Source organism: Moschus berezovskii, chromosome 20, assembly GCF_049115385.1.
Source record: "Moschus berezovskii isolate FMDL1 chromosome 20, NW_MosBer_1.0, whole genome shotgun sequence".
Taxonomy (NCBI): Eukaryota; Metazoa; Chordata; class Mammalia; order Artiodactyla; family Moschidae; genus Moschus; species Moschus berezovskii.
Window position 1 is genome coordinate 5,468,959 of NC_142479.1, and position 288,358 is coordinate 5,757,316.

The following is a 288,358-nucleotide window of genomic DNA, read 5'->3' on the forward strand; positions in this document are numbered from 1 at the left end:
GGACGCAATTTATGGACTCAACTTAAGATGAAGCCCTATTCCCATCCACGCCTCGAGAGTAATCCCAATGTTCTCCTACCAAAATGAAAGGAGACCTGACTTACCAATGACTACATGAGAGAGTTCCCGAGGTCCCTGTCGCAACTCAAGAAGGACCCCAAGCTTCCCGCCGCAACTCTAGAAAAACCACATAATTGTGCACTCAAGGTGAGATGAGGAAAATTTCCCCTGCCGAGGCTCAAGAGAAATCACACATTCACCCTTGAAACTCGAACGGGTACTTCACAGTATTTATGCGATTCAAGACATTCCCTGACATAACTCTCCCCACTTGAGAGGAGAACACAATTTATGGACTCAAATTTAGATGATACCCTATTCCCATTCCACGCATCGAGAGTAATCCCGATGTGCCCCTACCAAAACGAAAGGAGACCTGACTTCCCAGGGAATACATGAACGAATTCCCGAGGTCCCTGTCGCAACTCGAGAAGGACACCAAGCTTCCCGCCGCAACTCGACAAACACCACAAGATTCTGCACTCAAGGTGAGATGAGGAAAATTTCCCCTGCCGAGGCTCAAGAGAAATCACACATTCACCCTTGAAACTCGGACGGGTACTTCACACTCTTTATGCGATTCAATCATTCCCTGACATAACTCTCCCCACTTGAGAGGAGAACACAATTTATGGACTCAACTTTAGATGATACCCTATTCCCATTCCATGCATCGAGAGTAATCCCGTTGTGCCCCTACCAAAATTAAAGGAGACATGACTTCCCAGGGAATACATGAACGAGTTCCCGAGGTCCCTGTCGCAAGTCGAGAAGGACACCAAGCTTCCCAATGCAACTCGACAAAAACCACAAGATTCTGCACTCAAGATGAGATGAGGAAAATTTCCCCTGCCGAGTGTCAAGTGAAATCCCACATTCACCCGTGAAACTCAGACGGGTACTTCACACCCTTTATGCGGTTCCAGACATTCCCTGACATAGCTGTGCCCATTTGAGAGGAGAACATACTTTATGGACTCAGCATTCGATGTGGCCCTATTCCCATTTCACGCCTCGAGAGTAATCCTGATGTTCACCTACGAAAACGAAAGGAGACCTGACTTCCCAGGGATTACAAGAGAGAGGTCCTGACGTCCCTGTGGCAACTCGAGAAGGACCCTAATCTTCCCGCTGCATCTCGAGAAAAACCAGAAGTTTCTGCACTCAAGGTGAAATGAGGAAAATTTCCCCTGCAGAGTCTCAAGAGAAACCCCACATTCCCCCATGAAACGTGAACGGGTACTTGAGACCCTTCATGCTACTCAAGATACAACCTCCCATAGCTGTCCGCATTTGGAGGAGAACACAATTACTGCACTAAACTATAGATGAGGCCCTATTCCCATTCCACTCTTCAAGAGTATTCCCTATGTTCCCCTACCAAAACGACAGGAGATCTGACTTCCCAGGGCCTACACGAGCGAGTTCCTGAGGACCCTGTCGCAACTCGAGAAGGACCCCAAGCTTCCCGCCGCAACACGAGAAAAACCACAAGATTCTTCACTCAAGGTGAGATGATGGAACTTAGCCCTGCAGAGTCCCAAGAGAAATGTCACATTCCCGCTTTATATGCGAAAGGGTACTTGACAAACTTTAAGTGACACAGGACATTCCCTAACATAGCTGTCCCCTCTTGAGAAGAGAACACAATTTATTGAGTCAAATTTAGATGAGACCCTATTCCCATTCCACGCCTTGAGAGTAATCCCGATGTTCCCCTGCCAAATGGAAAGGAGACCTTAATTCCCAGGCACTACACGAACGAGTTCCTGAGGTCCCTATCGCAACTCGAGAAGGACCCCACGCTTCCCGCTGCATCTCGACAAAAACCACAAGATTGTGCACTCAAGGTGAAATGAGGAAAATTTCCCCTGCAGAGTCTGAAGAGAAATCCCACATTCCCGCTTGAAACGCGAATGGGTACTCGACATCCTTTATGCAACTCAAGACATTCCCTGATATAGCTGTCCACACTTGAGAGGAGAACACAATTTATGGACTCAATTTTAGATGATGCCCTATTCCTACTCATAGCCTCGAGAGTAATCCCAATGTTGCCCGACCAAAACGAAAGGAGACCTGATATCCCTGGTACTACACGCGGGAGTTCCTGACGTCCCTTTCGAAACTCAAGAAGGAACCCAAGCTTCCTGCCGCAACTCGAGGAAAACCACAAGATTCTGCACTCAAGGTGAGATGAAGAAAATTTCCCCTGCAGAGTCTCAAGAGAAATTCCACATTCCCGCGTGAAACTCCAACGTGTACCTCACACCCTTTATGCGCCTCAAAACATTCCCTGAGATAGCTCTGAACTCTTGAGAGGAGAACGCAATTTATGGACTCAACTTAAGATGAATCCCTATTCCCATCCACGCGTCAAGAGTAATCCCAATGTTCCCCTACCAAAACGAAAGGAGACCTGACTTCCCAATGACTACATGAGAGAGTTCCCGAGGTCCCTGTCGCAACTCGAGAAGGACCCCAAGCTTCCCGCCGCAACTCTAGAAAAACCACATAATTGTGCACTCAAGGTGTGATGAGGAAAATTTCCCCTGCCGAGGCTCAAGAGAAATCACACATTCACCCTTGAAACTCGAACGGGTACTTCACAGTATTTATGCGATTCAAGACATTCCCTGACATAACTTTCCCCACTTGAGAGGAGAACACATTTTATGGACTCAAATTTAGATGATACCCTATTCCCATTCCACGCATCGAGAGTAATCCCGATGTGCCCCTACCCAAACGAAAGGAGACCTGACTTCCCAAGGAATATATGAACGAATTCCCGAGGTCCCTGTCGCAACTCGAGAAGGACACCAAGCTTCCCGCCGCAACTCGACAAACACCACAAGATTCTTCACTCAAGATGAGATTAGGAATATTTCCCCTGCATAGTCCCAGAGAAATTTCACAATCCCACTTGAAACGCGAACAAGTACTTGACACCCTTTATGCGACTCAAGACATTCCCTGACATAGCAGTCCCCACTTGACAGGAGAACACAATTTATGGAATCAACTTTAGATGAGGGCCTATACCCATTTCATATCTCGAGAGTAATCCCGATATTCCCCAACCACAAGGAAAGGAGATCTGACTTCCCAGGGACTACACGCACGAGTTCCTGAGGTCCCTGTCGCAACTCGAGAAGGACCCCAAACTTCCCGCCGCAACTTGACAAAACCCACAAGATTCTGCACTCAAGGTGACATGAGGAAAATTTCCCCTGCAGAGACTCAAGTGAAATTCCACATTTCTGCTTGAAACGCGAACAGGTACTTGACACCCTTTATGTGACTCAAGACATTCCCTTACCTAGCTGTCCCCACTTAAGAAGAGAACACAATTTATGGACTCAGCTTTAAATGAGATCCTATTCCCACTCCACGCTTCGAGAGTAATCCCGATGTTCCCCTACCAAAACGAAAAGAGACCTGACATCCCAGGGACTACACAAGCGAGTTCCTGAGGTCCCTGTCATCCCTCGAATAGGAACCCAAGCTTTCCGCCGCAACTCGAGAAAAACCACAAGATTCTGTACTCAAGGTGTGATGAGGAAAATTTCCCCTGCAGAATCTTAAGAGAAATCCCTCATTTCCCCTTGAAACATGAAGTGTACTTGAGACCCTTTATGCTACTCAAGACATAAACTGACATATCTGTCCCCACATGAGAGGAGAACACAATTTATGGACTCAAATTTAGATGAGGCAATATGCTCATTCCACGCCTCAAGAGTATTGCCTATGTTTCCCCACCTAAACAAGAGGAGATCTGACTTCCAAGGGACTACACGAGCGATGTCCTGAGGTCCCTGGTGCAACTCGAGAAGGACCCCAAACTTCCTGCCGCAACTCGAGAAAAACCACATGATTCTTCACTTAAGGTGAGATGAGGAAAATTTCCACTGCAGAGTCCCAAGAGAAATCCCACATTCCCGCTTCGAAACCCGAACGGGTGCTTGACACCCTTTATGCGACTCAAGACATTCCCTGACATAGCTGTCTCCACTTGAGAGGAGAACACAATTTATGCATTCACCTTTAGATGAGGCCCTATTCCCATTCCACCTCTGAAGAGTAATTTTGAAGTTCCCCTACCAAACGAAAGGAGACCTGATTTCCCAGGGAAAACACGACCGAGTTCCTGAGGTCCCTGTCGCCCCTTACTTGGACCCCAAGCTTCCTGAAGCAACTTCTGAAGAAACACAAGATTGTGCACGCAAGATGAGATGAGGAAAGTTTCCCCTGCAGAGTCTCAAGAGAAAACCCACATTCCCGCTTGAAAAGCGAACGGGTAGTTGACACATTTTATGCGACTCAAGACATCCCCTGACATAGCTATCCCCATTTGAGAGGAGAAAACTATTTATGGACTAAACTTAAGATGAGGCCCTATTCGCATTCCATGCCTCGAGAGTAATCCGGATGTTCCCCTACAAAAACGAAAGGAGACCTGAATTCCCAGGGACTACACGAGCGAGTAACTGAAGTCCCTGTCACCACTTGAGAAGGACCCCAATCTTCTAGCCGCAACTCGAGAAAAACCACAAGATTCTGCACTCAAGGTGAGATGAGGAAAATTTCCCCTGCAGAGTTTCAAGAGAAATCCCAAATTCCCGCTTGAAACGCGAACAGGTACTTGACACACTTTATGCGACTCAAGACATCCCCTGACATAGCTATCCCCATTTGAGAGGAGAAAACAATTTATGGACTAAACTTAAGATGAGGCCCTATTTGCATTCCACGACTCGAGAGTAATCTCGATGTTCCCCAACAAAAGCGAAAGGAGACCTGAATTCCCAGGGACTACACGAGCGAGTACCTGAAGTACCTGTTGCCACTTGAGAAGGACCCCAATCTTCCCGCCGCAACTCGAGGAACACCACAAAAAAATCCACTCAATGCGAGATGAGGAAATTGTGCGCTGCAGAATCTCAAGAGAAATCCCACATTCCCGCATGAAAGGCAAAAGGATACTTTACAACCTTTATGCGACTGAGAAATTTCCCTCACACAGCTGTCCCCATTGGAGAGAAGAACACATGGTATGGACTCAAACCTAGAAGAGGCTCAATTCCCACTTACTGGCTCGAGAGTAATCCCGAAATTTCCCATCCAATACAAAGGGGACCTGACCTACCTGAAGCAACACCAGAGAGTTTCTGAGGGCCCAGTTGCAACTCGAGAATTAACCCCAGCTTCCCGCCGCAACTCGAGAAACACCACAAAACTATCCCCTCAATGCGAGATGAGGAAATTTTGCGCTGAATAATCTCAAGAGAAATCCCACATTCCCGCTTGAACGGCAAAGGGTACTTGACACCCTTTTTGAGACTTAGAAAGTTCCCTCACACAGCCGTCCCCATTGGAGAGGAGAACAGACTTTATGGACTCAACCCCAGAAGAGGCCTTATTCCTATTTAAAGTTTCGAGAGTAATTCCGAAGGTCCGCATCCACCACAAGAGGGGACCTGACTTCCCTGAAGCAACCCGAGCGAGTTCCACTGGTCCCCGTCGTAACTCAACAAAAGCCACCAGCTTCCCACCGCATCTCGAGAAAAAACCGAAAATTATCCCCTCAATGAGAGATGAGGATAATGGGCGCTGCAGAATTACAAGAGAAATCCCAAATTCCCCTTGAAATACAAAAGGGTACTTGACACCATTTATGTGACTCAGAAAGTTCCCTCAAACAGCCGTCCCCATTGGGGAAGGGAACACAGTTTATGGACTCAAGTCTAAAAGAGGCCGTATTCATATTTTACAGCTCGAGAGTAATACCGAATTTCCCCTTCCAACACCAAAGTGGACCTGACTACCCTGAGGCACCCGAGTGAGTTCCTGAGGTCCCCGTCGAAAATCGAGAAGTATCCGAGCTTCCCGCCGCGACTCGAGAAACACCACAAAATTATCCCCTTAATGTGAGATAAGGTTATACTGCACTCAAGTAACTCAAGGGAAATCCCACATTCCCGCTTGAAAGGCAAAAGGGTACTGACACCCTTTATGTGACTCACAAAGTTCCCTTACACAGCCGTCCCCATTGGAGAGGAGAACACACTTTATGGACTCAACGCGAGAAGAGGCCCTATTCCCATATAACAGCTTGAGATTAATCCGGTACTTCCCCTTTCAACACAAAAGGGGACCTGACTTCCCTGAAGCAATTTGAAGAAGTTCCTGATGTCGCAGTCCCAACTCAAGAAATACCCCAAGCTTCCCGGCGCAAATCCAAAACGCAACAAAATTATCCACTCAATCCGAGATGAGGATATACTGCACTGCAATACCTCAAGAGAATTTCCACATTCCCGCTTGAAAGGCAAAAGTGTACTTGACACCCTTTACCCGACTCAGAAGTTTCCCTCACACAGCAGTCCACATTGGAGAGGAGAACACACTTTATGAACTCAACACGAGAAAAGGCCCTATTCCCATTTAACGGCTCGAGAGTAATCCCGAAGTTCCCCTTTCAACACAAAAGGGGACCTGACTTCCTTGAAGCAACCCGAGCGAGTTCCTGAGGCCCCAGTCACAACTCGAGAAAAACCCCAAGCTTCCCGCCTCAACTCGAGAAACACCACAAAATTATCTCCTCAATGAGAGATGAGGACATTGTGTGCTGCAGAATCTCAAGAGAAATCCCACATTCCCACTTGAAAGGCAAAGTGTACTTGACACCCTTTTTCAGATTTAGAAAGTTCCCTCACACAACCGTCCCCATTGGAGAGGAGAACACACTATATGGACTCAGTTCAGAAAAGAGGCCCTGTTCCCATTTAACGGCTCAAAAGTAATCCCGAGTTTCCCTTTCCAACACAAAAAGGGACCTGACTTCCCTGAAGCAACCCGAGCGAGTTCCTGAGGTCCCCGTCCCAACTAGAGAAGTACCCCAGCTTCCCCCCGCAACTCGAGAAACACCACAAAATTGTCCCCTCAATGCGAGATGAGGAAAATATGCGCTGCAGAATTACAAGAGAAATCCCAAATTCCCCTTGAAAGGCAAAAGGGAACTTAACACCATTTATGTGACTCAGAAATTTCCCTCAAACAGCCGTCCCCATTGGAGAGGGGAATACAGTTTATGGACTCAAATGGAGAAGAGGCCGTGTTCACATTTTACGGCTCAACAGTAATCCCGAATTTCCGCATACTTCACAAAAGGGGAACTGACTTCCCTGAAGCAACCCGAGTGAGTTCCTGAGGTCCCCGTCGCAATTCGGGAAGTAGACCCAGCTTCCCGCTTACACTCGAGAAACACCACAAAATTATCCCCTCAATGCAAGATGAGGAAATTTTGCCCTGCAGAATCTCAAGAGAAATCCCACATTCCCGCTTGAAAGGTAAAACGTTACTTGACACGCTTTATGCGCTTCAGAAAGTTCCCTCAAACAGCCGTTGGCTTTAGGGAGGAGAATACACATTTTGACTCAACTCGAGATCAGGCCCTATTCCGATTTAAAGGTTCGAGAATAATCCCGAAGTTCCCCTTCCTTCACAAAAGAGGAACTTACTGCCTTGAAGCAACCCAAGCGAGTTCCTGAGGTCCTCATCATAACTCGAGAAGTACCCCCAGCTTCAAGCCGAAACTCCAGAAACACCACGAAATTATCCCCTCAATGCGAGATAAGGTAATTTTGCGCTGCAGAATCTCAGGAAAAATCCCATATACACGCTTGAAAGGAAAAAGGGTACTTGACACCCTTTAGGCGACTCAGAAAGTTCCCACAAACAGCCGTCCCCATTGGAGAGGAGAATACACTTTATGGACTCAACTCGAGAAAAGGCCCTATTTCAATTTAAAGGCTCGAGAGAAATCCGGAAGTTCCCCTTTCAAAACAAAAGGGGACCTGACTTCCTTGAAGCAACCCGAGTGAATTCCTGAAGTCCCCGTTGCAACTCGAGAAGTACCCCCACCTTCCCACCGCAACTCGAGAAACACCACAAAATTATCCCCTCAGTGCGAGGTGAGGAAATTTTGCGTTCCAGAATCTCAAGAGAAATCCCACATTCCCTGTGAAAGGCAAAAGGGTACTTGACACACTTCATGCGACTCAGAAAATTCCCTCACAGAGCCGTCGCCATTGGAGAGGAGAGCACACTTTTTTGACTCAACTCTAGAAAAGGTCCTATTCTCATTTAACAGGTCAAGAGGAATCCCGATGTTGCCCTTCCAACACAAAAGAGGACCTGATTTCCCTGAAGCAACCCGGGCGATTTCCTGAGATCACCGTCGCAACTCGAGTAGTACCCTCAGTTTCCTGCCGCAATTCGAGAAACACCGCAAAATTATCCCCCAATGCGAGATGAGGAAATTTTGTGTGGCAGATCTCAAGGGAAATTCCACAATCCCGCCGAAAGACAAAAGGGTTCTTGACACTGTTTATGCGACTCAGAAAGTTCCCTCACACAGCCGTCCCCATTGGAGAGGAGCACACACTTTATGGACTCAACTTGAGAAGAGGCCCTATTCCCATTTAACCGCTCAAGAGTAAACCCGAAGTTCCCCTTCCAACACGAAGGGGGACCTGACTAGCCTGAAAAAACCTGAGCGAGCTCTTGAGTTCCACGTCGCAACTCGAGAAGTACCCACAACTTCCCGTCGAAAGTGGAGAAACACCACAAAAATATCACCTCAATGCGAGATGAGGAAATTTTGTGAGAGAGAATCTATATGATAATCCCACATTACCGCTTGAAAGGTAAACAGTTACTTTAAACCCATTATTCAACTCAGAAAATTCCCCCAAACAGCCATCCACATTTAGGAGGAGAACACACTTTAAGGACTTAACTCGAGAAGAGGCCAATTCCCATTTAATGGCTAGAGAGTAATCCCGAAATTCCTCTTCCAACACAAAAGGGGATCTGACTTCCCTGAAGCAACCCGAGAGAGTTCCTGAGGTCCCCTGCGAAACTCGAGAAGTTCCCACAGTATCCAGCGAAAATTAGAGAAACACCACAAAATTATCGTTTCAATGCGAGATGAGGAAAGTTTGCGCTGCAGAATCTCAAGAGAAAACACACATTCCTGCTTGAAAGGAAAAGGGTAATTGACACCCTTTATGCGACTCAGAAAGTTCCCTCACACAGACGTCGCCATTGGAGAGGAGAATACACCTTATGGACTCAACTCCAGAAGAGGCCCTATTACCTTTTAATGGCTCTAGAGTAATCCCGAAGTTCCCCTTCCAACACAAAAGTGTCCTCACTTCCCTGAATCAATCAAGAGAGTTCGTGAGGTCCCATCGGAACTTGAGAAGTACCCCCAGCTTCCTGCCGAATCTAGAGAAACACCACAAAATTATCCCCTCAATGCGAGATGAGGAAATTTTGCGCTGCAGAATCTCAAGAGAAATCCCGCATTCCCGCTTGAAAGGCAAAAGGGTACTTGACACCCTTTATGCGACTGAGAAAATTCCCTCACACAGCCGTCCCCATTGGAGAGGAGAACACACTTTATGGACTCAACTCGAGAAGATGCCCTATTCCCATTTAAGGGCTCGAGAGTAATCCGGAAGTTCCACTTCCAACAAAACAGGGGACCTGACTTCCCTGAAGCAATCCGAGCCAGTTCCTGAGGTCCCTTTTGCAACTCGAGAAATACCCCCAGCTCCCCTGCGCAACTTGAGAAACACCACAAAATTATCCCCTCAATGCGAAATTAGGTAAATTTGCGCTGCAGAATCTCAATAGAAAACCCACATTCCCGCTTGAAAGGCAAAAGGGTACTTGACACAATTATGCGACACAGAAATTTCCCTCACACAGCTGTCCCCATTGGAGAGGAAAACACACATTTTGGACTAAACTCAAGAGTCCCCATTCTCATTGAACGGCTCTACAGTAATCCAGAAGTTCCCCTTCTGGCACAAAAAGGGAACTGACTTACCTAAGTAACCCGAACGAATTTCTGAGGTCCCAGTCTTAACTCGAGAAGTACTCCCAGCTTCCTGCCGCAACACGAGAAACAACACAAAATTATCCACTCAATGCGAGATGAGGAAATTTTCGCTGCAAAATCTCAAGTGAAATCCCACATTCCCGCTTGAAAGGAAAAAGGGTACATGAAAACCTTTAAGCGACTCCAAAATTTCCCTCACCCAGCAATCCCCATTGGAGAGGAGAACACACTTTATGGACTCAACTCGAGAAGAAGCCCTATTCCAATTTAAAGTTTTGAGAGTAATCCCGAAGTTCCCCTTCCAACACAAAAGGGGACCTGAATTCCCTGAAGCAACCCGAACTAGTTCCTGAGGTCCCCGTCGCACCTCGAGAAGTACCCCCAATTCCCGCTGCAACTCAAGAAACACCACAAAATTATCTGCTCAATGCGAAATGAGGAAATTTTGCGCTGTAGAATCTCAAGAGAAATCCCGCATTCTCGCTTCAAAGGCACTATGGTATTTGACACCCTTGATGCGACTCTAAAGTTCGCTCAAACAGCCGTCCCCATTGGAGAGAGGAACACACCTTATAGACTCAAATCGAGAAGAGGCCCTATTCCCATTTAAGATCTTGACAGTAATCCCGAAGTTCCCAATCCAACATAAAAGGGGAACTGACTTCCCTGAGGCAACCCAGGCGAGTTCCTGAGGTCCCCGTCGCAACTCGAGAAGTACCCCCAGCTTCCCGACATAACTCGAGAAACACCACAAAATTATCCACTCAATGAGAGATGAGGAAATTTTCCGCTGCAGAATCTCAAGAGAAATCACAAATTCCTGGTATAAAGTCAAAAGGGTACTTTACACCCTTTATGCGACTCAGAAATTTCCCTCACACATCCGTCCCCATTGGATAGGAGAACACACCTTTTGGACTCAAAACGAGAAGAGGCCCTATTCGCTTTTAATGGCTCTAGAGAATTCCCGAATTTCCCCTTACATCACAAAAGGGGACGTGACTTCCTTGAAGCAACATGAGAAAGTTTCTGAGGTCCACCTCACAACTCGAAAACACCACAAAATTATCCCCTCAATGCGAGATGAGGAAATTTTGTGCTGCAGAATTTCAAGAGAAATCCCACAACCAGCTTGAAAGGCAAAATGGTACTTGACACCCTTTATGCGACTCAGAAAGTTCCCTAACATCCGCCCCTTTGGAGAGAAGAATTCACTTTATGGACTCAACTCGAGAAGAGGCCCTATTCCCATTTAACGGCTTGAGAGTAATTCGGAAGTTCCCCTTCCAACACAAAATGGGACCTGAATTCCCTGAAGCAACCCGAGAGAGTTCCTGAGGTCCCCGTCGCAACTGGAGAAGTATTCCCAGTATCCGGCCGCAACTCGAGAAACACCACAAAATTACCCCCTCAATGCGAGATGAGGAAATTTTGCGCTGCAGAAGCTCAAGAGAAATCCCACATTCCCTGTGAAAGGCAAAAGGGTACTTGACACCCTTCATGCGAATCAGAAAATTCCCTCACACAGCCGTCGCCATTGGAGAGGAGAACACACTTTTTGGACTCAACTCGAGAAGAGGTCCTATTCCCATTTAATGGCTCGAGAGTAATCGGGAAGTTCCCCTTCCTTCATAATAAGGGAACTTACTTCCCTGAAGCAATCTGGGCGAGTTTCTGAAGTCCCCGTCGCAACTGGAGAATACCCGCAACTTTCCGCCCCAACTCGAGAAACACCACAAAATTATCCCCTCAATGCGAGATGAGGAAATTTTGTGCTGCAGAATCTCAATAGAAATGCCACATTCACGCTTGAAAGGCAAAGTGTATTTGACAAAATTTATGCGACTCAGAATGTTCCTTCAAACAGCCGTCCCCATTGGAGAGGAGAACAAACTTTATGGACTCAACTCAAGAAGAAGCCCTATTCCCATTTAAGGGCTCGAGAGTAATCCCGAAGTTCCCCTTCCAACACAAAAAAGGGTCCTGAATTCCCTGAAGGATCCCGAGGAAGTCCCTGTATTCCCTTTTGCAACTCGTAAAGTACCCCCAGCTTCCGCCGAGACTCGAGAAACACCACAAAATTATCCCCTCAATGCGAGATGAGGAAATTTGTGCTGCAGAATCTCAAGAGAAATCCCACATTCCCGCTTGAAAGGCAAAAGTGTTCTTGACACGCTTTATGCGACTCAGAAAGTTCCCTAACAGCCGTTCCCATTGGATAGGAGAAAACACTTTATGGACTCAACTCGAGTAGAGGCTCTATTACCATTTAACGCCTCGAGAGTAATCTGGAAGTTTCCCTTCCAACACAAAAGGGGAACTGACTTCCCTGAAACAACCCGAGCGAATTCCTGAGGTCCTCATCGCAACTCGAGAAGTACCCACAACTTCCCGCCACAACACAATATAAACCACCAAATTGCCCCTCAATGCGACATGAGGATATTTTGCACTGCAGAATCTCAAGAGAAATCCCACATTCCCGCTTGAAAGGCAAAACAGTACTTGGCACCCTTCATGCCACTCCGAAAGATCCCTAATACAGCAGTCCCCAATGTAGAGGAGAACATACTATAAGGACTCAACCTGAGAAGAGACCCTATTCCCATTTAACGGTTCAAGAGTAATCCTGAAGTTCCCCTTTCTTCACAAAAGGTGAACTGACTTCCTTGAAGAAATCCGAGTGAGTTCCTCAGGTCCCCGGCCCAACCGAGAAATACCCCCAGCTTCCTGCCGCAACTAGAGACACACTACAAAATTTTTCCCTCATTGCGAGATTGGGAAATTTTGCGCTGCAGAATGTCAAGAGAAATCCCACATCCCGCTTGAAAGGCAAAAGGGTACTTAACACCCTTTATGCAACTCAGAAAGTTCCCTCAAACCTCGTACCCCATTGGAGAGGAGAACACAGTTAATGGAATCAACTCGAGAATACGCGCTATTTCCTTTTAACGGTTCGAGAGTAATCCCGAAGTTCCTCTTCCAACACAAAAGAGGACTTGACTTCCCTGAAGCAAACCAAGCGAGTTCCTGAGGACCCCGACGCCACTCGAGAAGTACCCCCAGCTTCCGGCTGCAACTCAAGAAACAACACAGATTTATCCCCTCAATGCGAGATGAGGAAATTTTGTACTGCAGAATCTTAAGAGAAATCCCTCATTCCCGCTTGAAAGTCAAAAGGGTACTTGGCACCCTCTATGCGACACAGAAAGTTCCCTTAAACTGCGGTCCCCATTGGAGAGGAGAACACAATTTATGGACTCAACTCGAGAATACACGCTATTCCCTTTTAACGGTTCGAGAGTAATCCTGAAGTTCCTCTTCCAACACAAAAGAGGACTTGACTTCCCTGAAGCAAACAGAGTGAGTTCCTGAGGACTCTGACACCCCTCGAAAAGTAGCTTCAGCTTCCGGCCGCAACTCGAGAAGCAACACAGATTTATCCCCTCAATGCGAAATGAGGAAATTTTGTGCTGCAGAATCTCAAGAGAAATCCCTCACTCCTGCTTGAAAGGCAGAAGGGTACTTGACACCCTTTATGCGACTCAGAAATTTCCCTCATACAGCTGTCCCGATTGGAGAGGAAAACACACTTTTTGTACTCAAATCTAGAAGAGGCTCTATTCATATTTAATGGCTCGAGAGTAATCCGGAAGTTCCCCTTCCAACACAAAAGGGGAACTGACTTCCCTGAAGCAACCCGAGGGAGTTCCTGAGGTCCCCGTCGCAACTCGAGTTGTACCCCAAGCTTCCCGCCGCAAATCGAGAAACACCACAAAATTATCCCCTCAATTGGAGATGAGGAAATTTTGCGCTGCAGAATCTCAAGAGAAATCCCAGATTCCCGCTTGCAAGGAAAAGGGGTACATGACAACCTTTATGAGACCCCCAAATTTCCCTCACCCAGCAGTCCCCATTGGAGATGAGAACATAGATTATGGACTCAACTCGAGAAGAGGCCCTATTCCCATTTAACGGCTCGAGTGTAATACCGAAGTTCCTCTTCCAACACAAAAGGGGACCTGACTTCCCTGAAGCAACTCGAGCAGTTCCTGAGGTCCCCATGGCAACTCGATAAGTAACCCAAATTCCTGCTGCAAATCGAGAAACACCACTAAATTATCTGTTCAATGTGAGATGAGGAAATTTTACGCTGTAGAATCACAAGAGAAATCCCGCATTCTCACTTCAAAGGCACTATGGTATTTGACAAACTTTATGCGTTTCAGAAAGTTCCCTGACACTGCCATCCCCATTGGAGAGGAGAACACACTTTATGTACTCAACACGAGAAGAGGCCCTATTCTCATTTAACGGCCTGAGAGTACCCCCAAGGTTCACTTTCCAAAACAAAAGGGGACCTGAATTCCCTGAAACAAAATGAAAGAACTACTGTGGTCCCCGTCGCAACAAGAGAAGTACCCCCATCTTCCAGCCTTAACTCGAGAATCACCACAAAATTATCCCCTCAATGCGAGATGAGGAAACTTTGTGCTTCAGAGTCTCAAGAGAAATCCCATATTCCCGCTTGAAAGGCATAAGTGTACTTGACATCCATTATTCGACTCAGAAATTTACCTCACACAGCCGACCCCATTAGACAGGAGAACACACTTTAGGGACTCTCCTCAATAAAAGGCCCTATTACCATTTATCGGCTTGAGAGGAATCCCAAATTTTCCATTCCAGCACTAAAGGGGACCTAACTTCCCTGAAGCAACCCAAGAGAGTTACTGAGGTCCCAGTCGCACTTTGAGTAGTACCCCCATCTTCCCGCCGAAACTCGAGGAACACCACAAAATTATCCCCTCAATGCGAGATGAAGAAATTTTGCGCTGCAGAATCTCAAGAGAAATCCCACATTTCTGCTTGAAAGGAAAAATGGTACTTGACAACCTTTATGTGACTCAAAAATTTCCCTCACCCAGCCGTCCCCATTGGATAGGAGAATACACTTTATGGACTCAAAACGAGAAGAGGCCCTATTCCCATTTAACAGCTCGAGAGTTACCCCGAAGTTCCCCTTTCAAACAAAAGTGGACCTAACTTCCCTGAAGCAACTGGATTGAATTCTTGAGATCCCCGTTGAAACTCAAGAAGTACTCCCTTTTCCGGACGCAACTCGAGAAACACCACTAAATTATCTGCTCAATGGGAGATGAGGACATTTTACGCTGTAGAATCTCAAGAGAAATCCCAAATTCCCGCTTGAAAGGCAAAAGTTTACTTGACATCCTTTAAGCGACACAGAAAGTTCCCCAACATAACCGTTCCCATTGCAGAGGAGAACACATTTTAAGGACTCAAGTCGAGAAGAGGCTCTATTCCCATTTAACGGCTAAAGAGTAATCCGGAAATTCCCCTTCCAACATAATAGGGGACCTGACTTCCCTGAAGCAAAACGAGTGAATTCTTGAGTTCCCCGTCGCATCTCGAGAAGTACCCCCAGCTTCCCGACGCAACTCGAGAAACACCACAAAATTATCCCCTCAATGCGAGATGTGGAAATTTTGCGCTGCAGAACCACAAGTGAAATCCAAGATTCCCTCTATAAAGTCAAAAGGGTACTTTACATCCTTTATGCAGCTCAGAAATTTCCTTCACAGAGCCGTCCCCTTTTGGAAATGAGAACACACTTTTTGGACTCAACACGAGAAGAGGCCCTATTCCCATTTAACGGCCTGAGAGAAATCACGAAGTTCCCCTTCCATCACAAAAGGGGACCTGACTTCCTTGAAGCAACCCGAGAAAGTTCCGGAGGTCGGCCTCGCAACTCAAGAAACACCACAAAATTATCCCCTCAATGCGAGATGTGGAAATTTTGCACTGCAGAATCTCAAGAGAATTTCCACATTCCCGCTTGAAAGGCAAAAGTGTCCTTGACACCGTTTATGCGACTCAGAAAGTTCCCTCACACAGCTGTCCCCATTGGAGAGGAGAACACACTTTATGGACTCAACCTGGGAAGAGGCCTTATTCCCATGTAACGGATCGAGAGTAATCCCGAAGTTCCCCTTTCAACACAAAAGGGGACCTGACTTCCCTGAAGCAACACGAGCGAGTTCCTGAGGTCCAGTTGCAATTCGAGAAGTACCGCCAGCTTCCAGCCACAACACGAGAAACACCACAAAATTATCCCGTCCATGAGAGATGAGGAAATTTTGTGCTGCACATACGAGAGAAATCCCACATTCCCGCCTGAAAGGCAAAAGGGTTCTTGACACATTTTATTCAGTTCAGTTCAGTCGCTCAGTCGTGTCCGAATCTCCGCGACCCCATGAATAATTGTACACCTTACCTCCCTGTCCTACACCATCTCCTGGAGTTCACTGAAACTCATGTCCACAGATTTGGTGATGCCATCCAGCCATCTCATTCTCTGTCGTCCCCTTCTCCTCCCGCCCCCAAACTTTCCTAACATCAGAATCTTTTCCAGTGACTTAACTCATCGCATGAGTTGGCCAAAGTATTGCAGTTTCAGCTTTAGCATCAGTCCTTCCAAAGAACACCCAGGATCGTTCTCCCTTAGAATGGACTAGTTGGATCTTCTTGCAGTACAAGGGACGCTCAAGAGTCTTCTCCAACACCACATTTCAAAAGCATCAATTCTTCGGCGATCAGCTTTCTTCACAGTCCAACTCTCACATCCATACATGACCACGGGAAAAACCATAGCCTTGACTAGATGGACCTTGGTTGGCAAAGTAATGTCTCTGCTTTTTAATATACTATCAAGGTTGGTCATAACTTTCCTTCATAGGAATAAGCGCCTTTTAATTTCATGGCTGCAATCAGCATCTGCAGTGATTTTGGAGCCCAAAAAAATAAAGTCTCACACTGTTTCCACTGTTTTTCCATCTATTTCCTGTGAAGTGATGGGACTAGATGCCATGATCTTTGTTTTCTGAATGTTGAGCTTCAAGCCAACCTTTTCACTCTCCTCTTTCAATTTCATCAAGAGGCTTTTGAGTTCCTCTTCAATTTCTGCCCTAAGGGTGGTGTCATCTGCATATCTGAGGTTATTGATATTTCTCCCAGCAATCTTGATTCCAGCTTGTTCTTCTTCCAGCCCAGCGTTTCTCATGATGTACTCTGCATATAAGTTAAATAAGCAAGGTGACAATATACAGCCTTAACGTACTCCTTTTCCTATTTGGAACCAGTCTGTTGTTGCATGTACAGTTCTGACTGTTGCTTCCCGACCTGCATACAGGTTTCTCAAGAGGCAGGTCAGGTGGTCTGGTATTCCCATCTCTTTTAGAATCTTCCACAGTTTATTGTGATCCACACAGTCAAAGGCTTTGGCATAATCAATGAAGCAGAAATAGATGTTTTTCTGGAACTCTCTTGCTTTCTCCATGATCCAGCGGATGTTGGCAATTTGATCTCTGGTGCCTCTGCCTTTTCTAAAACCTTATTGAACATCTGGGAGTTCACGGTTCACATATTGCTGAAGCCTGGCTTGGAGAATTTTGAGCACGACTTTACTCGCGTGTGAGATGAGTGCAATTGTGCGGTAGTTTGAGCATTCTTTGGCATTGCCTTTCTTTGGGATTGGAATGAAGACTGACCTTTTCCAGGCCTGTGGCCACTGCTGAGTATTCCAAATTTGTTGGCATATTGATTGCAGCACTTGCACAGCATCATCTTTCAAGATATGAAATAGCACAACTGGAATTCCATCACTTCCACTAGCTTTGTTCATAGTGATGTTTTCTAAGGCCCACTTGAGTTCACATTCCAAGATGTCAGGCTCTAGGTCAGTGATCACATTTTCGTGACTATCCTGGTCGTGAAGATCTTTTTTGTACAGTTCTTCTGTGTATTCTTGCCACCTCTTCTTAATATCTTCTGCTTCTGTTAGGTCCCTACCATTTCTGTCCTTTATCGAGCCCATCTTTGCATGAAATGTTCCCTTGGAATCTCTCATGTTCTTGAAGAGATCTCTTGTTTTTCCTTTTCTGTTGTTTTCTTCTATTTTTTGCATTGATCACTGAGCAAGGCTTTCTTATCTCTCCTTGCTATTCGTTGGAACTCTGCATTCAGATGCTTATATCTTTCCCTTTCTCCTTTGCTTTTCGCTTCTCTTCTTTTCACAGCTATTTGTAAGGCCACCTCAGACAGCCATTTTGCTTTTTTTGTATTTCTTTTCCATGGGGATGCTCTTGGTCACTGTCTCCTCTACAGTGTCACGAACCTCTGTCCAGAGTTCATCAGGCACTCTATCTCTCAGATCTAGTCCCTTAAATCTATTTCTCACTTCCACTGTACAATCATAAGGGATTTGATTTAGGTCATATATGAATGGTCTAGGAGTTTTCCCTACTTTCTTCAATTTAAGTCTGAATTTGGCAATTAGGAGTTCATGATCTGAGCCACAGTGAGCTCCTGGTCTTGTTTTTGCTAACTGTCTACAGCTTCTCCTTCTTTGGCTGCAGAGAATATAAGCAATCTGATTTCGGTGTTGACCATCTGGTGATGTCCACGTGTAGAGTCTTCTCTTGTGTTGTTGGAAGAGGGTGTTTGCTATGACCAGTGTGTTCTCTTGACAAAACTCTATTAGACTTGGCCCTGCTTCATTCCATGCTCCAAGGCCAAATTTGCCTGTTACTCCAGGTGTTTCTTGACTTCCTACTTTTGTATTCCATTCCCCTATAATGTAAAGGACATCTTTTTTGTGTGTTACTTCTAATAGGTCTTGCAGGTCTTCATAGAACCGTTCAATTTCGCATTCTTCAGCGTCACTGTTTGGGGCATAGGCCTAGATTACTATAATGTTGAATGGTTTGCCTTGGAAACGAACAGAAATCATTCTGTCATTTTTAAGATTGCATCCAAGTACTGCATTTCGGACTCTTTTGTGGACCATGATGGCTACTCCATTTCTTCTAAGGGATTCCTGCCCACAATAGTAGATATAGTGGTCATCTGAGTTAAAATCACCCATTCCAGTCCATTTTAATTCACTGATTCCTAGAATGTCTATGTTCACTCTTGCCATCTCCTGTTTGACCACTTCCAATTTGCCTTGATTCGTGGAACTAACATTCCAGGTTCCTATGCAATCTTGCTCTTTACAGCAGCGGCCCTTGCTTCTATCACTGGTCACATCCACAATTGGGTACTGATTTTGCTATTCCTCCATCCCTTCATTCCTTCTAGAGTTATTTCTCCACTGATCTCCAGTAGCATACTGGGCAGCTACCGACCTGGGGAATTCCTCATTCAGTATCTTGTCATTTTGCCTTTGATACTCTTCATGGGGTTCTCAAGGCAAGTATACTGAAGTGGATTGCCATTCCCTTCTCCAGTGGACCACATTAGGCTGTGGTCCATGTGATCAGATCGACTAGATTCCTGTGATTATGATTTCAGTGTGTCTGCCCTCTGATGCCCCCTCGCAATACCTACCGTCTTATTTGGGTTTCTCTTAACATGGGTGTGGGATATCTCTTCACAGCTGCTCCAAGAAAGCACAGACGCTGCACCTTACCTTGGATGAGGGTATCTCCTCAAGGCTGCCCCTCCTGACCTTGAACATGAGTAGCTCCTCTCTGCCCTCCCCCACAGAGCCACAGCATATTGGAAGTGGGGTAGCTCCTCTCGGCTGCCTGCCCTGGCCTCAGGCGTGGGGTAGCTTCTCACGGCTGTGCATCTTTGAATGGTTGGTGCACTGGGGCCGGCGACTCTCACGTCTGCGCGGGTAGGGTCAGTGTCTCTCGGGACTCCGTGGAAAGGACCAGCGTCTCTCGCATCTGCACAGGCAGGGCCGGCGTCTCTCACGTCTGCACGGCTGGGGCTGGGATCTCTCCCGTCTCTCCCGTACTTGACACCGTTTATGCGACTCAGAAAGTTCCCTCACACAGCCGTACCCAGTGGAGATGAGAACACACTTTATGCACTCAACTCGAGAAGAGGCCCTATTCCCATTTAATGGTTCTAGAGTATTCCGTAAGTTCCCCTTTCAGCACAAAAGGGGACCTGACTTCCCTGAAGCAACCAGAGCGTGTTCCTGATGTTCCCGTCGCAACTCAACTTGTACCCCAAGATTTCCAACGCAACTCGAGAAACACCACAAAATTATCCCCTCAATGCAAGAAGAGGAAATTTTGCGCTGCAGTATCTCAGCAGAAATCCCACATTCCCAATTGAAATGCAAAAGGGTACTTGAAACCCTTTATGCAACTCAGAATGTTCTCTCAACCTGCCGTCCCCATTGGAGTGGAGAACACACTTTATGGATTCAAATGGAGAAGAGGCCACTTCCCATTTAACGTCTCGAAAGTAATCCCAAGGCTCCCCTTCCAACACAAAGAGGACCTGACTTCCCTGAAGAAACCCGAGCGAGTTCCTGAGGTCCCCGTCGCAACTCGAGAAGTACCCCCAGCTTTCCGCCGCAACTCGAGAAACACCACAAAATTATCCCTACAGTGCGAGATGAGGAAAATTTCCGCTGCAGAATCTCAAGAGATAACCCACATTCACTCTTCAAAGGCAAAAGGGTACTTGACACCCTTTATGCGACTCAGAAAGTTCCCTCAAACAGCCATCCCCATTGGAGACGAGAACACCCTTTATGGACTCAATTCAAGAAGAGGCCCTATTCCCATTTAACAGCTCAAGAGTAATTCGGAAGTTCCCCTTCCAACACAAAAGGGGACCTGAGTTCCTTGAAGAAACCTGAGCGAGTTCCTGAGTTTCCCGTCGCAACTCAAGAAGTACTCTCAGCTTACCGCTGTAACTCGAGACTCACCACAAAATTTTCTCGTCAATTTGAGATGAGGAATTTTGTAATGCAGAATCTCAAGAGGAATCCCACATTCCCTCTGGAAAGGCAAAAGTGTACTTGACACTCTCTATGCGACTCAGAAAGTCCCCTCAAACTGCCGTCCCCATTGGAGAGGAGAACACACTTTATGCACTCAACTCGAGAAGAGGCCCTATTCTTATTTAACGAATCGAGAGTAATCCCGGAGTTCCCATTCCAACACAAAAGGGGACCTGACTTCTCTGAAGCAACCCAAGCGAGTTCCTGAGGTCCCCGTCGTAACTCGAGAAGTACACCGAGCTTCCCGTCGCAACTCGAGAAACACCACAAAATTATCCGCTCAATGTGAGATGAGGAAATTTGTGCTGCAGAATCTCAAGAGAAATCCCACATTCCCATCTGAAAGGCAAAAGGGTACTTGACATATTTATGCGATTCAGAAAGATCCCTAACAGCCGTCCCCATTGGAGAGGAGAAGAAACTTTAAGGACTCAACTTGAGAAGAATCCATATTCCTATTTAACGGCTCGAGAGTGTTCCAAAAGTTCCCCTTCCAGCACAAAAGGGTACGTGACTTAGCTGAAGCAACCCGACCGAGTTCCTGAGGTCCCCGTCGCAACTCGAGAAGTGCCCCCAACTTCCCACCGCAACTCGAGAAACACCACAAAATTATCCACTCAATGAGAGACGAGGAAATATTTGGGCTGCAGAATCTCAAGATAAAATCAACATTCCCACTTGAAAGGCAAAAGGGTACTTGACACATTTATGCGACTCAGAAAGTTCCCTAACAGCTGTCCCCATTGGAAAGCAGAACACATTTTATGGACTCAATTCGAGAGGAGGCCCTTTTCCCATTTAAGGGCTTGAAAGTAATCCGGAAGTTCCCCTTCAAACACAAAGGGGAACTGATGTCCCTGAAGCAACCCGAGCGAGTTCCTGAGGTCCCCGTTGCAACTCGAGAAGTACCCCCAGCTTCCCACCGCAACTCGAGAAACACCACAAAATTATCCCCTCAATGTAAGAAGAGGAAATTTTGCACTGCAGAATCTCAACAGAAATCCCACATTCCCTCTTGAAATGCAAAAGGGTACTTGAAACCCTTTATGCGACTCAGAATGTTCCCTCCACCTGCCATCCCCATTGGAGAGGAGAACACAATTTATGGACTCAAATCAAGAAGAGGCCAATTTCCATTTAATGTCTCGTGTTTAATCCCGAAACTCGTCTTCCAACAAAAAGAGGACCTGACTTCCCTGAAGTAACCCAAGCGAGTTACTGAGGTCCCCATCGCAACTCGAGAAGTACCCCGAGCTTCCAGCTGCAACTCGAGAAACACCACAAAATAATCCCTTCAGTGCGAGATGAGGAAAATTTCCGCTGCAGAATCTCAAGAGTTAACCCACATTCACTCTTCAAAGGCAAAAGGGTACTTGACACCCTTTATGCGACTCAGAAAGTTCCCTCAAACAGCCATCCCCATTGGAGATGAGAGCACACTTTATGGACTCAATTCGAGAAGAGGCCCTATTCCCATTAAACAGCTCAAGAGTAATTCGGAAGTTCCCCTTCCAACACAAAAGGGGACCTGACTTCCCTGAAGAAGCGTGAGCGAGTTCCTGAGTTTCCCGTTGCAACTCAAGAAGTACTCTCAGCTTACCACTGTAACTCAAGAATCACCACAAGATTATCTCGTCAATTCGAGATGAAGAATTTTGTAATGCAGAATCTCAAGAGTAATCCCATATTCCCTCTGGAAAGGCAAAAGTGTACTTGACACTCTCTATGCGACTCAGAAAGTCCCCTCAAACTGCCGTCCCCATTGGAGAGGAGAACACACTTTATGCACTCAACTCGAGAAGAGGCCGATTCCCATTAAACGACTCGAGAGTAATCCCGAAGATCCCCTTTCAACACAAAAGGGATCCTGACTTCCCTGAAGCCACCCGAGTCAGTTCCTGAGGTCTCCATCGCGACTCAAGATATACCCCCAGCTTCCCGTTGCAAACTCGAGAAACAACACAAAATTATATCTTCAATAGGAGATGAGGAAAATTTCCGCTGCAGAATCTCAAGAGAAATCCCACAGTCACTCTTCAAAGGCAAAAGGGTACTTGACACCCTTTATGTGACTCAGAACGTTCCCTCAAACAGCCTTCCCCATTAGAGAGGAGAACACAATTTATGGACTCAATTCGAGAAGAGGCCCTATTCCCATGTAAGGGCTTGAGAGTAATCCCGAAGTTACCCTTCCAACAAAAAAGGGGATATGATTTCCCTGAAGAAGCCCGAGCGAATTCCTGAGGTTCCCGTCGCTAACTTGAGATGTACACCAAGCTTCTGGCCGCAACTCGAGAAACACCACAAAATAATCCCGTCAATGCGAGATTATGAAATTTTGTTCTGCAGAATCTCAAGAGATATTCCACATTCCCTCTTGAAAGGCAAAATGATACTTAACACCCTTTATGCGACTCAGGAAGTTCCCTCAAACTGCAGTCCCCATTGGAGAGGAGAACACACTTTATGGACTCAAGTCGAGATGAGGCCCTATTCCCATTTAACGGCTTTACAGTAATCCGGAAGTTCCATTTTCAACACAAAAGGAGACATGACTTTCCTGAAGAAACCCAAGTGAGTTCCTGAGGTCCCTGTCTCAAATCGAGAAGTACCCCCATCTTCCCGCCGCAACTCGTGAAACACCACAAAATTATCCCCTCAATGCGATATGAGAAAATTTTGTGCTGCAGAAAATCAAGAGAAATCCGACATTCCCTCTTGAAATGCAAAAAGGTACTTGACAACCTTTATGTGATTCAGAGATTTCCCTCACACAGCCGTTCCCATTGGAGAAGAGAACACACTTTATGGACTCAACTCGAGAAGAGGACCTATTCCCATTTAACGGCTCGAGAGTATCCCAGATGTCCCCCTTCTAACAAAAAAGGGGACCTGGCTTCCCTGAAAAAACCCGAGAGAGATGCTGAGGTTCTCGTTGCAATACGAGAAGTACTCCCAGCTTCCCGCCGTAACTCGAGAAACACCACAAAATTATTCCGTCAATGAGAGATGAGGAAATTCTACACTGCAGAATCTCAACAGAAATCCCACATTCCCACTTGACAGGCAAAAGTGTACTTGGCACCCTTGATACGACTCAGAAATTTTCCTAACAGCTGTCACCATTGGAGAGGAGAAGACACTTCATGGACTCAACTCGAGAAGAGGCCAATTCCCATTTATCGGCTCGGGAGCAATCCCGATGTTCCCCTTCCAACACAAAAGGAGACCTGACTTCCTGAAAGCAACCTGAGCGAGTTCCAGAGGTACCAATCGCAACTCGAGAAGTACCTGCAGCTTCCCCCCGCAACTCGAGAAACACCAAAAAATTAACATTTCAATGCGAGATGAGGAATATTTCCGCTGCAGAATCTCAAGAGATATCCCACATTCCCACTTGAAAGGCAAAAGGGTACTTGACACCCTTTATGTGGCTCAGAAAGTTCCCTCACACTGTCGTCACCATTGGAGAGGAGTACACACTTTATGGACTCAACTCGAGAAGAGGGCCTCTTCCCATTTAAGGGCTCGAAAGTAATCCGGAAGTTCCCCTTCAAACACAAAGGGGACCTGACTTCCTTGAAGAAACTTGAGCGAGTTCCCGAGGTCCCAGACGCAACTCGAGAAGTACCCCCAGCTTCCCACCGCAACTCGAGAAACACCAAAAAATTATCCCCTCAATGCGAGATAAGGAAATTTTGCGCTGCAGAATCTAAGAGAAAACCCACATTCACTCTTCAAATGCAAAAGTGTCCTTGACACACTTTATGTGACAGATTAAGTTCCCTAATATCCGTCAGATTGGAGTGGAGAACACACTTTATGGACTCAACCCGAGAAGAGGCCCTATTCAAATTTAAGGGCTGGAGAGTAATCCGGAAGTTCCTCTTCCAACACAAAAGTGGACCTGACTTCCCTGAAGCAACCCAAGCAAGTTCCTTAGGTCCCCGTCGCAACTTGAGTAGTACCCCCAGCTTCCCGCCTCTTCTCGAGAAACACGACAAAATTATCCCCTCAATGAGAGATGAGGAAATTTTGCTCTGCAGAATCACAAGAGAAATCCCACATTCCCGCTTGAAAGGCAAAAGGGTACTTTATGCCACTCAGAAAGTTCCCTCACAGAGCCGTACTCATTGGCGAGGAGAACACACTTTATGGACTCAACCCGAGAAGAGGCCCTATTCCCATTTAACGGTTCGAGAGTAATCAGGAAGTTCCCCTTCCAACACAAAAGGAGACCTGACTTCCCTCAAGCAACGCGAATGAGTTCCTGAGGTACCTTTTGCAACCCTAAAAGTACCCCCAGCTTCCTGGTGCAACTCGAGAAACAGCACAAAATTATCCCCTCAATGCGAGATGAGGAAATTTTTCACTGCAGGTTCTGAAGAGAAATCCCACGTTCCTGCTTGAAAGGCAAAAGGGTACTTGACAGCCTTTATTCGACTCAGAAATTTCCTTAACATCCATCCCCATTGGAGAGGAGAACACACTTTAAAGACTCAACAGGAGAAGTGGCCTTATTCCCATTTAAGGGGTGGAGAGTAATCCCGAATTTCCCCTTCTTTCACAAAAGAGGAACTTATTTCCCTTAAGCAACCCGAGCGAGTTGCTGAGGTCCCCTTCTCAACTCGAGATGTACCCCTAGCTTCCCGCCGAAACTCGAGAAACACCACAAAATTATTCCCTTAATGCGAGATGAGGAAATTTTGCGCTGCAGAATCTCAAGAGAAATCCCACCTTCCCCCTTGAAAGGCAAAAGGGTACCTTACACTCTTTGTGTGACTCGGAAAGTTCCCTAATAGCCGTCCCAATTGGAGAGGAGAAGTCACTTTATGGACTCAACACGAGCAGAGGCCCTATTCCCATTTAATGGCTGAGAGTAATCAGTAAGTTCCCCTTCCAACAAAAAGGAGACCTGACTTCCCTGAAGCAACCAAAGCGAGTTCCTGAGGTCTACGTCGCAAATTGAGATGAACCCCTAGCTTCCCACCACAACTCGAGAAACACCACAAAATTATCCCGTCATGCGAGATGAGGAAATTTTTCGCTGCAGAATCTCAAGAGAAATCCTACAACCGCTTGCAAGGCAAAATGGTACTTGACACACTTTATGCGACTCAGAAAATTCCCTAACGGCTTGAGAGTAATCCGGAAGTTCCCTTTCCAACAAAAAAAGGAACCTGACTTCCCTGAAGCAACCCGAGCGAGTTCCTGAGGTCTCCTTCGCAACTCAAGAAGTACCCCCAGCTTCCCGGCGCAACTCGAGAAACACCACAAATTTATCCCCTCAATGCGAGATGAGGAAATTTTGCACTGCAGAATCTCAAGAGAAATGCCACATTCCCACTTGAAAGGCAAAAGGGTACTTGACACCCTTTATGCTACTCAGAAAGTTCCCTCACACAGCCGTCCCCATTGGTCAGGAGAACACACTCTATGGACTCAATTTGAGAAGAGGCCCTATTCCCCCTTAACGGCTCGAGAGTAAAACGGAATTTCCCCTTCCAACACCAAAGCGGAACTGACTTCCCTGAAGTAACCCGAGCATGTTCCTGAGGTCTCCGTCGCAATTCGAGAAGTACCCCCAGCTTCCCTCAGCAACTCGAGAAACACCAAAAAATTATCCCCTCAATGCGAGATGAGCAAATTTTGCGCCACAGAATCTCAAGAGAAATACCACATTCCCTGTTGAAAGGCAAAAAGTTACTTGACCCTCTTTAGACTACCCAAAATGTTCCCTCACACAGCCGTCCCCATTGGACAGGAGAACACATTTTATGGACTCAGTTGGAGTTGGTGTCCTATTCTCATTTAATAGCTCGAGAGTAAACCATAAGTTCCCCTTCACCAGGAAAGGGGACTTGACTTCCCTGAAGAAACTGATCGAGTTCCAGAGGTCCCCGTCACAACTGGAGAAGTACACCCAGTTTCCCGCTGCAATTCCAGAAACAAAAAAAGTATCCCCTCAATTAGAGATGTGGAAATTTAGTGTTGCAGAATCTGAAGAGAAACCCCACATTCCGCTTGAAGGCAAAAGGGTACTTGAAACACCTTATACCACTCAGAAAGTACCCTAACATCCGTCCCCATTGGAGAGGAGAAGACACTTTATGGACTCAACTCGAGAAGAGGCCCTATTCTCATTAAAGTGCTGGAGAGTAATGCGGAATTTCGACTTCCAGTGCAAAAGGGGACCTGATTTCCCTGAGTAACTCGAGTGAGTTCCTAAGGTCCCTGTCGCAACTCGAGAAATACATCCAGTTTCCCACGAGAATTCGAAAAATACCACAAGATTATCCCCTCAATGCGAGATGAGGAAATTTTGCCCTGCAGAATCTCAAGAGAAATCCCACATTCCCGCTTGAAAGGCAAAAGAGTACTTGACACACTTTATGCCACTCAGAAAGTTCCCTAACATCCGTCCCCAATGGAGAGGAGAACACACTTTATGGACTCAACTCAACAAGAGGCCCTATTTCCATTTAAGGCCTCGAGAGTAATCCTGAAGTTCCCCTTCCTTCACAAAAGAGGAACTTACTTCCCTTAAGCAACCCGAGTGAGTTCCTGAGATCCCCTTCTCAACTCGAGAAGCACCCCTAGTTTCCAGCTGAAACTCGAGAAACACAAAGAAATTATCCCAACAATGTGAGATGAGGAAATGTTACGCTGCAGAATCTCAAGAGAAATCCCACATTCCCTCTTTAAAGGCAAAAGTGTACTTGATACCTTTTATGGGTCTCAGAAATTTTCCACAAACAGCCCTCCCCATTGGAGAGGAGAACACAATTTATGGAGTCAACTCGAGAAGAAGCCAAATTCCCATTTAGCAGTTTGAGAGTAATACGGAAGTTCCCCTTCCAACACAAAAGGGGACCTGAATTCCCTGAAGCTACCCAATCAAATTCCTGAGTTCCCCGTCGCAAGTCAAGAAATACCCCCATCTTCCGGCTGCAACTCGAGAAACACCACAAAATTATCTCCTCAATGCGAGATGAGGAAATTTTGCGCTGCAGAGACTCAAGAGAAATCCCACATTCCCTGTGAAAGGCAAAAGGGAACTTGGCAACCTTCATGCGACTCAGAAATTTCCCTCACACAGCGGTCGCCATTGGAGAGGAGAACACACTTTTTGGACTTAACGCGAGAAGAGGTCCTATTCCCATTTAAAGGCTCGAGAGTAACCCGGAAGTTCCCCTTCCAACAAAAAAGGGGACCTGACTTCCTGAAGCAACCCAAGCGAGTTCCTTAGGTCTACGTCGCATCTTGTGATGTACCCCCAGCTTCCCGCGGAAACTCGATAAACACCAAATAAATATCCCCACAATGCGAGAGGAGGAAATATTTCACTGCAGTATTCAAGAGAAATCCCACATTCCCTGTGAAAGGCAAAAGTGTTCTTGACACCCTTTATCCGACTCAGAAAGTTCCCTAACAGCCGTTCCCATTGGAGAGGAGAAAACACTTTATGGACTCAACTCGAGTAGAGGCCCTATTACCATTTAACGGCTCGAGAGAAATCCGGAAGATCCCCTTCCAACACAAAATGGGACCTGACTTCCCTGAAGCAAACCGAGTGAATTCCTGAGGTCCCCATCACAACTCGAAAAATACCCCTGCCTCCCGGCGCAACTCAAGTAACATCACAAAATTATCCCCTCAATGAGAGATTAGGAAATTTTGCGCTGCAGAAACTCAAGAGAAATCCCACATTCGGGCTTGAATGAAAAAGGGTACTTGACACACTTTATGCGACTCAGAAAGTTCCCTAATAGCCCTCCCAATTGGAGAGGTTAAGACACTTTCTCGACTCAACAGGCACAGAAGCCCTATTCCCATTTAATGGCTGGAGAGTAATCAGTAAGTTCCCATTCCAACAAAAAAGGGGACCTGACTTCCCTGAAGCAAACCAAGCGAGTTCCTGAGGTCTACGTTTCAACTTGAGATGTACCCCCAGCTTCCCGACGCAACTCGAGAAACACCGCAAAATTATCCCCTCAATGCGAGATGAGGAAATTTTGCGCTGAAGATTCTCAAGAGAATTCGCACAACACTCTTGAAAGGCAAAATGGTACTTGACACCGTTTATGCGACTCATAAATTTTCCTAACATCCGTCCCCATTGGAGAGAATAACACGCTTTATGTACTCAACTCAGAACAGGGTCTATTCCCATTTAACGGCTCGAGACTAATACGGAAGATCCCCTTCCAACACAAAAGGGGACCTGAATTCCCTGAAGCTACTCGATCGAGTTCCTGAGGTCCCCAAATCTTTGGAGAAGTTCCCAAATCTTTCGGCCGCAACTGTAGAAAGACCACAAAATTATTCCCTCAATGCTGGTTGAGGAAATTCTGCGCTGCAGAAACTCAAGAGAAATCCCATATTCTCCCATGAAAGGCAAAAGGAAATTTGACACCCTTCATGTGAAGCAGAAATTTATCTCACAAAGCCGTCCTTATTGGAGAGGAGAACACATTTAATGGACTCAACTGGAGAAAAAGACCTATTCCCATTTAATGGCTCGAGATTAACCCGGAAGTTCCCCTTCCAACACAAAAGGGGAACTGACTTTCCTGAAGCAACCCGAGCGAGTACCTTTGGTCCCAGTCGCAACTTGAGAAGTACCCCAAGCCTCCGGCCCCAACTAGAAAAACACCACAAAATTATCCCTTCAATGCGAGATGAGGAAATTTTGCACTGCAGATTCTCAAGAGAAATGCCACATTCCCAATTGAAAGTCAAATGGTTACTTGACACCCTTTATGCGACTCAGAAAGTTCCCTCACACAGCCATCCCCATTGGAGAGGAGAACACACTTTATGGACTCAACTCAAGAAGAGGCCCTATTCTCATTTAAGGTCTCGAGAGCAAAGAGGAAGTTCCCCTTCCGACACCAAAGGGGTCCTGACTCCCTTGAAGCAACCCAAGCGAGTTCCTGAGGTCCTCGTCACAACTCGAGCAGTACCCCCAGCTTCCCGCCTCAACTCGAGAAACACCACAAAATTTTCCCCTCAATGCGAGATGAGGAAAATTTGCACTGCAGAATCTCAAGAGAAATAACACATTTCCTCTTGAAAGGCAAAAGGGTACTTGACACCCTTTATGCGACTCAGAATGTTCCCTCACACAGCGGTTCCCATTGGAAAGGAAAAACAATTCATGGATTCAATTCGAGATGAGCCCCTATTCCCATTTAACGTCTCTAGAGTAAACTGGAAGTTCCCCTTCCAGCACTAAAGGAGACCTGACTCCCCTAAAGCAACCCGAACGAGTTCCTGAGGTGTCCGTCGCAACTCGAGAAGAACCCCCAGCTTCCCGAAACAACTCGAGAAACACCACAAAATTATCCCCTCAATGCGAGATGAGGAAATTTTGCGATGCAGAATCTCAAGAGAAATACCACATTCCCTCTTGAAAGGCGAAAGGTTACTTGACACCCTTTATGCGACTTGAAAACTTCCCTCACACATCCGTCCCCAATGGACAGGAGAACACACTTTATGGACACAATTCTAGCTGAGCCCCTATTTCCATTTAACGACTCGAGAGTAAACCAGAAGTTCCTCTTTCAACAAAAAAGGGACCTGACTTCCCTTTATCAACCCGAACGAGTGCCTGAGGTCCCCGTCGCAACTCAAGAAGTACACCCAGTTTCCCGACGCAATTCGAGAAACACCACAAAATTATCCCCTCAATGCGAGATGAGGAAATTTTGCGCTGCAGAATTTCAAGAAAATACCACATTCCCTCTTCAAAGGTACAAGGCTACTTGACACACTTTATGCGACTCAGAAAGTTCAGGCACAGAGACGTCCCCATTGGACAGGAAAACACACTTTATGGATTCAATTTGGGATGAGCCCCTATTTCCATTTAACGGCTCGAGAGTAAACCGGAAGTTCCCCTTCCAACACAAAAGGAGACCTGACATCCCTGAAGCAACCCGAGCGAGTTTCTGAGGTCCCCGTCGCAACTGGAGAAGTACCCCCAGCTTCCCGCCTCAACTCGAGAAACACCATAAAATTATGCCCTCAATGCAAGATGAGGATATTTTGCGCTGCAGAATCTCAAAAGAATTACCACATTACCTCTTGAAAGGCAAAAGGTTACTTGAAAACCTTTATGTGACACAGAAATTTCACTAACATCAGTCCCATTGGAGAGGAGAACACACTTTATGGAATGAATACGAGATGAGCCCCTATTCCCATTTAACGGCTCGAGAGTAAAACGAAAGTTCCCAATACAAAAATTTGGGACCCGACTTCCCTGAAGTAACCCGAGCGAGGTCCTGAGGTCCCCTTCGCAACTCGAGAAGTACCCCCAACTTCACGCCGTAACTCGAGAAACACCACAAAATTATCCCCTCAATGCGAGATGAAGAAATTTTGCGCTGCAGAATCTCAACAGAAATATCACATTCCCTCGTGAATGGCAAAAGGGTACTTGACACCCTTTATGCGACTCAGAAAGTTCCCAAACACAGCCGTCACCATTGGACAGGAGAACACACTTTATGGACTCAATTCGAGATGAGCCCCTATTCCCATTTAACGGCTCGAGAGTAAACGGGAAGTTCCCCTTCCAACACCAAAGGGGAACTGACTTCCCTGAAGCAACCCGAGCGAGTTCCTGAGGTCCGCGTTGCAACTCGAGAAGTACCACAGGCTTCATGCTGCAACTCGAGAAACACCATAAAATTATCCCCTCAATGCGAGATGAGGAAATTTTGCCATGCAGAATTTCGAGAGAAATACCACATTCCCTCTTGAAAGGCGAAAGTTTACTTGACACCCTTTATGTGACTCAAAAACTTCCCTCACACTTCCGTCCCCATTGGACAGGAAAACACACTTTATGGACACAATTCTAGCTGAGCCCCTATTTCCATTTAACGGATCGAGAGTAAATCGGAAGTTCTTCTTCCAACAAAAAAGGGGACCTGACTTCCCTTTATCAACCCGAGCAAGTGACTGAGGTCCCCGTCGCAACTCAAGAAGTACACCAGCTTCCCGAGGCAACTCGAGGAACACCACAAAATTATCCCCTCAATGCGAGATGAGGAAATTTTGCACTGCAGAATTTCAAGACAAATACCACATTCCCTCTTCAAAGGTAAAAGGGTACTTGACACCCTTTATGCGACTCAGAAAGTTCAAGCACACATCCGTCCCCATTGGACAGGAGAACACACTTTATGTACTCAATTCGAGATGAGCGCCTATTCTCATTTAACGGCTCGAGAGTAAACCGGAAGTTCTGCTTCCAACACAAAAGCGGACCTGAATGCCCTGAAGCAACCCGAGCGAGTTCCTGAGGTCCCTGTCGCAACTCGAGAAGTACCCCCAGCTTCCCGCCTCAACTCGAGAAACACCATAAAATTATGCCCTCAAGGCGAGATGAGGAAATTTTGCGCAGCAGAATGTCAAAAGAATTAGCACATTACCTTTTGAAAGGCAAAAGGGTACTTGAAAACCTTTATGTGACACAGAAATTTCACTAACATCAGTCCCATTGTAGAGGAGAACACACTTTATGGAATGAATTCGAGATGAGCCCCTATTATCATCTAACGGCTAGAGAGTAAACCGGAAGTTCCCCTTCCAACACCAAAGGGGACCTGACTTCCCTGAAGCAACCCGAGCGAGTTTCTGAGGTCCCCGTCGCAACTAGAGGAGTACCCCCAGCTTCCCGCCGCAACTCGAGAAACACCACCATATTATCACCTTAATGCGAGATGAAGAAATTTTGCGCTGCAGAATTTCAAGACAAATACCACATTCCCTCTTCAAAGGTAAAAGTGTATTGACACCCTTTATGAGACTCAGAAAATTCCCTCACACACCCGTCCCCATTGGAGAGGAGAACACACTTTATGGCTCAATTCGAGATTAGCCCCTATTGCCATTTAACGGCACGAGGGTATAGCGGAAGTTCCCAGTCCAACAAAAAAGGGGACCTGACTTCCCTTTATCAACCCAAGCGAGTGACTGAGGTCCCCGACGCAACTCAAGAAGTATACCAGCTTCCTGCCGCAACTCGAGAAACACCACAAAATTATCCCCTCAATGCGAAATGAGGAAATTTTGGGCTGCAGAATCTCAAGAGAAATAACACATTTCCTCTTGAAAGGCAAAAGGGTACTTGACACCCTTTATGCGACTCAGAATGTTCCCTCACACAGCGGTTCCCATTGGAAAGGAAAAACAATTCATGGATTCAATTCGAGATGAGCCCCTATTCCCATTTAACGTCTCTAGAGTAAACTGGAAGTTCCCCTTCCAGCACTAAAGGAGACCTGACTCCCCTAAAACAACCCGAACGAGTTCCTGAGGTGTCCGTCGCAACTCGAGAAGAACCCCCAGCTTCCCGAAACAACTCGAGAAACACCACAAAATTATCCCCTCAATGCGAGATGAGGAAATTTTGCGATGCAGAATCTCAAGAGAAATACCACATTCTCTCTTGAAAGGCGAAAGGTTACTTGACACCCTTTATGCGACTTGAAAACTTCCCTCACACATCCGTCCCCAATGGACAGGAGAACACACTTTATGGACACAATTCTAGCTGAGCCCCTATTTCCATTTAACGACTCGAGAGTAAACCAGAAGTTCCTCTTTCAACAAAAAAGGGACCTGACTTCCCTTTATCAACCCGAACGAGTGCCTGAGGTCCCCGTCGCAACTCAAGAAGTACACCCAGTTTCCCGACGCAATTCGAGAAACACCACAAAATTATCCCCTCAATGCGAGATGAGGAAATTTTGCGCTGCAGAATTTCAAGAAAATACCACATTCCCTCTTCAAAGATACAAGGCTACTTGACACACTTTATGCGACTCAGAAAGTTCAGGCACACAGACGTCCCCATTGGAGAGGACAACACACTTTATGGACTCAATTCGAGATGAGCCCCTATTCCAATTTAACGGCGCGAGAATAAACCGGAAGTTCCCCTTCCACACAAAAGGGGTCCTGACTCCCCTGATGCAACCCGAGCGAGATCCTGAGGTCCACGTCGCAACTAGAGAAGTACCCCCAGCTTCCCGCTGCAACTCTAGAAACACCACAAAATTATTCCCTCAATGCGAGATGAGGAAATTTTGCGCTGCAGAATCTCAAGAGAAATACCACATTCCCACTTGAAAGGCAAGAGGGTACTTAACACCGTTTATGCGACTGAGACATCTCACTAACATCAGTCCCCATTGGAGCAGAGAACAGACTTTATGGACTCAATTCGAGATGAACCCCTATTCACATTTAACGGCTCGAGAGGAAACTGGAAGTTCCCCTCCAACACCAAAGGAGACCTGACTTCCCTGAAGCAACCCGAGCGAGTTCCTGACGTACCCATCACAACTCGAGAAGTACCCCCAGCTTCCCGCCGCAACTCGAGAAACACCACAAAATTATCCCCTCAATGCGAGATGAGGAAATTTTGCGTGCAGAATCTCAAGAGAAATACCACATTCCCTCTTGAAAGGCAAAAGTGTATTGACACCCTTTATGCGACTCAGAAAGTTCCATCACACAGCCGTTCCCATTGAACAGGAGAACACACTTTATGGACTCAATTCGAGATGAGCCCCTATTCCCATTTAACGGCTCGAGAGTAAACCTGAAATTCCCCTTCCAACACAAACGGGGACCTGACTTCCCTGAAGCAACCCGAGCGAGTTCCTGAGGGCACCGTGCAACTCGAGAAGTACCCCCAGCTTTCCGTCTCAACTCGAGAAACACCAAAAAATTATGTCCTCAATGCGAGATGAGGAATTTTTGCGCTGCAGAATCTCAAAAGAATTGCCACATTCCCTCTTGAAGGTAAAAGAGTACTTGACACCGTTTATGCGACTCAGAAGTTTCCCTCACACAGCCGTCCCCATTGAACAGGAGAACACACTTTATGGACTCAATTCGAGATGAGCCCCTATTCCCATTTAACGGCTGGAGAGTAAACCGGAAGTTCCCCTTTCAACACCAAAGGGGAACCGACTTCCCTGAAGCAACCCGAACGAGTTCCTGAGGTCCGCGTCGCAACTCCAGAAGTACCCAAAGCTTCCCGCCGCAACTCGAGAAACACCACAAAGTTATCCCCTCAATGCGAGATGAGAATATTTTGCACTGCAGAATCTCAAGAGAAATACCACATTCCATCTTGAAAGGCAAAATGGTGCTTGACAACCTTCATGCGACTGAGAAATTTCACTAATATCAGTCCCCATTGGAGAGCAGAACTCACTTTATGGACTCAATTCGAGATTAGCCCCTATTGCCATTTAACGTCTCGAGAGTAAACCTGAAGTTCTCAATCCAACACAAAAGGTAACCTGACTTCCCTGAAGCAACCCAAGCGAGTTCCTGAGGTCCCTGTCACAACTCGAAATGTACCCCCTGCTTCCCACCGCAACTCGAGAAACACCACAAAATTATCCCCACAATGTGAGATGAGGAAATTTTGCGCTGCAGAATCTCAAGAGAAATGCCACATTTCCGCTTGAAAGGCAAAAGGTTACTTGACTCGCTTTAGGCGACTCAGAATGGTCCCTAACATTCATCCTCAGTGGAGAGGATAACACACTTTATGGACTCAACTCCAGAAGAGGCCCTATTCCCATTAAAGGGCTCAAGAGTAATCCGGAAGATCTCCTTCCAGCACAAAAGGGGCCTGATTCACTGATGTAACTCGAGTGAGTTCTTGAGGTTCCGTCACACCTGGAGAAGTACCCCCAGGTTCCCACCGCAATTAAAGAAACACCAAAAAATTATCCCCTCAATGCGAGATGAGGAAATTTTGTCCTGCAGAATCCCAAGAGATATCCCACATTCCTGTTTGAAAGACAAAAGGGTACTTGACTCTCCTTAGGCGACTAAGAATGGCCCCTAATACCGTCCTCATTTAAGAGGAGAACACACTTTATGGACTCAAATCGAGAAGAGGCAATATTCCTATTTAATGGCTCCAGAAAAATCCGGAAGTTCCCCTTTCAACACAAAAGGGGACTTGAGTACCCTGAAGAAACCGGAGCGAGTTCCTGAGGTCCCTGTCCCAACTCGAAATGTACCCCCTGCTTCCCACTGCAACTCAAGAAACACCACAAAATTATCCCCTCAATGAGAGATGAGGTAATTTTGCGCTGCAGAATCTCAAGACAAATCGCCCATTCCCGGTTCAAAGGCAAAAGTGTACTTGACAAACTTTATGCCACTCAGAAATTTCCCTAATATCCTTCCCCACTGGAGAGGAGAACACACTTTATGGACTCAAATCGAGAAGAGCCCTTATTCCCATTAAAGGGCTCCAGAGTAATCCGGAAGTTCCCCTTATAGGAGAAAAGGTGACCTGACTTCCCTGAAGTAACTCGAGTGAGTTCCTGAGTTCCCTGTAGCAACTCGAGAAGTACCCCCAGCTTCCCACCGCAAATCGAGAAATACCACAAAATTATCCCCTCAATGAGAGATGAGGAAATTTTACACTGCAGAATCTCAAGAGAAATCCCATTTTCACGCTTGAAAGGCAAAAGTGTATTTGACTTCCTTTATGCCACTCAGAAAGTTCCCTAACATCCATCCCCATAGGAGAGGAGAACACACTTTATGGACTCAACTGGAGAAGAGGCCCTATTCCATTTAAAGGGCTCGAGAGTAATCCGGAAATTCCCCTTCCAGCACAAAAGTTGAACTGACTTCCCTGAAGTAACTCGAGTGAATTCCTGAGGTCCCCTTTGCAACTCAAGAAGTACCCCAAGCTTCCCTCCGCAATAGGAGAAACACCACAAAATTATCCCCTCAATGAGACATGAGGAAATTTTGCGCTGCATAATCTCAAGAGAAATCACAGATACCCGCTTAAAAGGCAAAAGGGTACTTGACTCCCTTTAGGCGACTCAGAATGATCCCTAACATCCATCCTCAGTGGAGAGGAGAACACACTTTATGGACTCAAATCGAAAAGAGGCAATATTCCCATTTAACGGCTCCAGAGTAACAAGGAAATTCCCCTTCCAGCATATAAGGGGACCTGACTTCCCTGAAGTAACTCGAGTGAATTCCTGAGGTCCCCGTCGCAACTCGAGAAGTACCCCCAGCTTCCCGCCGCAATTCGAGAAACACAACAAAATTCTCCCCTCAATGCGAGATGAGGAAATTTTGCGATGCAGAATCTCAAGAGAAATCTCACATTCCCGCTTGAAAGGCAAAAGGGTACTTGACTCCCTTTATTTATTTTTTTTTTTAGGCGACTCTGAATGTTCCCTAACATCCTTCCTCAGTGGAGTGGAAAACACACTTTAGGACTCAAATCGAGAAGAGGCATTATTCCCATTTAACAGCTCCAAAGTAATCCGGAAGTTCCCCTTCCAACACAAAAGGGGACTTGACTTCCCTGAAGCAACCTGAGTGAGATCCTGAGTTCCCCGTCGCAACTCGAGAAGTGCACCCTGCTTCCTGCATCAACTCGAGAAACACCACAAAATTATGCTGTCAATGTGAAATGAGGTAATTTTGCGCTGCAGAATCTCAAGAGAAATCCCATATTCCCGCTTGAAAGGCAAAAGGGTACTTGACACAGTTAATACCACTCAGAAAGTTCCCTAATATCCGTCCCCATTGGAGAGAACAACAGACTTTATGGACTCAACTCGAGAAGGGGCCCTATTCCAATTAAAGGGCTCCAGAGTAAACCGGAAGTTACCCTTTAAGCAAAAAAGGGGACTTAATTTCCCTGAAGTAACTCGAGTGAGTTCCTGAGGTACCCGTCGCACCTCGAGAAGTACCCCCAGCTTCCCGCCACAATTCGAGAAACACCACAAAATTATCCCCTCAATGCGAGATGAGGAAATTTTACACTGCAGAATCTCAAGAGAAATCCCACTTTCTCGCTTGAAAGGCAAAAGGGTATTTGACTTCCTTTATGCCACTCAGAAAGTTCCCTAACATCCATCCCATAGGAGAGGAGAACACACTTTATGGACTCAACTGGAGAAGAGGCCCTATTCTATTTAAAGGGCTCAAGAGTTATCCGGAAATTCCCCTTCCAGCACAAAAAGTGAACTGACTTCCCTGAAGTAACTCGAGTGAATTCCTGAGGTCCCCTCTGCAACTCAAGAAGTACACCTAGCTTCCCTCCGCAATAGGAGAAACACCATAAAATTATCCCCTCATTGAGACATGAGGAAATTTTGCGCTGCATAATCTCAAGAGAAATCCCAGATTCCCGCTTGAAAGCCAAAAGGGTACTTGACTCCCTTTAGGCGACTCAGAATGATCCCTAACATTCAACCTCAGTGAAGAGGAGAACACACTTTATGGACTCAAATCGAGAAGAGGCAATATTCCTATTTAACAGCTCGAGAGAAATCTGGAAGTTCCCCTTTCAACAAAAAAGGGGACTTGACTTCCCTGAAGTAACCAGAGCGAGTAACTGAGGTCCCCGTCGCAACTCGAAATGTACCCCCTGCTTCCCACCGAAACTCAAGAAACACCACAAAATTATCCTCTCAATGAGAGATGAGGTAATTTTGCGCTGCAGAATCTCAAGACAAATCGCCCATTCCCGGTTCAAAGGCAAAAGTGTACTTGACAAACTTTTATGCCACTCAGAATTTTCTGTAATATCCATCCCCATTGGAGAGGAGAACTCACTTTATGGACTCAAATCGAGAAAAGGCCTTATTCCATTAAAGGGCTCCAGAGTAATCCGGAAGTTCGCCTTCTAGCACAAAAGCGGACCTGGCTTCCCTGCAGTAACTCGAGTGATTTCCTGAGGTCCCCTTCGCAACTCGAGAAGTACCCCTAGGTTCCATCCGCAATAGGAGAAACACCACAAAATTATCCCCTCAATGAGACATGAGGAAATTTTGCGCTACATAATCGCAAGAGAAATCCCACATTCCCGCTTGAAAGGCAAAAGGGTACTTGACTCCCTTTAGGCGACTCAAAATGATCCCTAACATCCATACTCAGTATGGAGGAGAACACATTTTATGGACTCAAGTCGAGAAGAGGCAATTATCCCATTTAACGGCTCCAAAGTAACCCGGAAATTCCCCTTCCAGCACATAAGGGGACCTGACTTCCCTGAAGTAACTCGACTGAATTCCCGAGGTCCCCGTTGCAACTCCAGAAGTACCCCCCGCTTCCTGCCGCGATTCGAGAAACACCACAAAATTATCCCCTCAATGCAAGATGAGGAAATTTTGAGCTGCAGAATCTCAAGAGAAATCCCACATTCCCGCTTGAAAGGCAAAAGGGTACTTGACTCCCTTTATACGACTCAGAATGTTCCCTAACATCTGTCCTTAAGGGAGAGGAGAACACATTATATGGACTCAATTCGAGAAGAGGGCCAGGCCTCCCTGTCCATCATCCACTCCCAGAATTCATTCAAACTCATGTCCACAGAGTCGGTGATGCTATCCAGCCATCTCATTGTCTGTCGTCCCCTTCTCCTCCCGCCCCCAACCTTTCCTAGCATCAGAATCTTTTCCAGTGAGTCAACTAGTCTCATGAGTTGGCCAAAGTATTGAAGTTTCAGCTTTAGAATCAGTCCTTCCAATGAACACCCAGGATTGATCTCCCTTAGAATGGACTGGTTGGATCTTCTTGCAGTACAAGGGACTCTCAAGAGTCTTCTCCAACACCACAGTTCAAAAGCATCAATTCTTCGGCGATCAGCTTTCTTCACAGTCAAATCTCACATCCATATATGACCACGGGAAAAACCATAGCCTTGACTAGACGGACCTTTGCTGGCAAAGTAATGTCTCTGCTTTTTAATATACTATCAAGGTTGGTCATAACTTTCCTTCCAAGGAGTAAGCGGCTTTTAATTTCATGACTGCAATCAGCATCTGAAGTGATTTTGGAGCCCAAAAAAATAAAGTCTGACACTGTTTCCACTGTTTTTCCATCTATTTCCAGTGAAGTGATGGGACCAGATTCCATGATATTTGTTTTCTGAATGTTGAGCTTTAAGCCAACCTTTTCACTCTCCTCTTTCACGTTCATCAAGAGGCTATTGAGTTCCTCTTCACTTTCTGCCATAAGGGTGGTGTATTCTGCATATCTGAGGTATTGATATTTCTCCCAGCAATCTTGATTCCAGCTTATTCTTCTTCCAGCCCAGCATTTCTCATGATGTACTCTGCATATAAGTCAAATAAGCAAGGTGACAATATACAGCCTTGGTGTACTCCTTTTCCTATTTGGAACCAGTCTGTTGTTCCATGTACAGTTCTGAGTGTTGCTTCCTGACCTGCACACAGGTTTCTCAAAAGGCAGCTCAGGTGGTCTGATATTCCCATCTCTTTCAGAATCTTCCACAGTTTATTGTGATCGACGCAGTCAAAGTCTTTGGCATAGTCAATGAAGCAGAAATAGATGTATTTTCTGGAACTCTCTTGCTTTCTCCATGATCCAGCGGATGTTGGCAATTTGATCTCTGGTGCCTCTGCCTTTTCTAAAACCCGCTTGAACATCTGGGAGTTCACGGATCACATATTGCTGAAGTCTGTCTTGGAGAATTTTGAGCATGACTTTACTAGCGTGCGAGATGAGTGCGATTGTGCTGTAGTTTGAGCATTTTTTGGCATTGCCTTTCTTTGGGATTGGAATGAAGACTGACCTTTTCCAGCCCTGTGGCCACTGCTGAGTTTTCCAAATGTGTTGGCATATTGAGTGCAGCACTTTCACAGCATCATCTTTCAAGATTTGAAAGAGCTCAACTGGAATTCCATCACTTCCACTAGATTTGTTCATAGTGATGCTTTCTAAGGCCCACTTGATTTCACATTCCAAGATGTCTGGCTCTAGGTCAGTGATCACAGTATCGTTACTATCCTGGTCGTGAAGATCTTTTTTGTACAGTTCTTCTGTGTATTCTTGCCACCTCTTCTTAATATCTTCTGCTTCTGTTAGGTCAATGCCATTTCTGTCCTTTATCGAGCCCATCTTTGCATGAAATGTTCCCCTGGAATCTCTAATGTTTTTGAAGAGATCTTTTGTTTTTCCTGTTCCGTTGTTTTCCTCTATTTCTTTGCATAGATCACTGAGGAAGGCTTTATTGTCTCTCCTTGCTATTCTTTGGAACTCTGCATTCTAATGCTTATATCTTTCCCTTTCTTCTTTGCTTTTCGCTTCTCTTCTTTTCACAGCTATTTGTAAGGCCACCTCAGACAGCCATTTTGCTTTTCTTGCATTTCTTTTCCATGGGGATGCTCTTGGTCCCTGTCTCCTGTACAATGTCACGAACCTCCGTCCAGAGATCATCAGGCACTCTATCAATCAGATCTAGTCCCTTAAATCTATTTCTCACTTCCACTGTATACTCATAAGGGATTTGATTTAGGTCATATCTGAATGGTCTAGGAGTTTTCCCTACTTTCTTCAATTTAAGTCTGAATTTGGCAATAAGGAGTTCATGATCTGAGCCACAGACAGCTCCTGGTCTTGTTTTTGCTGACTGTATAGAGCTTCTCCATCTTTGGCTGCAAAGAATATAATCAATCTGATTTCAGTGTTGACCATCTGGTGATGTCCACGTGTAGAGTCTTCTCTTGTGTTGTTGGAAGAGGGTGTTTGCTATGACCAGTGCGTTCTCTTGACAAAACTCTATTAGCCTTTGCCCTGCTTCATTCCATGCTCCAAGGCCAAATTTGCCTGTTACTCCAGGTGTTTCTTGATTTCCTACTTTTGCATTCCAGTCCCCTATAATGAAAAGGACATCTTTTGGGGGTGTTAGTTCTAAAAGGTCTTGTAGGTCTTCATAGAAGCATTCAACTTTGGCTTCTTCAGCGTTCCTGGTTGGGGCATAGGCCTGGATTACTGTAATGTTGAATGGTTTGCCTTGGAAACGAACAGGAATCATTCTGTCGTTTTTAAGATTGCATCCAAGTACTGTATTTCAGACTCTTCTGTTGACCATGATGGCTACTCCATTTCTTCTAAGGAATTCCTGCCCACGGTTTTATATATAATGGTAATCTGAGTTCAATTCACACATTCCAGTCCATTTTAATTCACTGATTCCTAGAATGTCTATGTTCACTCTTGCCATCTCCTGTTTGACCACTTCCAATTTGCCTTGACTCATGGACCTAACATTCCAGGTTCCTATGCAATCTTGCTCTTTACAGCACCGGCCCTTGCTTCTATCACCGGTCACATCCACAACTGGGTACTGGTTTTCCTTTTCTCCCTCCCTTCATTCCTTCTAGAGTTATTTCTCCACTGATCTCCAGTAGCACACTGGGCATCTACCGACCTGGGGAATTCCTCATTCAGTATCCTGTCATTTTGCCCATTGATATTGTTCATGGGGTTCTCAAGGCAAGTATACTGAAGTGGTTTGCCATTCCCTTCTCCAGTGGACCACATTCGGCTGTGGTCCATGTGATCAGATCGACTAGATTCCTGTGATTATGATTTCAGTGTGTCTGCCCTCTAATTCGCCATCGCAATACCTGCCATCTTATTTAGTTTTTCTTACCTTGGATGTGGGATATCTCTTCACTCCTGTTCCAAGAAAGAGCAGCTCCTGCACCTTACCTTGGATGAGGGCTATGTCCTCAAGGCTGCCCCTCCTGACCTTGAACGTGAATAGATCCTCTCGGCCCTCCCCCGCACATCCACCGCCTATTGGACGTGGGGTACCTCCTCTTGGCCGCTTGCCCTGGCCTCAGGCGTGGGGTAGCTCCTCATGGCCGCGCATCTTTGCATGGTCGGTTGCTCTGGGGCCGGCATCTCTCACATCTGCGGAGGTGGGGCCGTGGTCTCTTGGGTCTGCGCCGATGGGTGAGTCTCAGAAAATTCCCTCACACAGTCATCCCCATTGGAGAGGAGAACACAATTTATGGACTCAACTCGAGAAGAGGCCCTATTCCCATTTAATGACTCGAGAGTAATCCCGAAGTTCCCCTTCCAACACAAAAGGGGACCTGACTTCCCTGAAGCAACCTGAGTGAGTTCCTCAGGTCCTCTTCGCTACTCGAGATTTACCCCCAGCTTCCCGCCACAGCACGAGAAACACCACAAAATTATCCCCTCAATGCTGGATCAGGAAAATTTGCGCTGCACAATTGAAAAGAAATCTCATGTTCCCGTTGGAAAGGCAAAACTGTACTTTACACCCTTTATGTGACTCAGAAATTTCCCTCACACACCTGTCCCCATTGGAGAGGAGAACACACTTTATGGACTCAACTCGAAAAGAGGCCCTATTCCCATGTAATGGCTCGAGAGTATTCCCGAAATTCCCCTTCCTTCACAAAAGGGGAATTGACTTCCCTAAAGCAACACGAGCGAGTAGCTGAGGTCCCCGTGGCAACTGGAGAAGTACACCCAGCTACCCCCAACTCGAGAAACACCACAAAATTATCTCCTCAAAGCGAAATGAGGAAATTTTCGGCTGCAGATCTCAAGAAAAGACCCACATTCCCGCTTGAAAGGCAAAAGGTTACTTGACAAACTTTGTGCAACTCAGAAAGTTCCCTCAAACAGCCGCCCCATGGGGGAGGAAATCACAATTTTTGGACTAAACTCGAGAAGAGGTCCTATTCCCATTTAACGGCTCGAGAGTAATCCGGAAGTTCCCCTTCCAACAAAAAAGGTGACCTTATTCCCTGAAGCAACTCGAGAGAGTTCCTGAGGTCCCTGTTGCAACTCGAGAAGTACCTCCAGCTTCCCACCGAAACTCGAGAAACACCACAAAATTATCCCCTCAAAGCTAAATGAGGAAATTTTGGGCTGCAGAATTTCATGAGAATTCCCACATTCCCGCTTGAAAGGCATAAGTGTACTTGACACCCCTTATGCGACTCAGAAAGTTCCCTCAAACAGCCTTCCCGATTGGAGAGTAGAACTCACCTTAAGGACTAAACTCGAAAAGAGGCTCTATTCCCATTTAATGCCTCTGGAGTAACCTGGAAGTTCCTCTTCCAACACAAAAGGGGAACTGACTTTCCTGAAGCAACCCGAGCGAGTTCATGAGGTCCTCGTCGCAACTCGAGAAATACCCCAAGATTCCCGTAGACACTAGAGAAAAACAACAAAATTATCCCCTCAATTCGAGATGAGGAAATTGTGCGCTGCAGAATCTCAAGAGAAATCCCACATTCCCTGTTGAAAGGCAAAAGGATACTTGACATCCTTAATTGGACTCAGAAAGTTCCCTCACACAGCCGTCCCCATTTGAGAGGAGAGCACACTTTATGACCTCACCTCTAGAAGAGGCCCTTTTACCATTTAACGTCGTGAAAGTAATCCCGAATTTCCACTTGCTTCACAAAAGGGGACTTGACTTCTTGAAGCAACCGGAATGAGTTCCCGAGGTCGTCGTTGTACCTCGAACATTACTGCCAGCTTCCCGCCACTTCTCGGGAATCACCACAAAATTATCCCCTCAGTGCGAGATGAGGTAATTTTGTGCTGCAGGATCTCAAGAGAAAAGCCACATTCCTAATTGAAAGGCAAAATGGTAGTGACACCCTTTATGTGACTCAGAAATTTCCCTCACACATATGTCCCGATTGGAGAGGAAAAAACACTTTATGGACTCAACACGAGAAGAGGCCCTACTCCCATTTAATGGCTTGAGAGTAATCCGGAAGTTCCCCTTCCAACACAAAAGGGGACCTGACTTCCCTGAAGCAACCCGAGCGAGTTCCTGAGGTCCCCGTCTCAACTCGAGAAGTAACCCCAGCTTCCCGCCAAATCTCCAGAAACACCACAAAAATATGGCCTCAATGCGACATGAGGAAATTTTGCGTGGCAGTATCTCAAGAGAAATCCCACATTCCCACTTGAAAGGCAAAAGAGTACTTGACACCCTTTATGTGACTCAGAAATTTCCCTCACACAGCCGTCCCCATTGTAGAGGAGAACACACTTTATGGACTCAATTCGAGAAGAGGCCCTATTCCCATTAAATGGCCCGAAAGTAATCAAGAAGTTCACCTTTCAACACAAAACGGAAACCTGACTTCCCTGAAGCAACCCGATCTAGTTCCTGTAGTCCCCGCTGCAACTCTAGAAGTACCCCCAGCTTCCTGCCGTAACTCGAGAAACACCACAAAAATATGGCCTCAATGCGAGATGAGGAAATTTTGCACGGAAGTATCTCAAGAGAAATCCCACATTCCCACTTGAAAGGCAAAATGGTACTTGACAACCTTTATGCGGCTCAGAAATTTCCCTCACACAGCCGTCCCCATTGGAGAGGAAAACACACTTTTTGGACTCAACCTGAGTGAAGGACCTATTCCCATTTAACTCCTGGAGAGTGATCCGGAAGTTACCCTTCCAACACAAAAGGAGAGATGACTTTCCTGAAGCAACCCGAGCGAGTTCCTGAGGTTCCCGTTGCAACTAGAAAAATACCCGCAGCTTCCCTTCGAAACTCTAGAAACACCACAAAAATATGGCCTCAATACGAGAGGAGGAAATTTTGGGCAGCAGAATCTCAAGAGAAATCCCACATTACCGCTTGAAAGGAGAATGGGAACTTGACACCCTTTATGCGACTGAGAAAGTTCCCTAACACAGCGTTCCCCATTGGAGAGAACAAAATTTACAGACTCAACTCGAGAAGAGGCCTTATTCCCATTGAACTGCTCGAGAGTAATCCCGCAGTTCCCCTTCCAACACAAAGGGAAACTGACTTCTCAGAAGCAACACGGGGGATTACCAGAGGTCCCCGTCGCAAATCAAGAGGAAGCCGAAGCTTCCCACCGACACTCAAGAAAAACCACAAGATTGTGCCCTCAAGGCGAGATAAACAACATTTCTGTTTCAGATTCGGTAAGAGAAATTCATATGTAACCTCGAGTTTCAACTCACAGGATGAGTGGAGACCTGACTGCACGAGCATACTCTATACAATCTCCAGGTACAAATTCAACTCTAATGTGGCCTAACACTCGTATTACAACTCGAGAAGAAAGCGCAGTTCCAGGTCAGAACAAGAGAGGAGAACTGAATCCCCTGGAGAATATGGAGAGCAACCGGAGATCCCTGTCTCCACTGGAGAAGAACAAACAGTTGCCTGACTCAACGCTCGATGCGGCCCTATTCCTCTGCTTCTCCTTATAGAGGAATCCTGAGTTTCCCCTTTCAACACTATAGGAGACCTGACTTCCCTGGGTCAACACGAGCGAGTTCCTGACATCCCATTCGCAACTCAAGATGAACCCCAACTTCCCGCCGCAACTCAAGAAACACCACAAAATTATCCCCTCAATGCGAGTTGAGGAAATTTTTCCGTGTTAGTGTCTCAAGAGAAATCCAACATTCTAGCTTGAAAGGCGAACGGGTACTTGACACACTTTATGTGACTCAGAAAGTTCCCTACCATAGCCATCCCCACTCGAGAGGAGCACACAATTTATATTCTTAACTTGAGATGAGGCCCTATTATCATTTAACGACTCGAGAGTAATCCAGAAATTCCCCTTCCAACAAAAAATGGACCTGACTTCTCTAAAGAGACACGGGGATTTCCTGAGGTCCCCATTGCAACTCAAGAGGGAGCCCAGGCCACCCGCCACAACTCGAGAAACACCACAAAATTATCCCCTCAATGCGAGATGAGGAATTTTTTCTGCAGCAGAGTCTCAAGAGAAATCCCACTATCCCACTTGAAACTCGAATGGGAACTTGACCCCCTTTAAGCGAACCAAATGCTTCCCAAACATAGCCGTCCACATTGAAGCGGAGCACACAATTTACGTACACAACACTAGATGCGGCCCTATTCGTCTCCTGCGACTAGACATGAATCCTGAGGTCCCCTTCAAACAGCAAACGATTTCAATCTTCTTGGGACAACGTGAATGAGTTCCTGGGGTCACCGTCACAACTCGAGAGGAACTGCAATATTTCCGCCGCAACTCAAGATAAACCAAAACGTTCCCCCATCAATGCGAGCTGAGGAAATTTTCTGCAGCAGAATCTCAAGAGAAATCCCACATTTCCGCTTGAAAATCGAACGGGAACTTGACACCCTTTATGCGACCAAAAACTTCACCGAGATAGCCATCCACATTGAAGCGGAGAACACAATATATCTACACAGCACTAGATGCGACCATATTACTCTGCCATGCCTCAAGAGGAATTCCGATGTTCCCCTTCCAACGCGCAAGGAGACCTAACTTCCCTGGGACATCGCGATCTAGGTCCTGAGGTCCCCTTCGCGACTCGAGAGTAACATGAAGCTTCCTGCTGCAAGTGGAGAAACAACGCAAAATTATCCCCTCAATGCGAGATGAGGAAATTTTCCGTTGCAGAATCTCAAGAGAAATCCCACATTCCCGCTTGAAATGCGAACTGGAACTTGACACACTTTATGTGACTCAGAAAGTTCCCTAACAGAGCCGTCCCCATTGGAGAGAACACAATTCAAGGACTCAACTCGAGAAGAGGCCCTATTCTGATTTGAAGGCTTGAGAGAAATCCCGAAGTTCCACTTCCAAGACAAATAGGGACCTGACTTCCCTGGGGGAACACGAGCGAGTTCCTGAGGTCCCCATTGCACGTTGAGATAACCCCAAGCCTTCCGCCACAACTCGAGAAACACCACAAAATATTCCCCTCAATGCAAGATGAGGATATTTTCCGCTGCAGAGTCTCAAGAGAAATCACACATTACTGCTTGAAACTCGAACGGGTACTTGACATCCTTTATGTGACTCCAAAACATCCCCGAGACAGTGGTCCACATTGAAGCGGAGAACATAAATTATCTACACAGCACTAGATTCGACCCTATTGTCTGATTCTACTGCACAGTTTCAAATGTAGCCTCAAGTATCAAATCACAGGACAAATGGTGACCTGACTCCATGAGCATACTCTATACAATCTCAAGGTATAAATGCAAAAAAGCAAAATGGCTGAGGAGGCCTTAAAAATAGCTGTGAAAAGAAGAGTAAAGGAGGAAAGGATAGATATAAGCATCTGAATGCAGAGTTCCAAAGAAGAGCAAGGAGAGATAAGAAAGCCTTCCTCAGCGGTCAATGCAAAGAAATAGAGGAAAACAACAGAATAGGAAAAACAAGAGATCTTTTCAAGAAAATTAGAGATATCAAGGAAATATTTCATGCAAAAATGGACTCGATAAAGGACAGAACGTCTATGGACCTAATAGAAGCAGAAGATATTAAGAGAAGGTGGCAAGAATACACAGAAGAACCGTACAAAAAGGGTCTTCACGATGAAGATAATCAGGATGGCGTGATCACTCACCTGGAACCAGACATCTTGCAATGTGAAGGCAAGTGGGCCTTAGAGAGCATCACGACCAACAAAGCTAGTGGAGGTGATGGAATTCCAATTGAGCTATTTCAAATCCTAAAAGATGATGCTGTGAAAGTGCTGCACTCAATATGCCAGCAAATTTGGAAAACTCAGCATTGGTCACAGGACTGGAAAAGGTCAGTCTTCATTCCAATCCCAAAGAAAGGAAATGCCAAAGAATGCTCAAACTACCACACAATTGCATTCATCTCACACGCTAGTAAAGTCATGCTCAAAATTCTCCAAGCTGGGCTTCAGCAATATGTGAATCGTGTACTTTCAGATGTTCAAGCAGGTTTAAGAAAAGGCAGAGGCACCAGAGATCAAATTGCCAAAATCCGCTGGATCATGGAGAAAGCAAGAGATTTCCAGAAAAACATCTATTTCTGCTTCATTGACTATGCCAAGGCCATTGACTGTGTGGATCACAATAAACTGTGGAACATTCTGAAAGAGATGGGAATATCAGACCACCTGATCTGCCTCTGGAGAAACCTGTATGCAGGTCAGGAAGCAACAATTAGAACTGGACATGGAACAACAGACTGGTTACAAATAGGAAAAGGAGTACGTTAAGGTTGTATATTGTCACCCTGCTTATTTAACTTCTATGCAGAGTATATCATGAGGAACTCTGGGCTGGAAGAAGCACAAGCTGGAATCAAGATTGCCAAAAGAAATATTAATAACCTCAGATATGCAGATGAGACCACCCTTATGGCAGAAAGTGAAGAGGAACTCAAAGGTCTCTTGATGAAAGCAAAAGAGGAGAGTGAAAAGGTTGGCTTGAAGCTCAACATTCAGAAAACGAAGATTATCGCATCTGGTCCCATCACTTCTTGGGAAATAGATGGGGAAACAGTCAAAACAGTGCCAGACTTTATTTTTGAGGGCTCGAAAATCACTGCAGATGCTGAATGCAGCATGAAATTAAAAGACGCTTACTCCTTGGAAGGAAAGTTATGACCAGCCTAGATAGCATATTAAAAAGCAGAGACATTACTTTGCCAACCAAGGTCCGTCTAGTCAAGGCTATGGTTTTTCCCGTGGTCATGTATGGATGTGAGAGTTGGACTGTGAAGAAAGCTGATCACCGAAGAATTGATGCTTTTGAACTGTGGTGCTGGAGAAGACTCTTGAGAGTCCCTTGGACTGCAAGGAGATCCAACCAGTCCATTCTAGAGGACATAAATCCTGGGTGTTCATTGGAAGGACTGATACTAAAGCTGAAACTCCAATACTTTGGCCACCTCATGCGATGAGATGACTCACTGGAAAAGACTCTGATGCTGGGAGCGGTTGGGGGTAGGAGGAGACGGGGACGACAGAGAATGAGGTGGCTGGATGGCATCACTGACTCGATGAACATGAGTTTGAGTGAACGTCGGGAGTTGGTAATGGACAGGGAGGCCTTTCGTGTTGTGGTTCAGGAGTCACTAAGAGTCGGACACGACTGAGCGACTGAATCGAACTGAACTGAAAGTGGCCTATCACCCGTATTACAACTCGAGAAGAAAGCGCACTTCCAGGTCTGAACAAGAGACGAGGCCTGAATCCCCTGGAGAATTTTGAGAGCAACCGCGAGTTCCCTGTCTCCACTGGAGAAGAACAAACAGTTGACTGACTCAACGCTAGGTGTGGCCCTATTCCTCTGCTGCTCTTTATAGAGGAATCTCGAGGTTCCCCTTCCAAAAAGATAGGAGACCCTACTTCCCTGGGGCAACACGAACGAGTTCCTGGGGTCCCCGTCGCAACTCGAGAGGAACCCCAAGCTTCCTGCCGCAAATCGGGAAACACCACAAATTATCCCCTCAATGCGAGATGAGGACATTTTCCACTGCAGAATCTCAAGAGAAATCCCACATTCACGCTTGAAACACGAACGGGTAATTGACACCTTTTATGCGACGCAAGACATTCCCTGACATAGCTGTCCGTACTTGAGAGGAGAACACAATTGATGGACTCAATTTTAATGAGGCCCTATTCCCCTTCCACGCCTCTCTTGTATCCCCATGTTCCCCTACCAATTCGAAAGGAGACCTGACTTCCCAGGGACTAAACAAGCGAGTTCCTGAGGTCCCTGTCGCAGCTCGAGAAAGACACCAAGCTTCACGCCGCAACTGGAGAAAAACCACAAATTCTTCACTAAAGGTGAGATGAGGAAAATTTCCCCCGCAGTTTCTAAAGAGAAATCCCACATTCCAGCTTGAAATGTGAACGGATACTTGACCCCCTTTATGCGACTCAAGACATTCCCTGAAATAGCTGTCCACACTTGAGAGGAGAGCACAATTTATGGACTCAACTTTAGATGAGGCCCTATTCCCATTCCACGTTTCGAGAGTAATCCTGATGTTCCCCTACCAAAACAAAAGGAGACCTGAATTACCAGGGACTACACGAGCGTGTTCTTGAGCTCCCTTTCACAACTCGAAAAGGAACTGAAGCTTTGTGCTGCAACTTGAGAAAAACCACAAGATTCTGCACTTAAGTTGAGATCAGGAAAATCTCCCCTGCAGAGTCTCAAGAGAAATCCCACATTCCTGCTTGAAACGTGCTCAGGTACTGGACACCCATTATGCGACTCAAGACATTCCCTGACATAACTGTCCCCACATGAGAAGAGAACACAATTTATGGACTCAACATTAAAGAAGCGCTATTGCCCTTCCACGCCTTGAGAGTAATGCCGATATTCCCCTACCAAAACGAAAGGAGACCTGACTTCCCAGGTACTACACGAGCGAGTTCCTGTGGTTGTTTCGCAACTTGAGACGGTCCCCAAACTTCCCGCCGCAACTCGAGATAACCCACAAGATTCTGCACTCAAGGTGAGATGATGAAATTTCCCGCAGCAGAGTCAAGAAAAATCCCTAATTCCCGCTTGAAACGCTAATGGGTACTTGACACCCTTCATGCGACTCAAGTCATTCCCTGATATTGCTGTCCCCAAATGAGAGGAGAACACAATTTATGGACTCAACTTGAGATGAGGCCCTCTCCCCATTCTATGCCTCTAGAGTAATCCCGATGTTCCCTTACCAAACGAAAGACCTGACTTCCAAGGGACTACAGGAGCGAGTTCCTGAGGTCCCTATCAGAACTCAAAAAGGAACCCAAGCTTCCCAACGTAACTCGAGAAAAACCACAAGATTCTGCACTCAAGGTGAAATGAGGAAAATTCCCCCTGCAATCTCAAGAGAAAATCCACATTTCCGCTTGAAACACTAGCGGGTACTTGACACCATTTATGCGACTCAAGACATTCCCTGACATAGCTCTCCTCAGTTGAAAGGAGAACACAATTTATGGGCCAACAAAGATGAGGCACTATTCCCATTCCACGCCTCGATAGTAATACCAATATTCCCCTACCAACACTAAAGGAGACCTGACTTCCCAGAAACTACACGATCGAGTTCTTGAGGTACCTGTTGCAACTCTAGAAGGACCCCAAGCTTCCCGCTGCAACTCGAGAAAACCCACAAGATTCTGCATTCGAGATGGGGAAAATTTCCAATGCACAGTCTCAGGAGAAATCCCACATTCCCTCTTGAAACGCGAACGGGTACTGGACACATTTTATGCGACTCAAGGCATTCCCTGACATAGCTGTCCCCACTTGAGAGGAGAACACAATTTATGGACTCAACTTTAGATGAGGCCTTATTCCCATTCCATGCTTCAAAAGTAATCCGTATGTTCACCTACCAAAACCAAAGGAGACGTGACTTCACAGGGACTACATGAGCGAGTTCAAGAGGTCCCTGTCGCAAATCGAGAAGGACCCCAAGCTACCCTCCGCAAATCGAGAAAAAACACAAGATTCTGCACTCAAGGTGAGATGGTGATAATTTCCAATGCAGAGTCTCAGGAGAAATCCCACATTCCCTGATGAAACGCGAACGGGTACTAGACACCCTTTATGCCACTCAAGACATTCCCTGACACAGCTGTCCCCACTTGAGAGGAGAACACAATTTATGGACTCAACTTTAATGAAGCCCTATTGCCCTTCCACTCCTTGAGAGTTATCCCGATATTCCCATACAAAAACGAAAGGAGATCTGACTTCCCAGGACTACACTAGCGAGTTCCTGACGTCCCTGTCGCAAATTGAGAAGGGCAAAACTTCCTCCCACTACACGTGAAAAGCCACAATATTCTGCACTCAAGGTCTGATGAGGAAAATTTCCCCTGCAGAGTCTCAAGAGAAATCCCACATTCCCGCGAGAAATGTGTTCGGATACTTGACATACTTTAGGCGACTCAAGACATTCCCTGACAAAGATTGCCATACTTGAGAGAACACAATTTATGGTCTCAACTTTAGATGAGGCCTTATTCCCCTCCACGCCTTGAGAGAAATCCCGATATTCCACTACCAAAACGAAAGGAGACCTGACTTCCCAGGGACTACAGAGCGAGGTATTGAGGTTCCTGTAGCAACTCGAGAAGGGCCCCAAGCATCCTGCTGCAACTTAAGAAAAACCACAAGATTCTGCACTCAAGGTGAGATGAGGAAAATTACCCCTGCAGAGTTTCAAGAGAAATCCCACATTCCCGCTTGAAATGAGAACGGGTACTTGACACCCTTTATGAGACTCAAAATATTCCCTGACATAGCTGTCCCCACTTGAGAGGAGAACACACTTTTTGGACGCAACTTTAGATGAGGCCGTATTCCCTTTCCATGCCTTGAGAGTAATCCTGATGTTCCCCTTCTAAACAAAAGGAGATCTGACTTCCCAGGGACAACACCATCGACTTCCTGAGGTCCCTGTCGCAACTCGAGAAGGACCCCAAGCTTCCCGCTGCAACTCGAGAAAAACCACAAGATTCTGCACTCAAGGTGAGATGAGGAAAATTTCCCCTGTAGAGTCTCAAGAGAAATCCCACATTCGCGCTAGAAACGCGAACGGGTACTTGACACACTTTAGGCGACTCAAGACATTCCCTGACAAATCTGTCCATACTTGAGAGGAGAACACAATTTATGAACGCAACTTTAATGAGGCCCTATTCAAGATAGTCACGATAACGTGATCACTGACCTAGAGCCAGACATCTTGGAATGTGAAGTCAAGTGGGCCTTAGAAAGCATCACTACTAACAAAGCTAGTGGTGGTGATGGAATTCCAATTGAGTTATTTCAAGTCTTGAAAGATGATGCTGTGAAAGTGCTGCACTCAATATGCCAGCAGATTTGGAAAACTCAGCAGTGGCCACAGGACTGGAAGAGGTCAGTCTTCATTCCAATTCTAAAGAAAGGCAATGCCAGTAAAGCTCAAACTACCGCACAATTGCACACATCTCACACGCTAGTAAAGTCATGCTCAAAATTCTCCAAGCCAGGCTTCAGCAGTATGTAAACCGTGAACTCCCAGATGTTCAAGAAGGTTTTAGAAAAGGCAGAGGCACCAGAGATCAGATTGCCAACATCCGCTGGATTATGGAGAAAGCAAGAGAGTTCCAGAAAAACATCTATTTCTGCTTCATTGACTATGCCAAAGCCTTTGACTGTGTGGATCACAATAAACTGTGGAACATTCTGAAACAGATGGGAATCCCAGACCACCTGACCTGCGTCTGGAGAAACCTGTATGCAGGTCAGGAAGCAACAGTTAGAACTGGACATGGAACAACAGACTGGTTCCAAATAGGAAAAGGTGTACGTCAAGGTTGTATATTGTCACCTTGCTTATTTAACTTAAATGCAGAGTACATCATGAGGAACGCTGGGCTGGAAGAAGCACAAGCTGGAATCAAGATTGCTGGGAGAAATATCAATAACCTCAGATATACAGATGACACTACCCCTATGGCAGAAAGTGAAGAGGAACTCAAAAGCCTCTTGATGAAAGTGAAAGAGGAGAGTGAAAAGGTTGGCTTGAAGCTCAACATTCAGAAAACAAAGATCATGGCATCTGGTCCCATCACTTCATGGGAAATAGATGGAAAAACAGTGGAAAGACTATCAGACTTTATTTTTTTGGGCTCCAAAATCACTGCAGATGCTGATTGCAGCTATGAAATTAAAAGACGCTTGCTCCTTGGCAAGAAAGTTATGACCAACCTTGATAGTATATTAAAAAGCAGAGACATTACTTTGCCAACCAAGGTCCGTCTAGTCAAGGCTATGGTTTTTCCCGTGGTCATGTATGGATGTGAGAGTTGGACTGTGAAGAAGGCTGATGGCGGAAGAATCGATGCTTTTGAACTGTGGTGTTGGAGAAGACTCTTGAGAGTCCCTTATACTGCAAGGAGATCCAACAGGTCCATTCTAGAGGAGATCAATCCTGGGTGTACATTGGAGGGACTGATGCTAAAGCTGAAGCTGCAATACTTTGGCCACCTCATGCGACGATTTGACTCACTGGAAAAGACTCTGATGCTGGGAAAGGTTGGGGGCGGGAGGAGAACGGGACGACAGAGAATGAGATGGCTGGATGGCATCACCGACTCTGTGGACATGAGTTTGAGTGTACTCCGGGAGTTGGTGATGGATAGGGAGGTCTGGCGTGCTGTGATTCATGGGGTCGCGGAGAGTCGGACACGACTGAGTGACCAAACTGAACTGAACTGAACTGATGCGACTCAAGACATTCCCTAACATAGCTGTCCCCACTTGAGAGGAGAACACAATTTATGGCCTCAACTTTAGGTGAGGCCCTATTCCCATTCCACGGCTCGAGAGTAATCCCAATGTTCACCTACCAAAACGAAAGGAGACCTGATTTCCCAAGGGCTACAAGAGCGAGATCATGAGGTCCCTGTCGCAACTCGAGAAGGACCCCAATCTTCCAGCCTCAACTCGAGAAAAACCACAAGATTCTGCCCTCAAGGTGAGATAGGAAAATTTCCCCTGTAGAGGCTCAAGAGAAATCCCACATTCGCACTACAAACACGAACGGGAACTTGACACAATTTAGGTGACTCAAGACATTCCCTGACAAGCTGTCCATCCTTGAGAGGAGAACACAATGTATGGACTCAAATTTAGATGAGGCCCTATTCCCCTTCCACGCCTTGAGAGTAATCCCGATATTTCCCTACAAAACGAAAGGAGACTTGACTTCCCAGGGACTACACTAGCGAGTTCCTAAAGTCCCTGTCGTAAATCGAGAAGGGCCCAAAACTTCCTGCCACAATGCGAGAGAAAACAGAAGATTCGGCACTCATGGTGAGATGAGGAAAATTTCCCCTGCAGAGTCTCAAGAGAAATCCCACATTCCCCGTTGAGACCCGAATGGGTACTTGACACCGTTTATGCGACCGAAGACATTCCCTATCATAGCTGTCCCCTCTTGAAAGGAGAAAACAATTTATGGCCTCAAGTTTAGATGAGGCCTATTCCCATTCCATGGCTCGATAGTAATCCTGATATTCCCCTACCAAAACGAAAGGAGACTTGAATTCCCAAGGACTACAAGAGCGTGTTTTTGAGGTCCCTTTGGTAACTCGAGAAGGACCCCAAGCTTCCCGCCGCGACAAGAGAAAAACCACATGATTCTGCACTCTCGGTGACATGAGGAAAATCTCCCCTGCAGAGTCTCAAGAGAAATCTCACATTCCCGCTTGAAATGCGAACGGGTACTTGACACCCTTTATGCGACTCAAGACATTCCCTAACATAGCTGTCCGTAATTGAGAGTAGAACACAATATATGAACTCAAATTTAATGAGGCCCTATTTCCTTTACAGGCCTCGCTAGTAATCCCGAATTCCCCTACCAAAACGAAAGGAGACCTGACTTCCCAGGTACTACAGAGCGAGGTACTGAGGTCCCTGTTGCAACTCAAGAAGGGACCCAAGTTTCCCACCGCAACTTGAGTAAAACCACAAGATTCTGCACTCAAGGTGAGATGAGGAAAATTTCCCCTGCAGAGTCTCAAGAGAAATCCCACATTCCCGCTTGAGAGGCGAATGGGTACTTGACACCCTTTATGCGACACAAGACATTTTCTGACATAGCTGTCCGTACTTGAGAGTAGAAAACAATTTACTTACTCAACTTTAATGATGCCCTATTACCCTACCACGCACCACTAGTAATCCCGATGTTCCCCTACCAAAAGGAAAGGAGACCTGATTATCAGGGGCTACACGAGTGAGATCCTAAGGTCCCTGTCACAACTTGAGAAGGACCCAAGCATCCCGCCTCATCTCGAGAAAAACCACAAGATTCTGCACTTAAAGTGAGATGAGGAAAAGTTCCCCTGTAGAGTCACAAAAGAAATCCCACATTCCCGCTAGAAACGTGATCAGGTACTTGACACACTTTGGCGACTCAAGACATTCCCTGACAAAGCTGTCCATACTTGAGAGGAGAACACAATTTATGGACTCAACTTTAGATGAGGCCCTATTCCCCTTCCACGCCTTGAGAGTAATGCCGATATTCCCCTACTAAAATGAAAGGAAACCTGACTTCCCAGGTACTACACAAGCGAGTTTCTGACGTCCTTTTCGCAAATCGAGAAAGGCCCAAAGCTTCCTGCCACAATACGAGAGAAACCACAAGATTCTGCACTCATGGTGAGATGAGGAAAATTTCCCCTGCAGAGTCTAAAGAGAAATCCCAATTTCCCGGTTGAAACCTGAACGGGTACTTGACACCCTTTATGCGACTGAAAACATTCCCTGTCATAGCTGTCCGCTCTTGATTGGAGAACACAATTTATGGCCTCAAATTTAGATGAGACCCTATTCCCATTCCATGGCTGGATAATAATCCTGATGTTCCCATACCAAAACGAAAGGAGACTTGAATTCCCAGGGACTACAAGAGCGTGTTTTGAGGTCCCTTTCGTAACTCGAGAAGGACCCCAAGCTTCCCGCCACAACAAGAGAAAAACCACAAGATTCTGCACTCAAGGTGACATGAGGAAAATCTCCCCTACAGAGTCTCAAGGGAAATCTCACATTCCCGCTTGAAATGCGAACGGGTACTTGACATCCTTTATGCGACTCAAGACATTCCCTGACATAGCTGTCCGTACTTGAGAGTAGAACACAAATTATGGACTTAACAGTAATGAAGCCCTATTCCCCTTCCAGGCCTCGAGAGTAATTCCGAATTCCCCTACCGAAACGAAAGGAGACCTGACTTCCCAGGGACTACAGAGCGAGGTACTGAGGTCCCTGTCGCAACTCGAGAAGGGACCCAAGCTTCCCGCAGCAACTTGAGAAAAACCACAAGATTCTGCACTCAAGGTGAGATGAGGAAAATTTCCCCTGCAGACTTTCAAGAGACATACCACATATTTGCTTGAAACGCGAACGGGTACGTGACACCCTTTATGTGACTAAAGACATTCCCTGTCATAGCTATCCCCACTTAAGAGGAGAACATAATTTATGGACTCAAGCATAAATGAGGCCCTATTCCCATTCCACGCCTCGAGTGTAATCCCGATGTTCCCCTACCAAAATGAAAGGAGACCTGACTTCCCAGGGACTACACCAACGAGTTCCTGTGGTCCCTGACAGAACTCCAGAAAAACTCCAAGATTCCCGCCCCAACTCAATAAAAATCACAAGATTCGGCAGTAAAGGTGTGATGAGGAAAATTTCCCATGCAGAAAATCAAGAGTAATCCAACATTCCCGCTTGAAACGCGAATCATCACTTGACACCCTTTATGCGACTCAAGACTTTCCCTGACATAGCTCTTGCCACTTGAGAGGAGAACAGAGTGTATGGACTCCACTTTAGATGAGGCCCTATTCCCATTCCAAGCCTCGAGAGTAATCCTCATGTTCCCCTAGCAAAACGAAAGAAGAGCAGAGTACCGAGCAACACACGAGCATGTTCCTGAGGTCCGTGTTGCAACTCGAGAAGGACACCAAGTTTCCAGCCGAAACTCGAGAAAAACCACAGTATTCTCTACTCACAATGAGGTGAGGACAATTTCGCCTGCAGCATCTCAAGAGAAATCCCACATTCCTGATTGAAATTCATTCGGGCAGTTGACAACCTTTATGAGACTCAAGACTTTCCCTGACATATCTCTTGACACTTGAGAGGAGAACACATTTTATGGACTCAAATTTAGATGAGGCCCTATTCCCCTTCCACGCCTTGAGAGTAATGCCAATATTCCCCTACCAAAACGAAAGGAGAACTGACTTCCCAGGGACTACACAAGCGAGTTTCTGATGTCCCCGCAGCAAATCGAGAAGGGCCCAAAGCTTCCTGCCACAATACGAGAGAAACCACAAGATTCTGCACTCATGGTGACATGAGGAAAATTTCCCCTGCAGAGTCTAAAGAGAAATCCCAGTTTCCCGGTTGAAACCCGAACATGTATATGACACCCTTTATGCGACTGAAGAAATTCCCTGTCATAGCTGTCCCCTCTTGATTAGAGAACACAATTTATGGCCTTAAATTTAGATGAGGCCCGATTTCCATTCCATGGCTGGATAATAATCCCGATGTACCCATAACAAAACAAAAGGAGACTTGAATTCCCAAGGACTACAAGAGCGTGTTTTTGAGGTCCCTTTCGTAACTCGAGAAAGTCCCCAAGCTTCCCGCCGCAACAAGAGAAAAACCACAAGATTCTGCACTCAAGGTGACATGAGGAAAATCTCCCCTACAGAGTCTCAAGAGAAATCTCACATTCCCGCTTGAAATGCGAACGGGTACTTGACACCCTTTATGCGACTCAAGACATTCCCTGACATAGCTGTCCGTACTTGAGAGTAGAACACAAATTATGGACTCAACAGTAATGAAGCCCTATTCCCCTTCCAGGCCTCGAGAGTAATTCCGAATTCCCCTACCGAAACGAAAGGAGACCTGACGTCCCAGGGACTACAGAGTGAGGTACTGAGGTCCCTGTCTCAACTCGAGAAGGGACCCAAGCTTCCCGCAGCAACTTGAGAAAAACCACAAGATTCTGCACTCAAGGTGAGATGAGGAAAATTTCCCCTGCAGAGTCTCAAGAGACATACCACATATTTGCTTGAAACGCGAATGGGTACGTGACACCCTTTATGCGACTAAAGACATTCCCTGTCACAGCTATCCCCACTTAAGAGGAGAACATAATTTATGGACTCAAGCATAGATGAGGCCCTATTCCCATTCCACGCCTCGAGTGTAATCCCGATGTTCCGCTACCAAAATGAAAGGAGACCTGACTTCCCAGGGACTACACCAGCGAGTTCCTGAGGTCCCTGTCGGAACTCCAGAAAGACCCCAATATTCCCGCCCTAACTCGATAAAAATCACAAGATTCGGCAGTAAAGGTGTGATGAGGAACATTTCCCATGCAGAAACTCAAGAGTAATCCAATATTCCCGCTTGAAACGCGAATCATCACTTGACACCCTTTATGTAACTCAAGACTTTCCCTGACATAGCTCTTGCCACTTGAGAGGAGAAGAGATTTTATGGACTCCACTCTAGATGAGGCACTATTCCCATTCCAAGCCTCGAGAGTAATCCTGATGTTCCTCTAATTAAAAAAAGGAGAACTGACTTCCCAGTGACAACACGAGCGAGTTCCTGAGGTCCTGTCGCAACTCGAGAAAGACCCCAAGCTTCCCGCCGCAACTCGAGAAAAACCACAAAATTCTGCACTCAAGGTGAGATGAGGAAAAGTTCCCCTGCAGAGTCTCAAGAGAAATCCCACATTCCCACTCGAAACGCGAACGGATTTTTGACACCCTTTATGAGACTCAAAATATTCCCTGACATACCTGTCCCCACTTGAGAGGAGAACACAGTTTATGGACTCAACTTTAGATGAGGCCCTATTCTCATTCCACGCCTTGAGAGTAATCCTGATGTTCCCCTAACAAAACGAAAGAAGAGCAGAGTTCCGAGGAACACAAGAGCGAGTTCCTGAGGTCTGTGTCGCAACTCGAGAAGGACAACAAGATTCCCGCCGAAACTCGTGAAAAAACACAATATTCTCTACTCAAGATGAGGTGAGGAAAATTTCGCTTGCAGCATCTCAAGAAAAATCCCACATTCCTGATTGAAAAGCAGTCGGGCACTTGACACCCTTTATGCGACTCAAGACATGCCCTGACATAGCTGTCCCCACTTGAGAGGAGGACACACTTTTTGGACGCAACTTTAAATGAGGCCCTATTCCCTTTCTACGCCTTGAGAGTAATTCCCGTGTTCCCGTACCAAAAGAAAAGGAGATCTGACTTCCCAGGGCCTACACCATCGACTTCCTGAGGTCCCTGTCGCAACTCCAGAAAGACCCCAAGCTTCCCGCCGCAACTCGAGAAAAAACACAAGATTCGGCAGGAACGGAGAGATGAGGAAAATTTCCAATGCATAGAATCAAGAGTAATCCAACATACCCGCTTGAAATGCGAATCGGTACTTGACACCGTTTATGCCACTCAAGAATTTCCCTGACTTAACTGTCGCCACTTGAGAGGAGAACACATTTTATGGACTCAAATTTAGTTGAAGCCCTATTCCCATTGCATGCCTCGAGAATAATCCCGATGTTCTCCTAGCAAAACGAAAGGAGACCTGACTTCCCAGGGACTATACGAACGAGTTCCTGAGGTCCCTGTCAAAACTCGAGAAGGACCCCAATCTTCCCGCTGCAACTCGAGAAAAACCTCAATATTCTCTACTCAAGGTGAGATGAGGAAAATTTCCTCTGCAGTCACAAGAGAAAACCCACATTCCCGATTGAAATGCGATTAGGCACTTGACACCCTTTATGCGACCCAAGACATTCCCTGACATAGCTGTCCCCACTTGAGAGGAGAACAAAATTTATGGACTCAACTTTAGATGAGGCCCTATTCCCATTCCACACCTCAAGAGTAATCCCAATGTTCCCCTACCAAAACGAAAGGAGACCTGATTTCCCAGGGGCTACACGAGCAAAATCCTGTGTTCCCTGTCGCAACTCCAGAAGGAACCCAAGCTTCCCGCCTCAACTCGAGAGAAACCACAGGATTCTTCACTCAAGGTGAGATGAGGAAAATTTCCCCTGTAGAGTCTCAAGAGAAATCCCACATTCGCGCTACAAACGCGAACGTGTACTTGACACACTTTAGGCGACTCAAGAAATTCCCTGACAAAGCTGTCCATACTTGCGAGAAGAACACAGTTTATGGACTCAACTTTAGATGAGGCCCTATTCCAATTCCATGGCTGGATAATAATCCCAATGTTCCCATACCAAAAGGAAAGGAGACTTGAATTCCCATGGACTACAAGAGCTTGTTTTTGAGGTCCCTTTGGTAACTCGAGAAGGACCCCAAGCTTCCCGCCGCAACAAGAGGGAAACCACAAGATTCTGCACTCAAAGTGACATGAAGAAAATCTCCCCGCAGAGTCTCAAGAGAAATCTCACATTCCCGCTTGAAATGCGAACGGGTACTTGACACCCTTTATGCGACTCAAGACATTCCCTGACATAGCAGTCCCCACTTGAGAGGAGAACATAATTTATGAACTCAACAGTAATGAAGGCCTATTTCCCTTCCAGGCCTCACTAGTAATCCCAAATTCCCCTATCAAAACGAAAGGAGACCTCACTTCCCAGGGACTACAGAGCGAGGTACTGAGGTCCCTGTCGCAACTCGAGAAGGACCCCAAGCTTCCCGCCCCAATGTGAGAAAAACCACAAGATTCTGCACTCAAGGTTAGATGAGGAAAATTTCCCCTGCAGAGTCTCAAGAGAAATCCCACATTCCCGCTTGACACACGAAAGAGGAACTGATACCCTTTATGCGACTCAAGACAATCATGATATCACTGTCCCTACTTCAGAGGACAACACAATTTATGGACTCAAATTTAGCTGATCCATATTTTCATTCACGCCTTGAGAGTAATCTCGATGTTCCCCTACGAAAACAAAAGTAGACCTGACTTCCCAGGGACTACACTCGCGATTTCTTGAAGTCCCTTTCGGAATTCGAGTAGGGCCAAAAGCTTCCCCGCCACAAAACGAGAAAAAACACAAGATTCTGCACTCAAGGTGAGAGGAGGAAAATTTCCCATGCAGAGTCTCAAGAGAAATCCCACATTCACGCATGAAACGATAACGGGTACTTGACACCATTTCTGGGACATAAATAGGACCCTTACTAAGCAGTCCCCACTGGAGAGGAGCGCACAATTAACGGACTCATTTCTAGATGTGTCCCAATTCACATTCAATGCCTCGAGAGAAATCCTGATGTACCCTTTGCAACAGGAAAGGAGACCTGACTTCCCTGGGGCTACACGAGCGAGTTCCTGAGATCCCCGTCTCAACCCGAAAGGGACCCCAAGCTTTCAGCTGCAACTCGAGAAAAACCACAAGATTCTCTCCTCAATGCGAGATGAGGAACATTTCTTCTGCAGAGTCTCAAGGGAAATCACCTTCCCACTTGAAATTGGAACGGGTACTTGACACCTTTTCTGCAACCATAAAAGTTCCCTGACTAAGCTGTCCTTACTGGAGAGGAGCACACAATTTACGGACTCATATCTAGATGACTTCCAATTCCCATTCCATGCCTCGAGAATAATCGCGAAGTTTCCCTTCCAACACGAAATGAGACGTGACTTCCCTGGGGCAACACGAGCGAGTTACTGAGGTCCCCGTCAAAACTCGAGAAGGACCCCTAGTTTCCCCCCGCATCTCGTGAAAAACCACAAGATTGTGCACTCAACGTGAGATGAGGAAAATTTCCCTTGCAGAGTTTCAAGAGAAATCCCACATTCCCGCTTTAAACTCCAACGTGTACTTGACACCCTTTATGAGATTCAAGACATTCCCTGATATTGCTTTCCCCACTTGAGAGGAGAACACAATTTATGGACTCAACTTTAGATGAGGCCCTATTCCCTTTCCACGCCTTAAGAGAAATCCCGATGTTCCCCTACCAATAAGAAAGGAGACCTGACTTCCCAGCGAGTACACGAGCAAGTCCCTGAGTTCCCTGTCGCAACTCGAGTAAAACGCATGCTTCCCACCGCAACTCGAGAAAAAACACGAGATTCTGCACTCACGGTGTAATGAGGAAAATTTCCCCTGCAGAGTCTCAAAAGAAATCCCACATTCCCGCTTAAACTCGAACGGGTACTTGACACCATTTCTGTGACATAAACAGGACCCTTACTAAGCAGTCCGCACTGGAGAGGAGCACGCAATTAACGGACTCATCTCTAGATGTGTCTCAATTCATATTCCATGCCTCAAGAGAAATCCTGAAGTACCCTTTCCAACAGTAAAGGAGACCTGACTTCCCCGGGGCTACACGCGCGAGTTCCTGAGATCCCCGTCTCAACCCAAAAGGGACCCCAAGCTTTCAGCTGCAACTCGAGAAAAACCACAAGATTCTCTCCTCAATGCGAGATGAGGAACATTTCTGCTGCAGAGTCTCAAGCGAAATCACACATTCCCGCTTGAAACTCGAAAGATGTTTCTGTGACACAAAAAGTTACCGTTTCTGTGACACAAAAAGTTACCTGACTATGCCGTCCCCACTGGAGAAGAGCACACAATTAACGGACTCAACGTAAGATGAGACCCAAATCACATTCCACGACTTGAGCGGAATAACGAGGTTCCGCTTCAAGTACAATTGGAGACCTGAAGTCCCTCGGACAGCACGAGCGAATTCCTGAGGTCCCCGTAGCAATTGAGAAGGAGCAGAAGCTTCCGGCCTCATCTTGAGAAAAACCACAAGATTGTGCACTCGAGGTGAGATTAGGAAAATTTCCCCTGCAGAGACTCAAGAGAAATCTCACCTTCCCACATGAAACTCGAATGGGTACATGACAAGCTTTATGCGACTCAAGATATTCCTGACACAGCTGTCCCCACTTGAGAGGAGAACACAATATATGGACTCAACTTTAGTTGAGGCCCTATTCCCATTCCTTTCCTCGAGAGTTATCCCGAAGTTCCCCTACCAAAACAAAAGGAGACCTGACTTCTCAGGGACTACACGAGCGAGTTCCTGAGATCCCCGTCGCAACCCAAAAGGGACCCCAAGCTCCCAGCCACAACTCGAGTAAAACCAAAAGATTCTCCCCTCAATGCGAGATGAGGAATATTTTTGCTGCAGAGTCTCAAGAGAAATTACACATTCCTGCTTGAAACTCGAAAGGGTACTTGAAACCCTTTCTGTGACGCAAAAAGATCCCTGACTAAGCCGTCCCCACTGGAGAGGAGCACACAATTAACGGATTCAACACAAGATGAGACCGAAATCACATTCCATGCCAAGAACGGAATCCCGAGGTTACCCTTCCACACGATTGGTGACCTGACGTCCCTGGGAAAACACGAGCCAGTTCGTGAGGGCCCCGTCGCAACTTGAGAAGGACCCCAAGCTTCCCGCCGCAACTCGAGAAAAACCACAAATTCTGCACTCAAGGTGAGAATAGGAAAATTTCCCCTGCAGAGTCTCAAGAGAAATCCCACATCCCCGCTTGAAACGCGAACGGGTACTTGACACCCTTTATGCGACTCAAGACATTCCCTGACATAGATGTCCCCACTGGAGAGGAGAAAACAATTTATGGACTCAATTTTAGATGGGACCCTATTCCCATTCTACTCCTTGAGTGAAATCGCGAGGCTCTCCTTGTAACAAGAAAAGTGACCTGACCTCTCTGAAGTAAAAAAAGCTAGGTTCTGAGGCCACTGTCCCAACTCGAGAGGGACTACAAGCTTGTCGCCACAACTCGATAAAACCACGAGATTTCCCTATCAAAGCGAGATGAGGAATTTTCTTCTGCAGAGTCTCAAGGGAAATCCCACATTTCCAATTGAAATTGGAACGGGTACTTTTCGCCATTTCTGCAACCATAAAAGTTCCCTGACTAAGCTGTCCCTACTGGAGAGGAGCACACAATTTACGGACTCATCTCTAGATGACTTCCAATTCCCATTCCACGCCTCGAGAATAATCCCAAAGTTTCCCTTCCAACACGAAATTAGACCTGACTTCCCTGGGGCAACACGAGCGAGTTACTGAGGTCCCCGTCGAAACTCGAGAAGGAGCCCTAGCTTCCCGCCGCATCTCATGAAAAACCACAAGATTGTGCACTCAACATGAGGTGAGGAAAATTTCCCTTGCAGAGTTTCAAGAGAAATCCTACATTCCCGCTTTAAACTCCAACGTATACTTGACACCCTTTATGTGACTCAACACATTCGCTGACATAGCTGTCCCCACTGGAGAGGAGAACACAATTTATGGACTCAGTTTTAGATGAGGCCGTATTCCCATTCTATGCCTCGAGTGTAATCCCGAAGCTCCCCTTGCAAAAAGAACAGTGACCTGACCTCCTTGAAGTAAAAAGAGCTAGGTTCTGAGGTCACTGTCACAACTCGAGAGGGTCTACAAGCTTCCCGCCGCAACTCGATAAAAATCATGAGATTCCCCCAGCAATGCGAGATGAGGAATTTTCTGCTGCAGAGTCTCAAGGGAAAACCCACATTCCCGCTTGAAATTCGAAAGGGTAGTTGACACCCTTTCGGCAACCATAAAAGTTCCCTGACTAAGCCGTCCCTGCTGGAGAGGAGCACACAATTTAAGGACTCATTTCTAGATGACTTCCATTTGCCATTCCACGCCTCCAGAATAAACCCGAAATTTCCCTTTCAACATTCAAGGAGACCTGACTTCCCTGGGGCATGACCAGCGAATATCTGAGGGCCCCATCGCAACTTGAGAAGGACCCCAAGCTTCATGTCACACCACAGAAAAAACACAAGATTCTGCACTCAAGGTGAGATGAGGAAAATTTCCCCTGCAGAGTCTCAAGAGAAATCCCACATTCCCGCTTGAAACTCAAATGGATACATGACACCCTTTATGCGACTCAAGACATTCCCTGACATAGCTCTCACCATGTAAGAGGAGAACACAATTTATGGACTCAACTTTAGATGATGCCCTATTCCCATTCCACTCCTAAAGAGTAATCTCGAAGTTCCCCTATCAGAAGAAAGGAGACCTCACTTCCCTTGGGCTACACTAGCCAGTTCCTGAGATCCCCGTCTCAACCCGAAAGGGACCCCAAGCTTTCAGCTGCAACTCGAGAAAAACCACAAGATTCTCTCCTCAATGCGAGATGAGGAACATTTCTCCTGCAGAGTCTCAAGAGAAATCACACATTCCCACTTGAAACTCGAAAGGGTACTTGAAACACTTTCTGTGACACAAAAAGTTCCCTGACTATGCCGTCTCCACTGGAGAGGAGCACACAATTTACAGACTCAACATGTGATGAGGCCCTATTCCCATTCCACGCTTCGAGAGTAATCCCGAAGCTCTTCTTGCAAAACGAAAGGAGACATGACTTCGCTGAAGCACCACGAGTGAATTTCTGAGGTCCTCGGCGCAACTTGAGAGGGTCCCCAAGCTTCCTGCCACAACTTGAGAAAAACTACAAGATACTACCTTAAGTGTGAGATGAGAAATTTTCCGCTGCAGAGTCTCAAGAGACATCCCATATTTCCGCTTGAAACTCTTACGGGTACTTGACACCCTTTATGTGACTCAAAAAGTTCCATGAAATGGCTGCCTGCATGGAGAGGAGAACACAATTTACAGACTGATTCCTCGATGAGGCCCTATTCTCTCGATGACTCCAGTTAATCCAGAAACTCTCTTGCAACACGGAAGGAGACCTGACTTCCCTGAAGCAACACGAGCGAGTTCCTGTGGTCCCCGACGTAGCTCGAGAGAGACCATATGCTTAGTGTCGCAACTCGAGAAAAATCAAAAGATTCCCCATCAATGTGAGATGAGGAACATTTCTCCTGCAGAGTCTCAAGAGAAATCACACATTCCCACTTGAAACTCGAAAGGGTACTTGAAACACTTTCTGTGACACAAAAAGTTCCCTGACTATGCCGTCTCCACTGGAGAGGAGCACACAATTTACAGACTCAACATGTGATGAGGCCCTATTCCCATTCCACGCTTCGAGAGTAATCCCGAAGCTCTTCTTGCAAAACGAAAGGAGACATGACTTCGCTGAAGCACCACGAGTGAATTTCTGAGGTCCTCGGCGCAACTTGAGAGGGTCCCCAAGCTTCCTGCCACAACTTGAGAAAAACTACAAGATACTACCTTAAGTGTGAGATGAGAAATTTTCCGCTGCAGAGTCTCAAGAGACATCCCATATTTCCGCTTGAAACTCTTACGGGTACTTGACACCCTTTATGTGACTCAAAAAGTTCCATGAAATGGCTGCCTGCATGGAGAGGAGAACACAATTTACAGACTGATTCCTCGATGAGGCCCTATTCTCTCGATGACTCCAGTTAATCCAGAAACTCTCTTGCAACACGGAAGGAGACCTGACTTCCCTGAAGCAACACGAGCGAGTTCCTGTGGTCCCCGACGTAGCTCGAGAGAGACCATATGCTTAGTGTCGCAACTCGAGAAAAATCAAAAGATTCCCCATCAATGTGAGATGAGGAATATTTCTGCTGCAGAGTCTCAAGAGAAACCCCACATTCCCGGTTTAAATTCGAATGGATAGTTGACACCCTTTCTGCGACACAAAAAGCTCCCTGATTAAGCCGTCCCCACAGGAGAGGAGCACACAATTAACGGACTCATCTCTAGATGAGGCCCAATTCCCATTCCACGCCTCGACAGGAATCTCTAAGTTGCCCTTCCAACACGAAAGGAGACCTGACTTTCCAGGGTCCATGGGAAGCGAGTTCCTGAGGTCCCCGTCCCAATTCGAGAGGGACTCCAAGGTTCCCGCCGCAACTCAAGAAAAACCACAACATTCTGCCCTCAAGGCATGATGAGGGACTTTTCTGCTGCAGAGTCTCAAGAGATATCCCACATTTCCGCTTGAAACTCGTACGGGTACTTGAAACCCTTTATACGACCCAAAACGTTCCCTGACATAACTGTCCCCAGTACTGAGGAGCACACAATTTCCGGACTCAAACTTAGGTCATGCCCTGTTCCCATTCCACTCCTCGACAGTAATCCCGAAGCTGTCCTTTCAAAACGAAAGGAGAACTGATTTCCCTGAAGACCACGAGTGAGTTCCTGAGGTCCCTGTCGAAACCCGAGAGGGACCACAGTCTTCCCGCCACAACTCGAGAGAAACCAAAAGATTCAACCCTCAAGGCGAGATGAGGAACTTTTCCAATGCAGAGTCTCATTAAAATTCGACATTCCCGCTTGAAACTCGAAAGGGTACTTGACACCCTTTATGCGACTCAAAACTTCCCCAACATAACCGGCCCCACTGAGGAAGAGCACACAATTTACCTACACAACGCTAGATTCGGCCCTACTCCTCTGCTGCGCCATGGGAAGAATACCGTGGTTCCGTTCCAATGGGAAAGGAGACCCTACTTCCTAGTGACAACACCAGCAATACCCTGAGATCCCCGTCCTAACTCGAGAGAGACTACAGACTCCCCACCGCAACTGGAAAAAAACCAAAAGATTCGGCCATCAATGCGAGATGAGGAAATTTTCTGCTACAATGTCTCAAGAGCAATGCCACATTCCCGCTTGAAACTCGTAGGAGGACTTGACACCATTTATGCAACTCAGAACTTCCATGATATAACCGGCCCCACTCAGGAAGAGCACACAATTTACCTACACAATGCTAGATTCGGCGCTATTCCTCTGCTGCGCCACGGGAAGAATACTGTGGTTCCCCTTCCAACACGAATGGAGACCAGACTTCCCTGGGACAATACGAGAGAGTTCCTGAGGTCCCCGTAGCAACTCCAGAGGAACCCGGAGCTTCCCGCCGTAACTCGAAATAAACCACAGGATTCCCCATGAATGATAGATAAGGAAGTGTTCTGCTGCAGAGTCTCAAGAGAAATCCCACATTCCCGCTTGAAACTCGTAGGGGTACCTGACACCCTTTATGCGACTAAAAAAGTTCCCAGACATAGCTGTCCCCACTGGAGAGGAGAACACAATATACAGACTCAATGTTATGTGAGGCCCTATTCCCATTCCACGCTTCGAGAGTAATCCCGAAGCTCTTCTTGCAAAAAGAAAGGAGACGTGACTTCGCTGAAGCAATAAAAGCGAATTCCTGAGGTCCCCGGTGTAACTAGAGAGGGACCCCAAGCTTCCCGCCACAACTCGAGAAAAACCACAAGATTCTACCCTCAATGTGAGATGAGAAAATTTTCCGCTGCAGAGTCTCAAGAGAAATCCCACATTTCCGCTTGAAACTTTTACAGGTACTTGACACCCTTTATGTGACTCAAAACGTTCCATGATAAATCTGCCCACATGGAGAGGAGAACATAATTTACAGACTCATTCTTAGATGAGGCCCTATTCTCATTCTACGCCTCCAGAGTAATCCAGAAGCTCTCTTGCAACACAAAAGAAGACCTGACCTCCCTGAAGCAACACGAACGAGTTCCTGAGGTCCCAGACGTAACTCGAGAGAGACCACATGCTTCCCGCTGCAAAGCGAGAAAAATCAAAAGATTCCCCATCAATGCGAGATGAGGAATATTTCTGCTGCAGAGTCTCAAGAGAAACCCCACATTCCCAGTTTAAATTCGAACGGATAGTTGACACGCATTCTGTGACACGAAAAGCTCCCTGATTAAGCCGTCCCCACAGGAGAGGAGCACACAATTAACAGACTCATCTCTAGATGAGGCCCAATTCCCATTCCACGCCTCGACAGGAATCTCTAAGTTGCTCTTCCAACACGAAAGGAGACCTGACTTTCCAGGCTCCATGGGAAGCGAGTTCCTGAGGTCCCCGTCCCAATTCGAGAGGGACTCCAGGGTTCCCGCCGCAACTCAAGAAAAACCACAACATTCTGCCCTCAAGGCATGATGAGGGATTTTTCTGCTGCAGAGTCTCAAGAGAAATCCCACATTTCCGCTTGAAACTCGTACGGGTACCTGACACTCTTTATGCGACCCAAAACGTTCCCTGACAGAGCTGTCCCCAGTACTGAGGAGCACACAATTTCCGGACTCAAACTTAGGTCATGCCCTGTTCCCATTCCACTCCTCGACAGTAATCCCGAAGCTGTCCTTTCAAAACGAAAGGAGAACTGATTTCCCTGAAGACCACGAGTGAGTTCCTGAGGTCCCTGTCGAAACCCGAGAGGGACCACAGTCTTCCCGCCACAACTCGAGAGAAACCAAAAGATTCAACCCTCAAGGCGAGATGAGGAACTTTTCCAATGCAGAGTCTCATTAAAATTCGACATTCCCGCTTGAAACTCGAAAGGGTACTTGACACCCTTTATGCGACTCAAAACTTCCCCAACATAACCGGCCCCACTGAGGAAGAGCACACAATTTACCTACACAACGCTAGATTCGGCCCTACTCCTCTGCTGCGCCATGGGAAGAATACCGTGGTTCCGTTCCAATGGGAAAGGAGACCCTACTTCCTAGTGACAACACCAGCAATACCCTGAGATCCCCGTCCTAACTCGAGAGAGACTACAGACTCCCCACCGCAACTGGAAAAAAACCAAAAGATTCGGCCATCAATGCGAGATGAGGAAATTTTCTGCTACAATGTCTCAAGAGCAATGCCACATTCCCGCTTGAAACTCGTAGGAGGACTTGACACCATTTATGCAACTCAGAACTTCCATGATATAACCGGCCCCACTCAGGAAGAGCACACAATTTACCTACACAATGCTAGATTCGGCGCTATTCCTCTGCTGCGCCACGGGAAGAATACTGTGGTTCCCCTTCCAACACGAATGGAGACCAGACTTCCCTGGGACAATACGAGAGAGTTCCTGAGGTCCCCGTAGCAACTCCAGAGGAACCCGGAGCTTCCCGCCGTAACTCGAAATAAACCACAGGATTCCCCATGAATGATAGATAAGGAAGTGTTCTGCTGCAGAGTCTCAAGAGAAATCCCACATTCCCGCTTGAAACTCGTAGGGGTACCTGACACCCTTTATGCGACTAAAAAAGTTCCCAGACATAGCTGTCCCCACTGGAGAGGAGAACACAATATACAGACTCAATGTTATGTGAGGCCCTATTCCCATTCCACGCTTCGAGAGTAATCCCGAAGCTCTTCTTGCAAAAAGAAAGGAGACGTGACTTCGCTGAAGCAATAAAAGCGAATTCCTGAGGTCCCCGGTGTAATTAGAGAGGGACCCCAAGCTTCCCGCCACAACTCGAGAAAAACCACAAGATTCTACCCTCAATGTGAGATGAGAAAATTTTCCGCTGCAGAGTCTCAAGAGAAATCCCACATTTCCGCTTGAAACTTTTACAGGTACTTGACACCCTTTATGTGACTCAAAACGTTCCATGATAAATCTGCCCACATGGAGAGGAGAACATAATTTACAGACTCATTCTTAGATGAGGCCCTATTCTCATTCTACGCCTCCAGAGTAATCCAGAAGCTCTCTTGCAACACAAAAGAAGACCTGACCTCCCTGAAGCAACACGAACGAGTTCCTGAGGTCCCAGACGTAACTCGAGAGAGACCACATGCTTCCCGCTGCAAAGCGAGAAAAATCAAAAGATTCCCCATCAATGCGAGATGAGGAATATTTCTGCTGCAGAGTCTCAAGAGAAACCCCACATTCCCAGTTTAAATTCGAACGGATAGTTGACACCCATTCTGTGACACGAAAAGCTCCCTGATTAAGCCGTCCCCACAGGAGAGGAGCACACAATTAACAGACTCATCTCTAGATGAGGCCCAATTCCCATTCCACGCCTCGACAGGAATCTCTAAGTTGCCCTTCCAACACGAAAGGAGACCTGACTTTCCAGGCTCCATGGGAAGCGAGTTCCTGAGGTCCCCGTCCCAATTCGAGAGGGACTCCAAGGTTCCCGCCGCAACTCAAGAAAAACCACAACATTCTGCCCTCAAGGCATGATGAGGGACTTTTCTGCTGCAGAGTCTCAAGAGAAATCCCACATTTCCGCTTGAAACTCGTACGGGTACCTGACACTCTTTATGCGACCCAAAACGTTCCCTGACAGAGCTGTCCCCAGTACTGAGGAGCACACAATTTCCGGACTCAAACTTAGGTCATGCCCTGTTCCCATTCCACTCCTCGACAGTAATCCCGAAGCTGTCCTTTCAAAACGAAAGGAGAACTGATTTCCCTGAAGACCACGAGTGAGTTCCTGAGGTCCCTGTCGAAACCCGAGAGGGACCACAGTCTTCCCGCCACAACTCGAGAGAAACCAAAAGATTCAACCCTCAAGGCGAGATGAGGAACTTTTCCAATGCAGAGTCTCATTAAAATTCGACATTCCCGCTTGAAACTCGAAAGGGTACTTGACACCCTTTATGCGACTCAAAACTTCCCCAACATAACCGGCCCCACTGAGGAAGAGCACACAATTTACCTACACAATGCTAGATTCGGCCCTATTCCTCTGGTGCGCCACGGGAAGAATACTGCTGTTTCCGTTCCAACACGAAAGCAGGCCAGACTCCCTGGGACAACACCGGCAATATCCTGTGATCCCCGTCGCAACTCAACAGAAACTACAAGCTACCAGCCTGAGCTGGATAAAAACCAAAAAATTCGGCCATCAATGCGAGATGAGGAAATTTTCTGCTGCAGAGTCTCAAGAGAAATCCCACATTCCCGCTTGAAACTCGTTGGGGTACTTGACACCCTTTATGCGACACAAAAATTCCCTGACATAGCAGTCCCCACAGGAGAGGAGAACACAATATACAGACTCATTCTTAGATGAGGCCCTATTCCCATTCCACACCTCGAGGGTAATCCTGAAGCTTTCCTTGCAACACGAAAGGAGACCTGACTTCTAAAAAGCAAAACGAGCGAGTTCCTGAGGTCCCTGTCATAACTCGACAGAGACTACAAGCTACCTGCTGCTATGAGTTCCCCCTCAAAGCGAGGTAGGTCCTGAGGATCTAGCAAAGCTTCAAAGTAAACCCGAATATGATATCACAACAGGACAGGATACCTGACACCCATGATGAGGCTATAGAAAAAGCCCTAATGAACGGCCTGATCACGACACGAGGACAGATTCCTCTTTTGTAACTCGAAAGGAAAGCAGAATTCCATGCCTCAAAACGAAACGAAACCTGACCCCCCAGTAAAACCTTCGTAGCAACTCTGAGATCCCTGTCGCCCCTGGAGAGGAACACACAGTTGACCGACTCAACGCTAAATGCGGCCCTATTCCTCTGCTGTGCCTAGAGAGGAATCCCGAGGTTTCCCTTCCAACATGATAGGAGACCTGACTTCCATGGGACAACACGAGAGAGTTCCTGAGGTCTCCGTCACAACTCGAGAAGAACCCCAAGCTTCCAGCCGCAACTCGAGAAAAACCACAAGATTATCCCTTCAATGCCAGATGAGGAAATTTTTCATTGCAGAGTCTCAAGAGAAATCCCACATTCCCGCTTGAAATTCGAATGGGTACTTGACACCCTTTATGCAACTCAAAAACTGCCCGACATAGCTGTCCCCACTGGAGAGGAGCACACGTTTTTCCGACTCAACAGCAGAGGAGGCCCTATTCCCATTCCACGTCTCAAGAGTAATCCCGAAGTACCCCTTCCAAGATGACAGGATACCTGAATTCCCTGAAGCAACACGAACGATTTCCTAGGTTCCCTTCGCAACTGGAGAGAGATACCAAGCTTCCCTCCGCAACTCGAGAGAAACATCAAGATTTTGCCCTAAAGGCAAGATAAGGAGCATTTCCGTTGCACATTCTCAAGAGCAGTCCCACGTTCCCGTTGGAAACTCCAGAAGGTTCTTAACATCCTTTATGTGACTGAAAAATTACACCTACCTACCCCATCCCAATCAAGAAGAACACCGAGTTTCCTGCCACAACTGACAAAGTGCCCTGTTTCCAGTTCTCTTTTCCAGATGACAGTCGATCCCACTGCTATGTTTGAATGGAATCCGGACATTCCCGTGGCACAGTACAAGGAGGCCAGTACCACCTTGAAACTCGGGAATATTCACAGGATTTCAAAACACAATTGGAAAAGGTACCAGTGTCCCCACGCACTCGAGATATTGTCTGATTCCACTGAACAGATTCAAATGTATGCTCGAGGATCAACTCACAAGACGAGTGGAGACCTGACTCCCCGAGCATTCTCAATACAATCTCCAGGTACAAATTGAACTCGACTGTGGCCTAACACCCCTTTTACAAATCGAGAAGGAAGCTGAGTTCCAAGTCTGAAAACGAGAGGAGGCCTGACTCCCCAGGTGAAATTTGAGAGCAATCCTAAGAACTCTGTTGCTACTGGAGAGGAATGCTGAGTTAAACCGACGCAAATCTAGATGCAGACCTCATTCTTTGCAGCAACGCCAAGGAATCCTAAGTTTCCTCTTGCAAATGGAAAGGAGTTCTGACTTCCCAGAGACAACACGGGAGGCTCCCTGATATTTCCGTCGTTACTCGAGTGGATCACCAAACTTCCCATAGCAACTCGAGCAAAACCTCGAGATTCCTCTTTCAAAGCAAGATGAGGTAATCTTTTTTTCCTGAAACACATAGACAGAAGTCCCGAGTTCCTTTTCCAAATTGGATATGAGGCTTGACTTCCTTGATGCAACTTAAGGGTCGCCCAGAGATACCCATCCCGATGAGAGAAGAAAACTGAATTTCCCCACCACAAATTAAGAGTAGGCCTGTGATCACACCTCAGCTGAAGATAATGAGACATTCCACTTTCAAATGAAGAGCAATCCCAACTTCCACTCACACCACTTGATGAGTCCTGTCACATCTACTGACACTCGAGGGCAAACCAATAGATACTGCAGCAAGGTCAAAGGACTCCGAGTTCACACTCAACTAGACATGAGTCATGTTGTGTTTGCAGCAGCTCCAGTGGAACACGGAGTATCAACTCCTAACGTGACCGGAGGCATTAATCCCCAGCTGAGCCTCTCGAAAAAGCCCAAATTTCCCGCTCAAACAGATAGCGGGCCTGATAATCCTTTTACAACTTGGGGGGAAATCTTAGTTCCCTCCTCAACGAAGACTAGGCCTGACTCCCCAGGGGATCTTTCATAGCAACCCCAAGATCCCTGTGGCCACTGGAGAGGAAAACTGAGTTTACCCTCTCAAGTCTAAATGAGGCCCTCATGCCCTGCAACGACTCGAAAGGAATCACGAAGTTCCACTTACAACACGACAGGAGACCTGACTTCCATGAGGCAAAACTAGCGAGTCACAGTGGTTCCCGTCGTAACTCGAGAAGACCTCCAAGCTTCAAGCCGCAATTCGAGAAAAACCATGAAATTCTGCACTCCACGTACAGGTCGCCCCTATCCGCTAATTAAACTTTCTGGATGTTCCCGACGAACAATAGCCAATCAGACTTTCTCTGTTTCCAGTGAAAAGGGACTCGGGTTCAGCCTCCCTTTCAGCACCGATCCCCAGGTCGGGTTGACAGGGTTCTGATCTTCCATCTGTGAGCCGCAGGCCACAGGTATCCTCGTTTGGCCTTGGCTGTGTGAGCAGCTGAAGGGAGTTTAGTCTCGGCAGGCGCCCAGCAGGCCTGTGGCTTCGGACCGCCAGAGGTGAGCATCTCAGCAGACAGAAACAACCGTGCCAGAAGTGGAGTGGGATCCACCCTGAGGGTGGGCACTGATCGCCAAGAGATGCTCCTGTGGGACTTTGATGGGTCCTGCACACTCTTCTCCCAGAGAGCAAGAGAGATGTCTATGGGCTCTGCTAGGCCCTCGGCTCCCTCTTGTGGTCCCGAAGGCTGGTTTTCACCATCTGGAGCACCTAGCTCTGAGATGATGACCACTGCCACCTGCACTGTGTTTCCCTTTGCCCGCGTGTCCATGCGAAGTGTCAGGCCATCTCTGACCTACACGAGACATGTGCATTTCCTCTCATTGGAACTGCATATGTTTCTTCTCTTTCCTTCACGATCACTCATTTTCTCAAGGATATGGGGGCCAAAAGGATGGTGGGTCTTTCTCTGGCTTTGTGCTCTGAGGAACACTTCTCCCTTTGTTGGTGTGGGTTTATCTTTCCATTTCTCCTGCCTGGTTTATTGTTGTGAGTTTGTTTGTTCCGGCAGAAGAACTCAGCATTTCCCTTGTGCCTGAGGAGTCCCAATTACCAGAGCACTGCCTACCTGGAGATTTTGAGCACATTTGCCAAGAGGCTTCGTTTGGCAGATGAGATCTTGAAAGGACCTACACTGTCCTTTCAGATACCCAAAGGCTCCTTCAAATGACATAGAAGCGAGAATTCTAAAGTTTGGTCTTCCAATATGTGGGGAGTCAGAAACTCCCCTGGAGAAGGGAAAATCTACCCACTCCAGGATTCTGCTCTAGAGAATTCCACGGACTGCAGAATTCATGGGGATACCAAGATTCTAACAATACTGAGAGACTGCAACTTTCAACTTCAGTCAGAGGAAAATCCAGTTTCCATTCATTTCAGTGATTGGCATTGATTGAGGCCTCAAAAGGATGGGAAGAAATGCAGAGAAAAGGAGACTCAATGTTGTCGGGGGGGGGGGGGAGAGAGGAACGGGGAGTGCTTTCCATGAATCTAGGCTTTGCTGGGAAGTGGGGGGAATAGAATGAGGGTGTCTGAATGTAGACAGTGGTGATGCTTACAGAGCATTGTGAAGGCCTCCATATTCCCAGATGGCTTCAAGGGAGGAAAATTTATTGATACACACTTATGAGCAAAATATACATAAAGCCACAAAAAACATAAAAGATGAGAAGAAAGATGCCTAGGAGGCTGATGAAAATCAGCTCAGGGGAAGGGAATTCAATCTCCCCTGGGTCGGGAGAGAGTGAACGGGGTCCACGGGGAGCACACAGGGATGGAGTCTGCAGAGCCAACTGCACCCTTGGACCAGGTATTTGCCAAAAGTGCTCTGAGTCTATGTCCAGAACTGGGGCCTGTTCTCCCTGCAGGGGAGGGGCAGAAATGGTGTGCGTCTGAGTCCTTGGCAGGAGCCAGGGCAGGCTGCCCCTGCCCAGGTGGTCACTCAGGCCCTGACTAGGGTTCTGCCGCCAAAGCCCAAGCAGGTGCAAGTGCACGTGGAGGTGGATGTTCTGGAAGGTGAGGTAGGACATAATGGCCTGGGGCTGGGGGTCCTGCAGGCACAGAGATCGAATATGCTGAGGGTGCTGGCCAGTACCCGGCTTGCCCCATGTCTTTGGGTGGGGACGTCTCAGGTCTCGGTCTCCCCTCATTGGATCCCTGGGTCCTGCACCTGGAGCTCCCACCTCTGTAGGGACAGGTCTTGTTCGTGGAGGCTGGATGAGTTTCACGGCCAGAGCTAGAGCTTGGGGAAAAGAAGAGTTTGCCATAGGCCAGCCTTGCCATGTGCCTAAGTGGGCACGAAAGCTTCCTAGAGATGCACTAAGAAGGCCCAGCATTGGTGTCTTCTCTGCAGTCTCCAAGATGGGTGGTTTGAGTCCAGCCTTTGGTCCAGGCCCAGCCTCAGCTCTTGAGGACTCATCCCTGTGTGGCTCAACACCGCCTCCCCACACTCACATGCAGCATCCCCAGCCGCCTCACCTCTGTACTCTGCTGTGTTGGGTTCCAGGTCCTCCTGCTGCCTCCGAGGCAAGGCTTCTCAGCGCTCTGGTTTAGAGCTGACTGTGCTGAGCTCAGTGGCAGCCTGAGACTGGGTACCCGGGTGTGTGCTGGGTGGTGTCTGAGCAGCAGGCCTTGCCCGCTTCCTCTTCATCGCCAGTTCGCCTGAGCCCTCCGTGGTCACGCTCACCTGGAGCCTGCACTGGGCCTCCAGAGCAGGGGGTGGTGCTCTGAAACATCCCTCTTGGAGGTTGATGGGGTGTGCACCTCTGGTGCCACATTGGGTGGGACGCTATGCAATGATAGTGACCACCAGCCAGCCCTGCTTCAATATTTCTGAGCTGATCCTGGACAAGATATCTAAAGTTTCTGCCCATCTGCCTTTCTGCTCCCAAAAAGAACAGATGCGGGTGTCTGCTCAGTACCCACCGGGTAGGACGGAGAACCTCCATGAGGGTGTGAGGTCAGCCTGGGCACACGGCTCAGCCCGGACGCTCCCCATGCCACCCAGCAAGCTCTCCCCTGGGGTGTGGACACAAGCAACCCACGGGCTCCTGACCCATATGCGGCTGGGCTTGCCTGAGGCAGACACACCCCAAGAAACCCCCATCCACACACAAGGAAAGGCCTCAGGCTTCCCCATATGGGACGGGAGAGGTGGCCTGACCTGGCCTGGGTCTCCCCTGCTACTTTTCGGTTCCTTCGGGCAAAGGATCAGAGGCCTCTCTGGGGGCCTTGAGCCAGCATTGACCGCGTTCCCACACACTCTGCCTGTGAGCTTGCCTGAGGCCCTGGCCTCTGGGCAGGGGCAAACATCAGAACATCTTGAAAGCAAGCGATCTGGCTGGGGGCTCCTCTCTGCTGGGAGGCCTGGAATCCCGGGTTTCTTGTACGTGGAGCCTGGCTGAGTTTCATGGCCAGAGCTAGAGCCATGAAGAAGAGTTTGCCAAATGCCAGCCTTGCCATGAGCCTAAGGGGACATGAAGGCTTCCTAGAGATTCGCTAAAAGGCCCTGCTTCGGAGTCTTCTCTGCAGTCTCCAAGATGGGTGGTGTGAGGCCAGCCTTTGGTCCAGGCCCAGCCCCACTCTGGGGGACTCCTCCCTGTGTGGCTAAGCACCGCCTGCCCACACTCACATGCAGCAGCCCTAGGAGCCTCAACTCTGTGCTCTGCACTGCTAGGCTCCAGGCTCTCCTGCTGCCTCCAAGGAAGGGCTTCTCGGAGCTCTGGGTCAGAGCCGGGTGTGCTGAGCTCCGTGGCAGCCTGAGACTGGGCCCCGGAGTTTGTGCTTGGTGGTGTCTATGCAGCAGGCCTTGCCTGCTTCCTCTTCTTCGCCAGTTTGGCTGAGCCCTCCGTGGCCACGCTCACCTGGAGCCTGTACTGGTCTTCCTGGGCAGGGGACTGGTGCTCTGAACCCTCCCTCAGGGTGGTGGTAGGGGTGTTCCCCGCAGGGGCCACTTCGGGTGGGATGCTCTACAGTGAAAGTGACCATCAGCAGCACTCCTTCGATATTTCTGAGCTGTGCCTGGCCAGGATGGCTGCTGCCTCTGCCCATCTGCCCTTCTGCTCCCAGAAAGCGCAGAGACGAGTGTCTGCTCAGATACCCAATTGGGAGGACAGAGATACCCCTGAGGGAGTGAGGTCAGCCTGGGCAGCCAGCTCTGCCCAGATGCTTCCCATGCCACCAGGCTGCTCTCCCCTGTGGTGTGGACAAAAATGACCCTTGAGCTCCTGACCAATATGCGGCTGGGCTTGCTTAAGGCAGACACACCCCGAGAAACCCCCATCAACAAACAGGCAAAGGCCTCAGGCTTCCCCATGTGGGACGGGAAAGGTGGCCGGACCCGGCCTGGGCCTCCCTGTTACCTTTCTGTTCCTTAGGGCAAAGGGCCAGAGGCCTCTCCGGGGTCCCTGAGCCAGCGTCATCCATGTTCCCACATTCTCTGCCTGTGAGTTCGCCTGAGGCCCCGGCCTCTGGGCAGGGACAAACAACAGAACATCTTGAAAGCAAGTGATCTGGCTGGGGACTCCTCTCCACTGAGGAGGCCTGGATACCAGGGTTGCCGGTTCTGTTGGGTTCTGTTGCCAGGAAGTGACATCATTTCCTGGTTCATGGCCGAGGTCCCTTCCACAAAGCTCCCCAAGGGAACCTCTGGGTTTCTGGCTGTTTCCCCATGCCCTTAGGCCACGTGCAGGTACAGTGACACACACAGCCCACCCCACAGCATTGGGAAGACTTGGGTGCAGCCAGGGCCTGAGCTCTGAGGACACAGCTGCTTTCAGCCCAGGCTCCTTCTCAGAAGTGAAGTGGCGCTGGGCAAGGCATGTGCCCTGCAGGTTTTCCCCACTCTCTCCATCTGCAGAGTGGGGGTCACTCTCCCCTTTCCTGCCTAGGTCTGTCAGCCTACGAACAGCTCCAGTGCCTGTTCAAACATTGGGCCGCTATCACATTGAGCTTGGACACTGAGACTTCCCAAAGTATGGATTCCACACAGGGGTGACCTAACACAGAATGGGGCAGAATCAGGCCTGGATGGGCTTTGGGACCTGGGAAAAGGCAGTCCCCTTTCTGCCTATTTCTTGACCCCTGCATTTGGAGGACCGGAAAGTCATATTCAGACATCACCCCTTCTGATATCAACCTTCCCCATCCTCCTCAATTGCCCTACTCGGCCTCGAAGGCTGGGGGAGTCTGCCCCAACAGTGGCTCCCCGCATCCTTGTCCTTGAGTCTCATCATCTTGAGTCATTTTCCCCCTTGGGGGAAAAGCACAGTCATTGTTTCCAACCACAAGAGAGATTCATGCAAATTCTATGAAATCGAATCATTTCCTCTCTCCATTGTTCAGTCTCTCTCCCTCGTTCCCTCTCTTTCTTGACCTTTCCAAATTCAGTCTGTCTCTTTCTCTCTGTGTCTCTCCTCTGGATGCTCGCATGGATGTGAATGCATGGACGCATGTATGTTGTTGAACTTGTTTGAGGCTTTAGGGTTTCGTGTCGAGTGAGTTAAAGGTTTGTCGTTGGATTTGGTGTTAGGGGAAGGGATAGGTGTGGGGTTTGTTCTGGGAAACGTGTAGGAACCCCTTCTCCGATATTCTGCTTGCTAATATTCTTTTTTGTTCAGTTTGTTACCATTTTGATTTGTGAATGCTCAGCTTTTCTGATGCAAATCTGTTCAAGTGGATGGAAGCCCGTGGGTGTCCTTTGGTTTACTGTTTCCTTGATTTGAAGGGACCCAATTTTCTTCCCCCACCACACACACACACATGTTGAGAAGTCCATGACATGAAGGAGCCTATGGCCCGTGCTTATTTCCAGGAGTTTCATCACTTCAGGCTTTGCGTTGATGTGTTTCACTGAATCTGACGTGTTCTGAGACCAAAAGCCAATGTGATTGTTCAGATAGAACCATCTCCAATTCCCACGGCCTTTCATTGCAGAGGCTCTTATTCTCATTCATATCACCTCCCCTCCTTTGGCGTCGAGGAATTGACCGTAGACGCTTGGGTTTATGTCTGGACCCTCAATTCCATTCCATGGATCTGGTTCTGCGTGTTTGATTTCTTCCCAGTAACATGCTGTCCTGATGATCCTAGTGTGATAGTCTAATTGGCTATCAAGCAGCCTGCTATGTCCATTTCAGGGCTTTGTGGCAGATTGCATTGACTCTTTTGACTCCTTTGTGTTTCCATAGACATTTTGAAATTCATTGGTTATAATGCCCTGAGAACAGCCGTTGGTTTTTTATTTTTATTTTTATTGGTGGCTAATTATTTTACAATATTATATTGGTTGGTTTTGCCATACATTGACATGAATCCGCCTTGGGTGTACATGAGGTCCCTCTCCCGAACCCCCCTCCCACCTCCCTCCTTCCTTTATTTTCCCTCTGGGTCATACCAGCCCTGAACATCCTGTAACATGCCTCGACCCTGAACTGGTGATGCGTTTCACAGATGATAATATACATGTTTCAATGCCATTCTCCCAAACCATCCCATCCTCACCCTCTCCCACAGAATCCCTACAACTGTTTTATACATCTGTTTCTCTTTTGCTGTCTCGTATATGGGGTTATCATTTGCATCTTTCTAAATTCCATATAAATGCGTTAGTATATTGTATTGGTGTTTTTCTTTCTGGCTTACTTCACTCTGTATAATAGGCTCCAATTTCATCCACCTCATTAGAACTGATTCAAATGCATTCTTTTTAATGGCTGAGTAATACTCCATTGTGTATATGTACCAAAGCTTTATTATCCATTCGTCTGCAGATGGACATGTAGGTTGCTTCCATGTCCTGGCTAATGTAAACAGTGCTGCGATGAACATTGGAGTACATGTGTCTCTTTCAATTCTGCTTTCCTCGGTGTGTATGCCCAGGAGTGTGATTGATGAATCATATGGCATTTCTATTTCCAGTTTTTTGAGGAATCTCCACACTGTTCTCCATAGTGGCTGTACTAGTTTGCATTCTCACCAACAGTGTAAGAAGTTTCCCTTTTTTCCACAACCTCTCTAGCATTTATTGCATGTAGACTTTTGGATAGTAGCCATTCTGACTGGTGTGAAATGGTATCCCATTGTGGTTTTGATTTGCATTTCTCTGATTATGAGAGACGTTGAGCATTTTTTCATGTGTTTGTTAGCCATCTCTATGAATTCTTTAGAGAAATGTCTGTTTTGTTCTTTGGCCCATTGTTTGATTGGCTCATTTATTTTTCTGGAATTGAGCTGCAGGAGCTGCTTGTATATTTTGGAGATTAATCCTTTATCAGTTGTTTCATTTGCTATTATTTTCCCCCATTCTGAAGGCTGTCTTTTCCCCTTGCTTATAGTTTCCTTTGCTGTGCAGAAGCTTTTGATTTTAATTAGGTCCCATTTGTTTATTTTTGCTTTTATTTCCAATATTCTGGGAGGTGGGTCTTGGAGGATCCTGCTGTGATTTATGTCAGAGAGTGTTTCGCCTACATTCTCCTCTAGGAGTTTTATAGTTTTTGGTTTAACGTTTATCTCTCTAGTCTATTTTGAGTTTATTTTGGTATATGGTGTTAGGAAGTATTCTAGTTTTATTCTTTTACAATTGGCTGACCAGTTTTCCCAGAACCACTTGTTAAAGAGACTGTCTTTTCTACATTTTATATTCTTGCCTCCTTTGTCAAAGATAAGGTATCCATAGGTGCGTGGATTTATCGCTGGGCTTTCTATTTTGTTCCATTGATCTATGTTTCCGTATTTATGCCCGTACCATACTGTCTTAATGACTGTGGCTTTGTAGTAGAGCCTGAAGTCCGGCAGGCTAATTCCCCCAGTTACATTTTTCTTCCTCAAGATTGCTTTGGCTATTCGAGGTTTTTTGTATTTCCATACAAATTGTGAGATTATTTTTTCTAGTTCTATGAAAAATATCGTTGGTAGCTGGACAGGGATTGCATTGAATGTATAAGTTACTTTAGATATTATACTCATTTTAACAATATTTATTTTTCCAATACACGAACATGGTACATTCCTCCATCTATTAGTGTACTCTTTGATTATGTTCACTAGTGTTTTATAGTTTTCTGTGTACAAGTCTTTTGTTTCCTTAAGTAAATACATTCTTAAGTATTTAAATCTTTTCGTTGCAACAGAGAATGGAATAGTTTCTTTAATTTCTCATTCTATTTTCTCATTATTAGTGTAAAGGAATGCAAGTGATTTCTGTGTGTTGACTTTATATCCTGAAACTTTACTGTATTCATTGATTAGCTCTAGTAGTTTTCTGGTAGATTCTTTAGGGTTTTCTGTGTACAGGATCACATCATCAGTCAACAGTGAAAGTTTTACTTCTTCTTTTCCAATTTGTATTCCTTTTCTGTCTTTTTCTGCTCTGATTGCTGTAGCCAAAACTTCCAGAACTATGTTGAATAGTAGTGGTGCAAATGGGCACCCTTTGCTTATTCCTCACATTAGGGGAAATGCTTTCAGTTTTTCACCGTTGAGGATAACGTTTGCTGTGGGTTTGTCATATATAGCTTTTAATATATTGAGATATGTCCCTTCTATTCCCACTTTCTGGAGGGTTTTTATCATAAATGGATGCTGTATTTTGTCAAAGGCTTTCTCTGCATCTATTGAGATAATCATATGATTTTTAGTTTTCAGTTTGTTAATGTGGTGTACTTCGTTGATTGATTTGTGAATATTGAAGAATCATTGCATTCCTGGGATAAGCCCACTTGGTCAAGATGTATGATCTTCTGAATGTGTTGTTGGATTCTGATTGCTAGAATTTTGTTAAGGATTTTTGCATCTATGTTCATCAGTGATATTGGCCTGTAGTTTTCTTTTTTTGTGGGATCTTTAGCAGGTTTTGGGATTAGGGTGATGGTGGCCTCATAGAATGTGTTTGGAAGTTTCCCTTCCTCAGCAATTTTCTGGAAGAGTTTGAGTAGAATAGGTGTTAGCTCTTCTCTAAATTTTTGGTATAACTCAGCCATGAAGCCGTCTGGACCAGGGCTTTTGTTTGCTGGAAGATTTTTTATTATAGCCTCTAGTTCCGAGCTTGTGATGGGTCTGTTCAGATTTTCTATTTCTTTCTGGTTCAGTTTTGTAAAGTTGTACTCTTCTTGGAATTTGTCAATTTCTTCCAGGTTATTCATTTTATTGCCATATAATTGCTGATAGTATTCTCTAATAATCCTTTGTATTTGTGTAGCCGTTGGTATTTTGAGAGGAATAGCGTGCGACTTCTGGACTGCCCCAAGTTGGGGGTTGGGGGGAGGGGGAAGTGACATTTTCTTACCCGGAGAAATTCTTCGAATACTGGAGCACAGTTTATTTTCCATTGGATTGGTGGGCTTCACATTCTTTCATCCATCTCTTGCAGTTCTCTTAGAAGAGGGGCTTCCCTCCTGGTTAGATGGACCCCTAGTTATTGCCTTTCAGGAAACGTCACTGTTGATGGGGTTGATACTTGCCGTCTCCTTCTAAGCATTTGCTGTTAGTATTAGAAATGCCAATGATTTCTCTTCCCCTTCCTCACTGTCCATCTCTCTGAGCCTCCAGGTTGAACAGGCCTAGTCCAGGGTCCCACAGCTATTGGGGAGTGCAGCTTGACCGTGTTTCTCAAGCCTTCATTGTTGGGCATCATTCGGTATACTCTCCATGTCCCTTCCTTCGCCTGGTTTCCCTGCAGACCTCTGCTTCAAGTTTGTGTTCATGTCGTTTGTGTATTAGGAGCCAAATTCTGCCTACGTTCCGTGTATGCAAACAGTTGTCTTCCCGCTTGGGATATGTTGTTTGTGTTTTTCAGACGGTCTTTCCCAGAGCCCAAATCTTGGATTTGACAAAGTTCACTGTGTTCCCTGGTTACTCTTTGTGTAGTGCCTTTTGGTATTGTGTGTGAAAACTCAGAGCTCATGTCTAATGTCTGCTCCATTTCCTTCTGGATTTGTGAACCATTTTGCATGGAACGTATGTCTAGGAGTCATTTGAAGTGCATTTGTTGAGAGGTGTTAATTTTCCATGGACATGCATGTCATCCCCTCTGGTTTCCAATGTGTCACTCCTAAACTCTTTTGGAGACCTTCTCGGAAAGATGGGTGTTTTTCAGCTTGCATTTCCACAGTTGAATGGATTCGGCAGCTCTAGAAGCAAGGACACTTTGTCCAGTGAAAGGGGGTGTCAGGTGCGGCCTCCCTTCCAGCACCGATCCCCAAGTCTGGTTGAGAGGTCTCTGATCTTCCATCTTTGAGCCAGAAGGCACAGGCATCCTTGTGTGCCCTTGGACGTGTGAGTGGCTTAAGGGAGTTTCGTCTGCGCAGGCGCCAAGCAAGACTGTGGCTTTGGACCACCAGAGGTGAGCATCTCAGAAGACAGGATCAACCGTGCAAGAAGTGGAATGGGATCCACCTTGAGGGTGGGCACTGATCGCCAAGAGATGTTCCAGTGGGACTTTGATGGGTCCAGCACATTCTTCTGGCAGAGAGCGAGACAGATGTCTATGGGCAATGCTGGCCCTCCATTCCCTCTTATGGTCCCGAAGGCTGGTTGACACCAACCTGAGCACCTAGCTCTGAGATTATGAGAACCGCCACCTGCACTGTGTTTCCCTTTGCCAGCGTGTCCATGCAAAGCATCAGGCCATCTCTGAGCTACACTAGCCATGTGCATTGCCTCACATTGGACTTACACATGTTTCTTCTGTTTCTTTCCCGATCACTGATTTTCTCGAGCATGTGGGGGCTACGAGGATGGTTGATCTGGCCTTGTGTTCTGTGGAACACTTCTCCCTTTGTTGGTTTGGTTTTATCATTCCATTTCTCCTGCCTGGTTTATTGTTGTGAGTTTGTTTGTGCCAGCGGAATAACTCAGCATTACCCTTGTGCCTGAGGTGTCCCACTTAGAACAGCATTGCCTACCTGCATATTCTGAGCACATTTGCCGAGAGGGCTTCGTTTGGCAGATAACATCTTGAAAAGACATACATGGTTCTTTCAGATACCCAAAGGCTACGTCAAATGACATAGGGACCAGAATTCTCCAGTTTGGTGTTCCAATATGTGGGGAGTCAGAACAATCCACTGAGAAGGGATAAGCTACCGACTCCAGGATTCTGACCTAGAGAATTGCATGGATTGTAGAATTCATGGGGATGCCAAGACTCTAACAATGCCGAGAGACTATAACTTTCGCCTTCAGTCAGAGCAAAATCCAGTTTCCTTTTATTTCAGTGATTGGCATTGATTGGGGACCTCGAAAGGATGGGAAGAAATGCAGAGAGAAGTAGGCTCAATGTTGTCAGGCGGGGAGAGAAGAACGGGGAGTGCTTGCCATGAATCCAGGCTTTGCTGGGAAGTGGGGGGGATAGAATGAGGGTGTCCAAATGTAGACAGTGGTGATGTTTACACAGCATTGTGAAGGCCTCCATATTCCCAAATTGCATCAAGGAAGGAAAATTTATTGACACACAGTTGCGAGCAAAATATACAGAAAGCCATAAAAGACATAAAAGATGAAAAGAAAGATGCCTAGGAGCCTGATGAAAATCAGCTCAGGGGAATGGAAGTCAATCTCCCCTGGATGGGGAGCGAGTGGACGGCTGCCACGGACAACACGCAGGGATGGAGCCTGCAGAGTCAACCGCGTCCCTGGACGAGGTTTTTGATGAAAGGGCTCTGGGTCTCTGTCCAGAGCATGGGCCTGTTCTCCCTGCAGGGGTGGGACAGGCATGTTGGGCTTCTGAGTCCTTGGCAGGAGACACGGCAGGCTGCCCCTCTGCAGGTGGTCACTCAGGCCCTGACTCGGCTTCTGCTGCCAAAGCCCGAGCAGGTGTAAGTTCACGTGGAGGTGGAGGTTCTGGAAAACGGGGTGGGACATCGGATCCTGGGGCTCTGGTTCGTGCAGGCACAGAGTTCGGATGTGCTGATGGTGCTAGCCAGTACCAGGCTCGCCCCATTTCTTTTGGAGGGGACGTCTCAGGTCTCAATCTCCCCTCAGTGGATCCCTGGGTGCTGCACCTGGAGCTCCAACCTCTGTAGGGACTCGTTTTGGACGTGGAGGCTGGCTGAGTTTGACGGTCAGAGCTAGAGCTGGTGGAGAAGAAGATTTTGCCACAGGACAGCCTTGCCATGTGCCTAAGTGGGTACGAAAGCTTCCTAGAGATTCTATAAGAAGGCCTAGCATTGGAGTCTGCTCTGAAGTCTCCAAAATGTGTGGTGTGAGGCCAGCCATTGGTCCCGGACCAGGCCCATCTCTGGGGGACACCTCCCTGTGTGGCTCAGCACTACCTCCCCACACTCACATGCAGCAGCCACAAATGCCTCATCTATTTGCTCTGCCCTCCTGGGTTCCAGGTCCTACTGCTACCTCCAAGGCAGGACTTCTCAGAGCTCTGGGTCAGGGCATGCTCTGCTGAGTTCCGTGGCAGCCTGAGACTGGGCCCCGGGGTGCGTGCTGGGTGGTGTCTGTGTAGCAGGACTGGCCTGCTCCGTCTTCATTGCCAGTTGGGCTGAGCCCTCCGTGGCCACGCTCACCTGGAGACTGGACTGGGCCTCCCGGGCAGGGGGCTGGTGCTCTAAGCCCTCCCTCTGGGATGTGGATGGGGTGTGCCCCTCAGGGGCCACCTCGGGTGGGATGCTCTGCAACGATAGAGATCATCAGCCAGCCCTGCTTTGATATTTGTGAGCTGAGACTGGCCAGTATGGCTGCTGCTTCTGCCCGTCTGCACTTCTTTTCCCAGAAGGAGCAGCGACAAAGATATGCTGAGATACCCACCCAGGAGGACGGAGACACACCTGAGGGCGTGAGGTCAGCCTGGTCCACCAGCTCTGACTGGACGCTCCCCATGACAGGCAGCCTGCTCTCCGCTGGGGTGTGGACACAAGCAATCAAAGGGCTCCAAACCCACATGCAGCTGGGCTTGCTTGAGTCAGACACAGGCCGAGAAAACCCCTTCCACACACAGGGAAAGGCCTCAGGCTTCCCCGGGTGGGATGGGACAGGGGGAAGCACCCTGTATGCATACACTGAGCTTAGGCAGGATTTGGCTGTTAATACACAAATGACATGAACACAAAGGAGCCTGAGGGAGAGGTCTGAAGGGACACCAGGCGAAGAAAGGGAGCCAAAGGCGAAGAGAGTACACCAAATGATGCCCAGAACTGAGTGTCTGATCCACAGGGTCTAGGTGCACTCCCCGAGGCCCGTGGGACCCTGGACTAGGCCTGTTCTACCTGGAGGCTCAGAGAGATGGACAGTGAGGAAGGGGAAGAGAAATGCTTGGCATTTCTAACACTCACAGCAAACGCTTAGAAGACGGCAATTATCAACCCCACCGACAGTTACATTCCCTGAAAGGCAATAGCTAGGAGTCCATCTAAACCAGGAGGGGAGCCCCTCTTCTCTGAGAACTGCAAGAGATGGATAAATGAAGGTGAATCCAACAAATCCAATGGAAAATAGCTGTGCTCAAGGATCAGAAGAATTCCTCCTGGTAAGATGATATCAATTCCCCCTCCCCCGGACCCCCACCGTGGGGCAATCCAGAGGATCCACTCTATTTCTCTCAAAATACCAACGGCTTTTCTCAGGGCATTATAACCAAAGAATCCAAAATGTCTATGGGAACAAAGGAGTCAAAAGAGTCAATGCAATCTGCCGTAAAACTCTGAAATGGACATAGCAGGCTGACTGATAGCCAATTAGACTCTCAGACTAGAATCATCAGGACAGCATAGTACTGGGAAGAAATCAAACACGCAGAACCAGATCCATGGAATGGATTTGAGGTTCCAGACATAAACCTAAGCTTCTACAGTCAATTCCTCGAATGGGAAAAAGAACCTCTGCAAGGAAAGGCCGTGGGAATTGGAGATGGTTCCATCTGAACAATCATATTGACTTTTGGTCTCATAACACGTCAGATTCAGTGAAACACATCAATGCAAAGCCTGAAGTGATGAAACTCTTGGAAATAAGCACGGGCTATAGGCGCCTTAATGTCAGGGACTTCTCAACATGTGTGTGGGGGTGGAAGAAAATTGGGTCTCTTCAAGTCAAGGAAACAATAAACCAAAGGACACCCTCCAGCTTCCATCCACTTGAACAGCTTTGCAACAGAAAAGCTAAGAATTTGCTAATCAAAATGGTAACAAACTGAACAAAAAAGAATATTAGCAAGCAGAATATCGGAGAAGTGGTTCCTACGTAAAAGAGAATGAGAACTCACACCACTAAGTCTCCCAGAACAAACCTCAGATCTAGCCCTTCCCCTAACACCAATTCCAACCCCAAACCTTTAACTAACTCTACAGGAAACACTAAAGCCTCACCCTAGGTCAACAGTTTACATGCTTACATACATTCACATGCATTCAAGCATCCACAGGAGAGACACAGAGAGGAAGACAGACTGAATTTGGAAAGGTCAAGAAAGAAATGGAACGCGGAAGAGAGACTGAACCAGGGAGAGAGGAAATGAATCGATTTCACAGAATTTGCATGAATCTCTCTTGAGGTTGGATACATTGACAGTGCGTATTCCCCCTGCAAGTGGTAAAATGACACAAGATGATGAGATTCAAAGACAAGGATGCGGGGAGCCACTGTTTGGGCAGACTCCCCCACTCCTCGAGGCTGAGTGGGACACTTGAGTAGGACAAGGAAGGTTGATATCAGAGGGGGCGATGTCTGAATATGACCTTCCGGTCCTCCCAATGCAGGGGTCAAGAAATAGGCAGGAAGCGGACTGCCTTTTCCCAGGTCCCAGAGCCCATCCAGGCCTGATTCTGCCCCATTCTGTGCTAGGTCAGCCCTGTGTGTAATCTGTCCTTTGGGAAGTCTCAGTGTCCAAGCTCCATGTGATAGAGGCCCAAAGTATGAACAGGAACTGGAGTTGTTCGTAGGCTGACAAACCTAGGCAGCAGATGGGAGAGTGTTCCTCACTATGAAGATCAAGAGACTGGGTTACCCTGCGGAGCACATGCCTTGCCCAGGCCCACAGCATTTCTGAGAAGAAGGATCCTGGGCTGAAAACATCTGTGTCCTCAGAGCTCAGGCCCTGGCTGCACCCAGGTCTCCCCAATGCTGTGGGGTGGGCTGTGTGGTTTCACTGTGCCTTCATGTGGTCTAAGGACGTGGGGGAACAGCCAGAAACCAAGAGGTTCCCTTGGGGAGCTTTGTGGAAGGGACCTCGGCCACGAACCAGGAAATGATGTCATTTCCTAGCAACAGAACCCACAAACCAGGTATCCAGTCCTCCCCAGCGGAGAGGAGCCCCCAGTCAGATCGTTTGCTGTCAAGATGTTCTGCTGCTTGCCCTTGCCCAGATGATGCCGGGACCTCAAGCTAGCTCACAGGCAGACTGTGTGGGCACGCAGTTCACACTTGCTCAGCCCCCCCCCCCACGAGAGTCCTCTGGCCCTTTGCCCGAAGGAACAGAAAGGTAACAGGGGAGCCCCAGGCCAGGTCCGGCCACCTCTCCTGTCCCATCTGGGGTAGCCTGAGGCCTTTCGCTGTGTGTGGATGGGGGTTTTTCGGGGTGTGTCTGCCTCAAGCAAGCCCAACCGCATGTAGGTCAGGAGACCATGGGTCGCTTGTGTTCACACCCCAGGGGAGAGAAGGCTGGGTGGCATGGGGAGTGTCCAGGCAGAGCCGCGTGCCCAGGATGACCTCACACCCTCAGCGGTGTCTCTGTCCTCCCGGGTGGGTAGCTGAGCAGATCTTTGTCTTTGCTCTTTCTGTGAGCAGAAGGGCAGACAGGCAGAGGCAGCAGCCATCCTGGCCAGCCTCAGCCCAGAAATATCGAAGCAGGGCTGGCTCATGGTCACTATCATTGCAGAGCGTCCCACCCGAGTTGGCCCCTGAGGGGCACACCCCATCCACCTCCCAGAAGGAGGGCTCAGAGCACTAGCCCCCTGCCCGGGACGCCCAGTGCAGGCTCCAAGTGAGCGTGGCCAAGGAGGGCTCAGCCCAACTGAAGATGAAGACGAACCGGGCAAGGCCTGCTATCCAGACACCACCCAGCATGCACCCCGGGGCCCAGTCTCAGGCTGCCACAGAGCTCCGAAGAGCCGGCCCTGACCCAGAGCTCTGAGAAGCCCTGCACCTGAGGTAGCAGGAGGACCTGAAACCCAGAACGGCATAGCACAGACGTGAGGCGGCTGGGATTGCTGAACATGAGTGTAGGGATTCATTGCTGAGCCACACAGGTAGGAGTCCCCCAGAGCTGGGGCTGGGCCTGGACCAAAGGCTAGCCTCACACCACCCATTTTGGAGACTGCAGAGAAGACTCCGATGCTGGGCCTTCTTAGCGAATCTCTAGGAAACTTTCGTGCCCACTTAGGCACATGGCAATGTTGGCCTGTGGCCAACTTTTCTTCTCCCCCAGCTCTAGCTCCGGCCGTCAAACTCAGCGAGCCTCCACCTCCAGCACCTATCCCTACGGAGATGGGAGCTCCAGGTGCAGGACCCAGGGATCCACTGAGGGGGGTTCGAGACCTGAGACCTACCCTCCCAAAGACATGTGGCCAACCGGGTATTAGCAGGCACACTCAGCACATCAGATCTCTGTCCCTGCACGACCCAACGTCCCAGGAACCGATGTCCCACCCCGTTTCCAGATCCTCCACCTCAACGTGCACTTACACATGCTCGGGCGTTGGTGGCAGAACCTGAGTCAGGGTCTGAGTGACGACATGCACAAGGGCAGCCTGCCATGGCTCCTGCCAAGGACTCACACACCCACCATGACGGTCCCACCCCTACAGGGAGAAAAGGCCCATGCTCTGCACAGAGACCCAGAGACCGTTCAGCAAACACCTCGTCCAGGGGCGCGTTTGGCTCTGCAGGCTCCATCCAAGTGTGTTCCCTGTGGATGCCGTCCACTCCCTCCCCACCCAGGGGAGACTGACTTCCTTTCCCCTGAGCTGATTTTCATCAGGCTCCTAGGCATCTTTCTTCTCATCTTTTATGTCTTTTATGTCTTTCTGTATATTTTGCTCACAAGTGTGTATCAATAAATTTTCCTTCCTTGATGCCTTTTGGGAATATATAGGCCTTCACAATGCTGTGTAAACATCACCACTGTCTACATTTGGACACCCTCACTCTATCCCCCCACCCACTTCCCAGCAAAGCCTGGATTCATGGCAAGCACTGCCCATTCCTCTCTCCCCCGCCTGACAACATTGAGTCTACTTCTTTCTGCATTTCTTCCCATCCTTTCGTGGTCCCCAATCAATGCAATCACTGAAATGAAAGGAAACTGGATTTTCCTGTGACTGAAGGTGAACGTTATAGTCTCTCAGTATTGTTAGAGTCTTGACATGCCCATGAATTCTACAGTGCATGGAATTCTCTAGGCCAGAATCCTGGAGTGGGTACCTTTTCCCTTCTCTGGGGGACTGTTCTGAGTCCCCACATATTGGAAAACCAAACTGGAGAATTCTGGTTTCTATGGCATTTGAAGGAGCCTTTGGCTATATGAAAGGACAGTGTAGGTCCTTTCAAGACGTCATCTGCCCATCGAAGCCCTCTCGATAACTGCTCAGAATCTCCAGGTAGCAGTGCTGTTGTAAGTGGGACACCTCAGACACAAGGAAATGCTGAGTTCTTCTCCCGGCTCAAACAAACTCACAACAATAAACCAGGCAGGAGAAATGGAAAGATAAATCCACATCAACAAAGGGAAAACTCTTCCTCAGAACACAAGGCCAGAAAAAGACCCACCATCCTTGTAGTCCCCACATGCTCGAGAAAATGTATGATCGGGAAGAAAACAGAAGAAACATATGCAGGTCTAATGAGAGGCAATGGACATGGCTAGTGTAGCTCAGAGACAGCCTGACGCTTTGCGTGGACATGCGGTCAAAAGGAAACACAGTGCAGGTGGCAGTGGTCATCATCTAGAACTAGGTGCTCATCATGGTGACAACCAGCCTTCGGGACCACAAGAGGGAGTGGAGGGCCTAACAGAGCCCATAGACATCTCTCTCGTTATCTGGGAGAAGAGTGTGCCGGACCCATCAAAGTCCCATAGGAGCTTCTATTGACGATCAGTGCCCACCCTCAGGGTGGATCCCACTCCACTTCTGGCACAGTGGCTCCTGTCTTCTGAGATGCTTGCCTCTGGCGGTCCGAAACCACAGGCCTGCTGGGCGCCTGCTGAGACGAAACTCCCTTCAGCTGCTCACACAGCCAAGGGCACACAAGGATGCCAGAGGCCTGTGGCTCACAGATGGAAGATCTGCCCCCTGACAATCCGACCTGGGTATTTGTGCTGAAAGGGAGGCCGCACCCGACTCCCTTCATTGGAGTCAGCACCCCTTCTGCTAGAGCTGCTGAATCCATTCAACTGTGAAAACGCAAGCTGAAAAACACCCATCTTTCCAAGAAGTTCTCCTAAAAAGTTTAGGAGCAACGCATTTGGAACCCAGAGGGGATGACATGCATGTCCATGGAAACTTGACACCTCTCATCAAATGCACTTCAAATGATTCCTAGACATACGTTCCATGGAAAATGGTTCACAAAACCAGAAGGAAATGAAGCAGACATTAGACATGAGCTCTGTGTCTTCACACACAATACAGAAAGACACTACACAAAGAGTAACCAGGGAACACAGTGAACTTGTCTCACCAATAATTGGACTCTGGGAAAAATGGTCTGTAAACCGCAAACGACACATCCCAATCTGAGAGACAACTGTTTGCATACACAGAGCTTAGGCAGATTTAGCTTCTAATAGAAAAGTGAGATGAACACAAAGGTGCCTGAGGGAGAGGTCTGAAGGGACACCAGGCGAAGGAAGGGACCTGGAGAGTACACCGAATGATACCCAGCACTGAGCACCTGAGAAAGATGATCTAGCTGCACTCCCCGAGCCCCTGGGGACCCTGGACTAGGCCTGTTCTACCTGGAGGCTCAGAGAGATGGACAGTGAGGAAGGGGAAGAGAAATCCTTGGCATTTCTAACATTTACAGCAAACGCTTAGAAGGAGAAGGCAAGGATCCACCCCACCGACAGTGACATTTCCTGAAAGGCAATAGCTTGGAGTCCATCTAACCCAGGTGGGAAGCCCCTCTTCTCAGAGAACTGGAAGAGATGGATGAAAGAAGGTGAAGCCCACCAATCCATTGGAAAATAAGCTGTGCTCCCGGATCAGAAGAATTCCTCCTGGTAAGATGATGTCACTTCCCCCTTGTCCCAACACCCACCGTGGGGCAATCCAGAGGTTGCATGCTATTTCTCTCAAAATACCAAAGGCTGTTCTCAGGGCATTATTACCAAAGAATTCCAAAATGTCTATGGAAACAGAAAGGAGTCAAAATAGTCAATGCAATCTGCCACAAAGCCCTGAAATATACATAGCAGGCTGCCTGATAGCCAATTAGACTATCACACTAGGATCATCAGGACAGCATGGCGCAAACATGAAGAACCAGATCCATGGAATGGAACTGAGGGTCCAGAAATAACCCCAAGCTTCTATAGTCACTTCATTGATGCCAAAGGAGGTGAGGCGATATGAATGGGAACAAGAGCCTCTGCAACGAAAAGCTGTGGGTATTGGAGATGGTTGCATCTGAATAATCACATTGGCTTTTGGTCTCATAACACCTCAGATTCAGTGAAACACATCAACGCAAAGCCTGAAGTGATGAAACTCCTGGAAATAAGCACGGGCCATAGGTTCCTTAATGTCAGGGACTTCACGACATGTGTGTGGTGGCGGCAGCAAAATTGCGTCTCTTCAAGTTAAGGAAACAGGAAACCAAACAACATCAACTAGCTTCCATCCACTTGAACCGCTTTGAAACAGAAAAGCTTAGCATTCACAAATCAAAATCGTAACAAACTGAACACAAAGGCATATTTGCAAGCAGAATATAGAAGAAGGGTTTCCTAAGTAAAAAAGACCAGAACTCACACGAATAAGTCTCACAGGACAAACCCCAGACCTATCCCTTCCCCTAACCTCAACTCCATCCCCAAACCTTTACCTCACTGGAAAGGAAACCTTGAAGCCTCACTCTAGGTCAACAATATACATGCTTACATTCATTCACAGGCACGCGAGCATCCACAGCAGAGACACAGAAAGGAAGATACAGAATGAATTTGGAAAGCTCAAGAAAGACAGAAGGAGGGAGAAAGACTGAACAATGGAGAGAGGAAATGAGTCGATTCCACAAAATTTGCATGAATCTCTCTTGAGTTTTGAAACAATGACAATGCCTATTCCCCCTGCAAAAGAGAAAATGACCCAAGTTGATGAGGCTCAAAGACAAGGATGCGGGGAGCCACTTTTGGGGCAGCCTCCCCCACCCCTCGAAGATGAGTGGGACACTTGAGCAGGAGGATGAAGGTGGATATCAGAGGGAGCGATGGCTGAATGTGACCTTCCGGTTCTCCCAATGAGGGGGTCAAGAAATAGGCAGGAAGGGGACTGCCTTTTCCCAGGTCCCAGAGCCCATCTAGGCCTGATTCTGCCCCATTCTGTGCTAGGTCAGCCCTTGTTTGTGCCAGCGGAAGAACTCAGACTTCCCCTTATGCCTACAGTTTCCCACTGAAACAGCACTGCCTACCTGGAGATTCTGAGCACATTTGCCGAGAGGGCTTCGTTTGGCAGATGACTTCTTGAAAGGACCTACACGGTCCTTTCAGATACCCAAAGGCTACTTCAAATGAAATAGAAACCAGAATAATCCAGTTTGGTCTTCCAACATATGGGGAGTCAGAATAATTATCTGGAGAAGGGAAAAGCTACCCACTCCAGGATTCTGGCCTAGAGAATTCCATGGACTGTAGAATTCATGGGAATGCCAAGACTCGAACGATACTGAGAGACTATAACTTTCACCTTCAGTCAGACCAAAATAAAGTTTCCTATCTTTTCAGTGATTGGCATTGATTGGGGACCCCGAAAGAATGGGAAGAAATGCAGAAAGAAATAGACTCAATGTTGTCAGGCGGGGGAGAGAGGAACGGGCAGTGCTTGCTATGAATCCAGGCTTTGCTATGAAGTTGGGGAGGGGGGAGAATGAGGGTGTCCGAATGTAGACAGTGGTGATCCTTACACAGCATTGAAGGCCTCCATATTCCCAATGGCATCAAGGAAGGAAAATTTATTGACACACACTTGTGAGCAAAATATACACAAAGCCATAAAAGACATAAAAGATGAGAAGAAAGATTCCTAGAAGCCTGATGAAAATGAGCTCAGGGGAAGGGAAGTCATTCTCCCCTGGGTGGGGAGGGAGTGGACGGCGTCCATGGGGAACACACAGGGATGGTGGCTGCAGAGCCAACTGCACCCCTGGATAAGGTATTTGCCGAACGCGCTCTGGGCCTCTGTCCAGAGCAGGGGCCTGTTCTCCCTGCAGGGGTTGGACAGTCATGGTGGGCATCTGAGTCCTGGGCAGGAGCCAGGAAAGGCTCCCTCTGTGCAGGTTGTCAATCAGGCCCTGACTTTAGTCCTGCCGCCAAAGCCCGAGTGGGTGCAAGTGCCGGTGGAGGTAGAGGCTCTGGAAGGCGTGGTGCGACATCAGGGCCTGGGGCTGGGCGTCATGCATGCAGAGATCCGATGTACTGAGGGTGCTGGCCAGTACATGGCTGGCCCCGTATCTTTGGGTGGGGACGTCTCAGGTCTCAGTCTCCCCTCAGTGGATCCCTGGCTCCTGCATTTGGAGTTCCCACCTCTGTAGGGACAAGTCTTAGACATGGAGGCTGGCTGAGTTTGACGGCCAGAGCTAGAGCTGGGGGAGAAGAAAAGTTTGCCACAGGCCAGCCTTGCCATGTGCCTAAGTGGGCACGAAAGCTTCCTAGAGATTCGCTAAGAAGGCCCAACATCGGAGTCTTCTCTGCAGTCTCCAAGATGGGTAGTTTGAGGCCAGCCTTTGGTCCAGGTCCAGCCCCAGCTCTGTAGGACTCCTCCCTGTTTGGCTCAGCACCACCTCCCCACACTCACATGCAGAAGCCCAGCTGCCTCACCTCTGAGCTCTGCCGTGCTGGGCTCCAGGTCCTACTGTTGCCTCTGAGGCAGGGCTTCTTGGAGCTCTGTGTCAGAGCCAGCTGTGCTGAGCTCCGTGACAGCCTTAGACTGGGCCCCGGTTTGTGAGCTGGGTGGTGTCTCACAGCAGGTCTTGCCCACCTCCTCTTCATTGCCAGTTGGGCTGAGCCCTCCGTGGTCATGCTCACCTGGAACCTGCACTGGGCCTCCTGGTCACGGGGTGGTGCTCTGAACCCTATCTCTGGGAGGTGCATGGGGTGTGCCCCTCAGAGGCCACCTCGGGTGGACGCTATGCAATGATAGTGACCATCAGCCAGCCCTGCTTCGATATTTCTGAGCTGAGCCAGGCCAGGATGTCTAATGTTTCTGCCCGTCTGCCCTTCTGCTCCAAGAAAGAACAGAGATGAATGCCTGCTCAGATACCCACCAGGGAGGATGGAGACCCCCCACCAAGGGCTTGAGGTCAGCCTGGGCACACGGCTCTGCCTGGACTCTCACCATGCCAGCAAGCGTGCTCTCCCCTGGGGTGTGGACACAAGCGGTCCACGGGCTCCTGACCCACCTGTGGCTGGGCTTGCTTGAGGCAGACACAGCCTGAGAAACCCCCATCCACACACAGCGAAAGGCTTCAGGCTTCCACGGGTGGGACGGGAGAGGTGGGCGGACCCGGCCTGGGGCTCCCCTGTTACCTTCTGTTCCTTTGGGCAAAGGGCCAGAGGACTCTCGGAGGGGCCCTGGGCCAGCGTCGACGACCTTCCCACACTCTCTGCCTGTGAGCTCGCCTGAGGACCCAGCCTCTGGGCAGGGGCAAACAGCAGAACATCTTGACAGCAAGCGATCTGGCTGGGGGCTCCTCTCCGCTGGGGAGGCCTAGATACACGGGTTGTGGTTTCTGTTGGGTTCTGTTGCCAGGAAATGACATCATTTCCTGGTTCATGGCCTAGATCCCTTCCACAAAGCTCCCCAAGGGAACCTCTGGGTTTCTGGCTGTTCTCCCATGCCCTTATGCCAAGTGCAGGCACAGTGACACACATTCAGCCCACCCCACAGCCTTTGGGAGACCTGGGTGCAGCTAGGGCCTGAGCTCTGAAGACACAGCTGCTTTCAGCCCAGGTTCCCTCTTCTCAGAAGTGATGTGGTCCTGGGCAAGACATGTGCCCCCCTTGGTTTCCCCAGTCTCTCCATCTGCAGAGTGGGGGATCACTCTTCCATCTCCTCCCTAGATCTGTCATCCTACAAACAGCTCCAGTGCCTGTTCAGACTTTCGGCTGCTATCACATGGAACTTAGAAACTGAGACTTCCCAAAGGACGGATTCAGCACAGGGCTGACCTAGCACAGAATGGGCAGAATCAGGCCTGGATGGGCTCTGGGACCTGGGAAAAGTCAGTCCCCTTTCTGCCTATTTCTTGACCCCTGCATTGGGAGGACCGGAAAATCATATTCACACATCGCGACCTCTGATATCAACCTTCCTCGTCCTATTCAAGTGTCCCACTCAGCCTCGAGGCCTGGGGGAGGCTGCCCCAACAGTGGTTTCCCGAATCCTTGTCTTTGAGACTCATCAACTTGGGTCATTTTCCCCCTTGCAGGGGGAATAGGTACTGTCATTGTTTCCATCCTCAAGAGAGATTCATGCAAGTTCTGTGAAATTAACTCATTTCCTCTCTCTATTGTTCAGTCTCTCTACCTTGTTCCGTCTCTTTCTTGATCTTTCCAAATTCATTCTGTATCTTCCTTTCTGTGTCTCTCCTGTGGATGCACGCATGTCTGTGAATGCATGTAAACATATATAGTGTTGACCTAGGGTGAGGCATAATGGTTTCGTGTCGAGTGAGATAATGGTATCGGGTTGGAGTTGGTGTTAGGGGAAGGGATAGGTCTGGGTTTTTTTCTGGGAGACTTAGTTGTGTGAGTTCTCAGTCTTTTTTACGTAGGAACCCCATCTCCGATATTCTGCTTGCAAATATACTTTTGTGTTCAGTTTGTTACAATTTTGATTTGTGAATGCTTAGGCTTTCTGTTGCAAAGCTGTTCAAGTGGACGGAAACTCGTGGGTGTCCTTTCGTTTCCTGTTTGCTTGACTTGAAGAGACCCTACTTTTCTTTTCCACCCACATATGTTGAGAAGTCCCTGACATTAAAAGCCTATGTCCTGTGCTTTTTTCCAGGAGTTTCTTCACTTTAGGCTTTGCTTTGATGTGTTTCACTGAATCTGACGTGTTCTGAGACCAAAAGCCAACGTGATTGTTCAGGTGGAACCATCTGAAATTCCCACGGTATTTAGTTGCACAGACTCTTGTTCCCATTCTTATAGCCTCCCCTCCTTTGGCGTCGAGGAATTGACCGTAGAAGCTTGGGTTTATGTCTGGACCCTCAGTTCCATTCCATGGATCTGGTTCTGCATGTTTGATTTCTTCCCAGTACTATGCTGTCCTGATGATCCTAGTGTGATAATATAATTGGCTATCAGCAGCCTGCTATATACATTTCAGGTTTTTGCGGACGATTGCATTGACTCTTTTGACACCGTAATGTTTCCATAGACATTTAGGAATTCTTTGGTTTTCATGCCCTGAGAGCAGCCATTTTTATTTTGAGAGGAATAGCGTGGAACCTCTGGATTGCCCCACGGTGTGGGTCCGGGGGAGGGGGAAGTAACATCATCTTTTCATGAGTAATTCTTCTGATCCATGAGCACAGATTATTTTCCATTGGATTGGTGGACTTCACCTTCTTTCATCCATCTCTTGCCATTCTCTGAGAAGAGGGGCACCCCTCCTGGGTTAGATGGATTCTTAGCTCTTGCCTTTCAGGGAATTTACTGTCGGTGGGGTTAATACTTGCTTTCTCCTTCTAAGCGTTTGCTGTGAGTGTTAGAAATGCTGAGGATTTCTCTTCCCCTTCCTCACTGTCCATCTCTCTGAGCCTCCAGGTGGAAGAGGCCTAGTCCAGGGTCCCACGGGGCTCGGGGAGTGCAGCTAGACCGTGTTTCTCAGGACCTCAGTGCTGGGCATCATTCGGTATACTCTCTGTGTCCCTTCCTTCGCCTGGTGTCCCTTCAGACTTCTCCTTCAGGCTAGTTTGTGTTCATGTCGTTTGCATATTAGGAGCCAAATATTGCCTAAACTCTGTGTATGCAAAGAGTTGTCTCCCAGTGTGGGAGGTGTCTTATGCATTTTTCAGACGGTCTTTCCCAGAGTCCTAATCTTGGATTTGACAAAGTTCACTGTGTTCTCTGGTTACTCTTTGTGTAGTGCCTTTCTGTATTGTGTGTAAAGACTCAGAGTTCATGTCTAATGTATGCTCCATTTACTTCTGGATTTATGAACCATTTTGCATGGTATATATGTCTAGGAATCATTTGAAATGCATTTGTTGAGAGGTGTCAATTTTCATGGACATGCATGTCATCCCCTCTGGTTTCCAAATGCGTTGCTCGTAAACCCTTTTAGAGACCTTGTCGGAAAGATGGGTGTTTTTCAGCATGAATTTCCACAGTTGAATGGATTCTGCAGCTCTAGCATCAGGGACGCTGTGTCCAGTGAAAGGGGAGTCGGTGAGTCCTCCCTTTCAACACTGGTCCCCAGTTCACGTTGACAGGGCTTTGATCTTTCATCTGTGAGCCAGAGGCCACAGGCTTCCTTGTGTGTCCTTGTCTGTGTGAGCAGCTGAAGTGAGGGTCTACTCCACAGGCGCCCAGCAGGTCTGCAGCTTTGGATCGCTACAGGTGAACATCTAAGAGGACAGGAGCAACTGTGCCAGAAGTAAGTGGAATTCACCTTGAGGGTTGGCATTGATCATTAAGTGATGCTACTGTGGGACTTTGATTGGTCCAGCAATCTCTTCTGCCAGAGAGTGAGAGAGATGTCTATGGGCTCTGCTAGGCCCTCCACTCTCTCTTTGGATCCCGAAGGGTGGTTGTCATCATCCTGTACACCTAGCTGTGAGATGATGACCACCGCCACCTGCACTGTGTTTCCCTTTGCCCATGTGACCATGCGAAGAGTCAGGATATCTCTGAGCTACACTAGCCACGTGCATTGCCTCCCATTGGACCTGCACATGTTTCTTCTTTTTAATTCCTGATCACTGATTTTCTCAAGCATGTGGGGGCCACAAGGATGGTGGGTCTTTCTCTGGCCTTGTGTTCTGAGGAACATTTGTTCCTTTGTTGGTGTGGGTTATCTTTCCATTTCTCCTGCCTTGTTTATTCTTGTGAGTTTGTTTGTGCCGGCGGAAGAACTCAGACTGTCCCTTGTGCCTGAGGTGTCCCACTTACAACAGCACTGCCTACCTGGAGATTCTGACCATATTAGCCGAGAGGGCTTCTTTTGGAAGATAACATTATAAAAGGACCTACAAGTCCTTTCAGATCCCCAAAGGCTACTTCACACTTTGGTCTTCCAATATGTGGGAAGTCAGAACAATCCTCTGGAGAAGGGAAAAGCTACCCACCCAAGATTCTGGAATAGAGAATTCCATGGACTGTAGAATTCATAGGGATGCCAAGACTCTAACGATACTTAGAGACTACAACTTTCGCCTTCAATAAGAGCAAAATCCAGTTTCCTATCATTTCAGTGAATAGCGTTGATTGGGAACCCCAAAAGGATGGGGAGAAATGCAGAGAGAAGTGGACTCAATGTTGAGAGGCGAGGGAGAGAGGAACGGGGAATGCTTGCCATGAATCCAGGCTTTGCTGCGAAGTGGCGGGGGGGGCATAGAATGAGGGTGTCTGAATGTAGAGAGCGGTGACGCTTACACAGCATTGTAAAGGCCTCCATATTCCCAAGGAAGGAAAATTTATTGACACACACTTGCGAGCAAAATATACAGAAAGCCATAAAAGACATAAAAGATGAGAAGAAAGATGCCTAGGAGACTGATGAAAATGAGCTCTGGGGACGGAAAGTCAATCTCCCCTGGGTGTGGAGGGAGTAGACGGCGTCCACGGGGGACACACAGGGATGGAGGCTGCAGAGCCAACTGCACCCCTGATGATGTGGTTGCCAAAGGGTTCTGGGCTTCTATCCAGAGCAGGGTCCTGTTCTCCCTTCAAGTGTTGGATAGTCATGGTGGGAGTCTGAGTCCTTGGTAGGAGGCAGGGCAGGCTGCTGCTCCAAAGTTGGTCACTCAGGCCCTGACTCGGTTTCTGCCGCCAAAGCCTGAGCAGGTGCAAGTGCACATGGAGGTGGAGTTTCTCAAAGGCGGGGTGGGACATCTTGGCCTGGCGCTGGATGTTGTGCAGGCACAGAGATCTGATGTGCTGAGGGTGGTGGCCAATACCCGGCTGGTCCCGTGTCATTGGGAGGGGACGTCTCAGGTCTCGATCTCCCCTCAGTGGATCCGTGAGTCCTGCACCAGGAGCTCCCACCTCCGTAGGGACAGGTCTTAGAAATGGAGGCTGGCTGAGTTTGACGGCCAGAGCTAGAGCTGGGGGAGAAGAAAAGTTTGCCACAGGCCAGCCTTGCCATGTGCCTAAGTGGGCACGAAAGCTTCCTAGAGATTTGCTAAGAAGGCCCAGCATCAGAGTCTTCTCTGCAGTCTCCAAGATGGGTGGTGTGAGGCTAGCCTTTGTTCCAGGCCCAGCCCCAGCTCTGGGGGACACCTCCCTGTGTGGCTCAGCACCGCCTCCCCACACTCACAGGCAGAAGCCCCAGCCAACTCACCTCTGTGCTCTTCCGTGCTGGGCTCCAGGTCTTCCTGCTGCCTCCGAGGCAGGGCTTCTCGGAGTTCTGCATCAGAGCCGGCTGTGCTGAGCTCCGTGGCAGCCTGAGACTGGGTCCTAGGGTGTGTGCTGGGTGGAGTCTGGACAACAGACCTTGCCCACTTCCTCTTCATCGCCATTTGGGCTGAGCCCTCCGTGGCCACCCTCACCTCGAGCCTGCACTGGGCCTCCCGAGCAGGGGGCTGGTCCTCTGAACCCTCCCTTTGGGTGGTGGATGAGGTGTGCCCCTCAGAGGCCATCTCGGGTGGGACGGTCTGCAATGTCAGTGACCATCAGCCAGCCCTGCTTCGATATTTCTGAGGTTAGCTTGGCAAGGATGGCTGCTGCTTCTGCCTGCCTGCCCTTCTGCTCCAAGAAAGACCAGAGACACGAGTGTCTGCTCAGATACCCACCCGGGAGGATGGAGAATCCCCTGAGGGCATGAGGTCAGCCTGGGCATCTGGCTCTGCCCGGACACTCCCCATGCCACACAGCCTGCTCTCCCTTGGGGTGTGGACACAAGAAGCACATGGGCTCCTGACTGAAATGTGGCTCGGCTTGCTTGAGGCAGACACACCCCAAGAAACCCCCATCCACACACAAGGAAAGGCCTCAGGCTTCCCGGTGTGGGACAGGATAGGTGGCCGGACGCAGTCTGGGGCTCCCCTGTTACCTTTCTTTTCCTTCAGCAAAGGGCCAGAGAGCTCTCGGCGGTGGCCCTGAGCCAGTGTCGACCGCGTTCCCACGCATTCTGCCTGTTAGCTAGCCTGAGACCCCGTCCTCTGGGCAGGGGCAAACAGCAGAATATCTTCACAGCTAGCGATCTGGCCAGGGTCTCCTCTCTGCTGGCCAGGCCTGGATACACAGGTTGCGGGTTCTGTTGCCAGGAAGTGACATCATTTCCTGGTTCGTGGCTGAGGTCCCTTCCACAAAGCTCCCAAACGGAACTTCTGGTTTTCTGGCTGTTTCCCCATGCCCTTAGGCCACGTGCAGGCCCAGTGACACCCACAGAGGCCATCCCACAGCCTTGGGAAGATCTGGGTGCAGCCAGGGCCTGAGTTCTGAGGACACAGCTCCTTTCAGAACAGGTTCCTTCTTCTCAGAAGTGTTGTGGCCCTGGGCAAACCATGTGCCCCACAGGGTTTCCCGTCTCTCCATCGGCAGAGTGGGTCACAATCTGCCGTCTCCTGACTAAGTCTGTCAGCCTACGAGGAGCTCCAGTGCCTGTTCAAAATTTGAGCCGCTTTCACTTGGAGCTTGGACACAGACTTCCCAAAGGATGGATTCCACACAGGGCTGACCTAGCACACCATGGGCAGAATCAGGCCTGGATTTGCTCTGGGACCTGGGAAAAGGCAGTCCCGTTCCTGCCTATTTATGGCCCCCGATTTGGGAGGACCGGAAGGTCATATTCACACATCCCCCCCTCTGATATCAACCTTCCCTGTCCTACTCAAATCTCCCACTCAGCCTCGAGGGTTGGGGGAGTCTGCCCCAACAGTGGCTCCCCGCATCCTTGTCTTTGAGTCCCATCATCGTGGGTCATTTTACCACTTGCAAGAGAATAGGCACAGTCATTTTTTCCAAATTCAAGAGAGATTCATGCAAATTCTGTGAAATCGATTCATTTCCTCTCTGCATTGTTCAGGCTCTCTCCCTCGTTTCCTCTCTTTCTTGACCTTTCCAAATTCAGTCTGTCTCTTCCACTCTGTGTCTCTCCTGTGGATGCTCGCATGCCTGTGAAGGCATGAACACATGTATATTTTTGCCCTAGGCTGAGGCTTTAGGGTTTCATTTTGAGTGAGGTAAAGGTTTGGGGTTAGAGTTGGTGTTAGGGGAAGGGTTAGGTCTGGGGTTTGTTCTGGGAGACTTAGTGGTGTGAGTTCTCATTCTCTTACATAATAACCCCTTCTCCGATATTCTGCTTGCAAATATGCTTGTGTGTTCACTTTGTTACCATTTTGATTTGTGAATGCTTAGCTTTTCTGTTGCAAAGCTGTTCAAGTGGATGGAAGCTGGTGGGTGTCCCTTGGTTTCCTGTTTCCTTGAATTGAAGAGACCCAATTTTGCTTCCCCCCAACACACACATGTTGAGAAATCCCTGACAAGGAAGACCCTATGGCCCCTGCTTATTTCCAGGAGTTTCATCACTTCAGGCTTTGCGTTGATGTGTTTCACTGAATCTGACGTGTTCTGAGACCAAAAGCCAATGTGATTGTTTAGATGGAACCATCTCCATTTCCCACGTCCTTTCGTTGCAGAGGCTCTTGTTCCCATTCTTATCACCTCCCCTCCTTTGGCGTCAATGAATTGACCATAGAAGCTTGGTTTAGTTCTGGACCCTCAATTCCATTCCATGGATCTGGTTCTGCGTGTTTCGTTTCTTCCCAGTACCATGCTGTCCTGTTATCCTGGTGTGATAATCAAATTGGCTATCAGGCAGCCTGCTATGTCCATTTCAGGGCTTTGCGGCAGATCGCATTGACCCTTTTGTCTCCTTTGTGTTTGCATAGACATTTTGGAATTCTTTGGTTATAATGTCCTGAGAGCAGCAGTTGGCATTTTGAGAGGAATAGCGTGGAAACTCTGGATTGCCCCACTGTGGGGGTCGTGGGGAAGGGGAACCGACATCATCTTACCAGGAGAAATTCTTTTGATCCGTGAGCACAGCTTATATTCCACTGAATTGGTGGGCTTCACTTTCTTTCATCCATCTCTTGCAGTTCTCTGAGACGAGGGACTTCCTTCCTGGGTTAGATGGACTTCTAGCTATTGCCTTTCAGGGAATGTCACCGTCGGTGGGGTTGATACTTGCCTTCTCCTTCTAAGTGTTTGCTGTGAGTGTTAGAAATGCCAAAGATTTCTCTTCCCCTTCCTCACTGTCCATCTCTCTGAGCCTCCAGGTAGAAGAGGCCTAGTTCAGGGACCCATGGGGCTCGGGGTGTGAACCTGGACCGTGTTTCTAAGGCCCTCAGTGCTGGGCATCATTCAGTGTACTCTCCGTGTCCCTACCTTCGTTTGGTGTCCGTTCAGACCTCTCCTTCAGGCTCGTTTCTGTTCATGTCGTTTGTGTATTAGAAGCCAAATCCTGCCAAAGTTCTGTGTCTGTAAACTGTTGTCTCCCAGCTTGGGATGTGTCATTTGCGTTTTTCAGAAGGTCTTTCCCAGAGTCCAAATCTTGGATTTTTTTTTTTAATTTATTTTATTGGAGGCAAATTACCTTACATTAATATATTGGTTGGTTTCACCATATATTGAGACGAATCTGCTCTGGGTGTACATGTGTTCCCTTTCTTGAAAGCCCCTCCCACTTCTCTCTTCCCCTTATCCTCCCTCCAGGTCATCCCCATGCACTAGCCCCAAGCATCCTGTATCATGTGTCGAATCTGGACTGGTGATTCATTTCACATATGATAATATATGTGCTGCAATGTCGTTCTCTCCAATCATCCCACCTCACCCTCTCCCATACAGTCCCAAAGACTGTTTTATATACCTATTTCGCTTTTCCAGTGTCGTATACAGGGTTAATGTTACCGCCTTTCTAAATTCCATATATATGTGTTAGTATGCTGTATTGGTGTTTTTCTTTCTGGCTTACTTCACTCTGTATAATAGGCTCCAATTTCATCCACCTCATTAAAACTGATTCAAATGCATTCTTTTTGATGGCTGAAAAATATTCCATTGTGTATATGTACCAAAGCTTTCTTATCCATTCATCTGCTGATGGACATCTAGGTTGCTTCCATGTCCTGGCTATTATAAACAGTGCAGCGATGAAAATTGGAGTACATGTGTTTCTTTCAATTCTGGTTTCCTCCATGTGTATGCCCAGGAGTGCAATTGCTGGATCATATGGTAGTTCTATTTCCAGTTTTTTGAGGAATCTCCACACTGTTCTCCATAGTGGCTGTACTAGTTTGCATTCCCACCAACAGTGTAAGAGGGTTCCCTTTTCTCCACACCCTCACCAGCATTTATTGCATGTAGACTTTTGGAAAGCAGCCATTCTGACTGGTGTGAAATGGTATTTCATTGTGGTTTTGATTTGCATTTCTCTGATTATGAGGGATGTTGAGCATTTTTTCATGTGTTTGTTAGCCATCTTTATGACTTTGAACAAATATTAAAAGCAGCAAGGGAAAAACAACAAATAACACACAAGTTGATCCCCATAAGGATAACCGCTGATCTCTCAGCAGAAACCCTTCAGGCCAGGAGGGAATGGCAAGACATACTTAAAGTGATGAAAGAAAGTAACTTACAGCCCAGATTACTATACCCAGCAAGGATCTCATTCAAATATAAAGGAGAAATCAAAATCTTTACAGACAAGTAAAAGCTGAGAGAATTCAGCATCACCAAACCAGCTTGCCAACAAATACTAAAGGATCTTCTCTAGACAGGAAACTAATAAAGAGTATACGAACTAGAATCCAAAACAATAAAGAAAATGGCAACGGGATCATACTTATCAATAATCACCTTAAACATAAATGGGTTGAATGCCACAACCAAAAGACAAAGTTTGGCTGAATGGATATAAAAACAAGACCCCCATATATGTTGTCTACAAGAGACCCACCTCAAAACGACGGAAACATACAGACTGAAAGTGAAGGGCTGGAGGAAGATATTCCACACAAATAGAGACCAAAAGAAAGCAGGAGTTACAATACTCACATCAGATAAAATAGATTTTAAAACAAAGACTGTGAAAAGAGACAAAGAAGGAAACTACATAATGATCAAAGGATCAATCCAAGAAGAAGATATAACAATTATAAATATTTATGCACCCAACATAGGAGCACCACAATATGTAAGACAATTACTAACAAGTATGAAAGGGGAAATTAACAATAACACAATAATAGTGGGAGACTTTAATACCCCACTTACATCTATGGATAGATCAACTAAACAGAAAATTAACAAGGAAACACAAGCTTTAAATGATACAATAGACCAGTTAGGCCTAATAGGTCTCTATAGGACATTTCACCCCAAAACAATGAATTTCCTCTTTTTCTCAAGCACACACGGAACCTTTTCCAGGTTAGATCACATCCTGGACCATAAATCTAGCCTTGGTAAATTCAAAAAAATTGAAATCATTCCAAGCATCTTTTCTGACCACAATGCAGTAAGATTAGATCTCAATTACGGGAGAAAAACTATTAAAAATGCCAACATATGGAGGCTGAACAACACCCTGCTGAATAATGAACAAATAATAGAAGAAATCAAAAGAGAAATCAAAACATGCATAGAAATGAATGAAAATGAAAACACAACAACTCCAAACCTCTGGGACACTGCAAAAGCAGTGCTAAGGGAGAAGTTCACAGTAATAGAGGCACACGTCAAGAAACAAGAAAAAAATCAACTAAATAACCTAACTCTACATCTAAAGCAACTAGAAAAGGGAGAAATGAAGAACCCCAGGGTTAGTACAAGAAAAGAAATCGTAAAAATTAGGGCAGAGATAAATGCAAAAGAAACAAAAGAGACCATAGCAAAAATCAACAAAGCCAAAAGCTGGTTCTTTGAGAAGGTAAATAAAATTGACAAACCACTAGCCAGACTCATCAAGAAACAAAGGAGGAAGAAACAAATCAATAAAATTAGAAAAGAAAATGAAGAGATCACAACCAACAACATAGAAATACAAGGATTATTAGAGAATACTATTAGCAATTATATGGCAATAAAATGAATAACCTGTAAGTAACGGACAAATTCCTAGAAAAGTACACCTTGCCAAAACTGAACCAGGAAGAAATAGCAAATCTGAACAGACCCATCACAAGCACGGATCTAGAGGAAGTAATCGGAAATCTTCCAGCAAACAAAAGCCCAGGTCCAGACGGCTTCACAGCTGAATTCTACCAAAAATTTAGAGAAGAGCTAACACCTATTCTACTCAAACTCTTCCAGAAAATTGCTGAGGATGGGAAACTTCCAAACTCATTCTATGAGGCCACCATCACCCTAATCCCAAAACCTGCTAAAGATCCCACTAAAAAAGAAAACTACAGGCCAATATCACTGATGAACATAGATGCAAAAATCCTTAACAAAATTCTAACAATCAGAATCCAACAACACATTCAGAAGATCATGCATCATGACCAATTGGGCTTTATCCCAGGAATGCAAGGATTCTTCAATATCCGCTAATCAATCAACGTAATACACCACATTAGCAAACTGAAAAATAAAAATCATATGATTATCTCAATAGATGCAGAGAAAGCCTTTGACAAAATACATCATCCATTTATGATAAAAACACTCCAGAAAGTGGGAATAGAATGGACATATCTCAGCATAATAAAAGCTATGTATGACAAACGTACAGCAAACATTATCTTCAATGGTGAAAAAGTGAAAACATTTCCCCTAAAGTCAGGAAAAAGACAAGGGTGCCCACTCTCACCACTACTATTCAACATAGTTCTGGAAGTTTTGGCTACAGCAATCAGAGCAGAAAAAGACACAAAAGAAATACAAATTGGAAAAGAAGAAGTAAAACTTTCACTGTTCGCTGATGACATGATCCTCTACTCAGAAAACCCTAAAGACTCTACCAGAAAACTACTAGAGCTAATCAATGAATACAGTAACGTTGCAGGATATAAAATCAACACACAGAAATCCATTGCATTCCTATACACTAATAATAAGAAAATAGAAAGAGAAATTAAGGAAACTATTCCATTCACTGTTGCAACGAAAAGAATTAAACACTTAGGTATATATCTACCTAAGGATAGAAAAGACTTGTACATAGAAAACTATAAAACACTAGTGAAAGTAACCAAAGAGGACACTAATAGATGGAGAAATATACCGTGTTCGTGGATTGGAAGAATAAATATTGTGAAAATAAGTATAATATCCAAAGTAATTTATACTTTCAATGCAATCCCTATCAAGCTACCAATGATATTTTTCACAGAACTAGAGGAAATAATCTCACAATTTGTATGGAAATACAAAAAAACTCGAATAGCCAAAGCAATCTTGAAGAAGAATGGAACTGGAGGAATTAGCCTGCTGGACTTCAGGCGCTACTATAAAGCCACAGTCATCAAGACAGTATGGTACTGGCATAAAGACAGAAACATTGATCAATGGAACAAAATAGAAAGCCCAGAGATAAATCCATGCACCTCTGGACACCTTAACTTTGATAAAGGAGGCAAGAATATAAAATGGAGAAAAGACAGTCTCTTTAACAAATGGTGCTGGGAAAACAGGTCAGCCCCTTGTAAAAGAATTAAACTAAAACACTTCCTAACACCACAGAACAAAATAAGCTCAAAATAGATTAGAGAGCTAAATGTAAGACCAGATTCTATAAAACTCTTAGAGCAGAATGTAGGCAAAACACTCTCCAACATAAATCACAGCAGGATCCTCCATGACTCACCTCCCAGAATATTGGAAATAAAAGCAAAAATAAAAAAAAGGGACTTAAATAAAATCAAAAGTTTCTGTACAGCAAAGGAAACTCTAAGCAAGGTGAAAAGACAGCCTTCAAAATGGGAGAAAATAATAGCAAATGAAGCAACTGATAAAGGATTAATCTCCAAAATATACAAGCATCTCCTGCAGCTCAATTCCAGAAAAATAAGTGACCAAATCAAAAAATGGGCCATATCTTGGATTTTAAAAATTTCACTGTGTTCCCCGGTTACTCTTTGTGTAGTGCCTTTCTGTATTGTGTGTGAAAACTAAGAGCTCATGTCTAATGTCTGCTCCATTTCCTTCTGGATTTGTGAACCGTTTGGAATGGAACATATGTCTAGGAATCATTTGAAGTGCAATTATTGAGAGGTGTCAAGTTTTCATGGACATGCATGTCATCCCCTCTGGTTACCAAATGCATTGTTCCTAAACTCTTTTGGAGACCTTCTAGGAAAGATGGGTGTTATTCAGCTTGCATTTTCACAGATGATTGGATTCAGCAGCTCTAGCAGCAGGGACGCTGTGTCCAGTGAAAGGGGAGTCTGGTGTGGCACCGATCCCCATTTCCTGTTGACAGGGCACTGATCTTCCATCCGTGAGCCAGAGGCGACAGGCATCCTTGTGTGCCCTTGTCTGTGTGAGCAGCTGAAGGGAGTTTCGTCTCCACAGGTGCCCAGCTTGCCTGCAGCTTCGGAACGACAGAGGTGAGCATCTCAAAGGAGAGGAACAACCGTCCCAGAAGTGGAGTTGGATCCACCCTAAGGAAGGTTTTCTTATCTCTCCTTGCTATTCTTTGGAACTCTGCATTCAGATGCTTATATCTTTCCTTTTCTCCTTTGCTTTTCGCCTCTCTTCTTTTCACAGCTATTTGTAAGGCCTCCTCAGACAGCCATTTCGCTCTTCTGCATTTCTTTTCCATGGGGATGGTCTTGGTCCCTGTCTCCTGTACAATGTCACGAACCTCCGTCCAGAGTTCATCAGGCACTCTATCAATCAGATCTAGTCCCTTAAATCTATTTCTCACTTCCACTGTATAATCATAAGGGATTTGATTGAGGTCATATCTGAATGGTCTAGTGGTTTTCCCTACTTTCTTCAATTTAAGTCTGAATTTCCCAATAAGGAGTTCATGATCTGAGCCACAGTCAGCTCCTGGTCTTGTTTTTGCTAACTGTATACAGCTTCTCCTTCTTTGGCTGCAGAGAATATATTCAATCTGATTTCGGTGTTGACCATCTGGTGATGTCCAAGTGTAGAGTCTTCTCTTGTGTTGTTGGAAGAGGGTGTTTACTATGACCAGTGTGTTCTCTTGACAAAACTCTATTAGCCTTTGCCCTGCTTCATTCCATGCTCCAAGGCCAAATTTGCCTGTTAATCCAGGTGTTTCTTGACTTCCTACTTTTGTATTCCATTCCCCTATAATGAAAAGGACAACTTTTTTGTGTGTTACTTCTAATAGGTCTTGCAGGTCTTCATAGAACCGTTCAATTTCGCATTCTTCAGCGTCACTGGTTGGGGCATAAGCCTGGATTACTGTAATGTTGAATGGTTTGCCTTGGAAACGAACAGAAATCATTCTGTCATTTTTAAGATTGCATCCAAGTACTGCATTTCGGACTCTTTTGTGGACCATGATGGCTACTCCATTTCTTCTAAGGGATTCCTGCCCACAATAGTAGATATAGTGGTCATCTGAGTTAAATTCACCCATTCCAGTCCATTTTAATTCACTGATTCCTAGAATGTCTATGTTCACTCTTGCCATCTCCTATTTGACCACTTCCAATTTACCTTGATTCATGGACCTAACATTCCAGGTTCCTATGCAAAATTACTCTTTACAGCACCGGACCTTGCTTCTATCACTGGTCACATCCACAACTGGGTACTGATTTTGCTATTGCTCCATCCCTTCATTCCTTCTAGAGTTATTTCTCCACTGATCTCCAGTAGCATACTGGGCACCTACCGACCTGGGGAATTCCTCATTCAGTATCCTGTCATTTTGCCCTTTGATATTCTTCATGGGGTTCTCAAGGCAAGTATACTGAAATGGATTGCCATTCCCTTCTCCAGTGGACCACATTCGGCTGTGGTCCATGAGATCAGATCGACTAGTTTCCTGTGATTATGATTTCAGTGTGTCTGCCCTTTGATGCCCCCTCGCAATACCTACCGTCTTATTTGGGTTTCTCTTACCTTGGGTGTGGGATATCTCTTCACAGCTGCTCAAAGAAAGCACAGCCACTGCACCTTACCTTGAATGAGGGGTATCTCCTCAAGGCCGCCCCTCCTGACCTTGAATGTGAGTAGCTCCTCTCGGCCCTCCCCCGCACAGCCACAGCCTATTGGACGTGGGGTAGCTCCCCTTGGCTGCCTGCCCTGGCCTCAGGCGTGGGGTAGCTCCTCATGGCCGTGTATCTTTGAATGTTTGGTGCACTGGGGCCGGCAACTGTCACGTCTGCGCAGGTAGGGTCAGTGTCTCTCGGGATTCCGTGGAAAGGGCCAGCGTCTCTCGCATATGCACAGGCAGGGCCAGCTTCTCTCACGTCTGCACGGCCGGGGCTGGGGTCTCTCCCGTCTCTCCCGTACTTGACACCCATTATGTGACTCAGAAAGTTCCCTCACACAGCCGTACCCATTGGAGACGAGAACACACTTTATGCACTCAACTCGAGAAGAGGCCCTATTCCCATTTAATGGCTCTAGAGTATTCCGTAATTCCCCTTCGAGCACAAAAGGGGATCTGACTTTTCTGAAGCAACCCGAGCGAGTTCCTAAGGTTCCCGTCACAACTCGAGTTGTACTCCAAGATTCCCACCGCAACTTGAGAAACACCACAAAATTATCCCCTCAATGCAAGAAGAGGAAATTTTTCGCTGCAGAATCTCAGCAGAAATCCCACATTCCCAATTGAAATGTAAAAGGGTACTTGAAACCCTTTATGCAACTCAGAATGTTCCCTCAACCTGTCGTCCCCATTGGAGTGGAGAACACACTTTATGGATTCAAATCGAGAAGAGGCCACTTCCCATTTAACGTCTCGAGAGTAATCCCAAAGCTCCCCTTCCAACACAAAGAGGACCTGACTTCCCTGAATAAACCCGAGCGAGATCCTGATTTCCCCGCCGCAACACGTGAAGTATCCCCAGCTTCCCGCTGCAACTCGAGAAACACCACAAAATTATCCCTTCAATGCGAGATGAGGAAAATTTCCGCTGCAGAATCTCAAGAGATAACCCACATTCACTCTTCAAAGGCAAAAGGGTACTTGACACCCTTTATGCGACTCAGAAAGTTCCCTCAAACAGCCATCCCCATTGGAGACGAGAGGACACTTAATGGACTCAATTCGAGAAGAGGCCCTATTCCCATTTAACAGCTCAACAGTAATTCGGAAGTTCCCCTTCCAACACAAAAGGGGACCTGAGTTCCTTGAAGAAACCTGAGCGAGTTCCTGAGGTTCCCGTCGCAACTCAAGAAGTACTCTCAGCTTAACGCTGTAACTCGAGACTCACCACAAAATTTTCTCGTCAATTCGAGATGAGGAATTTTGCAATGCAGAATCTCAAGAGTAATCCCACATTCCCTCTGGAAAGGCAAAAGTGTACTTGACACTCTCTATGCGACTCAGAAAGTCCCCTCAAACTGCCGTCCCCATTGGAGAGGAGAACACACTTTATGCACTTAACTCGAGAATAGGCCGATTCCCATTAAACGGCTCGAGAGAAATCCCGAAGATCCCCTTCCAGCACAAAAGGAATCCTGACTTTCCTGAAGCCACCCGAGCCAGTTCCTGAGGTCTCCATCGTGACTCGAGATATATCCCCAGTTTCCCGTTGCAACTCGAGAAACAACACAAAATTATATCTTCAATACAAGATGAGGAAAATTTCCGCTGCAGAATCTCAAGAGAAATTCCACATTCACTCTTCAAAGGGAAAAGGGTACTTGACACCCTTTATGTGACTCAGAAAGTTCCCTCAAACAGCCTTCCCCATTAGAGAGGAGAACACAATTTATGGACTCAATTAGAGAAGAGGCCCTATTCCCATTTAAGGGCTTGAGAGTAATCCTGTAGTTACCCTTCCAAAAAAAATGGGATATGATTTCCCTGAAGAAGCCAGAGCGAATTCCTGAGGTTCCCGTCGCTAACTCGAGATGTACACCAAGCTTCCGGCCGCAACTCGAGAAACACCACAAAATAATCCCGTCAATGCGAGATTATGAAATTTTGTTCTGCAGAATCTCAAGAGATATCCCACATTCCCTCTTGAAAGGCAAAATTATACTTAACACCCTTTGTGCGACTCAGGAAGTTCCCTCAAACTGCAGTCCCCATTGGAGAGGAGAACACACTTCATGGACTCAAATCGAGATGAGGCCCTATTCCCATTTAACGGCTATACAGTAATCCGGAAGTTCCATTTTCATCACAAAAGGGGACATGACTTCCCTGAAGAAACCAGGGCGAGTTCCTTAGGTACCCGTCACAACTCGAGAAGTACTCGCAGCATCGGGCCCCAACTTGAGAAACCCACAAAAATATTCCGTCAATGCGAGATGAGGAAATTTTGCGCCACAGAATCTGAAGAGAAATCCCACCACGTGCTTGAAAGGCAAAATGGTACTTGACAACCTTTATGCGACTCAGAAAGTTTCCAAACATCCAACCCAACGCTCTTTATGGACTCAAATCGAGAAGAGGCCGTATTCCCATTTAAGACCTTGATAGTAATCCGGAAGTTCCCCTTCCAACACAAAAGGAGACTTGAATTCCCTGAAGCAACCTGATTGAGATACTGAGGTCCCCGTCCCAAATGGAGAAGTACCCCCAGCTTCCGGCCGCAGCTCGAGAAAAACCACAAAATTATTCCCTCAATGCGAGATGAAATTCTGCGCTGTAGAATCTCAAAAGAAATCCCACATTCCCCCTTTAAGGGCAAAAGGGTACTTGAAACCCTTAATGCTACTCAGAAATTTCCCTCATATAGCCGTTACCATTGCAGAGGAAAAGACACTTTATGGACCACCAAGAACAGAGGTCCTATTCCCATTTAATGACTGGAGAGTAATCAGTTATTTCCCTTTCCAACACAAAAGGGGACCTTACTTTCTTGAAGCAACCCGAGAGAGTTCCAGAGGTCTACGTCGCAACTTGAGATGTATCCCCAGCTTCCCGCCGCAACTAGAGAAACACCAAAAAATTATCCCCTCAATTGGAGATGGGGAAATTTTGCGCTGCAGAATCTCAAGAGAAATCCCACATTCTCGCTTGAAAGGCAAAAGGTTACTTGATAACTTTTATGCGAGTCAGAAAGTTCCCTCACACCACTGTCCCCATTGGAGAGGAGAACACACTTTATGGACTCAACTCGAGAAGAGGCCCTATTCCCATTTAACGGCTCGGGAAAAATCCCGAAGTTCCCCTTCCAACATGAAAAGGGGTCCTGAATTCCCTGAAGCAATCCGACGAAGTTCCTGTATTCCACGTTGCAACTCGAGAAGTACCCCTAGCTTCCCGCCAAAACTCGAGAAAAAACAGACAAATATCCCCTCACTGCGAGATGAGGAAATTTTGCAATGCACAATCTCAAGAGAAATCCCACATTCCCGCTTGAAAGAAAAAGGGCACTTGACACACTTTATGCGACTCAGGAATTTCACTCATAGCTGTCACAATTGGAGAGGAGAAGACATTTTATGGACTCAACACGCGAAGAGGCCCTCAGTTCAGTTCAATCTCTCAGTTGTGTCCGACTCTCTGCGACCCCATGAATCACAGCACGCCAGGCCTCCCTGTCCATCACCAACTCCCGGAGTTCACTCAAACTCATGTCCACAGAGTCGGTGATGCCATCCAGCCATCTCATTCTCTGTCGTCCCATTCTCCTCCTGCCCCCAACCTTTCCCAGCATCAGAGTCTTTTCCAGTGAGTCAAATCGCCGCATGAGGTGGCCAAAGTATTGCAGTTTCATCTTTAGCATCAGTCCCTCCAATGAACATCCAGGATTGATCTCCTTTAGAATGGACAGATTAGATCTCCTTGCAGTATAAGGGACTCTCAAGAGTCTTCTCCAACACCACAGTTCAAAAGCATCGATTCTTCAGCCATCAGCTTTCTTCACAGTCCAACTCTCACATCCATACATGACCACGGGAAAAACCATTGCCTTGACTAGAATGACCTTGGTTGGCAAAGTAATGTCTCTGCTTTTTAATATACTATCAAGTTTGGTCATAACTTTCCTTCCAAGGAGTAAGCATCTTTTAATTTCATGGCTGCAATCAGCATCTGTAGTGATTTTGGAGCCCAAAAAAATAAAGTCTGACACTCTTTCCACTGTTTTTCCATCTATTTCCCATGAAGTGATGGGACCAGATGCCATGATCTTTGTTTTCTGAATGTTGAGCTTCAAGCCAAACTTTTCACTCTCCTCTTTCACTTTCATCAAGAGGCTTTTGAGTTCCTCTTCACTTTCTGCCATAAGGGTAGTGTCATATGCATATCTGAGGTTATAGATATTTCTCCCAGAAAACTTGATTCCAGTTTGTGCTTCTTTCAGCCCAGCATTCCTCATGATGTACTCTGCATATAAGTTAAATAAGCAAGGTGACAATATACACCATGACGTACACCTTTTCCTATTTGGAACCAGTATGTTTTACCATTTCCAGTTCTAACTGTTGCTTCCTGTCCTGCATACAGGTTTCTCAAGAGGCAGGTCAGGTGGTCTGGAATTCCCATCTCTTTCAGAATATTCCACAGTTTATTGTGATCCACACAGTCAAAGGCTTTGGCATAGTCAATGAAGCAGAAATAGATGTTTTTCTGGAACTCTCTTGCTTTCTCCATGATCCAGCAGATGTTGGCAATTTGATCTCTGGTGCCTCTGCCTTTTATAAAACCTGCTTAAACATCTGGGAGTTCACGGTTTACATACTGCTGAAGTCTGGCTTGGAGAATTTTGAGCATGAATTTACCAGCGTGTGAAATGAGTGCAATTGTGCGGTAGTTTGAGCATTCTTTGGCATTGCCTTTCTTTGGGACTGGAATGAAGACTAACCTCTTCCAATCCTGTGGCCACTGCTGAGTTTTCCAAATGTTCTGGCATATTGAGTGCAGCACTTTCACAGCATCATCTTTCAAGTCTTGAAATAGCTCAACTGGAATTCCATCACCTCCACTAGCTTTGTTAGTAGTGATGCTTTCTCAGGCCCACTTGACTTCACATTCCAAGATGTCTGGCTCTAGGTCAGTGATCACGTTATTGTGACTATCTTGCTCGTGAAGATCTTTTTTGTACAGTTATTCTGTGTATTCCTGCCACCTCTTCTTAATATCTTCTGCTTCTCTTAGGTCCATACCATTCCTGTCCTTTATCGAGTCCATCTTTTCATGAAATGTTCCCTTGGAATCTCTAATTTTCTAGAAGAGGTCTCTTGTTTTTCCTATTCTGTTGTTTTCCTCTATTTCTTTGCATTGATCACTGAGGAAGGCTTTCTTATCTCTCCTTGCTATTCTTTGGAACTCTGCATTCAGATGCTTATATCTTTCCTTTTCTCCTTTGCTTTTCGCCTCTCTTCTTTTCAGAGCTATGTGTAAGGCCTCCTCAGACAGCCATTTCGCTCTTTTACATTTTTTTTTCCATGGTGATCGTCTTGGTCCCTGTCTCCTGTACAATGTCACGAACCTCTGCCCAGAGTTCATCAGGCACTCTATCTATCAGATCTAGTCCCTTAAATCTATTTCTCACTTCCACTGTATAATCATAAGGGATTTGATTGAGGTCATATCTGAATGGTCTAGTGATTTTCCCTACCTCCTTCAATTTAAGTCTGAATTTGGCAATAAGGAGTTCATGATCTGAGCCATAGTCAGCTCCTGGTCTTGTTTTCCCTAACTGTATACAGCTTCTCTGTCTTTGGTTGCAAAGAATATAATCAATCTAATTTCGGTGTTGCCCACCTGGTGATGTCCATGTGTAGAGTCTTCTCTTGTGTTGGAAGAGGGTGTTTGCTATGACCAGTGCATTCTCTTGATAAAACTCTATTAGCCTTTGCCCTGCTTCATTCCGTGCTCCAAGGCCAAATTTGCCTATTACTCCAGGTGTTCCTTGACTTCCTACTTTTGTATTCCAGTCCCCTATAATGAAATGGACATCTTTTTTGGGTGTTAGTTCTAAAAGGTCTTGTAGGTCTTCATAGAACCGTTTAACTTCAGCTTCTTCAGCATTACTGGTTGGGGCATAGGCCTGGATTACTGTAATATTGAATGGTTTGCCGTGGAAACGAACAGGAATCATTCTGTCATTGTTAAGAGTGCATCCAAGTACTGCATTTCGGACTCTTTTGTTGACCATGATGGCTACTCCATTTCTTCTAAGGGATTCCTGCACACAGACGAAGAGGCCCTATTCCCATTTAATTGCTGGAAAGTATTCAGTAAGTTCCCATTCTAACAAAAAAGGGGATCTGACTTCCCTGAAGCAAACTGAGCGAGTTCCTGAGGTCTACGTCGCAAATTGAAATGAACCCCTAGCTTCCCAACACAACTCGAGAAACACCACAAAATTATCCCGTCATGCGAGATGAGTAAATTTGCACTGCTGAATCTCAAGAGAAAAAACACATTCCCTCTTGAAAGGCAAAAGGGTACTTGACACCCTTTATGCGACTCAGAAAATTCCCTAACATCCGTACCCTTTGGAGAGAAGAACACACTTTATGGACTCAACTCGAGAAGAGGCCGTATTCCAATTTAACCGCTTGAGAGTTATGCGGAAGTTCCTTTCAACAAAAAAGGGGACCTGACTTCCCTGAAGCAACCCGAGCGAGTTCCTGAGGTCCCTGTCACAACTCAAGAAGTATCCCCATCTTCCAACCGCAACTAGAGAAACAAAACAAAATCATCCCCTCAATGCGAGATGACGAAAATGTGCGCTGCAGAATCTCAAAAGAAATCCCACATTCCCGCTTGAAAGGCAAAAGTTACTTGACACCATTTTTGCAACTCAGAAAGTTCCCTCACACAGCGTCCCCATTGAAGAGGTGAACACACTTTATTCACTCAACTCGAGAAGAGGCCCTATTCCCATTTAACGGCTCGAGAGTAATCCAGAAGTTCCCCTTCCAACACAAAGGGGAACTGACTTCCCTGAAACAACCCGAGCTGGTTCCTGAGGTCCCGTCACAACTCCAGAAGTACCCCTAGCTTCCCACCGAAATTCGAGAAACACCAGAAAAATATCCCCTAAATGCGAGATGAGGATATTTTGCACTGCAGAATCTCAAGAGATAGCCCACATTCCCGCTTGAAAGGCAAAAGTGTACTTGACAACTTTCATGCCACTCAGAAGCTTCCCTCACACAGCCGTCCCCATTGGAGAGGAGAACACACTTTATGGACTCAATAGATAAGAGGCACTATTCCCATTTAATGTCAGGACAGTAATCCCGAAGTGCCCATTCCAACACAAAAGGGGACCCGACTTCTCTGAAGCAACCCGAGCAAATTCCTCTGGTCCTAGTCGACTCGAGAAGTACTGACAGCGTCCCACCGCAACTCGAGAAACACCCCATAATTATCCCCTCAATGCGAGATGAGGATATTTTGCGCTCCAGAATCTCAAGAAAAATCCCACATTCCCACTTGAAAGACAAAAGGGTACTTGACAAACTTTATGCGACACAGAAAGTTCCCTAAGAGACATCCATATTGGGTAGGAGAACGAACTTTATGGCCTCAATTCTAGAAGAGGCCCTATTCCCGTTTAAAGGCTCAAGAGTAATCCCGAAGTTCCCCTTACAGCACAAAAGGGGACCAGACTTCCCTGAAGCAACCCGAGCGAGTTCCTGACGTCCCCGTCATAACTCGGAAAGTACAACAAGCTTCCCATCGCAACTCGAGACTCACCACAAAGTTCAGTTCAGTTCAGTTCAGTCGCTCAGTCATGTCCGACTTCCCCGGACCCCATGAATCACAGCACGGAGGCCTCCCTGTCCATCACCAGCTCCCAGAGTACACTCAAACTCATGACCACAGAGTCTGTGACGCCATCCAGTCATCTCATTTTCTGTTGTCCCCTTCTCCTCCCGCCCCCAACCTTTGCCAGCATCAGAGTCTTTTCCAGTGAGTCAACTCGTCGCATGAGGTGGCCAACATATTGCAGTTTCAGCTTTAGCATCAGTCCTTCCAATGAACACCCATGATTGTTATCCTTTTTGTGCTGCAGTATCTCAACAGAAAGCCCACATTAACCTTTCAAAGGCAAAAGTGTACTAGACACCCTTTACGCAACTCAGAAAATTCCCTAACATCCGTGTCTATTTTAGAGGAGAACACACTTTATGGACTCAACTGGAGAAGAGGCCCTATTCCGATTTAACGGCTCGAGAGTAATACGGAAGTTCCCCTTCCAACACAAAGGGGACCTGACTTCAGTGAAGCAACCCGAGCGAGTTCCTGAGGGCCCCGTCACAACTCAAGAAATACCCTCAGCTTCCTGCCGCAACTCGAGAAACACCACAAAATTATCCCCTCAATAGGAGATGATGAAATTTTTCGCTGTAGAAATACAAGAGAAATCCCACATTCTCGGTGGAAACACAAAAGGGTAAATGACACCATTTATGCGACTCAGGATGTTCCCTAATATCCGTCCCCATTGTAGAGAACACTCTTTATGAACTCAACTCGAGAAGAGGCCCTATTCCAATTTAACGGATCGTGAGTATTCATGAAGTTCCCCTTCGAAAACAAAAGGGGACCTGAGTTCCCCGAAGCAATCCGAGGAAGTTCCTGTATTCCCCGTTGCAACTCGAAAAGGACCCCCAGCTTCTGCCAAAACTCAAGAAACACCACAAAATAATCCCCTTATTGCCAGTTGAGGAAATTTTGCACTGTAGAATCTCAAGAGAAATCCCACATTCCCGCTTGAATGAAAAAGTGTACTTGACACAGTATATGCGACCCAGAAAGTTCCCTAATAGCCGTCCCAATTGGAAAGGAGAAGACACTTCATGGACTCATCATGCGCATAGGCCCTATTCCCATTTAATGGCTGGAGAGTAATCGTAAGTTCCCATTCCAACACGAAAGGGGACCTGACTTCCCTGAAGTGAGTGCCTGAGGTCTATGTCACAACTTGAGATGTAGCCCCAGTTTCCTGACGCAACTCCAGAAAAACCACAAAATTATCCCCTCAATGTGAGATGGGAAATATTGCCCTGGAGATTCTCAAGAGAAATCGCACAACCCGCTTGAAAGGTAAAATTGTACTTGACTCCCTTTTTGCGACTCAGAAAGTTCCCTAACATCCGATCCATTGGAGAGAAGAACACACTTTATGGACTCACTCGAGAAGAAGACCTGTTCCCATTTAAGGGCCCGAGACTAATCTCAAAGTACCCCTTCCAACACAAAAGGGACCAGACTTTCCTGAAGCAACTCGAGCGAGTTCCTGAGGTCACCGTCATAACTCGAGAATTACCCACAGCTTCCCGCGGAAACTCGAGAGACACCACAAAAATATCCCCTCAATGCGAGATGAGGAAATTTTCGCTGCAGAATCTCAAAGAAATCCCACATTCCCGCTTGAAAAGCAAAAGGATACTTGATACCCTTTATGCGACTCAGAAAGTTCCCTCACGTAGCCATTACCATTGGAGAGGAGAAGACACTTTATGGACTCAACACGAGCAATGGCCCTATTCCCATTTAATGGCTAGAGAGTAATCAGTAAGTTCCCATTCCAACACAAAATGGGACCTGATTTCCCTGAAGCAACCCGAGCTAGCTCCAGAGGTCTACGTCGCAACTTCAGATGTACCCTTAGTTTCCCGATGCAACTCGAGAAACACCACAAAATTATCCCCTCAATGCGAGATAAGGAAATTCTGCGCTGCAGAATCTCAAGAGAAATCCCACATTCCCCCTTGAAAGGCAAAAGGTTACTTGACACCCTTAATGCTATGCAGAAATATCCCTCACACAGCCGTCCCCATTGGAGAGGAGAACACACTTTATGGACTCAACTCAACAAGAGGCCCTATTCCCATTTAAGGGCTCGAGAGTAATCCCGAAGATCTCCTTCCTTCACAAAAGAGGAACTTACTTCCCTTAAGCAACCCGAGTGAGTTCCTGAGATCCCCTTCTCAACTCGAGAAGTACCCCTAGCTTCCAGCCGAAACTCGAGAAACACAAACAAATTATCCCATCAATGTGAGATGAGGAAATGTTACACTGCAGAATCTCAAGAGAAATCCCACATTCCCTCTTTAAAGGCAAAAGTGTACTTAATACCATTTATGGGTCTCAGAAAGTTCCCACAAACAGCCGTCCCCATTGGAGAGGAGACCACATTTTATGGACTCAACTCGAGAAGAGGTCCTATTCCCATTTAATGGCTCGAGAATAATCCGGAAGTTCACCTTCCAACACAAAAGGGGACATGACTTCCATGAAGAAACCTGAGCGAGTTCCTTAGGTCCCCGTCGCAACTCGAGAAGTACCCCCAGCCTACGGCCCCAACTCGAGAAACACCACAAAATTATTCCCTCAATGCGAGTTGAGGAAATTTTGCACGGCAAAATCTCAAGAGAAATCCCACATTCCCTCTTGAAAAGCAAAAGGATACTTGACACCCTTTATGCGACTCAGAAAGTTCCCTCACATAGCTGTTATCATTGGAGAGGAGAAGACACTTTATGGACTCAACATGAGCAGAGGCCCTATTCCCATTTAATGGCTGGAGAGAATTAGGAAGTTCCCATTGCAACACAAAAGGGGACCTGACTTCTATGAAGAAACCTGAACTATTTCTTTAGGTCTATGTCGCAACTTGAGATGTACCCCCAGCTTCCCGTTGCAACTCGAGAAACACCACAAAATTATCCCCTCAATGCGAGATGAGGAAATTTTGCGCTGCAGAATCTCAAGAGAAATCCCACATTCCCTGCGAAAGGCAAAAGGATACTTGACAACCTTCATGAGACTCAGAAAATTCCCTCACACAGCCGTCGCCATTGGAGAGGAGAACACAATTTTTGGACTCAACTTGAGAAGAGGTCCTATTCCCATTTAAAGCCTCAAGAGTAACCCGGAAGTTCCCCTTCCAACACAAAAGGGGACCTGACTTACTGAAGCAACCCAAGCGAGTTCCTTAGGTCTACTTCGCAACTTGTGATGTACCCCCAACTTCCCACGGAAACTCGATAAACACCAAATAAATATCCCCTCAATGCAAGAGGAGGAAATTTTGCGCTGCAGTATTCAAGAGAAATCCCACATTCCCGCTTGAAAGCAAAAGTGTTCTTGACACACTTTATGCGACACAGAAAGTTCCTTAACAGCCGTTCCCATTGGAGAGGAGAAAACACCTTATGGACTCAACTCGAGTAGAGGCCCTATTACCATTTAACGGCTCGAGAGAAATCCGGAAGATCCCCTTCCAACACAAAATGGGAGCTGACTTCCCTGAAGCAACCCAAGCGAGTTCCTGAGGTCCCCATAACAACTCGAAAAATACCCCTGCCTCCCAGTGCAACTCGAGTAACATCACAAAATTATCCCCTCAATGAGAAATGAGGAAATTTTGCGCTGCAGAATCTCAAGAGAAATCCCACATTCTGGCTTGAATGAAAAAGTGTACTTGACACACTTTATGCGACTCAGAAAGTTCCCTAATAGCCCTCCCAATTGGAGAGGTTAAGACCCTTTCCCGACTCAACACGCGCAGAAGCCCTATTCCCATTAAATGGCTGGAGAGTAATCAGTAAGTTCCCATTCCAACAAAAAAGGGGACCTTACTTCCATGAAGCAAACCAAGCGAGTTCCTGAGGTCTACGTCTCAACTTGAGATGTACCCCCAGCTTCCCGACGCAACTCGAGAAACACCGCAAAATTATCCCCTCAATGCGAGATGAGGAAATTTTGCGCTGCAGATTTTCAAGAGAATTCGCACAACACTCTTGAAAAGTAAAATGGTACTTGACACTCTTTATGCGACTCAGAAATTTTCCTAACATCCGTCCCCATTGGAGAGAAGAACACACTTTATGTACTCAACTCAGAAGAGGCCCTATTCCCATTTAACGGTTCGAGACTAATACGGAAGTTCCCCTTTCAACAGAAAAGGGGACCTGAATTCCCTGAAGCTACTCGATCGAGTTCCTGAGGTCCGCGTCGCAACTGGAGAAGTACCCCCAGCTTTCGGCCACAACTGTAGAAAGACCACAAAATTATTCCCTCAATGCGAGTTGAGGAAATTCTGCGCTGCAGAAACTCAAGAGAAATCCCACATTCCCCCATGAAAGGCAAAAGGGAACTTGACACCCTTCATGCGAAGCAGAAATTTATCTCACACAGCCGTCCTTATTGGAGAGGAGAACACATTTAATGGACTCAACTCAAGAAAAGTACCTATTCCCATTTAATGGCTCGAGATTAATCCGGAAGTTCCCCTTCCAACACAAAAGGGGAAATGACTTTCCTGAAGCAATCCAAGCGAGAAACTTTGGTCCCCGTCTCAACTTGAGAAGTACCACAAGCCTCCAGCCCCAACTAGAGAAACACCACAAAATTATCCCCTCAATACAAGATGAGGAAATTTTGTGCTGCAGAATCTCTAGAGAAGTCCCACATTCTCATTTGAAAGGCAAATGGTTACTTGAAATCCTTTATGCGACTCAGAAAGTACCCTCACACAGCTATCCCCATTGGAGAGGAGAACACAATTTATGGACTCAACTCAAGAAGAGGCCCTATTCACATTTAAGGGCTCGAGAGTAATCCCGAAGTTCCCCTTCCTTCACAAAAGAGGAACTTACTTCCCTTAAGCAACCTGAGCGAGTTCCTGAGATCCCCTTCTCAACTCGAGAAGTACCCGCAGCATCCCGCCGCAACTCGAGAAACACAAAAAAATTATCCCCTCAATGTGAGATGAGGAAATTATGCACTGCAGAATCTCAAGAGAAATCCCACATTCCCGCTTGAATGGCAAAAGGTTACTTGACACACTTTATGTGACTCAGAAAGTTCCCTAACATCCGTCCCCATTGGAGAGGAGAACACACTTAATGGACTCAACTCTAGAAGAGGACCTATTCCCATTTAACAGCTTGAGAGTAATCCCGAAGTTCCCCCTTCCTTCACAAAAGGGGAACTGACTTCCCTGAGGCCACCCGAGCACGTTCCTGAGGTCCCCGTCGCAACTCGACAAGTACACCCAGTTTCTCGGCGAATCTGGAGACACACAACAAAATTATCCCCTCAATGAGAGATGAGGAAATTTTGCCTTGCAGAATCTCAAGAGAAATCCTACATTCCCTGTAAAAAAAGGCAAAAGGGTACTTGACACCCATTATAAGACTAAGAAATTTCCCCCAAAGTGCCGTCCCCATTGGAGAGGAAAACACATTTTTGGACTCAACGCGAGAAGAGGCCCTATTCCCATTTAACGGCTCGAGAGTAATCCGGAAGTTCCCCTTCCAACACAAAGGGGACCTGACTTCCCTGAAGCAACCCTAGTGAGTTCCTGAGTTTCCCAACGCGACTCGAGAAGTACCCTCAGATTCCTGCCGCAACTCAAGAAACACCACAAATTATCCCCTCATTACAGATGAGGAAATTTTTCGCTGCAGAATCTCAAGATAAAACCCACATTCAGGTTTGAAAGGAGAGGTTACTTGACACCGTTTATGCGATTCAGAAAGTTCCCTCAAACAGCTTTCCCCTTGGAGAGTAGAACACATATTATGGACTCAACTCGAGAAGAGGCCCTATTCCCATTTAACAGCTCGAGAGTAAACCGGAAGTTCCCCTTCCAACACAAAAGGGGACCTGACTTCCCTGAAGAAACCTGAGCGATTTCCTTAGATCCCCATTGCAGCTCCAGATATAACCCCAGCTTTTCACTGAAACTAGAGAAAAACCACTAAAAAATATCCCCTCAATGCGAGAAGAGGAAAGTTTGCACCGCAGACTCTCAAGAGAAATCCCACATTCCCGCTTGAAAGGCGAAAGGTACTTGACACCCTTTATGCGACTCAGAAATGTCCCTCACCTAGCCTTCCCTTAAAGAGGAGAACACACTTTATGGACTCGATTCGTGAAGAGGCCCTATTCCCATTTAACAGCTCGAGAGTAATCCGGAAGTTCCCCTTCCAGCAAAAAAAGGGACCTGATTTCCAAAAAGCAAACCAAGTGAGTTCCTGAGTTCCCCGTCGCAACTCGAGAAGTACCCCCAGCTTCCCGCTGCAAATTGAGAAAAACCACAAAATTATCCCCCAATGTGAGATCAGGAAATTTTCCTGCAGATCTCAAGGCAAATCCCACATTCCTACATAAAAGGCAAAAGGGTACAAGACATTTATGTGACCCAGAAAGTTCCCTCACACAGCCGTCCACATTGGAGAGGAGAATACATTTTATGGACTGAACTCGAGAATAGGCCCTATTCCCATTTAATGGCTCGAGAGTAATCCCGCCGTTCCCTTTCCAACACAAAAGGGGACCTGACTTCCCTGAGAAAACCTGAGAGATTTCCTGTTGTCCACATCGCAACTCGAGGACTACCCTCAGTTTCCCACTGCAATTCGAAACATCACAAAATTATTTCCTCAATGCGAGATGAGGAATTTTGCACTGCAGAATCTCAAGAGAAATCCCACATTCCTGCTTGAAAGCCAAAAGGGTACTTGACACCCTTTATGCAACTCAGAAAGATCCCTCACACAGCCGTTCCCATTGGAGAGGAGAACACATTTTATGGACTCAATTCCAGATGAGCCCCTATTCCCACTTAACGGCTCGAGAGTAAACCGGAAGTTCCCCTTCCAACACCAAAGGGGACCTGACTACCCTCAAGCAAACCAAGCGAGTTCCTGAGGTCCCCATCGAAACTCGAGAAGTACACCAGCTTCCCGCCTCAACACGAGAAACACCACAAAATTATCCCCTCAATGCGAGATGAGGAAAATTTGCGCTGCAGAATCTCAAGAGAAATACCACATTCCCTCTTGAAAGGCAAAAGGGTACTTGACACCCTTTATGCGACTCAGAAAGTTCCCCCACACAGCCGTTCCCATTGGACAGGAGAACACACTTTATGGACTCAATTCGAGATGAGACCCTATTCCCATTTAACGGCTCGGGAGTAAACCGGAAGTTCCCCTTCCAACACCAAAGGAGACCTTAATTCCCTGAAGCAACCCCATCAAGTTCCTGAGGTCCCTGTCGCAACTCTAGCAGTTGCCCCAGCTTCCCGCCACAACTCGAGACACAAAAAAATTTTCCCCTCAATGCGAGATGAGGAAATTTTTCGCTGCAGAATCTCAAGAGAAATACCACTTTCCATCTTGAAAGGCAAAAGGGTAATTGACACCCTTTATGCGACTCAGAATTTTCACTAACATCAGTCCCCATTGGAGAGGAGAACACACTTTAAGGACTCAACTCGAGAAGAGACCAATTTCCTTTTAACGGCTCAAGAGTAATCCCGAAGTTCCACTTCCAACAAAAATGGGACCTGCCTATCTTGAATCAAAACAGGCGAGTTTCTGAGGTCCCCGTCCCGACTCGAGAAGTACCTCGAGCTTCCGGCCGCAACTCGAGAAACAACACATTATACCCTCAATGCGAGATGAGGAAATTTTCGCTGCGTAATCTCAAGAGTAATCCCACATTCCTGCTTGAAAGGCAAAAGGGTACTTGACACCCTTTATGCGACTCAGAAAGATCCCTAACATATCCGTCCCCAATGGAGAGGAGAACACACTTTATGGACTCAACTTGAGAAGAGGCCCTATTCAAATTAAAGAGCTCAAGAGTAATCCGGATTTTCCCCTTCTAGCACAAAGTGGGACCTGACTTCCTTGAAGTAATTCGAGTGATTTCCTGAGGTCCCCTTTGCAACTCGAGAAGTTGCTTTCTGCCGTAACTCTAAAAACACCACAAAATTATCCCCTCAATGATAGATGAGGAAATTTTGCGCTGCAGAATCTCAAGAAAAAACCCAAATTCACACTTGAAAGGCAAAAGGGTACTTGACTACCTTTATGCGACTCCGAATGTTCCCTAAGATCCGTCCTCAGTGGAGAGGAGAATACACTTTATGGACTCAAATAGAGAAGAGGGAATATTCACATTTAACGGCTCGAAAGTAATCCGGAAGTTCCGGATCCAACAAAAAAGGAGACTTGAATTTCCTGAAGCAACGCAAGCGAGTGTTTGAGGTCACCGTCGCAACTCGAGATGTACCCCCTGCTTCCCGCCGCAACTCGAGAAACACCACAAAATTATTCCCTCAATGCGAGATGAGGAAACTTTGCACTACAGAATCTCAAGAAAAATCCCACATTCCCACTTGAAAGGCAAAAGGGTACTTGACACACTTTATGCCACTCAGAAAGTTCCTAACATCCGTCCCCAATGGAGAGGAGAACACACTTTATGGACTCAACTCGAGAAGAGGTCCTATTCCCATTAAAGGGCTCGACAGTAATCCGGAAGTTTACCTTCCAGCACAAAAGGGGACCTGACCGCCCTGAAGTAACTCGAGTGAGTTCCTGAGTCCCCAGCGCAACTCGCGAGTACCACCAGCATCCCGCCACAATTGGAGAAACAACACAAAATTGTCCTCTCAATGCTAGATGAGGAAATTTTGCGCTGCAGAATCTTAATAGAAATCCCATATTATCGCTTGAAAGGCAAAAAGGTACTTGACTCCCTTTAGGCGACTCAGAATGTTCCCTAACATCCCCCCTCAGTGCAGAACAGAACACACTTTATGGACTCAAATCGAGAAGAGGACTTATTCACATTTAACGGCTCGAGAGTAATCCGGAAGTTACCCTTCCAACAAAAAAGGCGACTTGACTTCACATAAACAACCCGAGCGAGTTCCTGAGGTCCCCGTCACAACTTGAGAAGTAAGCCCTGCTTTCCGTCTGAAGTCGAGAAAAACCACAAAATTATCCCCTCAATACGAGATGAGGTAATTTTGCGCTGAAGAATCTCAAGAGAAATCCCACATTCCCGCTTGAAAGGCAAAAGGGTACTTGTCACACTTTATGCCACTCAGAAAGTTCCCTATCATCTGTACCCATTGGAGAGGAGAACACGCTTTATGGACTCAACTCGAGAAGAGGCCCTATTAACATTAAAGGGCTTGAGAGTAAACCGGAAGTTCCCCTTCCAACACAAAAGGGGACCTGACTTCCCTGAAGCAACCCGAGCTAGTTTCTGAGGTCCCGGTCGCAACTCGAGAAGTACCCCCAGCTTCCCGCCTCAACTCGAGAAACACCACAAAATCATCCCCTCAATTGAAGAAATCAGCTCCCCTTGAAGAAATACCACATTCCCTCTTGGAAGGAAAAAGCGTACTTGACACCATTTATGCAACTGAGAAATTTCACTAACATCAGTCCACATTGGAGAGGAGAACACACTTTATGGAATCAATTCGAGATGAACCCCTATTCCCATTTAACGGCTCGAGAGTAAACCGGAAGTTCCCCTTCCAACACAAAAGGGGATCTAACTTCCCTGAAGCAACTCAAGCGAGTTCCTGAGGTCCCCGTCGAACTCAAGAAGTACCCCCAGCTTCCCGCCGCAACTCAAGAAACACCACAAATTTATCCGCTCAATGTGAGGTGAGGATATTTTGCGCTGCATAATCTGAAGAGAAATACCACATTCCCTCTTGAACGGGAAAAGGGTACCTGACTACCTTCATTTAACTAAGAAATTTCACTAACATCAGTCCACATTGGAGAGGAGAACACACTTTATGGATTCAATTTGAGATGAGTCCCTATTCCCATTTAACGGCTCGAGAGTAAACTGGAAGTTCCCCTTTCAACACCAAAGGGGACTTGACTTTCCTGAAGCAACACGAGCGAATTCCTGACGTCCAGGTGGCACCTAGAGAAGTCCCCCCAGCTTCCCACCGTAACTCGAGAAACACCACAAAATTATCCCCTCAATACGAATTGAGGAAATTTTGCACTGCAGAATCTCAAGATAAATATAACATTGCCTCTTGAAATGCAAAAGGGTACTTGACACCCTCTATGCGACTCAGAAAATTCCCTAAACAGCTCTCCCCATTGGACAGGAGAACGCAGTTTATGAACTCAATTCGAGATGAGCCCCTATTCCCATTTAACGGCTCGAGAGTAAACCGGAAGTTCCCCTTCCAACACAAAACAGGACCTGACTTCCCTGAAGCAACCCGAGCGATTTCCTGGGGTCCCCGTCGCAACTCGAGAATTACCCCCAGGTTCCCACCGCAACTCGAGAAACACCACAAAATTATCCCCTCAATGCGAGATGAGGAAATTTTGCGCTACAGTATCTCAAGAGAAATATCACATTCCCTCTTGAAATGCAAAAGGGTACTTGACACCCTATATGCGACTCAGAAATTTCCCTCACATAGCCGTCCCCATTGGACAGGAGAACACATTTTATGGACTCAGTTCGAGTTGGGGTCCTATTCTCATTTAACAGCTCGAGAGTAAACTAGAAGTTCCCCTTCCAACAGGAAAGTGGACTTGACTTCCCTGAAGAAACTGATCGAGTTCCTGAGGTCCTCGTAGCAACTGGAGAATTACCACCAGTTTCCCGCTGCAATTCCAGAAACAAAAAATTTATCCCCTCAATTAGAGATGTGGAAATTTAGTGCTGCAGAATCTGAAGAACAATCCCTCATTCCTGCTTGAAGGCAAAGGGTACTTGAAACACCTTATACCACTCAGAAAATACCCTAACACCGTCCCCATTGGAGAGGAGAACACACTTCATGGAATCAACTTGAGAAGAGGCCCTATTCTCATTAAAGTTCTGGAGAGTAATCCGGAATTTCGACTTCCAGCGCAAAAGGGGACCTGATTACCCTGAAGCAACTCGAGTGAGTTCCTAAGGTCCCCGTCGCAACTCGAGAAATACACCCAGCTTCCCACCAAAATTCGAAAAACACCACAAAATTATCCCTTCAATGCGAGATGAGGAAATTTTGCGCTGCTGAATCTCAAGAGTCATCCCACATTCCAGCTTGAAAGGCAAAACGGTTCTTGACTCCCTTGAGGCGACTCAGAATGGTCCCTAACATCCATCCTCAGTAGAGAGAAGAACACGCTTTATGGACTCAAATCGAGAAGAGGCAATATTCACTTTTAACGGCTCGAGAGTAATCTAGAAGTTCCCCTTCCAACACAAAAGGGGACTTGACTTCCCTGAAGCAACCTGAGCGCATTCCTGAGATCCCTGTCGCAACTCTAGAAGTAACCCCTGCTTCCGGCGGCAACTCGAGAAACACCACAACATTAAACCCTCATTGCAAGATGAGGTAATTTTGTGCTGCAGAATCTCAAGAGAAATCCCACTTTCCCACTTGATAGGCAAAAGGCTACTTGACACACTTTATACCACTCAGAAAGTTCCCTAACATCCGTCCCCATTGGAGAGGAGAACACACTTTATGGACCAAACTCGAGACGAGGCCCTATTCCCTTTAAAGGGCTTGAGAGTAATGAGGAAGTTCCCCTTCCAGCACAAAAGGAGACCTGACTTCCCTGAAGTAAATCGAGGGAGATCCTGAGGTCCCCGTTGCAAGTGGAGAAGCACCCCCCAGCTTCCCGCTGCAGTTCGAGAAACACCACAAAATTATCCCCACAAGGCGAGATGAGGAAATTTTGCACTGCAGAACCTCAAGAGAAATACCACATTCCCTCTTGAAAGGCAAAAGGGTACTTGACACCCTTTATGCGACTCAGAAAGTTCCCTCACACAGCCGTCAACATTGGACAGGAAAACACACTTTATGGACTCAATTCGAGATGAGACCCTATTCCCAATTAACGGCTCTAGAGTAAACCGGTAGTCCCCTTCTTTCACAAAATGGGACCTAACTTCAATAAAGCATCCCGAGCGAGCTCCTGAGGTCCCTGTGGCAACTCCAGCAGTACTCCCAGCTTCACGCCCCAACTCGAGAAACACCACAAAATTGTCGTGTCAATGCGAGATGAGGAAATTTTTCGCTGCAGAATCTTAATAGAAATCCCATATTATCGCTTGAAAGGCAAAGCGGTACCTGACTCCCTTTAGGCGACTCCGAATGTTCCCTAACAACCCCACTCAGTGGAGAGCAGAACACACTTTATAGACTCAAATCGAGAAGAGGACTTATTCACATTTAACGGCTCGGGAGATATCCGGAAGTTACCCTTCTAACAAAAAAGGCGACTTGACTTCACATAAGCAACCCGAGCGAGTTCCTGAGGTCCCGGTCGCAACTTGAGAAGTAAGCCCTGCTTTCCGTCTGAAGTCGAGAAAAACCACAAAATTATCCCCTCAATGCGAGATGAGGTAATTTTGCACTGCAGCATCTCAAGAGAAATACCGGATTCCCTCTTGAAAGGCAAAAGGGGACTTGATTCCCTTTATGCGACTCAGAAAGTTCCCTCACACAGCCGTCCCCATTGGACAGGAGAACACACTTTAAGGACTCAGTTCGAGATGATTCCCTATTTCCATTTAATGCCTCGAGAGTAAACCAGTAGTTCCCCTTCCCAAACCACAGGGGACCTGACCTCCCTGAAGCAACCCGAGAGAGTTCCCGAGGTCCCTGTCACAACTCGGGAAGTACCCTCAGCTTCCCTCCGCAACTCGAGAAACACCAAAAAATTATCCCTCAATGCGAGATGAGGAAATTGTGCGCTGCAGAATTTCAAGAGATATACCACATTCCCTCTTAAAAGGCAAAAGGGTACTTGACACCCTTTATGCGACTCAGAAAGTTCCCTCACACAGCCGTCCACATTGGACAGGAAAACACAATTTATGGATTCAATTCGAGATGAGACCCTAGTCCCATTTAACGGTTCGAGAGTAAACCGGAAGTTCTTCTTCCAACACCAAAGGAGACCTGACTCCCCTGAAGCAACCCGAGCGAGTTCCTGAGGTTCCCGTCGCAACTCGAGAAGTACCCCCAGCTTCACACCGCAACTCGAGAAACACCACAAAATTATCCCCTCAATGTGAGAGGAGGAAATTTTGCGATGCAGAATCTCAAGAGAAATACCACTTTCCCTCTTGAAAGGCAAAAGGGTCCTTGACAACCTTTATGCGACTCAGAAAGTTCCCTCACACAGTTGTCCTCATTGGAGGAGAAGACACTTTATGGAGTCAATTCGAGTTTAGCTCCTATTCCCATTTAACGGCTCGAGACTACACCGGAAGTTCCTAATCCAACACCAAACGGGATCTGAATTCCTTGAAGCAACCCCAGCGAGTTCCTGAGGTCCCCGTCGCAACTCGAGAAGTACCCTCAGCTTCCCGCCGCAACTTGAGAAACACCAAATAATTATCCCCTCAATGTGAGATGAGGAAATTTTGCGCAGCAGAATCTCAAGAGAAATAACACATTCCCTCTTAAAAGGCAAAAGGGTACTTGACACCCTTTATGCGACTCAGAAAGTTCCCTCAAACAGCCGTTCCAATTGGACAGGAAAACACACTTTATGGATTCAATTCGAGATGAAACCCTATTCCCATTTAACGGCTCGAGAGTAAACTGGAAGTTCCCCTTCCAACACCAAAGGAGACCTGACTCCCCTGAAGCAACCCGAGCGAGTTCCTGAGGTCCCCGTCGCAACTCGAGAAGTACCCTCAGCTTCCCGCCGCAACTTGAGAAACACCAAATAATTATCCCTTCAATGGGAGATGAGGAAATTGTGCACTGCAAAATCTCAAGAGAAATTCGACACTCCCTCTTGAAAGGCAAAATGGTACTTGACATCCTTTTTGCCACTCAGAAATTTCCCTCACGCAGCTGTCCACATTGGCGAGGAGATCACACTTTATGGACTCAATTCGAGATGAGTTCCTATTCGCATTTAAAGGCTCGATGTAAACAGGAAGATCCCCTTCCAACACAAAAGGGGACCTGACTTCCCTGAAGCAACCAAAGCGAGTTTCTGAGGTCCCCGTCGCAACTCGAGAAGTACCCACAGCTTGTCGCCACAACTCGAGAAACACCACAAAATTATCCCCTCAATGCGAGATGAGGAAATTCTGCGCTGCAGAATCTCAAGAGAAATTCCACATTCCCTCTTGAAAGGCAAAAGTGTACTTGACACCCTTTATGCGACTCAGAATGTTCCCTCACACAGCCGTCCCTATTGGAGAGGAGAGCACAATTTATGGACTCAATTCGAGATGAGCCCCTATTCCCATTTAATGGCTCGAGAGTAAACCGGACGTTCTCCTTCCAACACGAAAGGGAATATGATTTCCTTGAAGCAACCCGAGTGAGTTCCTGAGGTCCACGTCACAACTCGAGAAGTACCCCCAGCTTCCCGCCGCAACTCGCGAAACACCACAAACTTATTCGCTCAATGCGAGATAAGGAAATTTTGCGCTGCAGAATCTCAAGGAAATACCACATTCCTTCTTGAAAGGCAAACGGGTACTTGACACCCGTTATGCGACTCAGAATTTTCAATAACTTCAGTCCCCATTAGAGAGGAGAACATACTTTATGGACTTAATTCGAGATGAGTTATTATTCCCATTTAACGATTCGAGAGTAAACAGGAATTTCCCCTTCCAACACAAAAGGGGACCTGAGTTCTCTGAAGCAACCGGAGTGAGTTCCTGAGGTCCACGTGGTAACTCGAAATGTACACTCAGCCTCCAGCCGCAACTCGGGAAATGCCACGAAATTATACAGTCAATGCGAGATGAGGAAATTTTGCGCTGCAGAATCTCAAGAGAAATTCGACATTCCCTCTTGAAAGGCAAAATGGTACTTGACACCCTTTCTGCGACTCATAAAAATTTACCTCACCCAGCTGTCCACATTGGCGAGGAGATCTCACTTTATGGACTCAATTCGAGATGAGCCCCTATTCCCAATTAATGGCTAGAGAGTAAACCATAAGTTCCCCTTACAACACCAAAGGGGACCTTACTTCCGTGAAGCAAACCCAGCGAGTTCCTGAGGTCCCAGTCGCAACTCGAGAAGTACCCCCACATTCCCGCCGCAACTCGAGAAACCTCACAAAATTATCCCCTCAATGCGAGATGAAGAAATTTTGCGCTGCAGAATCTCAAGAGAAACACCACATTCCCTCTTGAAAGGCAAAAGTGTATTCACACCCTTTATGCAACTCAGAAACTTCCCTCACACAGCCGTCACCATTGGACAGGAGAATACAATTTATGAACTCAATTCGAGATGAGCCCCTATTCCCATTTAACGGCTCGAGAGTAAACCGGAAGTTCCCCTTCCAAAAAAAAGGGGAACTGACTTCCCTGAAGCAACCCGATCGATATCCTGAGGTCCCCGTTGCAACTCGAGAAGTACCCACGGCTTCCCGCCGGTACTCGAGAAACACCAAAAAATTATCCCTCAATGCGAAATGAGGAAATTGTGCGCTGCAGAATTTCAAGAGATATACCACATTCCCTCTTAAAAGGCAAAAGGGTACTTGACACCCTTTATGAGACTCAGAAAGTTCCCTCACACAGCCGTCCCCATTGGACAGGAAAACACACTTTATGGATTCAATTCGAGATGAGACCCTAGTCCCATTTAACGGCTCGAGAGTACACCAGAAGTTCGCCTTCCAACACCAAAGGAGACCTGTCTCCCCTGAAGCAACCCGAGCGAGTTCCTGAGGTTCCCGTCGCAACTCGAGAAGTACCCCAGCTTCACGCAGCAACTCGAGAAACACCACAAAATTATCCCCTCAATGCGAGATAAGGAAATTTTTCAATGCAGAATCTCTAGAGAAATACCACATTCACTCTTGAAAGGCAAAAGAGTACTTGACACACTTTATGCGACCAAGAAAGTTCCCTCACACAGATGTTCCCAATGGAGGAGAACCCACTTTATGGACTCAATTCGAGATGAGCCCCTATTGCCATTTAAAGGCTCCAGAGTATACCGGAAATTCCCAATCCAACAAAAAAGGGGACCTGACATCCCTGAGTCAACCCGAGCGAGATCCTGAGGTCGCCGACTCAACTCGAAAAACAACAAAAATTATCCCTCAATGCGAGATGAGGAAATTTTGCGCTGCAGAATCTCAAGAGAAATTCGACATTCCCTCCTGAAAGGCAAAATGGTACTTGACACCCTTTTTGCGACTCAGAAATTTCCCTCACCCAGCTGTACACATTGTCGAGGAGATTTCACTTTATGGACCCAATTCGAGATGAGTTCCTATTCCCATTTAACAGCTCGATAGTAAACAGGAAGTTCCCCTTCCAACACCAAAGGGGACCTGACTTCCCTGAAGCAACCCAAGTGCGTTACTGAGGTCCCCGTCACAACTCTAGAAGCACCCCCAGCTTTCAGCCGCAACTCGAAAAACACCACATATTTATCCTCTCAATGTGAGATGAGGAAATTTCGCGCTGCAGAATCTCAAGAGAATTTCGACATTCACTCACGAAAGGCAAAATGGTACTTGACACTTTATGCAACTCAGAAAGTTCCATCTCACGGCTGTCCCAATTGGACTGGAGAAGAAGCTATATGGACTCAATTCGAGATGAGTCGGTATTATTATTTAACGGCTCGAGAGTAAACCGGAAGTTCCCCTTCCCACACCATAGGGGACCTGACTTCCCTGAAGCAACCAAAGCGAGTTCCTGAGGTCCCTGTCGCAACTCGAGAAGTACCACAAGTTTCCCGCAGCAACTCGAGAAACAACACAAAATTATCCCCTCAATGTGAGATGAGGAAATTGTGCACTGCAGAATCTCAAGAGAAATCCCACATTCCCTATTGAAAGGCAAAATGGTACTTGACACCATTTATGCGACTCAGAATGTTCCCTCACACAGCCGTCCCTATTGGAGAGGAGAGCACAATTTAGGCCTCAATTCAAGATAAGCCCCTATTCCCATTTAACCGCTCGAGAGTAAACCGGACGTTCTCCTTCCAACACGAAAGGGAATATGATTTTCTTGAAGCAACGCGAGTGAGTTCCTGAGGTCCACGTGGCAACTCGAGAAGTACCACCAGCTTCCCAACTCATCTCGCGAAACACCACAAACTTATCCTTTCAATGCGAGATAAGGAAATTTTGCGCTGGAGAATCTCAAGAGAAATACCACATTCCTGCTTGAAAGGCAAACGGGTACTTGACACCCCGTTATGCGACTCAGAAATTTCACTAACTTCAGACCCCATTGGAGAGGAGAACGCAATTTGTTGACTCAATTCGAGATGAGTACCTATTTCCATTGAACAGCTCGAGAGGAATCCGGAAGTTCCCTTTCCAACACAAAAGGGGACCTGAATTTCCTGAAGCAACCCGAGAGATTTCCTGAGGTCCCCGTCGCAACTCGAGAAGTACCCCCAGCTTTCCGCCCCAACTCGAGAAACACCACAAAATTATCCCCTCAATGAGAGATGAGGAAATTTTGTGCTGCAGGAATTCAAGAGAAATACCACATTCCCTCTTGAAAGGCAAAAGGGTACTTGACACCCTTTATGCGACTCAGAAATTTCACTAATTTCAGTCCCCATTGGAGAGGAGAGCACACTTCATGGACTCAATTCCAGATGAGTTATTATTCCCATTTAACGGTTCGAGAGTAAACAGGAAGTTTACCTTCCAATACAAAAGGGGACCTGAGTTCTCTGCAGCAACCCGAGTGAGTTCCTTAGGTCCCCATCCCAACTCGATAAGTACCCCCAGGTTCCCGCCGCAACTCGAGAAACACCACAAAGTTAGCCCCTCAATGTGAGATAAGGAAATTTTCGCTGCAGAATCTCAAGAGAAATACCACATTCCCTCTTGAAAGGCAAAAGGATACTTGACACCCTTTATGCGACTAAGAAATTTCACTAATTTCAGTCCCCAGTGGAGAGGAGAACACACTTTATGGACTCAATTTGACATGAGGCCCTATTAAAAATTTAATGGCTCGAGAGTAAACCGGAAGTTCCCCTTCCAAAACCAAAGGGGACCTGACATCCTTGAAGCAACCCGAGCAAGTTCCTGAGGTCCATCTCGCAAATCGAAAAGAACACCCAGCTTCCCTCCGCAACGTGAGAAACACCACAAAATAATCCCCTCAATGCGAGATGAGGAAATTTGCGATGCAGAATCTCAAAAGAAATTCCACATTCCCTCTTGAACAGCAAAAGTGTACTTGACACCCTTTATGCAACTCAGAAAGTTCCATCACAGATCTGTCCCCATTGGAGAGGAGGACACATTTAATGGACTCAATTCGAGATGAGGCCCGATTCAGAAATAACGGCTTGAGAGTAAACCGGAAGTTCCCCTTCCAACACAAAAGGGGACCTGACTTCCCTGAAGCAACCTGAGCGAGTTCCTGAGGTCCACGTGGTAACTCGAAAAGTACCCTCAGCTTCCAGCCGCAACTCGAGTAACGACACAAAATTATACAGTCAATGCAAGATGAGGAAATTCTGCGCTGCAGAATCTCAAGAGAAATTCGACATTCCCTCTTGAAAGGCAAAATGGTACTTGACAACCTTTCTGCGACTCAGAAATTTCCCTCACCCAGCCGTCCACATTGGCGAGGAGATCTCACTTTATGAACTCAATTCGAGATGAGCCCTATTCCCATTTAACGGCTCAAGAGTAAACCATAAGTTCCCCTTGCAACACCAAAGGGGACCTTACTTCCGTGAAGCAACCCCAGCGAGTTCCTGAGGTCCCCGTCGCAACTCGAGACATAACCCCACCTTCCCGCAGCAACTCGAGAAACACCACAAAATTATCCGCTCAATGCGAGATGAAGAAACTTTGCACTGCAGAATCTCAAGAGAAACACCACATTCCGTCTTGAAAGGCAAAAGTGTATTGACACCCTTTATGCAACTCAGAAACTTCCCTCACACAGCCGTCACCATTGGACAGGAGAACACAATTTATGAACTCAATTCGAGATGAGCACCTATTCCCATTTAACGGCTCGAGAGTAAACCGGAAGTTCCCCTTCCAAAAAAAAGGGGACCTGACTTCCCTGAAGCAACCCGATCGATATCCTGAGGTCCCCGTCGCAACTCGAGAAGTATCCCTGGCTTCCCGCTGCTACTCGAGAAACACCAAAAAATTATCCCTCAATGCGAGATGAGGAAATTGTGCGCTGCAGAATTTCAAGAGATATACCACATTTCCTCTTAAAAGGCAAAAAGGTACTTGACACCCTTTATGCGACTCAGAATGTTCCCTCAAACAGCCGTCCCCATTGGACAGGAAAACACACTTTATGGATTCAATTCGAGATGAGACCCTAGTCCCATTTAACGGTTCGAGAGTACACCGGAAGTTCCTCTTCCAACACCAAAGGAGACCTGACTCCCCTGAAGCAACCCCAGCGAGGTCCTGAGGTTTCCGTCGCAACTCGAGAAGTACCCCCAGCTTCACGCCACAACTCGAGAAACACCACAAAATTATCCCCTCAATGCGAGATGAGGAAATTTTGCGATGCAGAATCTCTTGAGAAATACCACATTCACTCTTGAAAGGCAAAAGGGTACTTGACACACTTTATGCGACCCAGAAAGTTCCCTCACACAGATGTTCCCAATGGAGGAGAACCCACTTTATGGACTCAATTCGAGATGAGCCCCTATTGCCATTTAACGGCTCGAGAGTATACCGGAAGTTCCCAATCCAACAAAAAAGGGGACCTGACATCCCTGAATCAACCCGATCGATATCCTGAGGTCCCTGTCGCAACTTGAGAAGTACCACTAGTTTCCCGGAGCAACTCGAGAAACACCAAAAAATTATCCCTCAATGTGAGATGAGGAAATTTTGCGCTGCAGAATTTCAAGAGAAATACCACATTCCCTCTTGAAAGGCAAAAGTGTATTTGACACACATTATGCGATGCAGAAATTTCTTTAACATCAGTCCCCATTGGAGAGGAGAACACACTTAATGGTCTCAATACGAGATGAGCCCCTATTTCCATTTAATGGCTCGAGAGTACACCGGAAGTTCCCCTTCCAACACCAAAGGGGACCAGACTTCCCTGAAGCAACCCGAGCGAGTTCCTGAGGTCTCCGTCGCAACTCAAGAAGTACCCCCAGCTTCCCGCCTCAACTCGAGATACACCGCAAAATTATCCCCTCAATGGGAGATGAGGAATTTTTGAGCCTCCGAATCTCAAGAGAAATACTCCATTCCCTCTTGAAAAGCAAAAGAGTACTTGACACCCTTTATGCAATTCAGAAAGTTTCCTCACACAGCCGTCCCCATTGGAGAGGAGAACACAATTTATGGACTCAATTCGAGTTGAGCCCCTATTCCCATTTAACGGCTCGAGAGTAAAACGGAAGTTCGCCTTCCGACAAAAAAGGGAACCTGACTTTCCTGTAGCAACCTGAGCGAGTTCCCGAGGTCCCCGTCACAACTAGAGAAGTACACCCAGCTTCCCGCCACAACTCGAGAAACACCACAAAATTAACCCCTCAATGCGAGATGAGGAAATTGTGCGCTGCAGAATCTCAAGAGAAATACCACATTCCCGACTGAAAGGTAAATGGGTACTTGACACCCTTTATGCGACTCAGAAATTTCACTAACATCAGTCCCCATTTGAGAGGAGAGCATATTTTATGGACTCAATTCGAGATGATCCCCTATTCCCATATTACTGCCCGAGAGTAAAGCGGAATTTTCCCTTGCAACACAAAGGGGACCTGACTTAACTGAAGCAACCCTAGTGAGTTCCTGAGATCCCTGTCCCAACTCGAGAAGTACCACTAGTTTCCCGCAGCAACTTGAGAAACATCAAAAAATTATCCCCTCAATGCGAGATGAGGAAATTTTGTGCTGCAGAATCTCAAGAGAAATACCACATTCCCTCTTGAAAGGCAAAAGGGTACTTGACACCCATTATGCGACTCAGAAATTTCAGTAACATCACTCCGCATTGGAGAGGAGAGCACAGTGTATGGACTCAATTCGAGATGAGCCCCTATTCCCATATAACGGCTCGAGAATAAACCGGAAGTTACCCTTCCAACAGCAAAGGAGTCCTGACTTCCCTGAAGTAACCCGAGCTAGTTCCTGAGGTCCCCGTCGCAACTCGAGAAGTACCCCCAGCTTCCCGCCGCAACTCGTGAAACACAAGAAAAATTTCCCCTTATGTGAGAGGAGGAAAACTTGCGCTGCAGAATCTCAAGAGAAACAGCACATTCCGTCTTGAAAGTCAAAAGAGTACTTGACACCCTTTATGCGACTCAGAAATTTCACTAACTTCAGTCCCCATTGGAGAGGAGAACACACTTTATGGATTCAATTCGAGATAATCCCCTATTCCCATTTAACGGGTCGAGAGTAAACAGGAAGTTCCTCTTCGAACAAAAAAGGGGACCTGACTTCCCTGAAGCAACCCAAGTGAGTTCCTGAGGTCCCCTTCACAACTCGAGAAGTACCCCAGCTTCCCGCCGCAACTCGAGAAACACCACAAAATTATCCCCTCAATGCGAGATGAGGAAATTGTGCGCTGCAGAATCTCAAGAGAAATTCCACATTCCCTCTTGAAAGGCAAAAGGGTACTTGACACCCTTTATGCGACTCAGAATGTTCCCTCACACTGCAGTCCCTATTGGATAGGAGAGCACAATTTATGGACTCATTTCGAGATGAGCCCCTATTCCCACTTAACGGCTCGAGAGTAAACCGGACTTTCTCCTTCCAACACGAAAGGGAATATGATTTCCTTGAAGCAACCCGAGTGAGTTCCTGAGGTCCACGTGGCAACTCGAGAAGTACCCGCTGCTTCCCGCCGCATCTCGCGAAACACCACAAACTTATCCGCTCAATGCGAGATAAGGAAATTTTGCGCTGCAAAATCTCAAGAGAAATACCACATTCCTTCTTGAAAGGGAAACGGGTACTTGACACCCCATATGCGACTCAGAAATTTCACTAACTTCAGACCCCATTGGAGAGGAGAACGCAATTTGTTGACACAATTCGAGATGAGTACCTATTTCCATTGAACAGCTCGAGAGGAATCCGGAAGTTCCCTTTCCAACACAAAAGGGGACCTGAATTTCCTGAAGCAACCCGAGAGATTTCCTGAGGTCCCCTTCCCAACTCGAGAAGTACCCCCAGCATCCCGCCCCAACTCGAGAAACACTACAAAATTATCCCCTCAATGCAAGATGAGGAAATTTTGCGCTGCAGAATCTCAAGAGAAATACCACATTCCCTCTTGAAAGGTAAAAGGGTACTTGATACCTTTTATGCAACTCAGAAATTTCACTAACTTCAGTCCCCATTGGAGAGGGGAGCACACTTCATGGACTCAATCGAGATGAGTTATTTTTCCCATTTAACGGTTCGAGAGTAAACAGGAAGTTCCCCTTCCAACACAAAAGGGGACCTGACTTCCCTGAAGCAACCAAAGTGAGTTCCTGAGGTACCCGTCACAACTCGAGAAGTACCCCCAGCTTCCCACCGCAACTCAAGAAACACCACAAAATTATCCCCTCAATGAGAGATGAGGAAATTTTGCGCTGCAGTACCTCAAGAGAAATTCGACATTCCCTCTTGAAAGGCAAAATGGTACTTGACACCCTTTTTGCCACTGAGAAATTTCCCTCAAGCAGCCGTCCACCTTGGCGCGGAGATCACACTTCATGGACTCAATTCGAGATGAGTTCCTATTCGCATTTAACAGCTCGAGAGTAAACTGGAAGTTCCCCTTCCAACACAAAAGGGGACCTAACTTCCCTGAAGCAACCCAAGCGAGTTCCTGAGGTCCCCGTCACAACTAGAGTATTACCCCCATCTTCCCGCCACAACACGCGAAACACCACAAAATTATCCCCTCAATGCGAGATGAGGAAATTGTGCGCTGCAGAATCTCAAGAGAAATTCCACATTCCCTCTTGAAAGGCAAAAGTGTACTTGACACCCTTTATGCGACTCAGAAATTTCACTAACATCAGTCCGCATTTGAGAGGAGGGCATATTTTATGGACTCAATTCGAGATGATCCCCTATACCCATTTAACTGCCCGAGAGTAAAGCGGAATTTCAACTTGCAACACAAAGGGGGCCTGACTTAACTGAAGCAACCCGAGTGAGTTCCTGAGGTCCCTGTCGCAACTCGAGAAGTACCACTAGTTTCCCGCAGCAACTCGAGAAACATCATAAAATTATCCCTTCTATGTGTTGAGGAAATTTTGCGCTGCAGAATCTCAAGAGAAATACCACATTCCCTCTTGAAAGGCAAAAGGGTACTTGACACCCATTATGCGACTCAGAAATTTCAGTAACATCACTCCGCATTGGAGAGGAGAGCACACTATATGGACTCAATTCGAGATGAGCCCCTATTCCCCTTTAACGGCTCAAGAATAAACCGGAAGTTCCCCTTCCAACACCAAAGGGGACCTGACTTCCGTGAAGAAAGCCGAGCGAATTCCTCAGGTCCACGTCGCAACTTGAAAAGTACCCCCAGCTTCCCACCTCAACTCGAGAAACAACAGAAAATTATCCCCTCAATGCAAGATGAGGAAATTTTGTGCTGCAGAATCTCAAGAGAAATACCACATTCCCTCTTGAAAGGCAAAAGGGTACTTGACACCCTTTATGCGACTCAGAAAGATCCCTCACACAGCCGTCCCAATTGGAAAGGAGAACACAATTTATGGACTCACTTCGAGTTGAGATCCTATTCCCATTTAAAGGCTCGAGAGTAAACCGGAAGTTCCCCTTCCAACAAAAAAGGGGACCTGGCCTCCCTGAAGCAACTCGAGCTAGTTCCTGAGGTCCCCATCAAAACTAGAGAAGTACGCTCAGCTTCCCACCGTAACTCGAGAAATACCATAAAATTTTCACCTGAATGCGAGATGAGGAAATTTGCGATGCAGAATATCAAGAGAAATTCCACATTCCCTCTTGAAAGACAAAAGTGTACTTGACACCCTTTATGCGACTGAGAAATTTCACTAACTTTAGTCCCAATTGTAGAGGAGAACATACTTTATGGAATAAACTGGAGATGAGGCCCTATTCCCATTTAACGGCTCGAGAATAAAGCGGAAGTTCCCCTTCTAACACCAAAGGGCACCTGACTTCCCTGAAGGATCCCAAGCGAGTTCCTGAGGTCTGCGTCGTAACTAGAGAAGTACCCCCAGCTTCCTGCCGCAACTCGAGTAACACCACAAAATCATCCACTCAATGCGAGATGAGGAAATTTTGCGCTGCAGAATCTCAAGGGAAAAACCACATTCCCTCTTCAAAGGCAAAAGTGTACTTGATACCCTTTATGTGACTCAGAAATGTCACTAACATCATTCCACATTGGAGGGGAGAACACACTTTATGGACTCAATTCGAGATGAGTCCCTATTCCAATTTAACGGCTCGAGAGAATACCGTAGTTCCCCTCCAACACCAAAGGGCAGCTGACTTCCCTGAAGCAACCCGAACAAGTTCCTGAGGTCCCCATCGCAACTCATGCAGTCCCCCGGCATCCCGCTGCAACTCAGGAAACATCACAGAATTATTCCCTCAATGCGAGATGAGGAAATTTTGCGCTGTAGAATCTCAAGAGAAATACCACATTCCCTCTTGAAAAGCAAAAGGTACTTGACAACCTTTATGCGACTCAGAATGTTGCCTCACACAGCTGTCCCCATTGGAGAGGAGAACACATTTAATGGACTCAATTCGAGATGAGCCCCTATTTCCATTTAATGGCTCGGGCTCGAATGTTAACCGGAAGTTCCCCTTCCAACACCAAAGGGGACCTGACTTCCCTGAAGAAACCCGAGCGAGTTCCAGAGGTCCTCATGGCAACTCGATAAGTACTCCCAGCTTCCTGCTGCAACTCGAGTAACACCACAAAATCATTCACTCAGTACGAGATGAGGAAATTTTGCGCTGCATAATCTCAAGAGAAATACCAGATTCCCCCTTGAAATGCAAAAGGTACTTGACACCCTTTATGCGACTCAGATATTTGCCTCACACAGCCGTCCCCATTGGACAGGAGAACACACTTTATGGACTCAATTCGAGATGAGACCCTATTCCCATTTAATAGCTAGCCAGTAAACCGGAAGTTCCCCTTTCAACATCAAAGGGGACCTGACTTCCCTGAAGCAACCCGAGCGAGTTCCTGAGGTCGCCCCCGCAACTCGAGAAGAACACACAGCTTCCCGCAGCAACTCAAGAAACACCACAAAATTATTCCCTCAATGAGAGATGAGGACATTTTGCGCTGCAGAATCTCAAGAGAAATACCAAATTCCTTTTTTAAAGGCAAAAGGGTACTTGAAACCCTTTATACAACTCAGAATTTTCATTAGCATCAGTCCCCATTGTAGAGGAGAACAAACTATATGATCTCAATTCGAGATGAAGCCCTATTCCCATTTAACGGCTGGAGAGTAAACCGAAATTTCCCTTCCAACACAAAAGTTGGCCAGACTTCCTTGAAGCAACCCGAGCGAGTTCCTGAGGTCCCCGTCACAACAAAAAAGTACCCCCAGCTTCCCGTCGCAACTCGAGAAACAACACAAAATTATCCCCTCAATGCAAGATGAGAAAATTTTGCGCTGCAGAATCTTTATGCAACTCAGAAATTTCACTAATAATATCAGTCAACATTGGAAAGGAGAACACACTTTATGGACTCAATTCGAAATGAGCACCTGTTCACATTTGAGGGTTCGAGAGGACACCAGAAGTTCCCCTTCCAACACCAAAGCGTACCTGACTTCTCTGAAGCAACCCGAGCGAGGTCCGGAGGTTTCCCTCGCAACTGGAGAAGAACCGACAGCTTCCCACAGCAACTCGAGAAACACTACAAAATTATCCCCTCAATGCGAGATGAGGAAATTTTACCCTGCAGAATCTCAAGAGAAATACCACATTCCCTCTTGAAAGGCAAAAGGGTACTTGACACCCTTTATGCGACTCAGAAATTTCACTAACATCAGTGAACATTGGAAAGGAGAACACACTTTATGGACTCAATTAGAGATGAGGCCCTGTTCACATTTGAGGGGTCGAGAGTAAACCGGAAGTTCCCCTTCCAAAACAAAAGGAGACCTGACTTCCCTGAAGAAACCCAAACGAATTCCTCAGGTTCGCGTCACAACTTGAGAAGTACCCCCAGCTTCCCGCCCCAACTCGAGAAACACCACAAAATTATCCCATCAAAGCGAGATGAGGAAATTTTGCGCTGGATAATCTCAGAGAAATACCACATTCCCCCTTGAAATGCAAATGGTACTTGACACCCTTTATGCGACTCAGAAAGTTCCCTCACACAGCCGTCCACATTAGACAGGAGAACACACTTTAAGGACTCAATTCGAGATGAGACCCTATTCCCATTTAATAGCTCGCCAGTAAACCGGAAGTTCCCCTTTCAACATCAAAGGGGACCTGACTTCCCTGAAATAACCTGAGCGAGTTCCTGAGGTCCCCTTTGCAACTCGAGAAGTACCCTCACCATCCCGCTGCAACTCCAGAAACACCACAAAATTATCCCCTCAAAGCGAGATAAGGTAATTTTGCGCTGCAGAATCTCAAGAGAACACCACATTCCATCTGGAAAGGCAAAAGGGTACTTGACACCCTTTATGCGACTGAGAAATTTCACTAACTTTAGTCCCAATTGGAGAGGAGAACACACTTTATGGAATAAACTGGAGATGAGGCCCTATTCCCATTTAACGGCTCGAGAGTAAACCAGAAGTTCCCCTTCCAGCACCAAAGGGGACCTGACTTCCCTGAAGCAACCCGAGCGAGTTCCTGAGGTCCGCGTGGCAACTCGGTAAGTACTCCCAGCTTCCCGCCACAACTAGAGTAACACCAGAAAATCATCCACTCAATACGAGATGAGGAAATTTTACGCTGCATAATCTCAAGAGAAATACCAGATTCCCCCTTGAAATGCAAAAGGTACTTGACACCCTTTATGCGACTCAGATATTTGCCTCACACAGCCGTCCCCATTGGACAGGAGAACACACTTTATGGACTCAATTCGAGATGAGACCCTATTCCCATTTAATAGCTAGCCAGTAAACCGGAAGTTCCCCTTTCAACATCAAAGGGGACCTGACTTCCCTGAAGCAACCCGAGCGAGTTCCTGAGGTCGCCCCCGCAACTCGAGAAGAACACACAGCTTCCCGCAGCAACTCAAGAAACACCACAAAATTATTCCCTCAATGAGAGATGAGGACATTTTGCGCTGCAGAATCTCAAGAGAAATACCAAATTCCTTTTTTAAAGGCAAAAGGGTACTTGAAACCCTTTATACGACTCAGAATTTTCATTAACATCAGTCCCCATTGTAGAGGAGAACAAACTTTATGATCTCTATTCGAGATGAAGCCCTATTCCCATTTAACGGCTGGAGAGTAAACCGAAATTCCCCTTCCAACACAAAAGTTGGCCAGACTTCCTTGAAGCAACCCGAGCGAGTTCCTGAGGTCCCCGTCACAACTAAAGAAGCACCCCCAGCTTCCCGTCGCAACTCGAGAAACAACACAAAATTATCCCCTCAATGCAAGATGAGAAAATTTTGCGCTGCAGAATCTCAAGAGAAATACCACATTCCCTCTTGAAAGGCAAAAGGGTATATGACACTCTTTATGCGACTCAGAAAATTCACTAACATCAGTCAACATTGGAAAGGAGAACACACTTTAAGGACTCAATTCGAAATGAACACCTGTTCACATTTGAGGAATCGAGAGGACACCGGAAGTTCCCCTTCCAACACCAAAGTGGACCTGACTTCCCTGAAGCAACCTGAGCGAGGTCCGGAGGTTTCCCTTGCAACTGGAGAAGAACCGACAGCTTCCCACCACAGCAACTCGAGAAACACTACAAAATTATCCCCTAAATGCAAGAGGAGGAAATTTTACGCTGCAGAATCTCAAGAGAAATACCACCTTCCCTCTTGAAAGGCAAAAGGGTACTTGACACCCTTTATGCGACTCAGAAATTTCACTAACATCAGTCAACATTGGAAAGGAGAACACACTTTATGGACTCAATTAGAGATGAGCTCCTCTTCACATTTGAGGGGTCGAGAGGAAAACGGAATTTCCCCTTAAAAACACCAAAGGGGACCTGACTTCCCTGAAGCAACCCGAGACAGGTCCAGAGGTCCCCGTCGAAACTCGAGAAGTACTCCCAGCTTTCCGCCGCAACTCGAGAAACACCACAAAATTATCCCATCAATGCAAGATGAGGAAATTTTAAACTGCAGAATCTCAAGGGAAATACCACATTCCCTTTTGAAAGGCAAAAGTGTACTTGAAACCCTTTATACGACTCAGAATTTTCATCAATATCTGTCCCCATTGTAGAGGAGAACAAACTTTATGAACTCAATTCGAGATGAAGCCCTATTCCCATTTAACGGCTGGAGAGTAAACCGAAATTCCCCTTCCAACACAAAAGTTGGCCAGACTTCCTTGAAGCAACCCGAGCGAGTTCCTGAGGTCCCCGTCACAACTAAAGAAGCACCCCCAGCTTCCCGTCGCAACTCGAGAAACAACACAAAATTATCCCCTCAATGCAAGATGAGAAAATTTTGCGCTGCAGAATCTCAAGAGAAATACCACATTCCCTCTTGAAAGGCAAAAGGGTATATGACACTCTTTATGCGACTCAGAAATTTCACTAACATCAGTCAACATTGGAAAGGAGAACACACTTTAAGGACTCAATTCGAAATGAGCACCTGTTCACATTTGAGGATTCGAGAGGACACCGGAAGTTCCCCTTCCAACACCAAAGTGGACCTGACTTCCCTGAAGCAACCCGAGCGAGGTCCGGAGGTTTCCCTCGCAACTGGAGAAGAACCGACAGCTTCCCACCACAGCAACTCGAGAAACACTACAAAATTATCCCCTAAATGCAAGAGGAGGAAATTTTACGCTGCAGAATCTCAAGAGAAATACCACCTTCCCTCTTGAAAGGCAAAAGGGTACTTGACACCCTTTATGCGACTCAGAAATTTCACTAACATCAGTCAACATTGGAAAGGAGAACACACTTTATGGACTCAATTAGAGATGAGCTCCTGTTCACATTTGAGGGGTCGAGAGGAAACCGGAATTTCCCCTTAAAAACACCAAAGGGGACCTGACTTCCCTGAAGCAACCCGAGACAGGTCCAGAGGTCCCCGTCGAAACTCGAGAAGTACTCCCAGCTTTCCGCCGCAACTCGAGAAACACCACAAAATTATCCCATCAATGCAAGATGAGGAAATTTTACACTGCAGAATCTCAAGGGAAATACCACATTACCTTTTGAAAGGCAAAAGGGTACTTGACACCTTTTATGCGACTCAGAAATTTCACTAACACCAGTCCACATTGGAGAGGAGAACACACTGTAAGGACTCAATTCGAGATGAGCCCCTATTCCCATTTATCGGCTCTAGAGTAAACAGGAAGTTCCCCTCCAAAACCAAAGGGGACCTGAGTTCCCTGAAGCAACCCGAGCGAATTCCTGAGGTCCGGGTTGCAACTCGAGAGGACCCCCAGCTTCCCGCCGCAACTCGAGAAACACCCCTAAATTATCCCCCCAATGCGAGAGGAGGAAATTTTTCGCAACAGAATCTGAAGAGAAATACAACATTCCCTCTTGAAATACAAAAGGTTACTTGACACCCTATATGCAACTCAGAAAGTTCCATACACAGCCGTTCCCATTGGAAAGGAGAACGCAGTTTATGGACTCAATTCGAGATGAGCCTCTTTCCCATTTAATGGCTCGAGAGTAAACCGGTAGTTCCCCTTCCAACACCAAAGGGGACTTTACTTTCCTGAAGTAACCCGAGCGAATTCCTGAGGTCCCCGTTGCAACTCGAGAAGTACCCTCAGCATCCCGCCGCAACTCGAGAAACACCACAAAATTATCCCCTCAATGCGAGATGAGGTAATTTTGCACTGCAGAATCTCAAGAGAAATACCACATTCCCTCTTCAAAGGCAAAAGGGTACTTGACACCCTTTATGCGACTCAGAAAGTTCCCTCACACAGTCGTCCCCATTGGACAGGAGAACACACTTTATGGACTCAATTTGAGATGAGGCCCTATTCCCATTTAACGGCTCGGGTGTAAACCGGAAGTTCCCCTTCCAACAAAAAATGGACCTGACTTCCCTGAAGAAACCGGAGCGAGTTCCTGAGGTCACCATCACAACTCGAGAAGTACCCCCAGGTTCCCGCCGCAACTTGAGAAAAACCACAAAATTAACCCCTCAATGCGAGATGAGGAAATTTTACGCTGCAGAATATCCAGAGAAATACCACATTCCCTCTTGAAAGGCAAAAGGGTACTTCACACCCTCTATGCGACTCAAAAATTTCACTAACATCAGTCCCCATTGGACAGGAGAACACAATTTATGGACTCAATTCGAGATGAGTCTCTATTTCCACTTACCGGCTCGAGAGTAAACCGGAATATCCCCTTCTAACATCAAAGGGGACCTGACTTTCCTGAAGCAACCTGAGCGAATTCCTGAGGTCTGGGTCGCAACTGGAGAAGTACCACCAGCTTCCCGCCAAAACTCGAGAAACACCAGAAAATTATCCCCTCAATACGAAAGGAGGAAATTTTGCACTGCAGAATCTCAAGAGAAATAAAACATTTCCTCTTGAAATGCAAAAGGGTACTTGACACCCCCTATGCCACTCAGAAAATTCCCTACACAGCGGTCCCCATTGGACAGAATAACGCAGTTTATGGACTCAATTCGAGATGAGCCCCGATTTCCATTTAACGGTTCGAGAGTAAACCGGAATTTCCCCTTCCAACACAAAACGGGACCTGACTTCCCTGAAGCAACCCGAGCGAGTTCTTGAGGTCCCCGTCGCACCTCGAGAAGTATCCCCAGGTTCCCGCCGCAACTCGAGATGAGATGAGGAAATTTTGTGCTGCAGAATCTCAAGAGAAATACCACATTCCCTCTTGAAAGGCAAAGGAGTACTTGACACCCTTTATGCGACTCAGAAAGTACCGTCACACAGCCGTCCCCATTGGAGAGGAGAACACATATTATGGACTCAATTAGAGATGAGGCCCTATTCCCATTTAACGGCTCGAGAGTAAACCGGAAGTTCTTCTTCCAACACAAAAGGGGACCTGATTTCCCTGAAGCAACCCGAGTGAGTTCCTGAGGTGCCTGTGGCAACTCGAAAAGTACTCCAAGCTTCCCCCCGCACCTCGAGAAACACCACAGAATTATCCCCTCAATGCGAGATGAGGAAATTTTGCGCTACAGGATCTCAAGAGAAATACCACATTCCCTCTTGAAATGCAAAAGGGTACTTGACACCCTATATGCGACTCAGAAAGTTCCCTCACACAGCCGTCCCCATTGGAAAGAAGAACGCGGTTTATGGACTTAATTCGTGATGAGCCTTTATTCCCATTTAACGGCTCGAGGGTAAACCAGAAGTTACCCTTCCAAAACCAAAGGGGACCTGACGTCCCGGAAGCAACCCGAGCGAGTTCCTAAGGTTCCCGTCGCAACTCCAGAAGTACCCCCAGGTTCCCGCCGCTACTTAAGAAAAACCACAAAATTATTCTCTCAATGCGAGCTGAGGAAATGTTGCGCTACAGAATCTAAGCGATATACCACTTTCCATCTTGAAGGGCAAAAGGGTACTTGACACCCTTTATGCGACTCAGAAATTTCACTAAAATCAGTAGACATTGGAGAGGAAAACACACTTTATGGACTCAATTTGAGATGAGGCCCTATTCCCATTTAACGGCTCCAGAGTAAACCGAAAGTTCCCCTTAAACATAAAAGGGGACCTGACTTCCCTGAAGCAACGCAGGCGAGTTCCTGAGGTCCCCGTCGCAACTCGAGAAGTACCCCGAGCTTCCCGCCGCAACTCGAGAAACACAACAAAATTATCCCCTCAATGCGAGATGAGGAAATTTTGCACTGCAGAACCTCAAGAGAAATACCACATTCCCTCTTGAAAGGCAAAAGGGTACTTGACACCCTTTATGCTACTCAGAAAGTTCCCTCACACAGCCGTCCCCATTGGACAGGAGAACACATTCTATGGACTCAATTTGAAAAGAGGCCCTATTCCCCCTTCACTGCTCGAGAGTAAACCGGAATTTCCCCTTCCAACACCAAAGCGGAACTGACTTCCCTGAAGTAACCCAAGCATGTTCCTGAGGTCTCTGTCGCAATTCGAGAAGTACCCCCAGCTTCCCGCAGCAACTCGAGGAACACCACAAAATTATCCCCTCAATGCGAGATGAGCAAATTTTGCGCCACAGAATCTCAAGAGAAATACCACTTTCCCACTTGAAAGGCAAAAGGCTACTTGACACACTTTATACCACTCAGAAAGTTCCCTAACATCCGTTCCCTTTGGAGAGGAGAACACACTTTATGGACTAAACTCGAGACGAGGCCCTATTGCCTTTAAAGGGCTCGAGAGTAATAAGGAAGTTCCCCTTCCAGCACAAAAGAGGACCTGAATTCCCTGAAGTAACTCGAGGGAGTTCCTGAGGTCCCCGTTGCAAGTGGAGAAGCATCCCCAGCTTCCCGCTACAATTCGAGAAACACCACAAAATTATCCCCTCAATGCGAGATGAGGAAATTTTGCGCTGCAGAATCTCAAGAGAAATACCACATTCCCTCTTGAAAGGCAAAAGTGTACGTGACACACTTAATGCGACACAGAACGTTCCCTCACAGCCATCCCCTTTGAGCAACATAACACACTTTTTATGGACTCAATTCGAGATGAGGCCCTATACCCATTTAACGGCTTGAGAGTAAACCGGAAGTTCCCTTTACAACACAAAAGGGGACTTCACATCCATGAAGCACCCTGAGTGAGTTCCTGAGGTCCCCGCCGCAACTCGAAAGTACCCCAAGCTTCCCGCCTCAATTCGAGAAACAACACAAAACTATCCCCTCAATGCGAGATGAGGAAATTTTGCGCTGCAGAATTTCACTAGAAATCCCACATTCACGCTTGAATGGTAAAAGGGTACTTGACTCCCCTTAGGCGACTCAGAATGTTCCCTAACATCTGTCCCCATTGGAGAGGAGAACACACTTTATGGAATCAAATCGAGAAGAGGCAGTATTCCCATTTAACGGCTCGAGAGTAATCCGGAAGTTCCCCTTCCAACACAAAAGGGGACTTGACTTACCTGAAGCAACCCGATCGAGGTCCTGAGGTCCCCTTCACTACTCTAGAAGTACCCCCTGTTTCCCACCGCAACTCGAGATACACCACAAAATTATCCACTCAATTTGACATGAGGAAATTTTGCGCTGCAGAATCTCAAGAGAAAACCCACATTCCCGCCTGAAAGGCAAAAGGTTACTTGACACACATTTTTCAGTTCAGTTCAGTTCAGTCGCTCAGTCGTGTCCGACTCTCTGCGACCCCATGAATCACTATTCGCCAAGCCTCCCTGTCCATATCGAACTCCCGGAGTTCACTTAAACTCTTGTCCACACAGTCGGTGATTCAATCCAGCCATCTCATTCTCTGTCGTCCCCTTCTTCTCCCGCCCAAACCTTTGCTAGCATCAGAATCTTTTCCAATGGGTCAACTCATCGCCTGAGGTTGCCAAACTATTTCAGTTTCAGCTTTAGCATCAGTCCTTCCAATGAACACCCAGGATTGATACCCCTTTGAATGGACTGGTTGGATCTTCTTGCAGTACAAGGGACTCTCAAGAGTCTTCTCCAACACCACAGTTCAAAAGCGTGAATTCTTCGGCGATCAGCTTTCTTCACAGTCCAACTCTTACATCCATACATGACCACGGAAAAACCCATAGCCTTGACTAGACGGACCTTTGTTGGCAAAGTAATGTCTCTTCTTTTAATATACTATCAAGGTTGGTCATAACTTTCCTTCCTAGGAATAAGCGCCTTTTAATTTCATGGCTGCAATAAGCATCTGCAGTGATTTTGGAGCCCCAAAAAATAAAGCCTGACACTGTTTCCACTGTTTTTCCATCCATTTCCAGTGAAGTGATGGGACCAGATTCCATGATCTTTGTTTTCTGAAGGTTGAGCTTTAAGCCAAACTTTTCACTCTCCTATTTCACTTTCATCAAGAGGATTTTGAGTTCCTCTTCATTTTCTGCCCTAAGGGTGGTGTCATCTGCATATCTGAGGTTATTTATATTTCTCCCAGCAATCTTGATTCCAGCTTGTGCTTCTTCGAGCCCAGCATTTCTCATGATGTACCCTGCATATAAGTTATAGCCAAGGTGACAATATACAGCCTTGACGTACTCCTTTTCCTATTTGGAACCAGTCTGTTGTTCCATGTACAGTTCTGAGTGTTGCTTCCTGACCTGCATACAGGTTTCTCAAAAGGCAGCTCAGGTGTTCTGGGATTCCCATCTCTTTCAGAATTTTCCACAGTTTATTGTGATCCACACAGTCAAAGGCTTTGGCATAGTCAATGAAGCAGAAATAGATGTTTTTCTGGAACTCTCTTGCTTTCTCCATGATCCAGCGGATGTTGGCAATTTGATCTCTGGTGCCTCTGCCTTTTCTAAAACCTGGTTGAACATCTGGGAGTTCACTGATCACATATTGCTGAAGCCTGGCTTGGAGAATTTTGAGCATGACTTTACCAGCATGTGAGATGAGTGCAATTGTGCGGTAGTTTGAGCATTCTTTGGCATTGCCTTTCTTTGGGATTGGAATGAAGACTGACATTTTCTAGGTCTGTGGCCACTGCTGAGTTTTCCAAATGTGTTGGCATATTGAGTGCAGCACTTTCACAGCATCATCTTTCAAGATTTGAAAGAGCTCAACTGGAATTCCATCACTTCCACTAGCTTTGTTCGTAGTGATGTTTTCTAAGGCCCACTTGATTTCACATTCCAAGATGTCTGGCTCTAGGTCAGTGATCACATTTTCGTGACTATCCTGGTCGTGAAAATCTTTTTTGTACAGTTCTTCTGTGTATTCTTGCCACGTCTTCTTAATATCTTCTGCTTCTGTTAGGTCCATACTATTTCTGTTCTTTATCGAGCCCATCTTTGCATGAAATGTTCCCTTGGAAACTCTAATGTTCTTGAAGAGATCTCTTGTTTTTCCTATTCTGTTGTTTTCCTCTATTTCTTTGCATAGATCACTGAGGAAGGCTTTCCTGTCTCTCTTTGCTATTCTTTGGAACTTTGCATTCTAATGCTTTTATCTCTCCCTTTCGCCTTTGCTTTTCGCTTCTCTTCTTTTCACAGCTATTTGTAAGGCCACGTCAGACAGCCATTTTGCTTTTTTTGCATTTCTTTTCCATGGGGATGCTCTTGGTCCATGTCTCTTGTACAATGTCACGAACCTCCGTCCAGAGTTCATCAGGCACTCTATCTATCAGATCTAGTCCCTTAAATCTATTTCTCACTCCCACTGTATAATCATAAGGGATTTGATTTAGGTCATATCTGAATGGTCTAGGGGTTTTCCCTACTTTCGTCAATTTAAGTCTGAATTTGGCAATAAGGAGTTCATTATCTGAGCCACAGTCAGCTCCTGGTTTTGTTTTTGCTAACTGTATAGAGCTTCTCTGTCTTTGGATGTAAAGAAGATAATCAATCTGACTTTGCTGTTGACCATCTGGTAATGTCCACGTGGAGAGTCTTCCCTTGTGTTGTTGGAAGAGGGTATTTGCTATGACCAGTGCGTTCTTTTGACAAAACTCTATTAGCTTTGGCCCTGCTTCATTCCGTGCTCCAAGGCCAAATTTGCCTGTTAGTCCAAGTGTTTCTTGACTTCCTACTTTTGCATTCCAGTCCCCTATAATGAAAAGGACATCTTTTTTGGGCGTTAGTTCTTAAAGGTATTTTAGGTCTTCATAGAACTGTTCAACTACAGCTTCTTCAGTGTTACTGGTTGGGGTATAGGCCTGGATTACTGAAATGTTGAATGGTTTGCCTTGGAAACGAACAGAAATCATTCTGTCGTTTTTAAGATTGCATCCAAGTACTGCATTTCAGACTATTTTGTTGACCATGATGGATACTCCATTTCTTCTAAGGGATTCCTGCCCACAGTAGTAGATATAATGGTCATCTGAGTTCAATTCACACATTCCAGTCCATTTTAATTCACTGATTCCTAGAATGTCTATGTTCACTCTTGCCATCTCCTGTTTGACCACTTCCAATTTGCCTTGATTCATGGACCTAACATTGAGGTTCCTATGCAATATTGCTCTTTACAGCACCGGACCTTGCTTCTATCACCGGTCACATCCACAACTGGGTACTGGTTTTGCTTTTGCTCCATCCCTTCATTCCTTCTAGAGTTATCTCTCCACTGATCTCCAGTAGCATACTGGGCACCTACCGACCTGGGGAATTCCTCATTCAGTATCCTGTCATTTTGCCCCTTGATACTCTTCATGGGGTTCTCAATGCAAGTATACTGAAATGGTTTGCCATTCCCTTCTCCAGTGGGCCACATTCGGCTGTGGTCCATGTGACCAGATCGACTAGATTCCTGTGATTATGATTTCAGTGTGTCTGTCCTCTGATACCCCCTCGCAATACCTACCATCTTATTTGAGTTTCTCTTACCTTGGGTGTGGGATATCTCTTCACAGCTGCTCCAAGAAAGCTCAGATGCTGCACCTTACCTTGAATGAGGGGTATGTCCTCAAGGCTGCCCCTCCTGACCCTGAACGTGAGTAGCTTCTCTCGGCCCTCCCCCGCACAGCCACCTCCTATTGGATGTGGGGTACCTTCTTTTGGCCGCCTGTCCTGACCTCAGGCATGGGGTAACTGCTCATGGCCGGGCAACTTTGCATGGTCGGTTGCGCCAGGGCCGGCGTCTCTCGCGCTGCCTAGGCGGGGCCTGGGTCTCTCAAGTCTGGGCGGGCTGGGCCGGCGTCTCTAGTGACTGCGCAGAAGGGGACGGCCTCTCTCGCGTCTGCTCCGCCTGGTGAGTCTCAGAATATTCCCTCACACAGTCGTCCCCATTGGAAAGGAGAACACATTTTATGGACTTAACTCGAGAAGAGGCCCTATTGCCATTTAACGGCTCGAGAGTAATCCCGAAATTCCTCTTCCAACACAAAAGGGGACCTAATTTCAGTGAAGCAACGAGAGTGAATTCCAGAGGTCCTCTTAACTACTCGAGAAGTTTCCCCAGCTTCCCGCCAAAACTCGAGAAACACCACAAAATTATCCCCTCAGTGTGAGATGAGGAAAATTTGCGCTGCAGAATCTCAAGAGGAATACCACATTCCCTCATGAAAGGCAAAAGGGTCCTTAACAACCATTTTGGGACTCAGAAAGTTTCATCACACAGCCGTCCCCATTGGACAGGAGAACACACTTTACGGACTCAATTTGAGATGAGGCCCTATTCCCATTTAACGGCCCGAGAGTAAACCGAATGTTTCCCTTCCAACACAAAAGGGGACCTGACTTCCCTGAAGCAACCCGAGCGAGTTCCTGAGGTCCCTGTCGCTACTCGATAAGTACCCCCAGCTTCCCGCCGCAACTCAAGAAACACCACAAAATTATACCCTCAATTGAGATGTGGAAATATTGCGCTGCAGAATCTCATGAGAAATACCACATTCCCTCTTGAAGGACAAAAGGGTACTTGACTCCATTTAGGCGACTCACAATTGTCCATAACCTCCGTCCTCATTGGAGAGGAGAACACATTTTATGGACTCAAATCGAAAAGAGGCAATATTCCCATTTAACGGCTCAGGAGTAATCCGGAAGTTCCCATTCCAACACAAAAGGGGACTTGACTTCCTTGAAGCAACCAGACCGTATACCTGAGGTTCCCGTCCCAACTCGAAAAGTACCCCCTGCTTCCCGCCGCAACTCGAGAAACACCACCAAATTATCCCCTCAATGCGAGATGAGGTAAATTTGCGCTGTAGAATCTCAAGAGAAATCCCACATTTCCGCTTGAAAGGCAAAAGGGTACTTGACTCCATTTAGGCGACTCACAATGGTCCATAACATCCGTCCTCATTGGAGAGGAGAACACATTTTATGGACTCAAATCGAAAAGAGGCAGTATTCCCATTTAACGGCTCGAGAGTAATCCGGAAGTTCCCATTCCAACACAAAAGGGGACTTGACTTCCCTGAAGCAACCCGACCGTATACCTGAGGTTCCCGTCCCAACTCGAAAAGTACCCCCTGCTTCCCGCCGCAATTCGAGAAACACCACAAAATTATCCCCTCAATGCGAGATGAGGTAAATTTGGGCTGTAGAATCTCAAGAGAAATTCCACATTTCCGCTTGAAAGGCAAAAGGGTTCTTGACTCCCTTTAGGCGACTCAGAATGTTCCCTCACTTCCATCCTCAGTGGAGAGGAGAACACACTTTATGGACTCAAATCGAGAAGAGGCAACATTTCCATTTAATGGCTGGAGAGTCATCTGGAAGTTCCCCTTCCACACAAAAGGGGACTTGACTTCCCTGAAGCAATCGGAGCGAGTTCCTGAAGTCCCCGTCACAACTCAGGAAGTACCCCCTGCTTCCCAACGCAACTCCAGAAACAACACAAAATTATCCCGTCAAGGCAAATGTGAGATGAGGTAAATTTGCGCTGTAGAATCTCAAGAGAAATCCCACATTCCCGCTTGAAAGGTAAAAAGGGTACTTGACACACTTTTTGCCACTCAGAATGTACCCTAACATCCGTCCCCATTGGAGAGTAGAGCACACTTTATGGACTCAACTTGAGAGGAGGCCCTATTCCCATTAAAGGTTTCGAGAGTAATACGGAAGTTCCCCTTCCAGCACAAAAGGGGAACTGACTTCCCTGAAGTAACTCCAGTGAGTTCCTGAGGTCTCCTTCGCAATTAGCATTGAACCCCCAGCTTCCCACTGCAATTTGAGAAACACCACAAAAATATATACTCAATGTTAGATGAATAAATTTTGTGCTGCAGAATCTCAAGAGAAATCCCACATTTCCGTTCGAAAGGCAAAAGGGTACTTGACTATCTTTAGGCGACTCAGAATCGTCCCTAATTTCCGTCCTAGGGGAGAGGAGAACACATTTTATGGACTCAAATCGAGAAGAGGCAACATTTCCATTTATGGCTGGAGAGTCATCTGGAAGTTCCCCTTCCACACAAAAGGGGACTTGACTTCCCTGAAGCAATCGGAGCGAGTTCTGGAAGTCCCTGTCGCAACTCAGGAAGTACCCCCTGCTTCCAAACGCAACTCTAAAAACATCACTAAATTATCTCGTCAATGCAAATGCGAGATGAGGTAATTTTGTGCTGCAGAATCTTAAGAGAAATCCCACATTTCCTCTCGAAAGGCAAAAGGGTACTTGACTCTCTTTAGGCGATTCAGAATGGTCCCTAATATCCGTCCTAGGGGAGAGGAGAACACACTTTATGGACTCAAAAGGAGAAGAGGCAATATTCCCATTTAACGGCTCGAGAGTAATCTCGAAGTTCCCTTTCCAAAACAAAAGGGGACTTGACTTCCCTGAAGCAACTCCAGCGAGTTCCTGAGGTCCCCGTCCAATTCGAGAAACACCACAAAATTATCCACTCAATGCGAGATGAGGTAATTTTGTGCAGCAGAATCTCAAGAGAAATCCCACATTCCCGCTTGAAAGGCCATAGGATATTTGACACACTTTATGATACTCAGAATGTTCCCTAAAATCCGTCCCCATTGGAGAGGAGAACACGCTTTATGGACTCAACTCGAGAAGAGGCCCTATCCCCATTAAAGGGCTCAGAGTAATCCGGAAGTTCCCCATCCAAAACAAAAGCGGACCTGATTTCCCTGAAGTAACACGAATGAGTTCCCGAGGTCCCCATTCCAACTCCAGAATTACCCCCAGCTTCCCGCCGCAATTCTAGAAACACCACAAAATTATCCCCTCAATGCCAGATGAAGAAATTTTGCACTGCAGAATCGCAAGAGAAATCCCACATTTCCGCTTGAAAGGCAAAGGGTACTTGACTCCCTTTAGGCGACTCAGAATGGTCCATAACATCCGTCCTCATTGGAGAGGAGAACACATTTTATGGACTCAAATCGAAAAGAGGCAATATTCCCATTTAACGGCTCGAGAGTAATCCGGAAGTTCCCATTCCAACACAAAAGGGGACATGATTTCCCTGAAGCAACCTGACCGAATACCTGAGGTCCCCATCGCAACTCAAAAAGTACCCCCTGCTTCACACCGCAACTCGAGAACGAACACAAAATTATCCCCTCAATGCGAGATGAGGAAAATTTGCGCTGCAGAATCTCAAGAGAAATCCCACAGTCCCGCTTGAAAGGCAAATGGGTACTTGACTCCCTTTAAGCGATTCAGAATTGTCCCTAACTTCCGTCCTCAGTGGAGAGGAGAACACAATTTATGGACGCAAATCGAGAAGAGGCAATATTCCCATTTAACAGCTCGAGAGTAATCCGGAATTTTCCCTTCCAACAAAAAAGAGGACTTGACTTCCTTGAAGCAAACCGAGCGAGTTCTTGAGGTCCCCGTCTCAACTCGAGAAGTATCCCCAGCTTCCCGCCGCAACTCGTGAAACACAAAAAATTATCCCCTCAGTGAGAGATGAGGAAATTTTGTGCTGCAGAATCTCAAGAGAAATACCACATTCCCTCTTGAAAGGCAAAAGGATACTTGACACCCTTTATGCGACTCTGAAAATTCCCTCACACAGCCGTCCCCATTGGACAGGAGAACACACTTTTTGGACTCAATTCGAGATGAGCCCCTATTTCCAGTTAACGGCTCGAGAGTAAACAGGAAGTTCCCCTAAACACCAAAGGGGTCCTGACTTCCTGAAGCAACCCCAGAGAGTTCCTGAGGTCCCCGTCTCAACTCGTGAAGTACCCCAAGCTTCCCGCCGGAACTCGAGAAACACCACAAAATTATCCCCTCAATGAGAGATGAGGAAATTTTCCACTGCAGAATCTCACGAGAAATCCCACATTTCCTCTTGAAAGGCAAAAGGATAATTGACACCCTTTATGCAACTCAGAAAGTTCCCTCTCACACCCATACTCTTTGGAGAGGAGAACACACTTTATGGACACAGTTCGAGATGAGGCCCTATTCCCTTTTAAAGGCTCGAGGGTAAACCGAAATTTCCCCTCCAAACACCAAGGGGGACCTGACTTCACTGAAGCAACCCGAGCGAGTTCCTGAGGTCCCCGTTGAAACTCGAGAAGTACCCCTATCTTCCGGCCACAACTAGAGAAACACCAGAAAATTATCCCCAAAATGCGAGTTGAAGTTTTCGCTGCAGAATCTCAAAAGAAATACCACATTCCCTCTTGAAAGGCAAAAGGGTACGTGACTCCCTTTAGGCGACTGAGAATGTTCTATAAAATCAGTCCTCATTGGAGAGGAGAACACATTTTATGGACTCAAATCGAAAAGAGGCAATATTCCCGTTTAACGGCTCGAGAGTAATCCGGAAGTTCCCTTTCCAACACAAAAGGGCACTTGACTTCCCTGAAGCAACCCGACCGAATACCTGAGGTCGCCGTTGCAACTCGAAAAGTACCCCATGCTTCATGCCAAAACTCGAGAAACACCACACAATTATCCCCTCAGTGCGAGATGAGGTAATTTTGCGCTTCAGAATCTCAAGAGAAATCCCACATTCCCGCTTCAAAGGCAAAAGGGTATTGACACACTTTATGCCACTCAGAAAGTTCCCTAACATCCGTCCCCATTGGAAAGTAGAGCACACTTTATGGACTCAACGTGAGAAGAGGCCCTATTCCCAATAAAGGGATCAAGAATAATCCGGAAGTTCCCCTTCCAGCACAAAAGGGGAACTGACTTCCCTGAAGCAACCCAAGTGAGTTCCTGAGGTCCCCGTCGCAACTTGAGCAGTACCCTGACCTTCCCAACTCAACTCGAGAAACATCACAAAATTTTCACCTCAAGGCGAGATGAGGAAATTTTGCGCTGCAGAATCTCAAGAGAAATACCACATTCCCTCTTGAAAGGCAAAAGGGTACTTGACACCCTTTATCCAACTCAGAAAGTTCCCTCACACAGCCGTTCCCATTGGAGAGGAGAACACACTTTATGGACTCAGTTCGAGATGAGCCCCTATTTCCACTTAACAGCTCGAGAGTAAACTGGAATTTCCCTTTCCAACACCAAAGATGACCTGAAATCCCTGAAGCAACCCGAGCGAGTTCCGGATGTTTCCGTCGCAACTCGAGCAGTTCCCCCAGCTTCTCGCCACAACTCGAGAAACACCACAAAATTTTCCCCTCAATGCGAGATGAGGAAATTTTGTGATGCAGAATCTCAAGAGAAATACCACATTACCCCTTGAAAGGCAAAAGGGTATTAACACACTTTATGCCACTCAGAAAGTTCCCTAACATCCGTCCCCATTGGAAAGTAGAGCACACTTTATGGACTCAACTTGAGAAGATGCCCTATTCCCAATAAAGGGCTCGAGAGTAATCCGGAAGTTATCCTTCCAGCACAAAAGGGGAACTGACTTCCCTGAAGTAACTCCAGTGAATTCCTGAGGTCCCCATCGCAACTAGCGTAGAACCCCCAGCTTCCCACCGCAATTTGAGAAACATCACGAAATTATATACTCAATGTGAGATGAAGAAATTTTTTGCTGCAGAATCTCAAGAGAAATCGCACATTTCTGCTCGAAAGGCAAAAGGGTACTTGACTCTCTTTAGGCGACTCAGAATGGTCCCTAACATCCGTCCTAAGGGAGAGGAGAACACACTTTATGGACTGAAAAGGAGAAGAGGCAATATTCCCATTTAACGGCTCGAGAGTAATCCGGAAGCTCCCTTTCCAACACAAAAGGGGACTTGACTTTACCTGAAGCAACACGAGCGAGTTCCTGAGGTCTCCGTCACTAATTGAGAGTACCCCCTGCTTCCTGCTGCAACTCGAGAAACACCACTAAATTATCCCCTCAATGCGAGATGAGGTAATATTGCGCAGCAGAATCTCAAGAGAAATCCCACCTTTCCGCTTGAAAGGCAAAAGGGTACTTGACACACTTTATGCCACTCAGAAAGTTCCCTAACATTAATCCCCATTGGAGAGGAGAAAACAGTTTTTGGACTCAAATCGAGAAGAAGCCCTATTCCCATTAAAGGGCTCGAGAGTAATCCAGAAATTCCCCTTCCAGCACAAAAGCGGACCTGACTTCCCTGAAGTAACTGGAGTGAGTTCCTGAGCTCCCCGTCGAAACTCGAGAATTACCCCCAGCTTCCCGCCGCAACTCGAGAAACACCACAAAATTATCCCCTCAATGCGAGATGAAGAAATTTTGCGCTGCAGAATCTCAAGAGAAATCCCACATTTTCGCTTGAAAGACAAAAGGGTACTTGACACATTTTATGCCACTCAAAAAGTTCACTAAAATCTGTCCTCATTGGAGAGGAGAACACACTTTATGGACTCAACTCGAGAAGAGGCCCTATTCCCATTAAAGGGCTCGAGAGTAAACCAGAAGTTCCCCTTCCGGCACAAAGGGGGACCTGACTTCCCTGAAGTAACTCGAGTGAGTTCCGGACCTCCCCGTCGCAACTTGAGACGTACCCCCAGCGTCTCGTCCCATTTCGAGAAACACCACAAAATTATCCCATCAATGCGAGATAAAGAAATTTTGCGCTGCAGAATCAGCAGAGAAATCCCACATTCCCTCTTGAAAGGCAAAAGGGTACTTGACACCTTTTAGGCGACTCAGAATGTTCCCTACCTTCCATCCTCAGTGGAGAGGAGAAAACATTTTATTGACTCAACTCGAGAAGAGGCCCTATTCCCTTTTAAGGGCTCGAGAGTAATCCAGAATATCCCCGTCCAACACAAAGAGGAAACTGACTTCACTGAAGCAACCAGAGCGATGTCCTGAGGTCCCCATCACAACAGGAGAAGAACCCCCAGCTTCCCGCTGCAAGTCGAGAAACATCAAAAAATTATCCCTTCAGTGTCAGATGAGGAAATTTTGTGCTGCAGTATATCAAGAGAAATCCCACATTGCCGCTTGAAAGGCAAAAGGTTAGTTGACAGCCTTTTTTCGACTCAGAAAGTTCCCTCACACAGACGTCCCCATTTGAGAAGAGGACACACTTTATGGACTCAAATCGAGAATATTCCCTATTCCCATTTAATGGCTCGAGAGTAATCCGGAAGTTTCGCCTCCAGGACAAAAGCGGACCTGACTTCCCTGAAGCAACCTGAGCTAGTTCCTGAGGTCCCATTGCAAATCACTAATTACCCCATCTTCCTGCTGCAACTCGAGACACAGAACAAAATAATCCCCTCAATGTGAGATGAAGAAATTTTGCGCTGCAGTATCTCAAGGGAAATCCCACATTACTGCGTGAAAGGAAAAAGGGTACTTGGCACTCTTTATTCCACTCAGAAAGTTCCCTCACACAGCCGTCCCCATTGGAGATGAATACACACATTTGGACTCAACTCGAGATGAGGCCCTATTCCCATTTAACGTTCAAGAATAATCCAGAAGTTAAATTTTCAAAACAAAAGTGGACCTGACTTTCCTGAAGCAACCTGAGCGACTACCTGAGGTCCCCATCGCAACTAGAGTAATACCCCCAGCTTCCCGCCTCAACTGGAGAAACACCACAAAATTATCCCCTCAATGCGAGATGAGGAAATTTTGCGCTGCAGAATCTAAAGAGAAAACCCACATTCCCGCTTGAAAGGCAAAAGGGTACTTGACACACTTTATGCGACTCAGAATGTTCCCTGACACAGCCGTCCCCATTGGAGAGGAGAACACACTTTATGGACTGAATTAAAGAAGAGGCCAATTCCCATTTAATGGCTCAAGAGTATTCCGGATGTTCCCCTTCCAGCAAAAAAGCAGACCTGACTTCCCTGCAGCAACCCGATCGAGTTCCTGAGGTCCCCATGGCAAATTGAGAAGTACCACCAGATTCCCGACACAACTCGAGAAACACCACAGAATTATCCCCTCAATGCGAGAAGAAGAAATTTTTGCTGCAGGATATCAAGAGTAATATAACATTCCCTCTTAAAAGGCAAAAGGTTACTTGACACCCTTTATGCGACTCACAATTTTCACTAATATCAGTCCCCATTGGAGAGGAGAACACACTTTAAGGACTCACCTCGAGAAGAGACCAATTTCCTTTTAACGGCTCAAGAGTAGTCCCGAAGTTCCACTTCTAATAAAAATGGGACCTGACTACCTTGAATCAAAACAGGAGAGTTTCTGAGGTCCCCGTCGCGACTCGAGAAGTACCTCGAGCTTCCGGCCGCAACTCGAGAAACAACACAAAATTATACCCTCAATGCGGGATGAGGAAATTTTCACTGCGTAATCTCAAGAGTAATCCCACATTCCTGCTTGAAAGGCAAAAGGGTACTTGACACCCTTTATGAGACTCAGAAAGATCCCTAACATAGCCGTCCCCATTGGAGAGGAGAACACAATTTATGGATTCAACATGAGAAGAGGCCCTATTCAAATTAAAGGGCTCAAGAGTAATTCGGAAGTTCCCCTTCTAGCACAAAGTGGGACCTGACATCCTTGAAGTAATTCGAGTGATTTCCTGAGGTCCCCATCGCAACTCGAAAAGTACCCCCTGCTTTCCGCCATATTTTTAAAAACACCACAAAATTATCCCCTCAATGATAGATGAGGAAACATTGCACTGCAGAATCTCAAGAGAAATCCCACATTCCCTCTTGAAAGGCAAAAGGGTACTTGACTCCTTTTATGCGACTCCGAATGTTCCCTAACATCCTTCCTCAATGTACAGGAAAATACACTTTATGGACTCAAATAGAGAAGAGGCAATATTCACGTTAATGGCTCGAAAGTAATCCAGAAGTTCCCCTTCCAACACAAAAGGAGACTTGAATTTCCTGAAGCAACCCAAGCGAGTTCTTGAGGTCCCCGTCACAACTCGAGAAGTACACCTGGCTTCCCGACACAACTCGAGAAGCACCACAATATTATCCCCTCAATGCGAGATGAGGAAATTCTCAAAAGAATTACCACATTCCCTCTTGAATGGCATAAAGGTACTTGACACCCTTTATGCGACTCAGAAAGTTCCCTCACACAGCTGTCCCCTTTGGAGAGGAGAACACACTTTATGGACTCAATTCGAGATGAGCCCTTATACCCATTTAATGTCTCGAGAGTAAACTGGAAGTTCCCCTTCCATCAACAAAAGGGACCTGACTTCCCTGACGCAACCCGAGCGAGATCCTGATTTACCCGTGGCAGCTCAAGCAGTACCCCCATCTTCAGGTCGCAACTCGAGAAACACCACAAAATTATCCCCTCAATGCGAGATGAGGAAATTTCGCGCTGCAGAATCTCAAGAGAAATTCCACATTCCCGCTTGAAAGGCAAAAGGGTACGTGACACCCTTTATGCGACTCAGAGAGTTCCCTCACACAGCCGTCCCCATTGAACAGGAGAACACACTATACTGACTCAATTCGAGAAGAGCCCCTATTCCCATTTAACAGCTCCAGAGTAAACCAGAAATTCCCCTTTCAAAACAAATGGGGACCTGATTTCCCTGAAGCAACCCGAGCGAGTTCCTGAGGTCCCCGTCGCAACTCGAGCAATACCGCTAGTTTCCCGCCGCAACTCGAGAATCACCAAAAAATTATCCCCTCTATGCGATATGAGGAAATTTTGTACTGCAGAATCTCAAGACAAATCCCACATTCCCGCTTGAAAGGCAAAAGTTTACGTGACTCCCTTTAGGCGACTGAGAATGGACCGTAACATTCGTCCTCAGTGGAGAAGCGAACACACTTAATGAACTCAAATCAAGAAGAGGCAATATTCCATTTAACAGCTCAACAGTAATCCGGAAGTTCCCCTTCCAACAAAAAAGGGGACTTTTCTTCCCTGAAGCAACCAGAGCGAGATCCTGAGGTCCATGTCGCAACTAGAGAAGTACCCCCTTTTTCCCGCCGCAACTCGAGAAATACCACAAAATTATCCCCTCAATGCAAGATGAGGAAATTTTGCACTGCAGAATCAAGAGAAATCCCACATTCACGCTTGAAAGGCAAAACAGTACTTGACACACTTTATGCCACTCAGAAAGTTCCCTAACATCAATCCCCATTGGAGAGGAGAACACACTTTATGGGCTCAACTCGAGAAGAGGCCCTATTCTGATTTAAGGGCTCGAGAGTAATCCGGAAGTTCCCCTTCCAGCACAAAAGGCGACTTGACTTCCCTGAAGCAACCCGAGCGAGGTCCTGAGGTCCCCGTTTCAACTCGAGAAGTACCCCCTTCTACCCGTCGCAACTCGAGAAACACCACCAAATTATACCCTCAAAGCGAGATGAGGTAATTTTGCACTGCAGAATCTCAAGACAAATCCCACATTCCCGCTTGAAAGGCAAAAGCCTACTTGACTCCCTTGAGGCGACTCAGAATGGACCTTAACATCCGTCCTCAGTGGAGAGGAGAACACACTTTAGGACTGAAATCGAGAAGAGGCAATATTCCCATTTAACGGCACGATAGTAATCCGGAGTTCCCCTTCCAATATAAAGGCGACTTGACTTCCCTGAAGCAACCCGAGCGAGGTCCTGAGGTCCCTGTGGCAACTCGAGAAGTACCCCCTGCTACCGGTCGCAACTCGAGAAACACCACAAAATCATCCCCTCAATGGGAGATGAAGTAAATTTGCGCTGCAGAATCTCAAGAGAAATCCCACATTCCCGCTTGAAAGGCAAAAAGATACTTGAGACACTTTATGCCACTCAGAAAGTTCCAAATATCCGTCCCCATCGGAGAGGAGAACACACTGTATGGACTCAACTCGAGAAGAGGCCCTAATGCCATTTATGTGCCCGAGAGTAATCCATAAGTTCCCCTTCCAGCACAAAATGTGACCTGACTTCCCTGAAGTAACTCGCGTGTGTTCCTGAGGTCCCCGTCACAACTCGAGAAGTACCCCCAGCTTCCCAAGCAATTCGAGAAACACAACAAAATTATCCCCTCAATGCGACATGAGGAAATTTTGCTCTGCAGAATCTCAAGACAAATCCCATATTCCCGCTTGAAAGGAAAAAGGGTACTTGACTCCCTTTAGGCGACTTAGAATGGTCCCTAATATCCGTTCTCTTTGGAGAGGAGAACACACTTTATGGACTCAAATCATGAAGAATCAATATTCCAATTTAAATTCTCGCGAGTAAACCGGAAGTTCCCGTTCTAACACAAAAGTGGACTTGACTTCGCTGAAGCAACCCGAGCGAATTCCTGAGGTCCCTGTAGTAATTCTAGAAGTACCCCCTGCTTCCCACCGCAACTCAAGAAAAAACACCAAATTATCCCCTCAATGCGAGATGAGGTAAATTTGTGCTGAAAAATCTCAAGACAAATCCCACATTCCCGCTTGAAAGGCTAAAGGGTACTTGACTCCCTTGATGCAACTCAGAATGGTCCCTAACATCCGTCCTCAGTGGAGAGGAGAACACACTTTATGAACTGAAGTCGAGAAGACGCAGTATTCCATTTTACGGCTCAACAGTAATCCGGAAGTTCCCCTATCAACACAAAAGGGGACTTGACTTCCCTGAAGCAACCAGAGCGAGTTCCTTAGGTCCTCATCGCAACTCGAGAAGTACTCCCCCTGTTTCCAGCCGCAAGTCGAGAAACACCACAAAATTATCCCTTCAATGCGAGATGCGGTAATTTTCTGCTGCAGAATCTCAAAGGAAATCCCACATTCCCGAGAGAAAGGCAAAATAGTACTTGACACACTTTATGCCACTCAGAAAGTTCCCTAACATCCATCCCCATTGGTGAGGGGAACACACTTTATGGACTCAACTTGAGAAGAGGCCCTATTCTCATTAAAGGGAATGAGAGTAATCCGGAAGTTCCCCTTCCAGCACAAAAGGGGACCTGACTTCCCTGAAGTAACTCGAGTGAGTTCCTGAGGTCCCCGTCGCAACTCAAGAATTACCCGCAGCTTCCTGTCGCAATTCGAGAAACACCACAAAATTAACCACTCAATGCGAGATGAGGAAATTTTGCGCTGCAGAATCTAAAGAGATATCCCACATTCCCGCTTGAAAGGCAAAAGGGTACTTGACACCCTTTATGTGACACAGAAAGTTCCCTGACACGGCCAAACCCCATTGCAGAGGAGAACACACTTTTTGGACTCAACTCAAGAAGAGACCTTATTCCCATTTAATGGCTCCAGAGAAATCCTGAATTTCCCCTTCCAACCCAAAAGGGTGCCTGACTTCCCTGAAACAACACGAGCGAGTTCCTGAGGTTCACGTCACAACTCGAGAGGTACTCCCAGCATCCCGCCTCAATAGGAGAAACACCACAAAATTATCCTCTCAATGCGAGATGAGGAAATTTTGCGCTGCAGAATCTCAAGAGAAATCCCACCTTCCCGCTTGAAAGGGAAAAGGGTACTTGACTCCCTTTAGGCGACACAGAATGTTCCCTAACATCCGTCCTCAATGGAGAGGAGAACACACTTTATATACTCAACTCGAGAAGAGGCCCTATTCCCATTAAAAGGCTAGAGAGTAATTTGGAATTTTCCCTTCCAGCACAAAACGGGACTGACTTCCCTGAAATAACTCGATTGAGTCCCTGAGGTCCCAGTCGTAACGCGAGAAACACCACAAAATTATGCCCTCAATGCGAGATGAGGAAATACTGCGCTGTAGAATTTCAAGAGAAATCCCACATTTCCGCTTGAAAAGCAAAAGGGTCCTTGACTCTTTTGAGGCAACTCTGAGTGGTCAGTAACATCTGTCATCAGTGGAGAGGAGAACACACTTTATGGACTCAAATCGAGAAGAGGCAATATTCCCATTTAAAGGCTGGAGAGCAATCCGGAAAGTCCCCTTCGACCACAAAAGGGGACTTTACTTTCCTGAAGTAACCCGAGCGAGTTCCTGAGGTCCCCGTCACAACTCGAGTAGTACCCCAGCTCCCCGCCGCAATTAGAGAAACACCACTAAATTATCCCCTCAATTGGACATGAAGAAATTTTGCGCTGCAGAATCTCAAGAGAAATCCCACATTCCAGCTTGAAAGGCAAAGGGTACTTGAGAAAGATTATGCCACTCAGAATGTTCCCTAACATCCTTCCCAATCGGAGAGGAGAATGCACTTTATGGACTCAATTCGAGAAGAGGCCCTATTCCCATTAGAGGGCTTGAGAGTAAACCGGAAGTTCTCCTTTCAGCACAAAAGGGGAACTGACTTCCCCGCAGTAACTCGAGTGAGTTCCTGAGGTCCTCGTCGCAATTTGAGAAGTACCCCCAGCTGCCCGCTGCAATTCGAGAAACACCACAAATTTTTTCATTTAATGCGAGATGAGGAAAATCTGCTCTGCAGAATCTGAAGAGAAATCCCACATTTACGCTTGAAAGGCAAAAGGTTACATGACTCCTTTTAGGCGACTCAAAATGGTCCCTAGCATCCGTCCTCACTGGAGAGGAGAACACACTTTATGGACTCAAATCGAGAAGAGGCAATATTCTTATTTAACGGCTCGACAGTAATACAGAAGTTCCCCTTCCAACACAAAAGTTGACTTGAATTCCCTTAAGCAACCCGAACGAGTCCCTGAGGTCCCCATCGCAACTCGAGAAGTACCCCCTGCTTCCCGCCGCAACTCGAGAAACACCAAAAAATTATCCCCTCAATGCGAGATGAGGTAATATTGGGCTGCAGAATCTCAACAGAAATCCCACATTCCCGCTTGAAAGGCATAAGGGTACTTGACACACTTTATGCCACTCAGAAATTTCCTTAACATCCGTTCCCATTGGAGAGGAGAAAACACTTTAATGACTCAACTCCAGAAGAGGCCCTATTTCCATTACAGGACTCGAGAGTAATGAGGAAGTTCCCCTTCCAGCACAAAAGGGGACCTGACTTCCCTGAAGTAACTCGAGTGGGTTCCTGAGGTCCCCGTCGCAACTCGAGAAGTACACCCAGCTTCCCGCCGCAATTAGACAAACACCATAATATTATCCCCTCAATGCATCATGAGGAAATTTTGCCCTCCAAAATCTCAGGAGAAATGCCACATTCACACTTGAAAGAGAAAAAGGGTACTTGACTCCCTTTAGGCGACTCAGAGGTGTCCCTAATATACATTCTGAGTGGAGAGGAGAACACACTTTATGGACTCAAATACAGAAGATGCAATATTCCAATTTAACAGCTCGAGAGTAATCCGGAAGTTCCCCTTCCAACACAAAAGGGGACTTGACTTCCCTGAAGCAACACGAGCACTTTCCTGAGGTCCCCATCACAACTCGAGAAGTACCCACTGCTTCCGGTCTCAACTCGCGAAACACCACAGAATTATCCCATCAATGCGAGATGAGGTAATTTTGCACTGCAGAATCTGAAAAGAAAGCCCACATTCACAAATGAAAGGCAAAACGGTACTTGACACCCTTTATGCCACTCAGAAAGTTCCCTAACATCAGTCCCCATTGGAGAGGAGAACACACTTTATGGACTCAACTCGAGAAGAGGCCCTATTCCCATTAAAGGGCTCGAGAGGAATCCGGAAGTTCCCCTTCCACCATAAAGTTGGACCTGAACTCCCTGAAATAACTCGAGTGAGTTCCTGAGGTCCCCGTCGTAACTCGAGAAGTACCTTCAGCTTCCTGCCGCAATTCAAGAAATACCACAAAATTATCCTCTCATTGCGAGATGAGGAAATTTTATGCTGCAGAATCTCAAGAGAAATCCCACATTCCCGCTTGAAAGGCAAAAGTGCACTTGACACACTTTTGGCGACTCAGAATGGTTCCTAACATCCGTCCTCAGTGGAGAGAGAACATATTTTATGGACTCAAATCGAGAAGAGGCAATATTCCCATTTAACGGCTCGAGAGTAATCCAGAAATTCCCCTTCCAACACAAAAGGGGACCTGACTTCCCTGAAGTAACTCGAGTCATTTCCTGTGGTCCCCGTCGAACCTCGAGAACCACGGCCAGCTTTCCGCCCCAATTCGAGAAACACCAAAAATTTATCCCCTCAATGCGAGATGAGGTAATTTTGCGCTGCAGAATCTCAAGAGAAATCCCACTTTAGCGCTTAACAGGCAAAAGTGTACTTGACACTCTTTATACCACTCAGAAAGTTCCCTAACATCTTTCCCCATTAGAGAGGAGAACACACTTAATGGACTCAATTCTAGAAGAGGCAATATTCCCATTTAACGGCTAGAGAGTAATCCAGAAGTTCCCCTTCCAGCAAAAAGAGACCTGACTTCCCTGAAGTAACTCGAGTGAGTTCCTGAGGTACCCGTCGCAACTAGAGGGTACCACCAGCTTCCCGCCGAAATTTGAGAAACAACACAAAATTATCCCCTCAATGCGAGATGAGGAAATTTTGCACTGCAGAATCCCAAAAGAAATCCCACATTCCCGCTTGAAAGGCAAAAGGGTACTTGACTCCCTTTAGGCTACTCAGAATGTTCCCCAACATCGATCCTCAATGGAGAAGAGAACACACTTTATGAACTCAAATCGAGAAGAGGCAATATTCCCATTTAAAGGCTCGAGTTTAATCCGGAAGTTCCCCTTCCAACACAAAAGGGGACGTGATTTCCCTGAAGAAACCCGAGGGAGTTCCTGAGGGCCACGTCGCAACTCGGCAAGTACCCCCGGCTTCCCGCCGCACTCAAGAAACAACACAAATTATCCCCTCAATGTGAGATGAGGTAATTTTGCGCTTCAGAATCTCAGGAGAACTCCCACATTCCGGCTTGAAAGGAAAAAGGGTACTTGACACTCTTTATGCCACTCAGAAAATTCCCTAACATCCGTCCCCTTTGGAGAGGAGAACACACTTTATGGACTCAACTTGAGAAGAGGCCCTATTTCCATTAAAGGGCTCAAGAGTAATCCAGAAGTTCCCCTTCCACCACAAAAGTGGACCTGAACTCCCTGAAGCGACTCGAGTGAGTTCCTGAGGTCACCGTCGCAACTCGAGAAGTACCCCCAGCTTCTCGCTGCAATTCGTGAAACACCAAAAAATTATCCCCTCAATGCGAGGTGAGGAAATTTTGGGCTGCCAAATCTCAAGAGAAATCCCACATTCCCGCTTGAAAGGCAAAAGGATACCTGACTCCCTTTAGGCGACTCAGCATAGTCCCTAACATCCCTCCTCATTGGAGAGAGAACACACATTATGGACTAAAATCGAGAAGAGGCAATATTCCCATTTCACGGCTCCAGTTTAATCCGGAATTTCCCCTTCAGGCAGAAAAGGGGACCTGGCTTCCCTGAAGAATCCTGAGTGAGTTCTTGAGGGCCCCATCACAACTCGGGAAATACACCCTGCTCCCGCTGAAACTCAAGAAACACCACAAAATTATCTCCTCAATGCGAGATGAGGTAATTTTGCCCTGCAGAATCTCAAGAGAAATCCCACATTCCCGATTGAAAAGCAAAAGGATACTTGACACTCATTATGCCACTCACAAAGTTCCCTAACATCAGTCCCCATTGAAGAGGAGAACACACTTTATGGACTCAACTCGAGAAGAGGCCCTATTCCCATTAAAGGGCTCGAGAGGAATCCGGAAGTTCCCCTTCCACCATAAAGTTGGACCTGAACTCCCTGAAATAAATCGAGTGAGTTCCTGAGGTCCCCGTCGTAACTCGAGAAGTACCTTCAGCTTCCTGCCGCAATTCAAGAAATACCACAAAATTATCCTCTCATTGCGAGATGAGGAAATTTTATGCTGCAGAATCTCAAGAGAAATCCCACATTCCCGCTTGAAAGGCAAAAGTGCACTTGACACACTTTTGGCGACTCAGAATGGTTCCTAACATCCGTCCTCAGTGGAGAGAGAACATATTTTATGGACTCAAATCGAGAAGAGGCAATATTCCCATTTAACGGCTCGAGAGTAATCCGGAAGCTCCCCTTTCAACACAAAAGGGGAGTTGAATTCCCTGAAGAAACAAGAGCGAGTTCCTGAGGTCCCCGTTGCAACTCAGGAAGTAACCCCTGCGTCCCGCCACAACTCGAGAAACACCAAAAATTTATCCCCTCAATGTGAAATGAGGAAATTTTGCGCTTTAAAAACTCAAGAGAAATAACACATTCCCTCTTGAAAGGCAAAAGGGTACTTGACACCCTTTATGCGACTCAGAAAGTTCCCTCTCACAGCCGTCCCCATTGGAGAAGAAAGCACACTTTATGGACTCAACTGAGATGAGCCCCTTTTATTTTTAACGGCTCAAGAGTAAACCGGAAGTTCCCCTTTCAACACCAAAGGGGACCTGACTTCCCTGAAGCAACCCAAGCGAGTTCCTGAGGTCCTCGTTGCAACTCGAGAATTCCCCCCAGCTTCCCGCCACAACTGGGGAAACACCACAAATTTATCCCCTCAATGCGAGATGAGGAAATTTTGCACTGCAAAATCTCAAGAGAAATACCACATTCCCTCTTGAAAGGCAAAATAGTACTTGACACCCTTTTTGCGACTCAGAAATTTTACTAACATCAGTCCCCATATAGAGAGGAGAACACACTTTATGGACTCAATTCGAGTAGAGCCCCTATTTCCATTTAACGGCTCCAGAGTAAACTGGAAGTTCCCCTTCCAACTCGAAAGGGGACCTGACTTCCCTGAAGTAACTCGAGTGAGTTCCTGAGGTCCCAGTCGCAACTTGAATGTACACACAGCTTCCAGCCGCAATTCGAGAAACACAACAAAATTATCTCCTCAATGCGAGATGAGGAAATTTTGCACTACAGAATCTCAAAAGAAATTCCATATTACCGCCTGAAAGGCAAAAGGGTACTTGACACACTTTATTCAGTTCAGTTCAGTTCAGTCGCTCAGTCGTGTCAGACTCTCCGCGACCCCATGAATCTCTGTTCGTCAAGCCTCCCTGTCCATCACCAACTCCCGGAGTTCACTCAAACTCATGTCCACAGAGTCGGTGATTCTATCCAACCATCTCATTCTCTGTCGTCCCCTTCTCCTCCTGCCCCCAATATTTCCTAGCATCAGAATCTTTTCCAGTGAGTCAACTCGTCGCCTGAGTTGGCCAAAGTATTGCAGTTTCAGCTTTAGCATCAGTCCTTCCAATGAACACCCAGGATTGATTTCCCTTAGAATCGACTGGTTGGATCTTCTTGCAATACAAGGGACTCTCAAGAGTCTTCTCCAACACCACAGTTCAAAAGCATCAATTCTTCGGCGATCAGCTTTCTTCACAGTCCAACTCTCACATCCATACACGACCACGGGAAAAACCATAGCCTTGACTAGACGGACCTTTGTTGGCAAAGTAATGTCTCTGCTTTTTAATATACTATCAAGGTTTGTCAAAACTTTCCTTCCTAGGAGTAAGCGCCTTTTAATTTCATGGCTGCAATCAACATCTGCAGTGATTTTGGAGCCCAAAAAATTAAAGTCTGACACTGTTTCCACTGTTTTTCCCTCTATTTCCAGTGAAGTGATGGGACCAGATTCCAGGAACTTTGTTTTCTGAATGTTGAGCTTCAAGCCAACCTTTTCACTCTCCTCTTTCACTTTCATCAAGAGGCATTTGAGTTCCTCTTCACTTTCTGCCCTAAGGGTGGTGTAATCTGCATATAAGAGGTTATTGATATTTCTCCCAGCAATCTTGATTCCAGCATGTTTTTCTTCCAGCCCAGCATTTCTCATGATGTACTCTGCATATAAGTTATATAGGCAAGGTGACAATATACAGCCTTGACATACTCCTTTTCCTATTTGGAACCAGTCTGTTGTTCCATGTACAGTTCTGAGTGTTGCTTCCTGACCTACATACAGGTTTCTCAAGAGGCAGCTCAGGTGGTCTGAAATTCCCATCTCTTTCAGAATCTTCCACAGTTTATTGTGATCCACACAGTCAAAGGCTTTGGCATAGTCAATGAAGCAGAAATAGATGTTTTTCTGGAACTCTCTTGCTTTCTCCATGATCCAGCGGATGTTGGCAATCTGATCTCTGGTGCCTCTGCCTTTTCTAAAACCTGCTTGAACATCTGGGAATTCACGGATCACATATTGCTGGAGCCTGGGTTGGAGAATTTTGAGCATGACTTTACCAGCATGTGAGATGAGTGCAATTGTGCGGTAGTTTCAGCATTCTTTGGCATTTCCTTTCTTTGGGATTGGAATGAAGACTGACCTTTTCCAGCGCTGTGGCCACTGCTGAGTTTTCCGAATGTGTTGGCATATTGAGTGCAGCACTTTCACAGCATCATCTTTCAAGATTTGAAAGAGCTCAACTGGAATTCCATCACTTCCACTAGCTTTGTTCGTAGTGATGCTTTCTAAGGCCCACTTGACTTCACATTCCAAGATGTCTGGCTCTAGGTCAGTGATCACATTTTCGTGACTATCCTGGTCGTGAAAATCTTTTTTGTACAGTTATTCTGTGTATTCTTGCCACCTCTTCTTAATATCTTCTGCTTCTGTTAGGTCCACACCATTTCTGTCCTTTATCGAGCCCATTGAATGAAATGATCCCTTGGAATCTCCAATGATCTTGAAGAGATGTCTTGTTTTTCCTATTCTGTTGTTTTGCTCTATTTCTTTGCATAGATCAGTGAGGAAGGCTTTCTTATCTCTCCTTGCTATTCTTTGGAACTCTACATTCAGATGCTTATATCTTTCCCTTTCTCCTTTGCTTTTCGCTTCTCCTCTTTTCACAGCTATTTGTAAGGCCAAGTCAGACAGCCATTTTGCTTTCCTTGCATTTCTTTTCCATGTGGATGCTCTTGGTCCCTGTCTCCTATACAATGTCACGAATCTCCGTCCAGAGTTCATCAGGCACTCTATCTATCACATCTAGTCCCTTCAATCTATTTCTCACTTCCACTGTATAATCATAAGGGATTTGATTTAGGTCATATCTGAATGGTCTAGGGTTTTTCCCTACTTTCTTCAATTTAAGTCTGAATTTGGCAATAAGGAGTTCATGATCTGAGCCACAGTCAGCTCCTGGTTTTGTTTTTGCTAACTGTATACAGCTTCTCCATCTTTGGCTGCAAAGAATATAATCAATCTGATTTTGGTGTTGACCATCTGGTGATGTCCACGTGTAGAGTCTTCTCTTGTGTTGTTGGAAGAGGGTGTTTGCTATGACCAGTGCGTTCTCTTGACAAAACTCTATGAGCCTTGTCCCTGCTTCATTCCGTGCTCCAAGGTCAAATTTGCCTGTTACTCCAGGTGTTTCTTGACTTCCTACTTTTGCATTCCAGTCCCCTATAATGAAAAAGACATCTTTTTTGGGTGTTAGTTCTAAAAGGTCTTGTAGGTCTTCATAGAACCGTTCAACTTCGGCTTCTTCAGCGTTACTGGTTGGGGTATAGGCCTGGATTACTGAAATGTTGAATGGGTTGCCTTGGAAACGAACAGAATTCATTCTGTCGTTTTTAAGATTGCATCCAAGTACTGCATTTCAGACTATTTTGTTGACCATGATGGATACTCCATTTCTTCTAAGGGATTCCTGCCCACAGTAGTAGAAGTTCCCTGCCGACCTAAAAGGGTACCTGACTTTCCTAAAGCAACACTAGTGAGTTCCTGAGGTCCCCGTCGCAACTCAAAAAGTACCCCTAGCTTCCCGCGGAAACTCGAAAAACACCACAAAATTATCCCCTCAATGCGAGATGAGGAAAATTTGCACTGCAGAATCTCAAGAGAAATACCACATTCCCTCTTGAAAGGCAAAAGGGTATTTGACACCCTTTATGGACTGAGAAATTTCACTAATATCAGTCACCGTTGGAGAGGAGAACACACTTTATGGATTGAACTCGAGATGAGCCCGTATTCCCATTTAAGGGCTTGAGAGTTAACTGGACGTTCCCCTTCCAACAAAAACGGGGACCTGACTTCCCTGAAGCAACCCGAGCGAGTTCCTGATGTCCGCGTCGCAACAAGAGAAATACCCCCAGCTTCCCGCCGCAACTCGAGAGACACCATAAAATTATCCCCTCAATGCGAGATGAGGAAATTTTGCGCTTCAGAATCTCAAGTGAAATACCACATTTCTCTTGAAAGGCAAAAGGTACATGACACCCTTTATGCTACTCAGAGAGTTCCCTCACTCAGCCGTTCCCATTGGACAGGAGAGCACACTTTATGGACTCAAAACAAGATGAACTCATATTCCAATTTAACGGCTCGAGAATAAACCGGAAGTTCCCCTTCCAACACAAACTGGACCTGACTTCACTGAAGCAACCTGAGCGAGTCCCTGAGATCCCCGTTGCAACTCGAGAAGTACCCACAGCTTCCCGCCGCATCTCGGGATACACCACAATATTATCCCCTCACTGCGAGATGAGGAAATTTTGCACTGCAGAATCTCAAGAGAAATACCACATTCCCTCTTGAAAGGCAGAAGGGTATTTGACACAATTTATTCGACTGAGAAATTTCATTAATATCAGTCCCCGTTGGAGAGGAGAACACAAATTTTGATTCAATTAGAGATGAGCCCTTAATCCCATTTAAGGTCTCAAGAGTAAACTGGAATTTCGCGTTCCAACAAAAAAGGGGACCTGAATTCCCTGAAGCAACCCGAGCGAGTTACTGAGGTCCCGTCCCAACTCGAGAAGTACCCTCAGCTTCCTGCCGCTACTCGAGAAATACAAAAAAATTATCCCCTCAATGCGAGAAGAGGAAATTTTGCGCTGCAGAATCTCCAGAGAAATACCACATTCCCTCTTGAAAGGCAAAAGAGTACTTGACACCCTTTATGCGACTGAGAAATTTCACTAACATCAGTCCCCATTGAAGAGGAAAACACACTTTATGGACTCACTTCAAGATGAGCCCCTATTTCCATTTAACAGCTCGAGAGTACACCGGAAGTTCCCCTTCCAACACCAAAGGGGACCTGACTTCCCTGAAGCAACCTGAGTGAGTTCCTGAGGTCCTCTTCGCTACTTGAGAATTACCCCCAGCTTCCCGCCGCAACACGAGAAACACCACAAAATTATCCCCTCAATGCGAGATAAGGAAAATTTGCGCTGCACAATTGAAAAGAAATACCACATTCCCGCTGGAAAGGCAAAACTGTACTTTACACCCTTTATGTGACTCAGAAATTTCCCTCACACAGCTGTCCCCACTGGAGAGGAGAACATACTTCATGGACTCAACTCGAAAAGAGGCCCTATTCCCATGTAATGGCTCGAGAGTATTCCCGAAATTCCCCTTCCTTCACAAAAGGGGAATTGACTTCCCTAAAGCAACACGAGCGAGTAGATGAGGTCCCCGTGGCAACTGGAGAAGTACACCCAGCTACCCCCAACTCGAGAAACACCACAAAATTATCTCCTCAAAGCGAAATGAGGAAATTTTCGGCTGCAGATCTCAAGAAAAGACCCACATTCCCGCTTGAAAGGCAAAAGGCTACTTGACAAACTTTGTGCGACTCAGAAAGTTCCCTCAAACAGCCGCCCCATTGGGAAGGAAATCACAATTTTTGGACTAAACTCGAGAAGAGGTCCTATTCCCATTTAACGGCTCGAGAGTAATCCGGAAGTTCCCCTTCCAACAAAAAAAGGTGACCTTATTCCCTGAAGCAACCCGAGCGAGTTTCTGAGGTCCCTGTTGCAACTCGAGAAGTACCTCCAGCTTCCCACCGCAACTCGAGAAACACCACAAAATTATCCCCTCAAAGCGAAATGAGGAAATTTTGGGCTGCAGAATTTCATGAGAATTCCCACATTCCCGCTTGAAAGGCATAAGTGTACTTGACACCCCTTATGCGACTCAGAAAGTTCCCTCAAACAGCATTCCCGATTGGAGAGTAGAACTCACCTTATGGACTAAACTCGAGAAGAGGCTCTATTCCATTTAATGCCTCTGGAGTAACCTGGAAGTTCCTCTTCCAAGACAAAAGGGGAACTGACTTTCCTGAAGCAACCCGAGCAAGTTCATGAGTTACTCGTCGCAACTCGAGAAATACCCCAAGATTCCCGTAGACATTAGAGAAAAACAACAAAATTATCCCCTCAGTGCGAGATGAGGAAATTTTCCGCTGCAGAATCTCAAGAGAAATTCCATATTCCTGCTTGAAATGCGAACTGGAACTAGACACACTTTATGTGACTCAGAAAGTTCCCTAACAGAGCCGTCCCCATTGGAGAGAACACAATTCATGGACTCAACTCGAGAAGAGGCCCTATTCTGATTTAACGGCTTGAGAGAAATCCCGAAGTTCCACTTCCAACACAAAAGGGGACCTGACTTCCCTGGGGGAACACGAGCGAGTTCCTGAGGTCCCCGTCGCACGTCGAGAAAAACCCCAAGCTTTCCGCCATAACTCGAGAAACACCACAAAATTTTCCCCTCAATGCGAGATGAGGATATTTTCTGCTGCAGAGTCTCAAGAGAAATCACACATTACTGCTTGAAACTCGAACGGGTACTTGACATCCTTTATGTGACTCCAAAATATCCCCGAGATAGTGGTCCACATTGAAGCGGAGAACACAAATTATCTACACAGCACTAGATTCGACCCTATTGTCTGATTCTACTGCACAGTTTCAAATGTAGCCTCGAGGATCAAATCACAGGACAAATGGTGACCTGACTCCATGAGCATACTCTATACAATCTCAAGGTACAAATGCAAAAAAGCAAAATGGCTGTCTGAGGAGGCCTTACAAATAGCTGTGAAAAGAAGAGAAGCGAAAAGTAAAGGAGGAAAGGATAGATATAAGCATCTGAATGCAGAGTTCCAAAGAAGAGCAAGGAGAGATGAGAAAGCCTTCCTCAGCGGTCAATGCAAAGAAATAGAGGAAAACAACAGAATAGGAAAAACAAGAGATCTTTTCAAGAAAATTAGAGATATCAAGGGAACATTTCATGCAAAAATGGGCTCGATAAAGGACAGAACTTGTATGAACCTAATAGAAGCAAAAGATATTAAGAGAAGGTGGCAAGAATACACAGAAGAGATGTACAAAAAATGTCTTCATGATGAAGATAATCAGGATGGCGTGATCACTAACCTGGAACCAGACATCTTGCAATGTGATGGCAAGTGGGCCTTAGAGAGCATCACGTTGAACAAAGCTAGTGGAGGTGATGGAATTATAATTGAGCTATTTCAAATCCTAAAAGATGATGCTGTGAAACTGCTGCACTCAATATGCCAGCAAATTTGCAAAACTCAGCAGTGGTCACAGGACTGGAAAAGGTCAGTCTTCATTCCAATCCCAAAGAAAGGCAATGCCAAAGAATGCTCAAACTACCACACAATTGCATTCATCTCACACGCTAGTAAAGTCATGCTCAAAATTCTCCAAGCTGGGCTTCAGCAATATGTGAATCGTGTACTTTCAGATGTTCAAGCAGGTTTAAGAAAAGGCAGAGGCACCAGAGATCAAATTGCCAACATCCGCTGGATTATGGAGAAAGCAAGAGAGTTCCAGAAAAACGTCTATTTCTGCTTCATTGACTAGTCTTGGTCAATGCCAAGGCCTTTGACTGTGTGGATCACAATAAACTGTGGAACATTCTGAAAGAGATGGGAATCCCAGACCACCTGATCTGCCTCTGGAGAAACCTGTATGCAGGTCAGGAAGCAACAGTTAGAATTGGACATGGAACAACAGACTGGTTCCAAATAGGAAAAGGAGTACGTCAAGGTTGTATATTGTCACCCTGCTTATGTAAGTACTATGCAGAGTATATCATGAGGAACTCTGGGCTGGAAGAAGCACAAGCTGGAATCAAGATTGCCAGAAGAAATATCAATAACCTCAGATATGCAGATGACACCACCCTTATGGAAGAAAGTGAAGAGGAACTCAAAGGTCTCTTGATGAAAGCAAAAGAGGAGAGTGAAAATGTTGACTTGAAGCACAACATTCAGAAAACGAAGATCATCGCATCTGGTCCCATCACTTCTTGGGAAATAGAGGGGGAAACAGTCGAAACTGTGCCATACTTTATTTTTGGGGGCTCGAAAATCACTGCAGATGCTGAATGCAGCATGAAATTAAAAGACGGTTACTCCTTGGAAGGAAAGTTATGACCAGCCTAGATAGCATATTAAAAAGCAGAGACATTATTTTGCCAACCAAGGTCCATCTAGTCAAGACTATGGTTTTTCCCGTGGTCATGTATGGATGTGAGAGTTGGACTGTGAAGAAAGCTGATCACCGAAGAATTGATGCTTTTGAACTGTGGTGCTGGAGAAGACTCTTGAGAGTCCCTTGGACTGCAAGGAGATCCAACCAGTCCATTCTAGAGGACATAAATCCTGGGTGTTCATTGGAAGGACTGATGCTAAAGCTGAAACTCCAATACTTTGGTCACCTCATGCGATGAGATGACTCACTGGAAAAGACTCTGATGCTGGGAGCGGTTGGGGGTAGGAGGAGACGGGGACGAGAGAGAATGAGGTGGCTGGATGGCATCACTGACTCGATGGACATGAGTTTGAGTGAACGTCGGGAGATCGTGATGGACAGGGAGGCCTTTCCTGTTGTGGTTCAGGAGTCACTAAGAGTCGGACACGACTGAGCGACTGAATCGAACTGAACTGAAAGTGGCCTATCACCCGTATTACAACTCGAGAAGAAAGCACACTTCCAGGTCTGAACAAGAGACGAGGCCTGAATCCCCTGGAGAATTTTGAGAGCAACCGCGAGTTCCCTGTCTCCACTGGAGAAGAACAATCAGTTGACTGACTCAACGCTAGATGTGGCCCTATTCCTCTGCTGCTCTTTATAGAGGAATCTCGAGGTTCCCCTTCCAAAAAGATAGGAGACCTGACTTCCCTGGGGCAACACGAACGAGTTCCTGGGGTCCCCGTTGCAACTTGAGAGGAACCCCAAGCTTCCTGCCGCAAATCGGGAAACACCACAAATTATCCCCTCAATGCGAGATGAGGACATTTTCCACTGCAGAATCTCAAGAGAAATCCCACATTTCCACTTGAAAGGTGAACAAGAACTTGACATCCTTTATGCGACTCAGTAAGTTCCCTAACACAGCCGTCCCCATTGGAGAGGAGAACACAATTTACGGACTCAGGTCGAGAAGAGGCCCTGTTCACATTTAACAGGTCGACAGTAATCCTGAAGTTCCCCTTCCAACACAAAAGCGGACCTGACTTCCCTGAAGCAACACGAGCGAGTTCCTGAGGTCCCCGTTGCAAGTTGAAAAAAACACCAAGTTTTACGCCGCAACTCGAGAAACACCACAAAATTTTCCCCTCAATGCGAGATGAGGATAATTTCCGCTACTGAGTCTCAAGAGAAATCGCATATTACCGCTTGAAACCCGAACGGAACTTGACACACTTTATGCGACTCAGTAAGTTCCCTAATACAGCCGTCCCCATTGGAGAGGAGAACACAATTTACGAACTCAACTCGAGAAGAGGCCCTATTCCCTTGAACGGCATGAGAGTAATCCCGAAGTTCCCCTTTGAACACAAAAGGGGACCTACCTTCTCTGAAGCAACACGGGGGATTTCCTGAGGTCCCCGTCCAAATCGAGAGGGGGGCCAAGTTTCCCGCCGCAACTCGAAAAACACCTCAATATTTTCCGCTCAATGCGAGATGAGGATATTTTCTGCTACAGAGACTCAAGATAAATCGCACATTACTGTTTGAAACTCGAACACCATTTATGCGACCCAAAAACTTCCCCAAGAAAGCCGTCCGCATTGAAGCGGAGAACACAATTTTCTATACAACCCTAGATGTGATCCTGTTATTCTATTGTGTCTCGAGAGGAATCACCATGTTCCCCTTCTAACACGCAATGAGACCCAAGTTCCCTGGGACATCGCGATCAAGGTCCTGAGGTTCCCGTCACAACACGACAGGAACATCTAGCTTCCTGCCGCAAGTCGAGAAACACTACAATATTACCCCTCAATGATAGATGAGGAAAATTTCCACTGCAGATCTCTAAAGAAATCCCACATTGCCGCTTAAAACGCGAAAGTTAACTTGACAACATTTATGCGACTCAGAAAGTTCCCTAACACAGTGGTCCCCATTGAAGAGGAGTACACATTTCACGGACTCAACTCGAGAAGAGGCCCTATTCCCATTTAACGGCTCGAGAGTAATCCCAAAGTTTTCCTTCCAACACAAAAGGAGAACTGACTTCTCTGAAGCAACATGGAGGATTTCCTGATGTCACCTTGGCAAATCGAGAGAGAGCCCAAGCTTCCCGCCGCAACTCGAGAAAAACCACAAGATTCTGCCCTCAAGGCGAGATGAAGAACATTTGCATTTCAGATTCGCAAGAGAAATTCCACATTCCAGCTTGAAACTCGACAGTTTACTTAACATCCTTAATGAGACTAAAAACTAAACCTACATACACAGCCCCAATCCAGAGGAACACCGAGTTTCTTGCGACACTGACAAAATGCCCCGTTTTCCACTCCTTTTTCCAGATAAGAGTTGATTCCTCTGCTTCCTCTGGAATGGAAATCAGATGTTCCTACCCCACAGGACGAACAGGCAGGTACCACCTTGAAACTCGGGAGGATAACCGGTTTTCAAAACACAAATGGAAAAGGTACGGATGTCACCACCCACTCGAGATATTGTCTGATTCTACTGCACAGATTCAGATGTATCCTCGAGTATCAACTCAGAAGACGATTGGAGAACTGACTCCACGAGCATACTCTATACAATCTCCAGGTAAAAAAGGAAATCTAAAGTGGCCTATCACCCGTATTACAACTCGAGGAAAAAGCGCAGTTCCAGGTATGAACAAGAGACGAGGCCTGAATCCCCTGGAGAATTTTGAGAGCAACCAAAATTTCTCTGTCTCCACTGGAAAAGAACAAACAGTGGATCAACTGAATGCTAGATAAGGTCCTATTCCTCTGCTGCTCCTTATAGAGGAATCTCGAGGTTCCCCTTCGAAAATGATAGGAGACCTGACTTTCCCTGGGGCAACACGAGCGAGTTCCTGGGGTCCTTGTCGCAACTCTAGAGGAACGCCAAGCTTCCCGCTGCAAGTTGAGAAACACAACAAAATTATCCCCTCAGTGCAAAATGAGGAAATTTTTCACTGTAGAATCTCAAGAGAAATCCCACACTCCCGCTTGAAAGGTAAACGGGTACTTGACATCCTTTATGCGAATCAGAAAGTTCCCTCACACTGCCGTCCCCATTGGAGAGGAGAACACAACTTACCGACTCAGGTCGAGAAGAGGCCCTGTTCACATTTAACGGGTCGACAGTAATCCTGAAGTTCCCCTTCCAACACAAAAGGGGACCTGACTTCCCTGAAGCAACACGAGCAAGTTCCTGAGGTCCCCGTCGCAAGTCGAAAAAAATACCAAGCTTTACGCCGCAACTCGAGAAACAACACAAAATTTTCCCCTCAATGCGAGATGAGGATAATTTCCGCTGCAGAGTCTCAAGAGAAATTGCTCATTACCGCTTGAAACCCGAACGGAACTTGACACAACTTTATGTGACCCCAAAATTTTCCCCAGGTAGCCGTCCACATTGAAGCAGAGAACACAATTTATCTACACAGCACTAGATGTGATCCTATTACTCTCCCGTGCCTCGAGAGGAATGGCAATGTTCCTCTTCCAACACGCAAGGAGACCTAACTTCCCTGAGATATCGAGATCGAGGTACTGAGGTCCCCGTCGTAACTCGATAGGAACTCAATTCTTACCGCCACAAGTCGAGAAACACCACAAAATTATCCCCTCAATGCGAGATGAGGACATTTTCCGCTGCAGCATATCAAGAGAAATCCCACATTCCCGCTTGAAAGGTGAACGGGTACTTGACACCCTTTATGCGACTCAGAAAGTTCCCTCACAGAGCCGTCCGCTTTGGAGAGGAGACCACAATTTAGGACTCAACTCGGTAAGAGGCCCTATTTCCATTCTAAGCCTCGAGAGTAATCCCGATGTGACTACCAAAACAAAAGAAGATCTGACTTCCCAGGGACTACAGGAGGGAGGTCCTGAGATCCCTTTCCCCTTTCGAGAAGAACCCCAAGCTTCGCACCGCAATTTGAGAAAAAACACAAGATTCTGCACTCAAAGTGAGATGAGGAAAATTTCCCCTGCAGAATCTCAAGGGATATCCCATATTCCCGCTTGAAACCAGAACGGGTACTTGACACCCTTTATGAGACTCAAGATATTCCGTGACATAGCTGTCCCCACTTGAGAGAACACAGTTTATGGACTCAACTTTAGATGAGGCCCTATTCCCATTCCACGCCTCTAGAGTAATCCTGATGTTCCCCTACCAAAACGAAAGGAAACCTGACTTTCCAGGGACTACACGAGCGAGTTCCTGAGGTGTCTGTCGCATCTCGAGAAGGACATTAAGACTCCCGTGGCTACTCGTGAAAAACCACAAGATTCTTCACTCAAGGTGAGATGAGGAAAATTTCCCCTGCAGAGTCTCAAGAGAAATCATACATTCCCACTTGAAACGCGAACGGGTACTTGACACCCTTTATGAAACTCAAGATATTCCCTGATATAGCTGTCCCCACGTGAGAGGAGAACACTATTTATAGACTCAACAATAGATGAGGCCTTATTCCCATTCCACGCCTTGAGAGTAATCCCAATGTTACCCTATCAAAACGAAAGGATACCTGTCTTCCCAAGGACTAACCAAGCGAGTTCCTGAGGTCCCCATCGCAACTGGAGAAGGACCCCAAGCTTCCCGACGCAAATCGAGAAAAACCACAACTTTCTGTACTCAAGGTGAGATGAGGAAATTTTACCCTGCAGAGTCTCAAGAAAAATCCCACATGACCGGTTGAAACGCGAATGGGTACTTGACACCCTTTATGAGACTCAAGACATTCCCTGACATAGCTGTCCCCACTTGAGATTAGAACAAAATTTCTTGAATCAACTTAAGATGAGGCCCTATTCCCATTCTATGCCTCGACAGTAATCCCGAGGTTCCCCTACCAAAATGAAAGGAGACGTGACTTCCCAGGGACTACACGAGCGAGTTCCTGAAGTCCATGTCACAACTCGAGAGGGACCCCAAGCTTCCCGCCGCAACTCGACAAAAACCACGGGATTCTGCACTCAAGATGAGATGAGAAAAATTCCCCTGCTGAGTCTCAAAAGAAATCCCACATTCCGGCTTGAAATGCGAACAAGTATTGACAACCTTTATGTGATTCAAGACATTCCCTGACATAGCTGGATTCACTTGAGAGGAGAACACAATTTATGGACTCAACCATAGATGAGGCCCTGTTCCCATTCCACGTCTTGAGAGTAATCCCGAGGTTCCCCTACCAAAACGAAAGCAGACCTGACTTCCCAGGGACTACAAGAGCGAGTTCCTGAGGTCCATGTCACAACTCGAGAAGGATCCCAAGCTTTCCGCCGCAACTCGAGGAAAACCACAAGATTCTGCACTCAAGGTGAGATGAGGAAAATTTCCCCTGAAGAGTCTCAAGAGAAATCCTACATTCCCCCTTGAAACCTGAATGGGTACTTGACACCCTTCAGGCAAATCAAGACATTCACTGACATAGCTGTCCTCACGTGAGAGGAGAACACAATTTATGGAATGAACTTGAGATTAGGCCCTATTCCCATTCCATGCCTTGAGTGTAATCCCAATGTTTCCATACCAAAACGAAAGGAAACTTGACTTCCCTGGGAATACACGAGGGAGTTGCTGAGGTACTTTTCACAACTCGAGAAGGACCCCAAGCTTCCCACCGCAACTCGAGAAAAACAACAAGATTCTGAACTCAAGGTGAGATGAGGAAAATTTCCCCTGCACTGTCTCAAGAGAATTCCCACATTCCTGCTTGAAACGCGAACGGATACTTGACACCCTTTATGCGACACAAGACATTCCCTGACATAGCTGTCCCCACTTGAGAAGAGAACACATTTTATGGACTCATCTTTAAAAGAGGCCCTATTCCCATTCCACGCCTCGAGAGTAATCCCGATGTTCCCCTACCAAAGCGAAAGAGGACCTGACTTCCCAGGGAGTACACGAGCGAATTCCTGAGGTCCCTGTCGCAACTCGAGAAGGACCCCAAGCTTTCCGACGCAACTCGAGAACAACCACAAGATCCTGCACTCAATGTGAGATGAGGAAAATTTACCCTGCAGAGTCTCAAAGGAAATCCCACATTCCCGCTTGAAACACAAACGAGTTCTTGACACCCTTTATGCGACTCAAGATATTCCCTGAATGTCTAGCTGTCCCCACTAGAGAGCAGAACCCAATTAATGGACTCAATTTTATAAGGCCCTATTCCCATTCCACACCTCCAGAGTAATCCTTATGTTCCCCTTCCAAAACGAAATGAGACCTGACTTCCCAGGTACTACACGAGCGAGTTCCTGAGGCCCCTGTCTCAACTCGAGAAGGACCGCACCTTTCCGCCACAACTCGAGCAAAACCACAAGATTCTGCAGTCAAGGTGAGATGAGGAAAATTTCCCCTAGAGGGTCACAAAATTTATCCCACATTACCGCTTGAAACTCGAACCGGTACTTGACACCCTTTTGCGAATCAGAACATTCCCTGGCATAGCTGTCTCCACTTGAGAGGAGAACACAGTTTATGGACTCAACTTGAGATGATGCCCTATTCCCATTCCACCCCTCGAGAGTAATCCCGATGTTCTCCTACCAAAACCAAAGCAGAATTGACTTTCCAGGGACTACACGAGTGAGTTCCTGAGGTCCCTGTCCCAACTCGAGAAGGACCCCAATCTTCCCGCCGCAACTCGAGACAAACCACAAGATTGTTCACTCATGGTGAGATGAGGAAAATTTCCCCTACAGAGTCTCAAGAGAAATCCCACATTCCCTTTTAAACTCAAACGGGCTCTTGACACTATTCCTGCGACACAAAAAGGACCCTTATAAGCTGTTCCCACTGGAGAGGAGCACACAATTAATGGACTCTTCTCTAGATGAGGCCCAATTCACATTCGATGCCTCGAGAGAAATCCCGAAGTAGCCTTTCCAACAGGCAAGAAGACCTGACTTCCCTGGGGCAACAGGAGCGATTTCTTGAGATCCCCGTCGCAACCTGAAAGGGACCCCAAGCTTCCAGCCACAACTCGAGAAAAACCACAAGATTCTCCCCTCAAGGCGAGATGAGGAATATTTCTGCTGCAGAGTCTCAAGAGAAATCACACATTCCCCCTTGAAAGTCAAAAGGGTACTTTAAACCCTTTCTTTGACACACAAAGATCCCTGACTAATCCGACCCCACTGGAGAGGAACACACAATTAAACGACTCAACACAAGATGATGACCAAATCACAGTCCACGCCATGATTGGAATCCAGAGGTTCCCCTTCCAACACGATTAGAGACCTGACGTTCCTGGGGCAAAAGGAGGGAATTGCTGAGGTCCCTGAAGCAATCGAGAAGGAGCCAAAGTTTCCCCCCGCAACTCGAGAAAAACCATAAGATTCTGCACTCAAGGTGAGATGAGGAAAATATCCCATGCAGAGTCCCAAGAGAAATCCCACATTCCCGCTTGAAACTCGAAAGGGTACATGACACCCTTTATGAGACTCAAGACATTCCCTGACATAGCTGTCGCCACATGAGAGGAGAACAAAATTTATGGACTGAACTTTAGATGAGGCCGTATTCCCATTCCATGCTCGAGAGTAATCCTGAAATCCCCTACCAAAAAGAAAGGAGACCTGACTTCCCAGGGACTACAAGAGCGAGTTCCTGATATCACCTCCCAACCCAAAAGGCACCCCAAGCTTCAAGCCGCTAAATGAGAAAAACCACAAGATTCTCCCCTCAATGCGAGAGGAAGAACATTTCTGCCTCAAAGTCACAACAGAAATCACACATTCCTGCTTGAAACTCGATAGGGACCTGAAACCCTTTCTGTTCTGCAAAACAAAAAGATCCCGGACTAAGCAGTCCCCTCTGGAGAGGAGCACACAATTATCGGACTCAACACAAAATGAGAAGCAGATCACATTCCATGCCACGATTGGAATCCTGAGGTTCCCCTTCCAACACGATTGGAGACCTGCCGTCACTGGTTAACATGAGAGAGTTTCTGAGGTCCCCATTGCAACTCGAGAAGGCCCCCAAGCTTCCTGTCGTAACTCGAGACAAACCACAAGATTGTGCACTCAATGTGTGATAAGGAAAATTCTCCTATGCTAAGTCTGAAGAGAAATCCGACATTCCCGCTTGAAACTCGAACCAGTACTTAACACACTATTTGCAACCCAAGACATTCCTTGACACAGCTGTCCCCACTGGAGAGAAGAACACAATTTATGGACTCAATTTTAGATGAGGCCGTATTCCCATTCTACACCTCGAGTGTAATCGCGAAGCTCGCCTTGCAAAAAGAAAAGTGACCTGACCTCCCTGAAGTAAAAAGAGCTAGGTTCTGACATCACTGTCTCAACTCGAGAGCGATTACAAGCTTCTCGCCGCAACTCGATAAAAACCACGAGATTCCCCCATCATTGCAAGATGAGGAATTTTCTGCTGCAGAGTCTCAATAGAAAAACCACATTACCGCTTGAAATTCGAATGGGTACTTGACACCCTTTCTGCAACAATAAAAGTTCCCTGAATAAGCCGTCCCTATTGGAGAGGAGCACATAATTTAAGGACTCATCTCTAGATGAATTCCAATTGTCACTCCACGCCTAGAGAATAATCCTGAAGTTTCCCTCCAACAGGCAAGGAGACCTGACTTCCCTGGGGAATGACCAACGAGTAACTGAGGTCCCCGTCGCAATTCAAGAAGGACCCAAAGCTTCCCGCTGCAGCTCGAGATAAACCACAAGATTCTGCACTCAAGGCAAGATGAGGAAAATTTCCCCTGCAGAGTCTCAAGAGAAATCCCACATTCCCTCTTGAAACTTGAACGGATACTTGACACCCTTTATGTGACTCAAGACATTACCTTACATAGCTGTCCCCACTTGAGAGGAGAACACAATTTCTGGACTAAACTGTAGATGAGGCCCTATTCCCTTTCCACGCCTGAAGAGTAATCCCAAAGTTCCCCTACCAGAGGAAAGGAGACCTGACTTCCCAGGGACAACACGAACGTGTCCCTGAGGTGCCCATTGAAAGTAGAAATGGAACCCAAGCTTCCTCCGCAACTCGAGAAAAACCACAAGATTCTTCACTCAAGGTGAGATGAGGAAAATTTCCCCTACAGAATCTCAAGAGAAATCCCACATTCCCTTTTAAACTCGAACGGGCACTTGACACTATTTCTGCGACACCAAGAGAACCCTTACTAAGCCGTACCCACTGGAGAGGAGCACACAATTAACAGACTCATCATTAGATGAGGCCCAATTCACATTCGACGCCTCGAGTGAAATCCGAAAGTACCCTTTCCAACAGCAAATGAGACTTGACTTCCCTGGGGCAACACGAGCGCTTTCCTGAGATCTCCATCGCAACCCAAAGGGGACCCTAAGCATCCAGCCTTAACTCGAGAAAAACCAGAAGATTCTCCCCTCAATGCGAGATGAGGAATATTTCTGCTGCAGAGTCTCAAGAGAAATCATATATTCCCGCTTGAAACTCAAAGGGTACTTTAAACCCTTTCTTTGACACAAAATAGATCCCTGACTAATCCATCCCCACTGGAGAGGAACACACAATTAACGGACTCAACAAAAGATGATGCCCAAATTACATTCCATGTCACGAGTGGAATCCCGAGGTTCCTCTTCCAACATAATTGGAGACCTGACGTCCATGGGGCAACATTAACGAATTCCTGAGGTACCGTCGCATTCAAGAAGGAGCCAAAGCATTCCAAAGCAACTCGAGAAAAAACGCAAGATTCTGCACTCAAGGAGAGCTGAGGAAAATTTCCCATGGAGAGTCCCAAGAGAAATCCCACATTCCCGCTTGAAACTTGAAAGGGTCCATGACACCCTTTATGTGACTCAAGACATTCCGTGATATAGCTGTCGCCACATGAGAGGAGGAAAATTTATGGACTCAACTTTAGATGAGGCTGTATTCCCATTCCATGCCTCGAGAGTAATCCTGAAATCCCCTACCAAAACCAAAGGAGACCTGACTTCCCAGGGACTACATGATCGAGTTCCTGATATCACCGTTGCAACCTGAAACGGACCCCAAGCTTCAAGCTGCAACATGAGAAAAACCACAACATTCCCCCCTCAATGCGAGATGATGAACATTTCTGCTGCAGAGTCTCAAGGGAAATCACACATTCCTGCTTGAAACTCGATAGGGTATTGAAACCCTTTCGGAAACACAAAAAGAACCCAGACTAAGCCATCCGAACTGGAGAGGAGCACACAATTATCGGACTCAACACAAAATGAAAAGCAAATCACATTCCATGCCATGATTGGAATCCCGAGGTTCCCCTTCCAACACGATGGGAGACCTGCCGTCCCTGGGATAACACCAGCGAGTTTCTGAGGTCCCCGTTGCAAGTTGAGAAGGACCATAAGCTTCGTGCCGCAACTGGAAACAAACCACAAGATTGTGCACTCAAGGCAAGATGAGGAAAATTTTCCCATGCTTAGACTGAAGAGAAATCCCACATTCCCGCTTGAAACTCGAACCAGGACTTGACACACTATATGCGATCCAAGACATTCCTTGACATAGCTGTCCCCACTTGAGAGAAGAACACAATTAATGGACTCAATTTTATTATTATTTTATCATTTTTTATTTTTTGGACTCAGTTTTAGATGAGTAGAATTTTAGATGAGTAGAATTCCCATTCTACTCCTTGAGTGTAATCCCGAAGATCTCCTTGCAAAAAGAAAAGTGACCTGACCTCCCTGAAGTAAAAAGAGCTAGGTTCTGAGGTCACTGTGTCAACTTGAGAGGGACTACAAGCTTCCCGCAGCAACTCGATAAAAACCACGAGATCCCCAAATCAATGCGAGATGAGGAATTTTCTGCTGCAGTGTCTCAAGGGAAAACCCACATTACCGCTTGAAATTCGAACAGGCCCTTGACAACTTTTCTGAAACCATAAAAGTTCCTTGACTAAGCCGTCCCTGCTGGAGAGGAGCACACAATTTATGGACTCATATCTAGATGACGTCCAATTGACATTCCACGCCTCGAGAATGATCCCGAGATTTCCCTTCCAAAACACAAGGAGACCTGACTTCCCTGGGGCGTGACCAGCAAGTAACTGAGTTCCCTGTCGCAACTCGAGAAAGACCCCAAGCTTCCAGTCGCAACTCGAGAAAAAACACAAGATTCTGTACTCAAAGCGAGATGAGGAAAATTTCCCCTGCAGAGTCTCAAGGGAAATCCTATATTCGGGCTTGAAATGCGAACGGGTACTTGACACCCTTTATGCGAATCAAGACATTCCCTGACATAGCTGTCCCCACTTGAGAGGAGAACACAATTTCTGGACTCAACTTTACCTGAGGCCTTTTTCCCATTCCACGCTTCAAGACTAATCCCGAAGTCCCCTGCCAGAGGAAAGGAGACCTGACTTCCCAGGGACAACAAGAGCGTGTCCCTTATGTGCCCGTTGTAAGTCGAAGAGGACCCCAAGCTTCCGACGCAACTCAAGACAAACCACAAGATTGTGCACTCAAGGTGTGATGAGGAAAATTTTCCCATTCTGAGTCTCAAGAGAAATCCCACATTCCCGCTTGAAACTCGAACCAGGACTTGACACACTATATGCGACCCAAGACATTCCTTGACACAACTGTCTCCACTTGAGAGAAGAACACAATTTATGGACTCAATATTAGATGAGGCCGTATTCCCATTCTAGACCTCGAGTGTAATCCCGAAGCTCTCCTTGCAAAAAGAAAAGTGACCTGACCTCCCTGAAGTAAACAGAGCTAGGTTCTGAGGGCACTGTCTCAACTCGAGAGGGACTACAAGCTTCCCGCATCAACTTGATAAAAACCACGAGATTCCCACATCAGTGCGGGATGAGGAATATTCTGCTGCAGAGTCTCAAGGGAAAACCCACATTACCGCTTGAAATTCGAAAGGGTACTTGACACCTTTTCTGCACCCATAAAAGTTCCCTGACTAAGCCGTCCCTACTGGAGAGGAGCACACAATTTAACGACTCATCTCTAGATGACTTACAATTGCCATTCCACGCCTGGAGAATAATCCCGAAGTTTCCTTCCAACACGTAAGGAGACCTGACTTCCCTGGGGCATGACCAGTGAGTAACTGCGGTCCCCGTCGCAACTCGAGATGGACCCAAAGCTTCCCGCTGCAGCTCGAGAAAAACCACAAGATTCTGCACTCAAGGCAAGATGAGGAAAATTTCCCCTGCAGAGTCTCAAGAGAAATCACCCATTCCCGCTTGAAACTTGAACGGATGGATAATTGACACCCTTTATGCGACTTAAGACTTTTCCTGACATAGCTGTCCCCACTTGAGAGAACACAATTTATGGACTCAACTTTAGATGAGGCTCTATACACATTTCACTCCTCGAGTGTAATGCTGATGTTCCCCTACCAAAATGAAAGGAGACCTGACTTCCCAGGGACTACACGAGCGAGTTGCTGAGGTCCCTGTCTCAACTAAAGATGGACCCCAAGCTTCCCGCCGCAACTCGAGAAAAACCACAAGATTCTGCACTCAAGGTGAGATGAGGAAAATTTCCCCTGCAGAGTCTCAAGAGAAATCACCCATTCCCGCTTGAAACTTGAACGGATGGATAATTGACACCCTTTATGCGACTTAAGACTTTTCCTGAAATAGCTGTCCCCACCTGAGAGAACACAATTTATGGACTCAACTTTAGATGAGGCTCTATACACATTTCACTCCTCGAGTGTAATGCTGATGTTCCCCTACCAAAATGAAAGGAGACCTGACTTCCCAGGGACTACACGAGCGAGTTGCTGAGGTCCCTGTCGCAACTAAAGATGGACTCCAAGCTTCCCGCCGCAACTCGAGAAAAACCACAAGATTCTGCACTCAAGGTGAGATGAGGAAAATTTCCCCTGCAGAGTCTCAAGAGAAATCCCATATTCCCGCTTGAAACGCGAATGGGTACTTGATGCCCTTTAAGGATTCAACACATTCCCTCACATAGCTGTCCCCACTTGAGAGGAGAACAGAATTTATGGACTCTCTTTAGATGATCCCCTATTCCCATTCCACGACTCGAGAGTAATCGCAATGTTCCCTACCACAACGAAAGGAGGCCTGACTTCCCAGGGACTACAAGAGCGAGCTCCTGAGGCCCCTGTCACAACTCGAGAAGGACCCCAAGCTTCCCGTGGAACTCGAGAAAAGCCAAAAGATTTTGCACTCAATGTGAGATAAGAAAAATTTCCCCTTTGAATTTCAAGAAAAATTGCACATTCCCGTTGAAACTTGAACTGGTATTTGACACCCTTTATACGACTCAAGACATTCCCTGAAATAGCTGTCCCCACTTCACAGGAAAACACAATTTATGGACTCAACTTTAGATGAAGCCCTAGTCCCATTCCACGCCTCAAGAGTAATCCCCATATTCCTCTACCAAAACGAAAGGAAACCTGAATTACCAGGGACTGCATAAACAAACTGTGAGTACACTGTCCCAAGTCGAGAAGGACCCCAAGTTTCCCGATGCAACTCGAGAAAAATCACAAGATTCTGCACTCAAGGTGAGATGAGGAAAATTCCCCCTGCAGAATCTCAAGAGAAATCCTACATTCCCACTTGAAACGAGAATGGGTAATTGACACCACATATGTGACGCAAGACATTCCCTGACATAGCAGTCCCCACTTTATAGGAGACCACAATTTATGGACTCAACATGAGATGAGGCCCTATTCCCATACCACGCCTCGAGAGTAATCTCGATGTTCCCCTACCAAACAAAAGGAGACCTGACTTCCCAAAGACTACAAAACCGAGTTATTGGGGTCTGTGACGCAACTCAAGAAGGACCCCAAGCTTCCCGCCACAACTCGAGAAAAAACACAAGATCTGCACTCAAGGTGAGATGAGGAAAATTTCCGCTGCAGAATCTCAAGAGAAATCCCACCATCCAGCAAGAAACGCGAAAGTGAATTGACACCGTTTATGTGACTGAAAACATTCCCTGACATAGCTGTCCCCACTTGAGAGGAGAACACAATTTATGGACTCAAATTTAGATGAGGCCCTATTAACATTCCACGCCTAGAAAGTATCCCAATGTTCCCCTAGCAAAACTAACGGAGATCTGAGTTCCCAGGGACTACACAAGCGAGTTTCTGAGATCTCTGTCGCCACTCGAGAAGGACACCATGCTTCCCCTGCAACTCGAGAAAAAAAACAAGATTCTGCACTCAAAGGTGGATGAGGAAAATTCCCCCTGCAGAGTCTCAAGAGAAATCCCACATTCCCGGTTGAAATTTGAACCGGTATTTGAAACCATTTATGTGACTCAAGACATTCCCTGACATAGCTGCCCCCACTTGAGAGGAGAACACAATAATGGACTGAAATTTAGATGAGGACCTATTCCCATTTCACGCCTCAAGAGTAATCCCGATGTTCCCCTACCAAACGAAAGGAGACATTACGTCCCAGGGATTACACGAGCGAGTTCCTGAGGTCCCTGTCGCAACTCGAGAAGGACCCCAATCTTCCCCCTGCAACTCGAGAAGAACCATAAGATCCTGCACTCAAAGTGAGATGAGGAAAATTTCCCCTTTGAATCACAAGAGAAATCGCACATTTCTGCTTGAAACTCGAACGGGTACTTGACACCCTTTATGCGACTCAAGACATTCCCTGACAGCTGTCCCCACTTGAGAGGAGAACAAAATTTATGGACAAACGTTAGATGAGGCCCGATTCGCATTCCTCACCTCGTTAGTAATACCAATGTTCCCCTCCCAAAACGAGATGAGTCATGACTTCCCAGGGAATACACCAGCGAGTTCCTGAGGTCCTTGTAGCAACTTGAGAAGGACCCCTAGCTTCCCGCCTAAACTCGAAAAAAACCACAATATTCTGCACTCAAGGTGAGATGTGGAAAATTTCCCCTGCAGAATATCCAGAGAAATCCCACATTCCCGCTTGAAACACGAAAAGTTTCTTGACACTCTTTAAGCGACTCAAGACCTTCCCTGACATAGCTGTCCCCACTTGAGAGGAAAACACAATTCATGGACTCAACTTTACATGAGACATTATTCCCATTCCACACCTCGAAAGTAATACCAATGTTCCCCTACCAAAGCAAAAGGAGACCTGACTTCCCTGGGACTCCACGAGTGAGTTCCAGAGGTCTCTGAGGCAAATCTAGAAGGACCCCAAGTTACCCGCGGCAACTCGAGGAAAAAACACAAGATTCTGCCTTAAAGGTGAGAAGAGGAAAATTTCCCCTGCAAAGTCTAAAGAGAAATCGCACATTCCCGCTTGAAACGCGAACGGGTACTTGACAACCTTTATGCGACTCAAGACATTCCCTGACATAGCTGTCCACACTTGAGAGGAAAACACAATTTATGCACTCAACTTGAGATGAGGCCCTATTCCCAATCCACGCCTCGAGAGTAATTCCGATGTTCCCCTACCAAAAGGAGAGACGACCTGACTTCTCAGGTACTACACCAGCGAGTTCCTGAAGTCCCTGGCGCAACTCGAGTAGGACCCCAAGCTTCCCGCCACAAATCGAGAAAAACCACAAGATTCTGCACTCAAGGTGAGATGAGGAAAATTCCCCCTGTAGACTCTCAAGAGAAATCCCATATCCCCGCTTGAAACGTGAGTGGGTACTTGACACCCTTTTTTGCGACTAAAGACATTCCATGATATAGCTGACCCCACTTGAGAGGAAAACACAATTTATGGACTCAACATTAGATGAGGCCCGATTCCCATTCCATGCATTGAGAGAAATCCCGAGGTTCCCCTACCAAACGAAAGGAGACATGACTACCCAGGGACTACACGAGCGATTTCCTGAGGTCTGTTTCGCAACTTGAGAAGGACTCCAAGCTTCCCGCCGAAACTCGAGATAACCCACAAGATCCTGCACTCAAGTTGAGATGATGAAAATTCCCCCAGCAGAGTCGAGAGAAATCCCAAATTCCCGCTTGAAAGGCTAATGGGTACTTGACACCCTTTATGCGACTCAAGTCATTCCCTGACATAGCTGTCCCCACTGGAGAGGAGAACACAATTTAAGGACTCAATTTTAGATGAGGCCGTATTCCCATTCTACGCCTCGAGTGTAATCCCGAAGCTCCCCTTGCAAAAAGAACAGTGACCTGACTTCCTTGAAGTAAAAAGAGCTAGGTTCTGAGGTCACTGTCACAACTCGAGAGGGTCTACAAGCTTCCCGCCGCAACTCGATAAAAATCACGAGATTCCCCCAGCAATGCGAGATGAGGAATTTTCTGCTGCAGAGTCTCAAGGGAAAACCCACATTCCCGCTTGAAATTCAAACGGGTAGTTGACACCCTTTTGGCAACCATAAAAGTTCCCTGACTAAGCCGTCCCTGCTGGAGAGGAGCACATAATTTAAGGACTCATTTCTAGATGACTTCCATTTGCCATTCCACGCCTCCAGAATAAACCCGAAGTTTCCCTTCCAACAGGCAAGGTGACCTGACTTCCCTGGGGCATGACCAGCGAATATCTGAGGGGCCCATCGCAACTTGAGAAGGACCCCAAGCTTCATGCCACACCACAGAAAAAACACAAGATTCTGCACTCAAGGTGAGATGAGGAAAATTTCCCCTGCAGAGTCTCAAGAGAAATCCCACATTCCCGCTTGAAACTCAAATGGATACATGACACCCTTTATGTGACTCAAGACATTCCCTGACATAGCTCTCACCATGTCAGAGGAGAAAACAATTTATGGACTCAACTTTAGATGATGCCCTATTCCCATTCCACGCCTAAAGAGTAATCTCGAAGTTCCCCTATCAGAAGAAAGGATACCTCACTTCCCTTGGGCTACACTAGCCAGTTCCTGAGATCCCCGTCTCAACCCGAAAGGGACCCCAAGCTTTCAGCTGCAACTCGAGAAAAACCACAAGATTCTCTCCTCAATGCGAGATGAGGAACATTTCTCCTGCAGAGTCTCAAGAGAAATCACACATTCCCACTTGAAACTCGAAGGGGTACTTGAACACTTTCTGTGACACAAAAAGTTCCCTGACTATGCCGTCCCCACTGGAGAGGAGCACACAATTTACGGACTCAACATTTGATGAGGCCCTATTCCCATTCCACGCTTCGAGAGTAATCCCGAAGCTCTTCTTGCAAAACGAAAGGAGACATGACTTCGCTGAAGCACCACGAGTGAATTCCTGAGGTCCCCGGCGCAACTTGAGAGGGTCCCCAAGCTTCCTGCCACAACTTGAGAAAAACTACAAGATTCTACCTTAAGTGTGAGATGAGAAATTTTCCGCTGCAGAGTCTCAAGAGACATCCCATATTTCCGCTTGAAACTCTTACGGGTAATTGACACCCTTTATGTGACTCAAAAAGTTCCATGAAATGGCTGCCTGCACGGAGAGGAGAACACAATTTACAGACCGATTCCTCGATGAGGCCCTATTCTCTCGATGACTCCAATTAATCCAGAAGCTCTCTTGCAACACAAAAGAAGTCCTGACCTCCCTGAAGCAACACGAGCGAGTTCCTGAGGTCCTCGACGTAACTCGAGAGAGACCACATGCTTCCCGATGCAAAGTGAGAAAAATCAAAAGATTCCCCATCAATGTGAGATGAGGAATATTTCTGCTGCAGAGTCTCAAGAGAAACCCCACATTCCCGCTTGAAATTCGAATGGGTACTTGACACCCTTTATGTGACTCAAAAACTACCCGACATAGCTCTCCCCACTGGAGAGGAGCACACGTTTTTCCGACTCAACAGCAGAGGAGGCCCTATTCCCATTCCACGTCTCAAGAGAAATCCCGAAGTACCCCTTCCAAGATGACAGGAGACCTGAATTCCCTGAAACAACATGTGCGATTTCCTAGGTTCTCTTTGCAACTGGAGAGAGATATCAAGCTTCCCTCCGCAACTCGAGAGAAACAACAAGATTTTGCCCTAAAGGCAAGATAAGGAGCATTTCCGTTGCAGATTCTCAAGGGTAGTCCCACGTTCCCGTTGGAAACTCCAGAAGGTTCTTAACATCCTTTATGTGACTGAAAAATTACACCGACCTACCCCATCCCAATCAAGAAGAACACCGAGTTTCCTGCCACAACTGACAAAGTGCCCTGTTTCAAGTTCTCTTTTCCAGATGACAGTCGATCCCACTGCTATGTCTGGAATGGAATCCGGACATTCCCGTGGCACAGTACAATGAGGCCAGTACCAGCTTAAAACTCGGGAATATCCACAGGGTTTCAAAACACAATTGGAAAAGGTACCGGTCTCCCCACCCACTCGAGATATTGTCTGATTCCACTGAACAGATTCAAATGTATCCTCGAGGATCAACTCACAGGACGAGTGGAGACCTGACTCCCCGAGCATTCTCAATACAATCTCCAGGTACAAATTCAACTCGACTGTGGCCTAACACCCCTTTTACAAATCGAGAAGGAAGCGGAGTTCCAAGTCTGAAAACGAGAGGAGGCCTGACTCCCCAAGTGAAATTTGAGAGCAATCCTAAGAACTCTGTTGCTACTGGAGAGGAATGCTGAGTTAAACCGACGCAAATCTAGATGCAGACATCTTTCTTTGCAGCAACGCCAAGGAATCCTAAGTTTCCTCTTGCAAATGGAAAGGAGTTCTGACTTCCCAGAGACAACACGGGAGGCTCCCTGATATTCCTGTCGTTACTCGAGTGGATCACCAAACTTCCCATAGCAACTCGAGCAAAACCTCGAGATTCCTCTTTCAAAGCAAGATGAGGCAATCTTTTTTCCTGAAACACATAGACAGAAGTCCTGAGTTCCTTTTCCAAATTCGATATGAGGCTTGACTTCCTTGATGCAACTTAAGGGTTGCCCAGAGATACCCATCCCGATGAGAGAAGAAAACTGAATTTCCCCACCACAATTTAAGAGAAGGCCTGTGATCACACCTCAGCTGAAGATAATGGGACATTCCACTTTCAAATGAAGAGGAATTCCAACTTCCTCTCACACCAATTGATGTGTCCTGTCACATCTACTGACACTCGAGGGCAACCCAATAGATACTGCAGCAAGGTCAAAGGACTCCGAGTTCACACTCAAGTAGAGATGAGTCATGTTGTGTTTGCAGCAGCTCCAGTGGAACACGGAGTATCAACTCCTAACGTGATCGGAGGCATTAATCCCCAGCTGAGCCTCTCGAAAAAGCCCAAATTTCCCGCTCAAACAGATAGCGGGCCTGATAATCCTTTAACAACTTGGGGGGAAATCTTAGTTCCCTCCTCAACGAAGACTAGGCCTGACTCCCCAGGGGAACTTTCATAGCAACCCCAAGATCCCTGTGGCCACTGGAGAGGAAAACTGAGTTTACCCTCTCAAGTCTAAATGTGGCCCTCATGCCCTGCAACGACTCGAAAGGAATCACGAAGTTCCACTTACAACACGACAGGAGACCTGACTTCCATGAGGCAAAACTAGCGAGTCACAGTGGTTCCCGTCGTAACTCGAGAAGACCTCCAAGCTTCAAGCCGCAATTCGAGAAAAACCATGAAATTCTGCACTCCAAGTTCAGGTCGCCGCTATCCGCTAATTAAACTTTCTGGATGTTCCCGACGAACAATAGCCAATCAGACTTTCTGTTTCCAGTAAAAAGGGACTCGGGTGCAGCCTCCCTTTCAGCACCGATCCCCAGGTCGGGTTGACAGGGTTCTGATCTTCCATCTGTGAGCCGCAGGCCACAGGTATCCTCCTTTGGCCTTGGCTGTGTGAGCAGCTGAAGGGAGTTTAGTCTCGGCAGGCGCCCAGCAGGCCTGTGGCTTCGGACCGCCAGAGGTGAGCATTCAGCAGACAGAAACAACCGTGCCAGAAGTGGAGTGGGATCCACCCTGAGGGTGGGCACTGATCGCCAAGAGATGCTCCTGTGGGACTTTGATGGGTCCTGCACACTCTTCTCCCAGAGAGCGAGAGAGATGTCTATGGGCTCTGCTAGGCCCTCGACTCCCTCTTGTGGTCGCGAAGGCTGGTTGTCACCATCTGGAGCACCTAGCTCTGAGATGATGACCACTGCTACCTGCACTGTGTTTCCCTTTGCCCGCGTGTCCATGCGAAGTGTCAGGCCATCTCTGACCTACACGAGACATGTGCATTTCCTCTCATTGGACCTGCATATGTTTCTTCTCTTTCCTTCCCGATCACTGATTTTCTCGAGGATATGGGGGCCAAAAGGATGGTGGGTCTTTCTCTGGCTTTGTGCTCTGAGGAACACTTCTCCCTTTGTTGGTGTGGGTTTATCTTTCCATTTCTCCTGCCTGGTTTATTGTTGTGAGTTTGTTTGTTCCGGCAGAAGAACTCAGCATTTCCCTTGTGCCTGAGGAGTCCCAATTACCAGAGCACTGCCTACCTGGAGATTTTGAGCACATTTGCCAAGAGGCTTCGTTTGGCAGATGACATCTTGAAAGGACCTACACTGTCCTTTCAGATACCCAAAGGCTCCTTCAAATGACATAGAAACGAGGAATCTAAAGTTTGGTCTTCCAATATGTGGGGAGTCAGAAACTCCCCTGGAGAAGGGAAAAGCTACCCACTCCAGGATTCTGCTCTAGAGAATTCCACGGACTGTAGAATTCATGGGGATGCCGAGATTCTAACAATACTGAGAGACTGCAAGTTTCAACTTCAGTCAGAGGAAAATCCAGTTTCCTTTCATTTCAGTGATTGGCATTGATTGTGGCCTCAAAAGGATGGGAAGAAATGCAGAGAAAAGTAGACTCAACGTTGTCAGGAGGGGAAGAGAGGAACGGGGAGTGCTTGCCATGAATCTAGGCTTTGCTGGGAAGTGGGGGGAATAGAATGAGGGTGTCTGAATGTAGACAGTGGTGATGCTTACAGAGCATTGTGAAGGCCTCCATATTCCCAGATGGCTTCAAGGGAGGAAAATGTATTGATACACACTTATGAGCAAAATATACATAAAGCCACAAAAAACATAAAAGATGAGAAGAAAGATGCCTAGGAGCGTGATGAAAATCAGCTCAGGGGAAGGGAAATCAATCTCCCCTGCGTGGGGATAGAGTGGATAGCGTCCACGGGGAACACACAGGGATGGAGGCTGCAGAGCCAACCGCACCCTTGGACCAGGTATTTACCAAAAGGGCTCTGAGTCTATATCCAGAACTGGGGCCTGTTCTCCCTGCAGGGGAAGGACAGAAATGGTGTGCGTCTGAGTCCTTGGCAGAAGCCAGGGCAGGCTGCCCCTGCCCAGGTGGTCACTCAGGCCCTGACTAGGGTTCTGCCACCAAAGCCCAAGCAGGTGCAAGTGCACGTGGAGGTGGAGGTTCTGGAAGTTGAGGTAGGACATCAGGGCCTGGGGCTGGGGGTCCTGCAGGCACATTGATCCAATGTGCTGAGGGTGCTGGCCAGTACCCGGCTTGCCCCGTGTCTTTGGGTGGGGACGTCTTAGGTCTCGATCTCCCCTCATTGGATCCCTGGGTCCTGCACCTGGAGCTCCCACCTCTGTAGGTACAGGTCTTGTTCGTGGAGGCTGGATGAGTTTGACGGCCAGAGCTAGAGCTTGGGGAAAAGAAGAGTTTGCCACAGGCCAGCCTTGCCATGTGCCTAAGTGGGCATGAAAGTTTCCTAGAGATGCACTAAGAAGGCCCAACATTGGTGTCTTCTCTGCAGTCTCCAAGATGGGTGGTTTGAGTCCAGCCTTTGGTGCAGGCCCAGCCTCAGCTCTTGAGGACTCATCCCTGTGTGGCTCAGCACCGCCTCCCCACACTCACATGCAGCATCCCCGGCCGCCTCACCTCTGTGATCTGCTGTGTTGGGTTCCAGGTCCTCCTGCTGCCTCCGAGGCAGGGCTTCTCAGTGCTCTGGTTTAGAGCTGGCTGTGCTGAGCTCAGTGGCAGCCTGAGACTGGGTACCCGGGTGTGTGCTGGGTGGTGTCTGAGCAGCAGGCCTTGCCCGCTTCCTCTTCATCGCCAGTTCGCCTGAGCCCTCCGTGGTCACGCTCACCTGCAGCCTGCCCTGGGCCTCCAGGGCAGGGGGTGGTGCTCTGAAACCTCCCTCTTGGAGGTTGATGGGGTGTGCACCTCAGGGGCCACCTCGGGTGGGATGCTATGCAATGATAGTGACCACCAGCCAGCCCTGCTTCAATATTTCTGAGCTGAGCCTGGACAAGATGTCTAAAGTTTCTGCCCGTCTGCCCTTATGCTCCCAAAAATAACAGATACGGGTGTCTGCTCAGTACCCACCGGGTGGGACGGAGAACCCCAATGAGGGTGTGAGGTCAGCCTGGGCACACGGCTCAGCCCGGACGCTCCCCATGCCACCCAGCATGCTCTCCCCTGGGGTGTGGACACAAGCGACCCACGGGTTCCTGACCCACATGCGGCTGGGCTTGCCTGAGGCAGACACACCCCAAGAAACCCCCATCCACACACAAGGAAAGGCCTCAGGCTTCCCCACATGGGACGGGAGAGGTGGCCTGACCTGGCCTGTGTCTCCCCTGTTACCTTTCGGTTCCTTCGGGCAAAGGATCAGAGGCCTCTCTGGGGGCCCTGAGCCAGCGTCGACCGTGTTCCCACACACTCTGCCTGTGAGCTTGCCTGAGGCCCTGGACTCTGGGCAGGGGCAAACAACAGAACATCTTGAAAGCAAGCGATCTGGCTGGGGGCTCCTCTGCTGGGGAGGCCTGGAAACCCGGGTTTTGTTTTCTGTTGGGTTGTGTTTCCAGGAAGTGATATCATTTCCTGCTTTCCTGGTCAAGGTCCATTCCACAAAGTTCCCCAAGGGAACCTCTATGTTTCTGGTTGTTCCCCCATGCCCTCAGGACACGTGCAGGCAAATTGACACCCACACAGCACAACCCACAGCCTTGAGGAGACCAGGGTGCAGCCAGGGCCTGAGCTCTGAGGACACAGCTGCTTTCAGCCCAGGCTCCTTCTTCTCAGAAGTGATGTGGCCCTGGGCAAGCCATGTGCCCCGCAGGGTTTCCACAGTCTCTCCATCTGCAGAGTGGGGATCACTTTCCCATTTCCTGCCTAGGTCTGTCAACCTACGAACAGCTCCAGTGCCTGTTGAAACTTTGGGCCGCTCTCACATGGAGCTAGGATACTGAGACTTCCCAATGGACGGATTCCACACAGGGCTCACCTAGCACAGAATGGGGCAGAATCAGGCCTAGATGGGCTCTGGGACCTTCGAAGATGAAGTCCACTTCCTGCCTATTTCTTGACCCCAGCATTGGGAGGACCAGAAGGTAATATTCAGACATCGCCGCCTCTGATATCAACATTCCTCGTCCTCCTCAAATGTCGAACTCTGCCTAGAGGGGTGGTGGAGCCTGCCCCAACAGTGGCTCCCCGCATACTTGTTTTTGAGTCTCATCATCTTGGGTCATTTTCCCCCTTTCAGGCGGAATTTGCACTGTTACTTTACCCAAACTCAAGTGAGATTCATGCAAATACTGTGAAATCGATTCATTTACTCTCTCCATTGTTCAGTCTCTCTCCCTCGTTCCCTCTCTTTCTTGACCTTTCCAAATTCAGCCTGTCTCTTCCTCTCTGTGTTTCTCCTCTGGATGCTTGCATGCTTGAGAAATGCATGTACGCATGTATATTGTTGACCTTCAGTTCAGTTCAGTTCAGTCGCTTAGTCATGTCCGACTCTTAGCAACCCCATGAACCACAGCACGCCAGGCCTCCCTGTCCATCACCAACTCACAGAGTTCACTCAAACTCATGTCCATCGAGTCGGTAATGCCATCCATCCACCTCATTCTCTGTCGTCCCCGTCTCCTCCTACCCCCAATCGCTCACAGCATCAGAGTCTTTTCCAGGGAGTCAACTCGTCACATGAGGTGGCCAAAGTGTTGGAGTTTCAGCTTTAGCATAAGTCCTTCCAATGAACACCCAGGATTGATCTCCTCTAGAATGGACTGGTTGGATCTCTTTGCAGTCCAAGGGACTCTCAAGAGTCTTCTCCAGCACCACAGTTCAAAAGCATCAATTCTTCGGCGATCAGCTTTCTTCACAGTCCAACTCTCACATCCATACATGACCACGGGAAAAACCATAGTCTTGACTAGACGGACCTTGGTTGGCAAAGTAATGTCTCTGCTTTTTAATATGCTATCTGGTCATAACTTTCCTTCCAAGGAGTAAGCGTCTTTTAATTTCATGGCTGCAATCAGCATCTGAAGTGATTTTGGAGCCCTCCAAAATAAAGTCTGACACTGTTTCTACTGTTTCTCCATCTATTTCCCAAGAAGTGATGGGACCAGATGCCATGATCTTCGTTTTCTGAATGTTAAGCTTCAAGACAACCTTTTCACTCTCCTCTTTCACTTTCATCAATAGGCCTTTGAGTTCCTCTTCACTTTCTGCAATAAGGGTGGTGTCATCTGCATATCTGAGGTTATTGATATTTCTCCCAGCAATCTTGATTCCAGCTTGTGCTTTTTCCAGCCCAGCGTTCCTCATGATGTACTCTGCATAGAAGTTAAATAAGCAGGGTGACAATATACAACACTGACGTACTCCTTTTCCTATTTGGAACCAGTCTGTTGTTCCATGTCCAGTTCTAACTGTTGCTTCCTGACCTGCATACACGTTTCTTCAGAGGCAGGTCAGGTTGTCTGGGATTCCCATCTCCTTCAGAATGTTCCACAGTTTATTGTGATCCACACAGTCAAAGGCCTTGGCATAGTCAATGAAGCAGAAATAGATGTTTTCCTGGAACTCTCTTGCTTTCTCCATAATCCAGCGGATGTTGGCAATTAGATCTCTGGTGCCTCTGCCTTTTCTTAAACTTGCTTGAACATCTGGAAGTTCTTGATTCACATATTGCTGAAGCCTAGCTTGGAGAATTTTGAGCATGACTTTACTAGTGTGTGAGATGAGTGCAATTGTGCTGTAGTTTGGGCATTCTTTGGCATTGCCTTTCTTTGGGATTGGAATGAAGACTGACCTTTTCCAGTCCCGTGGCCACTGCTGAGTTTTCCAAATTTGCTGGCATATCGAGTGCAGCACTTTCACAGCATCATCTTTTAGGATTTGAAATAGCTCAATAGGAATTCCATCACCTCCACTAGCTTTGTTTGTAGTGATGCTCTCTTAGGCCCACTTGACTTCACATTCCAAGATGTCTGGCTCCAGGTGACTGATCACACCATTGTGATTATCTTGGTCTTGAATATCTTTTTTGTACAGTTCTTCTGTGTATTCTTGCCACCTCATCTTAATATCTTCTGCTTCTGTTAGGTCCATAACATTTCTGTCCTTTATCAAGCCCATCTTTGCATGAAATATTCCCTTGATATCTCTAATTTTCTTGAAAAGATCTCTTGTTTTTCCTATTCTGTTGTTTTCCTCTATTTCTTTGCATTGATCGCTGGGGAATTGTTGACCTAGGGTGAGGCTTTAGGGTTTCATTTCAAGTGAGGTAAAGGTTTCGGGTGGGAGTTCGTGTTAGGGGAAAGGATATGTCTGGGGTTTGTTCTGGGAGACTTAGTGGTGTGAGTTCTCAGTCTCTTTTATGAAGGAACCCCTTCTCCGATATTCTGCTTGCAAATATTCTTTTGTGTTCAGATTGTTACCATTTTGATAAGTGAATGCTTAGCTTTTCTGATGCAAAGCTGTTCAGTGGATGGAAGCAAGTTGGTGTCTTTTGGTTTCCTGTTTCCTTGACTTGAAGAGACCCAATTTTCTTCCCCCTGCCACACACGTGTTGAGAAGTCCCTGACATTAAGGAGCCAATGGCCCTTGTTTCTTTCCAGGAGTTTCATCACTTCAGGTTTGTATTGACGTGTTTCCCTGAATCTGTAATGTGATGAGAACAATAGCTAATGTGATTGTTCAGATGGAACCATCTCCAATTCCCACGGCCTTCCGTTGCAGAGGCTTTAGTTCCCATTCGTATCGCCTCCCCTCCTTTGGCATTGAGGAATTGACCATTGATGTTTGGGTTTATTTCTGGACCCTCAATTCCATTCCATGGATCTGGTTCTCCGTGTTTGATTTCTTCCCAGTACCATGCTGTCCTGATGATCCTAATGTGATACTCTAATTGGCTATCAGGCAGCCTGCTATGTACATTTCAGGGCTTTGTGGCAGATTGCATTGACTATTTTGACTCCTTTTTTTTCCATAGATAATCTGGAATTCTTTGGTTATAATGACCTGAGAACACCCGTTGGTATTTTGAGAGGAATAGCGTGGAAACTCTGGATTGCCCCAAGGTGGGGGTTGGGGGGAGGGGGAAGTGATATCATCTTACCAGGAGGAATTCCTCTGATCCGTGAGCACAGCTTATTTTCCATTGGATTGTTGGGCTTCACCTTCTTTCATCCATCTCTTGCAGTTCTCTGAGAAGAAGGGCTTCCCTCCTGGGTTAGATGGACTCCTAGCTATTGCCTTTCAGGGAATGTCACTGTCGGTGGGGTTGATAATTGCCTTCTTCTAAGCATTTGCTGGAAGTGTTAGAAATGCCAAGGATGTTTCTTCCCCTTCCTCACTGTCCATTTCTCTGGGCCTCCAGGTAGAACAGGCCTATTCCAGGGTCCCACGGGGCTCGGGGAATGCAGCTAGGCCGTATTTATCAGGCCTCAGTGCTGGACATCATCCGGTTTACTCTCGCTGTCCCTTCCTTCTCCTGGTGTCTCCTTCAGGCCCATTTGTGTTCATGTCATTTGTGTATTAAGAGCCAAATCCTGCCTAAGCTCTGTGTATGCAAACAGTTGTCTCCCAACTTGGGATGTGTCATTTGTGCTTTTCAGACGGTTTTTCCCAGAGTCCAAATCTTGGATTTGACAAAGTTCACTGTGTTCCCTTGTTACTCTTTGTGTAGTGCCTTTCTGTATTGTGTGTGAAGACACAGAACTCATGCTAATCTCTGCTCCATTTCCTTCTGGATTTGTGAACCGTTTTGCATGGAACATATGTCTAGGAATCATTTCAAGTGCATTTGTTGAGAGGTGTCAAGTTTCCATGGACATGCATGTCATCCCCTCTGGTTTCCAAATGTGTTGCTCCTAAACTCTTTTGGATATCTTCTCGGAAAGATGGGTGTTTTTCAGCTTGCATTTCCACAGAAGAATGGATTCAGCAGTTCTAGCTCAGGGACACTGTGTCCAGTGAAAAGGGAGTTGGGTGCGGCCTCCCTTTCAGCACCAATCCCAAGTTCAGGTTGACAGGGCTCTGAACTTCCATCTGTGATCCAGATTCCACAGGCATCCTTGTGTGCCCTTGGCTGTGTGAGCAGCTGAAGGGAGTTTCGTCTCCGAAGGCGCCCAGCAGGCCTGCAGCTTCAGACCGCCAGAGGTGAGCATCTCAGAGGACAGGAGCCACCGTGCCAGAAGTAGAGTGGGATCCACCCTGAGGTTGGGCACTGATCGTCAAATGATGTTCCTATGGGACTATGATGGGTCCGCCACACTCTTCTCCCACATAGCGAGAGAGATGTCTATGGGATCTGCTAGGCCCTCCACTCCCTCTTGTGGTCCCGAAGGCTGGTAGTCACCATCCTGAGCACCTAGTTCTGAGATGATGGCCACCTCCACCTACAATGTATGTGCCTTTTCCCACTTGTCCATGCAAAGTGTCAGGCCATCTCTGAGCTACACTAGCCATGTGCTTTGCCTGTCATTGGACCTGCACATGTTTCTTCTGTTTCCTTCCTGATAACTGATTTTCTCGAGCATGTGGGTGCCACAAGGATGGTTTGTCTTTCTCTGGCCTTGTGTTCTGAGGAACACTTCTCCCTTTGTTGGTGTGGGTTTATCTTTCCATTTATCCTCCATGGTTTATTGTTGTGAGTTTGTTTGTATCGGCGGAAGAACTCAGCCTTTCACTTGTGCCTGATGCGTCCCACTTACAACAGGACGACCTACCTGGAGATTCTGAGCACATTTGCCGTGACGACTTCATTTGGCAGATGATATCTTGAAAGGACCTACACAGTCCATTCAGATATCCAAAGGCTCCTTCAAATGACACAGAAAACAGAATTCTCCAGTTTGGTCTTGCAATATGTGGGGAGTCAGAACAATCCCCTGGAGAAGGGAAAAGCTACCAACTCCAGGATTCTGGCCTAGAGAATTCCATGGACTGTAGAATTCTTGGGGATGCCAAGACTCTAACAATACTGAGAGACTATAACTTTCACCTTCAGTCAGACCAAAATCCAGTTTCCTCTCATTTTAGTGATTGGCATTGATTCGGGACCCCGAAACGATGGGAAGAAATGCAGAGAGACGTAGACTCAGTGTTTTCAGGTGGGGGAGAGAGGAACGGGGATTGCTTGCCATGAATCCAGGCTTTGCTGGGAAGTGGAAGGGGGATAGAATGAGTGTTTCAGAATGTAGAGAGTGGTGATGCTTACACAGAATTTTGAAGGCCTCCATCTTCCCAAATGGCATCAAAGAAGGGAAATTTATTGGCACACACTTGTGAGCAAAATATACAGAAAGCCATAAAAGACATAAAAGATGAGAAGAAAGATGCCTAGAAGCCTGATGAAAATCAGCTCAGGGGAAGGGAAGTCAATCTCCCCTGGGTGGGGAGGGAGTGGACGGCGTCCACGGGGAACACACAGGGATGGAGGATGCAGAGCCAACCGCGCCCCTGGACGAAGTGTGTGCTGAAAGGGTTCTGGGCCTCTGTCCAGAGCAGGGACCTGTTCTCCCTGCAGGGGTGGAACAGTCATGGTGGGCGTCTGAGTCTTTGGCAGCAGCCAGGGCAGGCTGCCCTTGTGCAGGTGGTGACTCAGCCCCTGACTCGGGTTCTGCCGCCAAAGCCCAAGCAGGTGCATGTACACATGAAGGTGGAGGTTCTGGAAGGCATGGTGAGACATCGGGGCCTGGGGCTGGGAGTCGTGCAGGTACAGAGTTCCGATGTGCTCAAGGGACTGTCAAGTACCCGGTTCGCCCCGTAGCTTTGGGAGGGTTGTCTTAGGTCTCAATCTCCCCTCATTGGATCCCTGCGTACTGCACCTGGAGCTCCCACCTCTGTAGGGACGGGTCTTGTACGTGGAGGCTGGCTGAGTTTCATGGCCAGAGCTAGAGCTGGGAGAGAAGAAGAGTTTGCCAAATGCCAGCCTTGCCATGAGCCTAAGGGGACATGAAGGCTTCCTAGAGATTCGCTAAGAAGGCCCTGCTTCGGCGTCTTCTCTGCAGTCTCCAAGATGGGTGGTGTGAGGCCTGCCTTTGGTCCAGGCCCAGCCCCACTCTCGGGGACTCCTCCCTGTGTGGCTAAGCACCGCCTCCCCACACTCACATGCAGCAGCCCCAGGAGCCTCAACTCTGTGCTCTGCACTGCTGGGCTCCAGGCTCTCCTGCTGCCTCCAAGGAAGGGCTTCTCGGAGCTCTGGGTCAGAGCCGGGTGTGCTGAGCTCCGTGGCAGCCTGAGACTGGGCCCCGGAGTGTGTGCTTGGTGGTGTCTGTGCAGCAGGCCTTGCCTGCTTCCTCTTCTTCGCCAGTTTGGCTGAGCCCTCCGTGGCCACGCTCACCTGGAGCCTGTACTGGGCTTCCTGGGCAGGGGGCTGGTGCTCTGAACCCTCCCTCAGGGGGGTGGTAGGGGTATTCCCCTCAGGGGCCACTTCGGGTGGGTCGCTCTACAATGACAGTGACCATCAGCAGCACTCCTTCGATATTTCTGAGCTGTGCCTGGCCAGGATGGCTGCTGCCTCTGCCCATCTGCCCTTCTGTTCCCAGAAAGCGCAGAGACGAGTGTCTGCTCAGATATGCAATCGGGAGGACAGAGATACCCCTGAGGGAGTGAGGTCAGCCTGGGAAGCCAGCTCTGCCCGGATGCTTCCCATGCCACCAGCCTGCTCTCCCCTGTGGTGTGAACAAAAGCGACCCATGAGCTCCTGACCAATATTCTGCTGGGCTTGCTTAAGGCAGACACACCCCAAGAAACACCCATCAACACACAGGCAAAGGCCTCAGGCTTCCCCATGTGGGACGGGAGAGGTGGCCGGACCCGGCCTGGACCTCCCTGTTACCTTTATATTCCCTAGGGCAAAGGGCCAGAGGCCTCTCCGGGATCCCTGAGCCAGCGTCATCCACGTTCCCACATTCTCTGCCTGTGAGTTCGCCTGAGGCCCAGGCCTCTGGGCAGGGGCAAACAACAGAACATCTTGAAAGCAAGTGATCTGGCTGGGGACTCCTCTCCACTGAGGAGGCCTGGATACCAGGGTTGCCGGTTCTGTTGGGTTCTGTTGCAGGGAAGTGACATCATTTCCTGGTTCATGGCCGAGGTCACTTCCACAAAGCTCCACAAGGGAACCTCTGGGTTTCTCGCTGTTTCCCCATGACCTTAGGCCACGTGCAGGCACAGTGACACACACAGCCGACCCCACAGCATTGGGGAGACCTGGGTGCAGCCAGGGCCTGAGCTCTGAGGACACAGCTGCTTTCAGCCCAGGCTCCTTCTCAGAAGTGAAGTGGCCCTGGGCAAGGCATGTGCCCTGCAGGATTTCCCCACTCTCTCCATCTGCAGAGTGTGGGTCACTCTCCCATTTCCTGCCTAGGTCTGTCAGCCTACGAACAGCTCCAGTGCCTGTTCAAACATTGGGTCGCTATCACATGGAGCTTGGACACTGATACTTCCCAAAGGATGGATTCCACACAGGGCTGACCTAGCAGAGAATGGGGCAGAATCAGGCCTGGATGGACTTTGGGACCTGGGAAAAGGCAGTCCCCTTTCTGCCTATTTCTTGACCCCTGCATTTGGAGGACCGGAAAGTCATATTCAGACACCACCCCCTCTGATATCAACCTTCCCCATCCTCTTCAATTGCCCCACTCGGCCTCGAAGGCTGGGGGAGTCTGCCCCAACAGTGGCTCCCCACATCCTTGTACTTGAGTCTCATCATCTTGAGTCATTTTCCCCCTTGGGGGAAAAGCACAGTCATTGTTTCCAACCACAAGAGAGATTCATGCAAATTCTATGAAATCGAATCATTTCCTCTCTCCATTGTTCAGTCTCTCTCCCTCGGTCCCTCTCTTTCTTGACCTTTCCAAATTCAGTCTGTCTCTTTTTCTCTGTGTCTCTCCTCTGGATGCTCGCATGCATGTGAATGCATGGACGCATGTTTGTTGTTGAACTTGTGTGAGGCTTTAGGGTTTCGTGTCGAGTGAGTTAAAGGTTTGTCGTTGGATTTGGTGTTAGGGGAAGGGATAGGCGTGGGGTTTGTTCTGGGAGACGCGTAGGAACCCCTTCTCCGATATTCTGCTTGTTAATATTCTTTTTTGTTCAGTTTGTTACCATTTTGATTTGTGAATGCTCAGCTTTTCTGATGCAAATCTGTTCAAGTGGATGGAAGCCCGTGGGTGTCCTTTGGTTTACTGTTTCCTTGATTTGAAGGGACCCAATTTTCTTCCCCCCGCACACACACATTTTGAGAAGTCCATGACATGAAGGAGCCTATGGCCCGTGCTTATTTCCAGGAGTTTCATCACTTCAGGCTTTGCGTTGATGTGTTTCACTGAATCTGACGTGTTCTGAGACCAAAAGCCAATGTGATTGTTCAGATAGAACCATCTCCAATTCCCACGGCCTTTCATTGCAGAGGCTCTTGTTCTCATTCGTATCACCTCCCCTCCTTTGGCGTCGAGGAATTGACCGTAGACGCTTGGGTTTATGTCTGGACCCTCAATTCCATTCCATGGATCTATTTCTGCGTTTTTGATTTCTTCCCAGTACCATGCTGTCCTGATGATCCTAGTGTGATAGTGTAATTGGCTATCAAGCAGCCTGCTATGTTCATTTCAGGGCTTTGTGGCAGATTGCATTGACTCTTTTGACTCCTTTGTGTTTCCATAGACATTTTGGAATTCTTTGGTTATAATGCCCTGAGAACAGCCGTTGGTTTTTTTTTTTTTTATTATTTTCATTGGAGGCTAATTATTTTACAATATTATATTGGTTGGTTTTGCCATACATTGACATGAATCCACCTCGGGTGTACATGAGGTCCTTCTCCCGAACCCCCCTCCCACCTCCCTCCTTCCTTTATTTTCCCTCTGGGTCATACCAGCCCTGAACATCCTGTAACATGCCTCAACCTTTAACTGGTGATTCGTTTCACATATGATAATATACATGTTTCAATGCCATTCTCCAAAACCATCCCATCCTCACCCTCTCCCACAGAATCCCTACGACTGTTTTATACATCTCTTTCTCTTTTACTGTCTCATATACGGGGTTATCATTTGCATCTTTCTAAATTCCATATATATGCGTTAGTATATTGTATTGGTGTTTTTCTTTCTGGCTTACTTCACTCTGTATAATAGGCTCTAATTTTATACACCTCATTAGAACTGATTCAAATGCATTCTTTTTAACGGCTGAGTAATACTCCATTGTGTATATGTACCAAAGCTTTATTATCCATTCGTCTGCAGATGGACATGTAGGTTGCTTCCGTGTCCTGGCTATTGTAAACAGTGCTGCGATGAATATTGGAGTACATGTGTCTCTTTCAATTCTGGTTTCCTCGGTGTGTATGCCCAGGAGTGTGATTGCTGGATCATATGGCATTTCTATTTCCAGGTTTTTGAGGAATCTCCACACTGTTCTCCATAGTGGCTGTACTAGTTTGCATTCCCACCAGCAGTTTAAGAGGGTTCCTTTCTCTCCACATCTTCTCCAGCATTTATTGCATGTAGACTTTTGGATAGCAGCCATTCTGACTGGTGTGAAATGGTATCTCATTGTGGTTTTGATTTGCATTTCTCTGATTATGAGAGATGTTGAGCATTTTTTCATGTGCTTGTTAGCCATCTTTATGAATTCTTTAGAGAAATGTCTGTTTAGTTCTTTGGCCCATTTTTTGATTGGCTCAGTTATTTTTCTGGAATTGAGCTGCAGGAGCTGCTTGTATATTTTGGAGATTAATCCTTTATCAGTTGCTTCATTTGCTATTATTTTCCCCCATTCTGAAGGCTGTCTTTTCACCTTGCTTATAGTTTCTTTTGCTGTGCAGAAGCTTTTGATTTTAATTAGGTCCCATTTGTTTATTTTTGCTTTTATTTCCAATATTCTGGGAGGTGGGTCTTGGAGGATCCTGCTGTGATTTATGTCAGAGAGTGTTTCGCCTACATTCTCCTCTAGGACTTTTATAGTTTTTGGTTTAACGTTTATCTCTCTAGTCTATTTTGAGTTTATTTTGGTATATGGTGTTAGGAAGAATACTAGTTTTATTCTTTTACAAGTGGCTGACCAGTTTTCCCAGAACCACTTGTTAAAGAGACTGTCTTTTCTCCATTTTATATTCTTGCCTCCTTTGTCAAAGATAAGGTATCCATAGTTGCGTGGATTTATCGCTGGGCTTTCTATTTTGTTCTATTGATCTATGTTTCTGTATTTATGCCCGTATCATACTGTCTTGATGACTGTGGCTTTGTAGTAGAGCCTGAAGTCCGGCAGGCTAATTCCCCCAGTTACATTTTTCTTCCTCAAGATTGCTTTGGCTGTTCGAGGTTTTTTTGTATTTCCATACAAATTGTGAGATTATTTGTTCTAGTTATATGAAAAATATCGTTGGTATCTGGACAGGGATTGCATTGAATGTATAAGTTACTTTAGATATTATACTCAATTTAACAATATTTATTCTTCCAATACACGAAGATGGTATATTTCTCCATCTATCAGTGTACCCTTTGATTATGTTCACTAGTGTTTTATAGTTTTCTGTGTACAAGTCTTTTGTTTCCTTAGATAAATACATTCTTAAGTATTTAAATCTTTTCGTTGCAACAGAGAATGGAATAGTTTCCTTAATTTCTCTTTCTATTTTCTCATTATTAGTGTATAGGAATGCAAGTGATTTCTGTGTATTGACTTTATATCCTTCAACTTTACTGTATTCATTGATTATCTCTAGTAGTTTTCTGGTAGATTCTTTAGGGTTTTCTGTGTAGAGGATCACGTCATCAGTGAACAGTGAAAGTTTTACTTCTTTTCCAATTTGTATTCTTTTTATGTCTTTTTCTGCTCTGATTGCTGCAGCCAAAACTTCCAGAACTATGTTGAATAGTAGTTGTGCGAATGGGCACCCATGACTTATTCCTGACATTAGGGGAAATGCTTTCAGTTTTTCACCGTTGAGGATAACGTTTGCTGTGGGTTTGTCATATATAGCTTTTATTATATTGAGATATGTCCCTTCTATTCCCACTTTCTGGAGGGTTTTTATCATAAATGGATGCTGTATTTTGTCAAAGGCTTTCTCTGCATCTATTGAAACAATCATATGATTTTTAGTTTTCAGTTTGTTAATGTGGTATATTAAGTTGATTGATTTGTGGATATTGAATAATCCATGCATTCCTGGGATAAGCCAACTTGGTCATGATGTATGATCTTCTGAATGTGTTGTTGGATTCTGATTGCTAGAATTTTGTTAAGGATTTTTGCATCTATGTTCATCAGTGATATTGGCCTGTAGTTTTCTTTTTTTGTGGGGTCTTTAGTAGGTTTTGGGATTAGGGTGATGGTGGCCTCATAGAATGAGTTTGGAAGTTTCCCTTCCTCAGCAATTTTCTGGAAGAGTTTGAGTAGAATAGGTGTTAGCTCTTCTCTAAATTTTTGGTAGAACTCAGCCGTGAAGCCGTCTGGACCAGGGCTTTTGTTTGCTGGAAGATTTTTTATTATAGCCTCTAGTTCCGAGCTTGTGATGGCTCTGTTCAGATTTTTTATTTCTTCCTGGTTCAGTTTTGTAAAGTAGTACTTTTCTTGGAATTTGTCAATTTCTTCCAGGTTATTCATTTTATTGCCATATAATTGCTGATATTATTCTCTAATAATCCTTTGTATTTGTGTAGCCGTTGGTATTTTGAGAGGAATAGCGTGCGACCTCTGGACTGCCCCAAGTTGGGGGTTGGGGGGAGGGGGAAGTGACATTTTCTTACCGGGAGAAATTCTTCAGATACTGGAGCACAGTTTATTTTCCATTGGATTGGTGGGCTTCACCTTCTTTCATCCATCTCTTGCAGTTCTCTTAGAAGAGGGGCTTCCCTCCTGGGTTAGATGGACCCCTAGCTATTGCCTTTCAGGAAATGTCACTGTCGATGGGGTTGATACTTGCCATCTCCTTCTAAGCATTTGCTGTTAGTATTAGAAATGCCAACGATTTCTCTTCCCCTTCCTCACTGTCCATCTCTCTGAGCCTCCAGGTTGAACAGGCCTAGTCCAGGGTCCCACGGCTTTTGGGGAGTGCAGCTAGACTGTGTCTATCAGGCCTTCATTGTTGGGCATCATTCGGTATACTCTCCATGTCCCTTCCTTCGCCTGGTTTCAATGCAGACCTCTCCTTCAAGCTTGTGTTCATGTCGTTTGTGTATTAGGAGCCAAATTCTGCCTTCGCTCCGTGTATGCAAACAGTTGTCTTCCCGCTTGGGATATGTTGTTTGTGTTTTTCAGACGGTCTTTCCCAGAGCCCAAATCTTGGATTTGACAAAGTTCACTGTGTTCCCTGGTTACTCTTTATGTAGTGCCTTTTGGTATTGTGTGTGAAAACTCAGAGCTCATGTCTAATGTCTGCTCCATTTCCTTCTGCATTTGTGAACCATTTTGCATGGAACGTATGTCTAGGAATCATTTGAAGTGCAGTTTTTGAGAGGTGTTAATTTTCCATGGACATGCATGTCATCCCCTCTGGTTTCCAATGTGTCACTCCTAAACTCTTTTGGAGACCTTCTCAGAAAGATGGGTGTTTTTCAGCTTGCATTTCCACAGTTGAATGGATTCAGCAGCTCTAGAAGCAAGGACACTTTGTCCAGTGAAACGGGGAGTCAGGTGCGGCCTCCCTTTCAGCACTGATCCCCAAGTCTGGTTGAGAGGACTCTGATCTTCCATCATTGATCCAGAAGCCACAGGCATCCTTGTGTGCCCTTGGACGTGTGAGCGGCATAAGGGAGTTCGTCTGCGCAGGCACCAAGCAAGCCTGTGGCTTTGGACCACCAGAGGTGAGCATCTCAGAAGACAGGATCAACCGTGCAAGAAGTGGAATGGGATCCACCTTGAGGGTGGGCACTGATCGCCAAGAGATGTTCCAGTGGGACTTTGATGGGTCCAGCACATTCTTCTGGCAGAGAGCGAGACAGATGTCTATGGGCTCTGCTGGCCCTCCATTCCCTCTTGTAGTCCCGACGGCTGGTTGACACCAACCTGAGCACCTAGCTCTGAGATTATGAGAACCGCCACCTGCACTGTGTTTCCCTTTGCCCGCGTGTCCATGCGAAGCATCAGGCCATCTCTGAGCTACACTAGCCATGTGCATTGCCTCACATTGGACTTACACATGTTTCTTCTGTTTCTTTCCCGATGACTGATTTTCTCGAGCATGTGGGGGCTACAAGGATGGTGGATCTGACCTTGTGTTCTGTGGAACACTTCTCCCTTTGTTGGTTTGGGTTTATCATTCCATTTCTCCTGCCTGGTTTATTGTTGTGAGTTTGTTTGTGCCAGCGGAAGAACTCAGCATTTCCCTTGTGCCTGAGGTGTCCCACTTACAACAGCATTGCCTACCTGCATATTCTGAGCACATTTGCCGAGAGGACTTCATTTGGCAGATAACATCTTGAAAAGACCTACATGGTCCTTTCAGATACCCAAAGGCTACGTCAAATGACATCAGTCAGTTCAGTTCAGTTCAGTTCAGTCGCTCAGTCGTGTCCGACTCTCCGCGACCCCATGAATCACAGCACGCCAGGCCTCCCTGTCCATCACCAACTCCCGGAGTTCACTCAAACTCATGTCCACAGAGTCGGTGATGCCATCCAGCCATCTCATTCTCCGTCGTCCCCTTCTCCTCCCGCCCCCAACCTTTCCCAGCATCAGAGTCTTTTCCAGTGAGTCAACTCGTCTCATGAGGTGGCCAAAGTATTGGAGTTTCAGCTTTAGCATCAGTCCCTCCAATGAACATCCAGGATTGATCTCCTTTAGAATGGACTGGTTGGATCTCCTTGCAGTATAAGGGACTCTCAAGAGTCTTCTCCAACACCACAGTTCAAAAGCATCGATTCTTCGGCGATCAGCTTTCTTCACAGTCCAACTCTCACATCCATACATGACCACGGGAAAAACCATTGCCTTGACTAGACGGACCTTGGTTGGCAAAGTAATGTCTCTGCTTTTTAATATACTATCAAGGTTGGTCATAACTTTCCTTCCAAGGAGCAAGCGTCTTTTAATTTCATGGCTGCAATCAGCATCTGCAGTGATTTTGGAGCCCAAAAAAACAAAGTCTGACACTGTTTCCACTGTTTTTCCATCTATTTCCCATGAAGTGATGGGACCAGATGCCATGATCTTTGTTTTCTGAATGTTGAGCTTCAAGCCAACCTTTTCACTCTCCTCTTTCACTTTCATCAAGAGGCTTTTGAGTTCCTCTTCACTTTCTGACATAAGGGTAGTGTCATCTGCATATCTGAGGTTATTGATATTTCTCCCAGCAATCTTGATTCCAGCTTGTGCTTCTTCCAGCCCAGCGTTCCTCATGATGTACTCTGCATATAAGTTAAATAAGCAAGGTGACAATATACAACCTTGACGCACTCCTTTTCCTATTTGGAACCAGTCTGTTGTTCCATGACCGGTTCTAACTGTTGCTTCCTGACCTGCATACAGGTTTCTCAAGAGGCAGGTCAGGTGGTCTGGGATTCCCATCTCTTTCAGAATGTTCCACAGTTTATTGTGATCCACACAGTCAAAGGCTTTGGCATAGTCAATGAAGCAGAAATAGATGTTTTTCTGAAACTCTCTTGCTTTCTCCATGATCCAGCGGATGTTGGCAATTTGATCTCTGGTGCCTCTGCCTTTTCTAAAACCTGCTTGAACATCTGGGAGTTCACGGTTTACATACTGCTGAAGCCTGGCTTGGAGAATTTTGAGCATGACTTTACTAGCGTGGGAGATGAGTGCAATTGTGCGGTAGTTTGAGCATTCTTTGGCATTGCCTTTCTTTGGGATTGGAATGAAGACTGACCTCTTCCAGTCCTGTGGCCACTGCTGAGTTTTCCAAATCTGCTGGCATATTGAGTGCAGCACTTTCACAGCATCATCTTTCAAGACTTGAAATAGCTCAACTGGAATTCCATCACCACCACTAGCTTTGTTCGTAGTGATGCTTTCTAAGGCCCACTTGACTTCACATTCCAAGATGTCTGGCTCTAGGTCAGTGATCACATTATCGTGACTATCTTGGTCGTGAAGATCTTTTTTGTACAGTTCTTCTGTGTATTCCTGCCACCTCTTCTTAATATCTTCTGCTTCTGTTAGGTCCATACCATTTCTGTCCTTTATCGAGCCCATCTTTGCATGAAAAGTTCCCTTGGAATCTCTAATTTTCTTGAAGAGGTCTCTTGTTTTTCCTATTCTGTTGTTTTCCTCTATTTCTTTGCATTGATCACTGAGGAAGGCTTTCTTATCTCTCCGTGCTATTCTTTGGAACTCTGCATTCAGATGCTTATATCTTTCCTTTTCTCCTTTGCTTTTCGCCTCTCTTCTTTTTACAGCTATTTGTAAGGCCTCCTCAGACAGCCATTTCGCTCTTTTGCATTTCTTTTCCATGGGGATGGTCTTGGTCCCTGTCTCCTGTACAATGTCACGAACCTCCGTCCAGAGTTCATCAGGCACTCTATCAATCAGATCTAGTCCCTTAAATCTATTTCTCACTTCCACTGCATAATCATAAGGGATTTGATTGAGGTCATATCTGAATGGTCTAGTGGTTTTCCCTACTTTCTTCAATTTAAGTCTGAACTTCGCAATAAGGAGTTCATGATCTGAGCCACAGTCAGCTCCTGGTCTTGTTTTCGCTAACTGTATACAGCTTCTCCATCTTTGGTTGCAAAGAATATAATCAATCTGATTTCGGTGTTGACCATCTGGTGATGTCAAATGACATAGGGACCAGAATTCTCCAGTTTGGTCTTCCAATATGTGGGGAGTCAGAACAATCCACTGAGAGGGGAAAAGCTACCGACTCCAGGATTCTGACCTAGAGAATTGCATGCATTGTAGAATTCATGGGGATGCCAAGACTCTAACAATGCCGAGAGACTATAACTTTCGCCTTCAGTCAGAGCAAAATCCAGTTTCTTTTTATTTCAGTGATTGGCATTGATTGGGGACCTCGAAAGGATGGGAAGAAATGCAGAGAGAAGTAGACTCAATGTTGTGAGTCGGGGAGAGAAGAACGGGGAGTGATTGCCATGAATCCAGGCTTTGCTAGGATGTGGGGGGGATTCAATGAGGGTGTCCAAATGTAGACAGTGTTGATGTTTACACAGCATTGTGAAGGCCTCCATATTCCCAAATGGCATCAAGGAAGGAAAATTTATTGACACACAGTTGCGAGCAAAATATACAGAAAGCCATAAAAGACATAAAAGATGAAAAGAAAGATGCCTAGGAGCCTGATGAAAATCAGCTCAGGGGAATGGAAGTCAATCTCCCCTGGGTGGGGCGTGAGTGGACGGCTGCCACGGACAACACGCACGGATGGAGCCTGCAGAGTCAACCGCGTCCCTGGACGAGGTTTTTGATGAAAGGCTCTGGGTCTCTGTCCAGAGAATGGGCCTGTTCTCCCTGCAGGGGTGGGACAGTCATGTTGGGCGTCTGAGTCCTTGGCAGGAGACACGGCAGGCTGCCCCTCTGCAGGTGGTCACTCAGGCCCTGACTCGGGTTCTGCTGCCAAAGCCCGAGCAGGTGTAAGTTCACGTGGAGGTGGAGGTTCTGGAAAATGGGGTGGGACATCGGAGCCTGGGGCTCTGGTTCGTGCAGGCACAGATTTCGGATGTGCTGACGGTGCTAGCCAGTACCCGGCTCGCCCCATTTCTTTGGGAGGGGACGTCTCAGGTCTCAATCTCCCCTTAGTAGAACCCTGGGTGCTGCACCTGGAGCTCCAAACTCTGTAGGGACTCGTTTTTGTCGTGGAGGCTGGCTAAGTTTGACGGTCAGAGCTAGAGCTGGTGGAGAAGAAGAGTTTGCCACAGGACAGCCTTGCCATGTGCCTAAGTGGGTACGAAAGCTTCCTAGAGATTCTATAAGAAGGCCTAGCATCGGAGTCTTCTCTGCAGTCTCCAAAATGTGTGGTGTGAGGCCAGCCATTGGTCTTGGACCAGCCCCATCTCTGGGGGACACCTAACTGTGTGGCTCAGCACTACCTCCCCACACTCACATGCAACAGCCACAAACGCCTCATCTATTTGCTCTGCCCTCCTGGGTTCCAGGTCCTACTGCTACCTCCAAGGCAGGACTTCTCAGAGCTCTGGGTCAGGGCAGGCTCTGCTGAGTTCCGTGGCAGCCTGAGACTGGGCCCCGGGGTGCGTGCTGGGTGGTGTCTGTGTAGCAGGCCTGGCCTGCTCCGTCTTCATTGCCAGTTGGGCTGAGCCCTCCGTGGCCACGCTCACCTGGAGCCTGGACTGGGCCTCCCGGGCAGGGGGCTGGTGCTCTAAGCCCTCCCTCTGGGAGGTGGATGGGGTGTGCTCCTCAGGGGCCACCTCGGGTGGGATGCTCTGCAATGATAGAGACCATCAGCCAGCCCTGCTTTGATATTTGTGAGCTGAGACTGGCCAGTATGGCTGCTGCTTCTGCCCGTCTGCCCTTCTGCTCCCAGAAGGAGCAGCGACAAAAATATGCTGAGATACCCACCCAGGAGGACGGAGACACACCTGAGGGCGTGAGGTCAGCCTGGTCCACCAGCTCTGACTGGACCCTCCCCATGACAGGCAGCCTGCTCTCCGCTGGGGTATGGACACAAGCAGTCAAAGGGCTCCAAACCCACATGCAGCTGGGATTGCTCGAGTCAGACACACGCCGAGAAAACCCCTTCCACACACAGGGAAAGGCCTCAGGCTTCCCCGGGTGGGATGGGAGAGGTGGCAGGACCCTGTATGCATACACTGAGCTTAGGCAGGATTTGGCTGTTAATACACAAATGACATGAACACAAAGGATACTGAAGGAGAGGTCTGAAGGGACACCAGGCAAAGAAAGGGATGCGGAGAGTATACCAAATGATGCCCAGAATTGAGGGTCTGATCCACAGGGTCTAAGTGCACTCCCCGAGGCCGTGGGACCCTAGACTAGGCCGGTTCTACCTGGAGGCTCAGAGAGATGAACAGTGAGGAAGGGGAAGAGAAATAATTGGCATTTCTAACACTCACAGCAAACGCTTAGGAGACGGCAATAATCAACGCCACCGACAGTTACATTCCCTGAAAGGCAATAGCTAGGAGTCCATCTAAACCAGCAGGGGAGCCCTTCTTCTCTGAGAACTGCAAGAGATGGATAAAAGAAGGTGAATCCCACAAATCCCATGGAAAATAGCTGTGCTCAAGGATCAGAAGAATTCCTCCTGGTAAGATGATATCAATTCCCCCTCCCCCGGACCCCCACCGTGGGGCAATCCAGAGGATCCACTCTATTTCTCTCAAAATACCAATGGCTTTTCTCAGGGCATCATAACCAAAGAATCCAAAATGTCTATGGAAACACAAAGGATTCAAAAGAGTCAATGCAATCTGCCGTAAAGCTCTGAATGGACATAGCAGGCTGACTGATAGCCAATTAGACTCTCAGACTAGGATCATCAGGACAGCATAGTACTGGGAAGAAATCAAACACGCAGAACCAGATCCATGGTATGGATTTGAGGTTCCAGACGTAAACCCAAGCTTCTACGATCAATTCCTCGACGCCAAAGGAGGGGAGGTGATACGAATGGGAAAAGGAACCTCTGCAAGGAAAGGACGTGGGAATTGGAGATGGTTCCATCTGAACAATCATATTGGCTTTTGGTCTCATAACACGTCAGATTCAGTGAAACACATCAATGCAAAGCCTGAAGTGATGAAACTCTTTTAAATAAGCACGGGCCATAGGCACCTTAATGTCAGGGACTTCTCAACATGTGTGTGGGGGTGGAAGAAAATTGGGTCTCTTCAAGTCAAGGAAACAGTAAACCAAAGGACACCCACCAGCTTCCATCCACTTCAACAGCTTTGCAACAAAAAAGCTAAGAATTTGCTAATCAAAATTGTAACAAACTGAACAAAAAAGAATATTAGCAAGCAGAATATCGGAGAAGGGGTTCCTACATAAAAGAGACTGAGAACTCACACCACTAAGTCTCCCAGAACAAACCCCAGATCTAGCCCTTTCCCTAACACCAATTCCAACCCCCAAACTTAAACTCACTCTACACGAAACACTAAAGCCTCACCCTATGTCAACCGTTTACATGCTTTCATACATTCACATGCATTCAAGCATCCACAGGAGAGACACAGAGAGGAAGACAGACTGAATTTGGAAAGGTCAAGAAAGAAACGGAACGCGGAAGAGAGACTGAACCAGGGAGAGAGGAAATGAATCGATTTCACAGAATTTGCATGAATCTCTCTTGAGGTTGGAAACATTGACAGTGCGTATTCCCCCTGCAAGTGGTAAAATGACACAAGATGATGAGATTCAAAGACAAGGATGCGGGGAGCCACTGTTTGGGCAGACTCCCCCACTCCTCGAGGCTGAGTGGGACACTTGAGTAGGACAAGGAAGGTTGATATCAGAGGGGGCGATGTCTGAATATGACCTTCCGGTCCTCCCAATGTGGGGGTCAAGAAATAGGCAGGAAGCAGACTGCCTTTTCCCAGGTCCCAGAGCCCATCCAGGCCTGATTCTGCCCCATTCTGTGCTAGGTCAGCCCTGTGTGTAATCTGTCCTTTGGGAAGTCTCAGTGTCCAAGCTCCATGTGATAGAGGCCCAAAGTATGAACAGGAACTGGAGTTGTTCGTAGGCTGACAAACCTAGGCAGCAGATGGGAGAGTGTTCCCCACTCTGAAGATCAAGAGACTGGGCTACCCTGAGGAGCACATGCCTTGCCCAGGGCCACATCATTTCTGAGAAGAAGGATCCTGGGCTGAAAACATCTGTGTCCTCAGAGCTCAGGCCCTGGCTGCACCCAGGTCTCCCCAATGCTGTGGGGTGGGCTGTGTGGTTTCACTGTGCCTGCATGTGGTCCAAGGACGTGGTGGAACAGCCAGATACCCAGAGGTTCCCTTGGGGACCTTTGTGGAAGGGACCTCGGCCACGAACCAGGAAATGATGTCACTTCCTGGCAACAGAACCCAACAGAACCCACAAACCTGGTATCGAGTCCTCCCCAGCGGAGAGGAGCCCCCAGCCAGATCGTTTGCTGTCAAGATGTTCTGCTGCTTGCCCTTGCCCAGATGATGCCGGGATCTCAGGCGAGCTCACAGTCAGACTGTGCGGGCACGCGCTTGACACTGGCTCAGACCACACACCCCCCGAGTGTCCTCTGGCCCTTTGCCCGAAGGAACAGAAAGGTAACAGGGGAGCCCCAGGCCAGGTTCGGCCACCTCTCCTGTCCCAACGGGGAAGCCTGAGGCCTTTCGCTGTGTGTGGATGGGGGTTTTTCGGGGTGTGTCCGCCTCAAGCAAGCCCAACCGCATGTGGGTCAGGAGACCATGGGTCGCTTGTGTCCACACCCCAGGGGAGAGAAGGCTGGGTGGCATGTGGAGTGTCCAGGCAGAGCCGCGTGCCCAGGCTGACCTCACACCCTCAGGGGTGTCTCTGTCCTCCCGGGTGGGTAACTGAGCAGATCTTTGTCTTTGCTCTTTCTGTGAGTAGAAGGGCAGACAGGCAGAGGCAGCAGCCATCCTGGCCAGCCTCAGCCCAGAAATATCGAAGCAGGGCTGGCTCATGGTCACTATCATTGCAGAGCGTCCCACCCGAGTTGGCCCCTGAGGGGCACACCCCATCCACCTCCCAGAAGGAGGGCTCAGAGCACTAGCCCCCTGCCCAGGAGGCCCAGTGCAGGTTCCAAGTGAGCGTGGCCAAGGAGGGCTCAGCCCAACTGAAGATGAAGACAAACCGGGCAAGACCTGCTACCCAGACACCACCCAGCATGCACCGTGGGGCCCAGTCTCAGGCTGCCACAGAGCTCCGCAGAGCCAGCCCTGACCCAGAGCTCTGAGAAGCCCTTCACCTGAGGTAGCAAGAGGATTTGAAACCCAGAACGGTATAGCACAGACGCGAGGTGGCTGGGACTGCAGAACATGAGTGTAGGGATTCAGTGCTGAGCCACACAGGTAGGAGTCCCCCAGAGCTGGGGCTGGGTCTGGACCAAAGGCTAGCCTCACACCACACTTCTTGGAGACTGCAGAGAAGACTCCGATGCTGGGCCTTCTAAGCGAATCTCTAGGAAACTTTCGTGCCCACTTAGGCACATGGCAAGGCTGGCCTGTGGCAAACTTTTGTTCTCCCCCAGCTCTAGCTCCGGCCGTCAAACTCAGCGAGCCTCCACCTCCAACACCTGTCCCTACGGAGGTGGGAGCTCCAGGTGCAGGACCCAGGGATCCACTGAGGGGGGTTTGAGACCTGAGACGTACCCTCCCAAAGACATGTGGCCAACCGGGTATTGGTAGGCACACTCAGCACATCGGATCTCTGTGCCTGCACGACCCATATCCCCAGGACCTGATGTCCCACCCCGTTTCCAGATCCTCCACCTCAACGTGCACTTACACCTGCTCGGGCGTTGGTGGCAGAACCTGAGTCAGGGTCTGAGTGACCACCTGCACAAGGGCAGCCTGCACTGGCTCCTGCCAAGGACTCACACACCCACCATGACGGTCCCACCCCTGCAGGGAGAAAAGGCCCCTGCTCTGGACAGAGACCCAGAGATCGTTCAGCAAACACCTCGTCCAGGGGCGCGTTTGGCTCTGCAGGCTCCATCCCTGTGTGTTCCCTGTGGATGCCGTCCACTCCCTCCCCACCCAGGGGAGACTGACTTCCTTTCCCCTGAGCTGATTTTCATCAGGCTCCTAGGCATCTTTCTTCTCATCTTTTTTGTCTGTTATGGCTTTCTGTATAGTTTGCTCACAAGTGTGTGTCAATAAATTTTCCTTCCTTGATGCCATTTGGGAATATATAGGCCTTCACAATGCTGTGTAAGCATCACCACTGTCTACATTCGGACACCCTCACTCTATCCCCCCACCCACTTCCCAGCAAAGCCTGGATTCATGGCAAGTACTGCCCGTTCCTCTCTCCCCCGCCTGACAACATTGAGTCTACTTCTTTCTGCATTTCTTGCCATCCTTTCGGGGTTCCCAACCAATGCAATCACTGAAATGAAAGGAAACTGGATTTTCCTGGGACTGAAGGTGAACGTTATAGTCTCTCAGTATTGTTAGAGTCTTGACATGCCCATGAATTCTACAGTGCATGGAATTCTCTAGGCCAGAATCCTGGAGTGGGAAGCTTTTCCCTTCTCCGGGGGATTGTTCTGAGTCCCCACATATTGGAAGACCAAATTGGAGAATTCTGGTTTCTATGTCTTTTGAAGGAGCCTTTGGGTATATGAAAGGACAGTGTAGGTCCTTTCAAGATGTCATCTGCCCATCGAAGCCCTCTCGATAACTGCTCAGAATCTCCAGGTAGGTAGTGCTGTTGTAAGTGGGACACCTCAGACACAAGGAAATGCTGAGTTCTTCTCCCGGCTCAAACAAACTCACAACAATAAACCAGGCAGGGGAAATGGAAAGATAAATCCACACCAACAAAGGGAAAACTCTTCCTCAGAACACAAGTCCAGAAAAAGACCTACCATCCTTGTGGTCCCCACATGCTCGAGAAAATGTATGATCGGGAAGGAAACAGAAGAAACATATGCAGGTCCAATGAGAGGCAATGGACATGGCTAGTGTAGCTCAGAGACAGCCTGACGCTTTGCGTGGACATGCGGTCAAAAGGAAACACAGGGCAGGTGGCAGTGGTCATCATCTAGAGCTAGGTGCTCATCATGGTGACAACCATTCTTCGGGACCACAAGAGGGAGTGGAGGGCCTAACAGAGCCCATAGACATCTCTCTCGTTATCTGGGAGAAGAGTGTGCCGGACCCATCAAAGTCCCAAAGGAGCTTCTATTGACGATCAGTGCCCACCCTCAGGGTGGATCCCACTCCACTTCTGGCACAGTGGCTCCTGTCTTCTGAGATGCTTGCCTCTGTCGGTCCGAAACCACAGGCCTGCTGGGCGCCTGCTGAGACGAAACTCCCTTCAGCTGCTCACACAGCCAAGGGCACACAAGGATGCCAGTGGCCTGTGGCTCACAGATGGAAGATCTGCCCCCTGACAATCCGACCTGGGTATTTGTGCTGAAAGGGAGGCCGCACCCGACTCCCTTCATTGGAGTCAGCACCCCTTCTGCTAGAGCTGCTGAATCCATTCAACTGTGAAAACGCAAGCTGAAAAACACCCATCTTTCCAAGAAGTTCTCCTAAAAAGTTTAGGAGCAACGCATTTGGAACCCAGAGGGGATGACATGCATGTCCATGGAAACTTGACACCTCTCAACAAATGCACTTCAAATGATTCCTAGACATACGTTCCATGGAAAATGGTTCACAAAACCAGAAGGAAATGAAGCAGACATTAGACATGAGCTCTGTGTCTTCACACACAATACAGAAAGACACTACACAAAGAGTAACCAGGGGGAACACAGTGAACTTGTCTCACCAATAATTGGACTCTGGTAAAAATGGTCTGTAAAACGCAAAGGACACATCCCAAGCTGAGAGACAACTGTTTGCATACACAGAGCTTAGGCAGATTTAGCTTCTAATACACAAGTGAGATGAATACAAAGGAGCCTGAGGCAGAGGTCTGAAGGGACACCAGGCGAAGGAAGGGACCTGGAGAGTACACCGAATGATGCCCAGCACTGAGCACCTGAGAAACATGATCTAGCTGCACTCCCCGAGCCCCTGGGGACCCTGGACTAGGCCTGTTCTACCTGGAGGTTCAGAGAGATGGTCAGTGAGGAATGGGAATAGAAATCCTTGGCTTTTCTAACATTCACAGCAAACGCTTATAAGGAGAAGGCAAGGATCCACCCCACAGACAGTGACATTTCCTGAAAGGCAATAGCTTGGAGTCCATCTAACCCAGGAGGGAAGCCCCTCTTCTCAGAGAACTGCAAGAGATGGATGAAAGAAGGTGAAGCCCACCAATCCAGTGGAAAATAAGCTGTGCTCCCGGATCAGAAGAATTCCTCCTGGTAAGATGATGTCACTTCCCCCTTGTCCCAACCCCCACCGTGGGGCAATCCAGAGGTTGCATGCTATTTCTCTCAAAATACCAAAGGCTGTTCTCAGGGCATTATAACCAAAGAATTCCAAAATGTCTATGGAAACAGAAAGAAGTCAAAATAGTGAATGCAATCTGCCACAAAGCCCTGAAATGTACATAGCAGGCTGCCTGATAGCCAATTAGACCATCACACTAGGATCATCAGGACAGCATGGTACAAACATGCAGAACCAGATCCATGGAATGGAATTGAGAGTCCAGAAATAACCCCAAGCTTCTATAGTCACTTCATTGACGCCAAAGGAGGGGAGGCGATATGAATGGGAACAAGAGCCTCTGCAACGAAAAGCTGTGGGTATTGGAGATGGTTGCATCTGAATAATCACTTTGGCTTTTGGTCTCATAACACCTCAGATTCAGTGAAACACATCAACGCAAAGCCTGAAGTGATGAAACTCCTGGAAATAAGCACGGGCCATAGGTTCCTTAATGTCAGGGACTTCACGACATGTGTGTGGTGGCGGAAGCAAAATTGCGTCTCTTCAAGTCAAGGAAACAAGAAACCAAACAACATCAACTAGCTTCCATCCACTTGAACAGCTTTGAAACAGAAAATCTTAGCATTCACAAATCAAAATGGTAACAAACTGGACACAAAGGAATATTTGCAAGCAAAATATAGAAGAAGGGTTTCCTAAGTAAAAAAGACCAGAACTCACACGACTAAGTCTCACAGGACAAACCCCAGACCTATCCCTTCCCCTAACCTCAACTCCATCTCCAAACCTTTACCTCACTGGAAAGGAAACCTTGAAGCCTCACTCTAGATCAATAATATACATGCTTACATTCATTCACAGGCACGCGAGCATCCACAGCAGAGACACAGAAAGGAAGATACAGAATGAATTTGGAAAGCTCAAGAAAGACAGAAGGAGGGCGAGAGACTGAACAATGGAGAGAGGAAATGAGTCGATTCCACAAAATTTGCATGAATCTCTCTTGAGTTTTGAAACAATGACAATGCCTATTCCCCCTGCAAAGGGGAAAATGACCCAAGTTGATGAGGCTCAAAGACAAGGATGCGGGGAGCCACTTTTGGGGCAGCCTCCCCCACCCCTCGAAGATGAATGGGACACTTGAGCAGGAGGATGAAAGTTGATATCCGAGGGAGCGATGGCTGAATGTGACTTTCCGGTCCTCCCAATGAGGGGGTCAAGAAATTGGCAGGAAGGGGACTGCCTTTTCCCAGGTCCCAGAGCCCATCTAGGCCTGATTGTGCCCCATTCTGTGCTAGGTCAGCCCTTGTTTGTGCCGGCGGAAGAACTCAGACTTTCCCTTATGCCTGCAGTTTCCCACTGAAACAGCACTGCCTACCTGGAGATTCTGAGCACATTTGCCGAGAGGGCTTCGTTTGGCAGATGATTTCTTGAAAGGACCTACACAGTCCTTTCAGATACCCAAAGGCTACTTCAAATGAAATAGAAACCGGAATAATCCAGTTTGGTCTTCCAACATATGGGGAGTCAGAACAATTGCCTGGAGAAGGGAAAAGCTACCAACTCCAGGATTCTGGCCTAGAGAATTCCATGGACTGTAGAATTCATGGGAATGCCAAGACTCGAACGATACTGAGAGACTATAACTTTCACCTTCAGTCAGACCAAAATACAGTTTCCTATCTTTTCAGTGATTGGCATTGATTGGGGACCTCGAAAGAATGGGAAGAAATGCAGAAAGAAATAGACTCAGTGTTGTCAGGCGGGGGAGAGAGGAACAGGCAGTGCTTGCTATGAATCCAGGCTTTGCTATGAAGTTGGGGAGGGGGGAGAATGAGGGTGTCCGAATGTAGACAGTGGTGATCCTTACACAGCATTGAAGGCCTCCATATTCCCAATGGCATCAAGGAAGGAAAATTTCTTGACACACACTTGTGAGCAAAATATACACAAAGCTATAAAAGACATAAAAGATGAGAAGAAAGATTCCTAGAAGCCTGATGAAAATGAGCTCAGGGGAAGGGAAGTCAGTCTCCCCTGGGTGGGGAGGGAGTGGACGGCGTCCATGGGGAACACACAGGGATGGTGGCTGCAGAGCCAACTGCACCCCTGGATAAGGTATTTGCCGAACGGGCTCTGGGCCTCTGTCCAGATCAGGGGCCTGTTCTCCCTGCAGGGGTTGGACAGTCATGGTGGGCATCTGAGTCCTGGGAAGGAGCCAGGACAGGCTCCCTCTGTGCAGGTGGTCAATCAGGCCCTGACTTTAGTCCTGCCGCCAAAGCCCGAGCGGGTGCAAGTGCCGGTGGAGGTAGAGGCTCTGGAAGGCGTGGTGTGACATCAGGGCCTGGGGCTGGGCGTCATGCATGCAAAGATCTGAAGTGCTGAGGGTGCTGGCCAGTACATGGCTGGCCCCGTATCTTTGGGTGGGGACGTCTCAGGTCTCGATCTCCCCTCAGTGGATCCCTGGGTCCTGCACTTGGAGTTCCCACATCTGTTGTGACAAGTTTTAGACATGGAGGCTGGCTGAGTTTGACGGCCAGAGCTAGAGCTGGGGGAGAAGAAAAGTTTGCCACAGGCCAGCCTTGCCATGTGTCTAAGTGGGCATGAAAGCTTCCTAGAGATTCGCTAAGAAGGCCCAGCATCGGAGTCTTCTCTGCAGTCTCCAAGATGGGTAGTTTGAGGCCAGCCTTTGGTCCAGGTCCAGCCCCAGCTCTGTAGGACTCTTCCCTATGTGGCTCAGCACCGCCTCCCCACACTCACATGCAGAAGCCCAGCCGCCTCACCTCTGAGCTCTGCCGTGCTGGGCTCCAGGTCTTACTGTTGCCTCTGATGCAGGGCTTCTTGGAGCTCTCTGTCAGAGTCAGCTGTGCTGAGCTCCGTGACAGCCTTAGACTGGGCCCCGGTTTGTGAGCTGGGTGGTGTCTCACAGCAGGACTTGCCGCCTCCTCTTCATTGCCAGTTGGGCTGAGCCCTCCGTGGTCATGCTCACCTGGAACCTGCACTGGGCCTCCTTGTCACGGGGTGGTGCTCTGAACCCTACCTCTGGGAGGTGCATGGGGTGTGCCCCTCAGAGGCCACCTCGGGTGGGACGCTATGCAATGATAGTGACCATCAGCCAGCCCTGCTTCAATATTTCTGAGCTGAGCCTGGCCAGGATGTCTAATGTTTCTTCCCGTCTGCCCTTCTGCTCCCAGAAAGAACAGAGATGAATGCCTGCTCAGATACCCACCAGGGAGGATGGAGACCCCCCGCCAAGGGCTTGAGGTCAGCCTGGGCACACGGCTCTGCCTGGAGGCTCACCATGCCACCAAGCGTGCTCTCCCCTGGGGTGTGGACACAAGCGGTCCACGGGATCCTGACCCACCTGTGGTTGGGCTTGCTTGAGGCACACACAGCCTGAGAAACCCCCATCCATACACAGCGAAAGGCCTCAGGCTTCCACGGGTGGGATGGGAGAGGTGGGCGGACCTGGCCTGGGGCTCCCCTGTTACATTTCTGTTCCTTCGGGCAAAGGGCCAGAGGACTCTCGGAGGGGCCCTGGGCCAGCGTCGACGGCCTTCCCACACTCTCTGCCTGTGAGCTCGCCTGAGGACCCGGCCTCTGGTCAGGGGCAAACAGCAGAACATCTTGACAGCAAGCGATCTGGCTGGGGGCTCCTCTCCGCTGGGGAGGCCTAGATACACGGGTTGTGGGTTCTGTTGGGTTCTGTTGCCAGGAAATGACATCATTTCCTGGTTCGTGGCCTAGGTCCCTTCCACAAAGTTCCCCAAGGGAACCTCTGGGTTTCTGGCTGTTCTCCCATGCCCTTAATGCCACGTGCAGGCACAGTGACACACATTCAGCCCACCCCACAGCCTTAGGGAGACCTGGGTGCAGCCAGGGCCTGAGCTCTGAGGACACAGCTGCTTTCAGCCCAGTTTCCCTCTTCTCAGAAGTGATGTGGTCCTGGGCAAGACATGTGCCCCCCTTGGTTTCCCCAGTCTCTCCATCTGCAGAGTGGGGGTCACTCTTCCATCTCCTCCCTAGGTCTGTCATCCTACAAACAGCTCCAGTGCCTGTTCAGACTTTCGGCTGCTATCACATGGAACTTAGACACTGAGACTTCCCAAAGGACAGATTCAACACAGGGCTGACATAGCACAGAATGGACAGAATCAGGCCTGGATGGGCTCTGGGACCTGAGAAAAGTCAGTCCCCATTCTGCCTATTTCTTGACCCCTGCAGTGGGAGGACCGGAAAATCATATTCACACATCGCGACCTCTGATATCAACCTTCCTCGTCCTATTCAAGTGTCCCACTCAGCCTCGAGGCCTGGGGGAGGCTGCCCCAACAGTGGTTCCCCGAATCCTTGTCTTTGAGACTCATCAACTTGGGTCATTTTCCCCCTTGCAGGGGGAATAGGCACTGTCATTGTTTCCATCCTCAAGAGAGATTCATGCAAGTTCTGTGAAATTGACTCATTTCCTCTCTCTATTGTTCAGTCTCTCTGCCTCGTTCCGTCTCTTTCTTGATCTTTCCAAATTCATTCTGTATCCTCCTTTCTGTGTCTCTCCTGTGGATGCTCGCATGTCTGTGAATGCATGTAAACATGTATAGTGTTGACCTAGGGTGAGGCTTTATGGTTTCGTGTCGAGTGAGATAATGGTATCGGGTTGGAGTTGGTGTTAGGGGAAGGGATAGGTCTGGGTTTTTTTCTGGGAGACTTAGTTGTGTGAGTTCTCAATCTCTTTTACGTAGGAACCCCTTCTCAGATATTCTGTTTGCAAATATCCTTTTGTGTTCAGTTTGTTACCATTTTGATTTGTTAATGCTTAGGTTTTCTGTTGCAAAGCTGTTCAAGTGGACGGAAACTCGTGGGTGTCCTTTCGTTTCCTGTTTCCTTGACTTGAAGAGACCCTACTTTTCTTTTCCACCCACATATGTTGAGAAGTCCCTGACATTAAAAGCCTATGTCCTGTGCTTTTCTCCAGGAGTTTCTTCACTTCAGGCTTTGATTTGATGTGTTTCCCTGAATCTGACGTGTTCTGAGACCAAAAGCCAACGTGATTGTTCAGGTGGAACCATCTGCAATTCCCACGGTCTTTCGTTGCACAGACTCTTGTTCCCATTCTTATCGCCTCCCCTCCTTTGGCGCCAAGGAATTGACCGTAGAAGCTTGGGTTTATGTCTGGACCGTCAATTCCATTCCATGGATCTGGTTCTGCATGTTTGATTTCTTCCCAGTACCATGCTGTCCTGATGATCCTAGTGTGATAATATAATTGGCTATCAGCAGCCTGCTATATACATTTCAGGTTTTTGTGGCCGATTGCATTGACTCTTTTGACACCGTAGTGTTTCCATAGACATTTAGGAATTCTTTGGTTTTCATGCCCTGAGAGCAGCCATTTTTATTTTGAGAGGAATAGCGTGGAACCTCTGGATTGCCCCACGGTGTGGGTCCGGGGGAGGGGGAAGTAACATCATCTTATCATGAGTAATTCTTCTGATCCATGAGCACAGATTATTTTCCATTGGATTGGTGGACTTCACCTTCTTTCATCCATCTCTTGCCGTTCTCTGAGAAGAGGGGCACCCCTCCTGGGTTAGATGGATTCTTAGCTATTGCCTTTCAGGGAATTACTGTCGGTGGGGTTGATACTTGCCTTCTCCTTCTAAGCGTTTGCTGTGAGTGTTAGAAATGCCGAGGATTTCTCTTCCCCTTCTTCACTGTCCATCTCTCTGAGCCTCCAGGTGGAAGAGGCCTAGTCCAGGGTCCCACGGGGCTCAGGGAGTGCAGCTAGACCGTGTTTCTCAGGACCTCAGTGCTGGGCATCATTCGGTATACTCTCTGTGTCCCTTCCTTCGCCTGGTGTCCCTTCAGACTTCTCCTTCAGGCTAGTTTGTGTTCATGTCGTTTGCATATTAGGAGCCAAATATTGCCTAAACTCTGTGTATGCAAAGAGTTGTCTCCCAGTGTGGGAGGTGTCTTATGCGTTTTTCAGATGGTCTTTCCCAGAGTCCTAATCTTGGATTTGACAAAGTTCACTGTGTTCTCTGGTTACTCTTTATGTAGTGCTTTTCTGTATTGTGTGTAAAGACTCAGAGTTCATGTCTAATGTATGTTCCATTTAGTTCTGGATTAATGAACCGTTTTGCATGGTATATGTGTCTAGGAATCATTTGAAATGCATTTGTTGAGAGGTGTCAATTTTCATGGACATGCATGTCATCCCCGCTGGTTTCCAAATGCGTTGCTTGTACACCCTTTTAGAGACCTTGTCGGAAAGATGGGTGTTTTTCAGCATGAATTTCCACATGGATGGATTGAGCAGCTCTAGCATCAGGGACGCTGTGTCCAGTGAAAGGGGAGTCGGTGAGTCCTCCCTTTCAACACTGGTCCCCAGTTCAGGTTGACAGGGCTTTGATCTTCCATCTGTGAGCCAGAGGCCACAGGCTTCCTTGTGTGTCCTTGTCTGTGTGAGCAGCTGAAGTGAGGGTCTACTCCACAGGCGCCCAGCAGGTCTGCAGCTTTGGATCGCTACAGGTGAACATCTAAGAGGACAGGAGCAACCGTGCCAGAAGTAAGTGGAATTCACCTTGAGGGTTGGCATTGATCATTAAGTGATGCTACTGTGGGACTTTGATTGGTCCAGCAATCTCTTCTGCCAGAGAGTGAGAGAGATGTCTATGGGCTCTGCTAGGCCCTCCACTCCCTCTTTGGATCCCGAAGGCTGGTTGTCATCATCCTGTACACCTAGCTGTGAGATGATGACCACCGCCACCTGCACTGTGTTTCCCTTTGCCCATGTGAACATGCGAAGAGTCAGGACATCTCTGAGCTACACTAGCCACGTGCATTGCCTCTCATTGGACCTGCACATATTTCTTCTTTTTAATTCCTGATCACTGATTTTCTCAAGCATGTGGGGGCCACAAGGATGGTGGGTCTTTCTCTGGCCTTGTGTTCTGAGGAACACTTGTTCCTTTGTTGGTGTGGGTTATCTTTCCATTTCTCCTGCCTTGTTTATTCTTGTGAGTTTGTTTGTGCTGGCGGAAGAACTCAGACTTTCCCTTGTGCCTGAGGTGTCCCACTTACAACAGCACTGCCTACCTGGAGATTCTGAACATATTAGCCGAGAGGGCTTCTTTTGGAAGATAACATTATAAAAGGACCTACAAGTCCTTTCAGATCCCCAAAGGCTACTTCACGCTTTGGTCTTCCAATATGTGGGAAGTCAGAACAATCCTCTGGAGAAGGGAAAAGCTACCCACCCAAGATTCTGGCCTAGAGAATTCCATGGACTGTAGAATTCATAGGGATGCCAAGACTCTAACGATACTTAGAGACTACAACTTTCGCCTTCAATAAGAGCAAAGTCCAGTTTCCTATCATTTCAGTGAATAGCGTTGATTGGGAACCCCAAAAGGATGGGGAGAAATGCAGAGAGAAGTGGACTCAATGTTGAGAGGCGGGGGAGAGAGGAACGGGGAATGCTTGCCATGAATCCAGGCTTTGCTGCGAAGTGGCAGGGGGGGCATAGAATGAGGGTGTCTGAATGTAGACAGCGGTGACGCTTACACAGCATTGTAAAGGCCTCCATATTCCCAAGGAAGGAAAATTTATTAACACACACTTGCGAGCAAAATATACAGAAAGCCATAAAAGACATAAAAGATGAGAAGAAAGATGCCTAGGAGACTGATGAAAATGAGCTCTGGGGAAGGAAAGTCAATCTCCCCTGGGTGTGGAGGGAGTAGACGGCGTCCACGGGGGACACACAGGGATGGAGGCTGCAGAGCCAACTGCGCCCCTGGATGATGTGGTTGCCAAAGGGTTCTGGGCTTCTGTCCCAGCAGGGTCCTGTTCTCCCTTCAAGTGTTGGATAGTCATGGTGGGAGTCTGAGTCCTTGGTAGGAGGCAGGGCAGGCTGCTGCTCCAAAGTTGGTCACTCAGGCCCTGACTCGGTTTCTGCCGCCAAAGCCTGAGCAGGTGCAAGTGCACATGGAGGTGGAGTTTCTCGAAGGCGGGGTGGGACATCTTGGCCTGGCGCTGGGTGTTGTGCAGGCACAGAGATCTGATGTGCTGAGGGTGGTGGCCAATACCCGGCTGGTCCCGTGTCATTGGGAAGGGACGTCTCAGGTCTCAATCTCCCCTCAGTGGATCCGTGAGTCCTGCACCAGGAGCTCCCACCTCCGTAGGGACAGGTCTTAGAAATGGACGCTGGCTGAGTTTGACGGCCAGAGCTAGAGTTGGGGGAGAAGAAAAGTTTGCCACAGGGCAGCCTTGCCATGTGCCTAAGTGGGCACGAAAGCTTCCTAGAGATTTGCTAAGAAGGCCCAGCATCAGAGTCTTCTCTGCAGTCTCCAAGATGGGTGGTGTGAGGCTAGCCTTCTTTCCAGGCCCAGCCCCAGCTCTGGGGGACACCTCCCTGTGTGGCTCAGCACCGCCTCCCCACACTCACAGGCAGTAGCCCCAGCCAACTCACCTCTGTGCTCTTCCGTGCTGGGCTCCAGGTCTTCCTGCTGCCTCCGAGGCAGGGCTTCTCGGAGTTCTGCATCAGAGCCGGCTGTGCTGAGCTCCGTGGCAGCCTGAGATTCGGTCCCAGGGTGTGTGCTGGGTGGAGTCTGGACAACAGACCTTGCCCACTTCCTCTTCATCGCCAGTTGGGCTAAGCCCTCCGTGGCCACCCTCACCTGGAGTCTGCACTGGGCCTCCCGAGCAGGGGGCTGGTGCTCTGAACCCTCCCTTTGGGAGGTGGATGTGGTGTGCCCCTCAGAGGCCACCTCGGGTGGGACGGTCTGCAATGTCAGTGACCATCAGCCAGCCCTGCTTCGATATTTCTGAGGTTAGCTTGGCAAGGATGGCTGCTGCTTCTGCCTGCCTGCCCTTCTGCTCCAAGAAAGACCAGAGACACGAGTGTCTGCTCAGATACCCACCCGGGAGGATGGAGAATCCCCTGAGGGCATGAGGTCAGTCTGGGCATCTGGCTCTGCCCGGACACTCCCCATGCCACACAGCCTGCTCTCCCCTAGGGTGTGGACACAAGAAGCACATGGGCTCCTGACTGAAATGCGGCTGTGCTTGCTTGAGGCAGACACACCCCAAGAAACCCCCATCCAAACACAAGGAAATGACTCAGGCTTCCCCGTGTGGGACAGGAGAGGTGGCCGGACCCAGTCTGGGGCTCCCCTGTTACCTTTCTTTTCCTTCAGCAAAGGGCCAGAGGGCTCTCGGCGGGGGCCCTGAGCCAGTGTCGACAGCGTTCCCACGCATTTTGCCTGTTAGCTAGCCTGAGACCCCGTCCTCTGGGCAGGGGCAAACAGCAGAATATCTTCACAGCTAGCGATCTGGCCAGGGTCTCCTCTCTGCTGGCCAGGCCTGGATACACAGGTTGCGGGTTCTGTTGGGTTCTGTTGCCAGGAAGTGACATCATTTCCTGGTTCGTGGCTGAGGTCCCTTCCACAAAGCTCCCAAATGGAACTTCTGGTTTTCTGCCTGTTTCCCCATGCCCTTAGGCCACGTGCAGGCACAGTGACACCCACAGAGCCCATCCCACAGCCTTGGGGAGATCTGGGTGCAGCCAGGGCCTGAGTTCTGAGGACACAGCTCCTTTCAGAACAGGCTCCTTCTTCTCAGAAGTGTTGTGGCCCTGGGCAAGCCATATGCCCCACAGGGTTTCCCGTCTCTCCATCTGCAGAGTGGGTCACAATCTGCCGTCTCCTGACTAGGTCTGTCAGCCTACGAGGAGCTCCGGTGCCTGTTCAAAATTTGAGCCGCTTTCACTTGGAGCTTGGACACAGACTTCCCAAAGCATGGATTCCACACAGGGCTGACCTAGCACACAATGGGTAGAATCAGGCCTGGATTTGCTCTGGACCTGGGAAAAGGCAGTCCCGTTCCTGCCTATTTATGGCCCCCGATTTGAGAGGACCGGAAGGTCATATTCACACATCCCCCCCTCTGTTATCAATCTTCCCTGTCCTATTCAAATGTCCCACTCAGCCTCGAGGGTTGGGGGAGTCTGCCCCAACAGTGGCTCCCCGCAATCTTGTCTTTGAGTCTCATCATCGTGGGTCATTTTCCCCCTGGCAGGGGAATATTCACTGTCACTGTTTCCAACCTCAAGAGAGATTCATGCAAATTCTGTGAAATCGACTCATTTGCTCTCTGCATTGTTCAGTCTCTCTCCCTCGTTTCCTCTCTTTCTTGACCTTTCCAAATTCATTCTTTCTCTTCCACTCTGTGTCTCTCCTGTGGATGCTCGCATGCCTGTGAAGGCATGTACGCATGTATATTTTTGGCCTAGGCTGAGGCTTTAGGGTTTCATTTTGAGTGAGGTAAAGGTTTGGGGTTGGAATTGGTGTTATTGGAAGGGTTAGGTCTGGGGTTTGTTCTGAGAGACTTAGTGGTGTGAGTTCTCATTCTCCTACATAATAACCCCTTCTCCGATATTCTGCTTGCAAATATGCTTGTGTGTTCACTTTGTTACCATTTTGATTTGTGAATGCTTAGCTTTTCTGTTGCAAAGCTGTTCAAGTGGATGGAAGCTGGTGGGTGTCCCTTGGTTTCCTGTTTCCTTGAATTGAAGAGACCCAATTTTGCTTCCCCCCCACACACACATGTTGAGAAATCCCTGACAAGGTGGACCCTATGGCCCCTGCTTATTTCCAGGAGTTTCATCACTTCAGGCTTTGCGTTGATGTGTTTCACTGAATCTGACGTGTTCTGAGACCAAAAGCCAATGTGATTGTTTAGATGGAACCATCTCCATTTCCCACGTCCTTTCGTTGCAGAGGCTCTTGTTCCCATTCTTATCGCCTCCCCTTCTTTGGCGTCAATGAATTGACCATAGAAGCTTGGGTTTAGTTCTGGACCCTCAATTCCATTCCATGGATCTGGTTCTGCGTGTTTCGTTTCTTCCCAGTACCATGCTGTCCTGTTATCCTGGTGTGATAATCAAATTGGCTATCAGGCATCCTGCTATGTCCATTTCAGGGCTTTGTGGCAGATCGCATTGACCCTTTTGTCTCCTTTGTGTTTCCATAGACATTTTGGATTTCTTTGGTTATAATGTCCTGAGAGCAGCAGTTGGTATTTTGAGAGGAATAGCATGGAACCTCTGTAATGTCCCACAGTGGGGATCAGGGGGATGGGGAAGTGACATCATCTTACCAGGAGGAATACTTCGGCTCTGTGAGCACAGCTTATTTTCCACTGGATTGGTGGGCTTCACCTTCTTTCATCAATCTCTTGCAGTTCTCTGAGAAGAGGGACTTCCCTCCTGGGTTAGATGGACTCCTAGCTATTGCCTTTCAGGGAATGTCACTGTCGGTGTGGTTGATCCTTGCCTTGTCCTTCTAAGCGTTTGCAGTGAGTGTTAGAAATGCCAAGGATTTCTCTTCCCCTTCCTCACTGTCCATCTCTCGGAGCTTCTTTGTAGAACAGGCCAAGTCCAGTGTCCCACGAGTCTCGGGGAGTGCAGCTAGACCGTGTTTCTCAGGCCCTCAATGCTGGGCATCACTCGGTGTACTCTCTGTGTCCTTTCCTTCGCCGGGTGTCCCTTCACAGTCCTCTCCTTCAGGCTCGTTTGTGTTCATGTCATTTGTGTTTTAGGAGCCAAATACTGCCTAAGTTCTGTGTCTGAAAACAGTTGTCTCCCAGCTTGGGAGGTGTCATTTGTGTTTTACAGAACGTATTTCCTAGAGTCCAAATCTTGGTTAGACAACGTTCACTGTGTTTCCTGGTTACTCTTTGTGTAGTGTCTTACTGTATTGTGTGTGGAGACTAAGAGCTCATGTCTAATGTCTGCTCCATTTCCTTCTGGATTTGTGAACCGTTTTGCATGGAACGTATGTCTAGGAATCATTTGAAGTGCATTTGTTGAGAGGTGTCAAGTATCCTTGGACATGCATGTCATCCCCTCTGGTTTCCAAATGCGTTGCTCATGAACTCTTTTGTCGACCTTCTTGGAAAGATGGGGGTTTTTCAGCTTGCATTTCCGCAGATGAATGGATTTAGCAGCTCTAGCAGCAGGGACGCTGTGTCCAGTCAAAAAATAGTCGGGTGCGGCCTCCCTTTCAGCACCGACTCCCAGGTCGGGTTGACAGGGTGCTGATCTTCCATCTTTGAGCCAGAGGCCACAAGCATCCTTGAGTGTCCTTGGCTGTGTGAGTAGTTGAAGTGAGTTTCGACTCCACAGGTGCCCAGCAGGCCTGCCGTTTCGGACCGCCAGAGGTGAGCACTCCAGAGGAGAGGAACAACCGTGCCAGAAGTGGAGTGGGATCCACCCTGAGGGTGGGCACTTATCGTAAAGAGATGCTCCTGTGGGACTTTGATGGGTCTGTCACACACTTCTGCCAGAGAGCGAGAGAATTGTCTATGGGCTCTGCTAGGCCCTCCACTCCCTCTCATGGTCCTGAAGCTTGGTTGTCACCATCCTGAGCACCTAGCTCTGAGATGATGACCAGCACCATTTGCACTGTGTTTCCCTTTGCCCGCATGTCCATGCAAAGCGTCAGGCTGTCTCTGAGCTACACTAGCCATGTGCATTGCCTCTCATTGGACCTGCACATGTTTCTTCTGTTTCCTTCCCGATCACTGATTTTCTCCAGCGTGTGGGGGCCACAAGAATGGTGGGTCTTTCTCTGGCCTTGTGTTCTGAGGAATATTTGTCCCTTTGTTGGTGTGGGTTTATCTTTCCATTTCTCCTGCCTGGTTTATTGCTGTGAGTTTGTTTGTGCCGGCGGAAGAACTAAGCCTTTCTCTTGTGCCTGAGGTGTCCCACTTGCAACAGCAATGCTACGTGGAGATTCTGAACACATTTGCCGAGAGGGCTTTGTTTGGCAGATGACATCTTGAAAAGATCTACCTGGTCCTATCTGATACCCAAAGGATCCTTCAAATGACATAGAAACCAGAATTCTCCAGTTTGGTATTCCAATATGTGGGGAATCAGCACAATCCCCTGGAGAAAGGAAAAGCTACCGATCTCAGGATTCTGACCTAGAGAATTCCATGGAGTGTAGAATTCACGGGAATGCCAAGACTAACTATACTGAGAGACTATAACATTCACCTTTAGTCAGAGCAAAATCCAGTTTCTTCGCATTTTAGTGATTGGCATTGACTGGGGACACCGAAAGGATGGGAAGAAATGCAGAGAGAAGACGACTCAATGTTGTCAGGCGGAGGAGAGTTGGATGGGGACTGCTTGCCATGAATCGAGGCTTTTTTTTTTTGAAGTGAGGGTGGATAGAATGAGGGCATCCCAATGTAGACAGTGGTGATGCTTACACAGCATTGTGAAGGCCTCCATATTCCCAACTGGCATCAACGAAGGAAGCTTTATTGACACACACTTAGGAACAAAATATACAGAAAGCTATAAAAGAAAATAAAGAGGAGGAGAAAAATGCCTAGGACCCTGATGAAAATCAGCTCAGGTTAAGGAAATTCAGTCTCCCCTGGGTGGGGAGGGAGTGGACAGCACCATGGAGAACATACAGGGATGGAGGCTGTAGCACCAACCGCGCCCCTGGATGATTTGGTTGCCGAAGGGCTCTGGGTCTCTGTCCAGAGCAGGGGCCTATTCTCCCTGTGGGGTGAGACAGTCATGGTGGGCGTCTGAGTCCTTTGCAGGAGCCAGGGCAGGCTGCCTCTGCACATGTGGTCACTCAGGCCTTGACTGGGGTTCTGCTGCCAAAGCCTGAGTAGGAGCAAGTGCACGTGGAGGTGGAGTTTCTGGAAGGCCGTGTGGGACATCGGGGCCTGGGGCTGGGGGTCATCCTGGCACAGAATTCCGATGTGCTGAGAGTGCTGGCCAGTACCCGGCTGGCCCCGTGTCATTGGGAGGGGACGTCACAGGTCTCGGTCTCCCTTCACTGGATCCCTGGGTCCTGCACTTGGACCTCTCTCCTCCTCCTTAGTGACAGGTCTTGGACTTGGAGGCTGGCTGAGTTTGACGGCCAGAGCTAGAGCTGGGGGAGAAGAAGAGTTTGCCACAGGGCAGACTTGCCATGTGACTAAGTGGGCCAGAAAGCTTCCTAGAGATTCGCTAAGAAGGCCCACCATCAGAGTCTTCTCTGCAGTCTCCAAGATGGGTGGTGTGAGGCCAGCCTTTGGTCCAGGCCCAGCCCCAGCTCTGGGAGACTCCTCTCTCTGTGGCTCGGCACCGCCTCCCCACACTCACATGGAGCAGCCCCAGCCGCCTCACCTCTGTGCTCTGCCTTGCTGGGCTCCAGGTCCTCCAGCTGCCTCCGAGGCAGGGCTTCTCAGAGCTCTGGGTCAGAGCCAGCTGTGCTGAGTCCGTGGCAGCCTGAGACTGGGCCCCGTGTTGTGTGCTGGGTGGTGTCTGAGCATCAGGCCTTGCCCTCTTCCTCTTCAACGCCATTTGGGCTGAGCCCTCCGAGGCCACTCTCACCTGGAACCTGTACTTAGCCTCCAAGGCAGGGGGCTGGTGTTCTGAGCCCTCCCTCTGGGAGGTGGATAGGGTGTGCCCCTCAGGGGCACCTCAGTTGGGACGATCTGCAATGATAGTGACCATCAGCCAGCCCTGCTTCGATATTTCTGAGCTGTGCCTGGCCAGGATGGCTGCTGCTTCTGCCTGCCTGCCCTTCTGCTCCAAGAAAGACCAGAGACACAAGTGTCTGCTCAGATACCCATCCGGAAGGACGGAGAACCTCATGAGGGTGTGTGGCCAGCATGGGCAGCTGGCACTGCCCGGACTCTCCTCATGCCACCCAGCCTGCTCTCCCCTGAGGTGTGGGCACACGCAGCCCATGGACTCCTGACCCTCATGTGGCTGGGCTTTCTTGAGTTCGACACACCCAGAGAAACCCCCATCCACACACAGCGAAAGGCCTCAGTCTTCCCCGCATGGGACGGGAGATGTGGCTGGACCCGGTCTGGGGCTCATCTGGTACCTTTCTGTTTCTTCAGACAAAGGTCCAGAGGCCTCTCGAGGAGGGGGGTGCCTGAGCCAGCGTCGACCGCATTGCCAAACACTCTGCCTGTGAGCTCTCCTGAGGCCCCGGCCTCTTAGCAAGGGCAAGCAGCAGAACATCTTGACAGCAAGTGATCTGGCTTGGGGCTCCTTTCCGCTGGGGAGGCCTGGATACATGCGTTGCGGGTTCTGTTGGGTTCTGTTGCCAGGAAATGATATCATTTCCTGGGTTCGTGGCTGAGGTCCCTTCCACAAGCTCCAAAAGGGAACCTCTGGTTTCTGGCTGTTCCCCAACACCCTTAGTCCACGTGCAGGCAAAGTGACACCTACACACCCCATCCAACAGCCTTGGGGAGAACTTGGTGCAGCCAGAGCGTGAGCTCTGAGGACAGAGATGCTTTCAACCCAGGCTCCTTCTTCTCAGGAGTGATGTGGCCCTGGGCAAGACATGTGCTCCCCAGGGTTTCCCCAGTCTCTCCGTGTGCAGAGTGGGGGTCCCTCTCCCATCTCCTGCCTAGGTCTGTCAGCTTACGAAGAGCTCCAGTGCCTGTTCAAACTTTGGGCCTCCATCAAAAGGAGCTTGGACACAGACTTCCCAAAGGAAGGATTCCACACAGAGCTGACCTAGCACAGAATGGGGCAGAATCAGACCTGGATGGGCTCTGGGACTTGGGCGAAGGCAGTCCCCTTCCTGCCTATTTCTGACCCCCGCATTGGGAGGATCGGAAGGTCATATTCAGACATCGCCCCTTCTGTTATCAACCTTCCTCGTCCTACTCAAGTGTCCCACTCAGCCTCGAGGGGTGGGGGAGGCTGTACCAACAGTGGCTCCCCACATCCTTGTCTTTGAGTCTAATCATCGAGGGGGAATAGGCACTGTCATTGTTTCCATCCTCAAGAGAGATTCATGCAAATTCTGTGAAATTGACTCATTTCCTCTCTCCATTGTTCAGTCTCTGTCCCTCGTTCCGTCTCTTTTATGACCTGTCCAAATTCAGTCTATCTCTTCTTCTCTGTGTCTCTCCTGTGGATGCTCACAAACTGTGAATGCATGTACACATGTATAATATTGACCTAGGGTGAGGCTATAGTTTTTCCTTTCGAGTGAGGTAATGATTTGGGACTGGAGTTTGTGTGAGGGGAAGGGATTCGTCTGCGGTCAATTCTGGGAGACTTAGTGGTGGGATTTCTCACTCTGTTTTACAAAGGAACCCCTTCGCCGATATTCTGCTTGCAAATATTCTTTTGTGTTCAGTTTGTTACCATTTTGATTTGTGAATGCTTAGCTTTTCTGTTGCATAGCTGTTCAAATGGATGCAAGCCCATTGGTGTCCTTTGGTTTCCTGTTTCCTTGACTTGAAGACACCCAATTTTGCTTCACCACCCACACATGTTGAGAAGTCCCTGACATTAAGGAGCCAATGTCCCTTGTTTATTTCCAGGACTTTCATCTCTTCAGTTTTGCGTTGATGTGTTTCACTGAATCTGAGGTGTTATGAGACCAAAAGCCAATGTGATTTTTCAGATGGAACCATCTCCAATTCCCATTGTCTTTCATTGCAGAGGCCCTTGTTCCCATTCGTATTGTGTACTCTCCTTTGGCATCGAGGAATTGACCATAGAAGCTTGGGTTTATTTCCGGAACCTCAATTCCATTCCATGGATCTGGTTCTGTGTGTTTCATTTCTTCCCAGGACCATGCTGTCCTGATGATCCTAGTGTGATAGTCTAACTGGCTATCAGGCAGCCTGTGATGTCCGTTTCACGACTTTGCGGCAGATTGCATTGAGTGCTTTGACTCCTAATATTTCCATAGACATTTTGGAATTGTTTTGTTATATTACCCTGAGAACAGCTGTTGGTATTTTGAGAGGAATAGCGTAGAAACTCTGGATTGCCCCACGGTGGGGTTCGGGGGGAGGGGGAACCGACATCATCTTACCAGGAGGAATTCTTTTGATCTGTGAGCACAGCTTATTTTCCACTGGATTGGTGGGCTTCACCTTCTTTCATCCATCTCTTGCAGTTCTCTGAGAACAGGGGCTTCCCTCCTGGGTTAGATGGACTCCTAGCTATTGCCTTTCAGGGAATGTCACCGTCGGTGTGGTTGACATTTGCCTTCTCCTTCTAAGTGTTTGCTGTGAGTGATAGAAATGCCAAGGATTTCTCTTCCCCTTCCTCACTGTCCATCTCTCTGAGCCTCCAGGTAGAACAGGCCTAGTCCAGGGTAACACGCGTCTCAGGAAGTGCAGCTAGATCGTATTTCTCAGGCCCTCAGTACTGGGCATCATTCCGTTTACTCTCCGTGTCCCTTCCTTTGCCTGGTGTCTTTTCAGACCCCTCCTTCGGGCTCGTTTGTGATCATGTGTTTTGTGTATTAAAAGCCAAATCCTACCTAAGTTCAGTGTATGCAAACAGTTGTCTCCCAACGTGGGATGTCTCGTTTGCATTTTTCAGAAGGTCATTCCCAGAGTCCAAATCTTGGATTTGACAAAGTTCACTGTTCTCTGCTTACTCTTTGTGTAGTGCCATTCTGTATTGTGTGTGAAGACTCAGAGCTCGTGTCTAATGTCTGCTCCATTTCCTTCTGGATTTGTGATCCTTTTTGCATGGAATGTATGTCTAGGAATCATGTGTAGTGCATTTGTTGAGAGGTGTCAAGCTTCCATGGACACGCATGTCATCAACTCTGGTTTGCAAACGTGTTGTTCCTAAACCCATTTGGAGAACTTCTCCGTAAGATGCGGGGTTTTTTTAGCCTGCATTTCCACAGTTGAATGGATGCAGCAGCTCTAGCAGCAGGGATAATCTAATTGCTTAACATCTTAAGAGAAATCCCACATTCCCTCTTCAAACTCGAAAGAATACTCAGCACCCTATATGCAACTCAAAGAGTTCCCCGAGATACCCGACCAACCTCGAGAGGAGCAGCGAGATTCCTGCCACAACTCAAGAAGAGACCAGTTTTCCACTCGTCATGTCGAGATGAGGATCGATTCCCCGTCTTTGTCTGGAAATTAATCCCGATGTTCCTGTTGAATGTGAAGAGGAGGCCTATGTCCCCTTGAAACTAGAAAGGACCCTGGGGAGTCGTGTCGCTATTCAAAACAACACGGATTATCCCATCCGCTCGAATAAGGACTGATTCCACTGTGCTGATTCAAAGAGAACTCCCGGGATCAAGTAACACCAATAAGGGAGGCCTGACTTCGCAGGTGCATCATGGAGGAAAAGCCCCAGGACAGAAATTGAACTCAACAGGAGGCATCCCACCCCTTGGACAACTCGAAAAGATAGCGGAGTTACAAGCCTCAACAAGAGACGTGGCATGACTCCCCTGTTGAAACTTCATAGGAAGTCTGAGACCCATGTCAGAACTGGAGAGACACCCTGAGGTTAGCGCCTCAAATCCAGATCAGACCCTATTCCCCTGCACTAACTCGAAAGACATGCCAAAGTCTTCTCACAGCTCAAAAGGATTCCGGACTCCTCAGAGACAACTTGAGATGCTCCGTGAGACCTCTTTTGCAACTCGAGGGATCCGACAGTTATCTGCCCCCAACCTAGAAACACTCTGGCATTACCCCTTTCAATGTGAATTGAAGCCCGATTCCTCTGCATTGAATCGAGAACAATCACGACCTTCCCCTTGCAAATTGACTTCCTTGAGGCAACACGAGTGTCTCCCTGAGTTCTTGGCGTAACTCGAAAGGAAATCCAAACTTCCCTTCGCAACTCTCCAAAAACCACGAGAAGCCCCAGGCAAATTCACATGAGGCCCTTTTTTTCCTGCAGCGCCTGGAGAGCAATCCCGAGTTGACTATCAAGATAACATAGGAGGCTTGAATCCCTATTTACAATTCAAGTGGCTCACAGAATACCCATTTTCAGTCGAGTGAATCCCTGGGTTGCCATCCACTGTTCAAGAAGAGCTCTGTATTCCCCACCTCCTCACGATATGATCGTTAAAACCCTGTTTCAAATTTAGAGGAATTCTTTCTTCCTCTCCCACCACAAGATAAGGCCTCTGTCTCCTATTGAAACTCGAGGGCACTCCCGAGGGTCCTGATGCAAGGATAAAGGACTCTGTGTTCCACCTCCAATCAAAGTAGGTCCTGATGATCTAGCAAAGCTCCAATGGAAAATCGACGATCCCCTCACAATGTGATGGGAATCCTGACACCCATGCTGAGCCTATAAAAAAGCCCTAATGAACAGCCTGATCACGACAAGAGTACTTGTTCCCATTTTACAACTCGAAAGGAAAGCAGAATTCCATGCCTCAAATCGAGATGAAACCTGACTCCCCAGCAGAACCTTCATAGCAACCCCGAGATCCCTGTCGCCACTGGAGAGGAAAACACAGTTGACCGACTCAACGCAAGATGGGGCCCTATTGCTCTACTGTGCCTCGAGGGAAATCCCGAGGTTCCTCTTTCAACACGAGAGGAATCCTGACTTCCCTGGGGCAACACGAGCGAGTTCATAAGGTCCCCGTCACAATTTGAGAAGAATACCAAGCTTCCCGCCGCAACTCGAGAAAAACAACCTGATTCTCCACGCAATGCGTAATGAGGAATATTTCCACTGCAGAGTCTCAAGAGAAAACCCAAATTCCTGCTTGAAATTTGAATGGGTACTTGACACCCTTTATACAACTCAAAACTTCACCAACATAGTCGTCCCCACTGAAGAGGAGCACACAGTTTATGTACACAACGTTAGATGCGGCCCTATTCCTCTGCCACACCTCGAGAGAAATCCCGAGGTTCCCCTTCCAACACAAAATGAGACCTGACTTCCCTTGAACGACACGAGCGGGTTCCTGAATTCCCCGACGCAGCTCAAGAGGAACCCAAAGCTTCCCGCCACAACTCGAGAAAAATCACAAGATTCTGCCCTCAAGGCGAGATGTTCAACTTTTCCGTTGCCGACTCTCAGGAGAAATGCCACATTCCCGCTTAAAACACGACAGGTTACTTAACATCCTTTAGGCGACTCAAAAGTGACACTTACATAACCATTCCAGAAAGTTAGAGATATCAAGGGAACATTTCATGCAAAAATGGGCTCGATAAAGGAGATAAACGGTGTGGACCTAACAGAAGCAGAAGATATTAAGAAGAGGTGGAAAGAATACACAGAGGAACTGTACAAAAATGATCTTCAGGACAAAGATAATCACGATGGCGTGATCACTCACCTGGAACCAGACATCTTGAAATGTGAAGTCAAGTGGGCCTTAGAGAGCATCACTATGAACAGAGAAAGTGGAGGTGATGGAATTCCAATTGAGCTATTTCAAATCCTGAAAGATGATGTTGTGAAAGTGCTTCACACAATATGCCAGCAAATTTGGAAAACTCGCAGTGGCCACAGGACTGGAAAAAATCAGTCTTCATTCCAATCCCAAAGAAAGGCAATGCCAAAGAATGTACAAACTACCGCACAATCGCACTCATCTCACACGCTACTAAAGTCATGCTCAAAATTCTCCAAGCCAGGCTTCAGCAATATGTGAATCATGAACTCCCAGATGTTCAAGCAGGTTTTAGAAAAGGCAGAGGCACCCCAGATCAAATTGCCAACATCCGCTGGATCATGGAGAAAGCAAGAGAGTTCCAGAAAACTATCTATTTCTGGTTCATTGACTATGCCAAAGCCTTTGACTGTGTGGATCACAATAAACTGTGGAACTTTCTGAAAGAGATGGGAATACCAGACCACCTGACCTGCCTCTTGAGGAACCTTTATGCAGGTCAGGAAGCAACAGTTAGGACTGGACATGGAACAACAGACTGGTTCCAAATAGGAAAAGGAGTACGTCAAGGTTGTATATTGTCACCCTGCTTATTTAATTTATATGCAGAGGACCTCATGAGGAACGCTGGACTGGAAGAAGCACAAGCTGGAATCAAGATTGCTGGGAGAAATATCAATAACCTCAGATATGCAGATGACGCCACCCTCATGGCAGAAAGTAAAGAGGAATTCAAAGGCCTCTTGATGAAAGTGAAAGAGGAGAGTGAAAATTTGGCTTGAAGCTCAACATTCAGAGAACGAATATCATGGCATCTGGTCCCATCACTTCATGGGAAATAGATGAGGAATCCTTGGAAACCCTCAGAATTTCATTTTTGGGGGGCTCCAAAAAAACTGCAGATGCTGATTGCATCCAGGAAATTAAAAGACGCTTACTCCTTGGAAGGAAATTTATAACCAACCTAGATAGCGTATTAAAAAGTAGAGACATTACTTTGGCAAACAAGTTCCGTCTAGTCAAGGCTATGGTTTTTCCCGTGGTCATGTATGGATGTGAGAGTTGGACTGTGAAGAAAGCTGATCGCCGAAGAATTGATGCTTTTGAACTGTGGTGCTGGAGAAGACTCTTGAGAGTCCCTTGGACTGCAGGGAGATCCATCCAGTCCATTCTAAAGAAAATCAATCCTGGGTGTACATTGGAAGGACTGATGCTAAAGCCGAAACTCCAATACTTTGGCCACCTCATGTGACGAGTTGACTCACTGGAAAAGAGTCTGATGCTGGGAGGGATTGGGGGTGGGAGGAGACGTAGATGACAGAGAATGAGATGGCTGAATGGCATCACCGACTGCATGGACATGAGATTGAATGAACTGTGGGAAAGGGTGATGGACAGAGAGGACTGGCGTGCTGTGAATCATGGGGTCACAAAGAGTGGGAGAGGACTGAGCGACTGAACTGAACCGAGAGGAACACCGAATTTCCTGCCACAACTGACAAAGTGTCACGTTTTCCAGTCCTCTTTTCCAGATGAAAGTCGATTCCCCCGCTTTGTCTGGAATGGAATCCAGACGTTCCCGTCGCACAGTACGAGGAGACCGGTAACACCTTGAAACTCGGGAGAATTCCGGGTTTCAAAACACAATTAGAAAAGGTACCAATGTCCCCACCCACTCGAGATATTGTATGATTCCACTGCTCAGATTCAAATATATCCTCGAATATCAACTCACAAGACGAGTGGAGACCTGTCTCCTGAGGATTTTCAACAAAATCTCCACGTAAAATTTAACACAATTGTGGCCTAACACTCCTTTTTCAACTTGAGAAGAAAGTGGAGTACCATGTCTGAACACGAGACGAGGCCTGACTCCCCAAGACAGTTTTGAGAGCAACCCTTTCGCTACTGGAGAGGAATTCTGAGTTAAACGGACTCAAATCTAGATGCAGACCTACTTCTCTGCAGTGACTCCAAAGGAATCCCGAGGTTCCCCTTGCAAATGGAAAGGCGTTCTGACTTCCCAGAAACAACACAGGAGGCTCCCTGATATATCCATCGTCACTCGAGAGGATCACCACATTTTCCGCCGCAACTCGAGAATAACTTCGAAATTCCTCTTTCTAAGCATGATGCCCTGCCTTTTTTTTTCCTACAGCACGTAGACAAAAGTCCCAAGTTCCTTCCCAAATTCGATTAGGCTTGAGTTCCTTGATGCCACTTAAGGGTCTCCCAGAGCTACCGGTCCCAATGAGAGAAGAAAACCGATTTTCCCCACCACAATTTAAGAAAAGGCCAGTGATCACACCTCAGCTGAAGATAATGAGCGTTCCACGTTCAACTGAAGAGGAATCCCAATTTCACCTCGTTCCACAGGACGAGTCCTATCACATCTATTTACACTTGAGGGCAACACTGTAGATACTGCAGCATGTTCAAAGGACTCCGAGTTCACACTCAACTAGAGATGAGTCGTGTCGTGTTTGCAGCAGCTCCAGTGGAACACGGAGTATCAACTCGCAACATGATCGGAGGCATGAATTCCCTGCTGAGACTCTCGAAAAAGCGCAAATTTCCCGCTAAAACAGAAAGCAGACCTGATAGTTCTTTTACAACTCGGGGGTAAAGTAGAACTCCCTCCTCAACAAAGACTAGGCTTGATTCCCCAGTGCAACCATCAGAGCAACACCAAGATCCATGTGGTCACTTGAAAGGAATACTGAGTTTACCCACTCAAGTGTAAATGTGGCCCTCATGCCCTGCAGTGACTCCAACGGAATCGCAAAGTTCCACTTTCAACAGGAAAGGAGACCTGACTTCCCTGAGGCAAAACTAGCAAGTCCAAGTGGTTCCCGTCATAATGCGAGAATACCTCCAAGCTTCAAGCCACAACTCCAGATAAACCATCAAATTCTCCACTCAACGTGACAGGACGCCCTTTTCTGGTGCAGCGTCTTAAGAGAAGTCCCACATTCCCTCTTCAAACTCGAAAGGATACTCGGCACACTATAGGCAACTGAAGAGTTTCCCCGAGATACCCGGCTAAACTCAAGAGGAGCAGCGAGGATCCTGCCACAGCTCAAGAAGAGACCCGTTTTCCACTCGTCATCTCAAGGTGAGGATCGATTGCCCTGCTTCATATGGAAATTAATCCCGATGTTTCTGTCAAATCTGAAGAGGAGGCCTATGTCCTCTTAAAAGTCGAGAGGACCCCAGGGAGGCGTGCCACAATTCAAAAAGTCACCAATTTAACCATCCGCTCAATATAAGGACTGATTCCACCATCCCAATTCAAAGGGAACTCCCAGGATCAAGTAACACCACTCAGGGAGGCCTGATTTCCCAGGTGCATCATAGAGAAAAAGCCCCAGGACAGAAAATCAACTCAACAGGAGGCCGACCACCCCTTTTACAACTCGAAAAATTAGTGGAGTTCCATGCCTCAACAAGAGACTTGGCATGACTCCCCTTTTGAAACTTCGTAGGAACACTGTGATCCATGTAAGAACTGGAGAGGCACACTGAGGTTAGCACCTCAACTCCAGATGAGACCCTATTCCCCTGCACTGTCTCGAAAGGCATCCCAAAGGCTCTCCACACTACAAAAGGTTTCTGGACTTCCCAGAGACAACTTGAGAGGATCCGTGAGGCCCCTTTTGCAACTCGAGGGATCCGAAAGATTCCTGCCCAAATTCGAGAAACACTTTGGGATTATCCACTTTCAATGTGAATTGAAGCCCGATTTCTAAGCATTGACTCGAGATCAATCACGAACTTCCCCTCACAACTTTTCTTCCCTGAGGCAATATGAGTGTCTCCCTGAGTTCCCTGGCATAACTCGAAATGAAAGCCATACTTCCCTTTGCCATCAACATATACCATGAGAAGCCCCAGGCAACGTCACTTGAGGCCCTTTTTTCCTACAGTGCCTGGAGAGCAATCCCGAGTTCTCTCTCAAGAGACCACAGGAGACTTGAATCCCTATTTACAATTGAAGGGGCTCCCAGAATATCCATCTTCAATTGAGAGAAAAGCCCAGTTTCCGTGCACAGCTCTAGAAGAGCTCTGTATTCCCCACGTCCTCACGATATGAGCATTCAAACCCCGCTTCAACTCTATATGTATCCTTTCTTCTTCTCCCACCACAAGAGGAGGCCTCTGTCTCCTATTGAAACTCAAGTGCCCTCCCGCGGAAGCTGCTGAGGACTCTGAGTTCCACCTCCAATCGATGTAAGTCCTGATGATCTAGCAAAGCTCCAATGGAACACCGACTATCCCCTCACAACATGATGAGAAAGCTGACACCCATGCTCAGCCGAGAGAAAAAGCCCTAATGAACCTCCTGATCAAGACACGAAGAATGATTCCCCTTTTACAACTAGAAAGGAAAGCAGAATTCCATGCTTCAAATCGAGATGAAGCCTGACTCCCCAGTAGAACCTTCATAGCAGCCCCGAGATCCCTGTCGCCACTGGAAAAGAACACAGAGTTGACAGACTCAACGCTAGATGCAGCCCTATTCCTCTGCTGCACCTCGAGAGAAATCTCGAGGTTCCCCTTTCAACACGAAAGGAGACCTGACTTCCCTGGGGCAACACGAGCGATTTCATATGGTCCCCGTCACAACTGGAGAAGAACCTCAAGCTTACCGCTGCAACTAGAGAAAAACCATCAGATTTTCCCCTCAATGCGAAATGAGAAATTTTTCTGCTGCAGGGTCTCAAGAGAAATCCTACATTGCCGCTTGGAATTCGAACAAGTACTTGACACCCTTTATGCGAATCAAAATTTCCATGACAGAGCTGTCCCCACTGAAGAGGAGCACAGAGTTTAGGTACACAACGCTAGATGCGGCACTATTTCTCTGCCGCACCTCGAGGGGAATCCCGAGATTCCCCTTCAACACGAAAGGAGACCTGACTTCCCTGAAGCAACACCATCGAGTTCCAGAGGTCCCCGTCGCAAATCGAGAGGGAGCCCAAGCTTCTTGCCACAACTAGAGAATAACCATAAAAATCTGACCTCAAGGAGAGATGAGGAATATTTCCACTGCAGAGTCTCAAGAGAAATCCCACATTCCCGCTTGAAATTCGAAAGGGTAGTTAATACCCTTTATGCGACCCAAAAACTTCCCGGACATAGCCGTCCACATTGAACCGGAGCACACAATTTACGTACACAACACTAGATGCGGCCCTTTTCCTCCCACGCGCCTCGAGAGGAATACTGATGTTCCCCTTCCAACAGCAAATGAGCACTAACTTCCTTGGGACAACGCGAACGAGTTCCTGAGTTCCCCGTCACAACTCGCTGGGAACCCCTAGTTTTCCGCCGCAACTCAAGAAAAACGACAACGTTCCCCCATCAATGTGAGATGAGGAAAATTTCTGCTGCAGAATATCAAGAGAAATCCCAAATTCCCGCTTTAAATTCGAAAGGGTACTTGACACAATTTATGGAACTCAAAAAGTTCCCTAACATAGCCGTCCCCACTGGAGAGGAGTACACAATTAATGGACTCAACACGAGATGAGGGCCTATTCCCATTTAATGGCTCAAGAGTAACCCCGAAATTCCCCTTCCAACCCAAAAGGGGACAAGACTTCCCTGAAGCAACACGAGTGAGTTCCTGAGGTCCACGGTGCAACTCGAGAGGGAACCCAAGCTTCCCGCCTCAACTGGAGAAAAACCAAGATTCTGCCCTCAAGGCAAGATGAGGACTATTTCCGTAGCAGATTCACCAGAGAAATCCACATTCCCACTTGAAACTCGACAGGTTACTGTACATCCTTTATGCGACTCAAAAATTAAACCGACATACACAGCCCCAGTCGAGAGGAACACCGAGTTTTGTGCCACATTGACAAATTGTCCCGTTTTCCAGTCATCTTTTCCAGGTGAGAGTAGATTCCTCTGCTTTCTCTGGAATGGAATCCGGACTTTCAGGTCGCACTGTACGAGGAGGTGGGTAACGCCTTGAAACTCAGAAGGATCCCCAGGTTTTCAAAACACAAATGGAAAAGTTTCAGTTCAGTTCAGTTCAGTTCAGTCGCTCAGTCGTGTCCGACTCTCCGCGACCACATGAATCACAGCACGCCAGGCCTCCCTGTCCATCACCAACACCCGAAGTTCACTCAAACTCATGTCCACAGAGTCGGTGATGGAATCCAGCCATCTCATTCTCCGTCGTCCCCCTTTCCTTCAGCCCCCAAACTTTCCCAGCATCAGAGCCTTTTCCAGTGAGTCAACTCGTCGCATGAGGTGGCCAAAGTATTCCAGTTTCAGCTTTAGCATCAGTCCCTCCAATGAACATCCAGGATTGATCTCCTCTAGAATGAACTGGTTGGATCTCCTTGCAGTATAAGGGACTCTCAAGAGTCTTCTCCAACACCACAGTTCAAAAGCATCGATTCTTCGGCAGTCAGCCTTCTTCACAGTCCAACTCTCACATCCATACATGACCACGGGAAAAAGCATTGCCTTGACTAGATGGACCTTGATTGGCAAAGTAATGTCTCTGCTTTTTAATATACTATCAAGGTTGGTCATAACTTTCCTTCCAAGGAGCAAGCGTCTTTTAATTTCATGGCTGCAATCAGCATCTGCAGTGATTTTGGAGCCCCAAAAAAACAAAGTCTGACACTGTTTCCACTGTTTTTCCATCTATTTCCCATGAAGTGATGGGACCAGATGCCATGATCTTTGTTTTCTGAATGTTGAGCTTCAAGCCAACCTTTTCACTCTCCTCTTTCACTTTCATCAAGAGGCTTTTGAGTTCCTCTTCACTTTCTGCCATAAGGGTAGTGTCATCTGCATATCTGAGGTTATTGATATTTCTCCCAGCAATCTTGATTCCAGCTTGTGCTTCTTCCAGCCCAGCGTTCCTCAAGATGTACTCTGCTTATAAGTTAAATAAGCAAGGTGACAATATACAACCTTGACGTACACCTTTTCCTATTTGGAACCAGTCTGTTGTTCCATGTCCAGTTCTAACTGTTGATTCCTGACCTGCATACAGGTTTCTCAAGAGGCAGCTCAGGTGGTCTGGGATTCCCATCTCTTTCAGAATGTTCCACAGTTTATTGTGATCGACACAGTCAAAGGCTTTGGCATAGTCAATAAAGCAGAAATAGATGTTTTTCTGAAACTCTCTTGCTTTCTCCATGATCCAGCGGATGTTGGCAATTTGATCTCTGGTGCCTCTGCCTTTTCTAAAACCTGCTTGAACATCTGGGAGTTCACGGTTTATATACTGCTGAAGCCTGGGTTGGAGAATTTTGAGCATGACTTTACTAGTGTGTGAGATGAGTGCAATTGTGCGGTAGTTTGAGCATTCTTTGGCATTTCCTTTCTTTGGGACTGGAATGAAGACTGACCTCTTCCAGTCCTGTGGCCACTGCTGAGTTTTCCAAATCTGCTGGCATATTGAGTGCCGCACTTTCACAGCATCATCTTTCAAGACTTGAAATAGCTCAACTGGAATTCCATCACCTCCACTAGCTTTCTTCGTAGTGATGCTTTCTAAGGCCCACTTGACTTCACATCCCAAGATGTCTGGCTCTAGGTCAGTGATCACGTTATCGTGACTATCTTGGTCGTGAAGATCTTTTTTGTACAGTTCTTCTGTGTATTCCTGACACCTCTTTTTAATATCTTCTGCTTCTGTTAGGTCCATACCATTTCTGTCCTTTATCGAGCCCATCTTTGCATGAAATGTTCCCTTGGAATCTCTAATTTTCTTGAAGAGCTCTCTTGTTTTTCCTATTCTGTTGTTTTCCTCTTTTTCTTTGCATTGATCACTAATGAAGGCTTTCTTATCTCTCCTTGCTATTCTTTGGAACTCTGCATTCAGATGCTTATATCTTTCCTTTTCTCCTTTGCTTTTCGCCTCTCTTCTTTTCACAGCTATTTGTAAGGCCTCTTTAGACAGCCATTTCGCTCTTCTGCATTTCTTTTCCATGGGGATGGTCTTGGTCCCTGTCTCCTGTACAATGTCACGAACCTCCGTCCAGAGTTCATCAGGCACTCTACCAATCAGATCTAGTCCCTTAAATCTATTTCTCACTTCCACTGTATAATCATAAGGGATTTGATTGAGGTCATATCTGAATGGTCTAGTGGTTTTCCCTACTTTCTTCAATTTAAGTCTGAACTTCGCAATAAGGAATTCATGATCTGAGAAACAGTCAGCTCCTGGTCTTGTTTTCGCTAACTGTATACAGCTTCTCCATCTTTGGGTGCAAAGAATATAATCAATCTGATTTCGGTGTTGACCATCTGGTGATGTCCATGTGTAGAGTCTTCTCTTGTGTTGTTGGAAGAGGGTGTTTGCTATGACCAGTGCATTCTCTTGACAAAACTCTATTAGCCTTTGCCCTGCTTCATTCCGTGCTCCAAGGCCAAATTTGCCAGTTACTCCAGGTGTTTCTTGACTTCCTACTTTTGCATTCCAGTCCCCTATAATGAAAAGGACATCTTTTTTGGGTGTTAGTCCTAAAAGGTCTTGTAGGTCTTCATAGAACCGTTCAACTTCGGCTTCTTCAGCATTACTCGTTGGGGCATAGGCCTGGATTACTGTAATATTGAATGGTTTGCCTTGGAAACGAACAGAAATCATCCTGTCATTTTTAAGATTGCATCCAAGTACTGCATTTCGGACTCTTTTGTTGACCATGATGGCTACTCCATTTCTTCTAAGGGATTCCTGCCCACAGTAGTAGATATAATGGTCGTCTGAGTTAAATTCACCCATTCCAGTCCATTTTAATTCACTGATTCCTAGAATGTCAACGTTCACTCTTGCCATCTCCTTTTTGACCACTTCCAATTTGCCTTGATTCATGGACCTAACATTCCAGGTTCCTATGCAATATTGTTCTTTACAGCACCGGACATTGCTTCTATCACTGGTCACATCCACAACTGGGTACTGGTTTTGCTTTTGCTCCATCCCTTTATTCCTTCTATAGTTATTTCTCCACTGAGCTCCATTAGCATACTAGGCACCTACTGACCTGGGGAATTCCTCATTCAGTATCCTATCATTTTTCCCTTTGTTACTGTTCATGGGGTTCTCAAGGCAAGTATACTGAAGTGGTTTGCCATTCCCTTCTCCAGTGGACCACATTCGGCTGTGGTCCATGTGATCAGATTGGCTAGTTTCCTGTGATTATGATATCAGCACGGATGTCAAACCCCACTTGAGATATTGTCCGATTCTACTGCACAGATTCAAATGTATCCTCGAGTATCAACTCATAAGACGAGTGGAGACCTGACTCCCCGAGCATACTCGATACAATCTCCAGGTAAAAATTCAACTCTAATGTGGCCTAACACCCATTTTACAACTCGAGAAGAAAGTTCAGTTCGATGTCTGAACAATAGACGAGGCCTGATTCCCCAGGTGAATTTTGAGAGCAACCCCGAGATACTTGTTGCAACTGGCAAAGAACACACATTTGAATGAATCAACATTAAATGCCTCCCTATTCCTCTGCTGCGCCTCGAGAGGAATCCGGAGGTTCACCTTCCAACACGATAGGAAACCTGACTTCCCTGGGGCAACAAGAGGGATTTCCTGAGGTCCCCGCGACAATTCGAGAAGAACCCAATGCTTCCCGCCGCACTCTTGAAACACCAAAAATTATGCCCTCAATGCGAGATGAGGAAATTTTCCACTGCAGAATCTCAAGGGAAATCCCACATTCCCGCTTGAAATTCGAACGGGTACTTGAAACCCTTTATGCGACTCAAAAAATTCCCCAACATAGCCATCCACATTGATGTGGAGCACACAATTTTCCTACACAACACTAGATAACGAGCCTATTCTTCTCCCGTGACTCTAGATGAATCCTGAGGTTCCCCTTCCAACAGCAAAGAGACAAAACTTCCCTGGGACAACGCGAGTGAGTTCCTGACGTTCCCATAGCAACTCGAGAGGAACCCAAAGCTTTCCGCCTCAACTCGTGTAAAACGACAAAGTTCCCCCATCTATGCGAGATGAGGAAATTTTCTGCTGCAGAATCTCCAGAGAAATCCCACATTTCCAGTTGAAACTCGAAGAGGTATTTGACACCCTTTATGCGACTCAAAAATCTCCCTTAAATAGCCGTCCCCACTGGAGAGGAGCACACAATTTACGGACTCAACTCAAGATGAGGCCTTAAGCCCATTTAACGGCTTGAGAGTAATCCCAAAGTTCCCCTTCCAACACAAAAGGGGACCAGACTTCCCTGAAGATACACAAGAGAGTTCCTGAGGTCTCCAGCCCAACTCGAGAGGGACCCCAAGCATCCTGCCGCATCTCAAGAAAAACCACAAGATTCTGCCCTCAAGGCGAGATGAGGAACATTTCTGTTGCAGCTTCGCAAGAGAAATTCCACATTCCCACTGAAACTCGACAGGTTACTGAACATCCTTTATGCGACTCAAAAATTAAACCGACATACACAGCCCCAATCCAGCGGAATACCGAGTTTCCTGCCACAGTGACAAATTACCCTGTTTTCCAGTCCTCTTTTCCAGATGAGAGAGTCGATTCCTCTGCTTTCTCTGGAATGGAATCCGGATGTTCTGGTTGCACAGTACGAGGAGGTGGGTACCAATTTGAAACTCGGGAGGATCCCCAGGTTTTCAACACACAAATGGAAAAGGTACGGATGTCACCACCCACTGGAAATATTGTCTGATTCTACTGCACAGATTCAAATGTAGCCTTGAGTATCAACTCATTTTACAACTCGAGAAGAAAGCACAGTTCCATGTCTGAACAAGAGACGAGGGATGAATCCCCCAGAAAATTTTGAGAGCAACCGCCTTTAGGAGCCCGACAGTGACCACGAGAGAGAATGCTTAAGGAAGCAGAGATGTGCCTGCAAACAAGACTCTCTGCTTGGGCAGAGCATGCTTGCAAACAGGATGTTCTTCCAGGAAGCCTGCACATTTAACGGCTTGAGAGTAATCCCAAAGTTCCCCTTCCAACACAAAGAGGACCTGACTTCCATGAAAAAACCTGAGCGAGTTCCTGAGGTTCCCGTCGCAAATCAAGAAGTACTCTCAGCTTACCGCTGTAACACGAGACTCACAACAAAATTATCTCGTCAATTCGAGATGAAGAATTTTGTAATGCAGAGTCTCAAGAGTAATCCCACATTCCCTCTGGAAAGGCAAAAGTGTACTTGACACTCTCTATGCGACTCAGAAAGTCCCCTCAAACTGCCGTCCCCATTGGAGAAGAGAACACACTTTATGCACTCAACTCGAGAAGAGGCCGATTCCCATTAAACAGCTCGAGAGTAATCCCGAAGATCCCCTTCCAACACAAAAGGAATCCTGACTTCCCTGAAGCCACCCGAGCCAGTTCCTGAGGTCTCCATCGCGACTCGAGTTATACCCCCAGCTTCCCGTTGCAACTCGAGAAACAACACAAAACTATACCTTCAATACGAGATGAGGAAAATTTCCACTGCAGAATCTCAAGAGAAATCCCACATTCGCTCTTCAAAGGCAAAAGGGTATTTGACACCCTTTATGTGACTCAGAAAGTTCCCTCAAACAGCCTTCCCCATTAGAGAGGAGAACACAATTTATGGACTCAATTCGAGAAGAAGCCCTATTCCCATTTAAGGGCTTGAGAGTAATCCCGAAGTTACCCTTCCAACAAAAAAGGGGATATGATTTCCCTGAAGAAGCCCGAGCGAATTCCTGAGGTTCCCGTTGCTAACTCAAGATGTACACCAAGCTTCCAGCCGCAACTCGAGAAACACCACAAAATAATCCCGTCAATGCGAGATTATGAAATTTTGTTCTGCAGAATCTCAAGAGATATTCCACATTCCCTCTAGAAAGGCAAAATGATACTTAACACCCTTTGTGCGACTCAGGAAGTTCCCTCAAACTGCAGTCCCCATTGGAGAGGCGAACACACTTTATGGAATCAAATCGAGATGAGGCCCTATTCCCATTTAACGGCTTTACAGTAATCCGGAAGTTCCATTTTCAACAAAAAAGGGGACATGACTTCCCTGAAGAAACCCAAGCGAGTTCCTGAGGTTCCTGTCTCAACTCGAGAAGTACCCCCATCTTCCCTCCGCAACTCGTGAAACACCACAAAATTATCCCCTCAATGCGATATGAGAAAATTTTGTGCTGCAGAAAATCAAGAGAAATCCGACATTCCCTCTTGAAATGCAAAAAGGTACTTGACACCCTTTATGTGATTCAGAGATTTCCCTCACACAGCCGTTCCCATTGGAGAGGAGAACACACTTTATGGACTCAACTCGAGAAGAGGACCTATTCCCATTTAATGGCTCGAGAGTAACCCAGATGTCCCCCTTCCAACACAAAAGGCGACCTGACTTCCCTGAAAAATCCCGAGAGAGATGTTGAGGTTCTCGTTGCAACACGAGAAGTACTCCCAGCTTCCCGCCGTAACTCGAGAAACACCACAAAATTATTCCGTCAATGCGAGAAGAGGAAATTTTTTTACTGCAGAATCTCAACAGAAATCCCACATTCCCACTTGGCAGGCAAAAGTGTACTTGGCACCCTTGACACGACTCAGAAAGTTTCCTAACAGCTGTCACCATTGGAGAGGAGAAGACACTTCATGGACTCAACTCGAGAAGAGGCCAATTCCCATTTATCAGCTCGGGAGCAATCCCGAAGTTCCCCTTCCAACACAAAAGGGGACCTGACTTCCCGAAAGCAACCTGAGCGAGTTCCAGAGGTACCAATCGCAACTCGAGAAGTACCTGCAGCTTCCCCCCGCAACTCGAGAAACACCAAAAAATTAACCTTTCAATGCAATATGAGGAATATTTCCGCTGCAGAATCTCAAGAGATATCCCACATTCCCGCTTGAAAGGCAAAAGGGTACTAGAGACCCTTTATGTGGCTCATAAAGTTCCCTCACACTGTCGTCACAATTGGAGAGGACTACACACTTTATGGACTCAACTCGAGAAGAGGGCCTATTCCTATTTAAGGGCTCGAAAGTAATCCGGAAGTTCCCCTTCAAACACAAAGGGGACCTGACTTCCCTGAAGAAACCCGAGCGAGTTCCCAAGGTCCCAGACGCAACTCGAGAACTACTCCCAGCTTCCCACCGCAACTCGAGAAACACAACAAAATTATCCCCTCAATGCGAGATGAGGAAATTTTGCGCTGCAGAATCTCGAAAGAAATCCCACATTCCCTGTGAAAGGCAAAAGGGTACTTGACAACCTAAATGCAACTCAGAAAATTCCCTCACACAGCCGTCACGATTGAGAGGAGAACACACTTTTTGGACTCAACTCGAGAAGAGGTCCTATTCCCATTTAATGGCTCGAGAGTAATTCGGAAATTCCCCGGCCAACACAAAAGGGAAACTGATTTCCCTGAAGCAACCAGGGCGAGTTCCTTAGGTCCCCGTCACAACTCGAGAAGTACTCGCAGCCTCCGGCCCCAACTCGAGAAACCCACAAAAATATTCCCTCAATGTGAGATGAGGAAATCTTGCGCTGCAGAATCTGAAGAGAAATCCCACCACGCGCTTGAAAGGCAAAATGGTACTTGACAACCTTTATGCGACTCAGAAAGTTTCCAAACATCCAACCCATTGAAGAGAAGAACGCTCTTTATGGACTCAAATCGAGAAGAGGCTGTATTCCCATTTAAGACCTTGATAGTAATCCGGAAGTTCTCCTTCCAACACAAAAGGAGACCTGAATTCCCTGAAGCAATCTGATCAAGATACTGAGGTCCCCATCCCAAATGGAGAAGTACCCCCAGCTTACAGCCGCAGCTCGAGAAAAACCACAAAATTATTCCCTCAATGCGAGATGAGGAAATTCTGCGCTGCAGAATCTCAAGAGAAATCCCACATTCCCCCTTTAAAGGCAAAAGGGTACTTGACACCCTTAATGCTACTCAGAAATTTCCCTCATATAGCCGTTAAAATTGGAGAGGAAAAGACACTTTATGGACCACCAAGAACAGAGGTCCTATTTCCATTTAATGGCTGGAGAGTAATCAGTAAGTTCCCTTTCCAACACAAAAGGGGACCTGACTTCCCCGAAGCAACCCGAGCGAGTTCCAGAGGTCTACGTCGCAACTTGAGATGTACCCCCAGCTTCCCGACCGCAACTAGAGAAACACCAAAAAATTATCCCCTCAATTGGAGATGAGGAAATTTTGCACTGCAGAATCTCAAGAGAAATCCCACATTCCCGCTTGAAAGGCAAAAGGTTACTTGACAACCTTTATGCGAGTCAGAAATTTCCCTCACACCACTGTCCCCATTGGAGAGGAGAACACACTTTATGGACTCAACTCGAGAAGAGGCTCTATTCCCATTTAACAGCTCAGGAAAAATCCCGAAGTTCCCCTTCCAACATAAAAAGGGGTCCTGAATTCCCTGAAGCAACCCGACGAAGTTCCTGTATTCCGCGTTGCAACTCGAGAAGTACCCCTAGCTTCCCGCCAAAATTCGAGAAAAAACAGACAAATATCCCCTCACTGCGAGATGAGGAAATTTTGCGATGCAGAATCTCAAGAGAAATCCCACATTCCCGCTTGAAAGAAAAAGGGTACTTGACACACTTTATGCGACTCAGGAATTTCCCTCATAGCCGTCATAATTGGAGAGGAGAAGACATTTTATGGACTCAACACGCGAAGAGGCCCTATTCCCATTTAATTGCTGGAAAGTAATCAGTAAGTTCCCATTCTAACACAAAAGGGGATCTGGCTTCCCTGAAGCAAACTGAGCGAGTTCCTGAGGTCTGCGTCGCAAATTGAGATGAACCCCTAGCTTCCCACCACAACTCGAGAAAGAACACAAAATTATCCTGTCATGCTAGATGAGTAAATTTTGCGCTGCAGAATCTCAAGAGAAAAAACACATTCCCTCTTGAAAGGCAAAAGGGTACTTGACACCCTTTATGCGACTCAGAAAATTCCCTAACATCCGTACCCTTTGGAGAGAAGAACACACTTTATGGACTCAACTCGAGAAGAGGCCGTATTCCAATTTAAAGGCTTGAGAGTAATCCGGAAGTTCCCTTTCCAACAAAAAAGGGACCTGACTTCCCTGAAGCAACCCGAGCGAGTTCCTGAGGTCCCCGTCACAACTCAAGAAGTATCCCCAGCTTCCCACCGCAACTAGAGAAACAAAACAAAATTATCCCCTCAATGCGAGATGAGGAAAATGTGCGCTGCAGAATCTCAAGAGAAATCCCACATTCCCGCTTGAAAGGCAAAAGTTACTTGACACCCTTTTTGCGACTCAAAAAGTTCCCTCACACAGCATCCCCATTGAAGAGGAGAACACACTTTATTCACTCAACTCGAGAAGAGGCCCTATTCCCATTTAACGGCTCGAGAGTAATCCCAAAGTTCCCCTTCCAACACAAGGGGGAACTGACTTCCCTGAAACAACCCGAGCTGGTTCCTGAGGTCCCGTCACAACTCGAGAAGTACCCCTAGCTTCCCGCTGAAATTCGAGAAACACCAGAAAAATATCCCCTAAATGCGAGATGAGGATATTTTGCACTGCAGAATCTCAAGAGACAGCCCACATTCCCGCTTGAAAGGAAAAAGTGTACTTGACACCTTTCATGCCACTCAGAAGGTTCCCTCACACAGCCGTCCCCATTGGAGAGGAGAACACACTTTATGGACTCAATAGAAAAGAGGCACTATTCCCATTTAAGGTCAGGACAGTAATCCCGAAGTGCCCCTTCCAACACAAAAGGGGACCCGATTTCTCTGAAACAACCAGAGCAAATTCCTCTGGTCCTAGTCGACTCGAGAAGTACCGACAGTGTCCCGCCGCAACTCGAGAAACACCCCAAAATTATCCCCTCAATGCGAGATGAGGATATTTTGCGCTCCAGAATCTCAAGAAAAATCCAACATTCCAGCTTGAAAGACAAAAGGGTACTTGACAACCTTTATGCGACACAGAAAGTTCCCTAACAGACATCCACATTGGATAGGAGAACGCATTTTATGGCCTCAATTCGAGAAGAGGCCCTATTCCCGTTTAAAAGCTCAAGAGTAATCCCGAAGTTCCCCTTACAACACAAAAGGGGACCAGACTTCCCTGAAGCAACCCGATCGAGTTCCTGACGTCCCCGTCAAAACTCGGAAAGTACAACAAGCTTCCCATCGCAACTCGAGACACACCACAAAGTTCAGTTCAGTTCAGTTCAGTCGCTCAGTCGTGTCCGACCCCCCGGGACCCCATGAATCACAGCACGCCAGGCCTCCCTGTCCATCACCAGCTCCCGGAGTACACTCAAACTCATGACCACAGAGTCTGTGATGCCATCCAGCCATCTCATTCTCTGTCGTCCCCTTCTCCTCCCGCCCCCAACCTTTGCCAGCATCAGAGTCTTTCCCAGTGAGTCAACTCGTCGCATGAGGTGGCCGACATTTTGCAGTTTCAGCTTTAGCATCAGTCCTTCCAATGAACACCCATGATTGATATCCTTTTTGTGCTGCAGTATCTCAACAGAAAGCCCACATTAACCTTTCAAAGGCAAAAGTGTACTTGACACCCTTTATGCGACTGAGAAAATTCCCTAACATCCGTCCCTATTTTAGAGGAGAACACACTTTATGGACTCAACTGGAGAAGAGGCCCTATTCCGATTTAACGGCTCTAGAGTAATCCGGAAGTTCCCCTTCCAACACAAAAGGGGACCTGACTTCACTGAAGCAACCCGAGCGAGTTCCTGAGGTCCCCGTCACAACTCGAGAAATACCTTCAGCTTCCCGCCGCAACTCGAGAAACACCACAAAATTATCCCCTCAATAGGAGATGATGAAATTTTTCGCTGTAGAAATACAAGAGAAATCCCACATTCTCGGTTGAAACACAAAAGAGTACATGACACCATTTATGCGACTCAGGAAGTTCCCTAATATCCGTCCCCATTGTAGAGGAGAACACTCTTTATGGACTCAACTCGAGAAGAGGCCCTATTCCAATTTAACAGATTGTGAGTAGTCATGAAGTTCCCCTTCCAAAACAAAAGGGGACCTGAGTTCCCCGAAGCAACCTGAGGAAGTTCCTGTATGCTCCGTTGCAACTCGAAAAGGACCCCCAGCTTCTGCCAAAACTCGAGAAACACCACAAAATTATCCCCTTATTGCCAGTTGAGGAAATTTTGTGCTGCAGAATCTCAAGAGAAATCCCACATTCCCGCTTGAATGAAAAAGGGTACTTGACACAGTTTATGCGACCCAGAAAGTTCCCTAATAGCCGTCCCAATTGGAGAGGAGAAGACACTTCTTGGACTCATCACGCGCAGAGGCCCTATTCCCATTTAATGGCTGGAGAGTAATCGTAAGTTCCCATTCCAACACGAAAGGGGACCTGACTTCCCTGAAGCAACCCGCGTGAGTGCCTGAGGTCTATGTCGCAACTTGAGATGTAGCCCCAGTTTCCTGACGCAACTCGAGAAAAACCACAAAATTATCCCCTCAATGCCAGATGAGGAAATTTTGCCCTGGATATTCTCAAGATTTTTGCGACTCAGAAAGTTACCTAACATCCGACCCATTGGAGAGAAGAACACACTTTACGGACTCACTCGAGAAGAAGACCTATTCCCATTTAACGGCCCGAGACTAATCTCGAAGTACCCCTTCCAACACAAAAGGGAACTGACTTTCCTGAAGCAACTCGAGCGAGTTCCTGAGGTCACTGTCATAACTCTAGAATTACCCACAGCTTCCCACGGAAACTCGAGAGACACCACAAAAATATCCCCTCAATGCGAGATGAGGAAATTTTGCGCTGCAGAATCTCAAAGAAATCCCACATTCCCGCTTGAAAAGCAAAAGGATACTTGACACCCTTTATGCGACTCAGAAAGTTCCCTCACGTAGCCGTTACCATTGGAGAGGAGAAGACATTTTATGGACTCAAAACGAGCAATGGCCCTATTACCATTTAATGGCTGGAGAGTAATCAGTAAGTTACCATTCCAACACAAAATGGGACCTGATTTCCCTGAAGCAACCTGAGAGAGCTCCAGAGGTCTACGTCGCAACTTCAGATGTACCCCTAGTTTCCCGACACAACTCGAGAAACACCACAAAATTATCCCCTCAATGCGAGATAATGAAATTCTGCGCTGCAGAATCTCAAGAGAAATCCCACATTCCCCCTTGAAAGGCAAAAGGGTACTTGACACCCTTAATGCTATGCAGAAATATCCCTCACACAGCCATCCCCATTGGAGAGGAGAACACACTTTATGGACTCAACTCAACAAGAGGCCCTATTCCCATTTAAGGGCTCAAGAGTAATCCCGAAGTTCCCCTTCCTTCACAAAAGAGGAACTTACTTCCCTTAAGCAAACCGAGTGAGTTCCTGAGATCCCCTTCTCAACTCAAGAAGTACCCCTAGCTTCCAGCCGAAACTCGAGAAACACAAAGTAATTATCCCATCAATGTGAGATGAAGAAATGTTACGCTGCAGAATCTCAAGAGAAATCCCACATTCCCTCTGTAAAGGCAAAAGTGTACTTAATACCATTTATGGGTCTCAGAAAGTTCCCACGAACAGCCATCCCCATTGGAGAGGAGAACACACTTTATGGTCTAATCTCGAGAAGAGGCCAAATTCCCATTTAACGGCTTGAGAGTAATACAGAAGTTCCCCTTCCAACACAAAAGGGGACCTGAATTCCCTGAAGCTACCCAATCAAATTCCTGAGGTCCCCGTCGCAAGTCAAGAAATACCCCCAGCTTCCGGCCGCAACTCGAGAAACACCACAAAATTATCTCCTCAATGCGAGATGAGGAAATTTTGCGCTGCAAATACTCAAGAGAAATCCCACATTCCCTGTGAAAGGCAAAAGGGAACTTGGCATCCTTCATGTGACTCAGAAATTTCCCTCACACAGCCGTCACCATTGGAGAGGAGTACACACTTTTTGGACTCAACTCGAGAAGAGGTCCTATTCCCATTTAATGGCTCGAGAATAATCCGGAAGTTCACCTTCCAACACAAAAGGGAACTGACTTCCCTGAAGAAATCTGAGCGAGTTCTTTAGGTCCCCGTCGCAACTCGAGAAGTACCCCCAGCCTACGCCCCCAACTAGAGAAACACCACAAAATTATTCCCTCAATGCGAGTTGAGGAAATTTTGCACGGCAGGATCTCAAGAGAAATCCCATATTCCCGCTTGAAAAGCAAAAGGATACTTGACACCCTTTATGCGACTCAGAAAGTTCCCTCACATAGCTGTTACCATTGGAGAGGAGAAGACACTTTATGGACTCAACATGAGCAGAGGCCCTATTCCCATTTAATGGATGGAGAGAATTAGGAAGTTCCCATTCCAACACAAAAGGGGACCTGACTTCCATGAAGCAACCGGAACGATTTCTTGAGGTCTACGTCGCAACTTGAGATATACCCCCAGCTTCCCGCTGCAACTCGAGAAACACCACAAAATTATCCCCTCAATGCGTGATGAGGAAATTTTGCGCTGCAGATTCTCAAGAGAATTCTCACAACACTCTTGAAAGGTAAAATGGTACTTGACACCCTTTATGCGACTCAGAAATTTTTCTAACATCCGTCCCCATTGGAGAGAAGAACACACTTTATGGACTCAACTCAGAAGAGGCCCTATTCCCATTTAACGGTTCGAGACTAATACAGAAGTTCCCCTTTCAACAGAAAAGGGGACCTGAATTCCCTGAAGCTACTCGATCGAGTTCCTGAGGTCCCCATCGCAACTGGAGAAGTACCCCCACCTTTCGGCCGCCACTGTAGAAAGACCACAAAATTATTCCCTCAATGAGAGTTGAGGAAATTCTGCGCTGCAGAAACTCAAGAGAAATCCCTCATTCCCCCATGAAAGGCAAAAGGGAACTTGACACTCTTCATGCGAAGCAGAAATTTATCTCACACAGCCGTCCTTATTGGATAGTAGAACACATTTAATGGACTCAACTCGAGAAAAGGACCTATTCCCATTTAATGGCTCGAGATTAATCCGGAAGTTCCCCTTCCAACACAAAAGGGGAACTGACTTTCCTGAAGCAACTCGAGCGAGTAACTTTGGTCCTCGTCGCAACTTGAGAAGTACCACAAGCCTCCGGCCCCAACTAGAGAAACACCACAAAATTATCCCCTCAATGAGAGATGAGGAAATTTTGCGGTGCAGATTCTCTAGAGAAATCCCACATTCTCGTTTGAGAGGCAAATGGTTACTTGACACCCTTTATGCGACTCAGAAAGTTCCCTCACACAGCCATCCCCATTGAAGAGGAGAACACACTTTATGGACTCAACTCAAGAAGAGGCCCTATTCCCATTTAAGGGCTCGAGAGTAATCCCGAAGTTCCCCTTCCTTCACAAAAGAGGAACTTACTTCCCTTAAGCAACCTGAGCAAGTTCCTGAGATCCCCTTCTCAACTCGAGAAGTACCCACAGCATCCCGCCGCAACTCGACAAACACCACAAAATTATCCCCTCAATGTGAGATGAGGAAATTTTGCGCTGCAGAATCTCAAGAGAAATCCCACATTCCCGCTTGAATGGCAAAAGGTTACTTGACACCCTTTATGCGACTCAGAAAGTTCCCTAACATCCGTCCCCATTGGAGAGGAGAACACACTTTATGGACTCAACTCGAGAAGAGGACCTATTCCCATTTAACGGCTCGAGAGTAATCCCGAAGTTCCCCTTCCTTCAAAAAAGGGGAACTGACTTCCCTGAGGCCACCCAAGCACGTTCCTGAGGTCTCCATCGCAACTCGACAAGTACACCCATTTTCTCGCCGAATCTGGAGATACACAACAAAATTATCCCCTCAATGAGAGATGAGGAAATTTTGCCTTGCAGAATCTCAAGAGAAATCCCACATCCCCTGTGAAAAAGGCAAAAGGGTACTTGACACCCAATATGCGACTAAGAAATTTCCCCCTAAGAGCCGTCCCCATTGGAGAGGAAAACACACTTTTTGGACTCAACTCGAGAAGAGGCCATATTCCCATTTAACGGTTCGAGAGAAATCCGGAAGTTCCCCTTCCAACACAAAGGCCACCTGACTTCCCTGAAGCAACCCTAGCGAGTTCCTGAGTTTCCCAACATGACTCGAGAAGTACCCCCAGATTCCTGCCGCAACTCAAGAAACACCACAAATTATCCCCTCATTACAGATGAGGAAATTTTTCGCTGCAGAATCTCAAGATAAAACCCACATTCAGGTTTGAAAGGCAAAAGGGTACTTGACACCCTTTATGCGACTCAGAAAGTTCCCTCAAACAGCTTTCCCCTTGGAGAGTAGAGCACACATTTTGGACTCAACTCGAGAAGAGGCCCTATTCCCATTTAACAGCTCGAGAGTAAACCGGAAGTTCCCCTTCCAACACAAAAGGGGACCTGACTTCCCTGAAGAAACCTGAGCGAGTTCCTTAGATCCCCATTGCAACTCGAGAAGTAACCCCAGCTTTTCACTGAAACTAGAGAAAAACCACTAGAAAATATCCCCTCAATGCGAGAAGAGGAAATTTTGCACCGCAGACTCTCAAGAGAAATCCCACATTCCCGCTTGAAAGGCGAAAGGTACTTGACACCCTTTATGCGACTCAGAAAGGTCCCTCATCTAGCCTTCCCTTTACAGAGGAGAACACACTTTATGGACTCAATTCCTGAAGAGGCCTTATTCCCATTGAACAGCTCGAGAGTAATCCGGAAGTTCCCCTTCCATCAAAAAAAGGGGACCTGATTTCCAAGAAGCAAACCAAGCGAGTTTCTGAGTTCCCCGTCGCAACTCGAGAAGCACCCCCAGCTTCCCGCTGCAAATTGAGAAACACCACAAAATTATCCCCCAATGCGAGATCAGGAAATTTTCCTGCAGATCTCAAGGCAAATCCCACATTCCTACATAAAAGGCAAAAGGGTACAAGACATTCATGCGTCCCAGAAAGTTCCCTCACACAGCCGTCCACATTGGAGAGGAGAATACAATTTATGGACTAAACTCGAGAATAAGCCCTATTCCCATTTAATGGCTCGAGAGTAATCCCACCGTTCCCTTTCCAACACAAAAGGGGACCTGACTTCCCTGAAAAAACCTGAGAGATTTCCTGTTGTCCACATCGCAATTCGAGGACTACCCTCAGTTTCCAGCTGCAATTCGAAACACCACAAAATTATCTCCTCCATGTGAGATGAGGAATTTTGCACTGCAGAATCTCAAGAGAAATCCCACATTCCTGCTTGAAAGCCAAAAGTGTACTTGACACCCTTTATGCGACTCAGAAAGATCCCTCACACAGCCGTTCCCATTGGAGAGGAGAACACACTTTATGGACTCAACTCTGGTAGAGGCCCTATTCCCATTTAAAGGCTCGAGATTAATGCCGAAATTCCCCTTCCAACACAAAAGGGGACCTGACTGCTCTGAAGCAACACTAGCGAGTTCCATAGGTCCCCGTCACAATTCGAGAAGTACCCCCAGCTTCCCGCCACAACTCGAGCAACATTACAAAATTATTCACTCCTTGCGAGATGAGGAAATTTTGCATTGCAGAATCGCAAGAGAAATCCGACATTCCCGATTTAAAAAAAAAGGGTTCATGAGACAGTATATGAGACTCAGAAATTTCCCTCAAACAGCCATCCCCTTTGGAGAGGAAAACACACTTTTTGCACTCAACTCGAGAAGAGGCCCTAATCCCATTTAAGTGCTCGAGAGTAATCCCGAAGTTCCCCGTCCAACACAAAAGGGGAACTGACTTCCCTAGAGCAAACTGAGTGTGTTTCTGAGGTCTCCATCGCAAACTCGAAAAGTACCCGCAGCTTCCCAGCGCAACTCGAGAAACACAACAAATTATCCCCTCAATGAGAGATAAGGAAATTTTGTGCTGCAGTATCTCAAGAGAAATTCCACATTCTCGCTTGAAAGGCAAAAGGGTACTTGACACCCTTTAAGTGACACAGAAAGGACCCTCACACAGCCGTCCCCATTGGAGAGGAAATCACACTTTATGGATTCAACTCGAGAAGAGGCCAATTCACATTTAACAGCTCGAGAGTAATCGCAATGTTCCCCTTTCAACAAAAAAGGGGACCTGACTTCCCTGAAGCAATCTGAGCGAGTTCCTGAGGTCCCCGTCGCAACTCGAGAAATACCCCCAGCTTCCCACCGCTTCTCAAGAAACAACACAAAATTATCCCCTCAATGCGAGATGAGGAAATTTTGCACAGCAGAATCTCAAGAGAAATCTGACATTCCCTCTTGAAAGGCAAAAGGTAATTTGACACCCTTTATGGGACTCAGAAAGTTCCATAACACAGCCGTCCCCATTGGAGAGGAAAACACAATTATGGACTCAACTTGAGAAGAGGCAATATTCCCATTAAACGGCTTGAGAGTAATCCCGAAGTAGCCCTTCCAACACAAAAGGGGAAATGACTTCCCTGAAGGAACCCGGCCGAGTACCTGAGGTTCCCGTCGCAAGTTGAGTAGTACCCCCAGCTTCCCGCCGCAAGTCGAGAAACACCACAAAATTATCCGCCAATGCGAGATGAGGAAATATTCTGTGGCAGATCTCGAGGGAAATCCCAGAATCCCGCCTGAAATCAAAAGGGTTCTTAACACTGTTTATGTGACTCAGAATGTTCCCTCACAGAGCCGTCCCCATTGGAGAGGAGAACACAATTTATGGACTCAACTCGAGAAGAGGCCCTATTCACTATTAATGGCTGGTGAGTAATCCGGAAGTTCCCCTTCCAATAGAAAAGGGGACCTGATTTCCCTGAAGCAACATGAGAGAGTTCCATAGGTCCCTGTTGCAACTCCAGAAGTACCCCAAGCTTCCCGCCGCAAAACGTGAAACACCAAAAATTATCCAACAATGCTAGAAGAGGAAATTCAGGGTTTCAGAATCTCAAGAGAAACCCCACATTCCCTCTTGAAAGGCAAAAGGTTACTTGACACCCTTTATGAGACTCAGAATGTTCCCTCAAACTGCCGTCCCTAGTGGAGAGGAGAACACACTTTATGAACTCAACTCGAGAAGAGGCCAATTCCCATTTAACAGCTCAAGAGTAATCTCGAAGTTCCCCTTCCAACACAAAAGGGGACCTGACTTCCCTGATGCAACCAGAGCAAGTTCCTGAAGTCCCCATCGCAACTTGAGAATTACCCCCAGCTTCCCGACGAAACTCAAGAAACACCACAGAAATATTCCCTCAACGCGAGAAGAGGAAATTTTGCGAGGCAGAATCTCAAAAGAAATTCCCCTTTACCGCTTGAAAGGCAAAAGGGTGCTTGACACCCTTTAAGTGACTCAGTAAGTTCCCTCACACAGCCGTCGCCATTGGAGAGGAAATCACATTTTTTGGACTCAACTCGAGAAGATGCCAATTCACATTTAACAGCTCGAGAGTAATCCTGATGTTCCCCTTCCAAAAAAAAAAAAAAACGGGACCTGGTTTCCCAGAAGCAACCTGAGCGAGTTCTTGAGGTCCCAGTCGCAACTTGAGAAGTATCCCCAGCTTCCCGAGACAACTCGAGAAACACCACAAAATTATCCCCTCAATGCGAGATTAGGAAATTTTGCGCTACAGAATTTCAAGAGAAATACCACATTCCCTCTTCAAAGGCAAAAGGGTACTACACACCCTTTATGCGACTCAGAATGTTCCCTCACACAGCCATCCCCATTGGAGAAGAGAGCACAATTATGGACTCAATTCAAGATGAGCCCCTATTCCCATTTAGCGGCTGAAGAGTAAACCGGAAGTTCCCCTTCCAACACAAAACGGGACCTGACTTCCCTGAAGAAACTCGAGCGAGTTCCTTAGGTGCCCGTCGCAACTCGAGAAGTACCCCCAGCTTCCTGCCGCAACTCAGAAACAGCAGAAAATTATCCCCTCAGTGGGAGATGAGGAAATTGTCGCTGCATAATCTCAAAACTAATCCCACATTCTCTCTTGAATGGCAAAGGGTACTTGACACCCATTATGCGCCTCAGAAGGTTCCCTGACACAGACGTGCCGATTAGAGAAGAGAACAGACTTTATGGACTCAATTCGAGATGAGGCCCTATTCTCATTTAACGGCTGGAGAGTAAATCAGAAGTTTCCCTTCCAACACCAAAGGGGACCTGACTTCCCTGAAGCAACCTGAGCGAGTTCCTGAGGTCCCCGTCGTAACTCGAGAAGTACCCCAGCTTCCCACCGCAACTCGAGAAACACCACAAAATTATCCCCTCAATGCGAGATGAGGAAATTTTGCGCTGCATAATCTCAAGAGAAATACCACATTCCCTCTTGAAAAGCATAGGGTACTTGACACCCTTTATGCAACTCAGAAATTTCACTAACATCAGTCCCCATTGGAGAGGAGAACACACTGAATGGACTCAATTCGAGATGAGGGCCTATTCCCAATTAACAGCTAGAGAGTAAACCGGAAGTTCCCCTGCCATAACAAAAGGGGACTTGACTTCCCTGAAGCAACATGAGCGAGTTCCTGAGGGCCCCGTCACAACTCGAGAAGTCCCCCAGCTTCCAGCCGCAACTCGAGAAACACAATAAAGTTATCCCCTCAATGCGAGATGAGGAAATTTTGCGCTGCAGAATCTCAAGAGAAATACCACATTCCCTCTTGAAAGGCAAAAGGTACTTGACACCCTTTATGCGACTCAGAAATTTCAATAACATCAGTCCCCATTTGAGAGGAGAACACACTTTATGGACTCAATTCGCGATAAGCCCCTATTCTCATTTAACAGCTCGAGAGTAAACAGGAAGTTCCACTTCCAACACAATAGGGGATATACCTTCCTTGAAGCAACCCGACCGAGTTCCTGAGGTCCCTGTCGCAACTCGAGAATTACCTCCAGCTTTCCGCCGCACTGGATAAACACCACAAAATTATGCCCTCAATGCGAGATGAGGAAATTTTGCGCTGCAGAATCTCAAGAAAAATACCGCATTCCCTCTTGAAAGGGAAAAGTGTATTTGACACCCATTATGCGACTCAGAAATTTCACTATCATCAGTCCCCTTTGGAAAGGAGAACACACTTTATGGACTCAATACGAGATGAAGACCTATTCCCACTTACGGGCTCGAGAGTAAACCGGAAGTTCCCCTTTCAACAAAAAAGGGGAACTGCCTTTCCTGAAGAAACCCGAGCGAGTTCCTGAGGTTCCCGTCGGAACTCGAGAAGTACCCCCAGCATCCCGCCGCAACTCGAAAAACAACAGAAAATTATACCCTCAATGCGAGATGAGGAATTTTTGAACTGCAGAATCTCAAGAGAAATACCACATTCTCTCTTGAAAGGCAAAAAAGTACTTCACAACCTTTATGTGACTCATAAAGTTCCCTCACACAGCCGTCCCCATTGGAGAGGAGAAAACACTTTATGGACTCAATTCACGATAAGTCCCTATTCTCATTTAACAGCTCGAGAGTAAACAGGGAGTTCCACTTCCAACACAATAGGGGACATACCTTCCTTGAAGCAACCCGAGCGAGTTCCTGAGGTCCCTGTCGCAACTTGAGAATTACCCCCAGCTTCCCGCCGCACTGGAGAACACCACAAAATTATGCCCTCAATGCGAGATGAGGATATTTTGCGCTGCAGAATCTCAAGAGAAATACCACATTCCCTCTTGAAATGCAAAAGGGCACTTGACATCCATTATGTGACTCAGAAATTTCACTAACATCAGTCCCCATTGGAGAGGAGAACACACTTTATGGACTCAATTCGAGATTAGACCCTATTCCCATTCAACGGCTCGAGAGTAAACCTGAAGTTCCCCTTCTAACGCAAAAGGGGACCTACTCACCTCTAGAAACCAGAGAGAGTTCCTGAGGTCCCGGTTGCAACTCGAGAATTACCCCCTTGTTCCCGTCGTAGCTCGAGATACACCACAAAATTTTCCCCTCAATGCGAGATGAGGAAATTTTGTGCTGCACAATCTCAAGAGAAATACCACATTCCCTCTTGAAAGGCAAAGAGTACTTGACACCCTTTATGCGACTCAGAAATTTCACTAACATCAGTCCCCATTGGAGAGGAGAACACACTTTATGGACTCAATACGAGATGAGACCCTATTCCCACTTACGGGCTCGAGAGTAAACTGGAAGTTCCCCTTTCAACTCAAAAGGGGACCTGCCTTCCCTGAAGAAACTCGAGTGAGCTCCTGAGGTCCCAGTCGCAACTCGAGAATTACCCCCAGCCTCCGGCCGCAACTCGAGAAACAACACAAAATTATCCCCTCAATGCAAGATGAGGAATTTTTGAACTGCAGAATCTCAAGAGAAATACCACATTCTCTCCTGAAACGCAAAAGAGTACTTCACACGCTTTATGTGACTCATAAAGTTCCCTCACACAGCCGTCCCCATTTGAAAGGAGAACACACTTTATGGACTCAATTCGAGATGAGGCCCTATTCTCATTTAATGGCTCTAGAGTAAACCCGGAAATTCGCCTTCAAACACACAATGGGATGTGACTTCCTGAAGCAACCCAAGCGAGTTCCTGAGGTTCCAGTCGCAACTCGAGAAGTACCCCCAGGTTTCTACCGCAACTCGAGAAACACTAAAAAATTTTCCCCACAATGCGAGATGAGGAAATTTTCCGCTTCCGAATCTCCAGAGAAATACCACGATCCCTCTTGAAAGGCAAAAGTGTACTTGACACCCTTTATTCGACTCAGAAATTTCACTAAAATCAGTCCACATTGGGCAGGAGAACACAGTATATGAACTCAATTCGAGATGAGTCCCTATTCCCATTTAACGGCTCGAGAGTAAACCGGAAGTTCGCCTTCCAACACAAAAGGGGACCTGACTTTCCTGTAGCAACACGAGCGAGTTCCTGAGGTACCGGTCGCAACTCGAGCAGTACCCCCAGCTTCCCACCGCAACTCGAGAAACACCACAATATTATTCCCTCAATGCGAGATGAGGAAATTTTGCACTGCAGAATCTCAAGAGAAATCCCACATTCCCTCTTGAAAGGCAAAAGGGTATTTCACACCCTTTATGCATCTCAGTGTTTTCACTAAAATCAGTCCCCATTGGAGAGGAGAACACACGTTATGGACTCAATTTGAGATGAGGCCCTATTCCCATTTAACGCCTCCAGAGTAAACCGGAAGTTCCCCTTCCAACACAAAACGGGACATGGCTTTCCTGAAGAAACATGAGCGTGTTCCTTAGGTGCCCGTCGCAACTCGAGAAGTACCCCCAGCTTCCTGCCACAACTCAAAAACACCAGAAAATTATTCCCTCAATGGGAGAAGAGGAATTTTGCCCTGCATAATCTCAAAACTAATCCCACATTCCCTCTTGAATGGCAAAGGTACTTGACACCCTTTATGCGACTCAGAAGGTTCCCTCACACAGACGTCCCCATTGGAGAGGAGAACACACTTTATGGACTCACTTCGAGATGAGGCCCTATTCCCATTTAACGGCTGGAGCATAAAGCAGAAGTTCCCCTTCCAACACCAAAGGGGACCTGACTTCCCTGAAGAAATCAGAGCGAGTTCCTGAGGTCCTCGTCGCAACTCGTGAAGTACCCCCAGCTTCCCGCTGCAACTCGAGAAACACAACAATATTATCCCCTCAATGCGAAATGAGGAAATTTTGCACTGAAGAATCTCAAGAGAAATACCACAGTCCCTCTTGAAAAGCATAGGGTACTTGACACCCTTGATGCGACTCAGATACTTCACTAACATCAGTTCCCATTGGAGAGCAGAACAGACTTTATGGACTCAATTCGAGATGAGGCCCTATTCCCATTTAACGGCCAGAGAGTAAACTGGAAGTTCCCCTGCCACCACAAAAGAGGACCTGACATCCCTGAAGCAACGGGAGGGAGTTCCTGAGGTCCCCATCGCAGCAAGAGATGTGCACACTTCTTTCCGCTGCAACTCGAGAAACACCACAAAATTATGCCCTCAATGCGAGATGAGGAAATTTTGCGCTGCAGAATGTCTAGAGAAATACCACATTCCCTTTTGAAAGGAAAAAGGGTACTTGAAACCCATTATGCGACTCAGAAATTTCACTAAAATCAGTCCACATTGGACAGGAGAACACAGTGTATGAACTCAATTCGAGATGAGCCCCTATTCCCATTTAATGTCTCGAGAGTAAACCGGAAGTTCGCCTTCCGACAAAAAAGGGGACCTGTCTTCCCTGAAGCAACCTAAGCGAGTTCCTGAGGTCCCCGTCGCAACTCGAGAAGTACCCCCAAGTTTCTACCACAACTCGAGAAACACTAAAAAATTTAACCCACAATGCGAGATGAGGAAATTTTGCACTTCTGAATCTCCAGAGAAATACCACGATCCTTCTTGAAAGGCAAAAGTGTACTTGACAACCTTTATGCGAGTCAGAATATTTCCTCACACAGCCGTCCACATTGGAGAGGAGAACACAATTTATGGAGTCAATTCGAGTTGAGCCCCTATTCCCATTTAACGGCTCGAGAGTAAACCGGAAGGTCCCCTTCCAACACAAAAGGGGACCTGACTTCCCTGAAGCAATCCGAGCGAGTTCCTGAGGTCCCCGTCACAACTCAAGAAGTACCCCAGCTTCCCGCCACAACTCGAGAAACACCACAAAATTATCCCCTCAAGGCGAGATGAGGAAATTTTGCGATGCAGAATCTCAAGAGAAATACCACATTCCCTCTTGAAAGGCAAAAGGGTACTTCACACCCTTTATGAGTCTCAGAGTTTTCACTAAAATCAGTCCCCATTGGAGAGGAGCACACATGTTATGTACTCAATTTGAGAAGAGGCCCTATTCCCATTTAACGGCTCCAGAGTAAACCGGAAGTTCCCATTCCAACACAAAACAGGACCTGACTTCCCTGAAGAAACACGAGCGAGTTCCTAAGGTGCCCGTCGCAACTCGAGATGTACCCCCAGGTTCCTGCCGCAACTCAGAAATACCACAAAATTATCCCCTCAATGGGAGATGAGGAAATTTTCGCTGCATAATCTCAAAACTAATCCCACATTCCCTCTGGAATGGCAAAGGTTAGTTGACACCCTTTATGCGAGTCAGAATATTTCCTCACACAGACGTGCCCATTGAAGAGGAGAACACACTTTATGGTCTCAATTCGAGATGAGGCCCTATTCCCATTTAACAGCTCCAGAGTAAACCGGAAGGTCCCCTTCCAACACAAAAGGGGACCTGACTTCCCTGAAGCAATCCGAGCGAGTTCCTGAGGTCCCCATCACAACTCAAGAAGTACCCCAGCTTCCCGCCACAACTCGAGAAACACCACAAAATTATCCCCTCAAGGCGAGATGAGGAAATTTTGCGATGCAGAATCTCAAGAGAAATACCACATTCCCTCTTGAAAGGCAAAAGGGTACTTCACACCCTTTATGAGTCTCAGAGTTTTCACTAAAATCAGTCCCCATTGGAGAGGAGCACACATGTTATGTACTCAATTTGAGAAGAGGCCCTATTCCCATTTAACGGCTCCAGAGTAAACCGGAAGTTCCCATTCCAACACAAAACAGGACCTGACTTCCCTGAAGAAACACGAGCGAGTTCCTAAGGTGCCCGTCGCAACCCGAGATGTACCCCCAGGTTCCTGCCGCAACTCAGAAATACCACAAAATTATCCCCTCAATGGGAGATGAGGAAATTTTCGCTGCATAATCTCAAAACTAATCCCACATTCCCTCTGGAATGGCAAAGGTTAGTTGACACCCTTTATGCGACTCAGAATGTTCCCTCACACAGACGTGCCCATTGAAGAGGAGAACACACTTTATGGTCTCAATTCGAGATGAGGCCCTATTCCCATTTAACAGCTCCAGAGTAAACCGGAAGTTCCCCTTCCAACAAAAAAGGGGATCTTCCTTCCCTGAAGAAACCCGAGCGAGTGCCTGAGGTCCATGTCGCAAATCAAGAAGTACCCCCAGCTTCCCGCCGCAACATAGGAAACACCACAAAATTATCCCCTCAATGCGAGATGAGGAAATTTTGCCCTGCGAATCTCAAGAGAAATACCACATTCCCTCTTGAAAGTAAGAAGGGTACTTGACACCCTTTATACGACTCAGAAATTTCACAAACATCAGTCCCCATTGAGGAAGAGAACACACTTTATGGACTCAATTCGAGATGAGCCCCTATTCCCATTTAACAGCTCGAGAGTAAACCGGATGTTCCCCTTCCAACACAAAAGGGGAACTGAATTCCCTGAAGAAACCCGAGCGAGTTCCTGAGGTCCCTGTCGCAACTCGAGAAGTACCCCCAGCTTCCCGCCGCAACTCGTGAAACACCACAAAATTATACCCTCAATGCGAGATGAGGAAATACTGCACTGCAGAATCTCAAGAGAAATACCACATTCCCTCTTGAAAGGCAAAAGGTACTTGACACCCTTTATGCGACTCAGAAATTTCAATAACATCAGTCCCCATTGGAAAGGAGAACACACTTTATGGACTCAATTGGCGATAAGCCCCTATTCTCATTTAACAGCTCGAGAGTAAACAGGAAGTTCCACTTCCAACACATTAGGGGACATAACTTCCTTGAATCAACCTGACCGAGTTCCTGAGGTCAGTGTCGCAACTCGAGAATTACCCCCAGCTTCCCGCCGCACTGGATAAACACCACAAAATTATGCCCTCAATGCGAGATGAGGAAATTTTGCACTGCAGAATCTCAAGATAAATACCACATTCCCTCTTGAAAGGCAAAAGTGTATTTGACACCCATTATGCGACTCAGAAATTTCACTAACATCAGTCCCCATTGGAGAGGAGCACACATTTTATGGACTCTATACCAGATGAGGCCCTATTCCCACTTACGGGCTCAAGAGTAAACTGGAAGTTCCACTTTCAACCAAAAAGGGGAACTGCATTCCCTGAAGAAACCCGAGCGAGTTCCTGAGGTTCCCGTCGGAACTCGAGAAGTACCCCCAGCATCCCGCCGCAACTCGAGAAACAAAAGAAAAATATCCCCTCAATGTGAGATGAGGAATTTTTGAACTGCAGAATCTCAAGAGAAATACCACATTCTCTCTTGAAAGGCAAAAGAGTACTTCACACCCTTTATGTGACTCATATAGTTCCCTCACACAGCCGTCCCCATTGTAGAGGAGAACACACTTTATGGACTCAATTCGAGATGAGGCCCTATTCCCATTTAATGGCTTTAGAGTAAACCGGAAATTCCCCTTCAAACACAAAAGGGGACCTGACTTCCCTGAAGCAACCAGAGCGAGTTCCTGAGGTCCCCTTCGCAACGTGAACAGTACCCCCAGATTCCCGCCTCAACTCGAGAAACACTAAAAAATTATCCCCACAATGAGAGATGAGGAAATTTTGCACTTCAGAATCTCCAGAGAAATACCACGATCCCTTTTGAAAGGCAAAAGTGTACTTGATACTCTTTATGCGACTAGAAAATTTCCTCACACAGCTGTCCCCATTGGAGAGGAGAACACACTTTATGGACTCAATTCGAAATGAGACCCTATTCCCATTTTATGGCTGGAGAGTAAACTGGAAGTTCCCCTTCCAACACCAAAGTGGACCTGACTTCCCTGAAGAATCCCGAGCGAGTTCCTGAGGACCCAGTAGCAACTCGAGAAGTATTCCAGGTTCCCGCCGCAAATCGAAAAACACCACAAAATTAACCCTTTAATGTGAAATGAGGAAATTTTGCTCTGCAGAATCTCAAGAGAAATCCCACATTTCCTCTTGAAAGCGAAAGTGTACTTGACCCCATTTATGTGACTCAGAAATTTCACTAACATCAGTCCACTTTGGAGAGGAGAACACACTTTATGGACTCATTTCGAGATGAGCCCCTATTCCCTTTTAACAGCTCGAGAGTAAAGAGGAAGTTCCACTTCCAACACAAAAGGGGACATGCCTTCCTTGAAGCAACCCGAGAGAGTTGCTGAGATCCCTATCGCAATTCGAGAAGTATCACCAGCTTCCCGAGACAACTCGAGAAACACCACAAAATTATCCCCTCAATGCGAGATTAGGAAATTTTGCGCTGCAGAATTTCAAGAGAAATACCACATTCCCTCTTCAAAGGCAAAAGGGTACTACACACCCTTTATGCGACTCAGAATGTTCCCTCACACAGCCGTCCCCATTGGAGAAGAAAACACAATTATGGACTCAATTCGAGATCAGCCCCTATTCCCATTTAACGGCTGAAGAGTAAACCGGAAGTTCCCCTTCCAACACAAAACGGGACCTGACTTCCCTGAAGAAACACGAGCGAGTTCCGTAGGTGCCCGTCGCAACACGAGAAGTACCCCCAGCTTCCTGCCGCAACTCAGAAACAGCAGAAAATTATCCCCTCAATGGGAGATGAGGAAATTGTCGCTGCATAATCTCAAAACTAATCCCACATTCCCTCTTGAATGGCAAAGGGTACTTGACACCCATTATGCGCCTCAGAAGGTTCCCTGACACAGACGTGCCGATTAGAGAAGAGAACAGACTTTATGGACTCAATTCGAGATGAGGCCCTATTCTCATTTAACGGCTGGAGAGTAAATTACAAGCTTCCCTTCCAACATCAAAGGGGACCAGTCTTCCCTGAAGCAATCCGAGCGAGTTCCTGAGGTCCCCGTCGCAACTCATGAAGTACCCCAGCTTCCCACCGCAACTCGAGAAACACCACAAAATTATACCCTCAATGCGAGATGAGGATATTTTGCGCTGCATAATCTCAAGAGAAATACCACATTCCCACTTGAAAAGCATAGGGTACTTGACACCCTTTATGCAACTCAGAAATTTCACTAACATCAGTCCCCATTGGAGAGGAGAACACACTGAATGGACTCAATTCGAGATGAGGGCCTATTCCCAGTTAACAGCTAGAGAGTAACCCGGAAGTTCCCATGCCATAACAAAAGGGGACCTGACTTCCCTGAAGCAACACGAGCGAGTTCCTGAGGGCCCCGTCACAACTCGAGAAGTCCCCCAGCTTCCAGCCGCAACTCGAGAAACACAATAAAATTATCCCCTCAATGCGAGATGAAGAAATTTTGCGCTGCAAAATCTCAAGAGAAATTCCACATTCCCTCTTGAAAGGCAAAAGGGTGCTTGACACCCTTTATGCGACTCAGAAAGTTAACTCACACTGCCATCCCCATTGGAGAGGAGAACACACTTTATGGACTCAATTCGAGATGAGCCCCTAATCCCATTTAACGGCTCGAGAGGAAACCGGAAGTTAACCTTCCAATACCAAAGGGGACCGTACTTCCCTGAAGTAACTGAGGTCCTTCCTGAGGTCCCCATTGCAACTCGAGAAGTAGCCCCAGCTTCCCGCCGCAACTCGAGAAACACCACAAAAGTATCCCCTCAATGCGAGATGAGGAAATTTTCCGCTACAGAATCTCAAGAGAAATACCACATTCCCTCTTGAAAGGCAAAAGTGCACTTGACACCCTTTATGCGACTCAGAAATTTCACTAACATCATTCCCCATTGGAGAGGAGAACACACTATATGGACTCAATTCGAAATGAGCCCCTATTCCCATTTAACGGCTCGAGAGTAAACCGGAAGTTCCCCTTCCAACACCAAAGGGGACCTGACTTCCCTGAAGCAACACGAGAGAGTTCCTGAGTTCCCCGTCGCAACTCGAGAAGTTCCCACATCTTCTCGCCGCAATTCAAGAGATACCACAAAATTATCCCCTCAATGCGAGATGACTAAATATTGCGCTGCAGAATCTCAAGAGAAATACCACATTCCCTCTTGAAAGGGAAAAGGCTACTTGACACCCTTGATGCGACTCAGATATTTCAATACATCAGTCCCATTGGAGAGGAGAACGCACTTTATGGACTCAATTCCAGATGAGGCCCTATTCCCATTTAACGGGTCCAGAGTAAACAGGAAGTTCCCGTTCCACAAAAATGGGACCTGCCTTCCCTGAAGCAACCCAAGCGAGTTCCTGAGGTCACCATCGCAACTCAAGAAATAACCCCAACTTCCCGCTGCAACTCGAGAAACACTACAAAATTATCCCCTCAGTGCGAGATGAGGAAATTTTGCGCTGCAGAGTCTCAAGTGAAATACCACATTGCCTCTTGAAAGTCAAGGGGTACTTGACACCCTTTATGCGACTCAGAATGTTCCCTCACACAGCCGTTCCCATTGGAGAGGAGAAAACACTATATGGACTCACTTCGAGACAAGCCCCTATTCCCATTTAAAAGCTCGAGAGTAAACCGGAAGTTCCCCTTCCTACACAAAACGGGAACTGACTTCCCTGAAGCAACCCGAGTGAGTTCCTGAGGTCCCCGTCGCAACTCGAGAAGTACCCCCAGCTTCCCGCCACAAATCGAGAAACACCAAAAAACTAATCCCTCAGTGCGAGATGAGGAAATTTTGCGCTGCAGAATCTCAAGAGAAATACCACATTCCCTCTTGAAAGGAAAAAGGGTACTTGACACCCTTTATGCGACTCAGAATTTTTACTAACATCAGTCCCCATTGGAGAGGAGAACACACTTTATGGACGCAACTCGAGAAGAGACCAATTTCTTTTTAACGGCTCAAGAGTAATCCCGAAGTTCCACTTCCAACAAAAATGGGACCTGCTTATCTTGAATCAAAACAGGAGAGTTTCTGAGTTCCCCGTCCCAACTCGAGAAGTACCTCGAGCTTCCAGCCGCCACTCGAGAAACAACACAAAATTATACCCTCAATGTGAGATGAGGAAATTTTCGCTGCGTAATCTCAAGAGTAATCCCACATTCCTGCTTGAAAGGAAAAAGGGTACTTGACACCCTGTATGCGACTCAGAAAGATCCCTAACATAGCCGTCCCCATTGGAGAGGAGAACACACTTTATGGACTCAACTTGAGAAGAGGCCCTATTCAAATTAAAGAGCTCAAGAGTAATCCGGAATTTCCCCTTCTAGCACAAAGTGGGACCTGACTTCCTTGAAGTAATTCGAGTGATTTCCTGAGGTCCCCGTCACAACTCGAGAAGTACCCCCTGCTTTCCGCCGTAACTCTAAAAACACCACAAAATTATCCCCTCAATGACAGATGAGGAAATTTTGCGCTGCAGAATCTCAAGAGAAGTCCCAAATTCCCGCTTGAAAGGCAAAAGGGCACTTGACTACCTTTATGAGACTCCGAATGTTCCCTAAAATCCGTCCTCAGTGGAGAGGAGAATACACTTTACGGACTCAAATAGAGAAGAGGCCATATACACATTTAACGTCTCGAAAGTAATCCGGAAGTTCCCCTTCCAACAAAAAAGGAGACTTGAATTTCCTGAAGCAACCCAAGCGAGTTCTTGAGGTCCCCGTCGCAACTTGAGAAGTAACCCCAGCTTCCCGCCTCAATTCGAGAAACACCACAAAATTATCCCCTCAATGAGAGATGAGGTAATTTTGCACTGCAGAATCTCAACAGAAATCCCACATTCCCGCTTGAAAGGCAAAAGGGTACTTGACATCCTTTATACGACTCAGAAAGTTCCCTCACACAGCCGTCCCCATCGGAGAGGATAACATATTTTATGGACTCAATTCGAGATGATTCCCTATTCCATTTAACGCCTCGAGATTAAACCGGAAGTTCCCCTTCCAACACAAAAGGGGACCTGACTTCCCTGAAGCAACCCGAGTTAGTTTCTGAGGTCCCCGTCTCAACTCGAGAAGTACCCCCAGCTTCTAGCCTCAACTCGATAAACACCACAAAATTATCCCCTCAATTGAAGATGAGGAAATTCTGCGCTGCAAAATCTCAAGAGAAATACCATATTCCTTCTTGAAAGGTAAAAGTGTACTTGACACCTTTTATGCGACTCAGAAAGTTCCCTCACATAGCTGTCCCCATTGGACAGGAGAACACACTTTATGGACTCAATTCAAGATGAGCCCCTATTCCCATTTAACGGCTCGAGAGTAAACCGGATGTTCCCTTTCCAACACAAAAGGGGACCTGACTTCCCTGAAGCAACCTGAGAGAGTTCCTGAGGTCCATGTTGCAACTCGTGAAGTACCCTCAGCTTCCCGCCGCAACTCGAGAAACAACACAAAATTTTCCCCTCAATACGAGATGAGGATAATTTCTGCTGCAGAGTCTCAATAGAAATCGAACATTACCGCTTGAAACCCTAATGGAACTTGACACACTTTATGTGACTCAGTAAGTTCCCTAACACAGCCGTCCCCATCGGAGAGGAGAACACAATTTACGAACTCAACTCGAGAAGAGGCCCTATTCCCATTGAACAGCACAAGAGTAATCCCGAAGTTCCCCTTTGAACACAAAAGGGGACCTGCCTTCTCTGAAGCAACACGGGGGATTCCCTGAGGTCCCCGTCCCAAATCGAGAGGGGGACCAAGCTCCCGCCGCAACTCGAAAAACACCTCAATATTTTCCCCTCAATGTGAGAGGAGGATATTTTCCGCTGCAGAGTCTCAAGAGAAATTGCACATTACGACTTGAAATCCGAATGGAACTTGACACACTTTATGCGACCCAAAAATTTCCCCTTGTAGCCGTCCACATTGAAGCAGAGAACACAATTTATCTACACAGCACTAGATGTGACCCCATTACTCTCCCGTGCCTCGAGAGGAATGGCGATGTTCCTCTTCCAACACGCAAGGAGACCTAACTGCCCTGGGATATCGAGATCGAGGTAGTGAGGTCCCCGTCGTAACTCGATAGGAACTCAATTCTTACCGCCGCAAGTCGAGAAACACCACAAAATTATCCCCTCAATGCAAGATGAGGACATTTTCCTCTGCAGCATATCAAGAGAAATCCCACATTCCCGCTTGAAAGGTGAACGGGTACTTGAAACCATTTATGCGACTCAGAAAGTTCCCTCACAGAGCCGTCCGCTTTGAAAAGGAGACCACAATTTAGGACTCAACTCGGTAAGAGGCCCTATTTCCATTCTAAGCCTCGAGAGTAATCCCACTGTGACTACCAAAACAAAAGAAGATCTGACTTCCCAGGGACTACAGGAGGGAGGTCCTGAAATCCCTTTCCCCTTTCGAGAAGAACCCCAAGCTTCCCACCGCAACTCGAGAAAAACCACAAGATTCTGCACTCAAGGTGAGATGAGGAAAATTTCCCCTGCAGAATCTCAAGGGATATCCCATATTCCCGCTTGAAACCAGAACTGTTACTTGACACCCTTTATGAGACTCAAAATATTCCGTGACATAGCTGTCCCCACTTGAGAGAATACAATTTATGGACTCAACGTTAGATGAGGCCCTATTCCCATTCCACGCCTCTAGAGTAATCCCGATGTTCCCCTACCAAAACGAAAGGAAACCTGACTTTCCAGGGACTACACGAGCGAGTTCCTGAGGTGTCTGTCGCATCTCGAGAAGGACATTAAGATTCCCGTGGCTACTCGTGAAAAACCACAAGATTCTTCACTCAAGTTGAGATGAGGAAAATTTCCCCTGCAGAGTCACAAGAGAAATCATACATTCCCGCTTGAAACGCGAACGGATACTTGACATCCTTTATGAGACTCAGGGTATTCCCTGACATAGCTGTCCCCACTTGAGAGGAGAACACTATTTATAGACTCAACAATAGATGAGGCCTTATTCCCATTCCACGCCTCGAGAGTAATCCCAATGTTCC